Source organism: Equus przewalskii, chromosome 27 (genome assembly GCF_037783145.1).
Source record: "Equus przewalskii isolate Varuska chromosome 27, EquPr2, whole genome shotgun sequence".
In the NCBI taxonomy this organism is placed as follows: Eukaryota; Metazoa; Chordata; class Mammalia; order Perissodactyla; family Equidae; genus Equus; species Equus przewalskii.
In genome coordinates, this window is record NC_091857.1 from 31,927,850 (window position 1) to 32,216,207 (window position 288,358).

General features: G+C 41.4%; 2 long non-coding RNA genes across 5 annotated transcripts in view; one reads left to right on the forward strand and one right to left on the reverse strand.

The window, feature by feature from the left end:
- Positions 1 to 93,202: 93,202 nt before the first annotated feature.
- LOC103548890 (uncharacterized) lies at positions 93,203 to 243,343 on the reverse strand. 4 transcript variants are annotated; one of them, XR_011533851.1, is made up of 8 exons: positions 243,207 to 243,343; positions 241,837 to 241,958; positions 139,491 to 139,561; positions 126,933 to 126,977; positions 97,043 to 97,120; positions 96,860 to 96,924; positions 94,812 to 94,965; positions 93,203 to 93,450 (listed from the first exon to the last, which is right to left on the reverse strand). It is a non-coding gene; the product is annotated as an uncharacterized lncRNA (long non-coding RNA). The 4 variants fall into 4 exon arrangements; XR_544377.2 differs by lacking the exons at positions 126,933 to 126,977; positions 241,837 to 241,958; positions 243,207 to 243,343 and adding an exon at positions 143,548 to 143,641; XR_011533852.1 differs by lacking the exons at positions 93,203 to 93,450; positions 97,043 to 97,120; positions 126,933 to 126,977 and having other exon boundaries at positions 94,453 to 94,965; positions 243,207 to 243,318.
- A 36,385-nt stretch (positions 243,344 to 279,728) lies between these two features.
- The window catches only part of LOC139079864 (uncharacterized), a 10,953-nt gene continuing 2,323 nt past the window's right edge, over positions 279,729 to 288,358 (forward strand). The window contains exons 1-2 of the long non-coding RNA XR_011533853.1: positions 279,729 to 279,842; positions 286,461 to 286,605. This is a non-coding gene — a long non-coding RNA (uncharacterized lncRNA). The remainder of the gene's footprint in view (positions 279,843 to 286,460; positions 286,606 to 288,358) is intronic.

Genomic DNA, 288,358 nt, shown 5'->3' on the forward strand with positions numbered 1-288,358 from the left:
ATCTTGATTTCTACTCACAACATGCTTTCCTTCGGACCCCCTATTTCCCACCACCCAGGTGTCAGAAATGTGGAGTCGTCGTTGATCGCTTCTTCCCATTCATCCTCACAGCTCACCCCCCGCGAGTCCTGTCAACTCTAACCTCGCAGCACATCCCTTACCAGTTCACTTTCCTTCCCATCTACTGCAGTCTAAACAACTGTCGTCTCTCCCAGGACGCCTGCCAGGGCCTCCCAAGTGGAGTCTCTGCTTCTTCTCTTTTCTCCCCATAACGCGCTCTCCACTGAGCAGCCAGAACCCTGCAACAGGTCCTGTCACTCCCCTGCTTAAAACTTCTGACTGTCACCCATCACCATCAGAATAAAATCCAACCTCCTTTTTATCAAGGCCCACAAGAACTGGCCACTTGTCTGCCTCCCCTTACTTTATTTTTCTCTTTCTTTTTAGGTTTCAGCCATACTTTCCTTCTGCCTCTTCCTCCAAATGTCTTACTACTTTTGCTCCCGCGTTTTCCTCCACCTGCAATGTGCTGCCCAGAACTTTGCTGGCTTCTTATCACCGCCTCAGACAAGCCTTCCCCCGCCACTCGGTCGAAAGCAGACCCCTCCCCTGAGGGCTCCTTTCTTTATAACATCACTACTGTATGTTATTTCACTCTATTCTGTCTTACTGTATTTTATTTCATCCCATTGTACTTATTGCAACCCAAAATTATCTTGTTTCTTCTCGATTTACTTTCTTATAGTTTGTTTCCATGACAGCCACAAATCCAGTCTGATTTTTCACTGCTTTAGCCTATGATAGAGCATGGCACAATGAAGTTCTGGAGAAGTTCTGAATGAAGAATTAATAAATGGGCGTAGAAAATACTCAAGATAGACTGGGGCAGACATTTGAGAAACGGTTTGAGAAAATAATGAGATCATCCCTTATAGAGTCAATGTTGTGGAGGGGGTGGTGGGACCTGTTAGGGGGTCCTGCCACCCAGTGGGACAGTCAGACAGATTGGAGAATAAACAGCATCAACACCTTTACGGCTCCAGCCTTTGAGCTGAGACTCAGTATCTGCTTGAGGGCTTGCCATGCTTTTCCTCTTGTCTATTCAGTCACCAGCACAGTGGGGTTCAAAGAATCAACAGGGAATATTGTAATAAGTGACTATTTTATATTCTATTTTAGAATTCTAATGGAATTCTAGTCTCCCTTAAAATAAAAGAAGACATCTTCGAAAATGAGGTATTTAAGGCAGATATCACCAAGCATCAATTTGGGCATTATCTGAATTCTGACATCACAAGTGAAAACAATTTCAACTCCACTTAAAAAGATGTCAAATTCAGGCAGTTTTACAACAGGAAATGGGAAAAGGTTAAGGCTTTAACATTATTCAGGTGTCACTTGATATATATACATAGGAAATTAGGTCACTGAAAATAATGTTTTTAGTCAAGAAATTTACAGCTAGGAATAAAATGACTTTTCAACCCTTTAAACCAGTGTTCCTACTCATTCGTGTTTCTCAACATTACCCTGCATTGACCACTTAAAAGCTGCAAACAAGGAAAGTTCAAAGAAGACCTTTGTGCTTATTCACTGTTGCTGATATTTTAATGCCAGTAAAATTTAAACTATCGGACACAGCTATTTTCATGAAAAAAGAAATTGGAGTCTGCCATCTGTTAAAATGTGGGTAACTAGAATAACACAAGAAAAATTTATTAACATCAAAGTCCCTTAGTTCATGAAATAAACTTGTTCAAGGGAAAGAAGCCAGAAAAGTGTGGATGACCTTCAACTGTTTTTGCTATTTCTTTATAAATATCTACACAGGTATTCAAGACCCAACTCAAATATCATTTCTACGTGAACACTTGCCTTTTCCGCTTAATCAGGATTGATCATTCCTTCTTCAATTTTCCAATGTATAAATCTCTGTTAAACATACTTCATTAGATAATAGATGTCTCTTCCACTTAGCTTTCAGCTTCTTAAAAACGGAAATCATCTTTTAGTCACCTTTGAATCCCCAGCCCCCAGCAGAGTGTCAAACATTCAAGAAAGGTTTATTGACAAAACAAAGTTTAAAAGTATTTAATTGAGGGCTTCCTACATATGTACTAAGTGCTGATCATAGTCTCATTAACAGTAATTTTTAAATACTCTGATCTCTCTGTGTCCTCAAGGGCTTCATGTTCTTCTTGTGGAGTTGAAAGGGGAGGAGAGCTTGCTTCATATTTACTGCTCTGCCTTCAGTCGCCCAGTTTGTCAGGAGCATAATAGCAACCTGCCTGTATTTTTTTCTGACACAAGAGGCTTCTACTCCAAATTGACACGTATAGTCATCACCATAAAAAAAAAATCAAGGAATTGTGTCACATCGTCTTTACACTTGAATATTCCTAATATTCTCTGCAAAATCAAGGGGGAAAAAATCCGTAAAATTACAAACCCTTTTCTAAAGAAAAACCCTAATTAAAGAAATGTTTCAGAGCATGCTTGCAAATATTTTTTTAAAGAAAGGAAAATTTTGAATATAACATGTACGAGTCGCTATACTAATTTACGTTTAAAATATATCATGTAAAGAGCTGCTTCTAGACATAACTTACACATTTAATATGTCCAGCTATAAATCAAAACCACTCACCCTGGGGTCTTTCTAGTGAAATTGTCCCACTCCCCATTAATTTTGCTGACTGGAATTCCAGTTGAAGATTAAGCAGTTAATTTTTCACGTAGCAGCACAATTCTCTTTTCTTTTAATAAAACATGGTGAGAGAGGAATGGCTTCCACTTTTCTGGCCTATATGTAGAGACAAACCAATTTTATTGTACCAGAATGCAAAGATAATCCTCCCATTTGGGTAAATTTATTAAACCACATGCACATAGTATACAAGTTGAGGATTTCTTTTTTAAGGGAGTTATAAAATGCATATTTTTTGAATGGAGAAAATCTGCTACACTAGAGATATAAAAGCTACGTCATCCCAATGTGTGAAATAATTGTGATTTGAAATATTGCATTCCATTATCCCCATAAGAAAACTCACACCTATCACATGGCGGGTTTGGGTCTTTGATTTGGATAATATGGACCCTGTAATGATGGATGGCACTCTCTCACCCAAAGTGACGGAATGAAAGTGTGCAGCAACTCATTCCTCCCTGTGGGAATTAACCCTGTTCTCCAATTCTGATTTCATAAGGAGACCTCAGTCATCTTCTACTCTTTTAAAAAGTTCCTTGCCGTATATTTCCCACCAGACAATCTTAAAAATTGTGAGCTTATCCACATTATAAAACTTCATGGTAGCATTGATAGAACTTATCTGATTTCAGTAATCATCAAGTGCCTTTTAAATATTATTTACTAAATATTAATCTCCTGTTTTTAACACTGCCTAAATTGTTTTCCTAAATCTTGTCAAAAGTACCCCAAGATGATGTCTTGAGGAAAGAGAAGTGCAGAAGTACAGCGTACAAACAAAACAAGTAAGTATTTAGATTCTGCTTTCAATTTATTCAAAATATACTGGTCTTTCTCTGCTAAAGGAGAAAATGATTGCATATTCAGTTTCTTGAAATAATTAAAAGGTCATCAGTTTCCTGTCATGGGAGTGATATGGCTTAATTACATTCTATAAATGTATTGACCAGGCCATCAGGGGAGACTAACCTGCTGAGAGATTATTATCTTAACAACAAACTGATGTCCATTGAGTGGGATGTAAGCATGTATGTAGAGATTTGCACTTATGTGTGGATTATAAATGACTACAGAGATGCTGGATGGCAGAGTTGGTTGGAACTGGAAAGAGTTTAAGATTTGCTCATATTTTCCTAGGAAAAAATAAAATATTTATTCATAGAAATACAGAATTTAATTATATTAATATATGAAAACTTTCCCCTCGCAAGAACTTTTATTCACATAGACTATTAAAATTGAGTAAAGAAAATGGCAGATAAAAATGCAATTAAATAAAACATCTCTCCAGGTAATCACATTTGCAATTTCCTCTAGTCTACGTACTATAAAGCAGTTAAAAGAAACAAGTCTCTAAGTGTATTGGAAAGCTAAAGGATTCATTCCGATTCCACTCAGTCACATGTCTACACCAGCTAAGAAAGCCTAACATGGTAGGTAACACAGAAGAACTCCATTGACCAGCCAGGATGTCAAAATTGTATTTCTACCCAAAAGTTTTGTTACAAGTGGTAGCATTCAACAGTTTTCAATACAGAAGACTTTGAAGTGAAAGTTAGAGTTTTAATACGTGGATTAATAATTCATAAAACAGATTTTTGCTATTCCTCTCCCCCATATCAGTCCATGCTTGGGATTTACCTCATTGCTGGATCCCTCTACAAAAGTCGTTACTGTTCCTTTCATCTGAGCCTGCCCACTGGTTGTATGTTTCTTGAATACTATCTCCTCCTCTCTCATTCCCACCTGGTGAACAGCATCGATTCAAACATCACTGTTCTTAGTCAAGCCCCCAGACCTGGGCATACCTTCCACTACTTACCATACCTACTTCTAGCCATGCATCCATTATACAAGGCAGCCCAGCACCTGGAAACAGCACTGATTGAGAAGTCAACTCCCTGCTGCCACTCACAGGCTTTGTGACCCTGAGGAAGCTTCCCAACCACCCCAAGCTTTGGGTTTCTTATCTGCAAAACTGGGATAATGACACATAACTTAGCAAGTCTTACAACAACTAAATGGAGAGAACGTGTGAGAAGCCCAGGACAGTCATGACGCACAGAGGCACTCAACAAATGGTAGCCTCCCAAACCCCCCACCTCCACACACTCCTTTTCTCCTCCAGGCTTCCCTCCAATAAGCCTGCAGCCAACCAGAGTGGGGCCCGCTCAAACAATGCATCCTGTGTAGGGTCAGCACCCTGCTCACTGCTCCCATAAGCCCTCTGTGTGCATGAAGTTCCCTTTGCATGTTTCATCCCTGTCTTTCTTGTCTATCTCTCCAACTGATTCCAGCTTCCACATACAGAGATTGTGATACACACAATCTGGGGTAGGGTCTACAGTTGAGTATTTTTTTAAGCTTCCAGGGATTATTCTAGTGTGCAACCAAGGTCAAAAACCACAACACTCCTCCATAATCCCTTATGTACCTCCCACTAATTGAGCCCCTCTCCTCCTATTGTTTGTTTCCAGCTTGTTTATTGCTTTCTGTGATACCCTTCAGGGCCAAGACTGTGTCTCATTCATCTTCAAATCACTATAAATGTAGCACAGTGCCTAGCATTTTGCAGACCCTCAAAATCTTGATGAATAAACAAATAAGATATTGGAAAGAAAGCTTTACCTTACTAGTCCTCTTTTCTATTCAGGAAAATGTGTATAATAGTTCTTCTCCTACTCACAAAGATACTAGAAAGGTAAATTGAGTTTAAGGAAAGCATGTGTTGGGGCCAGCCCAGTGGTGTAGTGGTTGAGTGTATGGTCTGCTTTGGTGGCCCTGAGTTCATGGGTTCAGATACCAGGCACAGACCTATACCCTGCTCATCAAGCCATGCTGTGGTGGCATCCCACATACAAAATAGAGGAAGAGTGGCACAGGTTTTAGCTCAGGGAAAATCTTCCTCAAGCAAAAAGAGGAAGATTGGCAACGAATGTTACCTCAGGGCCAATCTTCCTCACCAAACAAAAACAAAAACAAAAACCGCACATTGGTTTAAATAAATATACGCCATATAAAGCAATAGGAGTGCAAAATTCCAATAATATACATTCACATTTACTTGATACAATAGAAAAACTGCAAATAAGAATGTTTAATGAAAACTTATATCAATTACTCATTCAAGCTTCTCTCTTGAACTCATTTCTTCTTAATTTGTGGCTTTCAGTGGTAATCCTGGAAGGAACTTTTGTAAAGTAGAATTCTTGGCCTCAGTGATTTTGAATTCATCTCACAGAGACTGACAAATGATGAGCTAGACTGCACTTCCCTTGTGAATAAAACTGGAATATGAAGTTGTGGCCCCAGAGGAAAAAGAATCATACGTACCATCAGTCCTGCTCCTGCATCTGGACCTGGACCAAATTCTGAAACGTGGAACAAAACCAGAAGCCACTCTCTATGCATCATTCTTCAGGCAGGGTTTGCACAGCCCCAACCCTCATCCTGTAAAAGGGACAATTCCCCCTACCATACTTGAAGGGGGCCCTGGTTAAGCATGCTACTGCCTTTAAGATGTGAGGAATTGCAGTATCCGTTTCTGATTGCTGCTGTAACAAATTACCACAAACTTAGTGGCTCAAAAAACAAAAACACTGTTCAGGTTTATTCTCCCACAATTCTGGAGACCAGAAGTCCAGAATGAGTCTCAAGGGGCAAAAGTCAAGGTGTCAGCTGGGCTGGTTTCTTCTGGAGGCTCCAGGAAATAATCCTTTCTTTTCCCCTTCCAGCTTCTGGTGACTCCTGACCACATCACTCACTCTCTGCCTCTGTGCTCACATCACCTTCTCCTCTACTATAGTCAAGACTCTTCCTGCCTCCCCTTTGTAAGTACTCTTACGAATACATTTAGACCCAGCTGGATAACCCAGGATGATCTCTCCATCTCAAGACCCTTCACTTGATCTCATCTGCAAAGTCCTTCTTGCCACCTAAAGTGACATGCATAGGTCCTGGAGATTAGGATGTGGACATCTTTGAGGGCCATTATTCAGCCTACTACAGATACATAATTAGATGCAAATAAGATTTGTCTGTGAATAACTATACTACAAGGCAGCAAGTAATGATGCTCTAAAAGAGGTACAAATGAAAATAAATAAATAAATAAATAAATAAATAAATAAAAGAGGTACAAATGAAGCCTTGCAGGATTAAGAGTAAGACTAAATGCTTTTCACCAAGAAGGGTCAGGACAGGCTCAGTGGACTGGAGGATTTGATCTGGTCTTGAGAGATGGGAAGAATTTGGAAAAGTAAAACTCAAAATATGTCAGCAAAAAAGTCAACAATCAACACTCACTCCTCCCATGGCACACACACACACACACACACAAAATAAAACGAAACAGTTTTTTGAAGAAAAATGATGTTGGGAGTATTCTGGACCCATCAACCAGTGACCAATCGTATAAATTGATAGTAAGTAAAACATTGAAGTTCTGAAACAAAATTAAGCTAAAAATCAACAAATCACAATAATCAAGAAAGAGGCTATCAGGTATGAATATATAAAATTTATGGTAAAAGATACATTTTAAATGAATGAGAAAGGGGTAAGTGATTTCATAAATAAGTTCCCTTGGAACAATGGATCACTTGATTAAAAAAATCTATTTAAAGGCTCACCTAGGATCATTCAGCAAAATAAATCCCAAGAGAATTTTAAAATTAAATATAAAATATAAATATATAAGAAATCAAAGAGAAAATTTAATTTTTTATACCAGCATTACTAAACAAAGAATGAAAACATTAATATATGCTACTAAGTGAAAATTGTAAGCTTCTATTCACCCAAAATAAATAAACAAAAGTAAAAGAGAAATATCATATTTGGGGAAAAATAGTCACAGGAATACTGTATAGACAAAATACTAATATCTTGCTACATACAGAGGTTAATCGAATTGGATTTTGAAACACTGAAGCTCCAACACATGAATTGCCAGAGGATGTGAATAGGTAATTTCCAAAAAGGAAATAGAACTAATCAACAAATGTGTGGAAAATGCTTTCCTTCCCCAGTAATCAAGGAATGGCACATTAAAATAACAATGAGGTCACATTTGACCCCTATCAAATTAGCAAAGATTTTTTAAAAAAAAATAATAATATCCACTGCTGATGAGGAGGCTGTGAAAGGAGTACTCTCGAATATTGCTGGTATTTTGGTATAATCCTTTTGGAAAGCAATTTGGCAAAGAGCCTTATAATGTTTATACTCTCTAACTCAGGAAGTCCGCTTTTGAAAATGGAACCTAGAAAAATAATCCTGAATATTGAGCAGCATTATTTATAATAGCAAAAAGAAATAATAACAAAAAGAAAAATAGTTAGGCAAATTAGGTATATTCATTCCATTAATTATGATGCAACTTTTAAAATTGTATCTATAAAGAATGTGCAATATATGGAAAATGCGTTTTAATGTTAAATGAAAAAAAGAAGGATAGAAGTAATATATACATAACCTTTACATTTAGATTGAAAACAAATAGAATAAAGGTTAGAAAGAAATACAAGAAAGTGTTAACTGTCTTTGGATAGTGGCATCACAGATGAGACATATACATATATATATACATATTTTTTTAATTCAAAGACCTTCTCATTATAAGATATCCCTTTGTTGTCATTGTCAAGCTCTTTGTCACATAAAGCTTTATTAAAAACTAAACTTTTAAATGCCCCAAATTATTTTTTTCCTACTAAAGATTTTCAGAAAATAGACTTTTTCCATTTTTTAAAAATAAGAATTGAATGTTTTTTACATTTTTGGTGTTGGTAGTATGTAAATAAACAGAATTATAGATTTGGAATTTCCCTCCAGAGAATACCCAGACCACTTTCCTTCTAAGGCAATAGTTACTCGGTACAGCATTTTAAATCTCCATCAATTATACCACAACCCTCATAAAGTGTTTCCACTTGCTCATAATGTCCCCCACAAACTTGGAAATTCAGATAAGTGATGTGGTTTTTAAAAAATTTAACCTAGCTTTTGACATATATCTATCCAGAGAGAAAAGCTAAATTGATCTTATGTCTTTAAAAAGACTCCCAAATATAATATACGATTCTAATCTTATTAGCAATTTGTTTTTATGCTGTTTGCTCATTGAAGGTAACATTTGCAAATCATTTTAAGAAATGATTCTTCAGATCACTTAAGAAATTGATCAAATGATGCCCCACTGTTGGATTTGGCAAAAGTGGTGTTTGAGGTTGAGAGAACGAGGAGAGCAGGGTCCAGTGGCCCAGCCAACTTGGCAGCCAGAAAGCAGGGGCCCAGGGAGGGGCCTGGGTACATCTGAAACCCAGGAGCCATGGATATTGGGAACCAAATGGAACATTCTGTTCTGGAAACCAGACCTGAGATGCAGCCAAAATGGAGCTTGCTTTGGGGGGCCTTTACGAAAAGTTACCCAGTTCTCTCTCCTGCACCAGTCCAGTCCTGCATCCTCTCCTGTTGGAGCGCTCCCCTCTGATGGTCATCCCTGCAGGCCAGCATCCAGGGCCACTCAGGCAACTAAGGAACCCTCCTCCTGTGGACCAGGAAAGGTGCCTGGTCAAATATGACATTGCCTTTAGGACATGGGGAAGACTTTGAATATTTCCTTGAACTTCTCTTAACCTGGTTTATAGCCGTGTTGGATCAGGCCAGAGACTATGACCTCCTGATACACAGTATCTAGACAGCACGACTTTCTAAACGGTATTGGCAGGCCTCATCTCATCACCAAAACTCAACATTCTGGAGTTTTGCTATCCAGTACTGTAGCCATTAGCTGCATAAAGCTATTTAACTTTAACTTTAAATGAATTAAAATTAAAAATGCAGTTCCCAAGTGCTCAAGCCATAGTTCAAGTTTAGCCACAGGTGGATAGTGGCCACTATAATGGCCAGCACAGGCATAGACCATTCCCACCATCACAGAAAGTTCTACTGGACAGCACCATTCCAGAAGATACTGATTGTAGCAGATAGTGAACAAGCCTGGTTCTCCCATTTCTAAGACTGTGAAATTTCGAGGGTCTGACTTAAACGTTAAAAAACCAAAAAAAAAGAGTAGAGGCTTGAATGCTGTTAGCATTTATTAATTAATTAAAATTTGCCTTCAGCGACATCTGTATAAAATAGACCCCTCACTGTGGTCAGCGGTTACATGCAGACTTTGTCATTTTGCTTACTGACCACACATTCTCATTGATCAATTCTAAATTGGATTATTGTTAGTTTTAAAAGCGCCTGAGCAGCAGAAAGTGGCCGTGGTGGCAGGCAAAGGGGAGACTGATAGCAGAATAAACAGGGAAAGTGACAAGATTCGAGGCTGAATTGATCACTGTCAGCGGGTCCGTGGTCAGCTGTCTGCCCTTTAGAGCCCAAAGTAAACATCAGAATAATGTTTAGACAAACACATTTGATTTTTGAGGTAATGGGTATGTCAACTAAATGACAAAACTTAGAAAGGTCAAAGGGATATCCATTTTTCAGACTTTTTCAACCATTAATCGTTGATTTGGGGAACAGTGCGCTTGTAGGCAGAGCAAGGAGAGAATGCCAGCTTGCGTGTGCATTGCTTGATGCTCAGGACAAACCTCCCCAGCATTCACCCGGCCATCAATATTTTCCCCCAAATAAAATTTCCTTGTAAGCAGAGAATTCAGCCTTTAAAAATGGTGCCTTCTCTGGATGCAGAATTTCAGTTGTCTAAAGACAATCCAAAATGCAACATAATCCTTGGAAGGGGCTCAGTCCATTAGCATCCACTGGAATCATATTTATGTTGCCTGTTATCTATAATAAAAGAAAGCACAGCAAATTCATTCATAATCGTCCATTAGCTTCTGAGGAATTTATAATGCAGTTCTAAAAACAAGATATCATTGGTAAATCACAAGTACCCAAAATTACAGTTTGGTACAATTCACCATTTGCCAGGTCCTTTCTAATGTGACATTTTTCCCCTCTAAAATATCATCCATTAACTGGGACTTGAGAGGCTGGTCAGCATTGATGGTAACTGTACTGAGACCCCTAATTAGCCTGGTTTTTCGGACCACACAAGGCATTTTTCTTTTGCCTGCAGGGATGTGACAGATGAAGCCAGAGGAGAATGTTACATGGTGTAGAAATATTCCAGCCTCCAGAAGGAGCTGAGCATGGCTCTGCTTCTTACAGCAGAACGTCATGGTGTGCTAGCAGTTGCTTCTTGCATGTCATAATCTATCAATGCACTGAAGGCACGTCACTTGCCAAAATGTTAGGAGCCTCTAAACTCATCAAGCACTTCAATGCTCGCAGGAAGTCAGAGAAATGGGGGGTATGTATTTGGCTTCTACCTGTAAACATGCATCCCGTGGCGCAGGATGCATATCGCTCAGGTAAAACACTGTATTGAGAGGGAAGCATGAACAATATGAACATCTATTTCCTTTGCAGTGTAAACCCAGCAAGCTTACTGTGTAGGCTGGATATTTAGGAAATAAGTCTTTGAATATATTTGCAGTGTGGGAGTTGTCTTAGTCAGTTCAAATTGCCATAACAAAACACCATAGATGGGGTGGCTTAACCAACCTAAACTTATTTCTTACAGGTCTTGAGTCTAGAAGACCAAGATCTAGGTGCCGGCATGGTCAGTTTCTGGTAGGAGTTCTCTTCCTGGCTGGTAGATGACTGCCTCCTTGCTGTGTCCTCATATGACAGGGAGAGAGAGAGCCATCTCTCTGGTGTCTCTTTTTATAAGGCACTAATCCCACCATGAGGGCTCCACCCTCCTGACCTCCTCTACACCTAATCACCTCCCAAAGGTCCCATCTCCAAGTACCATCATGTTGGGGGTTAGGGCTTCAACGTATGAATTTTAAGGGGGACACAATTCAGTCGACAGCAGGAGGCATGGTGTTATCTGCTTTTGAAGGTGGATGTTACCGATGTTCGCTAACTTCTCGTTCTCGTCTGTTTCTAGTGAAGTGCTGAGTACACTCCTCCATCTCTTCAAAATTAAGCTTGGCCATGTGATTAGTCATGGCTATATTTATGAAATACGGAACATGTTAGTTCCAGGCCAAAACATTTCATTGCTGTTGCTCAGCCCTCCTGACATCTCTCGCCTGTCAGCAACCCCTGAGCCCCTCGTGGAGGTGATGACGTCATAGATGATATTCAGTTACCGTTGCTGCAGATGAACTGAATGGCTTAAAACAACAATTGACTTATGCTCATGGATGCTTTGGATCAAGAATTTGAACAGAGTAAAGAGAAGATGACTTGTCGATGCTCCACAGTGTCTGAGGCTGGGAAGTCTCAATGGCTAAGGTCTAGAATCATCTGAAGCCTTGTTCACTAATATATCTGATGCCAAAGCAGATGACTCAAAGGCTAAGACCACCACCTGAAGTGCCCATTGTAGCCTTTCCAGGTGGTGAAGACTGGCTCACAACACGGTGACATCAAAGTAGTCAGATTCCATACATGGTGGCCCAGGGCTCCATGTGGGAGTGTCCTAGCAAAGAAGACAGAAAGTGCATGACCTTTTTTGAGCCAGCCTAGAAGCCACACAGCCATCACATCTGGCATATGCTATTAGTTGAAGTAGTAACAAGTTGGCCCAGATTCAAGGAGAGGGGAACACAGATGCCACCTCTCCATCAGAGGAATGTCAAAGAATGTGTGTGCATGGGTGGAGTCGGCGTGGGTCACTTTTAAAAACCACCATTGATAGTGTAGACTGACTGTGTGGAGCAGAGTCCTACTGCCCTCCCACCAACCCATGTGGCATAATAATAAATTCCTACTATGTTAAGCCACTGAGGTTTGGGTGGCATTTGTCCCTGCCCAACCCAAATGGAATACCTCCTTAAGACCTCAAAGTGTTAATGAGTTTCCTCTCTAAATATCAAATTGACCAAAACAGGAAAGGATGCTACTTTTTAAAGTACTTAAACTCCAGTACCAAATTCATGCTTCAAAAGCAATCAGGTTACATGACTTTAAACCAAAATTGCCCAAACTGTGTTCAGAGGAACACTGAATATATATGTCCAGTCTTTTTAGCAAGAAATTGAAGGTTTCCATTAGTCCCACAATAGGGAATGCTTACCACAGGTGCCCCAACTGCCTGCTGAGGGGTTGTATCAAACATTGCTCATCATTCTCAACATTAACCATGTAACAATCCTCTCCTGAGTCCCCAAAACTACTCTCTATAATATTCATCCTAGTTGAGTTCATCTCCAAACCCACTTTGTGTTTGTATGTTTGTATATTTAAATTCCTGTCTTTGGCCAACTTTGGTTCAGAGGAGATAGTATGGGGTTGAATTCCACTACTTGATCAGTTACATCAAATTAATATGTCAAAGTATATTTCTGTGTCTAAAATTGAGCTAAAAGCTGGATGTGAGGGTGGGGGATCTACTGGAGAAACGTTAAACTGAGACTGGGATCTGAAGCAACATTTCATCTCGCTGGGAAGACAGGATATTCACACAAGGCTGTAATTAATACTACGACTGTCTATGATAAAGACCTGAAGGCAAAGCACAGAAAAGTACATTCTCAGAATTGTGAGAAGGGAGAAGGCCTTAGGGAGGGGACTGGGTTCAGCTCGGCTTTGAAGGGAAGAGATTTGACAAGAAGGAAGGAGCAAAGAAAGTTTAGAGGCAGGAATGCGCAGGACGGGATCTGGTGCAATGGTGAAACTGGACAGGCTGGATGGTAGAGTGTCCTCAAAAGCATCAAATTATTGAAGTCAGTTCTGAAGAAGTTGATGTGATCCAACGGACAGTGTGACTCAGCCTCTTCCTGAGGTCTTCAAATCAGGCATAAAACCAGGTTCTTCTCTTATTCTGTGACACGGAACAGCTTGAAAGAAACAAGGAAAATCAAGAGCCCATAAGAGATTGGGCAGTGAAACAGACAGTCTTGGGCACAAATGTGACTCCTCTCATTTCCTGAGGACACTGAGTAGGTTACTTAACTCATCTGCACTTCGATTTCCTCTTTTGCCAAATGAGTATGAAATTATAAGAGCATGACTACTCTGATAATTATATTTGATAGTGTCTGGAAAGTTTGCGGCACTGTTATGGTTACCTGGCAGATGATCAAAAGAAGGTATGTAACATCGTCATCATCATCATGATCATCATCATCTCATTGATGAAAATTAAGGCTCACAAGGATAAGTTCCAGGCTATGCTTTGGAAAGAAAGAAACTAGGAAAATAGGGATCTGTAGAGAACACAAGGGCCCGTGAGTCCTGAGTCAGCAAGAATGTGCTTCAATTAAAAAGTTAATCTGAGAATATTATTTAGCCAAACAGAGGGAAGAAGTACAGATACACACTACAACATGAATGAATGGTGAAAATACTATGCTAAGTGAAAGAAGCTGGACATAAAAGGCCACATATTGTATGATTCCATTTATATAAAATGTCTAGAATAGGCAAATCCATAGAGACAGAGAACAGATTAGGAGTTATTTTCTGGCACTGGAGAGAAGGAATGAAGGGGAATGGGGAGTGACTACTTAATAGGTACGGGGTTGCTATTTGGGGGGATGAAAAAGTTCTGGAACTAGATAGTGATGATGGTTGTAAAACATAAGAGAATGTCCCTCATGCCGCTGAATTGTACGCTACAATAGTTAAAATGGTCAATTTTACACTATGCGTATTTTACCACAATAAGAAAAAACTGACATCCAAACATATTACCAAAAAATAGCATAAAAATTCAAGGAACTAACTCCCTTCTAACACTCAGAATTTAAGGTCTTAATTGGTTACTGGGTACAGCGTGAATCCATCACATTAGAAATGACTGATAGAGAGGTTAAAGAGCAATAAAAAGAATAAAAAGCATAGAAAAGAGACACCAAGAAGTGACTAGAGATGGAATGGCTAACACGGGCAAGAGGCAGCCATAATACTCAAGAATAAGCAGAGGTTATCTGAAATTATCTGGTCTATCCTTACAGGCTTTATTAAGATAACAACAAAAATAGTATTTCTGTGCAATTCCCCCCTCTGATTTATTTCAGCAAAAGTCTCATCCCAACTATTGATGGCACTGAGTGCCAACTATTAATAAATTGTATAGAGAGAAACATTACCCAATTTTCACTATTTTTCCAAATTTCAATGCGTAGAGAAACTCAAATTTTGGTGTAATACTTTCCCCACAAATAGGAAAAGCTAGATATTTTCACCATTTGGAAGACAGAGAACGAATCAGTGCTTATCGGAGAAGGAAGTTAAAAGATACCTTTAACTGAGTAGAAGACTGGACATTGGGAATAATGATCTCTTTGCTACAGCCGGTCATCTGCCAGAACCAATGAGCAGCTACAGTCTGCGAGAATTCTCGGAATTAGGGAAGCCCTGTATTTGGGATGAAAACCACCTTAACAAGGACAGCTAAGGAGCTATGACCAGAATGCACAGCTGAGGCTGCACCAAGAGACCTGTAAGGGAAAGGACTGTGCTCGTGCAGTAGGGCTCAGACTACAGTCAGCAAACAAATAGATAATTTTCAAGTTAAAGTTGGCATGTAGCACTGTAATAATTAATTTTGTTTAGCTGTTTATAAGGTTGTTACTCTGGAATTTATAGACTAACAGGCAATAATAACAACATGGATTTGGCTGCCTGAGTCCAATTTCAAATATCTCATCTATGGTGGCAGCAACTTAGACTGAAGTGAAAGTTGGAAGAAAGCCTGGAAAAGTCCCGTCTGGACCACTAGCCTTAAAAAATGCTTATAAGCATGAAAATATTATAAATGGTTCTGAAATTATCTTCAAAGATATACACAGTTCACACGATGAGTATCTTAAGGAATCTTTTTCAGAGGGGACTTGTTGCACATTGTGGGTTTTAATTGCAAATCGCCACCTACAGAGGAAAGTGCAGAACAATTTAGAAAGCAGATTTCCAGAGAAAGACCAGAGGAAGAGAAACAATGGGGGAAAATGAGCTAAAGGGATGGAATGAGGTAAGAAAGGACAGAGGGGAAAAGAAGAAAGATCCCACAAAAGATAATTCATCTATGTAAATTTTCTGGTGCACTGATGGAGTAACGGGAGATCCCACCATAGGGAGGACAGGAGGAAACGATTAGGGATGTGGATTGACTTTGTACTTTGCTCCTGGATTGGAGTGGTGTCCACTTCCCAGCTGATACCTCACTCACCCACAGGTTGCCCCTCATCTAATACAGTTGAATTTATTTTCTCCTTGGCCAACACACCAACACATCACTGCATGGTTGGCATGGAAAAATGAGCGAAAACATGCAGCACACTCATAGGAAGAGAGCTACTTATCTACCTCAGTCACATAAATTGCACAAAAGGGCAGTTTGTCACCATAAAAGAACAATGGGCAGCTGTGCTGATCTATGAGCTTGACCCCCCAGGAGGCCGACCAAGGCCTCCCCTGGCACCAGGGTGCATAGTTTACATTCCCATCCACTCACTTGTCTCTGAATGCCCAACTATTCTACCGACCTTTCTAGAAATTAGAACTGTGGGGAAAGCAGAGTACCATCTGGAGAAGAAAGGAGGTCTCTCTTTTTGGTTTTGGTTTGTTTCTTTCGTTTTTTGTTTTGCTCTGTTTCCACTTGCTTCCAGGTCCTCTGCGCGCTCTTCAGAATGGAATCGGACTCCCTCCGCACCATGAGCAGGCCCCTGGCTTTTCCCCAGGCCTCCTGAAGAACTTCTAGAACCTTTCCCACCCAGGCTGCAGGCAGGAGCTTAGCAGCACAGAGCTCTGGAATTGTAAGGATGGAAAAGAAGACGTAAAGAAAGGACCAGCCTTCAGTCTTCTGGGACTCCAGCCCAGATTAAGTATTCAAAACAACAACTTCCTCCCAGAACAGCGGGGGATGCTGCTCCACACACAGGACTGTTGCCTGGCTGGTGTGCCCCTCTCTGGGCTAAGGCCAAAGGGTCCCCTGCATTTGCTGTGAGCACACAGGCCCTGGCAAAAATCCCTTTGTTTTCTACAGCTGTCCTTGTAAAATGTGGCAATAGCTAAGGTCCACTCTCCCCCTACGTTACATCTGTTTCGTTGGCATCCCAGATTTCTGTTAGAGAGGTAAACCCTCAACTCACTACTCTTTTTTTTTTAAGGTGAAACAATTTAGGTTCAAAAAATTTAATAAATGTCTTCAGCTAAGCCAAAAATGTAAAGACCAGGAAGGACTTAGAACTCCCTGTACTGTTCTACTGTGCAGTAACCAAGTGGTGTGGGGTTTGTTTATTTCGTTATTGTGACGTGAGGCCCTTTGGCTACATATATAAATCTCCTTAAGTGGTCTCACAGATTTCCAGCTTTGCAGGATATCACCTAGAGGAAGGCTGATACAAATAAATTCTTCTTTTAATCTTAAAAATTAAAAATATAGCCTAGAGTTAGAACTTTCCAGGAGTCAAATGCTCTGGATGCCAGTCCCAGCTACTCACCAGCCAGTGATCTGCGATCAGGAATAGAGTTACTGTCTGAGTTACCTAAGCTCCCTACGCCTCAATTTCCTGCATCTACAAAACTCTCATGAGGATTCCTGCCCCAACGACTTCACAGTACTAAGAGGAGAAAATGGCAAAGTGCTAAAAATTATAAAGCATTCAAAGGTGCCATCTTATCATTGCTAACACAGACTTGTCCAGTCTATACTAATTATCAGGAGGCTTACAAGTTATGTTCAAGTCACCTGTAAAGTAACTCATAAGCAACTTCCTGCCTAAATTACTCCATGGCCTCCCCCAGAACCCAACCATATGTGTGCCAAAAGCTACTTACACACGGGTTTCCATCTATGATACTTAATGCTTTCTTTTACAGAAAGATAACATAAATGCAGGCTGTTTCCAAATTCAAAAATAAGGCAAGAGCAATTTTTAAAATTTTATTTTGTAAATTATTCAGTAAAATTGACCTTTTTTCCTTATCAATGTACAGTTCTATGAACTTTAACATATGTATAGATTTGCCTAGCCGCCACCACGATCAGGACACTGAACAGTTCCATCGCCTCAAAACATTCCCTTTGTAGTCACATGTTTTTCCTCACTCCGGCCCCTGCACTGCTCATCTGTTCTCCAGGTCTATTCTACTCTGTTCAAAATGTGTCATGTAAGTAGAATTATACGGTATGCAGCCTTTTGAAACTGGCTTTTTTTCACTCAGCATAACATCTTGGAGAATCAGCAAAGTTGTCTCTTCTTTTTTGTTGCTAAATAGCATACCAGGGCATGGATGTACCACAGTTTGTTAACCATTCAGCTGGGGAAGAACATCCAGTTTATTTGCAGATCTTGGCAACTAGAGAGAGAGCGGCTATAAGCATTCACGTCTCGGTTGTTGTGTGAACATAAGTTTTCATTTCTCTAAGGGAAACACCCAGGAGTGGGCTTACTGGGTCATTCAAACAATTTCTTTTTAACAAATAGTAACTTGTAAATGTCAACATCACAGTTAATCTCCAGAAGTTTTTTTAAGTCAACATCTTAAAAAAAGAGATTGGCAACACTATTAATCAACACTCAAAAATTAATGTGCTCTACCCTCACTAAAAATTTGTATTTTTCATATTTTTTTGGTATTAGTATTTTCCGTAGATATTATTTTTTAAAAAATCATTTTAGTACTTTTGTAAAAAGACTTCAGTGATTCTATCAAGCATTACTTTTATTGGCTAAGAAATATCCAAAATAAAGCCAAGTAGAAAGGGTTTTCAACATCAGAGTGTGAGTTAACACAAACTGGGTTTGGCCTAATTTAAGAGCCACTGTGCTAAACTGTGGAAAGAGCACAGCTTCATCCCTATGTACCAGGTACCCCTCAGAGTCTTTGAAGATACTTTTAGGAATGACCCAAAGGCCTGTGGTTAGCATCTGTTAAACCGTCCTAGAGGAAGCTACTGTCACAGGAGTTCTGTGGGCCAATCTGTGACTGGTAGTTCTCACCCTGAGCCTCATGGGTCCCATGGCCCCAGAACAATCTATACTCTCCAGGTTGAAGATGATAGCATAATGTCAGTACTTAAAATTCACTTTCACTCGTCCTAATCTATGCTCCATTATGCAGGTCTTTGAAATGGTCTTCAAAGAAGGGAAGGCTTCTATTGATCCCATTCAACTACATAGCAACTGGTGTGTAGCAACCTATGGTATAATACAAGGGGGAGAAAATATTGATTCTAGGAAACTTAATATTATTAAAAGACAGTTGTATTAAATCTCTTTCCTGGACTTAGCTGAGCACTGTTTTTTTCCTTTCCCATTTTCAGAAAATCAATGCAGCTAATACTCTTGTTAGTTTTAGAGTTTCTAGGACAGCAGTTTCATGTCATCACAGAACCTATGGAAGGTTTGTAGGCTCAGCGCTTGAGCCTTGCAGCCCTTGACTGACTGATGATAATAACATTTCTCTCTTTAGTTATTCCACCACTCAGAGGGGGTAAGTTGTATTTAAATTACATTTTCCATGTATCTGTTTTTTTCAGAGTGTAAAAGTCTCAAGATAATGCTTAGCCTTAGCTATAGAAAGCCTAAGTGCTTATGATAAAGTTCATTACACAAATGCAATTTTCAGTTGGAGAGTGGTCTAAAGAAATAAAACCAACCTGAATCAACACGGAGAGGGGGTTGTTGGATGGAGAACACTTGCCAATTGAAAACCCTGGAATCTGCCATTTAAGAGTGTAAGTCAGATTTGCTTTTCTGTGGACCACGCAGCCTTGAGCTTTCATTTTTATAAGGAGCAGCTGCTTCTGATTTGTGACAAGATTAAAGCATTTTGGAATCTCTCTCCAGATAGCCAAGTTCTGATAGAATGTCTGCTATGTCATTATCAAATATAACAAGACTGTAATATGGCTCCAGAGTCAATGAACCAAAGACTGGAATCTTCTTCTAATTATACAATATGGAACTTCTTGTAATTCTGATGCCATGAATTTGGAATTTGTGATTAATATGAGTTAGACTGCTAAGCAAGCATTTTCTTCATAGATACTGCAAACTGTATTTTAAAAATAAAATGGCAAGAATAATGCTGAAACTATGTGAAAAGCAAGCTGTTTTCAAACCCCCTCAAAGCCTTTAGAAGCCACAATTAGCATGCAAATATTTGTGGTGCTTTTTATAGTTATTTTCTATCCCTTTCTTCTGGCTTCTCTTGCAAGTGGTATTCTCAGCTTCCAACTGACCACGTCCACCTGGATCTTCCAGACACCGGGAATTTATTTGCCCCAAACTGGATTGGATATCTGTATTCTTGCTCACTCTCCCTCTTCCTGTTTTCCCACTTTTCGTTATAGGACTCCACATCTCCACCATTATCTAAAAGAGAAATCCGAAAAGCAATCTAGGATCATTGGTTGATACGGTTTAGAAAATGTCTGTCTGATTTGACACCTTTCCGCCTAGAATCCAGCCTCTTGCTGCTTCCTCCCCACTCACCTGGACCCCTGCAAAGCCTCCTGGAAGGCTTCCCACCTACCAGTATCTCTTTCCCACCCTCTGCTACCAGAGAGACCTTCCTGAAAAAAACCAAAGCTCGTTATGTCAAATTGTATTGAAAACTGCTGTGGGCTTCACATCCCCGATCAGGTAACATGCCAAGTCATCAGCACTGTGTACTGATAAGGCTCTGGATACAGAAGATGCAGACAAGCCTGGGCAGGCACTAGAGCAGAAATGCCTCTGCCCTGTTTGGGTGACAGTAAGGAGACCCAATTGGCTTGAACAGGAATTTTTATTAGTGATAGTTATACAAGATTGCATTATAGAGGTGAGGGGGGTCCAGACCAGTGGAGACTTGAAAATCAACCTTAGACTTTTTGACTTTATCTTTCCATCCGCGGGGAGCCATGGCATGTCATGAGAGGAAGAGGGAGATAAAAGCCAAGTCCAGTTGGCAACACCAATCCCCTCCCTACTGCCACACAAACAATTGAATGATGTCATTGGCCTACTGGTTATTTTTGCTAGTGACTGCTTCCTTTATCTTTCACCAGTGAAAAAAAAAGAGATTTATTGACAAGTAATTGCTTAAAGAATTGCTTCCCTTTAAGACACTTTGAATTTGTAAGTAACGCTTTATGCTGGCTTTACAAACCTAAGTGTCATTCCAGAGATTTACAATGTGTTAGTAGTAGTATGCAATTTAAATGTGTTGGTCTTTTCTCCAGAGGCTAAAAAAACAGAAATGTTAATACATCAGCAGATAAAGTACTGATGCATTAGTGAGGGGATTTCATTTCTTTGAACCAAAGAAAACCAAAAATATGATGAAGAATGCATTAATAAGAGTTTAAAGTATAAATGCCAGAAATTCTAATGCCATTCTAAAATATGCTAATTGATTAAAATTAGAATAGGATGTGTTAATACCTATAGATCATCAGATTTGCCTTCTATCCTAACCACCAAGGCATAATCTCCAGTGCTGACTAGCCGTCTCTCTCAAGATATCTCTTGGGCAACTCAAACTTACCATGGCCAAAGTTGAATCCATTATTATCCTCTCCAAACCTTCTCCACCTCTGTTAAGGGTATTAGTATCTACCTGTTCACCTAAGCTGAAAACACTGTAATCATCCTTGTCTCCTTTCTCTCCCCTTAAACCCCTGCATCCATGGGGTTCCCCAATAGCCATCACTTGTCTCCAAAATGTCTGCCTGAATCAGTTCCACTCAACATTCCCGCCATCATTGCCTTATCACCAATCTCCTGAAAGATTTCAGTTGCCTTCTAAATGGCTCTCACAATCTAACAGCAGCTTGTGTCTTCTAAGTTGGACGCTCCTGGAATTCCCTCCCCACCTGACAAATCCCTCTTACCATTCCAGCTTGAGCTCAAATGTCATTTCCTTGCACCCTCATCATTTCCCACCTCCTTCTCCAAAAATGAACAGTTTCCTCCTCCAGCCTCCCTCTCTTATTTGTTCTTTCTTTGATTATAACACTTATCCAATTTCTACTATGATTTGATGTTTAAGACCTGTCTCCCCTGATAGATTTATGTATTCCCTGAGGTTCAGGACTATGTTCTTCTTCTTTGAGGCCCTGAGGGATGTAGCGCATCTCCCAAAACATGGTACATGCTCTCAAAATGTTTGCTGAACTCATGCCATATTCTCTCTCCAATAAAGTAACATTCCTGATCCAAAATGTGATCATTCCCCATTTAAGCTTTTTACATCTTGATCACATCTTGCCTCACTTAAATTACCTTGGCCCACCCTCCCTTTCTAGTTGTTTTTATTTGATTTTCCTAAAAGCGAACCACTTACATGTAGAATATGGCACAAGATTTTACCAGTAGCTGAATGCCTACAGGAAGTACAGAGGAAAGAGTGGGTAGAGTGGAAGACCTATGTGCACTTCTGCACATGTGGAGAGCTAGCCTACATACATGTTTATAGAGATAACCATGCCCCAGCTCTGGCTTTGGCTTCTAGAGAAACTAGCTGAGCACAGGGAGCCACCTGAGTGCTCCAATGCAGAGACTTGAGTATTACATGAGTGATAATTATCTGTGGGAAAAATTAACAGCATGAGCCCCCTCCAGGGATCAGTCCTCAGGCCAACTCAACGGCTTTCTCAAACCCACACCTGCCTCGAAATAGTCAATTACGAATGTTGAGAAAGCAGGAAATGAATGGCTCATGGTTTTAAGCATCAATAATTTAAAGAAAAAAGTCATAAAGAGTCATCCTTCTTCCTGGAGTGTAAATGAATGAGACTCTAAGTGTATGGTAAAGACACTATAATTGCCAGCAAATTAACTCCCAATGAAGATGAAGAGGAAGATCTGTCTCCTTGACTCTTGGACCATTTCCTTCCAAAGGTATTTTATTGTCCCACGTTAGGAGTGGAAACTCAACTCAACTCAGGATATACCAAGCTTCTGCGATAAGTGTGATCACAAGGCAGTCACATGAGAGTGGCTTTGTTCAGTGGCATCACTCATTCCCACTTGGGGCTGACGAGGTTACGTGCTTTGCAACTCAAGTATTCATCCAATGAAGACTTAGTCCAGAGGTGTGCCAGAGAAAGACAAGGCAGACCTTTCACCCAGATCTGCTTTAGCACACCGATCGTTGAGAACAAGGGCTGTGTGTGTTTTGATTCTACACTAAGCAACATAATGTTGCATTTAGTCAGAGAGGCCCCATAGGAATAATTTCCTAGGACTCCAACCAGAGTCAGACCTCTGCTAAATAGTAATTGACCTTCCCACCCTTTATCCCTCCACCATCTCTCTGTAGTTTAGAAGTTCTCTCCACCCTGCAATTTTTTCTGGTCCTGTTAGTATAAAGTAATTTTATCAGATAATCTTATTCAAAGTAAAATATCGATGGCAGTGGTCCTATGTGCCATCTCCTCCATTTGAGGAGCTCATTTAAAAATCATTTAAAAGAGAGTTAGTATGTATACACTACAATTTGACTATCCGTCCATCCACTGATGAACATTTGGGTTCAGCCATAAAAAAGAATGAAGTACTGATTCATGCTACAATGTGGATGAACCTTGAAATATGATGATAAGTGAAAGAAGCGAGATACAAAAGACCACATGTTGCATGATTCCATTTATACAAAATGCCCAGAATAGGCAAATCCATAGACATGGAAAGTGATTGATGGTTGCCAGGAGTTGGACAGAGGGGGAGTGAGGAATGACTGCTTAGTGGGAACAGGGTTTCCTTTTGGGGTGATAAAAATGTTTTGAAACTAGATAGAGGTGAGTATTATACATTGCTGTGCATGTTCTTAATTCCACTGAATTCTTCACCTTAAAATGGTTAATTTTATGTTATGTGAGTTTCACCACAATGTTAAAAAAAGGTGTGAGGATTCTGTAGATGGTCATCCATGGGGCTCTTACTGTAAAGTTTCAGATGTGGTAGCAATAGGGTAGAAATTTCCTATTAAAGAGCTTTCTCAGGGTCTCTAACTCGTAGGAATTAGTTTGTCTAAGACTGAGGCTGCCTCAGATGGGAAGCCCTCGTTGAGGACTGTCTGGGAAGCTAAGGTTAGCTCGCGAGAAAGGAAGCAGAGTTGGCCTCAACCTTCCATTGGCTTGGATCCATCCTCTGTGGAGAAAAAGAAATAATAAGTAGCTAATGCTGACTGGAATTATTATTATTATTATCCTTATTCTATGCTGACCTTTTATTTTCTGTGGCCTAAAATTAGATCATGTGCTGTTTACTCAACTTTTGCTTGGGATTTTTTTTTTTTTTTTTTTTTAGGTTATATTGATTCCCTACTGCTGTGGCAGCAGAACCAAGCCAACACAAAAGACCCGGTGGTTACACACAGTTCACTTTACGGTTTCACCCTCGGACAGAGACTGAGGCAGCAACATTGGTTTCTGGTTACTGATGACACATGTGTTTCCTCTTTCTTTCTCATGCCCCTGGCTAACCTCGGAATCCTACCCAGGGCCTTACCCAAGGGAGCCCCTGGTTGCTGAAGCTAGAGTCTAGAAGTCTGAGACTTGAAGACCGGCTCACCCGATTCCTGGATCTTTGATAACACCGGCCTTTCTCAGGGCAGGAAATCAACATCATGAAAGCAAAGAATGAAGAAGGGAACTAGATGGAAATGAGCTTTGAGTAGGCATGCTTTTGCTGTCCTGCTTTTTGATTTGAGAGGATGTGCATTCAACTTTTCCTTTCTGCAACAAAAACCACCAGGAGGAGGTCTTATCTGCCAGGGCTGAGTCAAAAGACAGAAATCACTCTAGTTAATTTAACAAAGAAAATGTAATATAAAGAATTGTTAACTATAAAAGGTGCTTAACTAATACAACGGGCTAAAAAAGAACCCTAAAGAAGTAGCATGTGCAAAAGAGTAGCCATTACCTCTAAGCTGAGGGAGAGCAAATAAAGAGAACAAGTAGGAGAGAAGCCACTTATTGTCATCCCCAAGGCTGAGACTCAGACCTCATCAGAAAGGGCTTAGCTACCACAGGACTTGCAACCAGCTGGAGGTAAAGGAACTTTCTGGAAGGCAAAGGCCAGAGATGGTCTAGAGAAGCAGCCTGTCTTTGTAGGGGGTATGAGTGAGAGGGTTTCTGGGAAGTGGCCACCAGTGGGGAGAGCATGGCCTGAGTAGCTCAGCTCCTCACCTGGAGCTCAGCTGCATGAACCACTGGGCTACTACAGTGAATGATTATCATGGAGGCCCAGAACTCAGAAGCAAAGCGTCTTCACTTTGCACTGCCACTCTGGAACACTCCAGTGACGGAGGTAACAGTGGACCAGTGGGCAAAGGAGAAATGTTTACAGGGTCCAGCTCCAGTATCACATATCGGGGCAGAGCAGGATGGATCTGGAGCTGAGAGACAATCAATTGACACTTGGCACAGACGGGGACTCCCATTCTAGATCTTGTCTCACTTCTAGTGCGGGTAAATCCTTCACCTCAGTGGACTGCTATCACAGTGTCTTCATCCATGGAAGGAACATGGACAAGGTGCTTCACCAACTCCAGTACTCGAGAATATATCCAGGTGGGTCAAGGACCATCATTAAACTTTCAAAATCAATGGTTTATCAATCATTTTCCCAGTGTCTTGGGTGGAGGAGACAGGTGAAGAGGGAACTTTCATAAACTTAGGTGTGGCCAAAAAAAATGGCTGTATTTTCACCAAAGTCAGTTTCCTTTTCCTCCTGAGCACCCAGCTGGACTCTGTTTCCAGCTTCCTTTTATAACTAGGTGGAGCCACATGACTGATTCTAGCCAATGGAATGTAAGCAAAAATAATATATCCCACTCCCAGGCTTGGCTCCCAGAACACCACCAGGATAATCCTCCAAGCTCTTTCTCCTCCATGACTCACTAGCTACCTGCAGAAGAGGAGTCCATAGTCTTAGGGAACGGCAAGCTTCTAGGAAAGGAGCCTAATTTCCTGAGTTACCACTTGAAGGAGAGCATCCCCGGAGAGGTGCACAGCCAGAAACACCCACACTGGACTGTGATGGGAAAAAGAAATAAGCCCTTAGTACACTGGTTCTCGAAGTGTGATCGCCAGACAAGCAGCATCAGCATTACCTGGAAACTTGCTAAAAATGCAAATTCTCAGGCCCCACCCAAGACTTCCTCCATCAGAAACTCTGGGAGAGGAGCTCAGCAGTTTGCATCTTAATAAAGAGATTCAGATGCTCTAAACTTTGAGAACCGCTGCCTTATTGTATAAAGACTGAGATTTGGAGGGTTTTTGTTAAGGCAGTTAGATAACTATCCACAGGGAGTCCCAACCAAAACACCATAAACTGAGACCTCAATACCAGTTTGACCCATCTCACTAGGGACCCTTGTCACAGCTCCATCACACACGAGGCCCCTGCAAAGTCCGTGCAGAGATCACATTGGTGTTGCAGACTTCTTGCTTCCAAACATTTGGCTGCTTTACTGCTCATATGACCTATTTTGGAACTGTATATTTATTCTGAGCTCAGAGCAAGCTGATTAGGTCTTTATAAGGTTGAAGGCTTACTAACCTCAAGTATTACCTGTGACATTTGACCAGGAGCTGCAAAACAAGGACTGCATTTGTTAATTGAGTTATTTTGGATAAGTTGCTTAACCTGCTCACTTTATTGCCCCCTGTGAAAAATAGATCAACCCCAACCCATTTACAAGTCATCTGGAGGAAAAATCCTCAGAGAAGGATAAGCCAGAAGCCACTGCATTTCCACGTTTAGAGAAATTCCACATAACCCTGTTTTTACATCCTTCAAACTTTAAACAACAGAAAACAAGAAGCGGCCCCTCTTCAACGGCATACAGCAGGACTTATGTTTACAGGGCACCATGAAGAAATGAACCATCCACGTTAACTCGTTTTCAACTTAGAACTATTGAAATGCAAAGTTTTCTATTTCAGTTGTTGGCCAAAATGTAATGTCACCTCTACAAAAATTGGGGATTTTAATTTACCAAATATAAAGTCCAAATTCTGTGTTTTTTTAAATCAAATTTTCCAGGGGGAAAAAATCCTCATTTAAGGGAAATGGGAAGCTTGGAATGAGCATCTGATATCAAAACAATGTGTTTAATTAGCCACGTGGGTAAATGAGTGCTGCCAGGAATGTGGTGGCTCAAGGATGTGGCATTTAGCTCCAGCTCCATGCAAAGCCACATCTTCAGCACTTAGTTCAGAAATAATTACCATCTCACTGGCGCTCGGCTAGATGGAGAAAAGAAATAACTGTATTCATCTTGTGATTAAATGGCAATTAGCAACTAAGTGCCCTGCAATAATGTGGCACTTACAACCTCATCATAGCACCAACAGCTACTCAGCCAATCCCACCAGCCTCCTGAGTATCAGAGACCAGTGCATAAGGACTAGGACCCTGGGGAGGGTCTGTGCACCAGCAGACATAGGCAAGAGTGAGGCTCAAATTAGTGGTTAAGAACATGGACTCTACAAGCCAATCTGCCTGGGTTCCAAAAACAGCGCCGCCACTTAGCAACCTGCCAACTTGGTCGAGTTACTTAAAGCTTCCTGAATGTCAGTGTCCTCATCTGCAAATTGAGGGAAATAGTTGATTCTAACACGCGGCTGGTGACTGTGAGGCTTAAGAGAGTTAATAGATGCAAAGCATTTCAGAGAGCTCCTGGAACACAGAACATCCTTAGTCAAAGATGGCTCCCCCTGCTTCTGGTGCTTCACCTTCACGGGGCTAGGACCTCTTTCCCGCCATGCATCATTCAATGCTAAAAATAGTTTAAAATGTCTTGTACTGCCCAAAATAAGAACAAACACCTAAACAAACAAAAACCCTCTCTTATGCCAGCCTGCCCTTTCAGTCATGAATCCTGGCTCATCCTACACTCAAGGGAGCACCCTCAGTTGTTCTAAATTGTGAAGCAAATAGAAGCAATTTCCAGGAAACCCTGAAGAGAAATTGTTTATTGCCCAAGAAAGACAAGGCTATGGATTTGGACAAGACACTGAGAAGTCCAACGTCTCAAGACAGAAATGAATGAAGATGGACCAAAGTAAGGCCAGAGGGTTGATGGGTGTGGCCAGCTCTTGAGTATCTACATTTATGGCCAAAGGTTGCTTCTCAACGGGCATCTCCACTCACCATAGTTATTGTGAGCTTGGTGCACAAAATATTTCTAAAATTAGTTTTAAATCATAATCAAGTGATAAATCTGATTTTTAAGGCCATCCATCTGTGCTGCAGGTGTCCATTTGTTCTCAGATATTCTCCAAACCCTTGCCCTGCTCTGCTCTGTACCACAGGAAACTGCTTTCCCCTGCCCTTTGCCAACTGGCTTCTAATTAGCTTTGTCCAATAAGAGGCAATGGCAAGACTGAAGAGTCTCACTCTACCTGTAACAGAGCCTCCAACAGTGCCTTCATCTCCCACCAGATTGCCCTCCACTCTAGCTTCCCAGGTTCAGTCAGGAAGACTCCACCCTGGGGCCCCAGTTCCACTATCACATCTTCCCAATATCCTTCCAGCCAAGGGGCGGCAGTGGAATGTTCTTATTGCTAATCACTGATTGCCTAATGGTTCTCTGACGGTTTCTTAGCTCTTACATCATCTGTGTAACCAATTCTCTTTACTAAATTCCCTTTATTTGAAATACCTAGACTGGATTTTATTTCCTGAAGGGACCCTGACTTGGGGTTAATCATCATTGCTGGCTTTGTTCGGCTTTCCCATTCCATTGTCTGAATGTTAAAAACACTAGCCTGGCAATCAGGAGCCCTGAGTTCTGGTCCCAGTTCCGCCACTAATTGCCTGGAACCATGGGCGTTCATCTCTGTGCCTCAGTTTCCTATAGAAGATTGGACTGGGGGATCTCTAAGATCATTTCTAGCTATAATATTCTGGAACTAGACATTCTGACCAATGTCACCTGTCACTTCACAAAGTAGGGACTGATGCCATTGCCTTACTTCTTGAGTTGGTTCAAGCATATTCACTAGCGAGTCATTTTACATTAGCTGAGTCAGAGCAAGGTGGTCCAATCTATTCCAGAGGTGAGGGAGGAATCAGGGTGGGCTTGAGTGGATGGTCTGCATGGGTGAAGGGGCAGCCACACGCATCCTTGTGTGTCTTACCTGAGTTTGTGATTCCCTGAGAAACTCATCGGGTTGTGATTCCCTCTCTACTCATGATTCCCACCCATATATTTTAGATTTAAAATTAAAAATAAGTTAGCACTTTAATGTTGCAAGATGAGGATTGGTGAAGACAATACTATCCAAAATAATACCCCACCCAAATCAATATAAAGATACTAAAGTTGAAAACGTGATAAATTTGGGGCCTCCGCAAGTAGATTTTTGTTTTCTTTCTCTTCTCCAAATCAGTAGTTCTCAATCTTTTTTTCCTCACATGACAACATGGCAGGTGATGGGGCACACGTGGGCATAGCCATGCAAAACTCCCAGTGTGCTATCTGTAACCTGATCCCTTTTTTCTTTTTCTAGTCACTATGTAGAAATTCTTATTGGATACTAATGCCTACAATACTTACACTATTAGCCTTTAATTGGTTTTAGGCTAGAGTTTCAATCAGTACATGTTTAAACTAGTTATTAATTCATGTCCTTTACTGATAGAACATTAAAATATAAGCATATATGTATGCATGTATGTTTACATGCATTTCACACACACACATTCATACACGTTCAACCTCAAAGATATTTCTACAGTGAAAACTCTCATAATTTTTTTCTTCTCAGGCAACATAATCCTAAATTTCACCCAAAGTAATCCATTTTCTTTTAACTCCTCAGTGCTTCTTTACAAAGACTGGTGAAATATTCACCTGTAACTGCATCGTCCAGAATGGTAGCTAACACATGTGGCTGTTGAGCCCTGGAGATGTGGCTACTCTGAATCAATTTGTGCCATAAATGGTAAGAATACACCAGATTTTGAAGTCTCAATATATTTTTTAAAAGCATAAAATATATTATTAATGATCTTATACTTATTACTTGTTGAAATTATAATATTTGGGATACATTGTGTTAACTAAAATATACTTTAAAATTAATTTCGTCTGTCTCACTTCACTAGAAAATTTTAAATTTTATTACATCATATTTCTACTGGGCAGCACTGACTCTAGAAGTTAAAGAGAATGAAAAGACATTTTTACCGTGTTTTCCTTTCTTACAGGAGAGCCCTCATGAAAAGCAGCAGTATCGACTACAATTGATGGGGAGTGCGGGTGGAGAATGGCCGAATTTATAGGAAAGATGAATGTGCTTGAGTTTCAACTTGCTGAAACCCAAATCAAGCTTCAGTCTATACAGAAAATAGCGAAGACCTAATTAATGGTGCTGTATGCTGGAAACAGCACTGTAATAGCTTGTGCTTCCTTCAAGAGTCCGCAAGAGAAGGGCTTAGGGCACTTTATTCTTATTTGCTGAAAGTTGAAGAAAGTGAGGACCTGGAGTCAAAGTTTCAGAGAACTGACTTCACCTACTGCTCCTCCATTTCACCATCATTCAAAAGCACACATCGAAAAGAAATCTTACAAACGCACAGGGGACTTTAAAGATTTAGGACAGTCAGACGAAAAAGTCATATGCATGTTCCACCTTGCATTTAAATCACTTCATTCATCATCTTAATCCCTGGGCTTGGCATGGAGCCTAACACACAGTCAGTGCTTACTGGTGTTTGCTGAGCTGAACCAAATGAACAAATTAAGCGCTGCCGTTAGTGAACGTTGGGATCCAGCCATGCTGTTTAAAACAAGGAAGCAAAGATGCATCTCAAGAAATTCAGAAAGACAGTTGCAGAAATTACCAAGAACAAGTCACAGCCACTAAAAGAATGAAAAACCAAATCGAACTTTTTCAGAACACTTTGTTGCTCGAATAACTGAGGATCTCGATTTTTCTAGTAGGTTGTATAACAACCACCTCACTAGTTCTCAACAGGAAAAAGAAGCCAAGTGTCTTTGCCACCTCAGTCTGCACTGTTTTGCATTATTTTGTCCGAACAGTTTACACTTACAAAAAAATATATTTAAACTTTGCATTCTTTTCCCTGCAAATGGATCATATGGGTACTGGAGTGGACCCCAGGGGCTTTGGGGAGGATAAGACCAATAACAGGAATTGCTAATGTAGTTTCTATTGAATGTGATGGATTCATTAGGTAGAATCATTTGATAAATCAAGAGTACTACATTTTTACTCCATTCATCTTTGTCTTTTGGATTCCAGGGTGACATTGCTGACAGTACCACTTTGAGCTGAATGAGCAGTCTTGCTTAAAGAAGCTGGCTGAAGGAACAAACACTGCCATTCCTTGATTCTCATGAGCCCTTGCATTCACAGCACTAGCCTCTCACCTTGAAATCATGCTGAAAATACACTACACAGAAGTGCCCTCATTCTCCCCAGTGAGTTACAAGGATGAGCCCCAAGCCTTGGGCAGTATCTTCTTCTCCCTATGATGGAGTGGACAACCTAGATGCAAGCAGCATGGTCTTCAAAAATCCCAGGTGCTGTTATTTATCAGGTGTAGCATGCTAAATAGTGGCCCCAAAAAACGTATGGCTGAATGAATAAAGAAGATGTGATATATATATACAATGGAATACTACTCAGCCATAAAAAAGACAGAAGCATCCCATTTACAACACCATGAATGGACCTTGAGGGTATGATGTTAAACGAAATAAGCCAGACAAAGACAAACACCACATGATTTCACTCGTATGTGGAAGATAAACACATAGACAAAGAGAAGAGATTAGTGATTACCAGATGAGGAGGGTGTGTGTGGGGGTAGACAAAAGGGATAAAGGGGCACATATGTATGGTGACAGATAAAAATCAGACTATTGGTGGTGAGCATGATGTAGTCTAAACAAAAACTGATAAACAATAACGTACACCTGAAATTACACGATGTAATAAACCATTATGAACTCAATACAATAATCGGGGGAAAAAAAGATAAGTCTGTCTTAACTCCCAGAATCTGTAAATATGCTCTTATTTGTAAAAAGGATCTTTGCAGATATAATTAAGTTAAGGATCTCAAGATGAAATCCTCTTGGATTTAGGACAATCCTGCCTAAATCCAATGGCAGACGTCTTTATAAGAGAAGGGCAGAGGGAGTTGACACACAGACACAGAGGGAAGGAGGCATGGGAAGGAGGCGAGACTGGAGTGACCCATCTACAAGCCAAGGAATGCCAAGGGTTACCAGTGGCGCCAGAAGCTAGGAGAGAGGCATGGAATAGATTCTCCCTCAGTGCTTCTAGAAGGAACCAATCCTGTTGACACCTTGATTTTGAACTTCTAGCCTTCAAAGTGTGGAAGAATCAGTGTCTATTGTTTTAAGCCACTCTTTTTGTGGCAATTTGTTACAGCAGCCCCAGGAGATGAATACATCAGGTAAGAAAGCTCAGCAGAACCCAGGGACCAAATGAATCTTTCAGTTTGCACAGAGAGGCTGGGGACAAGTTCACCTTTGCAAAGTCTGTGGAGAACTTAAGTCCTACTCAGTAATTTGTGTTCTCTATGAAACCAAATCTTCTTAAAGCCCCTCACAGTCCTTACGTGTGTCATAAATACATTATTGACATTTATTCACGACATCACTGTCCCTGTCTGCACCCACGTATCTCTAGGGAATTCACCTTCTCCTACAAAGCCCCTACCTTTGGGCTCCCCTGAGAACTTCTGGAGAGCAAGGACTGTATTCTCAAGCTCCTTATAGCCCCAGCATCCAGGGCCATGTCCCCCACATACAGAGACTTACTAAATGTCTTCTGAGTGGACAAGTGAAACCAATCTGTGGTTAAAAGTGTCCTCCTTACATGGAGCATCTATCTCCCAATAACACCTGTGTCTCCATCCTAGTTCTTCCCACAGATACTTACGCCAGGTATGCTTCTCTGTGCCCAATATGGCATCTGTGCATCAGACCCGCTCCCCTGACCCACAGGCCCTCAGCCTGCCAAGCAGAGGCACTGAACACACCGTGCTCTCTTCCATTTGCATGTAGGGTGCTGCCCCTTCTTTGTTCAAACTCCTACTCCCTCAAATCTCAACTCAGATGCAATGACCTCTGGGAAGACTTTCTGGATTTCCCTAAGCAGATTTTACTTTCCTCCTCCACGACAAGATGGAAAACTCTTATCATTGAAACCTACTAGGTTTCTATCGTTGCTGTGTTCTTTTTCTTGATGATGGAGGAGGTGTTGGTATCAATATGATTGACCATCTGCTGGGCATCCTTCCCTTCCTTATACCAATTACGCAGTTTTATTGTAACTTCTTGCATGTCTGCCAAGATCTCCCACTATACTGGAAGCTCCAGAGGACAGAAGTCAAATCTCTCCTCCTTGAAATCACAAGTACCTGTCATGTAGAAGGCATTTAACCAGTAATCTCGAGGGGAAAATGTGGTCTTCATGTGCTGTCCACCCAACCAGGGGTCAGCAAACTATGGTCTGCAGGCCAAATCCAGGCCATGGCTGGATTTTGTACAGTGAGCTGACTGGACTAGGACATGAGACAGGGACTGTAGGTGGCCCCACGAAGCCCAAAGTGTTTACTATCTGATCCTTTACAGAAAAAGTTTACTGAATCCTGCTCCAAACACGCAGACGTCATCTGGCTTTTAATTTCACTGCGGCTTCAATTTCTTATCTGATGACCTCACTTCAGCTTACCCAGAAATGTTCCCGAGGGCTCAGGAACAGTTTGGACTACAGATCCGGCCTGGACTGCCCTGATGGAACAAATGCCATCCACACTCAAAAGGAGGGAGTTTCCTGTTTTAAAAGCATCTGCTAATACCTTAGATTTTAAACATTTCCCCGTAAGCCATCATAAATTGAGTCTGTAATTTTAAAAATATTATTACTTCAGAGGAGAGAGGACAGCCTTCGGTTGTTCCGTCAAGCCACGCTGCCAGAAAAAACCTTGGCAGAAAGTGAGTTTCTTAAAGAGGAACCAGGAACAGGGCTGAGCTGGTATAGGAAACGAATCTGCAGCACAAGGATGAGAGCGTAACACTGCCCAGATGCAGTGGAAATCTGCCCAGTGTGTGGCGTGTGTGCATGTTGCCGTGGAACAGAATCAAACACCCCTGGGGGTCTAAACTGTGTTCTAGTGTCAGGTGGTTGTTTTCTTCTCTTCAGGGGAAAATTTAGTTTCCACGAGCCCTTTCAACTTGCCTAGCTTTGTGTTTTTACTACTTCCTTGTTGCCCCCTTTTATAAGTAAAACTTTTCTCTGATAATAACTGCATCTTTCTAAAAGCTTCTTCTGAATTCTTATTTTCGAAGAAGCTATATCCATCTTAATATTTTCCTGCCATAATTGCCTCAGGCCAATTTCTTTTAAAGGAATTAAAAATGCAAATCTAATATTCTAATTGCGTAATAGGATCATCTTGGCAGCTCGATCAATAGTATCTCCCACTGTCAATAATATGGCCAGGCCGCGTGGATGTCAGAGCTCCCGGTCTCACTTTATCACTGGTCCCGTGGCCCATCCACATCTATAAGATGTGACATTTTATTAGTGGCCTTCCATCAATCAGCTCTAATTTGGGCATCACAGAGATGCATGTTGTCATCTCAGCATCCGTGTTGCCCTGGGAGCCAGACAACACAGAGTTGAAGGCTTCATGTTTCCGAAGACTAAGTTAAATAGCAGAAAGAGCCTAGATGACAACCACACAGGGAGAGTATTTCTGGCCACTGTCCAATGGAATTAGAAGCAGAAGACTTCTGATGAGTCACCCCAAAGATCACAAACCTGTCAGGGCAGCTACGGATCACTGCAAACGGCACAGATCTGGAGTGAGGATCCCCTGGCTGTGAGACCCAGCTCAGGATGGGTCACCTTCAGCAAGTCAGCTTGCCTGTAGGTGCTCAGTTTCCTCTTCTGTACAAAGAGGGTGTCACCAGAGGGGAAGGGTGTGGGGGGAGGAGAAGAGGGGTAAAAGGGCACATATATATGGTGACGGATGAAAGCTAGACTTCTGGTGGTGAACACGATGTAGTCTATGCAGAAGCCAAAATGTAGTGATGTACACCTGCGTTTTATATGATGTTATAAGTCAATGTGACCTCAATAAAATAATTTTAAAATGGGGGAAAAAAAGAAAGACAATACATCTTAATGATGAAAATTGTCACATCCAGGTATGAAAATAGTATTGGTCTTAGGTATTTGATGAAGACTGACTTTTTATTGTTTAAATATTTTACTATTACATTTGTTCCTGTGTGTATTCCTTTTATATTACTGGGGTGGAAAAAGAGTGTTAACCTAGGTTGACTGCTAAGGTCCCTTCCAACCTAAAACTCATTTTACTTCTCGAGTAGTAAGGATACAAGGATGAAGAATATTGTCAGTTGATTGAGATAAGAAATACGATTGCTACTTCTGGGCAATTTGCCAATTAACAGTAGTGACATCATAATTAACACTTATCACACAAATTCTATTTCCATTAAGAAGGGATTTTACCAGAGATCTTCACCCTCTCGCTCTAGCTGAATTTTTTTTTTCATATTTCAAATACCATACTATTTGATCCAAAACACGATCACTCAATTTATCCACCTCAACCAGCAAAAAGCACTTGTGTAAACTAGGTCAACAATTGTAAATTTCCTTAAATAGATCTAAGCAATTGGGAGTAACAAGACTTTAGGATCCTATTAAATCTAATTTTAGGGTAAGATAATTTCAAATAGACAATCAAGCCAGATATTTTCAGGTCCTTTGAAGAGCACCTTTCTAAAATTATGACAGCACACAGTAAAACTCAAAATGTAATTTATTTGGCTTTGTAGAAAAGCACTCTATGTGTATCTTGGGTGTCTTACATGGAATTATAGTAAAACCTCTTATTTATATGGTTCTTTGTAGTTTATCCAATTAACAATTATCCATTATATGCTGGACGTTGTATAAAGAGCTTTCATCCATTTCTTTATTTGGTTCTCAAAGTGACCTCAGGGGTTCGATTGAGACTGGCACTTTTGTCCCCAGAGGAGGAAACTGACACTAGGGGACAGTAAGAGACATCTCCAGTAATTATTAGGAGACATGAAAATGACAGAAGACTGGATAATTGTTCAGGAAAGCAGGAAGAAAAGGAAAGATTCCTAAAGAATTGAGGCAGGCAAAGGGTTTAATTTTCAAAAGGGGTGGGGAAGGGTTTGGAGATAGAGAGGGAGAGAGGGGGAAAGGAAGGAACATTCAATGAAATACAGACCAGTGGGCTTCATATTGATCCCTGGCAAAACACGAGAACTAATCATTATGGGTTGATCTGTGAGCTCGGAGACGAGAAAACAGTGACTGCCAAGAGGCTGCCGGCTCCTAGACAAGTCACCCCAATCTAATCTCGTTTCCTCCCCTGATAGGGTTATTAGGCTGGTTGATCGGTGGACCTGGATTTCAGCAAGGCACTTGACAGAGTTGTTCAGGATATTCTTGTGGACAAGACGGAGAAATGGGGGCGGGACTAGAGCACAGTTAAGTGAATTTGTAACTGGTTGAACAAGCGTATCCAAAGTGTTGATTAAGAGAGTGATGTCATCCTGAAAGAAGGACTGTGGCTGTGTACCAAGGGTTCTTTTTTAGGCCCTGCTCTGTCCAGCCAGCTCATCAGTGGCTGGAATAGCATTGTAAAGGGCATGCTTATTAAAATGTTAGAAGGCATAAATATAGGGGGATTGCTAAAACGTTAAACAGAAGAATCAGGATCCGAAATGTTGTCATCTTGCTAGTCCAATGGCCCCAAAACCATCAAGAAGAAATGTAATAAGAATGAATGTAAAGCCCTTTAATTGATTCCAAAATCAATAACACAATAGAGGATGAGAGAATCTTGGCTTAGGAGCAGTTCAAGGAGAGAAGACCTGGGCCCAAACATGATATGCTTCTGTAATTTTTGTAGGCAATAGCAAAACCTAAGGGATTTTGGACCACGTTAGTAGACGCTCAGGGTCCTCTCCAAAAGCAGTTATGATCCTGCTGTGTGGTGGGCTGGTTCAGGTCAAGCACTGCATTTCAAGTCAGATAAGAGACAATTCATAGGAGTGGAACAATACTAGTAAAAGATGTTCCTACCGCACTAGATGAGGAATGGTGGACGTGATGGGTGATCTTTACCCACAGAGAGGCAAGATGACAATCTTCTGACATCTAGAGAGCTGACATAGAAAGAAAGAGAAAACCCAATCTTCACTACTCCATAAAGACAAAGGGAGTTATAGAACCTCAGAGAGAGTTTCGGGGCAATCTAAACACAGACGTTGTGACATGAGGGACTGGGTTGCTAGTACTGAGTTTATAGGCTGGGCTGTTAGAGGAATTATTCCTTTCCAGAGTGAGAAATTTCTCTGTGTGATGCTAAAGGGCAAAAATTTTGAGATGCGTAGTTGTGTTGACAATAGAATTGCCACAAATATAGCTTGCTGATTAAATCCAACACATAAGTACTAGCCAATTATTGCCTCAAGGTACTTTGTATATAGAGAAGGCATGGTGGAAAAATAAAAATGACCATGACACATCGCTTTCCCTGGAGAAGCTTGAAATCTAAAGACACATAAGTAAGTAATTGACTTAAGTAAAAGGAAAATGAAATAGAGTAGAATAGAGGCACAAAGAAAGAGAGGGTAACGTTTAACTTTAAGTTGGGTTGGAGGCCCATCAAAGAAGGCTTCTTGGAACAGGTAGCATTGATCTCAGTGGGTGTTGGATTTGCAGCCCAGGTCTCCCGGCAGCTCAGCACATCCCTAGTGACATTTCAAAGGTTCCCACTCCTGTATCTTATTCCATATTTAGCCTTTTGAAATACCATCTTGTCTGTGCTGTTGCTTGGCGAGACTTTGTTCTTCACCCACACCTGGTAACTTGGCAGTTTGGATCTCCTTTGCTTCTCAACTTCCCTGCCACCCTCACTGTTATGAGGGACCTGCCTCTGTTGCTTCTGTGCCCCAGCCCTGACCTCCTTCACATCAGACAGACTCCTGGAACTGGAGTGGTTTTCCACCACTTTCACCATATAAGGTAACCTAAGCCCAGGAAAGTCATTCCATCATCTTTGCCATATTCCGTTGGTTAGAAGCAAGTCAGAGATCCCACTCACATTCAAGAGAAGGGATTACATTGGATGGGTATATGAGGGCCACCTGACAGTCTGTCTGCCACAGGTGCCAAACAAGGGTCAGTTAGATGCCTGGAGCAAGGAGATGGAAAAATGGGGCAAATGCAAAGATGAATGTTTCAGGGCTGGACTCCTGGCCCTAGCAGAAGACTTTAGTCATGTCCCTGTTCTCCTTTTTGCTCTTGCATAGACAAATTAGACAAATGGCTTCTTATCCTATGAAGGTAACAAGGGGGCAGTTTAGGCATCAGATAATCACCTCTGAAGACTTGGTTGGTTACGGGTAACTAAAAAGACAGTGAATACTTTCCGCGTGACTGAATACCCAGCACAGTAGAGTGAGACAAGGCAACACTCAGCTAGCCCTCTTGAGTTCCCCTCTTTCACAGTTCTGGAGGTCCTTGTGCCCTTGAGGGCACTAATCCACCAGCTGTAGTGACTGACACTGCTGAGATTTACAAGTCTTAGCCATCACACAGGCCCTCAGCCCGTGGTTAAGTAACATTATCCCTCAGGCCACGTGTTTACACATGGGAGTTACCAGGCATTACCAGCTCCTTAGATGCAACATTTTATTTCCAGAGGTTTAAACTCCACGTAGCACTCAGAGCTTGTTGCTGGAGGCTCTCCCTCAGCTTTCTCCTAATGCAAGGTGTCACCTCCCCTGAGAATTGACCATTTTAAAATTAATCACCGTGGTGTTTCATTTCATAATGAAGATCCTGTTCTATTTATTTCCTCTTCTTAAGACTTGCCTCTGGAGATCTCAGGGGAAGACTGTATGTTTTGTTATTTTCTCCTTCTGTAAAATGGTGTGAAAATTGCCTAGAAGATAATCAGGAGGTACTTGTAATTCAAGCCATTTCCTCTATCCAAACATGGTGCCCTCTTTGGGGAGGTGGTGTTCCCAGCAGCGGGTAACTACCATAAGTCTGATGCTCTGTAGGGCATCGACTAATGGTAAGAATGGCTCTGTGGTAGACCTAAAAATGACCTCAGTCCTTCAATCCTCCATATATTCACTCCCTTTGCAATGTGACTTTGTGACGCTTCCCATCAAGAAATGGAATCTACCCCTCCGTACCTTGAATCTGGGTGGTTGTTATTACTTGCTTCAGGAAAAAGAAGTGGAAATGACAGTGTGCCAGTTTGAGCCCCAGTCATCAACAGACCTTGCATGCTTCCACCCCTTGGAATCCTGCAAAGACTAAGCCCAGGCTAGTCTGCTGGAGGGTGAGACACTATGTGGAATAGAGACTTGCCAGCCCATCTGATGCCATCCTAGACTAGCCAGGCCCCAGCCAACCCAGCAGCTCACTGCAGACACGTGAGTGAACCCAGCCAAGACTAGAAAAACTGCTCAGCTGAGACCAGCCCAGACTGGGCTGAGCCAACCCACAGATACAATAGTGAAACAAATGGCTATTTTTTTCACCTACTCCATTTTGGGGTAGTTTGTTATGCAGTACGAGTTAACTGATACAGTCTCCGTAGTTTATCAGCATAAACATCAGGGTTCCCAGTTTCAAAGAACCCACCACCTGGCTCATTCTGAAACCCTCAGTAGGCTGGTGATGTCCCTGTTCCTTCTTTCATTAAGTCTTTTGGAGCCATTTCCTTGAGCCACCAGGACCTAACATTGAAACTGGAAGGAAAAGATCTTGGGAGAGGGGGGAAAGGTTGAGTTACCATATATTTTCCTTTCACCGAGGCCCTTGCAAAGTATATCCTTTTATTTCATCCTTGGATGATTGCCTTCAATTCTTTGTTTCATAAGCTTCTATTCTCCCGAAGAGCCATGACGGCATTGATTTCAACCTATGATTGCTGGTGAAATATTAAACCTTATTGATTTGAAATTCAGGATTAGTCGCAAGTTGGATACTCTGCATATTTTGAAGATGAGCAATTTTATTTCTTCTAGTTGAAAAGTAATTGCAGCTCCACAATATTATTCTTTCTTTTTTTTTTTTTTTTGGCTATGGTACTTCAAATCACCTTTCTCCTTTTGTCTTCCCCAAAATTGTTGAATGCATTACATTGACTAACTAATCAATCTCCTCTTCCAAATGAAGCATTCATCTCTCTTACTAATAAGTGTGCTAGTGTGAAAACACATGTTCTTTCCATTAACTATACATTGAATACTTTCATTTTGATTCCTCCACATGCCCCAACAACAAAAAAACCTCATTGGCTATAAGTAAAGATATCCTATTTTGAGTACGAATTCAGTAGAATTTTTTTTTTAATAAGCAAAGTTTGTCATTAGTTTGATGTTTCATTGAGAGCACACCACTGTGCTCAAGACTCTGATGAGCTCAAAGCTCACCCTCATACAGGCTACTACTGAAAGTCTTTCTTCTAAAATGCTCTCAGAAAATAGAGTGCTACGTTGCTGAAATAAAATCTCTCAGGGTGAATCAAGTCTTGGGACCTGCAGTGTGCTGTCTAAAACCCAAGTTCATCCAAAGACGCAAAGATCTGAAGAGATGGCATGCAATTGGATACCTATTTCCCAATTTGTAATTCACAACTGTATTAGTCTTAAGCATCCAGAGACATGTATTCCTCTCCAAAAGATGGGTTATTAAACATTTTAAAGAAAATGCATAAATAAGCTAAACATCTTTCCTTAATAGATATGTCTTTATATAATAGCTTCATTCACCTTGAAAAAATGTTGCCTTGCTGTGTTCCATGTAGACAGCATACACAGAATCTACCCTCTTCCCCATTGATAGTCACTGCTTAGAACCTCCGCTCCTTTTCCCTTCCCAGAGTACCTCCCCCAAGCCCTGACTTTCACTTCTCATCTCTAACTAGTAATTCATCTTGGAGTACCAGTGGCAGAGCCAGCAGTCCCAATGGCTCTGGGGGAGGATAGAGTGAGAGTAAAGTCTTGAGGGGGAGCCTCAGCCCCCAAAATCCTGCAGTATATTTCCCCCAGTATCTCACAGAATGGTATAGCCATTCTACTGCCTGCCCCAACTCCATACTAAAACATTAGTGCTAACTCCTGAGATAAAGTGTCTAGAGAGCAGAGTTGGAGGGTCCCTCTTGAAATATAGGTGAGATGTCTTAAGTCCTTATTCCCAATTTATTCTTTAATTCATTCCTTCGTTCCTGAAGCGGCACTCACTGGGCTGATCTGATATCTGCAAGGTAAGGCAGATGGAAACAAGCCTGAGTTTGGTTCCAAGCCTTGGTCTCATCTTGAGGGGAAACCCTGGTGATCTTGTCCCTTTCCCAACTTGCTTCTAGGTAAAACAGAGAAAGCAGAGAGCAGACAAGCCCGTTCACTGCTGTTTGTGTGTCTATCAGGATGAGTCAATAAATAAATAAAGCAAATGCTTTTGTTTATGAAGTTTATCAAGGAGTCTCAAAGCATTGGCTTACAAACATAATATGGTTTTACGTCTTCCAGCTGTTGCCCCTCCCACTTTGCTCTGTTGAATCTTCCTTTTCACACCTCTTAACAGTATCTTGGGCAGATTCTATACCTCTCCAGTCACTTAAAGTTTAAAAGTGACCAGGCAATCAGTGATGGTGCATTCCAAAGCTTCAATCTCAGTCTTGATTTAAATCCCATGGCTTCTTTCCCTCTGTGCAGACTTGAGCTGGGACTCCAGTCCTGAGGAGTGGGGCAAGGTCTACTTTTACAATGCCCACTGCCCCCCTTGGCTGAGCTCCCCTAGTCAATGGGGCAGGAAGGAGGCATCGGAAGGGGACATGTGCCTCTTCATGTAAGTGGCCATTGCTGGTATCCTCTCTTGGGAGGTTCTTGCAGCTCTACTGGCTGACTGCCTTATGATACCTCTGAACACTGGATCTCTAGTGGGGCACATGTCTAAGCTCTGAGGGCTGTCATCTCCATTCTCTACTCCCACTACTGCACAGTCTGGCTTGACCTCTTTCACCACCTTCCCCATGCTCCCTACATCAGGGGCAAATCTCATAGCCTCTTACTGCTAGATGCCCTGGGCCCAATGGACACCAATCTTAGGTGGGTACCAGCAGGATGGCTCAAGCTCAGCTATCTTTTTGGAACGTCCATTGACCCACAGTAAACTCAGGCATCCTCACCTCGTGGTTGGAGTGCAAGCTGCTCCACTCCCACCCTTCTGTCCAACCTGCCTTCTCTCCCATCTCAGGCAAATCAGCAAGTCTACTACTTAAGCCAATGTTCAGCTGGGGAAGGCAAGTTTCCCTTTCTTTCAGGCTACTCCAGTCTTTTAGTATTTCCCTGGGTCATCTCACTTGTCTTCATGGTGAGACGTACTGTCTCTTACTCCAACAACCTCCCCCGCCCCTCCCCAGTTTTATTGTAAAGACTGGGAAGAAGTGCTGGGAGGTTGCTGGTGATAGCAGAGCTGGCTCTTCATGGGCCTGCATTTTGATGGCAGTCTCTATAATTTGGGAATTCCTGATGCCTTTTGTTTTAAGTCAAGACCCTAGTTGCCAGTTCTTGGGCATTTGAAAAGTTTTGCTTTTGTTTTCTAGGGATTCCATAACAAATAACAACAACAGTAATTTATTGAATTCCATAATTACAAATACAAGCAGTAATTCATTGAAGTGGCTTCAACAACAGTAATTTATTCTCTCATAGTTCTGGAGGCTAAAAGTCCAAAACCAAGATCTGAAGATGGCCACATTCCCTGTGAAGGCTCTAGGGAAGGATCCATCCTTGCCTCTTGCAGCTTCTGGTGTCTCAAGGCATTCCTTGGCTTGCGGCAGCATCACTCCAATCTCTGCCTCCATCTTCACATGATCTTCTTCTCTCTGTCTCTGTGTCTTCTCCCGTTCTTCTAAAGACACCAGTAATTGAATCTAGGGCCAACCCTGATCCAGTATGACCTCTTCTTAACTAATTATTTCTGCAAAGACCCTATTTTCAAATAAGGTCATATTCTGAGGTTCCAGGTAGTCATAAATTTTTGTGGGACCCTATTCAACCCAACACAGTTTTGTTACAGAAAATGTCCACGTTGTTTCCTTGAGGGACAGAAGAAGCAGAGAGAAGCTTTGAGACATGTCTTGTCCCATGGAGGGCTTTTAGGGAGAGAAAATGTAGTGATGGTGATGATACAGGATTCATGCAGGTCCATCACTAGGACCTACAAGTGAAGAGAAAAAAAAGATGGAGGAGAGGTAGACAGTAATGGTCATGCAGATTACTGGCTCAGAAAGATGTCCCTAGGTCTTTGTACTATCTGGACTCAGGGATGCCCAACTCCTCACTCCCTAGAGCCCAATCCTCTTCCTTCCATTCCCTCCAGCCACCACCCTATAGGTGACCAGGAAGACCGCTCCCAACTTCCAGGACCAGCCCCTCGCAGGGGAGGGGAGAAGCTATCTCCCATCTCTGGGAAGAGAAGATATTTGCCCGCACATGGTAAAACTCTTAATATATTTTCCCAGCGTTGTGCCAACAGTGCTTCTGGCTCCATTTGTATTATATGACATGGCTCAGCTGGGCTTTAGTCAGCTCTCTTGGGATCCTGTCATTCTTTCTATGAGGAAGAATATTCAAATCCCCAAAACTAACTTCTAAATGTGCCCTTCCATAAGGTACGGATTTCTTATATCACCACTACTGGGAAAGATTGTTTATATAAAGAGGGGATAAATCTTGAAATGTCCAGCTTGATGCATCAGGCCAGAGGGAGCGTGTGAAGACTAAGGACCTAGTATACGAGAATTCTCGCTCTTCTTAGTCTTTTTCTCATTAGAAGTATTTTTAAAACTTAATTTATATCCTTACCCCAAAATATTAGTAAATACTTCCTTATATGTATCTCTACCTATCAAAATTAATTATTCAAAATAAATAATGCATCATATTCACGATTAAAAATAGAAATTGTATTTAGTATTTTTTGATAGCTTGGGGAAAATATTATTGAGGCTCAATTCCACTTAAATTAGATAATTTATTACAAACAGCTTTATAATTATTAATATACACACTTCCTTTTTAATAGACATGAGTAAATTTTCAAATGTAATCAAAATAGAAACATAGAAAGTGAATTTTCAGACACTGATGGTATTTTGACATCATCTTATTCATTCTGTAACATTTTGTCATATATTACTCAAATGCTATTGAAAGTAGCTAATAACTAGCTATTAGAGAATGAAAATATTGCCTAAAGAGACGAAAAATATCCCCAAAAAATCCACAAAATCATTTGGGGACTTTGAAAATACATTCCACCATCAAACTGTAAGGTCCCCAGGTCAAGAAGCTGATGCATTCTATTCTCCGATGCACACCGCTTGTCCTGGTGACTGGCAGACAGCAGGTCCCCAAGATAGTAGCATTGAGAATGTTTGAGCATGAATAATAGGCAGCTCTTTAATCTGAGCATCTGAGTCTGGGCATTTAAAAGAAACCTATGTGACAAAGTAGATAATCAATATTTCTGATGGAAACTCAGGGTTGCTTTTATATTTTAGTGCCTTATTAATTTTCTTAACTTTTAAAAATTAATACATCAAGGTTCACTGATACCTTATGTGTCTTAGCCTCAGTAATAATACAAGACCAGTTTAAATTCTTAAATGCTGGAAGCCTAAAATAAACCACATTCCAACTAATTCATTAAGAAATTCCAAAGATTGGGAAAAATGAATAAAGAGGGAGATATTTACTCCCAAACCTGCATGGCTTGTGCAGAGAGCTCTTCTGAACTCATGCCGCATGGTCTTTCCCTTTAGGAGAAAGCAGGCTGGACAGTCGAACCATCCTCTTTCCATCTTCCAGCAGCTGTCAATCTATTACTGCGTGTCAGATGGACCTCCTGCAACCCAAAACTGCCAGCTCCTTTCACCAGAGATGAGCTCTGGTCAACTTCAGCAAAGTGTGAGATTCAGAAGAAGGAAACTGGAGGAACTCGCAAAACCAGGAGGGCTGAACAAGGAATCTCTTAAAGGACAGGTCCAACCCTGAGACCCCAGGGGGAGGTACTGGAACTTTCTCTCAGGTGCTGAGGTAAGATGACTTGGCTTCAGCCTACTGTCACAGCATGTCATGCTTTTTTACATTCTTGAGAGGGCCAGACAGCCATCGGTTCATAGCTACTATAGGGTCACACATTCACTTCCCAGTGAGAAGTACCCCAGGGAAGAAATCTCTTCAACGTGCACAACTCACCTTGTCCCTAAAAGAAGGTGCTAGAAGAATGAGTCCAAGTCACATGTCATCAGGGTCAATCAGTACTGGTTCAGGGTGTACCTCTGTGGAGGATGGATGTTGAGACTAATAATGATATTATTATAGTCACTGTTAACATTTTATTGAGTACTTACTATGTACCAAGCACCCTTCTAGTTGTCTCTGGTTATTAAACTCTTATTCCTCACAAACAAGCCATGAAGTAGCTCTTTTACAGATGAATAAACTCAGCCACAGAGAAGTAAAGTAACTTGCCCAAGATCTTGCCACTGGTGAGTAGAGCTGAGATTCTAACCCAGGCAGTCCATCTGTGGAACCTGTTCTCTTAACAGTGGGCCACATGTGAAGATGCTCAAGAACTTCAAGCTACTGACATCCCAGCCCACAGAGCAACCCCAGAAACTCCAGAAATATCTCCCCTGGGAGACCCAGCCCTTGCGTTGGTTAAGTCAGGAGACAGACATCATGGTAGCAGAATTCTAAGGTGGTCTCTGTGATCCCCACCCTTAGTATTATGCATCATACAATCTCTCCTCTTGATTTAATATATGTATATATGTAAATCCTGTCACTTATATGTGTGTAAGACTCCGTGAACTAGAGATTCCTTGAAGAAGCAAACCGCCATGCTATGAACCACCTATGGAGAGTGCCATGCATCAGGGAACAGCAGAGGTCTCTGGAGCTGAGGGCCTCAGTCCTACAACCACAAAAAGCAATTCTGCCAACAACCAGTGAGTCTGGAAGAGGCCCTGAGCCTCATAGGAGTTGGTGCCCCAGCTGATGCTTTGATTGTAGCCTGTGAGACCCTGAACAGAGAAACCAGGTGAACCATGTCCAGACCCCTGACCCCTGGAAACTGTGAGACAATAACTATGTGTGGTTTTAAGCCACTGAGTTTGAGAAATTTGTCACGCAGAAAGCCTAATGTAGACACCAACAGTAACAGGGTCTGCATGGAGCAGAGTCAGGCCCAACCCAAGGACAGTTCCTGTGGGGCACTTCAGAAGAGGGAGTAGTCCACCACATTGGGACTCCCCCAAGTCAAGGGGCTTATTTATTTATTTATTTTATTTATTTATTTTTGTTTTTGAGGAAGATTAGCCCTGAGCTAACTGCTGCCAATCCTCCTCTTTTTGCTGAGGAAGACTGGCCCTGAGCCAACATCCATGCCCACCTTCCTCTACTTTATATGTGGGGCATCTACCACAGCATGGCTTTTGCCGAGTGGCACCATGTCTGCACCCGGGTTCCGAACAGGCAAACCCCGGGCTGCCGAGAAGTAGAGCGTGGGAACTTAACCACTGAGCCACCAGGCCAACCCCGGGGCTTATTTATTTACTTACTTATTATTAAAGATGTTTATATTAAGTTTTAACAGAAGCTATTATCTTTAACAAATAGATCATAGTTGCCATTCTGGAACACTGACTTCTGTCCTATCAGCTGGCAGAGGTTCAGATCTGAAATATTTTGCATGCAGGATTTTCTTTATTTAGTTAGTCATTTTTTATTTTCCCATCAGTTATCTTTTTTAAATTGAGTTTAGAATAGTTTACAGCATTGTGAATTTCAGTTGTATACTATTTCTTGTCAGTCACCATATATACACTCCCTTTCAGCTCCTATGCCCACCCCCCAGCCCTCTTCCTCCTGTAACCACTAATATGTTCTCTTTGTGTGTTTTTTTATCTTCCACATATGAGTGAAATCATATAGGGTTTGTCTTTCTCTGTCTGGCTTATTTTACTTAGCATAATACCCTCCAGGTCCATCCATGTTGTTGCAAATGGGATGATTTTGTCATTTTTATGGCTGAGTAGTATTCCATTATGTATATAAACCACATCTTCTTTGTACATTCATCCGTTGATGAGCACTTTGGTTGCTTCCACATCTTGGCTATTGTGAATAATGCTGCAATGAACATAGGGGTGCATAAGTCTCCTTGAATTGTTGGTTTCAAGTTCTTTTATAGATACCCAATAGTGGAATAGCTGGGTCATATGGTATTTCCATTTTTAGCTTTTTGAGAAATCTCCATGCTGTTTTCTATAGTGGCTGCACTAGTTTGCATTCCCACCAGCAGTGTATGAGGGTTCTGAAGGGGCTTGTTTTGCACCTAACCAAGCCTTTGGTGACTGATTTGATCTAGCTCCCACAGTGCGGGAACCCTGACACCTTCTTTAGCCTTTTCATAATCTTAGGAACACTAAGGATTTCTCCAGAAAAATGCACATGTAGGCAATATTGTGCACATCTTGGGCAGGCATTCAGGGTCCTGAAATGTCCCCTTATGTCCTCTGTGTTCATACCCAGAAACCCTTGTTCTAGGGCACACATTCCCAATGGGGGCAATATTGTCTGCAAGGAAGTGAAAAGTGGTGCTTGAAGGGCAAAAAAATCTTACTCTTTTTATGCATAAATACAGATGTACATAAACAGATTTACAGACTCTGTGTGATATTATAATTTCCTGGGAGACAATTAGGAAGGCAGTGTCTTAAGAGGATGTGTAGGGAACAGATAATGAAAGCAAAAGGTGGAGAAGCATTGATTTAGACAATAATAGCTCATGGTCAAAACAGAGGAAGGCTTCTGAGGCACCGATAATATTCTACATCTTGTCCCGGCTGGTGGTGACATGGATGTGTTCACTTTGTAAAAAATCCATGAATTCCACACTAAAGATGCATACGCTTGCTGTGTGTAAGGCATACTTCATCAAGAAGCAAAGTTTACCAACAATCAAGAAGCTAGAATCCAGCGTTCCGACACCTCCAGCTAAAGACGCTGTCATGTTGGGGTCAAGAGTACAGACTCAGAGATGATGCCTGGGCTCCATCCCAGCTTCCCCTTTTGCTAACGGTGCTGCCTTGGCAGAATAACCTCCCCGGGAGCCTCAGTGCTTTAATCCACAAAATGGGTTTACTAATACGATCTATCTCAAAGTGTTATGGTAAGATTAAATGAGTTTAGGCACGCAAAGCACTTAGAACAGGATCTGAAACTTAGCAAGCACAGTTCTGTTGTCGTGGTTTCGTTGTAGCTCTCCCCACCTTGTCTTTTCTCTCTCAAATTTACCTTTCCAAAGAACAGGGGAAAAAAATACTAGCGATTATCTTTCCCGAGTCCTTCCTGCGGTTCTCAGCAGAAGCCAGATGCTTCAAGCGTTGTGGTTGAAGTTGTGGAATCATTTACTTTCTTGCGGCATTTTGATACAGTTCAGAATTATTGATCTTGGTTTCTGGGAACAATATGGTTACATATTAGATACTTTCAGACCAAATTTTGCTTTCTCCTATAAAGATGAGGCAAAGAGTTACAGCTTCCTAGTCTTGACACACAGGAATGATCATTTGGGAGTCAGGAGCCCAGATTTCTAGTTCCATCTCTGTTGGCCACTAGCTTTAGTGGGATCTTTAAAAAAATCGCTTTTTCCACACAAGCTGGGTTCTCCCATCTGGACAATGAGAAAGGTTTTTCCTGTATGATTATATTATTAATAATAACAGTGATAGCAACCTCACCTCTAATGTGTATTAGGCATGAGTTAGAACACTAGAATTACCAACTCTTCCAATCCTCATGATAGTGCGCTCTCATTATCCCCATTCTACAGCTGAGGAAACTGAGGCACAGATGCCTCGCTGTTGGTAAGTGGTAGAACCAGCATTTGACTCCAGAGCCTGTCTTTTTAACCATTACTCAGACCTGCCTCCTGTAAGTTCATTAGGATCTACAACACAAGGAAATACTTCATGTGCTTCCCCTAAAGCTCACTGTTTGTTGGACCCAGTGCCCTCAGACCTCTGTGACATCACTAAAATAGTCCTTCGGCTCCTCTTTCAAGAAGCAACTCAACATCCACTTTCCTGAGTCTTGGTGGCAGTAGCCATCACTCATCCTTCTGCACACATTTCAACCCTGCGGCTGGCGTGGTGGTCAGGGTGTCTTGAGTTGGTTGCTGTCATTTTATATGAATTCTTCCATCTCCCCAGGCACATGATTATCCTCTGACGTCAGAGACTGTGTCTTCTTCTACTGGCATCTCCCCACTGGAGCACATAGTAGGTTCAGCAAATATTGTCACAAGCCAGAGCATCACTGACATATGCTTCATCCTAGTCTGAAGTCATCTATTAATTTAGCAGAGAGGATGTGGGAGGGGGATAGGGAGAAGGCTGGGACTCCTAGGGTCATGGTGTGGGAACGGGGTAGAGGAAGCATGGTGAATCGAGACTGGCACCAGAGGAGGATGACAGCTACTCAGGGAAGGTAAGGAGTTAGGACACACTGGGCTTATTTCTACAATAGGACATGAGAACCTAGCACCAGACAGACACCAAGCTGCCACACCTACTTCCTGAAGAGCCCTCACATTCCAATCCCAGTCCCTCAAGATCAGCCCTGGAGGAACAATGCATCATTCAAAATGTCATGTCCATGTTCACCTTTTTGAAATATTAATGGCTCTGGCTGGCCTTAGCTCTGCTGCCCGTGGACACGGTGCCTGTCCCTAGAGGAGACAGAGGCAGATGAGAGGGACTCAGAGCCCCGGATTGAAATTCCATCAAGCCTTTGGGTCGATGGAAATCCTTTATGCTGTGACAGTGACACAAGTCCACTCCTGCCTTCACTTCATTCCAGTGGCTTGGTGGGACAGAATTCCGCTTCGGTTCTAACCCCAAACACTGCGGCTGTGGAGACAAAAGGCTCACCAGCAGAATCAAGGGTCTACAGTGAACAAGCCACTCTCTGCAGGCAGCTGTTGCTACAAGTATCGTGTATTTGCCCTGATGGCTCTCAATGCTGCAGGCTGAGGGGACAGCTCATTTTAGGATTTATACCAGGAGTGCACAAATGAAAAAAGGCTTAGATCTTTTTGTGTATCTGATTTGAGACTCTGGGCACCAGATTGTTAATAATATCAGAAAAGTGTCTGAACCACCTAAGGACGTGTCTCTATGTCAGCACTGTCTGAAAATGGCCTTTGTATCCACACTAACCTAGGCTCTCAAGGAGAAGAGAGAGAGGAGAGGGGATGCTTCTGGTAGAAGCTACAGAAGCTGGTGGTTCAGAAAGAAAAACCAAGGTGCAAAGACAAAGTTGGAAAGTGGGATAGTGCTGCGTCAGTGGCCACCGAAATGCCCAGATGCCCCAGGAGAGGAGGGCAGGCTCTGTGCACAGGGTTCCAAAGGAGTGGCAGCAAATGTGCCTCCAATTCGTGAGCATTCGGTACTTTACCTGCATCCCACCTACCAACAAACTGTCGCCTATTATAGTAGCTCTGGGTGACTAAAGGCCATCTTGTGCAATCTTAAAGCTGACATGGACCAAAGCTGACACACACTCTCTAGCAGATGCCACAGGTGCCCCGTCCATATCCCTTTGGCTCTTCCCTCTTCAGTGCGCTCTGGACCAACTTCCAACTTCCAGCACCTGCGCTTCTTCACCTAAGGGCTTTCTCTGGCCATCAGAGCCTGATCTGCTCATAGACATTGCAGGTGGAATTGACAGGAATTAACAGCACTGGGAGCAACCCAGTGACTAAATGGAGTAGGTGGGTGTATACACCTCAACGTGAAAAATTCCGAAGTTCAAGTTCAACACTATTTCCCAGAGTTCCCCAGGGGTGTTAATCTCTAGTTTCCCACAAAAATAACCTGCTGAACTTCAATCTTTGTCTCAGAATCTGTTTCCAGTGAAACCTAGATGGATATTACACACACACACACAAACACATAGTTCTACTAGTCCTAGAAGGTTCTCAATCGTACAACAGTCTCTGGTTACATTATTTTATTTGATCTTCACATCAACTTTGTTATTATTCTTATTATCCCATTTTAGAAATAAGGGAACTGAGTCTCAGAGAGGCAAGTAGGTCACCCAAATCCATAAAATGGATTCAAAACCACTTCTAGCTAATTCCAATGTCTTTGGTCTTTCCACTGCACAAGTGCTGCCCCAGTGGAGGAGATAATGAAGGATATGCTTTCAAAGAGCTCACTTATAGTCAGTGTGTCTCTTGGTGAAAGCCAAAATTGCTATAAGGACAAAGCCAACATAGGTAAAACCTTTGGGGGGAATCGGTTCCTACCGATCCTCAGAAAGTCTTCCTCCATCATCTCCTGGTGCATGCTACAAACAGTAGTAGGTGTTTAATAAATACATGATGGATGTATGGAGGATGGGTGAGTGAATGGATGGATGGATGGATGGATGGATGGATGAGTAGGTGGATGGATGGATGAACGGATGGATGGTGGATCAGTGGATGATGGAGGGATGAATGTAGAGCCATTATCCATTCTCAAAGAATGTCTACATCTACTTTATCCTGAGAAAAAGCAAGGGTGGAGTTACGATTTATTAAATGTGATTTTCACATAAGCTACTGCTTGTTTAGTCCCAGGACCATGAACATCTGAGAATACGTGGAAGAGAATGTCATCTATTTGGGGTACCAGAGTAGAAAAAGTTTGAGAAAAGCAAGCTCCAATCATTTACCAGTGGCTGGCTGAAACCCAGTAGTGGTTCTTATACCTTAAGTGAGAGTGAAAACCACCTGTGAAGCTGGTTAAAAATGCTGATTTTCTGCTGTAAGTCCAAGGTTCTTATTTAATAGGAACCCAGAAATCATGTAATATCCTCAGGTAATTCTGAAGACATCACAGAGTGTATGATGCCCTGGACTGGGATGAAGGGATCCCCTTCACAGAGACCTTTTCTTCTCTCCTCTCATTTATTGAAAGGATTTGCCTTATTGTGTCAGCATTACAAATTCACATGTGGCTTGAGGAGGGATTCAGAAGTGGGATCAAAAGGCATCACTCCTACCCTGGGCATTCACATAAATGTCAGGGAGAAACACAGAATCAAGGTCTCAGAGCGAGAGGGAAAATTAGGGGCCAGCAAATTCAACTCCAGACTGAGTGCGTGAATTCCTTATAATGCTGCAAACAGAAAGTGGTCTAGCTTTTCCTTGCATACTTCCTGCAATAGGAACCTCTCCACCTCCTGAATCTGTCCACTCATTTTTTAACTGTTTGGTTACAAAGTTCTGAGGGGTTCCAGCTATGTTTACTGAGGCCACAAAGATTAGGTCAAGTCACCATGCACCATGACAGTTCATGGGGTATTTGGGGCAAATGGCATATCTGATCTAAGATAAGCACCTCTTTTACTGCTTTAAGTATCCACATGATAGGATTTGATAACTTTTAACATCCAGGTGATGCCCTCTGGACCTGCCTTTGAATTCAACCTTCCAGCTATGATCTGATAAGAACAAGCAGAGAGGGTATATCACACCCTTATTATGGACACTCTACCTCCATCATTGCCTTCTAAAATCACATTGACTGATCTAGTAGCCACATCGTATTGAGCCAAAACTCAATTAAAACTCCAAAGTCTTTTTTCTCTGGAAAGCTCTCTGTGTCTGGCCACTGATTCAGTTATCAGCACTCTTTGAGTAAAGCCATTCACCCTGTTGTGAATCAGCTAACTCCTCAGCTGGCATTCCAGCATCTCTCCATCTGTTCCACCTAGGAAGAGGCTCACTGCTTCTTCAGACTTCTTCTGTTCGCTAGATCTGGGTAGGGCCATAAAAATCAACCGCCCCACTCCTGCGCCCTGGAGGCACAGTGTCATGACATTAGAGGGGACTCTTGGTCTGGGATCTGATCATATCTGCAGAAAGACATGACAGATAACACCTCATTTCCAAATAGTGAAATGAAGTGCTCTTGTTGTGGAAAATTACCGCTTGCTGTGCTGAGACAAGAGGAGTAGTACAACACAGGGCTCTCTCAGAGTATCCAAGAAATGAGGGAACTCATCCAGGCTGAGACTCTGCTGTTTTAAGAAAAGGGTTTAATCCATTTACATTTATTTTGATTTCTGATCATTCATTTGGATCTATTTTTGGCATCATTTCTCTGGGTTTATTTTTTTCTTTCACCCTTCTTTCATGACTTCTGCCTTTGCTTTGTTGGTTTCTTTTTATCCCTTTTTTCTTTCTATTCTTTTGGAATTATGAATCCTTATTTCTATACTCTTATTAATATGGTATTAAGAATACTTAACTATCTTTTTTCAGATTTTGATGTTAACCAATAACTCTATTCTCCCACAAGATAAGGATCTTAGAACTCCTTAAATTCCCCCCACCAAATTCTGCCTTTCTTTCATCCACAATATTGTTGTCTAGTATTTTAATTCCTTGTCATTTTAAATATCTCCTCAACTATTATTCACATTACTCTTATAGTAAATTTCCAAAGTGTTTTTTACCAATTTCTTAACTTGACCTTGATTCTTGCTGCCTACTGATTCCTTATTAGTTTCCATTTGGCTATCTCTCAATATTGCATATAAAATAATGAGCAAATAAATGATTGCTCAGGGAGTGAAACCATTATATTGAGAGAGTTTTGAGAAGAATGAAAAGAGGGGAAATAATGATGAGGGATCTCTCATCAGCAGCCCTGCCAGCATCCCAGGCTCATGGCTGCTGGGAAAATCTCCTCTCCATCTTGAATGATCATTTAACAGAGTATAGATGTGAAGTTGATAGTTACTTTCCCTTACCACTTAGAAAAATAATATTCAATCACCTTCTGACATCTATTGTTACTGGGGAAAAATCTGCTGACAGTCTGATTGCTGCTTCTTTTAGGTATATATTTTAAAGCTTTTTATATCATCTTACATATCCTGTAGTTTCACTGCAATGTGTTAGGTATGGTTTAATGTTATGTATCCTCCTCAAGGCTTAAGTTGCTACTGCAAACTGGTCCTGTGATTTTTAATTATGGGGAATTTCCACCAATATTTCTTTGACCACTGTCTCTCTCCATTTGTTCCATAATTTCCTTCTGGAACTCCTATTAGCTATATTTTGGAGCTCCTCATTTTATGTTCATTGTCTCAATTTTTGTTTCATATTTTCCATGGTTTTATCTTTTTGAGCTGTATTTTGAATGGTTTATTTTTTCAACTTTTTCTTCAAAATTACTTCCTTTTATGGTTGCCTTAACAATCTATTTGTTTCTTTCTCAAACCCACCTGCTTTTCTTTCATCTTCCATTATAAAATTTGTTCCTCATTTTTCCGTTTGAGCATCTAAATCATCCTTATTTTCAAATTCCTTGGACATTACTCTTATCTGCATTTCTTTGTGAATTCTCCCATTTGTCACAACATTTGATCCTCCCTCAAGGGGTCAATATCTCTGTGTGTTTTGTAATTCTTTGCTTAAGGGAAATTAGAACATATAAGCTTGCACAGTACGTGAGATGTAAGCTTGTCTTTGGCATATGTTGGCTTCTGAAGGAATTCAACCTGTGTGCCCTGGCTTGTGGAGGTGACTCTGGAGACATTTTAACTTTGGCTCCTGTAGACCCTGTGGAGTTCCAGGCTAGTTTTTATGTTGATTTCTGTGCTAGACTTGTTTTTAATGGGATTTTTTGGACTGAGATCTGGCTGTGTACATTTAGTCTCATACTCACACTGTGCAAGTCTGTGCTTTCTGATTTCCTTCAGGTAACTCTGTTGCTACCCAAGGTCCAGAACACAAAGCTCCCATCTGGGACTGGTAGGTGGAGCTTTCAATCCTTATTTCAATGACAGGACAGTCCTTATCACTGGGAGTTCAGTCTCACCTCCTACAACGGAGGACCTTGAAGCCCAAACTCTTTCCTAGTACACTGTTACAATCCAGACTCACAGTAGACACCCTGTCTAGTCTCCAGGCTTTATTCTGCCCCAACTCTCACTTCTTGTTCCTGTCACTTAGAGATCTCCTTTTCCTGCTTTTTGAGCTCACCTGTGGATTTTCATGTTTTTGTTATGTTTGGAGTAGAAGGGGAACTTTCCCAATTATCTCAGTTGGCCAAACTTTACCAGTTTAAAGGACCTTTGAAGCTTCAGAGGAATTAATTCATGGCTTCCCCTCAGGCTTTAATTGGATATCTTTCCAGTCATCCACCTCTGCATCCAAGTCCTCTAAGAGCAAGTAAGTACCTCCGTAGCAAGATGAAAAATCACAACCCATTTGCTGAGACAGAAGCCTAACCCCACAGAGACTGCTCTGCAATGGAAAGCACCATGTGGATAAGAAAGTTTCCACATGCTCGATGCACACTAGTCTTGGTAACTTCTGTGTGCTCATCAAATGTAAGATGTTAGCAAAGCAAAAAGGAAGTTTCCGCCTCTGTGCTTTATCTTGGAAATATAATTTTGAGGACTCTTTCTCTGCAACTCCTCATCCTCACCCCAACCCTGGTCAGAAACTGAGCAGCTGCACATGTATGCAAAGCTGAATGAGCCTGAAGTCCAGCCGTTCAATAACATACAATAGAAATGTTAACTGCACTATTGATTTTTTATTATGTTTGTATTGCTTGTTTAATTTCATTTTCCTTGCAGGAAATTTTTTAATCAAAAATCTAGTTATCGAAAAGCCCCATAAGCCAACCGATACTAGTGAGACTAGAGGAAATACAGACATTAAATCTCTCTTGGTTATTCCCTCTTCCCCCTTCACCCACCCCAGTGAGAGTTCAAAACTGAAAGCTCCTCCATTTCCAGTTGAGAGTAAATGCGTGTGACCTTCAGTTCCACAGAGGTTAACCTCCTCTGATTAACTTTTCCATGTTATTCCATTAAATAAAAACAGTTTTGACACCCAGAGACTAAAGCATCCTAGAGATAATATAATAACCCTATGCAATCATTTCAAATTGGATTGTAATAATTCATTTAGGTGACCATACATATTTGTTATATGTAATATGAAACATCGCAAAATGAAATCAATAGAAATGTTTCTTGTTAATGAAGATATACTGGGCTGTTATGTGTGGGTTGCGGACTCAATACCACAGAAATCTTATTTGTATTATAAATTTCAGGGGATCCTGAGAGTTACAAATGAAGATAGCATTTCTTAAAGAAGCTATGGCTGGTCATTTAGAAAATTATATCATAAATTTTATGTCATTTCTTGGTCTTTTAAGCTCTTTGCATGGCAACATAGTCTTACAATTCAGGTAAAAATTCTGGCTGAGTGATTACATTCAACTATTTGCAAATGAACTTTTACCCAAACTTCCATTTTAAAATTACGGAGTTCAAAGTAATTTAGCTTTGGTAAGTCTGAAGATGTTGCCCCAGGATATTTTAATACACTTTTCAGAATATTTTCTTCACCTTAACATAAAAACTGAAGCTATAGAAGGTAGAGATAAAATAGATAGATATAGGTATAGATATATAACTATATACACATGAACCAAGGTGACTATAATGTAACTTCACTAGAATGCTGTCCTTAACGACACATATGAAACACAACTTAACATAATAGAATGCTTAGTATAGTATAATATATGTATCATATATGTTTATTTATACATTTGGATAAATAAAATAAGATTGTTTTAATTTTGTGTTAACTACTCTCACATGGTGTTTTAAAAGGCCTATTTTAATAGTAAGTTCTGCATTTTGAACAATACTATGGTGATATTTCAGATGGAGGGTTGGCAAATATCCGCAATAGGTACAAAGAACTAGTGATGTTGTGAATTATGACGCTGTTTGCACTTCTCTTGTCAAAGCCCATACGCTTTGCTTCTAGTGAAATTCACCTTAAATAAAGCCCGTGAGAATGACATCCATGCCTAGTGAGGAACAAGGATTATAAAATGCAATAGCTATCTGCGATAAATAAATGGCCACCCTGGGCAATATAAGTTTAAAATAGACTCATAACAAATAACCATAATCATAGTTTCTCCATCTGCTATCTTTTTTATTGGTGCTGCTCTCACTTCTGCCTGTACCTTCTGGAATCCCCAATTTTAGATAATCACAGGACCAAAAAAGCAGCTCCCCTAACCTGCTTTAACTGATTCAACAATTTTCGTCTGAAATCCGGTTCTACCTGCGTTCCTTGTGAGCCTGTTGGATTTGGGTGGTGCCCACATCCACGCCTCTGGAAGGGCTGTCTAAATGGACCAGGCTGGGCTTCACTTTGCCTTTGCCTCCTGCTTTCAAACAGTCTTTGAGGTCTTTTGAGTCTTGGGCCTTCACGCCCTGTTGCCCTCTAACTTTCCTCCACATTGTTTTCTACCCGCCTCTCATTCACTCCCCTACATTCACTGGAGACTTTTGTCCCTGTGTTTGGACCAGTAAGTGTCCGTGTGGACACTGCAGTTCCTTGAGCCTCTCCACGCTCTTCCACAACCCACGTCTGAGACTTTCCTCACCAGGACCCGCTCTGCCTCTGAAATCAGAGACTGAGGTTCTGCCCCTACGCCTCTGACTCTCACCTGTGCTTCCGGTCTGGTATTTCCACCTCCTCAAGGGCTCCTCCGATGCCTCCTCACAGGTATCCAGAACCTCTCCCTCTGTCTCTGCCCTCATCCTGCTAACACTCTACTTATGCCTAGCTTAAAAAAAAGAAAAGACAGTTCTCTGAATCTGAATCTGATTTCCTCTCTAGCAACTTCTCTTGCCAGTGAAATTTCTTGAAGGAATAGCTTATACTTCTCTCGGCTTTTCTTCCCCACCTCATTCTCTAATTCCCCTACCAGCACTCCATGAAACTGCTCTGGCTGAAGTCCCCAGTGCCCTGTTCATTTCAAAATACAATTGAAGTAGTTCTGTCTTTACTTATCACTATCCCCTGTGGCCATGAATTCCCATTTTTGCACCATTCTTATTCCATGAACTCATGGATTCCCAGATCCATGGTTGCTGCGTCTCATCCTCTATGAAAGATTTCTCTTCCTTCACCTATTCTGTTTTTAATTTTAATTGTATTTTTTAAAAATTATGAACCATATCAAACGTTCATAAAAATACAGAGAATAGTATGTTCGTCTTCGATTCTCTTATTTTCTCATCCTCTACAATTGTTCTTGGTGGTCTTATCTGTTGTTTTATGGCCCTCTTCTTCTAACAGTAACTACAAAATCTTTTCCATCTCTTCCTTCTGATCTGCAGGTCTGTACCCTCCCACCTCCAGCCATCCCCACGTGGACACCCTGCAGGCTGCTCAACCAAGCTGACCTCTTCGCCACCCACCAGCCTGCTCTCCTCTTTCATTATTTGTTTTGGTAATTATCTGTCTTGCCAAGCAAGTCAGAAACATAGTCACGCTTCTGGCAAAGTTCTGTTATCACATCTCAGAAATGTCTTTATACTCTGTCACTCCTCCCACGCCTTGAACACAGTTTTCATTCAGGCTTTTATTATTTCTTGTTGGATTTGGTGTAACAGTTTCCTCATTAGCCTGGCTCTTAGCTCTTGCCCCACTGCCTTCCAATCCAGTCTCTGCCCATTTCTACACACATTTATTCTTTATACAATTAAAATTCCATGGTACCACTTACCTACTTGGAAGACATTGGGGTCCTTCCTTGAACTCACCCAAAGGTCCAGAATATAATATGATATACAGGCTCCTCCTGATCAGTCCCCATCCCTCCGCTCACAAACACTCTGCTGTTCCAAGATGGTTGGCCTGTCCTTCCCGGAATGCCACTCTCCCGGGGTGCCCCCTCAGCCCCAGAGCTAACTCTAGGTCTTCCTTCAAGACTTAGAGTCTTGAAATGTTTCCTCCTCTGGGTCACCTTGCCTAGGTCTTGGGTTAGGGACAACTCTGTTCCTCTGTAGATGCCTCTATCACCTCTCTGACCAGGCTGATGGTTCCCTTTGCATGTTTGTCTCCCTGACAAATCTCTTTGCACCCAAAAAGCAGGGCCTGTTCTGATCTGTGCATAAGCAGGATTTAGCGCATTTCCTGGAGTCAAGTAAGTGCTCAACAAGTACCCAACATATCCCGGCTCGAGAACTTGTTCATACACACAGAGATGGTGTGCTGGAATTTAATGGAAGCATCAATAAAACAACTAAGGATTGTAAAAACCTCACTAAGGACCCAGCATTCAGTATAAATTAAACAAACATTTAAATTCAAGAGACATAATTTCAACTGCTTTACAGAGAGTCCAATGAAGTTAGTGTTCTAAATTACTCCCATGTCCTTCAAAGCTATTATTTAGGAACCCATAGGCATGTAATCAAATGCTCACTTAAGAGTTGAATCCTTGTTTTACCACAGAAAGCTGGAGGCTGATATCTGTGCATGAGGTGATCCATTGATGATCAACCTTTATCCCAGGGCATGACTCTGAAAGTGTGCACATTGTGCTGTCCTGTGACTACAGGCAGGAATGGGGGCCTGACTATTTAGATGAAGGATGGGAGAAGAGAAAGGACGGCAGGATCTAAGTTGGGGAACCCTACACCAAGTGGCTGAGAATTGGGGTCACTTGCACCCCAGAGTCCAGGGAGGCTAAGGATTCTCTTCCCGTATATGTACATATGTAAGTACGGAATATTTACTTACATCCTTCTACTTCCTTGCTCAATAGATTAACTGTACCTCCCCAAAGTGACCTATTTCTTTTTCTTTAATTAATGAGACCAAGCTTATTTTTTACTGAAAGTGAATATGTTACTAAGAATTCTCCAGAGATAAATTCCCATGCCATCTGGTTGTCCTCTCTTTGTTTACCTCCACATCCATTCACTGCCTTCTCTTCCCTGTTGGGTGGCCCAGGAGGCTGGGCCTGTGAACGTTTCCAATGAGCCTTCCTGATCTATGGCTTCGGGATGTGTTCCTACAATAGGAGGTCCTAGCAGGAGATTGGAGTTGGAGGAGAGAAAGACCAGGGTGCTTATTCCTTCCACATCCTCTCTGCCAACCTTCAGTTTTGCCAGTGGCCACCCCCTCTCCCTGTAGCCTCAACCCTCAAGAGAGGAAGCATCTCCCATAGAACTTATTCCCTACCCCTGCTCCTTCAGGCCCCAGGCTGTTGACAGATTCCCACTGATGCTTACCCCTGGGTGCAACACCTTCTTGATTCCTTTACCATTTGACCTCTAAATAGTCTCTTCAATGAACCCCTGGAGTATGCCATCTGTTTCCTACCAGGAATCTGATGGAGAAAATCTCCTTTATGCCTTCCCTTACCACAAGCCTGACTATAGAAGCCACACACATCTTCAGGACAGTAATGCTTGGCACTGTGGACACCGAGCAAACAAATTTCCCTCATGGTCAGCCTTGATCCCCAAATCCCTTCCCCAATTGCATTAGTCGAGTTTCTCCAGAGAAACAGAATGAATAGAATATTCTAAGGAGTTAGCTCATAGGATTGTGGTGACTAGTGAGTCCAAAATCCACAGGGTAAGCTGGCAGAGTGGAGATTCAGTTAAGAGTTGATGTTGCAGTCTTAAGTCTGAAGGCTGGAAACTTGGGCAGAATTTCTACATTGCAGCCTGGAGGCGGAATTGATTCTTCTTTGAGGAACCTCAGTCTTTGCTCTTAAGTCCGTCAATTGCTTGGATGACATCCACCCACATTATGGAAAATAATATGCTTTATTAAAGTCAGCTGACTATAGATATTAATCACCTAAAAAATACCTTCACAGCAACATCTAGGCTGGTGTTTGACCAAACAACTGGTCACCACAGTCTAGCCAGTTGATACATAAAATTAGTCATCACACCCATGCACCATGTGGATTCATTTTCCTTTGGGTAAGGAGGTTCCTCTTTACCTCAAAAGCTAACAAAAGCTTAAGACAATTTGTACTCATGTGTATTCTCAGATACAGGAGGTAAGGAAAATAAATGCTTAATGAAATAACAAAAAAAAACACCTTCGTGCTACCAAAAGAGACCAGCCAAAAAGCCATCACACTCTTTACAAAGTAAACCCTGTTACTATTTTTATTGACACTGATGGTCTTGTGCTTGAAATTGCCAAAGAAATTTAGACATATGGACAATAGGATTAGAAGGAGTCTGAACTATGATCCAAGAGCTCAAACTCTGACAACGGGTATGCAAAACTATATTAAAATGTATGACTTTGAAGGAAGGGGTCAATAATTTCTCTTTTCTGTTTGTGAAGAGCCTACACTAAATGATAGTGAGAAATAAGCAGCCTGAGAATGTGGAAGTATCTTTAGGATTTCCATGGCTTGTAGTCATCCAAAGAGGTCACCTATAGAAAGGGAAAATGTGAAGGACTTCAAGAAAGAGTAGCTGAGATATTTTATTGTTTATTTTAAAACCAAGAATGTATTTATAAATTATTTATGCCTTAAAAGCCACATGACTGCCACTATGGACCTGACCCAAGACACTCTTTTAAGTACAGTGAAATACAACTGAAAATTCAGCTTTCTCTAAGCCTGTATGCCATGGAAGTTTCTAGAAAGATGATGGAGGGCTGGGGAGAAAGTGCAGGGTATTTATTCCTCCCACGCTGCAGTATTGCAATGGCTGCACTCCTCTACCCGTAGCCACAATCCCTGCCACGGTTCCTCTCTCCCATGTACACACATCCCTTCTACTCCTTCAGACCTAAAGGAGGCACCAAGTTCCCATCAAATGCATTACAAATCCTTCTTGCAACCAATAGAATGCAGGAGAAACAATGTGCCAAGAATGGAAAAACATTTAAGTCCTAAGAGAAATACTAGAACCACCAATCCAAGAAATCCCTCTATCTTCTAACACATGTTTTTTTTTTCTAAAGCAGGAGCTGGTCAATCTCTAATAGTATGCCTCTCTGAACTTCTATGACATTTCCCTTCACCCTTGCTCTTTCCCTACGTACATGATTTTCTCTGTCTCCGTCTCTGTCTCTGTCTCTCCCTCTCTCTCTCTCTCTCAATCTCTCCTTCCCTCCCTCTTGCTCAATCTCTCCCTCCCTCCCTCTCCCTTTCTCAACAGACAAGCAAGCTTTCTTACTGGAAAGGGCTGTTTGAATGCAGAGGAATCTCTTCACCATAAGCATCTACTGCAATATTGTCAACTAGGGTACGTCAATTCCAACAAAAGGAATTCAGTCAACTCTTATTCTCTTATAGAAGACATTCCTCCCGTAATCACACACGTGAGTCAAGATTTTCTTATCCATGCACTATAACAAAGGACTTTCTGTATAAGAACCAAACATGAAGAGGCTGCCAGACCAATTAAATAGAAGTGATTTGCTTTATGCTGTGATTTCTTTAGCTAAATATATTTCAAAACTTTCTTCTGGAATATTTATGCTTTCCTTTCTCTGTGTAATTTTTGTCTTTGATGATTCAGATGGTTTTGCACAGCTTTAGCTCGCACAGTCTATTTTGTCATCTCACACTGCCAGGCACAGTGAGAACTGCCTGTGCCCAGAGCATCGAGCCACTATGAGAACGAGATGGGGTTTTTTCCCTTCCTTTGTGAAATCTCTAGAACTACTTAGTAGATATGAGACAATAGAGGTTAGATGTTGGGACAGAGGGAAAAATATAAAGGAAAAAAAAACCCTTGAGGCAAATACTTTCCCTTCTCTTGATACGGAAATGCCATCCACTTGATATCACCAAATAATGCCTCTTCTGGAGGACAGCGTCATTGATGGCACACCTGCTTGGAGCCTGGTCCATACACATGGCAGTAGGAACCAGAGTTTATCATCTTTTCTTCTACGAGAGAGGGAGCAGACTCTGATAAGGGATTTCCCCAGCACACACGGCTGGTGGGGGTGCTGTGACTCACATATGGCCCTCAGGATGTAGAAGGCCTCCCTTGACCCCCACCCACCCTGGTGTGAGTTGGGGGCCCCTCACCCATGCCTCTGATCTTAATCACCCCAGGTTAAGCTCTTAGCCACTGTGTTGCAATGGTTAGTTTAGTCTCTGTCTATCCCTCCAGGTTGTGAGCCAACCCAAGTCAGAGAATGTGCCCTTCTCCTGGGATCCTCTGGGCCCAGCCCAGTGCCTGGCTCATCAAAGGAAAAGTAAACAGTCCAGGAATGAGCAAGTCCCCAGGATTGAGTCCACTCAACTAACACTGTCTCTGTATGACGCTGTATCTGTGAGCTTCACAGCCAGTGGGTTTGTAGGTTGGTGAATGTACCTAATTTTGATGATTTGCTTTTGAAAAGAGTCTTTTATTTCTTAGCCTGGGAGAGATCAAAGTCCTTTAATTGGGGAATTTTCTATATGAGCCAGTAGTGAGAGGCTGACCCAAGGACTGTGAGGAACACATTTTACTTCCATCCCTGATGGCTTGATAACGGGGCTAAGAAGAAACGCCTCTGTGAGCCAAAGGCTTCTGTGGGGTGCCTTTGTCCTCTGTCTCCTATGGTCCTGGCTCCATGAGGGTTGTCTCATTTGCTAAACCCCTACTGTCTGCTCTTGCCTAGATAATTACACATTGGGCAACCCTTATATTTTAGCAGCTGGCATGTTTTCCTGGTGCTCATCCCATAGCTCTCTCCCACCCCTCAGAGGGTGAGGTTCAGCCACTGCTACAGACTGATGTGAGGAAGGTTAAATTACATCAGAGCATGTTCCTGGTATTCACACATCCCTGTTGGACTTATTCTCTTGAGGCCCTTTGTAATCAGCCTCTGACCCCACTCCTTCCTTTGCCCTTGTTCTTTTAGAGTTTGGGACACACAATAGTCTTGGAACTACTTCATCTCCTTCTTTCCCTTCCACCCTGTTTCAAGTATATAACCACTTACTTCACAGTTATGGTCCCAGAAAGGCCAGGCAAGGGCACCTCAAGCACAGAGCAGACTCCACTCCAGAGTCCCCTAAGTCTCCACTTCATTGACTACTTCCCCTCGATCTGCATATTTCAACAGCACTATTCATGTCTACACATTTCTCTTGAATTATAAAATGTTTTCATTTCTTCCCTAATCACTGAGCTCTGCTTGGTGTATTCAATGACCTTCTGTATTGAGCACCCTTTTCCCAAAATTCTTCTCCAAGATTACTGCTTCCCTCAGCATGCCCTGAGGCCAGGCTTGTCTTCATTGGCTAACAGGTGGGTAAACTCCTGAATGGAAACCTTAGCTGACTGCCAACAATCATGCAACCATTCAGTAACACTCAAACATCAAGATGCTACATAAAAATTCCTTGTCTCTCAACTATTGGCATTTTCTCTGCTACCCTAGCAGAGCTTGATAGAAACATGAGCAGGCTTGATAGAAAGAACAACGTTCACTCTAAGTAACAGTGGCACATTGTGCAATATAGATGATGCAATGTTTAAAATGATCATCTTTAGGATTAGACCAACCTAGTTTGGATCCAATTCATCCGTGTTTTAGCTGGGTGACTTTATGCAAGTTACTAAACTTCTCTGAGTCTTAGTTTACTTATCTATTGCGTGGGAATGATAATAGCACCTTGCAAAGTGGAGGAGACAAAATAAGAAAAATGCTTAGCCCAGTGTTCAGCATTAATGAAGTGGCCAAATAATAGTACTTACCGTTATTAATTTAAAGAAAATAATCATATCGCTGAACTTAATTTTTAAAAACACAGAAATTGGATGATAGGTGTAAGAAAAGCTACGTCTTCTCTGTCATCAGTCCTTGAGCCCCACATCTTGCCACAGCATCCTCTAAGACTTGCACCTGGATCCTCTACAACTTCCCCAGATATGCTTTCTTGAGAACTCAAGTATCTCAAGACCTCAAATCTTTTGTTTTTGATTAATTTGCACATATAGGATCTTCTTCTCCCTAAGTTCCACGATCCCCTCGTCTAGGGCAGTGTTTCCCAACCTTGACTGATCATAACAGTCACAGGAGTGGAGGGTGTGAACCTGTTAAAAATCTTGAATTCCAAGTCTGTGGTGGGTATGGGAATCTGAAAGTTTAACAAGCCCCCTAAGGTGAGTCCTTGATCAGACAAGTTTGGGATTAAATAGCCCGCAAGCACAGAGACCATGGTTTCCAAACCTAGGTCTCATCACTGACAAAGATATTTATGCCACTTTCTTCCACAAGCGGCAATCAGAGGAAAAGAAAATTTGGAATCAAAATACTAAGAATGTCATGATATTTCTATAGCTTATGAAGACAACAGGTGACACACTTAAAATTGAGGTTCTTTTGACATACGTGAAGTACATCTAGCCACCACATCTGCAGGACACTTCCCTCTGAGAATCCCAACTTTTAAACTAAATATGTATATTATTAGTTAGAATGCATTTGGCTACTCCCAATATGCCGTAACAACAAACACATTTATCATTCACTTAGTAGTGTGTCTAAAAGTAGGCAGTGCCAGGGTTGGTAGAGCAGCTCAATGATGCCACTGGTCAAGGACCTAGCATCTTGTGGTCTTTCTGCCCTGTGGTTCTCACCAAGTTGGCTTTTCAACCTTAGGCTGCAGCACAGTACCATCACATACCTTCCCACATTTTCATTTCAGGAAGAAGTGACAAACCAACTTCTTGTATCTTCTTTTTAAAAGATTTGGAGCAAAATTGTCCCCAAAATCACTTGTCCTTGTGTCTTCCCGGGCAGAACTCAGTAGCAGGCCCACTCCTAAACAACTCTCTAGCAAAAGGAAATGGAATTATTAAGTTTGCCTTGAATCAATCCTGGTTCATTCCTGGAGCTCATCTCCCCTGAGTTTGTTATTTCTGGAATAAATTTAGCAAGAAGAAAGGAAAGGTTCTTAGATGGGCAACCACTGGAGTCTTGACAAATGCACAAGATCATAGGATTACAACACTTTCTTTTTTTCCAATCTTGATTTCCAGAGTCTTTATGCCAACTAATTCTAACTACATACAATTTCACCTCCAAGTAAACCCCAATGTCCTTCAAAGCAAAGTTGTTGTTGTATTTGTATTAGATTGCTATGTTGCAGCAGGTCACTTAATCACAAACAAACTAAACCTACTTCTACCACAAAGAGCATCTGCTGGGCTTGGGGAGCTGCCTAGCAAGACGGAAGTGAAAGGTTTTAATCCAAGTTCTCCCACCTAAGTGTGGGTTCTCAGTTGATGGACGGAAAGTCTAATCAAATTCATGGCCAATGTTACATTTGCATCAAGATGCTGATAGACTGGTACATCTTTAGATCTTGGTGTCTGAGGGTCAGCCATTATTTTTATTCCACAAATAAAAACTTTTATCTTTAAAAAGTATCTGGTAATTATTACATCCTAAGAACCCTCTCTCTATATTAATTATATCATAAGAATCTTCTCTATGTATTAATTACAGAATAAATTTGATATTTGTTAAATTATATCCTATCCCTTTCCACAAGTTATTTGGAGAAGGTTTAACAATACCATCAATCCAAATAAGGCTAGTGGCTTATAACAATGTAAATTTCCTGGTTGTGATATTTTACAATAATTATGCACGATATCGTTGGAGGAAACTGGGTAAACAGTACACTGGATCTCTCTGCATTATTTCTTACAACTGCATGTGAATCTACTATTATCTCAAAATAACAAGTTTAATTTAAAAATAAATAAATATAATCAAAAGGGTAAAATAGAAAGAACTGAGCATATCATGGCAAAGAGTATATCATGGCAAAGGTAGCAACATGGTAAATCTGAGAGTAAGAAAAAAGCAGAGAAACACAAGCTCACAGCCTTCTGCACTTGTTAGCAATGGCCAGAAAGTTTGATCTAAGCTTCCTAGTAGAGAAAGTAGAGAGGAAATTAGTTACAAGGATGACAGTGTCCACAAGATGTTTTTAACGGGGGTCGGGGGAGACCGCAGTTCTGATAGTGCTACATGAAAGGAATTTGTTCCTCACGTCCCTTTACATGTTATGTACCCAACAACACTCTGACAACAAATAAAATAGAAAAATTCACAGGACTGTTTTTTTGTTTGTTTGGTAAGGAAGATTGGCACTGACCTAACATCTGTTACTAATCTTTCTCTTTTTTGCTTGAGAAAGATGGTCCCAGAGCTAACATTTGTGTCAATCTTTCTCTATTTTGTATATGGGATACCACCACAGTGTGGCTTGATGAGTAATATGTAGGTCTGCACCTCGGATCCAAATCAGTAAACCTCGGGCTGCCAAAGAGGAGTGCACGACCTTAACCACTATACCACGGCGCCAGCCCCAACACAGGACTGTTTTTTAGATGTTGTTGAATACATGGAGATGGTAGAACTCCATGGTACATTTCAAAAAAAAATCTGAGGGGCCAATAAATTTCACCCATGGGAAATGAAAGGAAGCATAGCGATGTCACTTGACCTCCTTTCTGCTATCATTACTCACAATTATTGAATTACAAGTTTACCCCCAAATTATTAAATATCTGTTCTTCAGAAACAGTGGGCAAAGGTGGCGCTTCAATACATTTTCTGGACTCTTCTTTTTAAGCAAAAATCAACTGCTTGCCACCCATGCCCTGTCCTCCTCGCTCTTCTCCATCCCCAAAGCCATCCTCAGCACCATTTCTTGGCTTCATGGCTCCATCTATGATTCATGTGCAGGAACTAGTAGCAACACTGGGGAGTCTCCACAGGTCCCCAGCAGAAGGAGCCACTGCAAGGATCACCCACAGGAGCAGCTGAAGCCCTCACTGATGCTGGGCTCACTGCGAAGCTCCCTCTCACTTGTGACCAAAAGCAGAATTGGGATTCTCTCTTAAACGGCCCCTGGCAGATGTTTCTGTGCTGGATGCTACTTTGCTTCAGAAAGGCACAAATCCAATGTGTCCTCTCCAGCATAAACTGGAGAAATCGGAGCTGAAGAAACACCTTAAATGACTCTGTTAAGCTCAAACCCTACTGGTTGGTGGGGCTCAAAAGGGAAAAAAAATCAAACTCATGGTCTCTAACCTCCTGAAGATTATCTGTCCGATGCCAAGCCTAGATAAAAGTCCTAGAGAAGCCACACAGAACTGAACTACAGGAAAAGCAAAATGCTATAAACTCAAGATGTAAGCGCTAGGTTTGAGGGAGCAAATAAAACCAGAAAGTGAGCTTCAAGTGAGCTCTTGGAAAGAGAGGAATTACACAGATTGTCAGAGAAGAGAGGGTGTTCCTCACATGAGGTACAGCAGAGAGAAAAACACGAGGGTAGGGGTTGCATTTCATCCTCTGGGGACATCACACAGATCGACTTGGTTGGTCAAGCAAAGCCATGGTGGAGAGTAATGGGAGAGAAAGTTGAAGAGATAAGACCAGCGAATGCAAGTCTTTGAATATTACACTAAGGCCTAGCGGATTCACAAAGAATGATATCAGCATGTACATCTAGCCTAACAAAAAGTAGAGACAATGGAATGTCTCAAGCATCAGAGGTACTCTACCTAAATTATTTTTGATCTCTTGGCACATCTTTTATGATCTACTAAAAAATTAAATTTTTCATTCATCTATTGTATTCAACAAGCACAAGTTGCAAGCCCAGGTTATTAATGATGTCAGATCCTGTATTACTAAAACAAATGCATAAAGCTTCCATTTCTGATGACAAAAAGAGAGTCATTTGTTTCAATCATGGAGGACAGTCTTATTAAACATTGCCAACTTACTGCCAAGCTGGCTGGTCACCGACGCACAGCTACAGAACAAATGGAATCCAGAGGACTGTCAATCTTCAGACAGTGTCACTGCCCCTAAATTAATAAACTTAGGGGGAGATAAATCTGTTATGACTTGGACACTTTTACTTGTTAATTCTGAAGTCTTTCAAGTTCAGCATTTTCGTAATCCTTTCATGTAGCAATTAAGCTGTTTGGCAAATGCTAGTAAGTATGGGCTAAAATGGTCTTATCTACCTATGAACCTTGTACATACTCATATAAACTGACTTAACCTTTCAGAATAGTATTTTAGCAAAATAAAAAAACTTAAGATATGTTTATGTCCTTTGACCCAATAATTCTACTTCTCAATCTAAGGAAATTATCTGGAATGCAGAAAAGGCATTGTGCTCAAGAATGTCCATTATTCTGTTGCTTTTAATGGTCAGTTTTTCCACACACACACACACATACACACACACGCACGCATGCATGCACACACGCACACACACACACACACAATATGCCTATGACAGATGCAGAGCTGTGCTGCCCAGATCTCTCTTCAAGGAAGGACACTCTGCCTGGCTATAGGGAGTGTGGTCAACAGTCAGCCTCCAGCTGTCAGCTCCTGCAGGTTCTGCCTTCATTGCAGAACACATGATCTCTAACCTCTGAACTCCTGGAGTTCGTTATCTGACCAAAGCTAAATATAGATAAAGACCTGGCCCCAGATCTCACCCTTCCCAGAGCAGCTCAAATCTGGGTGCAAAGGGCCGGTTATTTCAGCCAGCAACCCTGAAGGGTGATTTCCACGCACCTCTGGCTGGGTTGGCTGAAGCTGTGCTCTGCCTGCATCACATCTCAGCTGCTCCTTGTGCCCAATCCTGCATCCTCCCCACTCCTGTCTCAGGTGTTGATTCCCAACAAACATCTTAAGCCAAACTCTGTCTCAATGTCTGCCCCTGGAGAACCCAACCTGCAACGGCACCACTCAGTTTCCTAATTTTGCCATCTGATGTGTAGAAAATGGTATCACATTGTCCTTTTAATTTTCATTTCTCTGCTGCCTAAATAGTTGGATTATTTACTAATATACTTGTTCATTGTTCAATTCTCTCCTCCACTGAATTGATTTATTATATCCTTTTTTCTTGGTTTCTCTTTTTCATGATAATATGTAGGAATTCCTTGATTATCCTATATAAGCTTTTCAGTTTTGAATGTTGCAAATATCTCCTCCCAACCTGCTGTCTGATTAATAACTACGTCTATATGAAATTCTACACTGAATTGGATTCTCCAGTTTGATGTGATAAATTCTGCCAAGTTTTTATGCTTGGTTGTGATGTTAAGGTCTGACTTAAGAAGTCTTCTCTACTCCTCAGTCACAAAGATATTCTCCTGTATTTTCTTCTATTATTTTTACAGTGCTACCTTTTATATTTAGGTTTCTGATTTATCTGGAGCCCACCTTCGTATACAATATAAGGTTAGGATTCAGTTTTATTTTCATTCATCTAGAGAGGAAGTTTCCATAGTAGCATTAGAGGGAAAAACAGTGATACAGCTGTACTGGGAGGGGCAAGAGGGGTGGGCAAGGGGCGATAGGAACTGACGGCGTGCTGTATTATTTAGAAACATGGGCTTGACCACCAGAGGTAACCAAAAACAGAAACAGTTAAAGGTAAAGCCCTTGGGAATGAGGAGGGGCAGAACTGGGGGTGAGGGGCAGGGGCAGGCCAGGAACTATTGCTCATCACATAAGTCCTTTTGTTCTTTTATTATGTCAATAACTTTTTATAATTATTATTCAAGCTCAGCTTTTAAAAAGTCACAATTGTTATGAATCCTTCCCAGCAGACTGATTTCTTGAGTCAGAGACTTGTCCCGGTTCTATGTGTTCCCCATCAACTCCATCACGTCTTCATTTTACAATGAGTTCCCAAATGCATCCGTCAGCCTAGAGGCTCTTCACGACACTGCCCACGGGGATGAGATATCTGCCCACAGGGAGAGTGGACTGATTGTCCCTGGTGTGGAGGAGAAGAAACGAACTCGCTGTGAGGTGGGGAAGCCACAGAGACTACCGAGATGCAGGTTTGCAGAGGGGCTGTGAGTCTCTTTCATTTCCCCAGGGCATACACCTTCTTTCTGAATAGAGAAACACATAACCTTAAGTTATTTCACAGTAATTTATTTGTCTGTGAATATATGTTACTTTGTCCCCAAAAGAAGATTTAAAAAATAGCACTTTGTACTGTCTAGCAAGTCCAAATTACCTAGAGCCACGTTATGCATTTGTGCAGGTTCTATATTCAAATACCCTGAAAATGCTCTAAGGTATATATGATCATTCAGTTGTGTCTATTTAAGAAGCATTATTGTGCTTTGGGAAGAGCACTAGACTGAGAGTAAAGAGAGCTGAATTTTGGCCACAGGTTATGTGACCTCCTGCCTCTAGGAACATCAATTTCCTCTAAAAAATGGGTTACTAGATAGTTTCTAATACTCCTTCCCATTTAATTGTCAGTGATTCAAATATACGATTATATTCCTAGAGAATCCGATAGTACCAGAATGTCTAAGAAACATGTTTTGAAACCAGCAAGTGAATTTCACTGAAATTTACTACTAAGTGAAAAGTCTTATTTGTGAATCTGATTATCTTTGTAAATATATCCTTTAAATGCCATTAATTGGTGAATAGTTGAAATGGTTTCAAAATCTAATAAGTGCACATTATAATCCAACAAGGCTCCTGTGTGTTCTACTCAGAACAGATGAATCGTTAAGTTTTTTATGGTTATTAGACTTTTATAATATTGCCAGTTCATTGGAGGGATGTATGATGGCTGGAAGTTTTGTTATCAACCTCGAATATTTGACCGTCTTAAAGGTGAGAGCATCTCTGTGGGCTAATCTTCCCTCTTGTGTGCACACAGAATTTCATCAGGCCCATATGAGAAATCTTGCTCATTTCTTACAGTACAAACCAGGTCCAGCTTCGGTAAGCCCTTCTAATCATTTGTCAAAGCCACCTGGAAATCTCCCACACCTTGATGACTGAACTTTCCATCTCTGGCTGAGGAAAATAAGGAGATCCAATCTTTCCCTTTTCTAACACTATAGTTGTAGAAAAGAAGGATATGCTTTTTCTACCCTGCAAGGCTCCCAGTGATGGGACGTGGTTGATGCTGCAGGATACATTTGAACAAATGATTGGCCATTTCTATGTATCCATATATTATTATCTTTCTGCAAAACATGAAAATATTATAGCACTGACCATATAATACTTCAATATTGACCATATCTAATTAAGCAATCCACCAGTGGTTGGACATTTAGGACATTCTAATTTTTCATTGATATGAACAACCTAAGGATGATAAGACCAAAAGCCCAGCTCAAAAACAACCACAAGAAGAATTCCTTCAATGGAAAAAAATGAGCATTTTATCACCATCACCATGTATAACAAATTTTAGTTCTATAGCCACATTGAAAAAATTGGAGAGACACATACCACACTGCCACTCTGGCTCTGCCCCTGGAACTGTGCTCCAAATGGCACCAATCATGTTTTGTCAACAGATCCGATGGCTTCTTCTCAGCATTGTCCTGTCATTCCCTGTGCAGCATTTAATGCTGGAAAGCACACTGTCCTTCTGAAATTGCATCATCTCCTGGCTTTTTGGATAAGTCTTTCTGACCACTCTTTCTTCTACCCATAACCACATACTGCTATTCACTAACTTTCTTCACAGCTTTTCTAGTGGAAAGTTCATTTTTCATAGAGTCAACCCTCACTCATGTGATGGTGTTTCTGACAGAACTCTCTACAGGGTTCCAACACAAAATTTTCAGTTTCCAATTGTACGTCTTCCATCTTGCATTTAAAAAATTTAAATACATCCCTTCCCCACAGATTCCACCAAAAAAATAATCTGTTTCCTTTTCTACATTCTCTCAGTTAATGTCACCATAATATACCCATTCGTTTGGGATTGAACTCTCATAATCTTCTTTTTGTTGTCGTTAGTGCCATTGAGTCAATTCCAACTCCTAGAGACCCTGTGTACAGAAGAGCTGAATCCCATCTGGTCTTTTTGCACCATCCTCTCACCTTTTGGTGCTACATCAGACAATGTTCCACTGCTAATCATAGAGTTTTCATGGCCAATTTTTTCAGAAGTGGGTGGCCAGATCCTTCTTCCTAGTCTGTCTTCATCTGGAAACTCCACCGAAACCTGTCCACCATGGTGACACTGCTGGTGTTTGAAATGCCAGTGACATAGTTTTCAGCATCATAGCAGCATGTAGCCACCGTAGTATGACAACCAACAGATGCATGGTGTAGTTCCTTGGCCAGGAAACAAAACCAGGCCACGGTGGTGAGAGTACGGAATCTTAACCGCTAGATCACCAGGGCTGGCCATAACCATCGTTGACTCTCCTTTATTCCTATATCTAACCAGTCATCAGCTCCTGTCAATTCTATGGCCTAAAAAGGGTCAAATCTTGACTATTTGAGGTTGGATTAAACAAGGGTAAGGCTGAGCCGTGAGCTGAGTCTCCTTTACCTCTCCAGTTAAGTGGGAGCACTCTCTGTTGGCTGACTACCATGCTGGGCAGAAAGAACCCAAAATGCAGAAGAGCTGCCTTCAATGTCAGCAGGGAAGAGAGACCATAACTGTGTTTGGACATCCTGTTTCAACCTTCTGCCTCCATCCCAGGTGGTATTCACTCCAAGACTTGACCAATCCCCAAAGTAGACATTCAGTATTCATTAGCTCACTACAAGCATGTTCCAGCTGTCTTCTGTGCCTTAGCCATAGCTGTCTCACAACCAGAAAATCAAGAGTTGATTAAAGTTTTGATTTAATTGTAATTAGAAATTAATATCTTCTCCTTCACTACCAATTTCTTCCAGTTAATAGAAGATAGAATCATTCCTCTCCTTTATCACTACCACAGCCTTAATTCAAATCTTCAGCATCTCTCCTCTAGACAATTGCATGAATAGCCTACTGGTCTTCCTTGCTTTAAGTCGTTCTCCAATCCAATTCAGACTCTACCTTGAACCCTTCTAATATATGCCCTTGATTACATTGTTCCTTTATTGAAAGCTTTAAGGGTCAACTACAAAACATTGCTTATATACCACTTACAATGTTAATATTCCTCCTATAACAAGTTCTTGCTTATTCACAATCCATTTAGATTAATACAAAAAAAAAAAAAAACCCTAGCAATAACCTAAGTGTCCCCTAATAAGGTAATGTTAAATAAATTCTGGTGCATCCAAGATATGGAACATTAGACAGACCTTGGAAAGAATGAGGTGGTGGCATACAAAGATATCCACCATATATGTGCTTTATGTTTACATTTTATAGGCAAACAAAAATTTAGGAAGAACACATAGCAAATAGTTAACCTAGAGCCGCCACTGGGGAGCAAGACTGGGGGAGGAAGAGGAATTTTATTCTTATTATATTATTTTATAAGCTTCCACTTTGTTTAAATGTGTTACAGCAAGAAGATATTATTTTTAAATACCTAAAGCCAATATAGGGTTTATTAATGCACTTGTTGTCTGAGTGCTTTATTTAGAAATTGTTCCCACTATATTTTGATTTGGGGCACATTAACAAATGTGTATGTACAAATCTAAAATTTAACAATATAATGTGCTTACTACACTGTGTTCTCTTTGAGGGCAGAGTCTGATCCAGTTCATCTCTCTTTTTTCTCAGAATGCTTTGCATAATGCTTGGCATATATTAGAAGTATATATATTTTATTACCAATTTCTCCCAGCTAGTGGAGCACAGACTGTGATTCTAGAATCATTCTTCTACTGCTCTATATAGACCACATATATGACTGTAATTTTGCACATTTGCATGTGCAAATATATACAACCAAATGGGAAAATGATCAGCATTTTGTTATTTTGCTGACAAACCTGTCTTGCTCACTGCTGTGAGAATTCTAAATCACCAAGTGGTCCAAAAAGGACAAGAGCCATTCAACAGGGAATGGATCATTAGGTTAGGAACCATGGGCATACGCTGGCATTAACCGGCTTGCATGTGCATCAGGGCCATTTTCGGGATCAAGCCCATCTGTAGGAAGCCTGTGTGCCACAGACATTGGGAAGCTCCACGCCATACTGTGGTAGAAGGTCTTCAGAGTCCTTTGGGGGTAAGGTAACAAATTCCAACCCAGTCAACCTAACTGCAAAGGGAGTGTTGACTTTATACACACGTCTCCAAAATCCTGCCCGGAGAGTAAAAAGCATTAGCTGGTGTTTAACTAAATATTTAAAATCTTAGAGAGGCAAAAGGGATGGCCATAGAAAGGAACAAAGGGCAAGCTCAGCCTTTGCCCTATGGCAGTTTATTTCTCTCCCAAACCCCAGGTAGCTGAGAGGTGGAAAGTCTAGAAACGGAATCAAACATGTCTAATCTCTTTTATAACAATGTTCCTATTTTAACCCATGTCATCAGGGGAAATGGCTGAAAATAGTGACAAATACAACATCAATAAACATAATAATAATTGATTTTCCAGAGATGAAAAATTTGAAATTAGTGGCCATTTCCCCCCAGAGCATCGGTTGATTAATTTAATGTTCATCTTAGTCTTTCAAAGATATCCTCTTACTGCTGATCTGCTCTGCCACGCTTTGTGATGGGTTTTGTGGTTAGGACCTGATGGTTAAAGGATATTGCACAGTTCTGCAGTTTTAAAGAGAATCCCAATCGTTTAAAGATGGCTGCAGACGACAACAGCAGCAACAACAAAAGTTAAGACACGTAGAGGAATTAAGTTTCCAGAGACTGGAATTTCGAGTTTTTCATGCAGAATATAAGTTTGGTGACTGTGCTCCTCAACATTTTTCTAACATAAGTACCAAGAAACAGATTTGGAGAGTTTCTGACTGTATTCCCTGCAGGGCACTCAACTTTCACTAAATTAATTCAGAAATCTCAACACAGAATAAAGATGAGATTCAAATGACTCTTTCTTCCTTCCTCTCTCCTTCCCTCCTTTCCTCCTTCCTTCCTTCTTTCCTTCTATACCTCTAAAAACAATTTTAAAAACCGTCTTTAAACCATTTCAAAGTTTGATGTTCATATTTATGCCAGGAGACAAGTGGAGTGAATATTATTATTTCCTTTTCTACGGATGAGTAAAGTGAGACACAGAGGTTCCTGACTTTTCCAATACTCTGTGGTAAATGAATAAACAGCCCAGGGAAACGGGGGGACCTTCAGAGTTCCAGTTGAGCACTTTCTGCAAGTGGTTAGCCCTGCAGCCTGTCAGGGGGAACCCCAGCCAGTCCCACCCATAACAGCTCTGTCTTATAACACCATAAGCATACACTGACTCCTGCATGGAGCTACCCATCTGGGAGTGCGTGGCAGAAAATGCATGTCTGCCCTGACCTCTTGTCCCTTGCCAAATGTCACATCACCCAGAAAAATGTGCTTTATCATTCTGAACATGTAAGGGTAAACTGACTTCCATGTTCTTAAGAGCTTGGGATGGAAGGTCCCCCTGTATCAGACCTATTCATATCATCATCCGCACAGGTGAGCCTAAACCTAGTGCTTTGGAAACATATGATACGGTTCCTAGCACTGCCTGCCTGGTTCCTTCCCTTTGGGGCTGCCCTTGCTATTCATTTTAACCTTCCTTCTCCAAGACCATTGCTATGCAGTGTAATTTATCCTGTCTAGACCCCTGGAGCACCCTGCCTATCATCCTTGTCCCCTACAAATCCAGAGTCCAGTGGCTGCCACTCCTCCCAAATGCATACACTTAGATCTCACTCTCATCTTTCTTTCTGGCCCATCTCATCGTCCCCACATTGTACCCAGGAGGCATAAGATACTTTCTATGAAGACACATCTAGACTCCTAATTTAAGTGTTTATAATTTAGTATTTCCCAGCACAATTACCCACCCATAGCTTCAACTTAAGACACTGTTATTTGTCCCCAGTGCATTTACCTAAGCAAAGTAAACAACAGGTGATGAATTGGGGGCTTGCACGAATGGAAATGAACCTCTCTCTGACACTTTGAACATGACTTGCCAACAAGGGTCACAGTGAGATGGCAGCACTGAAAGTCACTGTATGGCCAAGCTCGCTAGGTCAGGTCAGCATCAGGCATCAATAAAGGGTTCTATTAAATAAATGAAACCATTCCACAGAGGGGAAAAAAAATTCATCACTTGTAAACACTTAAGAGTGCATTTTGTAAACTTTCTTTCATTAATATGTGTCTTTCCAAATTGAGTCAGAAAGAGGAGAAAACCTCTTCTTCCTTTCTCTTCCTAGGCTCGATCTTTCAGAGCCGTTGGGGCAGAGCGATGCTGGGAACGTGAAGAAATCACACAAATGAGGGAGGGCTGTGCTGCGAGAATCTAGTTAGAGTGACAGACACAACCTGTGTCACTGAGTCACAGTCCCCAAGCACAGGCCCCATTTATAACCTGTTCTTTAACTTTATTTATCTCTGTAGACATTCGCAAAAGCCTCTTACTTTCCAGAAGTTGGGGCCCTATAATCATTACTTGTCTCTGGAGAAAATGAGATTACGTACCTTTAATTCCTCTTCTCAGAAAGTCGACATTGTAATAGGTCACTCTTCACTGACCTTCTTCCACCTTCCCACCCCCGGGTGGGCCTGATGCATTTTCACGTTTTCCTCTTGGTGCTGTAGGTGCAGCCAAGAGAGGTGGGATCTTTGATACTAAACCTCCATCACAAACAAGAAGGGGCCGAGAAGGGCCCACCTTCTCATCTAAGGTTTGTGATGGAGAAGCTCAGCTTCCCAGGAGAGAGCACAAGTTTCTGGAAGTGAATACATACGCTCAGGTTTCTGGCTTGTGTTACCGTGCTACAGCTGCCATAACAAAGTACCACAGCCTGGGCGGCTTAAACACCAAAAATTGATTGCCTCACAATTCTGGAGGCCAGTTCGAAATCAAGGTGTCAGTCAGCAGGGTGGGTTCCTTGTGAGAGCTGTGGGGGAAGGATCCGTTCCATGCACCTCTCCTTGGCTTGTAGATGGACGTCTCTTCCCTCTGTGCAGTCTCTCCACATCTCCACGTCTATGCATCTTCTCTCTACGTATGTCTGTCTCTGCGTCCAAATTTCCCCTTTTAATGAGGATACCAGACATTGGATTAGGGCTCACCTTAATGATGTCATTTAAATTTGATTACCTCTGTAAAGACTCAATCTCTAAATAAGGTCACATTCTGAGGCCCTAAGAGTAGGACTTAACATATGAATTTTAGGGTTCTCAATTGAACCCATAGCATAGCTCAAATAAATTGTCCCAGGTTCCAAATAGAGATTGGTTTTCAGTAAAAGGTGATTAGCAGCAGCACTAGATTTCTTGTCCATCTCCTGTGTACTTCAGTTTCCCACCCCAGCTCCAGCCCTCCACCACAGCAGGTCTACCTCATTGCCAGCAGAAGTCCCTTCACTTTGTGGGAAGCTGTGCTCCAGGATGGCACCTTCAAGACTGTTGGGTACAGAATCATGGGGATAGATGCTGGACTTCAGAAAAGGCTCTCCCATAACAGTCTTTGATCATAGAACCTGTAAACATCAACTGACCACCTATCAACTTTAATTCCTGGACTCAAATCTTCAACACTTTTCAAAGTTGAACTCAGGATCCTTCCATTCATTCATTCATTTATTTGACAAAGAGTTCATCAGCATCTGCCATGCGCAGGCATTGTGGTAAAATCTGGAAGCCAAAATGATGAAGACCCATCTCACGGAGCTCACAGTACAGAGTGGAAATCAGAGACAGGAAGAAATCCAATACAAATACAATGATGGAGGGCTGTTTGGGCACATAGGGGTGGGTCATTCTAGTTAGACCAGGGAAGCCCCAAGAAGACCCCCAGATATACAAGAGGCCTCTGAAGGCTTTGCTTTACCAAGTTCTGATGTGATGTCTCCTTCTGCAGGTGTGGCATGACAGAAGCCAAGGGGAAAAGAAGTGAGGAGATGGAAAGAGTGGTCAACAGAGAAAGATATTGTTAGGATGGCAATGAAGACCAGGAGAGAACTAGTCAGTGGCTCCAGCCTTTCACCTCACACCACACCAGGCTGATGCTGTTTCTCCTGTCTCCTCCTCCCCAGACAAAGGCTTCTCCTTCTGCATATGCTTACCATTCATTCTTCCTTATCTTCTGCCCCAAGCTCTGTCTCAAAGTGTTTTCCCAGGCATCCCCATGATTCTTATTGCTGCTATAACATATTGCCACAAACTCAGTGACTTAAAACGATACAAATTTATTATCTCATAATTCTGGAGGCCAGAGTCTGAGATGGGTCTCCCTGGGCTAAAATCACGTTGTCAGCAGGACTGCGTTCCTTCTAGAGGCTTTAGGAGAGCATCTGTTCCCTTGCCTTTTCAGCTTCTGGTGACTGCCTTCAGTCCTTAGATTGTGGCCCTTTCTTCCATCTTCAAAGCCAGCAGCATGACATCTTCAAATCTCTCTCTCTGATTCTGACCCCCTTCTTCCCATGTGATGACATTAGGCCCACTCAGGTAATCCAGGATACCCTCCCCATCTCAACGTCAGCTGATTAGCAACCTTAATTCCATCTGCAATTTTCATTCCATCTTGCCTTGTAATATATCATATTCACAGTTTCTGGCATTAGGATGTGGACATCTTGGCAGGGGGTGCATTATTCTGCCAACTATACCGTGCAAAGACAAATTCTTTCCTACAAGGAATTCCACTGACAGTTGTTACAAAATCAGTTTTTCATCTCATTACGTAAGAACTGAAAAGTGTCCACTGGGGTTTTGAACCTGAGTAAGAGGCAGAGTCTGAGCTCAGTGGGCTAAAACATGAAGGAAGAGTCAGAGAATGAGAAAGTAAATACAGACAACACTTGTAGGAATATCATCTGTAAAGAAGTTATTAATGCTAGTGAGTAGAGCAAGCACCAAGCGTGGGGTAAGAGTCAAATTTAAAGTCTTACTTATACACTTCACACTGTCTAAGTCCAAAGAATCGGAATTCCTCGTTCCATAGATCCTCGTCCCAGTTCATTTGCCCGTGAGTTTTCTGCAGAGATCTGGCACAGGAAGTAGTGGGACAGTGATGCACTGTCCAGATCTTCCTCATAGCAAGTCTGCACAACATCCTGGGGTCCTCACCAGGGAGTTTGATCTAGGGAGAGTACTCCCAAATCAATGTACTCTCCCTTCTCCAACCTTATGTTCCGGGCCCTGTGACCCAGCACTCTCAGAACCAGTCTGCATATACCCGCCATGTCCTGCTGCTCCAGGTCCTGCAGCTCCTTTCCTCAATTAGCAGGCCTAGCGAGTCCTCAGCTGGGAAATGCCATGAGGTAACCCTACTTATAAGCCTACAGGCCAGGAGGGGAGGTGGGGCACATCCTGAAGGGGGCTCATGTTGTCTTGCAGGGGAAAGGTCTCTGCATTGCCTCCAAGCAAGAGGAAGGTGCCAGCTCTTCACAAGAGGGGCAGGCTACTTCTGCAGACTCAGGAGCACAGGGGAATCTGGAGATTCAAGATTTCTGAAGGCAGCAAAAAGGTGCAAAACTTCAGGAGTCACTCTCTCCCTGCACCTGCACGGGCCTGAGAGTGAGTGCTCACTTACACTCTGCACCCTGGATGAGGCCTCTTTGCCTCTCCTTAATTGCTGCCCTGCATCCAGGTGTCAGGGCCCCATTCTTTCCCAACCAGGGCCCTGACCTTAGCGTAGCAGACTGGCCTTGATTAGAATTTAACCTTCTTCAGCAAGGACCCCAGGAGAGCATGCAAACTGGCATTAGGATGGCACCTCAAAGCAAGGAAAAAGTGATAGCTCAACTTAGTGAGGTTCCAGTGCCAGAATTTCTGGGCTCAAATGGCTCCTTGTGAGTGAGCAGGCTGGAGAGGAAATATCATGGAAGGCCAGAAAACGCATGTTCCACAGGAAATCCCAGAGGACATACCACTTATGACACAGCAGAAATGAACTGGCAAAGGGTCAGCAGCAGAGCTGTGAAGTTCAGAAGTGTCCTTTGTCTTTAGGCCAGGGCTGAAGGTAGGAGAGGCCGTTATACAACTAGGCCCACCAGAACCAATGGGGATGACAGGACCCCACCTCACCTCCAAACAGTACAGGAGAGCAAGCAAAGCAAAACCATGCTTAACCATCAGAAGCCAGGAGGATGCAGGTATTATAATGACTGGGAAGGCATCACCAGGGCAAAAAAGATGGGCAGCTGACAAAGGCATTGCTCACCTTACACCTGCAAAAGAACCAATGATGCATGACCAGGAGACTAAGGAGTGTCAGCCCCATAAAGGGTCTTGATCCCTTTCATAGTTTCCAGACTTTAGCCAGTTTTCAGACAGCACCTCATTGATTAAAAAGGAGACTGAGTCCCTAGGAGGACAGATCCTGTAACACAATGGCAAATGAACATGGCAATGATTCCTCCAGTCTTTCCCCAAAGGACCTCAGCCATTTATTCAGGTAACTGTACACAAGGCAAGGGGAATACCCAAATATATCTCAGAATATTGCCGACCGAGTCTCAGTTTACACTGATAGCTGGAGGACTGAAGCATTACTGTGGCCCTTCTGTTGAAATGGGAGCATATGGGGACCAGGAATAATGGCATCGGACCAACATCTAACTCAGCAGGTATCTACCAGTTCTACAGACCCAGTTGGCAATTGTTTCTCTCATCCTCAAATGTACAGTTGGGACAGACTTATTGGTAGTCAGAGCAACCAACTAACACTGAGTCCTTGGCCTGTGGGATAAGAACTACCATTACGGGGAGAGCCAAGTACAAACTTCTGAGGCTGCTTCTCCCTCCTACCCTGCCCACATGTGCACTAAATCAAAGAAAATATCAATCTCCAGGGGGGATAGCTGAAATAAGTACCACCTTCAAGGATTTAAAGCATGCAGGGGTAGTGGTCCCCATCATATCTCCTTTTAATTGATCAATCTGGACGTGCAGAAACCAGACAGATCCTAGAGAATGACAGCAGACTACTCAAACTCAACAAAGTAGTGGTCCCCATTGCTGTTGCCATGCCAGAAGTGGTGTCTTTGCTGGGGAGATTAATAGGTCTTGGGTATAGGCTACACAGTTATTGATATGGAGAAGACGTTCCTCTCTATCTTTAGTGGAAAAGAAAATCAGAAACTGTTTGCATTCAAACTAAAAGGACAAAAATATTCCAGTTTTGCCCCAGGACTATGTTAGCTCTTCTACCCTCTGTCATAATATAGTCTGAAGAGATGTGCACATCTGGGGATCCCACAGGATGTCACACTGACAGCATCTTCTAGTTGGACCAGATGAGCAAGAAGTAGCTAGTACACTGGAGGCCTTACACATGTGTCCCAGAGGGCGAGAGGGAAACCCTATGAAGACTGAGGGGCTCGCTAAATCAGTAAAATGCTTAGGGTTCCAGTGGTCAGAGGTATGACAGGACATTCCGTGCAAAGTAAAGGACAGACTGTTGTGGTTTGCATCTTTCACCAAAAAGGAGGAAGCCTGATGGTGACTTCAAGGACTGACTTAGGATAGTCTCCGCTAGCAATGATCACTCTGCCAAGAGCAGCAGAGGTGATTACCAACAATGCTAAGTCTTCTTTATACACAAATATTTGTTGAGGCAGCAACAAAAGAGAATAGAAAGCATAAAATTTGGTCAAATTTCCAGGCCAGTATATCAGTTAGCTATTGCTGCATAACAAACCATACTAAAACTTAGTAGCTTGAAACAACCACTACTTCTTTAGCTCATGATTGTTTTGGTCAACAATTTAGGCTGTGCTCAGTTGTATGGTTCCCCTGATGTTGCCTGTTCTCACTCACTCATCTCCTTTTAGCTGCTGAGTTGGCCAAGGACAGGCTAGTGAAGATGGCCTCTGTTGAGACATCTTACCTCTGTTCCACATTGTTGCTCATCCTCCAGCAGACTACCCTGGTCTTATTCACAGGGTATCTGGGCAGGGTTTCAAGAAGAAATAGCCATGTACGAGACCTCTTGAGCTCTTGTGCTAGGCTCGGAAATGGCACACCATCACTTCTGCTGCATTCTATTAGTTAAAGCAAGTCACAGGGCAGCCCAGAATCAAAGGTAGGAAAAACAGACTATGACTCTACCCTTTGGTGTGAAAATTGCAAAATTACATTATAATGAGCATGCATACAGGGAAAAGTAAATCCAATCTTGCAATCTACCAGTCTCTTAGATTCTGTACAAATTAACATTTGTTGGGGCTCCCAAAGAAGGGTAGCCCTTAAGAGAGTGAGAGAAGAAAGAGCCTGATCAAATTTCCAGGCCAGTCATTTCAAGGCAAGAATCAGAAATTCCTAAAGATGTGACATCTCTCCTTTAGAAACCCAGCGGCACAAAGCCCTGACCCCTGCTTCCTCTCTCTGGACTCACCTTACCCTCTGAAATGGCCTCTCTGTGTCTCCTGTCCTTTTTTAGAGTCACTTTAGAAATGATTCCTTGACCTCCACCTTCAGAATAGAGTAAATTTGCAAACATACTGAAAGGGGTGGACAATGTATTCAAGCAAACTAGGAAAGAGTTCCTATAATCTACCGGGCATTCTCCTGCATGATTTCATCACATTCTTTGCTTCAAAAGAGAAGAAAAACAAGGAAGTGGTCTGAGACTTAAACTGCACTAAAATGCTAGTCAGTCTGTACTCCCAAAGAAACAAAAAAGAAAGAAAGGAGAAAATCCTAAAAATATTGAGGTTGGAAGCCAAATGCAGGATTTGTTGTGGGAGTCTGACCTTTATGATGAATCTTCCAGACAGCTATCAGAGTGAGCAAGGGGTTGAGGGGAACAAAGCCATAAGAAGTTGCACGTGTAAATCTCCACCCTGATTTCATCATTAGAAAAACCGTAGGGGGCCGGCCCTGTGGCCGAGTGGTTAAGTTTGTGCGCTCTGCTTTGGCGCCCAGGGTTTCACCAGTTCGGATCCTGGGCACAGACATGGCACCGCTCATCAAGCCATGCTGAGGCTGCATCCCACATGCCACAACTAGAAGGACCCACAACTAAAAATATACAACAACTATGTACCAGGGGGCATTGGGCAGAAAAAGGAAAAAATAAAATCTTTAAAAAAAAAAAACGTGTATGGCGATCCATGGCAGCTAGACATTTGGTGGTCGACATGTTGCAGTCTATACAGAAGTTGAAATATAATGATGCACACCTGAAATCTATATAATGTTATAAGCCAATGTGACCTCAATAAAAATAAATAAAAGGAAAAAGGAATAAAAATGAAAAAAGGAAAACCATGTGTGAGATGTCACTTTTCTCCTTCGGAAATTGGCGTTTGATGAAACAACACACAATTTCCCAAACCCTATTTTTATTTTCATTTACAAAGTTCTTTTCTCTGCTCTTTTATCTTCCCCAATTCTTCTTTTTCTTCCTTTTTTCCCCCCTTTTCTCTCCTCCATTAAGGAACAGGGATTTTCAAGCTTTGCTTCCTCATCAACTTAAAAGGCCAAGGACTCAGAACTCATGGGTCTTTCGGTTTCTCTCTTTCCATTTCAAGACATGATGAGGTCAGGGAGATTTGCAAGAGGTGCTGTAAGTATTACTTAATCATGGCTCCAGGAACAGGAATTTGGAAGGAAAAAAGGAAGTAATTAGGCCTCTCCCTCCTCAAGTACCTTCAAAATGTGGATTTAAGAAAACATGTACTCCAGAGTCAAACAGAAAGAGCTGAAAGAGCTTTTAGATTTCAAAACACAGTGGGCTTGGAGCTGGAAGGGAATTTAGAGATCCTTGAGCTACGAACCAGTGTGATCCCCTAAATTAACCAGATTCCTGCCTGGGGTCAAGAAGACAGTGTCCCCAAGAGCTACTGGGCTGGAGACAATTCTTGGATACGAATCAATAAGATGCTCTAAATTGAACTTGCCTTAATAAGAAAAGACCAACATATGGGAGGCAGACTAGCATGGTGATTAAGAGCACAGATTCAAGCCAGATTTCCTGGGTTGGGACCCCAGGTCTACCAGTGTCATAGGCTGAATTGTGTCCACTCCCCTGCCTCCCAAAATTCATATATTGGAGTCCTAACCCTCCAAAACCTCAGAATGTGAACTTATTTGGAGATTGGGTCTTTATAGAAGTAATCAATTGAAACAAGGTCATTAGGGTAAGCCTTAATACAATAAGACTCATGGCCTTATAATACAGGGAGATTTGGACACAGACACACACAGAAAGAAAATTACCTGTGAAAATGAAGGCAGAGATCGAAGTATTGATTCCACAAGCCAAGGAATACCAAAGACTGCCAGAAGCTCAGAGAGTGGCGTGGAACAAATTCTCCCCGACAGCCCTCAGAAGGAAGCAACCCTACCAGCACCGTGATCTTGGATGTCCGGCCTCCAGAACTGTGAGACGATACATTTCTGTTGTTTAAGCCACTTAGTTTATGGTACTTTGTCACAGCAGCCCTGGCAAACGAATGCACCTGGTTACCATCTACCTGCGTGACTCTGGGCACAGCTTCGGGCACATGTGGATGATTCTAACAGTGTGCAGCTCAGATGGTTGTTAGGAGAATTCACGAATTAATATGCACAAGTGCTTCAAATAGAACTTGACACAAAGGAAGAGTTATATGAGTATCTGTGAAATAAAAACTTTTTAAAAATCAGCACCTACACAAGTCATTAGAGGAATTATTAGTTAATTTGTCTGACTTTGCAGCCAGTGGGATACTATAGGGGAAATTAAAAAATCCTTTAGAAAGTCTAAACGCCATTCCTTATTCCAAGCATCATCGACAAATGGTTATAATTAGAGCTCTGTTGTTTTCTTCGTTTTCCTTTCAATAGTGTGATCTGGCAGTGACTAGGGCCGTTAGGTTTCTAATAAATTATTAATCTAAGAGTTAATAATTCATGTTAATTGCTGCTATAAGCCACTTTCTCTGGCAAATGTGAGCAAAGGTCATAACTTTTTAACAACAAAGATGAAACCTTTTCTAAGTTTCTTTTTCCATGCCCTATCACGGAAATATTAAGATATGGAAGGCAAAATTTAACCAGACCTGGGAAAGCATGTAATTCCAAGGGTAAAGGTCTAGCCCTTCAGTGGTGTTTCTTAGACCTGCACTGCCTCCACAACCGCACTGGAAGGAGAGAAGCGAACTCAGGACTCCAGCCCCATGAAAGCCTTCTCAGGAAGATATGGCCACTCAGGTTTGTGAATCTTTGACAGATGACATGTAATAATTATGTCTTGACTTGTTCTTGATCAAAAAACATTTTTTTCAGAAAATAAAACAAGGCATTTGAGAAACTAGCTCACCAGTGGGATTTTTCATAATAAATGATAATTCTTCTAAATTACAAGGCACAGCTTTAAGTGTAGAGGGCATTCACTGACACTGGGTTACCGCCACAGAAATACATCCTTATTAACGCTGACTTCTACAAGTTTAATTAATGCATTTATGCTCCGCCTTTTAAAAAATTTTTTTAGAAAGAATTTGAGGTAGTTCCTGATTGCAGACCACAGAAGGAAAGAAATGAAAGGCTTTTTACTATGATAAATTTGCCTCTTCTATCCAACTCATTGATTCATCCTTGGGTCTAATGAAGCAGCTGCTAGGGGCCCAGATGTTCTGGACATCATTTAGCCTTGATAATTATTTGAAATCTTCATGTCAAATCACAGAATGATAAAAGAAATAACATTTCCCCATTTGGAAAATAAAACTATTCTTAGTAACTTTTATACAGGTTTGATTAAAAGACAAATGTAAAATATGCAAAGAATGATGTCCGAAGACTTATGGTAAAATTTAAATGGAAACCACTAGTTTAAAGAGTTTCAAGGCTACAAGTCAAATCCTCCAGCTCTTAAACGTTTCAAAAAAAAATTTGAATAGCATATGCTTTTCATTGTGCTCCTTTTCAGTCATTTACATATTGGGGAAATGTATATTTGGCAACAGGTCCTATTTTTAGGAGTCCTTGAAACTTGCCCTTTGAAAATGTTTTCATTTCTGGCACATATGTGTGTTTTAAGCAGAATGAAAACACAAAGCAAAAAAGAAAAATATGTACAGAAAGGAATGATTTTTCCAGCCCCATGTAGCACAATAAGAAAGCAATCATTCAGTTGTGACTTTAAAAATGGATTCGTGCCTAGATTTTCCAACTATTTCCTTCTAAATGACCATTTCTCTACAGAAATGAACTAATGTAAAGAGACAGGTTGTTCCAGTGCCAGAACCGAACAAGCAAAAAAGGATGGAGGCTATATTTTCATGGGAGGAACCTGACCAAATAATACCCACTCTGTTTCCCTGCAGCCTCTGGGGTTGATTCAGAAGAAGGTGCCATATGCCCCTTGTGTGGCTTGGTGCATGTTTTCCAGGCCCAACTCTTGATCACCATCAGACTTCTATTATTTGCAATCAGTAACAAAGATTCATCCTTGTGTCCATCAAGCAACAAGGAGAATCTTTGTCACTTAGTGTAATTAATAGCTGCGCTTCGCGTGGGAAGACGAAAGAAGGATGCCTTTCGCACATAGACTTGGGTGAATTCAGAACAGGCTTCACGGATCCTTGCTGCCTTTTGACCAACTACAAGGCCAGAACTCCAAGAAGTGGGCAGATGGTAAGCAAAGTGTTCTCTTTTGGGATCTGTGTGTTTCTACCTCCAAGCCCTATGACTGTAGTCCAAGAGAGCTCTCTAACTTTTCCCATTGAACAGATGATTGTGAAGCCCCCTCCCTATGTGTATATCCTATACCCGTGGATTCTATCCTTCCTGCTGCTCCCTCACCACATCGTCTCCATGAACCTCCAGATAGATTCCATTATAGGATAGAAAATAAAAATAGATGAGAGATCTGGTGGTTGAATTTGCTCAATCATCCTTCAGAGAATGTATTTTAGCCCCCGTGTCAAAATCAGAGAACGAAAACTTGAGACTTGGAGAAGCTAGTACTCGCCCATGGAACACCGATGGAAAGACTTGACTCTGGGTTCAAATCCGGAGTTCTTGGCTCACTTCACACTCATTGAGGCCTTTTCTTTCGCTTTCTGGACTCCTACTTTTTTATTATCTGGGGGATCCCACTTCTTTCTTCTTCCTCTTCTCCCATAAAAACGGTTGGATTTATCTCACTTGTCCCTGGACCTTTATCTTTTGTCCTCCTTCCTGAGCCAAACCCAATCTTATCTCTCACAGGTTCAGGGAGCCCTTAAACACTAATAGCTTCTCACCATCATTCCTCTTTCAACTGGTGTGTCTCAAAGGTCTCTTCTCAGACGCTATTTTGTCACTTCACTTAGCAAACATATAAAAATTCTAAAGCCAATGGGTTTTCTTTTCTTCTTTTCCTGCCCAAAGAGGAAGTAAACACGTCCTACATTTTCCATCCCTGATTCACAATCTCATTGGTCTTCCACCACATCTTTATAAAAATCTCACCTCACATACTTCTTCCTTGGTTCATCCATCAAATATCCCCACCAGGCTTTATCACTCTCCTCATAGGCAGACTGACTAGAAATGTCCAATCCCAGTTATTGGGGGTGCTTGGGTCTCATATCCATGCTCTGTCATCTTTCCCCATGCAACCAGCACCTACCCTGTCTCCCTTCCTCTCTTCAAGAGCCAGGATCCCTGATGCTTTCTTCTGAAGATGAATGTCCTCCATCCTCTTCTTCCCCTGACCCCCTCTATCCACAGCTCTATTTCAAAACCACCAGTTCCTTCTCCTTTCTCTATCTTTTCAGAGTCTCTTTTTCAATCATTGCACAGTGTCACCTCCTGTCCTGCCCAGTCTAACAATCACCAAAAGGCCTCTGAAGTATTGCCAGTCAATGTTCATGGTGCTCTTCGTCCAGTTGGGGAACTCCACCTGACCCGACTACATTGCAGTAGGCTGCAGCAGTGACAACTTTGGGGGCCAGCCTCCGTGAGTTGGTTCTGATTTGAGATATGTTGCTTCATGCTGCACCCCCTCCTTTCTGCTCAGCCTTTCCAAGTTCCTAAGGACAGGAGTTTCTGTTAGTCCAGGTGGCACTATGTCTATAATAAATTATAACTCTACACATGTACATTAAATTCTAATTCTATGTGTGTATATTAAACAATAATCATTCCTTCCAAGCTCATGAAAGTTCCTCGCCTACAAAACATGTATTTTCAGCCAAAGGTACTCTGCATTTACACTGAAAGCTCAGCCCAGTGTGGCAAGCTTTGCAAGCACAATTTTAATTCCACTTCTACAGCACTATTTTTGGTTGATGAGCTCTAAGTAAGCAAATAGTCCCTTCCTCCTGCCCCAAACTCCTTCTCAAATGACACCACTGGTTTTGCCTTAAGGAAGAAAATAATGCAAATTTCCGTGACTTGGTAGCAAGATAGAGAGTTAGCATCTCCCGTTATCCTAATTTCTTCCACACATAGACTCTACCAGCAATCTATGACGGTTTTCTGGGTGCATGTTGAGCTGGAGAGCAAGCCAAAATGGAGCACTGAGGATTGAAGCACCCATTGCCCCCAAATCCAGCTGTCTGGCCCAGACCCCTCTACAAGTTCCAGACTGAATTGCCTGCCGGATGTCTCAGAGGCACTCAGACGTCCACATGGATGTCTAAGAGGCAAATGTCACTACCAAGGCCAACTTCTTTGCTCCCTCTGCAGGTGAAACCAGGCTGAGATGTGGGAGTTATCCTGGACTCCACCTTTTCCATCATCCCCCAACATCATCCAAGTCACATCCAAATCCTGCTGAACAGCTTACCTAAAGCCACTTGAATCTGTCCTCTCCGGCCCCATTATTCCCCCTTCAATGCAGAACTAGAAATGGTATCTCAGTGCCTTCACTGCCTTTTATCCCACACCCTGGAATTGTTTAAAACCTTTCACCACCTCTCTGTTGCCTACACCACAAGCTTGTGGAGAGATCTGGCTAGACAGATGGATTTGGGGGCACTGGAACCTCAATTCTCAGTGCTCCATTTGAGCTTGCTCTCTGGCTCACCATACACACTAAAGACTGATGCATCTTTTTTTAGATTCCATAAAAGGAACGTATTAGAATAAGAGCAGAAGCTGTTTCGCATTTCTTAGAGCAGCATACAAGACTTTCCAAGGTCTGGCATCTGATGAGTTTTAATCTACAGTATTGCGGTAGTTCTTCAAACCCATCAGCCTTGTTACCTACGCTCCCAGAAGGAAGATCCTTCCTTGACGTGCTTGCACCCTCATACAACACTCCATCCCCACTATTCATCAGCGGAAAACCTATTTTCAAGTTTTCTCAGATATTATAGCCTCTGAGATCTTTCTGACTCCTGACTGTCTCATTCTTAACTCAAACCCCCAATTCTCCCACAGAACAAAGCACACCACCTGCACCCACTAGTATAGTGACTTCCATTGGCTTGACCACTCTACAAATTAGTTTGAATATTTTAATAGAGAGGCTGTTATTCACAACATATTTTCCTGGAATTGTACTGTGTTATGTTATTATTTGATTAGTAGAAATGCAATATGCCTATACATATTTTAGGTTTAATCCTATGAAATTAGAAATATTTATCCATTTTTACCCCAAAAGTGAAAATTTTGTAGAGCTAAACATAATATATGTATGCATGTGTAGTTTATCTTTACGTGTTGATCAACCATACAAATAACATAATTTAACTTTTATTTGTTATGCGTGCTATTTATTTGTTCTACAAAAATTCGAAAGCAAAAGGTCAAAACTACAAGCATGATTACCTAAATATCCAACTATATTTTATGAAACTAAGGGATTTTCACTATTGCCTTCAATCTGTGAGTCACAGCAGGAAAAAGAATTGATGGGCTGAGGAAGGTGCACTTCACCAGCCTCTGAAGGAACCACACCCTCTCGTCTTCCAAGGATTATTAAAATCAAGACATAAAAGTTGTCATTCTGGGAATGGATGGATGCTGTCCAGTATCATATCCAGGTAGATTTTATTTATCTTTAACTCATAGTTCTCTCTACATACATGCTGAAAGATGGAAAAAATGTCAGGGGTCATTAAACATCCCTCATTATATCGTATCTCGCTAAATCTTCAGTGTTTACCAAGAGCATTTAAAGTTTAATCCCACTTACACATTAAGAAAAACTTGGACTATATTCCAGATTCTTGTTCCCTATAAAGTCAGTCTATAAAATATTCAGATTAATTTGTAGAAGTCACACAGGAAAGACAATTTGACAACCTGCTTAACTTGTTCAGTATCACACTAACTTCCACAACAGATCACAGCTGCTAAGAATAGTTTTGTTGAGAAGCTGCAGAAAGAGCATACTTAGGTATTCCCACACCAAACCAGTCTGTAAGCCCCTGAAATGGAGGTGATAAGCCTTTTAATACACAAAGGGTAATTAAGAGTTGCCAATCTTTTCTAATAGAAGTGAGCATGAGAACTGGAAGATAGGAACTCATCCATGTTAGATCCCAGTGGACTAAATTCTACCACTTAAGAATGGAACACCTCTGCATTTTTCAGGAAGTCCAAAAATTCTATGCTTCAGCTGTCTCTGACTCACCTTAGCTTCCTCCTCATGCCCTAGCCACTGGTCAATTATAGGACTCCATCTTCACTTAGACTTAGGATTTTATTTTCACTCTTCTCTCCCTTAGACATGAAGTTCCAGAACTTTCCTTCTTTCCCATACTATTCTCATCTTGATCCAAAATTCAAACACCAGTTTCCCTCGTGTTTTCTTTTTCCTTACTCTCAGAAATGCATTCCCTGCTGGAGTACTCAACCAACCATTCACTCCACTCTTTCTGAAGACAGCCCTCTCTCCACATGGCCCTTTGTTGGTTGGTTGGTTTGGGTCCTATAATAGTTCTACTCTCTTATAAATGAACTGACAATGGCTTCCAGGAACATTTAAACTTCAGAAGATTGTAAAGGAAAACCGCCCTATCTGCCCTCCACCATCTCCCATCTATCCATTGACCCTATTTTGTGGAGCCCACACTTCCCTTGCTGTCCTCAACTACCTCTCTCCCCACCACTGGATTTGACTAAGCTAATTCACCACCTACTGGCTTCTGAAGAATGGAACTGCAAGGGACTGCTGCTTTTCCCTCTGTCCCCTCACTCCACATACCCCCTCACACACACATATCGTTCTTTTCATGAAATTCGTAAAAAGATGTAGCATGCTGACTCTAAAAAGCTGCTGGTCCCTCCTACAGAAGTCTGTTATAAAGAGCAAAAGAAACAGCCAAAGAAGTAATTGTTACTAATGAAAAGAGAGACCTCAGATCTTAAAACTATTTCCTATTTCATTGTTCAACTCATTGGAAGAGGGTTTAAGGGTTGGCTCATTTTTTCCCCCAGTAATTTGTTATGGTTCCAGAAACTTGAGAGGTACCTTAAAATATTGATGGAATTATATCAATAAATATATTGATATATGGTATATGTATATATATATGCTATATATATATATATGGCATTGATATATGCTATATGGTATAAAAATATGTTTGACTGAGCAAACTTGAGTCTGAAAAAGTGAAGATTCCATTTGAATTCCAAAAAGATGCATTTCCCCATGCTATACACTGAAAGATTTCCCTGGAGTTTCATTTTGTTGATGCTCATACATATATCAAATTAAATTTGAGGAAGGAAGAGAGTGCTTATCCATGAAAAGTTTATGGAAAGAGAAGCACCAGAATAGAACTATTAGATAACTTAGAAAAATTAAACACTTACCTCTAATTGGCACCCAAAAAAGTAAATCATTCTAAGAGATGAGCATTTTAATTCTTTTTCATTATAGCATCAAGTATCATGAATAGATCAAGTTGGTTTGCTTCTGTTATTAAGAGCAATAAAGTAAGATTAACCTTTTAGTGCTTAAAAGTATTCAATGTTTTTTAAAATATGCCTTATGGAGACTAAAGAGACATACCACTACATGCAATCTTAGACTGGATCCTGTATTGAAGAAAAAAATGTTCTAAAGGATATTATTTGTCCAATTAACAAAATTGGAATATGGATAGAAGATTAGATAAAAATATTATATTGATGTTAAATTTACTAAAGTTGATAAGTGCACTGTGGTTATGTAAGAGAATAATTATCCTTCTTCTTATGAAATATACACTGAAGTATTTAGGGATGACAGGTCATGATGTATGCAACTCACTTACAAATGTTCAGAAAAAAATATTACGTGTGTATGTGTATACATATGTGTGTAGAAAGAGAGAGAGCAAATAAGAAAGCAAATGGGGTAAAATGTTCACAAATGGAGTAAAAAAAGTTGAATCTGAGAAAAGCGTATTTAGTTTCCTCCTTGTAAATACGGTCGTGCTTTGCTTAATGACAAGGATACATTCTGAGAAATGCATCTTTAGGCAATTTTGTTGTGTGGACATCATAGAGTGTACTTACTCAAACCTGGATGGTACAGCTTACTATGCACCTAGGCTGTCTGGTACTAATCTTATGGGACCACTGTCACATACATGGCCCATCGTTGACCAAAATGTCATTATGCGGCACATGACTATATTCTTATTGCAGTTTTCCTAAAAGATTGAAATTATTTCCAAACAAAAAGATTAAAAAACATGCCTTATGGTTTGCAATTATGTTTTGAAGATCAGTTGGAAAGTGGAGAGACAAAAGGGAAGAAGAACTAAAAAATTAATTTCCTGGAAAACAATTCTCTGCAAGACGGGAAGACGGAAGCTTCTTTCTATCTTCAGAGATGGCTCAGCATCGTAAATGCTCTTTGTGCTTCTGTCCACCAGGCTCCCTCTTTTCTCTCCAGTCCTCATCGGTAAACAGCCTTCAAAAGCATTCTCGTTGGCTCAAAAATATCTACAAACAAAAAGTATGAAACGAGCATCTTGGTGCAAATGGTGCGTCGCATCATCTTGACACTGAATCCTCTTCTTTCTGTTGCTGATGGGACATCCACTGAGTGAGGCAAGCACAGTTCTACACTAAGCCCCAAGGAGGAGTTCCTTGGGATTGAAATTCAGTGTTATAAAACTCAAAACGCCTTTGACATAGTGGACTATGTTCCTGACCAAGTTACTAAACAATGTTTTCTAATAAGAATAATAGTGAGGGTAATAATAATAATTAGTATCATTCTATTCTAAACCTTTTAAATGTATTAACTCATTTAACCCTCACAACTTTATGAGAGGTCTTATGATTATTTCCAGTTTACAACAGAAGAAACCAAAGCTCAGAGAGACTAAGTCATTTGTCCAAGGTCACATAGCTGGTAAGCTGCCAAATTCAAAGCCAGGAGATCTGACTCCGAAGTCCACATTTTTAATAACCACACTAGACTTCCAAACTATACCTTCCTAGGACTCAGACAGCAGTCTCTATCTGCTAGGCAGTTGGAATTGTTCTAACTATCCTAACTGACTGGTTGGGACATCACTGTAGACGCCACATTGTTTTTGTTTAAAATCCCATTACCTGAGTTTCATGAGGCAAACACCTGTTGAAAAGTCAGAGTTGCCCTCTGTCCACTGTTAAATTTCTAGGGCCAGTTCAATGTGTGTTGTTTACAGTGAGTGAGATCACTACTCCCAAATAAACTAGAAAGATTAAAGAATTAACTGCTTCTCCATGAACTCTTCAATAATTTTCTGATAAATGACCTCTCTCCTCTAAATCCACTGTGAACCATTAGGTAATATTCAGCTTCTATAACAACAGGAAATGTACCAGCTCCTAGCACATAATCCCTGAGTGACATGATCTAAGACTTGTTTTGTTAGTTTAGCTAGTACTGCACATGGGTTCTCATCAAGAAACCCATTTCCCCCCCTCTCAAGAAGCATGAGATCCATGGTAGGCTTTCTTGAAATGAGCACCAATTTACTTCATGGTATTCCTTCTCCAAAAAGAAAAGCTCCACAGCAATAATAGGGTGGTGTCCTAGTAGAGGTAATAGTAATCAGACTAGTAATGGTAGTAGTGGCCAGCACCTGACAGTATCAGGCACTATTCTGTGATTCGACCTTGCCACATCCCTATGATGTAAGTATTATGAGTGTCCCATTTTATAGACGAAGAATCTGAGGTACAGAACCAGGAGGCCATCCTGGTCATTGGAAAGTCAGATTTTGCAACCACTTTGTATTGGTCAGACAGTCTAACCTCTCTGTAACAAACCACCCTAAATCAGCAGCTTAACCTAATGAAGATTTATGTACCACTCATATCACAGTCTCATCAGACATTCAACGGTGTCCTTCCACAAGGCAATTCCACACTTCCTCCTGGTAATCCACCATGGAACTTGACCTTGGAGCTCTCCTTGGACCATGTCCAGCTGGTAGAGAATGAGGAGGTCTGGAATGTGGTCTCCTATGTGACCAGGAGAAAAATGATCAGCTTGGTGGACACTTAGCATGCTGTTGGAAAGATCATAGAAGCCTAGCTTAGGTGGGGGCAAAGGAGAGTGAGCAAGAGAAGAATTTTGGTCCCTGACCACCTATCCAGTGTGGCATGCCACTCTCCCTCCCTCACCTTGCCCCACACAGACAGTCAACATCCACACATGTCTTCTGGGGTCAGGAAATCACATTGTGATTTCTTGTGCTTTCAAGAGGAATGAATCCTTTGAGTTTTCTGGGCCAGGGTCTCCCTCAACAACTAGACAAAAGAAGCAGAGTGGAGTAAGGGTCAGAGGCACGTGAACATTCTCTAGCTCATCTCAACTTTGGTCTGAAATAAGCAAAGCACTGACACAGTGACATGGCCTTGACTTGGGCAAAGCATTGTTTTGGAGGAGCCTGTTTCTGAGTGCTTAGGCTGGGCTCGTCCAGGCTAGCTCTCACTCTGGTTCCCACCACACCTTATTTTTTTATTAGGTCAAAAACTTTCATGAAGTTAAGTCAGGCAAATCGGGGCTTAGCTGACTACAGTTACAGGCATCCAGGAAGAGCAGAGGTAATAAGAGAGACACACTCATCCAGCGTTGACAACCTTCCTCCCTGCCATTCATTTATGTCTTGTTTATTCTGAATTTTATTTTGGTTCATCAGTCAGTCTTATAAGATATTCTCTTAAAATTATATAGAGTAGGGAAATTTCTTATCAAACATCAAATTCTGGACGTTCATTATCTTTCATTGGCCCAGAAGATAGAACTTTCTCTTAAAAATATCTCTCAAAGATCTCGACTTTGAGACAAATTTTATTGTTTCAGAGGCTGTTTATATAGTAATGCCACTATCCAAAGACATCTCCAGTATAGCAGCATTAATTCAAGATCTCTTTAGAACATACGAGTCAATAGAACTTTTCCCTGAACGGTTGGTATCTCAATGTCTTTATCCTCTACCTGCTATCAAAACTCCAGGAAAAATAGTGTTTAGTTCAGAATCACTGCAGTGTTCACTGAAAATACACAGCACAAAAATTTTTAACACAAAATACAGAAACAACCATTCTGCCTCGCTCTCTCTTTCTCTATCTCTCCCTTCCTCTCCTCTACCCTTCCTCCTTTGAAGAGCTTTCAAATAAAAATTGAGAAAGGAGAAAACTTCCCAAATAAAATTAAACAAGCAAATTCATCAGACAGGATATCTACGGAATTCTGTATGAATATAATTCTGTAGGTATGACTTGACAGAGTTAGACATGATAAAAGAGAAAGGACCAGTTGCAAACCAATGTACCTGGTAGAGCTGATAAACAAAGAAGCATGAGGTTTTAGTGCAAGGAGTTGAAAAGACCATGGACACTTGATGTACTAGGAATCATATCAGTAACACAGCAACATCTAAAGTAAACTGATCCTGCAGCTTAGGTAATATAAATTAAACAGGCATAATTCAGTTCACGTCATTGTTCTGAGCACTCACCAAACTGAAGCGTTGTGTTACACAGTGGGGTTGGAGAGATAAATAAGAAGTGGTCACTGCCCTTGTGGAGGGGGATAGACACTTAATCTCCCTGCGAGGTGGTCAAGGTGTTGATGGAGATGTGCAGGGGTGAGGGAAGAACAGAGAAAGACTGGACCTCAACCTTGTCTTGGGGACAGGGACAGAGTCTGGGACATGTGAGAAGAAACCACCAAGCTAAGGGTATAAGCAGAGTTAAGGGCATTTAAATGTGAACAAGAAAAAAAAATGAGCTGAAGGGTGTCATGTCATGATCTATATGTCAAGAGACCAAAGACCAGGGGAAAAGTGTGGAAGAATCTGGCTTGATTGAACTCAGAGGCTGAGCAAGAGGCAAGGAATAGAAAACTTACCTGTAGACACTTCTAGAGAGCACCGTATCTATTACATTCTTCACTCACTTCAGTGATAATTTCATCTGTTAGAAAGTAGAAGAAATAATGAGAAGTCCGACTCAAAACCAAATTCAGATCAACTGAAACAAACTGCCAAGAGAGTAGAAGTAACAGCAATCCAAAAGAAAATGAATGTATTACCTTGGGGTTTCACAACCAGGCAGCAGAGTATATTTGAAAAATTCAGAAAAAATTACATAGAATTCCATGGGCAAACACCTTGGGAAAAAAGAAGACAACTCAAGAAGGATTCAGGATCCAAAAGAAGTAAAATTGATGTAGTGATAGAATCAGAAATAATGCCTAAGGCTTTTTGAATTATAAAACAATGTTTCTGTATTAAAAATATTTTGGAAATTATGAAAAGTTGTAAAAATGCAATTAAAACCACTCCTAATTCCATTAACCAGAAATAATCTTTTTTTCTAATAAATATAGTTAAATTGGAATCAAATAGTATAAACAGTGTATTCTACTTTTTTCCCCTTAGCATAATGTAAGCAAATCCCCATTAATTTAGTTTTAGTCAGAAAACCTGACTTTTCACAGCTGCAATAAGTGTCATTATATGAATGGTACTAACATCGGATTAAGCACTCCTTCCTTGCTGGAAATATATGTCATTAATAATTTATTGCTATTATAAATAACAATATGATGAATACCTGAAGGTTCCACTTGGTTGTTGATATTTCTTAACAACAGCGTGAGCCATGGACCCCTCCTTAGGTACTCTGTGGTTATGGATTGCTGATTTTCTGACTTAGACTGCTGAGAAAATGTTCCTGACTGGCTAAGGCACTCATCTAAGGAAAATATTACAAAACTGATTTTTCAGTTATCCTTGATAATGGAGGAAAAAAGAGATGAAAATCTTTAGGCCCTTTTTCATGTACTTTCTGCTTGGCCTGAAAATCCATGAGAACAGATCCAGAGAATTCCTAGACACCATGGGTGGCCTTGAGGGGCTATTTTTATGACAACTAATTTTGTTTACATTTTTGTGTGCCAATCGGGAGTTTGGCCAATGAATCCTTTTGCCCCCTCTCTCCTCATCAGAGGCATTGCTGTAGTCTATCTAAAGAGAGTTTATTTTTCTTTATACAAGTCACAAGTATGGCAGGGGGGAATACACAAGAGGTAGAAATGCAACTAATTTTGTCCGGGCCCTGCAAGTTGTTCACGAAATCGCCAAGCCAAGGGGAAAAAACAAAAAGATTATTGGGTGAGAAGCCAGAATTGAGAGCCAGGAGAGTTAGATGGTGTGGTAAGGCAGTCATGCACTCCGTGGGTGGGTAGCAAAGCTCGCAGCCAACGATCAAGAGAACAGAACCTGAGCCAGAGGTCAATGGCCTGTGGGCAGGGATGGGTGGGAGGGGTGGTCTCTTTTTGTCCACAGTGCAGTGAACTTGCTGGCTGGAAGGAGCTCCTTTGAAGCAAGGGAGAATGAGACCTTCATGAGAATTGTGACCAAATCCCTAAGGAAACATATCTGATAGCCCAAACAAAACCTACAATGATTGTTGGAGGTAATCAAAGGCCAGTGTCCCACACTGGTGGCAGAGGGTGAAGTAAGTGGACCTACAGAAAGTGGGTCCTGTCCGCCCCACAAAGCTCAGAACCAGCTCAGATTCTTGGGAGCCTTGGTAAGGCAAAAACACTCCCCCGTGGTCTTAGAACTAGCCTGCACTGCTCACCATTAAATCAGCAAGGTTTCATGAGCAAAAGATAGAGACACGGATACAGTGATTCCATCTTGTGAGAAACAGCATTTTCCTGAGAACCAAATGTGCTTCTCCAGACAACGCGTGTCCTCCCAACCAGATGCTCCAGGGAACTCAGGGAGGAGAAGGGAAGAGAGGCTTAAAAAACGCTTAGTCACACAATGAGTCACGAATGGCCCTTCCCCACATTGCACATAGCTCCTGTGTTCCCAAGGTCAGTAAAGGTCACCACTGGGCTAAAGAGCACCCCGTCTCAGGCCCCTGCACTGGCGACAGGGTAAGAGGAGGGACGGGGAGCTCAGAGGCTCAAGTAGCAGCCTGCTCTTGGCAGGGGCTGCTGCTCATTTTCTTTGGCTGGCTCTAACTACCTGTCTGAAAACACAGCAATGCAGGAAGGAAATTTTTCAAGAGATTAAACTATTATTGTTTCCTGTGTGGCTGTCTTCACTGGTGTATGAAAAAAAGCTTTAAGGGCACTTGAAAAGAGATTTGTCTGAATAGCAGGGTTGTTGTGATCCATCCCCCCTCCAGTCGGGATTTGGCCAATTTCCTCAGGAAAGTGGTTGATTAGGACCCGTGGATTTATCCGTGGCCTAAATATAAGATGTCATAAAGGTGATTAATGGTGAGCTCACCATCAGAGGGAGTTAAGAGTTTATAAAAGCTATTTTTAACGATTTGGAAGGGAAAAAAACTCATTTGTCACCTTGCCAACATGTTTCAATAGTTAAAAACCTCTTTGTGGCCCCTGATAATTCATGCTACCAACTGTTAAAGGTTGTTGTATTTTCTGATTTTACAAGTTTGTTTGAAAAATTGATTCAATGTGTTTTGCTGTTTATAGAAAAGCACATGAGGGAAGGAAAATAAAATGTCTTTCCACCATGATTAGTGATTGCTGCTCCTGGTAACACTTAAGTACAATAAGCCTGTTTCTGTTTTCTACCCTGCCTTGCTGTTTATGCCTCTGCCGTACAAATAGCAACAGATGGATGGTATTCCGAGACACCTTTCAGAGCCCAAGCAAAACCCAGCCTGCGATTCCTAAATCAGGGGAAATCAGAGTCATTCAGAAAGTGGATGATGGCATGGATGCCCACTGGCAGTGTCCAGCATGGCCTGGTGACGTCACATTGCCCAGAGATGCTCCAGAATGTGACTTTATTGTCATGACAGTTCCACAAGGCAAGGTCCCTCCTCCAGTCCAAACCAGTTAACTTTGTTTAAAGGAACATAGATGATTAGCCTCTTTTTAAAGCTGAATTTCCTGTAAAGTAGTTACCAAATTCTCTGAAACTGACATTTAACCATTCGCTGAATCACGCAGTAAAGCACTAAGAAGGACTTACTGAAAATAAAAGGCTGTTCTTGTTGGCTAGATATTTGGGCATTTAATGGATGGTAAAAACATGAAGGCATGGGTGCATGCCCTGATGTGTATAGGGTGGGTGGGATGAGACTAGGAGCTAGTTATTGATATACAATCAATTGTTATCAATTACTTCGAGTAACTAGCAAAAACGAATAGGATGCTTTCTGTGATCCTTGAATCATTTTGTGAGTTGATCCTGATTGACGTGGGAAACCTGATGTAGTCCAGGATATTCCCTAATTCCTTCACTTGTTTAACAAACCCTCTAATGTGGCAGGAACACGGAGTGCTACTCAGTGCTAGGGAGGCAAATGTGACTAAAGGCTCAATGAGCTCCACGGGGAGCCTGGAAGATAAAAAATGTTCTTACAACAGAGTGAGATAAATGATATGATAATATGTATATGTGCACCCAGCCTGGGTCAGGGAGAGGTAAAAATTTTTCTCCCAGAGTACCAAAAGTAGAGATAATAATAGGTATCATAGTTAACTGGAAGCTTCTCTTTAAGGTAACAGCCCATAAGTTGCAGGAATGACTCTCTCTCATGTCCCATTGGCCTGAACTTACTCTGCAAAGGAGGCTGGGAAATGCAATCTCCAGATAAGCAGCCATTGCCCCTAAAAAGATGGAGATCCTATTACTAAAATGAAGAAAGGACAATTAGCATTGTCTGCACCTGTTATTTTAAACTATTGTCATTAGAAGTCCAAAAGGGACCATAACATCACAAAGTATCAAGCAGCAAAAATGTCCTGCTGAATATGCAAGGCCCAGGATTGCCTGCTGCAGAGTCTGCAACAAAGGATAAGACCCTTGATCACTGTTTTGCATTAAAATTGCTTACAATTCATATTTAATTATTTATAATATGTAAATATTTATAATAAAATTTAATCTATTTTCACATTAAAACAAACATTAATACAATGTGAATAGGGTGTGTTCAAAAAGTAGTAGAGAATTTAAGTGCAAGAGGAGCCAAGGGAGAAGAGATAAACGTCAAGTCTTCAAACTCAAGGAAAGAGCCAGAGCAGGGAAGATCCCCCGGAATGAGAGTCAGCTGCTGCACTGGGCTGCTTCCTCAGCCATAAGAGCTCTTCCAGAGCACAGCTGTATTTTATGCAGCTTTGTGCCCCCCGTTTCCCAGTATAGCTCATTTATTGGCTCTTGATTAATGTTGCAGAGAGGAGAAGGACACTTTATTTGGGTTTTAAATAATGGATAAGATGTCCTAAGGCCTATCACTGAAGGGGCCATTTGACCTTGGCCTCACCATCACAGGATCTCAAACTTCAACTTTCAAGGCACACGTGTGCCATATATAGAACTCACAAGGTGAAAAGATGATGACATTCATCATACAACTTTAATCTCATGATACATCACCAGGCCACACCACCTGTGGTACACATTGAATAAGTTTTTAGAAACCCTATAAACACCTTGTGCCTAACACAATTATACTGCATGGTGGGGTTTGTGTTTTGGGTAAACAGAATTTGCTCAATGCTAACTTAGATATTCCAGAACATTTGCAACGTTGTTTTGACATTTCTTCCCTTTGATGTTGGTGTTGTTTTATACTTAGGATCTCAAAACACTTTAAGTATGCTGGGCCTCTCTCAATCTTTTTGAAGTCCTGGAAAAGTATTCTTAGGTTATTCACTCCCAGCTCTACTCTAATATACCAGTGCCCTGAATGCCCTCTCTTCTTTTGTCTCATTTAAATTGGAGCGACGTCCAGTATCCCAGGGTGAAGTCATTGGGTTCTGGCAATTTCCTGGGCCTTTCTGTCCATCATAACTTTTACCCTAAGGCCCAGTACTCTCTCCGGGCCTGGGCTCTCAGGATACACAGCCCCTGGCTTCCAGCTCAGTCCAATCATTAATGGTAAGCTGGTAAACAAGGAAAGGAAGTGAGGACGAATACAGTCACCAGTCCCCTCCAGCCCCTGGGAGGACATTGCAGCCTTTTGAGGCATCTACCACACGCCCCACTCGAACTTAATAAGTATGCACCTAACTAAACCCAAACTCCAAAGCTCATACAAAGGACTTCAGTGCAAGCAATCTCCAAGTGGGTTTTCTAAAAATATGTGATTTCCATATTCCATGCCAACTCCCTCAGGGTTCATCCTAATAAGAAGTGTTCATAAAAACAACACAATGGTAAAAACACTCAAAACAAACAATGATCCTTTCCCAAGCCTTACTCTCAACCACATATAGCATTGATGTTGGAATGAGAAACAGATTTTGTGAAACTGTGTTTCAGGACTTGGTCCAGGCTCTCTCCCCTCCTCATCTATACTTTTCCTCTATGTGACAACATCTAAGTCCGTGACTTCCATGAACAACTACTGAGATGCTAGAATCACTTCCAAATCTTAAACTCTGGCCTCAACCTCTCTCCTAGGCCTCAGACTCACATATGTCACTGCCTATTAGGAGATAACGCTTAGACATCTCAACCACAGAAACCTCAAACTAAGCCCATCCCAATCTATGCTCATCATCTCATCTGAAGCTGCTCCTGCTCCAGGTTCCCTGTGCCAGTCAGAGGCACTACCACCTCCTCCTTGCCCAAGCTAAACATCTGGACATCACCCACCCTCATCTCCAACTCTTGTTGACTGTCTCCTAAATTGCTGTCAAATCCATCCACTGACACTATCTTATCCAGGTAACTTTGCCCCTTTTTCAGATTATAATGACTTTCTAACTGACTTCTCTACATCCACTCTTGCCCCATTTCAACCCATTCTTCCCTCTGCAGCCAGAAGTTCTTAAATATCTTTTTTCTCATTCATTCAGCAAATATTTATGAAACACCTCTCATGTGCCAGGAACAGTGCCAAGCACATACGCATATACAGTGGTGAGCAACAGGGCTGTGGCTCCTGTCCTCATGGAGTATACACCAATCAGATCATATCACCTCCAAGCTTAGTATCTGAGATCTGCAGAACCATGGCCTCCAAACTTGTCCATGTCCTAATGGAAGGGGGACACTAGCTAAGGAATTCAGACAGCCTCTAAAAGCTGGAAAAGGTGAGAAAAATGATTCTTGCCTAGAGTTTCCAGAAGGAATACAGCTCTACCAACATCTTGACTTTAGTCCAGTGAGACCTAGTTTGGACTTGTAACCTCCAGATCTGTGTTGTTGTAAGTGAGCAAGTGTGTGGTAATTTATTACAGTAGCTATAGAAAACTAATATCACAGCGCCATAGTATTCACAACGCCTAAGAAATATGATATCCTTCAATAATTTCCTTGTGCCTTTGCGATAGAGCCCAGAACCCTGACACACACCTTGGTCCCAGCCACCCTCTTTTGCTCTCCTCACTGCCACCAACTGAACATCTTTCAGCTCTCAAAGGAGCTACACTCCTCCCCTCGGAGACAAGAACACACTATTTCCACTTCCTGGAGCCCTTCTCTGCTTTATCTGGTGCATTCCAATCCTTGAATTCAACCTTTAAATTAAAGGCCATTTTCTCAAAGAGGTCTTATCAGAACCCCTTAGTCTGGTCCTGTTAGAGGCTCCCAGGCTCCCTCTACTTTCCTGTTCAAAGTACGCATAACACCTGGCACTGTTTGTGTCAATGTCTCTGTTCCCCACTAGACTGTAAACTCCCAGAGGGCAGAGCCTACGATTCTATTGTTCACTGTACCCTCAACACCTACTATGGAGGGTACTCAACACAAATTTGCAAAATGAATGAAAGAATGAGTGAAAAGGGGCAAAAGATACATTTTCTCTTTCATCTGGATTAGTCCCTTCTGTGTACATCCATTTTTTACATTCAAACAATTGCTTTATTTTACAAAATATTTTTGACCTCTTAAATTCTGATTCCTCGACCTAAACACAAGAAAAAAGCCACCTCCACTCTTATGCATCTTCTTATTTTTTACAAATTGCAGATTGTTAGGTTTTTATCTGGTGAGACTCTCTTGCTTTTTAGGGTCCCCTACAAGGTGTGGGATGCACCTCCTGGCACTCTGTATTTATTCCTTCCAGGCAGAATGTCAGTCACTGAACACAATAGAACCAGTGACTGGAAGCGTTCAAAACAGCCATGGAGCCACAGTACCTCGGAATTAGCTCGTCACTCTAGAAGATGACCCCACTGACTTCCCACGGCTAGGCCTGCATGTTGAGGTGTTTCCACTGTGGTGGTGAAAGTGCATACGAGGAAGTGAGCCCTCCCGTTCTGTCCACTCGGCTCAGCACCACCTCCAGTGGGGTCCTGCACCTTCCTTCTGGGGAGCCCCTCTGTTCCTCCCCTCCATCCACATGGCTGCTGGAGGAGGAACTGTGACTACAAGGTCACAGCCTTCTGTGGCTGCATTTCAGTCCAATCAAAATTGCTCCCCAGGAAATCTAAACCTGAGAGAGAGATTGCTTTCTCCCATTTCCCACACTATGCATCAAAGAAGCTAAGAGAAAAAAAAATTCAGTCCAGGGAAGGAGGATGGAGAGAAAGAGGGACAAATCCAGGTGAAAAAGGAAAAAACAATATCTGAGAGTCACTCCTGAGACCCAGCCCCATTCTTATCTTTGGGTTCTACAAGACATCTAAACAACCATTTAACAAGTTCTCCTTTTTGCCTGTGCTAGCTTAAGTTGGGTTTTCTCCTAACTAACTAACATATTAATTAATATGGACACATTCATAGAAACTCCCCCTTCAGCCTCTCTTGTAATCTACTATAAACATACTCGAGGCTGCTATCTGGGGATAAATCCATCTATGGTCACATAGAAGTTGGCGCCATGTGCAAAGTAAACCATGTTCTGGGCGGCATACTATCTCAGGGAAGAATGGAAGATCATGCATTTATCCAACAAACAGTATAGAACATAATACACGCATGGCAGCCTTGCAACAGATTATAAGCTGCTACTCTGTGAAGTGAAACGTCAGTCCGACATCTAAGAAATCTTTGTCAAGATCTTTTGAATCTTTACTGGCATCTAAAAAATAAATGACAAAGAATGATTGGTTTATGACTCACAGCAGAACCTAAAATCTTAGTTTCTTATCTTTCTCCAAAGCCCGCATGCCCAGCAGCTGCTTAGCAGCATCTCCCACCTCTCTCCAAACTTCCGACACCTCTCCCTGCCACCTCACCCAGCCCACCCAGTACGGTCCATCCTCACTCATTCTTTCAACAAATATGTATTACGCGCCTACAGTGTGCCAGGCATTTCAAGACCAGGGATAAATAGGAGAACAAGTCAAGCAAAATTCCTGCTCTCATAGAGCTTAAATTTTACAGTGGGGAAATAAACCTTCCAAACTTCTTGATAGATCATATTCTCTTCCATCTAGAGCTTTCTGAAATAAATCAATAAAGATATTTCCCCTCTCCCAACATTTAGATTTTGTACAATAAAGATTTGTGTGCTGACCTAGAATACACAGAGTTCTTCCTGGTGAAAAGAATTCTGTGATTTCCTCTAAGTGAGGAAGAGGTTGGGAATAGTCATTCTTGAGCTATTTTTCATGTCATACACTGTAAACACAAAAATGGGAGGGGTATAAAATTTACAATAAAGAGAGAGATGGATATATGCACATACACATATACACACGTGTGTGTGTATGCATGTGTATTTGTATGTATGTAGGCCACATGAAAGATTCAGTCTCTGTGCGAGATGCAATTTCAGAGAGAGGACAATTCAGTCAGTTGAGTAAAAAGAGAAAAGGCTTCCTGGAGGACATAGCCTTGGAAAGATGAGTAAGATCTGGGCACAGGTGTAGGCTTGTAAACATGAAGAACCTTATAAGCAAAGAGAGAGAGGTAGGAAAGTGGAGAGAGGTCAGTAGCCTAGTAGGCCAGTGTGGCTGTCCTGGATGTGCCACATGGAGGAGGCAAGCAGGCCTATGCAATGGAACTGGACCCCACTAGGAGGGCCGTGGATAGTCAACAAATGAGTTTGCATCATGTCCTTCAGGCAATATTTGGCTGTTGGAAGTTATCGGGTAAAGGAGAGGGATGGAGTCATTGAAACTCAATACAGGAAGGGAAATTAAAGGTCATCCAATCCTTCCACTTTGTTAGCCCTGTATTTTGTAGATAAGGTAACTGATACAGAGCGGAGATTATAACCCCAGGGTCCTGAAAGTTCTCACTGCTCCCATTCCTATAATCTTCCAAGCATACGTTGTTCTCTTAATGAAAGATTAAACTGATGCAATTGGTAGACAGGGAGAGTGATGAGGGAGGGGGAGAAGCTACTAGAAATTTATTTAAACTTTCTAAGTTAGAACTAAGTAAAATGTGATAATGGCCTAAAAGTAAGGTGTTGGGGATGGAGATACATGCAAATAATTACAACAATAATAAATTAGGTGTGCATATGTGTGTGTGAGCTTATGTGTGTATGTACACACATACACACCTAAATTGAGGTGGTATAGAGACAATGTGAAAAGAAGGTGCCTCCAGACTTGAAGCCCATCCACCCAGCACAGTCCCTGTTACTGAGAAAGTCCTCAGTCAACATTCATTAAATGAAAGAATGAATATTCGATGAGGGGAGAGATAGTCACATCACTTCTCGTCTTCCAGTCTTAACATCAATGAGGAAAGAGCTGGATTGAAAGCAGGCCTAGGCTGCCGGAGTCTCAAGTTTCCATTCCTGCAATGTGCAGAGTCACAAGGAGAAGTACTATAAGGCCCTGAGTCTTCACGATGCTCCTGACCTGGAAGTCAAACTCACTTCCCGATTGGGCTCAGGTCACTTCCTGCATCCACTGTTAGCAGCCAAGTCTGATCCCAACTGTAGAATTCACTATGCACACCTGGTAGGGCAACAGAGAATTTAGTCCTCTCCTGGCAAGAATCTGCAGCAGGGCCTCTGTTCAGATGTGTGGATCTCAAGGCAAAACACTGTCCACACCCTTCCCCCTCACACACCCATGTCACCACCACCTGAATTGTTGTGTTGGTGTGCCTCAAAGAAAAATTTAACATCAATGACCATTATGAAGAAGAAAAGAAGTCACAAAAAGCGGAAGGGGTGAAGGGAGGGAAAAATTGGAAAGAGGGTGGTAGCTTATATACACATAAATGAGCTCTGAATTATTTTTCATGTTAGTTGAGGCACCACCTGTGTATGGAGCTATAGCCCATCTACCAGCAGTAACATGGGGTGCCCCCACTCCCATCCAGGAATAGTAACATCTGTTTACTCTAACAGAAAGTTCTACCTGGGCCCGGGAGCTAGTTTGGATAAGTCAGTCGTCTCCAAATACCATTCAGTTTCATCTTAAAGGATTAAGTGTAGATTTCAGCTCATTGGTAAACCCGATACTTCATAATATAGTTTGGAACAGAAAAATGGAGGTGGTAAATGTTGGGATAGAAAGTTATACCAATAAAAATTCAAGAGGGAAGTATGTTTATTAAATTAACGGCGTTAGAAAATGATATAAAAAGAGGGGAGGGAAATATGACATTTCCCTAGATACAAAAAGTCTAAAAGAGGCCCAGGACACTCGAACCTAAAATAGCTCTCCATTCTGTGGGTTCTGTGGTCTTTCAGCAAAAGTTAACTTTTCTGGCTTAGAGTTTATAACTGAACTCCAGTGTGAAATATTGAAAAGAAAATGACTACAGAGAACCTATTTAGACCTTCCTGGCAAGGCCCAAGTTGGAGGAGAGGAGGGAAAGGTCTGTTTATCTTGACAGAGGATTTCCTTACCAGAACATGGAAAACATTCTTTTTGTCAAAAATGGTTAATAGTCACCCAGCAACACAAAGAGTAGTTTCAGTAGCTTAAATCAACATGGGGTGACTGGGAGAGGTGTGACCGTGCCCCAAAGACAGAGCATGAGCTAACTCATGGCCACGTCTTGGACAGAGACAGTGTTGTTGATGAGTGCATAAGAAAAATATCATTACCTAATGCACTTTCCACCAAGGAAAATGTTGTCACCTACTTTGTAGGTAATGTAGACACGCCCAACCGAAAGCTAGGAAAGTAGCAATATTAACACATCGTCAAAGACATGGTTGCCTTTTCAAATAGGAAGGACAGAGGATGCCCTCACCCATTCAACTTCTCATTCTGACAGGAATGACTAATATTTCGCAGCATTCCAAATGACTTCCTCTCTAACCTCCCTGGGTATCTCCCCTGGAGGTAGGGGCCTCCGTGAACAGAGCATCTATGCTGGACACAGTATGGAATAATGGAAAAATCTTGGATTTGGGACTTGGTTATGTAGATTCTAGTCGTGAGTCTGTCACTGACAAGCTGGGTTTCCCAAGACAATTCAGAGTCTCTCTGCACCAAAATTTCCTGAAGATCTTCTCAACTCCAACATGTAAAGAATAAAGTCACAGTTAGAAAGTTGCTTAAAGCTCATCTATATTAGAGATAAATCTTTGGATTAACCCATTAATTTAAAGCCAAATGTCCATACTAAGGCTTTTTTTGTTTCCATCTAAAGTTTTGTTTTCATTATTCAGGTTTCAGAATTAGCTCAGGGAACATTAATATATGGTTCATTTTATTTGCCCTTTCCCCTGCCCACACCTTTTAAGGCATAGTTTTCTCTACAGACACCAAAACTTTAAAAAACTAAACTAAAATAAAAATGATTTTTGTTCTCAAGTTCTTTGAAATTCTAATTATCTAAAATCCTCATCTCTTCTACCTAGAGTACAAAGAGTCATTCATATTTCGTGGTTCAGAATTCCATAAACTCTTTGTGGCTTTTATATACTTTCTTCAATAAGTCGCAACAAGAATGCTGGAATGCATGGGGTGTGTTTATTTCTCTGAGGAACTAGGCAGTTCTGAGCTCACTTTGAGTTTTGGAATTCACACAACAAAACCTGAAGCAGTAAACTATAAGACCAGACTAAGTACTCAGAGGACTATGTACTTGCCAGACTAAGTACTTGGAAGAGTTCATACCTGGTATGGTAGATTTCAAATATATTTCAAAATATTTATAGCCACTCCCATCAAGGGGTGGGGTCTATTTCCCTGTCTTCGATCTGGCCATGTGACCTGCTTTAACAAATAGAAGGCAGCAGATGTGATATTGGGCCACTTCTGAGCCTGGTCCTCTAGAGGCCTTGTAGCTTCTACTGGCTGTTTTAAGAACCCTGCCACTGTGCGAACAAGCCCTGCTAGCCTGTTGGAAGATGAACAACTTCTGCCATAGTCACCCCATCACCCCAGCCTCTAGCCAACCATCATGTGAATGAGACTATCTGGGACCAGCCAGCACCTAACTGACCCACCAGATGACCAGAGACTCAAGAGCCAGCCCAGCCAAGATCAGCCAAGCTCAAACCAGACCAAAAAAGCCATGTTGCAGAGTCATGAGCTAAATAATGGTTGTTGTTTTAAGTTATTTAATTTGGAGTTGTTTATTGTGAAGCAAAAGCTAACTGATACACCTGGTTTGACCTAAACAAAGGCTGACCTAGATATTATTATGCGTCATGTTTTAGATAATATTATAAAATAAGTAGTTTATCCTCAGCAGCCTCCCTGCCATCTTGCTTTTGCCCTCACCCTCACCCACCCAGCACCCTGTCTCTCTAAGATACTACTGTCTCCTGCCATCCCCAGGCTTCCTGTCCCGGAGTGGGAAAAAAAAAGTAATAAAACCAATTTGAACAAATATATGAACATAAAGAGTGTTTTTATATGGATTATCTCATTAGATTTCATTTGATTTTTATAACAATCTGTGAAATAGTAATTATCATTCCGATTTTACAGATTAAGGAACTGCAGCTCAGAAATGAAAATGCTTAACCATGGTGAGTAAATTGGTAAGTGGTCTCTCAGCTCCAAACCTTACACTCCTCCCCTCCGCCTCGAGTTGTTTCTCTTCATCCAGGACATTTGTATCTCAAGAAAAGGGGTTTGCCTTCCTGGAGGAGATGCTCCACACTGGCCCTGCTGAAAATTCAAGCACTAGTTCATGCAGTAGATTATAGAAAACATTTTGGGGGAACCATTTCTGACATCCTTCAAATTACACAATTTGACCAAGTGTTGGCTCTTCATTAGCCAGAGTCCTGAAAAAAGGAATCCATTTAAGCAGTATGTCCCTTAGTTACACCCTCAGAAGATAATTGTGCATCACTATTTCACTGGAGAATGACTCAAGGACTTTTCTTCGAGGAGGGTAGCACTATCTCTCATTCATGAGTGTTAGCCCAAGCCAGTGCTTCTCAAAGTGTGGTCCCTGGACCACAGCATCAACCCCACATAGGAACTTGTTGAAACTACAAATTCTAGGGTTCTACCCCAGAGCTGCTGAATCAAAAGTCTGGAGGTGGAATGGAGCCACCTGTGTTTCAACGAGTCCTCCAGGTCATTGTGATGCACATTCAAGTATTAGAACCACTGAGTTGATCGATGGCATGTGCTCAACACAATGACTTCCTAGAACGAGGGTTGGTAAACTATGACCCATGGGCCAAATCCAGCCAGCCAGCTATTTTTGTAAGTAAAGTTCTACTAGAACACAGTATTGTCATTCTTTTATGTATTGTCTATGGCGGCTTTCTCATCACAGGGCAGAGTATTTGAGACAGAGACCACATGGTGAACAAAGTCAAAAATGTATCCCCTCTATCCCTTTACAGACAACGTTTGCTCACCTGTCCTGGAGGTTGACTGCATCCTAACGCAGGGCGCAATGGAGAGGAACGTAAGCTTTATATTCAAACGATATGAGATGTAATACCAACTCTACCACTTGCTAACTGAGCTAATGTGAGCAAGTTTCTTAGCTACTCTAAGACCACCTCAGCTTCAATCAGGACAACTCTGAGGGCCATTCTAGCCCCAGAGTTCCCTGTGGGGTTGACTGAGGTTGTAACTCCACCTCTGCCCTGCTCACTCCTGCCTCCTCCCCCTCCCTGCCATAGGTATCACTTCCAAGGACTCTCCTTAGTAAACATCCCACATGTCAGCATGTGCTCAGAGTCAGCCTGAGGGTGAACCCAATCCATGGCAACCCCAGGCTCAGGGAAAATGTTTGGAATTGTCTGACCTAAAATACTGAGGTCAAGAGAATAATGCCCCCCTCAAAGATGTCCACCCCCTAATCTGCAGATGAAATTTGCCCAGCAAAAGGGACTTTGCAGATGTGAATAAGTTAAGGAATTTGAGATGAGAAGATTATTATCCTGGATTATCTGGACTGGCCCAACTAATCACATGAAATGTTAAAAGCGGAGAATCTTTCCTAGTTATGGTCAATGGGAAATGTGTCTATAGAAGAAGGGCCAGAGAGATGCAACATCGCTGATTTGAAGATGAAGGAAGAAACCAAGAACCAAGGAATGTGGGCAACCTTTAGAAGCTGGACAAGGCAAGGAAATGAATTTTTCCCTAAAGGCTTTAGAAAGAAATGCAGTCCTGATGACACCTTGATTCTAGCCCAGGAGACCCACGTTAGACTCCTGACCTACAGAATTATAAGACAACAAAACTGTATTGTTTTAAGCCACAAATTTGTGATAATTTGTTACAGCAGCCATAGAAAGCTAATACAAATAGAGACCACTGACAAAAGTAAAACTCACAGTGAGAGGCTATAGGACCTGAGGATGCTTCAAAGAGACAGGAGTCACTCTCTGATGTCTCCTGAGAAGTTTCTGTGCCTGACAATCAAGAGAGACGAGGCAGGGGCTGGCCCCGTGGCCCAGTGGTTAAGTTCAACTGCTCTGCTTCAGCAGCCCAGGGTTCGCCGGTTCAGATCCTGGGTGCGGACCTAGCACCACTCGTCAAGCCATGCTGTGGCAGCATCCCACACAGAAGAACTAGAATGACTTACGACTAGGACACACAACTATGCACTGCAGCTTTGGGGAGAAAAAAAGAAAGAGGAAGATTGGCAACAGATGATAGCTCAGAGCCAATCTTAGAAAAAAGAGAGAGAGAAATGAGGCACATGTATTGAGATTTTACAGACCGGAAAAAATGAAAAACCAAGCAGGAGTCAAATACAGACTTGAAACCAAAAGTCACAGGGACAGATGCACACTTGTGATGGAACTGCTTCTCCCAGGGGCAACTCCACAGGCTCCGAGGTGAGGGGCGCAAGATTTACTCATTTTGTCATCACGGGAGTGGTGCTCTCAGCACTGGGGAGGTCGGCTAGTTAACAATGAGGACTTTGATAATCACAGATTTCATTAAAAATTATGAATCAATTTTCTGTAGATTTAACACCAACTCTTTTGTTTAGCACAGTGAGGCATTTTGACAAGTCAGGGGAAAAATGGTAAAGAACAATCGAGCTGCAATAGTTCATTCATTAGGGTGAGTCAGTGGGTACTCACAGTGCTGTGTGAAGTCCCTTATTCATCCAGAACAAGATATAGTTGCCTGCATGGCACAGTTCACACCATTTCACAGGTTGTCGAAGCTGGAAGGAACCTGAGTCATCTCATCTAATCCTGTCGTTTTTTGGATGAGGAAATTAAGGATCAAGGTGATTACATTATTATTAAGGACCAAGGCCACACAACCAGTCCACAAGGGCCCCGGGACCAAGCTCCAGTCTCCTGACTGCTGGGCCAGTGCTCTCCCACTCTGACCTCCCACAGCCTGGCCGGGTTTCTAGAACAGAGAGGGCTAGATTCACAGACCAGGCCAGACTAAGTATGTGGGCACTTTAGGCCAGCCAATAATCTGACCCCTTTCAACAATATTCTTTAAGTATTTTTTCCACATTTTTTCAGTGGGGACGAGATTTATTTATAAGAGAAAATTATATACAGAAACCAATTCACTTTCCCAGTTCAAAGCAGCATCCTTCTTCCAAGAGAAATGATGGCAAAACACCTCTCAATTTTCTGTCTTACTAACCAGACAGATCTTTGGGAGGCATATAAAAGTTTTAAAATTTATAGAACAAATTAAGCCAGTTGTTCCTGTTAACTGGCACTGCAGAATGCATTGTTTTGGTTCAGAATTTCAGCATCTGTAAAGTTCATGTACCCATGGAATAACACTCCACAGATAGAGGTCTGGGCAAGTAGGAGTAGTTTTTTTTTCCACTGGAGGGCACTGTCTTTGGTGGCCCAAGTTAGACTTCCCTGGTTATGTTAGTTGCAGAATACGGAAGCCTGAGTTAACTGGTCTACCATTTAAAGCGATGTTTAAATTCATTTTTACAGCTCTGTGCCCTGGGCTGCTGCCCAGCTGGTTCATCTCTACTCCAATTTTGATTGCAGGCGTTCCTTCAAGTTTTGGTAGATAGGAAAAGGATTATTAAAAAAAGATGCTTGGGTCCAGCCCCCGCAAAGCACCAGGTTGTTCCAGAGGAGAATCAGCAGTTTGGGTAGATACTGAGTGAAGACCCTCTGACCACATGATCCAGGTTTATCCTCCGAGTGGGACCGCCACACTAATGCCTGTCTCTGTGGAGCTTGCTCCAGTAGATAGTCTCCATTTTGAAGAAGGAGGAAGAGAAGAAGAGAAAGAGGAAGAAGAAGAAGAGGAAGAAAAAGAAAAAGGGGAAGAAGAGGGTTCAGGGGGAGGAGGATGGGGAGGGAAGAAGGAAGAAAGGGAAAGAGGGAGGGAGAGAGAGTGAAAGAAAGAGAAGAAGAGAGAGAAGGAAGAAGGGTGGGAGCGAGGAAGGAAGGAAGTAGACCTTCTGTTTATGACAGCTAGACTGGAAACTATCCAAATGCCCATCAAAAATTAAATGTGAAACTTCAGCAAGCTGTACCCTTAGGATATGTACACTTTTCTGTATCTATGTTGTACTTCAATTAAAAGTTTTAAAACATCTAAGTATAATGGTTCTGCCCCTTGATCAGGTATCCTCTGACCCCAGTACTGAAAGGAAGAGCCCTCACTGGCTCCCTATGCCCAAGAGGAGCAAGTAAAAGCAGAGTCTTGAGGAAATCAGTTCTGAAATTGGACCACCAAGATAATTCACGAGGAAAGAAAAATGTTTCCAAAACTCCTAATTGAAGCCTGGTGATCTGTCTACAAAGAAACATACTATTTGCATTATTATAAGTCAGCTTTTATTCCAGACCCTTTCAATATGCACATTTCCAAAAATTTGGCTCATTTCTCCAAAGGTCTTAGTAAATGCCCCCACTGTTTCCTAAAAAGCCAGTCTTGAAGAGCAGGAAAAAGTTTATAAGCTGCTAATGAGGGCTTAGCACCCTTTGAGGGACAAACAGCTCCAGTCAGCAGCTCCGCAGAGGGAAATGAGCCTCTGTGCCCAGCAGGTACTAGCCAGGAGGCACAGTCCTGCATTGATTGCCAGGGAGCCCAGCCAAAAGGAGGTGTGGGTTAATTATCATTCCATAGACTGAGTGGAAGGACATGCTAAGCCTCAGATCTCTGGGGTCTCCAAATATCAAGGCAGAAAACCAGAAAGCAACACACTGACTATAGTAATAGCTAAATTGTGACCACCTTGAGCCACTTTTCCTTTTGACTTAAGGGAAATTTTCCTGAGAAAGGGACACAAGAGGGACTGAGTCCCATCTATTCGTTGTTTCACTCATTCATTTAGCAAGCATTCCATGCGTACCAATTTTGCACTAGACACTCTTGTAGATGCTGCATATACAACATTTAACAAGACCTTCAAGGTCCCTGCTCACAAGAAGATGATATGCTGCTGGCAAGGCAGAAAAATAAGTAATCAGATAAGTACCTAGAATGATGTCAAGTAGTAATAGGTGCTCTGAGGAAAAGGGAAGCTGGATAAGGACATAGATCCTGTTGGGAGGTGGGGCTTCAGAAAAGAGCATCTCATAAACCTCTCCCAAGGAGAGGGCATTTGCCTTCTAGCCAGGGTAAGAAATTCAGATTGTTTTCCTTAAGTTGTTGGAAATTATTGGAAGGTTTTAAGCAATGGAATGATATAAGATGATTGCAGATTTGAAGGATCACTTTAGCTTCTGTGTAGAGAATGAATTTTAGGGAGGGTGAGAGTGGAAGTCAAGAACAACGGGAAAAAGAGAGGAGATGGTGGCATAGCTGTAGAGGTGCAGAGAAGTACATATGGATCTGCAATGTTTGGGAGGTTGAGGCAATAGGATCACTAACAGCTTAAGTGTAGGTTTTGAGACAAAGAAAGGAATCAAGGATGATTCCTACTTTGGCTTGAGCCAAAGTGGATGGTGGTGCCATTTACTGGAACATTCCTGTCTCCTGATCCACATGAGAAAAAGACCTTTTTGCCTGTGGAATTTTCTCTGTCTCTATTGTCCAGAGAAGACTAAACTGGCTTGGATATATTCCTAGGTAGAGGGAACTGGCAGCCTCATTATTTTATTTCAGCCCTTATAGGCTGTAACTTTCGGAGCACACAATTCATAAATAAATTCAGAGTAGACTATTTATCTCTTATTTTTCCATTTGATTGAAATCCTGGGCATTGGTTTCTACCAGGATGATGAATTTGGCTAGAAATTCGTCACATTTATTCAAGACTAATATGGTGTTATCTAGTACAAGAAACAGATGAGAAATCATTCCTACAGGACCGAAGCTCAGACACGGCTCAAAGGAAACATACGAGACATAAGGAAATCATTGGAACACAAACATTAGACAGTCTAGTGCTAAAATAGAAAATGTCTTAGTTCACCCAAAATGTAGTATTTATAGGCATGGGCAAGGAGCAAGGAATTAACTTGGGCATACAGTAGCTGTGTTTCAAAGGTGAATTTTTTTTTAGCACTGTTAAAGAGCACTGAATAAGCAATTAACCAACTTAGGAAAATCAACCAGTCAACAAATATTTATTAAGGCACTTCTATCTTCCAAGTACCACGGAGGGTACAGTGGGAAGCAAAATAAACCTGCTCACTTCCCCTGACGAACCTAAGGTCTAAAGAGAAAAGTGGCATAAGTGAAGGGATTATAAATTATGAAATTCTCACAAAGGAGAAGTATGGGAAGCTGTGGGAGTGGATTACGGGGGACCAAACTGGTCCAGGGAGTCAAGTTGAGACAGAAAGGATGAGTGGGTGTCAACAAGGCAAAGAGAAAAGAAACACTGCAAACAACGCCAACCAGGACCACGAGGGAAAGGGTGTGTCATTTTCAAGGAACTCTGAGGAATGAAGATGAGGGGCTTGGGACAGAGTGATGGAAGAAGAGGCAGACGAGGTCAGCAAGGGCCATGTCAGGTGGTTCAGACCTTAGAAGTCATGCTTGTTGTTTATTCTAAAGGCGGTAGGAAGCCACTAAGTGGTTAGAAGTAGAGGAATTGAGGGTTGGGTTTTGAAAGACCACTCTGGAAGCAGGATGGGAGGAGACGGTGGGGACAAGAGTGCTTACGGCTGGAGAGGGAAGAGGCTTGATGAGATGCGTCAGGGGCATAGGAGCTGTAAGAGCTGTCAGGAAGCAGGATCAACAACACTGGGTAATGGACGAATGTGTGACCACAAGCAGGGTGGGGCAGAGGTGGGAGCTGTGGAGGGCAAGGAGACAGCAGGGTCAGCTGGAATTCTGGGCTTCCTGCCTAAACGTTTTACTAACATGGAGAACTCCAGAAGTTTGCATGTGTCTCTCCACTCAGTTCTAGTTCCTACCTTAGTTAATAAAAAGGCAATCTAGAAGGAAATCTAGAGTAAGGACAAAGAAACCAAAGGGACAGAGAGACCATTCAAGAGCATAATAGATATGGAAAGCAAGAGAGAAGGAGAAATATGGTAACCATGAACAAATATAATTAAAATCCCCCTCTGTCTCATGAGAGGGATGTAACAATGTGTGGGACTGGTAGAGATTGGAGAAGCAGGATGGAGCAACTGGTGGACGTGAAGGCATCATTCTAGCCAGAGTCCCCAAAAAGGTAGGCAGATGCCAGCAGAGAGAAAGGTGTCAGCTTTTCAGAGCTGAAAGGGAATTTCCACTCCATTGAGTGGAGTCTTGGACCATGCATGAGTAGGCTGAACATAGAAACCAGAATACCACAATTGCACTCTTGCCCATTCTTGGATAGAAATGAAAATACCAATGATTTGGTCCTGAGGTTCAGAGGTTTTGCAAAAAGGAACGTGTCCAGGGTTTTACAGAAAGGAGGGTGCACAGTTAGAGGTTCCCTGTTTAATGACTGACACGTAGGATATGTGATACTTTCTGCTCACTGAATCTCTTAACTCTGTGAGGATGGAGTTATTGTCCAGGATCACAGATATGCTCAGGGGTTCTGGCAAAGGGTTGAAATATGTCATCCGTAAGATTCCATGGAACTGTTTACCAGGGGATCTCATGAAAAAGGTGAAATTGATGTGTTATACCTAGAGTTAACCTCTTTGTCCCGTAAGTATGTTTCCCCACTGCTTAGAGAATCTCCCAGGGAAGACAAGCTGGACTCAGTCTACCCCTTCTGCTGCAGGAGATCATATTACTTAGTTATCCGTAGAGGGGGAGATCTGGAACTTCAATCACCCGAACCCTGAGAGCAATGGCTGTTCTCAAAGGAAAGGTGGGGACATCAGGCTGACAAGTAAATCTTGTTTGCTCTAGGAAGAGAATTTGTAGAGTGAAACTTGCAACACTAACTGTGGATTCTCTTTGCACCTCCCTGTATGCATGGCAATTCTCCCTGGTCCTTCCCAACTCAGAGTCAGTAAGAAGCAGCCATTGAGTCAGGGAAAGACCCTTACAGCAAAATAAGGAGGAAAAGGGGAGGTTTTTGAATACGACTTTGAATGAGGCTTTCCTTATTAGAATCTGCAGCCTTCACCTGTCGAGAGGCCATGTTTTTTTGTTTTTCATTTTTGGGCTGGTTACTTTTATTTATTTATTTATTTATTTTATTTATTTATTTTGGGGGAAGATTAGCCCTGAGCTAACATCTGCTGCCAATCTTCCTCTTTTTGCTGGGGAAGACTGACCTTGAGCTAACATCCATGCCCATCTTCCTCTACCTTATATGTGGGACGCCTACCACAGCATGGCCTTTGCCAAGCAGTGCCATGTCCGCACCTGAGATCTGAATCAGTGAACCCCAGGCCACCTGAAAAGCGGAACGTGAAAACTTAGCTTCGCTGAGCCACTGGGCCGGCCCCTCAGAGGCCATGTTTTGGAGTGTGCATTGCCCACATCCTAAATGCTTCAGGAAATAAAGGCTAGTTGGTTTGTTGTTATGGGTCCCAGGCACAGGAATCAAAGTTAATCATGATCCTCGGTTGGGAGCATTCTATCACCAGCACCAGTGCATGCAAAGCCCTCTTGAGTTTCTCTGCCCTTTGATCCATGATCTCCACTCTATTCCCTAGACCCCTGTAGGTAATCTACTCTGAAGAGCTTGCTTAGCCCTAACTATGCATGTGTCCTTTTAAAACATGCAGAGCCATTGTGTGAATGTATTTTAAATTAATTAATAATAAACTGGTCATTAGATTTTTAATAATAGTAAATTATTCATTTATGTTGTCATGTGTACATCTACTTTGTGACTTCTCTCTGCTACCAGGAAAAAAAGTCAAGGCATAAAATTTATGCAATGACCAAGAGATGCAAAAATGAAGTATGAGCTAAGTTATCCTGCCGCAAACAAGAGACCACGCAGACCTGGTAGGCTTTGCCTTTACCACTGAGGATGGGATGAGCCAGGTTTGTGGACCGGAGGGAGCTGATGTGGCATCAAACACCTGACAATGACCCCTGCCCGATGGCCTCATGCCTGTGATGTCTCTGCTCTCCTTAAGCCCCCAGGATGAGGATGAAACCTCGTGAAAAGGAAGAAAGACCCTGAATTAACAGAAATTTAGTTTCTACCATCCAGAAGAATGGAAACTCTGAGTAGAAATTAAGTAATTACAGAAAAATTAAAGTGGTTAGATTTTGTAGGCAACTGATTTTTTTCACCTAAAATTTGTTTCTGCTATACACGCCCCTCCACCTCCAAGACTGTGCTTTTTGTTTTTTTTCTTTTATTTAGAAACTTCAAAAATATCCTAAATCTGGAATAGCTCAGGACCTAGAAATCCTGGATAAATGATCTTCTGTATACCAGGTAAGACAAGAGTTTAAAGGAAGTAGTTTGGCAAGTTAGAAAATAGTCATTCTTACTCTCCTGAGTAAAGACGCCTATGGAGCTTGTCTGCTAATAAAAACACTAGGATGGAGACACACATCACGGGATGTTCTGTGTGTTCTGCCATCAAGGCCATTTTTCCAGGGAGGACTCAGAAACCACATTTCAAAGCTTCTCTGTCAGAACTACAAGAGGCGGATACAAAGATCAACACAACCACCAACTGTCCCCTGAGAGAGCCAGGAACCAAGCCTGGGGATCACAGTGCATGGGGGCTGTTCCTGGTGGAAACATTTTTTTGTCTTTAACCTTTCCCTTTAAGAAATTACCAAATATTTAGTCTGCTTATTAACATATATTTTATTTATCAAAATAGTCACACTTCATTAGGTTTTAAAAATTATGTTCAAATCTCTAAGTGAAATTTTAAAAACTAGATCTAATAGGTGAGGATTGCAGAAGGAAATATAGTAGAACTTTTTTTTAATCCTCCAAAAAAACCACTAAGAATTGCTATAAACTGAATGTTTGTGGCCCAGCAAAATTCATCTGTTAAATCCTAACCTTCAATATGATGGTATTTGAAGGTGGGGCCTTTGGGACGTGATTAGGTCATGAGGGTGGAGCTCTCATGAATGGGATTAGTGACCTTACAAAAAGGATTCCAGAGAAATCCCTTACCCCTTTGGCCTTGCGAAGACGCAAGGTGAACCAGGAAAGGGTCTTTCATCAGACACTGAATCTGCTGGCACCTTGATCTTGGACTGTCCAGCCTCCAAAAGTGTGAGAAATAAATTTCTGTTGTTTATAAGTCACTCAGTCTATGATATTCTTTATAGCAGCCCAGATGGACTAACACAAGAAGCAAACATCAGCTAAAATTCAAAGGAGATAGCAATTCCTAAGTTCACGCATGGATGGTGCTCATATTTTTTTGACTGTATTGTTGGGGTATGAAAAGATTGATGGATAGCTAATGTCTACAGAGGGGAAAATAATTGGAAATGTCCTGAATTATATCTATTTTTGCTATTCAATTCCCAGCTACTTTTGGTTCTTTACCAAATTCTAGTGAACTGTAAATTGGTAGCATCTCCTTAAATTGGAGAAGAGAATCGTAAAATAGATCATTTTATAATTAAAATAAATAAAATCGAAGACTGCTTTGAGCGCCTGGTGAGTAGGTGTGTGGAATTCATTATTCCAAGGATGGAGGAGAGCTGTGAGGTCATTCACAGCTAACAGAATCATAAAGGATCATCGAAAAAGTTTTTTGTTAGGACAGTCTTTGTCCTGAGGCTGACATCATCTCCTCCAAGAAGATAGACCTTGACCTTAGCCCACAGCAATCATTCTAATTATGTTTTATTCTGAAGTGCTTGGTTCCAAACAGAGTAGATTCCGGATGGGCTTCTCACCATAGATCATTCGGGCGCAGTTAGCCACCTTAGATCAATTCTACCAGGAGAAGTATTTCTCTAATAACACAGATCAAGCCAGCATCACCTAAGAACATATTTCAAGAAACTCCCACCACCAACCAGTCTAACATTCACTCCTAAAGTGTCTTCCAACCAGTGGCCAACATGCTCGGGAAGCAGCCCATCCTGCCTTTCTCAGCTCCTACAGCTCCCGGTTTCTGTTCTGCTTCAGATCAGGGCGCTGAACAGATGGTTATTCACACCTAATTCCAACAAAGACCACAGCGAACAAAAGGGACCCCCAGTGGCTTCTCTAGAGAGCACCTAATATTCAGACTTGCTTTTTTGAAAATCTTCATTGCTCACAAAACATTGAGTCAAACCACAGGACATTTACTCGACTCAAAATTCTTTCCAAACAGCCATGAAGCCCATCCATCTATTTTATGTCGGTGTCTTAGTGAAAGCTAACTGTCCATATTGTTTAAGTCAGTTAAAGTAACAACTTTGAGAACCAGTGACCTCCAGGCAGGCCCAGCGGCTCACTGTGCCTTAGGTAATGAATAGGACGCCTTATTTTTATTTATTACTCTTATTCTAGTCTCCTGGTCTTTTAAAAAGAAATGATTCTAAAACTAATATTTACTTGTTCCTCCAGAAATACTTTAATTGGCTTTGTGAAATCAATGGTTCCCTTGATAATTGATAAAAGAGTGTCTCTTTTCCCTGTCCTGGCAATATCTTGGTTTAAATAACAGGACAGATAATTCTTTCACAAATATGAAAAACAGATTTTCGGAAACAAGCTTATTTTATTAAGCCATGTTATTTAATTTTATCTGACATTTGCAAGTCATTTTTGCTAGTAAGCACTCTACATTAATACCTTGAGTTCACATAGAGTTTAACAATATGAATTTCCTATCAGAGGAAAGTACAATATATGTTTGGCAGAAGCCAAGTTCATGAAGAATTAACAGTTGTCAAATCCCAAAGGGAAACAAATTCTCTTCGTTCTGCTCTTGCCAGTTGTCATGCATCCAATTTGCACTTTCAAAATGCTGCCTGTTATCCCAGATTCAGAAATGAGAGGACTGCTAATTGCTTAGCACATCTATGCCCAACCAGATCGAGTCCAAACGTTTACAGGTGACCAATTGCCACAGAGATACAAGAAGTCTATCAACTTCAAATAATTTTCATACTAAGACTATCTAGAATGAACCAGAGAGAACAAGTTACTTTCATATATTTAAACAGATGTGACAGAAACCAATCTCAATTTACCAATTAAATGGATTCCTGAGAAGTTGTGTTAAATAAAAATTGCTCGTTGAATCTTACTTTCTTACTGACTTGTAATTTAAAGCATATAAAATATGGCTCAGAGTTTTACAATGTGGAAGCCAAGTAGTAATACAAATAGCAAATATTGAACAATCACAGATCTTTAAGGGGGAAAAAGTGTTTTTTCTTACTGTAAATAACACATATGAAAATACTCTGGTTTGAGGGGACCTTCAAATCTCTACCATCGTCTGGGCCTTTGGAAACACTGTTTCATCTGCAAAGAACCGTGTCCATCTGGAAAACTCCTACTCAATTCTAAAGGTTCAACCCAGGTATCACTCCTCTACATATCCCGCCTTCTCTGCTCTGTAATCCCTGAGGAAAAAACATGTCCACACTGTTCCGTGAGCACTGAGGCAGAATTAGGGTACCTCTTTCCTCTCCTAGCACTTGAACATTTCTCCTTCATCACCGTGGGGACCAATTCTTGTCATCATTGTTGAGAAACTAGACGCTCCACTGGACCCATACTCCCTGGAGAGAAGATGCTCAATACGCCTTTGGGGATGCAGTGCCTACATCAGCACCTGGCACCTCATTGGTGCTAAGTAAGCACTCGTGAAATAAATGAGCTATCAAATGAAGGAATTATAGAATTTAAAAGGGTACCTTGAATTCTTAAAAGCTTAACATAGGTACTGCCTAAGACTGACCCCTATGGATGATTCAGAAGCACTTTCAATTATCAGGTTCCTCATTCTCCTGTTGTCAGTACATGGGGGTATTTTTAGTTTGGTTGCTCTATGTAAGCCCTGAACGCTCTGATTTCAGAATCAACAGACTTCCTAGACCCTGATGCGCTCATGCATTCGCATCAGGATGACTCAGCAGTGGGCTGGGGCCCAGGGAACTCCACTTAACAATGTCTTAATCAGCAGACTCTTTAAACTGCTATCCCCAGCTGATTAGCAAATATTACTGGAGGGATCATGTAGTTTACAGAGCTGGAAAAGCTCTGGATGTGAAAGAAAGACCAAGATTGCCAATTAAAGATATGTGTCACATCCAAACAGCAAATACTAGAATGTGCAAAAAAGAGGGCATGGTCAAGGGCCGATATATTCTCACAAGCAGGCCATGCAGTGCCCACATCACACGCTTGTGCAGGTGGGGATCTCTCACCTGCAGACTCTAGAGAGCTGTCTGGGTGGATGGCTGAGCACACACCAGCTTTTAGAATCTCCCTGAGAAAGAGCTTGGAGTAAATGACTCCAGGACTGTGATTAATATCTTCACCTCCACAACCCTCAGAGGACTCAAGAAACCTTGGGATGTCAAAAAACTGGCAGATGGTTGCAAGGCAGAGTAGCAAATCAGAGGCAGTGGGCAAAACCAGCCAAGGAAAATGACCCACAATGTTCTTCTGCAAGCTTGAGTTGTGGGAAATTAAAGGCCGTCTTAGGCTACACTGGGTATTGAAGGAATTGCAACCAAAGTGATGACAGAGCCCTCAATGTTTTCAACAGAGGAAGAGAAGGCCAAACCAGAAATAAATTCCCAGCAGATCTCACTAGGAAGAGGGGAATTGGAAATGCTCTAGTGAACCTTAGATGGCAGAGGGAGACAATACTCCTCCTTGTACTTCTCCCTTGTACTCCTTGTACATATCTTAGCTTGTTAATTATGAACGAAAATCTTGGTAAGCTGGAGTCCATACTCTACCTGCTGAATCTTCAGCCCACAAAAGGAGTTTGATGTTATCCAAGATTTTGGAATCTTCTTAAGGCAACCACTGTAGTCTGTAGAGGATCAAGTCACAGATTGGCTTGAACTGAAACGACCTCAAGAAGGACTAATGGAAGGGGGGCATGTAAAACGGAGGAGTCGGTTGCTGAAAGCTCTTGAAGTCAGTGTGCACTCTGGTGTTGGAAGCTCTTTAAACCTTCCATGGACAGTTGAGCACAAGCCAAAGCACAATAGTCCTCTATTGCTCTTTGAATAACTATACGACAAAATTTGTTTACAGAATTTACCTCAATGGATCTGAAAAATTCCTAATTCAGTAAACTTAAAGATTCCATTATTCTTTCTTCTGATTTTTTCTCTCCATACTTAGTCCTATCTTGCTATCAACCTATTTCCAATTGTCCAAATTGTTATCGAGCTTTATAATGTTTACCGTTACCAAGAGCTGTTGCCTCTTCCGCATAGCAAGATCTAGATTTTGGAAATCTGAAGAGTTAATGGCATCTTCAAAAGTATCAACAAGGTGGGTACAAACAGACGTTTACAATTGCTATTTCACATTATTCCACTGTTTCATCTAATGTGCAGAACTAAGACTTGATATGTCAGCTACCAAATTTTGAATCTGTGATTTCTAACCATCTTTTACAAACTCTCTGAGAAAAAAAAATAAGGCAGTCCTCTACTTTCATACGAATAAAGCAAGTACAGTTGAGTACAACTTAAATAATATATTCTTCCTAATGAGAGGACTCCCAGAGAGATATACAATAAAAAGTCCTACTTATTATACCTTACCTTTAAACATTCTCATACTCTTCATAGGTATATTTCTGGTATTTCAAGGCTCTTAATATTTTGTCTGCTTTTCACACGTGAATACACAATTGGCAAGCTTAAAAGTAATGCATGCCTGGGCCTGCCTGGTGGCGTAGTGGTTAAGTTTGCATGCTCCATTTTGGTGGCCTGGGGTTTGCTGGTTGGGATCCTGGGCGTAGACCTAGCACCTCTCGTCAAGCCATGCTGAGGGGTGGTCCCACACAAAAGAGCTGGAAGGACACACAACTAGGATATACAACTATGTACTGGGGCTTTGGGGAGGAAAAAAAAAAAAGAGGAAAATTGGCAACAGATGTTAGCTCAGAGCCAATCTTCCTCACCAAAAAAAAAAAAAAAAAAAAGAACAAAGTAATGCACACCTAAGGATAATTCACCACAAAAGTTGCCATTTTTCCTCCAATTTTATGAATTCTTTAAAAACCTACACTTCTTATCACATATATCAGCATTGGAGTTCCAATATCTTCCACTCATATTTATAAATTAAAGCCAAAACTCTAGAAACATGGAAATAATTGTACAAACACTGCCTTTTAGACAGAGATAGCAAAGTGGCGAAAGTTGAGTAGTCTAGACAAAGGCAACACCACACACATGGTTCATTCAACAGTTGAAGGCCAAAGTCGGCCTTAGAATCATCAGTGTCTGCATGTGTGAGTAAATTTAAACTCAGAGGCCAGCTGTCCTCCCAGGTGACATTAGGAAACAATCACCCAGTTGCTGTGCTCTTTCTGTATTGCAGCCACGCTGGGACAATTTCAGTTTCTCACAAAGACGTCCCATCAAATGCCAGCTTCCATACAAGCAGTTTTCTCAGCCTAGAATGTCCTTTCTCCACTTATCCTCTCCAATTTGCATCTGCCTTATTCTAGTTCTTCAGTTCTCAATATAACCTTCCGCCAACCTCAGATCAGACTCTACACCTCCGCCAGCGTCACTGTGCGCTGGGAGGGGGCTTAGCAACACTCCCCAGGCTTGTAAGGAGGTTTGGCGACCAGCTTCCTTGGATGACCATTAGCTCTATACACACAATCTGGAAACATGTCTCCTCTGTTCACTCCTAGATTCCCATTGCCTGGCCCATAGTACACTCCCGTCAAATCTTCAAGGAATTGGATTAAATCAAGTTAAATGACAAGCTCAGTGAATATAATTTGTTTCCTGAATGAGATATTTCCTTTTGTCGTGTTTAGGTAGGAGGGAGACAGAGAGGAAGAGATTCATCTCTGCATCAAGGTGAAACAATGCCAGTGGACCGTGGAGGCTGTTTACATGGCATCCCAGTGGGACAGGTTTTCCTTCTGACAGATAGATCTCTTAGGGCCAAACAAAGCAAACCAAGGCTGTACTTTGGCCTGACATCTGCAATATTTCATCCATTTCTTCATACCAAGAAAGATCTGATCTTTGTGTGTAGCAGCATTGACTCTGATCTGTGTTGGCCATGTGTTCCTCCAAAGCCACGGAAACAATCCAGTCTTAAGTTGGGAACTGGGGACTTAATTTAAATGTAAAACGGAAAGCTCTGATTCCAAAATGAGAGCCCAAATGAGTCCTATGCTTCTAGGTTTCTGAGATAAGGTGATATAACCATGACCCCAGAAGCTTGATTCCCAGTTATCACCAATGGCACCACCTGCAGCTACCAGACACACAGACAAAGCAACCAAGCCACAGGGAAGGAGTTACATACACTTTATCTTAAACAATAGAGAAAACCCACTTGGGAAATAATCAGTCTTGGCCAAGGAGAAGTATTATTTCTGGAAATAATCAGAAAAGAGGAGGGATGATAAAAGAAATATAATCTTGCTTCTAAGGCAATAGTATTAACAATGACCTTTTAAAAATGTTTTTAAAAAAATACATAGTTCAGTGAGTTCTCTTTCTTTGAAAGTGCCCTACAGAAACTCAACTTGAGATTCCTGCAAAGACTCTGGAGCTGGTTCTTTGCCTCCTGTTTGCGGTACCTGCTCACCAGCAGGTACGGGAATACTGACAGGCCCCTGCCTCACTGTGGTTTCACAAAGCAATACAGAAACAATTTTTGGCTTTACTGCAAATGTGCATAATGGAAAGCAAATATTATTAAAAAGACAATCATTTTTAGTGATTAAAATAATCCAAGGCAGAAAAAATTTCTCCAATAAGTTTCTAAGTTCTCATTTATCATCGTTTTGCCGTAAGAAGCCAGAGTAATTTTATTTTTCCTGACTTCTATTAAAAAGATCAATACATATGATTCCAAAGAGTCTCGGCTCATGAAAAGATGGAGCAGGGCTGTAATCACATATGAAAGTATTGGTTGTCATTAGCAGAAAGATTGATCTGAAAAGACAGCAGACCCAGAGTGAACGGACTTAAAATTTTCCATTGGGCTGCCCAGTAACTTTCACCTTCCAGATAATTGAATACAGATAACAGATTACCATATTAGAGGAAAGAATTGGATTGGGGATATTCAGTAGATATCCACTTTAGCAGAGCAATACCAAATTTCTCAATAATTATTTTCTTTGATGCAAAAAAATTAATGAGGCCTGACAGTACAAAGGCATTGTCCAATGTACATTTAAGTCAAAATTGTTAGATAAAATTTTTATACAGTTACCTGTGGCATCTGGGGCTCTGATGAATACACATGTTCAGCGGGCTTCTAAAACAGAGTTAAGGAACATGTTGAGGCAAATATCATGAGTTTATTCTGTGAATAGAGCTTCTTTCAACTTGCTTCAGTGAGTTATTGACATGATCCTTAGCGGTGATCGTATAAAACTCACAAGAACTGAACACTTGGGCATGCAAAGGGTATTCTTCACTGCATAGCTCTCCTCTCCGGAAACTCACAGTGTAGTAAAAATGCTAGCTATAAACCAAGATGGCATTTTTATAGGACTTTAGAAGTTCACAGTAAACTCAGAAATTCAGAGTTGTGGTCCAAGGACTTTCTAAACTGGAGATCAACATTTTTGATATCTTCATCCTTGTCTTACATACGTACAACACTGACACACCTGAGGATGGGTTCCCATGCTCCAGAATTGATAGAACAGATGAAAGAGAGGCTGAGACCAGGAGCAAGAGAGATGCTACTAAGCAAACTTTGGCCTCTGAAACTAAGGCATCTGAATATTTCATCACTCTTCAATCTCTTTACTTACGGAGCTGCCCCAAGTACCTGGACTTCTCCTAGTAATCAGACCCGTTCATAATTATTAACCACTGATCATTTTTATAATGACCTAAAAGCTGATACTGGAGAAAAATATCAACATCCATTCCCTCTAGCAATAATCTTGACAGTGTAAGTGGGCAAGTTGCATTTGTGTTAAGAACCACTGTTTGTAATGGACTTAAATAGAGTTTGAGAGACATTTTATGTAAGTTGATACCCTATCATTCTTGTATGAATTCTTAAATGCTTTCATTACCTACATTTTACATAAAATCACATTGTCATGGCATCCGCTAGACTCTTCAATGCATACAAAGCAAAACTGTTTTCCTCCATGTCTAAATTAAACCAAACATAAACACTTGTTTTCGTGAAAATACCAGAAAATGTTCATGCTTTTGGAATTTCCTGTAATAATAGTATCAGGAGTAAATTCCTCTAAATACAGAGGACAGGAATAAGACCAGCCAGGAACTATTTTTAGTTTTTCAAACTTAGTAAATTCTTTCCCATTTTCAGCTGAAAGGATTATTTTTTCTTGCAATGAAGAAAACATCTCTATTTTACTAATGAAGTCAGTATTTTTAAGAAAAGGAAAAATATGACTTTTCCCATGTGTGCTTCGTACAAGATTCTGTGTACATGTTTATATTCCATGCTGGTGATGAGGCCACAACTTTTTCAAGCCAATGCTCTTTTCAAGAAGACTAAAGTAATCATCAGCCAGGCCTGGTGGTCCAGTGGTTATGATTCAGAGCTCTCACCACTGAAGGCTGGATTTGCTTCCCCATCAGAGAACCACACCACTCACCTATTGGTTGTCATACTGTGGCAGCTGGGTGTTTCTGTGATGCTGAAAGCTATGTCACCAGGATTTCAAATACCAGCAGGGTCACCCATGGTGGACAGGTTTCAGTGGAGCTTCTAGACCAAAATACACTAGGAAGAAGGACCTGGCCACCACTTCCAAAATAATTAGCCATGAAAACCCTATGAATAGTAGTGGGGCATTGTCTGATACAGCCCCAGAAAGTGAGAGGATGGCACAAAAGGACTGGGCAGGGTTTGCTCTGCTGTACACAGGGGCTCTAGGAGTCAGAATTCACTCGATGGCACTAACAACAAAAGTAATAATCACTCAAGGGGACTATTATTTTAAAAGTGAAACATGATGGCTTTCCAAGACCAGAGTGGGCTATGGAAACTTCCCATCTTTGACTTGATGAAGGGTTCTTGGAAGATGACTCCTGAGCCAAAAAACACCACAATGGACAGACAACCCATGCATGATATAGCTATGAATGCTCAGTGACAGACACACCTCCCGCTGGGTCTTCATCCTTCCCCTGCCCTTCTCTGTCTTTCCCGTGCCTTGACGAAAGGTCTGTGAGATGATACCCTGCGTAGATGAGCTTTCAAGGGAGATGACAAAGTAGCTTGTGTGATGCTCCAAACCACGCTCTGGGCTCTGATTTGCACTAGGCTGCGCTAACTCTGATATGTACCAGTTGTATCTCATTCTTGTCCTCTGTGTGAAATCTGATATACAAAAAGTTTCTGAGGCATGAAACACGATGCAAATAGGGCCTCAAACAACCCACCTTTCCAAACACCATAGAAATTACAGCATATTTAAAAAAAAGACAAGACAAAACAAGAGCGAGAAAAAGCTATAATGTAACTGTGTTAGTCAGGGTTATCCAGAGAAACAGAAACAATAGGAGAGAGAGAGAAAAGAAAAGAGAGAGAGAGAAGGAGAGAATAAAAGGAACTGGCTCACACAATTATGGAGGCTGACAGTCTCAAGATCTTGAGGATAAGTCAGCAAGCTGGACACCCAGTAGAGCCAATGGGATGTAATTCCAGTCCAAGTCCAAAGGTCAGAGACCCGGGAGAGCTGAGGATGTAGTTCTACTCTGAAGGCCAACCGGTGTGAGACCCAGAAGAGCCAGTGTTTCAGCTCAAGAGGCAGGAAAGAGCCAATATCCCAGCTCCAAGGCCATCAGGCAGGAGGAATTCTCTCCTGCTCAGGGGAGGTCAGCCTTTTTCTATTCAGGCCTTCACCTGATTGGATGAAGCCCACCCACATTAGGGAGAGCAATCTGCCTTACACAGTCTATCAGTTTAAATGTTAACCTCATAAAAAAAACACCTCAGCAAAACACCCAGAATAATATTTGAACTAATATCACCTCATGGCCCAAGTCAAATTGACATATAAAATTAACCATCACGGTAACCCTGTCAAATGCTAACCAAATACAATTTTACTTTTCTTTGTTTAATAAAATTGACAATGTAACTCTTGTTCATCCCCTTTGGTATGATGATTCTTTTTGTCCATTTGGTTTAAATATGTTTTCTGCACTCCAACAAACAGGCAAGAGATGGGCAGTAAAAGTGCACTGAAAATTCATTTCCCCCCCCAGCTCAAGCAAGCTAAAGGAACATTTATTTAATAAAATGGAGAATCAATAAAATTAAAATTTTAAGATGTCAAAGTCAATGCCAAGTTGTCCTCTAAAGATATTTGATAGGACTTCATTATCTTCTCTTTGTTAGGAAAAACTTTATTAAAAGTAGAATTAATTTAATGATCATCATACTCGTTGGTTTAGTGGTGAGAAGTTTGACTAAGAAACATGCATCCAGCTTCTATTCCTTTGAAACTTCATTTTCCAATTCTATTACACCCTTGCTGCTCAAAGGGGTTCCACAGATGAACAGCGTCAGCATCTCCTTGCAGTTTGTTGAACATGCAGATTCTGGGCCTCACCTTAGACCTATCAAATCAGAATATCTAGGGGGTGGGGTGTAGGAATTGGCGTTTTAAGAAGCTCTGCAGGTGATTCTTAAGTATGGTAACATTTGAGAATCTCCACATTAGATAACACTTTATCCAGTTCACAGAATCACATATGGCACAGATTAAACCTCAACCAGAGAAACTTAGTACTATCATCCAGTTAAAGCCTAATTTATCAGTCAAGTTGGCACATACTCCAACTTCATGGAATTTTGTGTTTGACTATGTTTGTTCATTCTCTCTAAATTTTGAAGGATTGTATTCATTTTGCTAAAGTTAGCAGTAGTACAGAATATCAAGATATTACAATATTAAAGTTTAACATTAAATTAAAATATTAAATTAAATGTAATATTAAATATTAATTTGCTTTGCATTTCATTCCACCATCTTGACATAAATAGATAGCCCTCAGAAAACATTTCAAGTTGTCACTACTTCTCTAATTATTCATATTTTCAATAAAAAGTTAGGCATGGTCAACACATATGAGCAAGCTGTTGGCCATAAATACCAGACAGAAAAGTACTGGCTTAAAGTAGTTGGTCTGTTTGTTGTGGAGCATCTGTTAATTCTGCCTCCCAAATCCCACCTTAGAAAAAGATTCTTGTGCACTTGTAGTCTTTAACTGGCCCAGATACCCTCTTTGCAACAAGAAAATTAAAAGAAGTCAACTTTGAAATAGTGGAGTTTTCCTTCTCTTTTCCCAAGCTGGGTTCCCAATGTCTTCTCATGTCCGTACTACACAGTGGTAATTCCCCATCAAGACATCCATTGTCTACATGTTGGCCTTTGCTGCCTCTGAAACTCCTCTCACATGGTTGCCTTTCCCCAATATCATCCTCACTAACCAAGCCCTGCTCTCTAGACCTTTCTTTCCCCTTTTTCCAAGTAAAAATGTTCTATACTGTTTCCCATTCTCAATTGACCTGATATCAACTACTTACCTGTTCAAAATCTGTCTGATACCATTCCCATTGAGATAACAATAATGAACAATAACTTAGCATTGTGTTAGGTGATGATTTGATGCAAGGAGGGTCTTGGAGCTATAAAATCAGAGTTCAAGACCTAGCTACAGTTCTGTAACCTTGGGGAAGGTTTTGCCCTCAGAGAACTTATAATTTAATAAGGCAAATAAGACAATTAAAATACAGTAGACTGGCAAACACCAAAGAAAGTAGCAAAGTCCTGGGGGAATCAAGAACAAGAGAGCTCACATCCAGTTGGACATCAGCTCTTGGAACAGTTTCTCAGGGGGAGCCACCCTGGTTCACAGTAAACTCATTCCTTCCTGGAGTCACACCTGAAACAGATAGGTATACCCCAAACTGCTCCATCTGGAAATGAGAACTGTGCCCATGCACACTCCTGCCAAGTTGGCTTTCCTCTTGGCTCTGAGCAGAATAAAGCTCATCATGTAGTCCTACTGGAGTCATTCTGATATCAGTAGCCAAGGACAAGAAGTGTCTTCATTGTCCCTTGAAACTAGTCTTGTGGCATTGCAAGATATGTGTGAGGAGTGTATGCTTGTGTGTGAACAGGGACAAGTGTGGGTACAGGATCATCTACAATTCTTGCCTCAAGCTAACAAGATAGCTTTCCTGTCTATCAGTAAATAAGGGCAAATTGAGTATTAATTGTGGACAAAGCTCCATGAAACACGGCTCTAAACAATGCAGAACCGGTCCCTGCCCTCCCAGAGCTTAGACTCTACATGGACATAGAGACATCAAACAAATAATGACTAATGTAGACTAAAGTATAGTTGCAAGTTCAAGAGTAAAGTCTACACAGCTGCCCTACAGTGATTACTCTTCTGTCCTACAGTTCCAGGATGTACTGTTGCAATGAAGAAGATTATGATTCTTGTTCTTCTATTGAGTGATGTTGCAAATACCTGTCTCGATTCCATGGATAGCTCTGTTGCCTCAGCATGGAGGCCTCATTTATTCCTGGAACCACTCTCTAACACAGTGGTTCTCAGCCTCCAGGTGAGCACAAGGATAATCTGAGGGGCTAAAGTACAGGTAGCTGTCTTCACCCGGAAATTCTGACTGACTTGGTCTGGGCAGGGATAAATCTCTGCCATATTTGGAAATCCCACCTGAGTGGTTTAAAGCAAATGGTTATGTGAACTGCCCTGAGAAACCCTGTAACCTAGAGGTGAATGAACTAAAATCCCCATTTTCCTTACACAGACAAATTAAGAACATAATTTGATATGCTACATTCGCTGCAGAATATCTCAAAAATATGCACAGATATTCACATATAATACTTTTCTTGCCTCCCAAAGACAGTAAGAGGCAAACAATTCTGAAATAGAAGAAAATTCACAATCCTGAGATTTGAACTCTTTGTAAGGAATTTTTAGTGTATGACTTCAATACGTGCTCCAAGTTAAAAAGATTATTCATTTACCATTCAGTTTTTTAAAATATTCATTGGTAAATCCCTCTTTTAGGCAGCATGAAGAAATATCTAAATGAAAGAAATATGCTAAACCAAAGACTAACTACTGCCAACAATTCACAATAGGAAGAAAATCAGCTTCAACATTTGATCTAAACCACAGATAAAACAGAGGTTTTTCATCGTAACCCTCAAGTAAATTCTTTGGTTTTCTTTTACTATTTTTAAATGACAGACAACTGGGGGAAAAACTGTATTTTTACCAATTTAATTTTTCTCTTTCGCATAATATTGACTCAAAAGCGATGTTGTCAATCATCACAAGTAAAAGAAAAGGACCTTTTCTTTTACAGAGGAGGTGAATGCTTTGCAGACTGGATGTGAGCAAGTCTCTGGGTGAAGACATCATTAGCTTTGGACGGTCTCGTGTTTAATTTGTGTGGACTTCCCTCTTTGGTCCTCTGCTTGACTCTTATTACACACTCTTCCTGGGAGAGCCCTTCATGTACACATATTTGGCTACCTCCTGTATGCTTATAACTCCAAAAACTATGTCTTGAGACAAAAACTTCCTGCCTGGGTATCAGAGTCATCGCCAAATTCACTTCTAGATAACCTATAGGCTCCTCCAATTCAACGTGTCTAAGTATAAACCCATTAACTTTTCCCCCCTCCCCACCCTCAATTCAAACCTCTTCAGCCTCTCCTACTTGCTTCCTCAGTGAATGGCAGAGCCACTCAACCAGTTGCCTAAAACAGAAATTATACGTAATCCCAGACTCTCCCTCTCCTCATTATATCCCAGTCTCTTAGCTCTGTCTCTTCCACTTAAGTATCTCACACTCTTCTCCTTCTTCCACAGCCACTGTCTTAGTTATGACGTTCTACCTCGTATCCTTGTCTTCAGTCTTATTCCCTTCCAGTTCCTCCTCCACACACTGCCAGCATGATGAACTGTGATTGATAACTAGTGATTTTGCTTCTCTGATTAATATCTTCCAACAATGCCTCAACACTTCAAGTTAAATTCCACACTCCTCATGAATCAGGTCCTTTCACCCTGCCATCCTTTTTCCCACTGGCTCCAACAAGTATTCTTCCTATGACTTGACACATGCTGCCTTCTCTGGCCCGAGTATCCTTTCCTTCCCACCAACTGACCACCTTCTCTGCCTGCCTAACTTCCGCCCAGCTCAGTGGCCTTTTCCTAAGGGAAGCCATCTCTGATGTCCTCAGGCTAAGTCAAGTCACCTTGTCTGGCCCCTAGGTCCCTGTGCATGTCTCTATTAGCGAACTTCTCACACTGTTTGGTATTGGTCAGGCTATTGTTCATCGGCCTCCCCCAAGCCGACTGTGTGAAATTTGAAGGCAGGACTGTGCTCTGTTCATCTTTTTATCCCTCATGCCTAGCACAAAGCTTATCACATAAGAAGAACTCAACTGTTTATGAATTATTTTAATTAACTAAAGCTATTCACTTAGCTTCATAATTATTGTCATTCAAGAATGAATAGTTGAAAACTTCAGAAAGCATATGACTCTTCAACAAACTTCACTCCTCAAAAACAAAGCACCAACAATGAAAATCTATATTCTAAAGTTATATAAAGGTTGGAAATTGAAAAATTGGGTCAACCAGGGTTTTTTTCTACATTGTGCCAAATAACTGATTTGATAGTTGCTGTTGTTTAAACCGTCATGTTCTCTGATACTTTCAAGGCAGATGAGTCAATGGAGTAGTTGTTTAAGTATCATGTAGATTCAATCCGTGGGAAGCATTAGCAGACACGACTGAGTTACTGCAACCTACTCTCTCGAGTGCCTTTCTGAGCATCTATTCCATGCTAGGCATAGAAGCTATACCAATGCTTCTCCAAATGTAGCCCATGGACCACCTCCATCTAAATCACCTGAGAGTCTTACTAAAAATACATATTCTTACACTCCATCTAAGATGCCCTAAACCACAATCTCTAGAGGCACAGCCTGGGTGTCTGCATTTTAAGAAGGTCCACTTTACCAATATTTACTCAAACTAAAGCTTGAGAACCATTGGTCTATGCTTTGGACAGTCTCACAGAAAGTGACAGAAAAGAATAAGGGAGTTGGGAGATGAGGGTATGACGGAGGGCAAGTGGGAAGAGAGGGTAATGTATTAGTTAGGATACAGGGACAGCTGAGATGACAAGAAGACTCAAGATAGTAGTGGTTTAAACAAAAAGAGTTTATTTCTATTTCACATAATGATCTGGGTACATAGAGTCCAGGGCTGATACGGAGACATCAAGCTCTCAGGGACCCAAGATTCTTCTACCTTGTTGCCCTGCCATCCTTAGGGTCTTTCTCTCATCTGCAAGGTCCAAGATAGTTCATTATCTCATCCTCATTCTAACCAGAGGAGAGGGAAAGGAGGACGGTGCTTCCCCTTAAAGGCAGAAGCCAGAAGATGCGCTCCCCATGCCTGTTCATATTCCAGAACTTAAACATGTAGCTTCACCCAACTACAAAGGAGAATGAGAAATGTAGTGGGGCTAGGAATCCATGAACCCCACTAAAAATTGGGGTTCTATAACAATTGAGAAAAGGGGGACCAATTTGCAGTCTCTGTCACCTGGGAAAAAGAGGAAGGGGAGAGAGGGGAAAGAGCTAGAAGAGTAGGTGGAGGGAATGAAAAAATATCAGTTGCTGTCAATTCTTTAAAACATCCTCCACCTCCAATCCTCTGCCAATACGTCTACTTCCAGCCTGGTGTTCCTGATTTTCCAAGCTCCTTTAATCAAGATTGTTGAATTCACATTTGCTCATATCCCTTCAGCCTTGACCTTGGACATTGACATTGATTGGAAAATAACCTGCTGCCAATTTTTCCAGTATCATTGGCATAATGGGCTACAGGCACAGGCTGTTCATCCAAGTTCTCTGCTTTATATTAAAAGTCATGGACTTGGGGATGAATTCTAAACAGCAGTTTCCTCGTTTGTGGTTAAGGATGATGCTGTTTGATCAGTCCTACCACAGCACTCTTTCTGTATGAATAGTATCCCCTGGAATTGGGCAATTTCGTGGCTCTGTGCTTGGTGAATTGAATTTCCTTGTGATAATCATCCCAACTTTCACATGAGAACTGCACTTTGGTTTGTAATCTGGCTGCTGGAGAAAGTCTAAACCATGAAGGGACAGGCAGCCCTGGTGCTATTCCTACACAGACTACCCTTCCTGCGGAGTAAGAACTGCCATGGCCTCATGCCCAGATACTGACCTATGAAGAACAACCCCCTCCAGGCTTTCATGGGCCTAAGATGAACCATGTGACATTCATTCCACAGTTTAGACATCAGGTCAGATCTTATTGCTTTTGGACAACAGCCATTCTGTGATTTACGGAGCAAAGAATAGGTACAATACAATCCTCAGAGTATGTTACAAAGTTAGAGGGTATTTCTAAGCATGAAAATATGCAACATTTCAGGGGTAATGTCATAAAAACAGGCATCAGACCAATAGATCACTGTCTCCATTCAACTGTAATCTCTAAAAATAACTTTAGCTCTCATTTCTGAGAATGAGAGAGAAACTCTAGAAGTTACATTCATGTTTTTAGGAGTCCATATGTAACCTAACGTTTCCAAAACTGAACTTGAATATAATCTAGTTAGAATTACATCCCCCAAGGACATTTCAGTATAGATTCAGATTCACAAAGCGAAGTAAAAGATAATGTGGTTTTGTTCCAAAGCACAGACTTAAACACATGGCAACACTCATCATTCTCAGAGTTCTCAATTGCTTCATTTGCTCCCAAGAGTCAAATGGCTTCTATAAGAAAATTACATGTGGTCAGAAAATTACAGGAGGCCTGGTTTTTAGGGAGTAATGATCCATTCATTTGATAATTTGCTAAATGCTTACTCTTTCTACTCATCATTTTTTCCTTCTTGGTTAGCATATCATGCAAATGGTGACAAGAGATAAAGAAGTGGACATGCTCCCAGAAAAACAGGCAAAAATGACTAAAAACCACAAAATGTCTTTAAAAATAAACTTAATATTTTTTAAATACCTCGTATGACAAATATCAGTGGAAAAATTTAAATGTGCTATTGTAGACCCACAGACACTGATTTTCAGATGGTGATGACATCTCCCCCATCACTGGGATCGATACCACTGAAAATGGTCACTGGGGACATCTGAGGACAACTCCAAATAGGCGTCTGGCTGTGGGCAAATCCACCCTGTCTCTAGAGAATTCTACAGGATCCCAAGAGTGGTTTTTAAAATGTGAGTATGTAAGAAACAATGATCTGTAGGCTATTGTTTTATAGATGAATTCTTGCATATAATTATTCCAACATTCTCATTTTTTGGCCATTCTTGTCAGTTTTCACTTTCTTGTTGGCCGCTTTTCAGTGTTCGCCAGAACTTAGAGCAGTAGCAGTGGAAACCAAGGAGCAACTCTGCATTATTACTTGCTGCTGTGCCTGCTGATATGTGGTGATGAGAAGGATAGAACTAAGAGCCAAGATGACTTTCCACTATGAAATGAAAGATGAGCAGAGGGACAGCCTCATGTGCCTGGGGAATGTGGCCAATTCTAATATGTCCACAGAGCATCCATGCCAGGTGACCTAGTGTTGGGAAAATCAGACAGATTTTTCCTAGGCTTAATGTGATATAATAGCCAGGATTTTAAATATGTCAGCTCTTTTTGGTGTGATTTAATACTGCTTACTTTAAAGAAAAACTGGAAAATCTACATGAACAGTTTCCAGCTGTCAGCTCTAATTTCCCTCGATGGCCCATGACAAGGAGCTCGTAGCATCATTGAACAGTTTTGACTGTATCAGAAGAGGGTTGATTGGAATTTGTGCTCACCCTTCTCTTTCTCATCACTATTTCTCAATGTTCCCAGGAAACGTAGCCAATTTTCAGGCTTCTCCAGCCAAGCAGGATGGGAAAAAAGACATTTACACTGGATGGCTTCTAAAAATTTTTTATACTAATTTCAATATTTTAAGAAAATAACTCTGTGATATTCCAATATTAACAGAAGGATGAAAACGTTTCTTCAGAGATGTCTATCTGCTCATGCCCTATGTATCTCCAGTCTTAGATAAAAATTTTCCATTCTGCTCCTGAGACCAATTAGTTACAAGGCTGGAAAGTCAAGCGGACATTGCATTTTAATGAATTTCTCGTTTGAGTTTTTCAGGATGAAGAGAGTGAAGCACAGAGAAATATTTACTTTCTAGGCTATAAGAGCAAAAGAGAAGGCTGTGATATATTTGATGTTGAGAACCTAGCTCATTACCTGCACATAATAGTCACTTAATGCATTTTTTTGCTGTACACTAAATGACTCTTTCCAGTGAGTACTTCACAATTTTTCTGTCACTCCATATACTCAAAGCTCTAACAAGATCTTTTTTTTTTAAAGATTGGCACCTGAGCTAACATCTGTTGCCAATCTTGTTTTTTCTTTTCTTTTTTTCGTTCTTCTCCCTAAACCTCCCCCAGTACATAGTTGTATAGTCTAGCTGCGAGTGCCTCTGGTTGTGTTATGTGGGATGCTGCCTCAGCATGGCCTGATGAGCAGTGTCATGTCCACACCCGGCATCCAAAACAGTGAAACCCTGGGCCACAGAAGCAGAGTGCCTGAACTTAACCATTCGGCCATGGGGCCAGCCCCTAACAAGATCTTTTTAAAGGTTTGAGTCCATGATTTTTATTCAAGAGTTTTCCAGTGGGACTTTTCTTCTTCTAACTAGAAGCTTTCTCTTGAACCCAAAGGCTCAGTTTAGTAAGGGAGCAGAAGGGCTTTGACGTCAGACAGACATGTTCAACAGTGTCCTTCTGCCACTTGCCTAGACTGGCTCAGCAAGTTGCTTAATTTCTCTGAGCCTCGCTTTCCCTACCTGTATATTACTTACGTCACAAGGCTATCTATGGATTAAATGAAATAACATGTATAAAAAATAATGAAATAATACGTGTAATAAGATGTATAAAACAACAAAGTGCCTGACACTCTGTAAGTAGTCTATTTATGATGACTACTTTATTAGTGGTAATATCATTATCATTATCATCTACTTGAAACTTTAAATAACTCTATAGCATGCTTTATAAATTAAATACCATTGTATATCTAATGGAGAAAGTTTTCTTGCTCATAAACTATATAAGCTGTTTTTTTGTACTGTATAATATCAAAGGAAGTTTGCCTTAGCTTTTGTAATGTCCAGGGATAGATAAATAAATAATAAAGTATGCAGATCCTTGGATGCAAATTTCTCTAGGGCTTTCTTTTTTGTTTGTTTGTTTAGGTTTTTTTTTTTTTAAAGATTGGCACCTGGGCTAACAACTACTGCCAATCTTTTTTTTTTTTTTTTTTTGCTGCTTTGTCTCCTCAAACCCCCCCTGTACATAGTTGTATATCTTAGTTGCAGGTCCTTCTAGTTGTGGGATGTAGGATGCCGCCTCAACGTGGCCTGACGAGCGGTGCCATGTCCGAACCCTGGGCCGCCGCAGCGGAGCACGCAAACTTAACCACTCGGCCATGGAGCCAGCCCTAGGGCTTTCTTAAGTAGCCTATAAAATGCTTTAATATTTTATATATGTGTGTATATATATATATATATATATACTCGGTCACAAACTAGCTGTAATTTTTGCAAAAGTCAACAGCCTGTCAATGACCACAAAATACGTTGGAGAAAGTAGCATACATCCATACACATCCTCCATGCAATAAATGTGGGATTGACCATTACCTTGGAGAAGTGGAGAGACAACATCAGCTGCTCTTCTAGAAGGTTCCATGCCCCACATATTGACTTTTCACCTGTGAAAGGCAATACACACAAGTTCAAGAGGCTCAGCAAAGACTCCGTTACCTCAGGCACCATGGGAAGCTAAAAAGGAAATGGGTTGCCCCTCTCAAAGAACTTGAGAAGAGAGTAATACAATGAACCCAGAGGTGGAACGATGTCCATGAAGAGGACGTAAGAAATGCACAGCCAAATACGAGCAACGACAGGAACTTGAAAATGAAAAGATAGTAGAGTCCTTTAGGCCATTACTCTCAGTTAAATAACTGAACTACAATGGTCTGGACTAATCTAAAATCAATAAAAACTGGCACATATATCTAGGCTCTCAAAATCAAAGGTGAAAAGGCACACCATCTCGTTTTCTCTCCCCATCTACTGCTAAGCCCCACCGACAACTCATCCCCTTGTGTGCTCTCAGGCAGCACCTAACTTCTGAACTGTCCTCAAGTTTGTATTTGACATCTCTCCTTCTAACTCTCATTCCATTAAATGGATATTTCCTTTGGAATGTTCCACAAAGACCTTAAATAATCATAAGCAAATCCTATATTCACTCACTCTTTTTTAATTTAAGTTAAATCTTCATCATTTGTAACTTGCAAACCAGTCCATAATTTGTTTTCTGATTAAACAATTGGTCAGCTGGATTAACTGAACCCTTCTTGTTAAATTTTGTAGCGTCAAAACCCCCTAAACCTGTCTACAAATGTCCTCATCCATATATCTTACATCCATCTCTTCTAAATCATCTTATTACCAGCAATAACACTGTAACCTTCTGGCTTCTGAAAGTTTGCCACTTTGGGCTCACCTTCAACTCTGCCTCACCCTCAAGGGTGGGGGGGTCGCAGTAGCAGGGGAGCACCAATCTACAGTCTACAAGCTCTACAATCCTCCACAGTCTACAAGCTCAAGATGGCTGGGGTAAGAAACACCCAGTGTGACTGTGCCTGAGCACTCCCTCCAGAAGGCCCTTAGAATAGATCACAGATGGGAGAGGGCAAAGACGGAAGCCATTGATCAGCCTCCTAACTCCATGCACACCTGCATCCCACCCTTTAAAGGCATAGGGATTGATTCACTCCTACTTTCAATTGAGAAATATTAATTGAGCACCTACAAGTATCAAGCACTGCTTTGCTGTTGATGATGGAGATACAGTGATGAGCAGAACCAACAAAGTGCCTGCCCATATGGAGCTCGAATTCCAGAAGGATCTGTTTCTTGGTAGGAAGAAAGAGGGGTCTGAATAACAGAACTTCCAGCTGATGTATGATATATTTTTCAATCTTTCTAAAAGTTTTTAATTGCCCCCAGTCTAATTTCTAAGCCAAATTTCATTCCTTCTGTGCAAAATGGCACGGCCAGTCTGACTGCCAAATACCAAGAGGCTTTCTTAACTATTCGAGTACACGGTTGGCCAAAGAAAGCTGGCTGCTCCGAAACGACATGGCAAAACACGTAGGGTAATTTTAATCAATTCTTTCAGCCAATTTTAAAGGTATTTCTCACAAAGTAGCACAGTCTTGCTAAAATATTTCTTTAAACACAAAGAGCGCTTTGTTTCTAAACCCTCGAGAAATAAAGAGAGCACCCAGACCCTATGCCTGTTTTGTAAGTTAAAGTGAAAAAATACGACACTGAAACTCGTAGTTGATATCTCTTCAGAAGAGAAATTCATCAGCAAGGTAATAATTCCCAGTAGCTATACAAAGAAACCACAGTCTTCAGAAAAACCACATAACAGAGAATGGAATACTGGGAGCAGCCCACATAATTACTCAGGATAGATAACTGTATTAAAAATTAAATGTAAATTATTGTGGGCATTATAGTTTTGGCTCAAGATGAAAAAAGTGCTTTATGTTACTTAAAAGTTTCGGTAACTGCCTTAAATTTGGCTCCGTCGAAAGTAAGCCTACCCTGAGTAAATAAAAAGCATTTATTTGAAATATTGCTTTCAATACAATTGTAGGTTAAAAAATATCTCCTGAATTTTCTAAAAGTTGCTATATGGCATTGATCTTTTTTTAAAAGTACTAAAAATAGAAACAAAGAGGTGAATTTTAAGCAGGGCCTTAAGGAAGATTACTTTAGTATATGAAAATCTCTTACTGAAACTCAAAGAAATGCAAAAACCAATTCCAGATGATTTTTGAATCTAAACATGAGGAGAAAAAATAAATCTTTTTTAAAAATATAAAAGAATGTCTTCATGACCTGACAGTAGGTAAAGATTCCTTAAATTACACAAAAAGAATGGAGCTTAAAAGAGAAAAAGATGAATTAGATTATATTAAAATGAGGAATTTCTGGTCATCACAATTAAGAGAGTGAAAAGGCATCCCACAGAGTGGAAAAAGATGCTTACGATACAAACCAGCAAAGCACTGATACCCAGAATATGTAAAGAATTCCTACAATTCAATAAGAAAGACAACCCAATAGAAAAATGGGCAGAAGACTTTAACACACACTACACATGAAAAGATATCCAATTGGCCAATAAATTTGTGAAGAGGAGTTTGACTTCTTTCGTCATTAGGGAAATGTAAATTAAAACCACACAAAGATACCTTCCATCTCCATCCATATGACCGGAATTTAAAAGGAGGATAATACCAAGCAGAGCAACTGGCACTCTCATCTTGGTGGGATGGTAAATTGGTACAAATACTTTGGAAAACAGTTTGGCAGTATCTGCTAAGCAGAAGTTTTCAAAGTGTGGTCGCTGGACGAGAAACATCAGCATCGCCTGGGAACTTGTTAGAAATGCAGGTTCTCCAGCCCTACCCTGGACCTACTGCATCCGAAACTCTCCAGGTGTGTCCTAGAGAGCTGTGGTTTAACAGGCCCTCCAGGTGATTCTGATTCGTGTGAAATCTTGAGAACCACTGTGCTAAACCTAAACATATGCGTACCCTGTCACCCAGAAATTTCACTCTTAGACATAGGTAACAGAAATGTGTACAAATATTCACCAAAAAGCACGTGCAAGAACGTTTACAGTAGCAGCACTTATAACACCAAAAACTGGAAACTAGCTAAATGTCCATCGTCAGTAGATGGACAAATAAGCCATAATACAGTCACTTAATAGAAATCCACACAGCAATGGGGATGAATAATCTACAATTTCACGCACCAATGTAGTGAACCTCGCATACATAACTCGAACAAAAGAAGCCAACACAAAGCAATATATCCTGTATGATTCCGGTTATAAAAAGTACAAAAACAGGCAAAACCAAATCTGCTGTTGTAAGTCAGGATAATGGTTAAGCTTGGGAGGGACCAGGGTGGAAACTGACAGGGGCTCAAACAGGATTTCTGGATGTGATAAAGCTTCTATTTCTTGATCTAGAGTTGGTTACACTGGTGGTCGGTTAGTGAAAATTCACTGAACTTGTAATATTCATTGTAGACTTGTAATATAGGTACTTTTCTGTGGCTATATGCTACTTCAGTTAAAAGGTTTTTTTAAAAAACTGATTAAAATAGTTATTTGCAAGTTGTATAAGTGAGAACTACTTCAGATAAAATATTTGCATTAGAAAAAGTTTAGGACATTAAAGAATAATGAAGAACATCAAAAATAATATACCTCTCTGGGGAATTGTCGTCAGTATGGCAGCAGAAGGTGGGGGGAGATGTTTGCAAGATCATGTGCCAACGAAACCCTCCCTGGATGGTTCCATCTAGGTACTAAAAATGTCCCTGGGGTCTGATTGGGCAGCAGAAACCCACCAGTGGGCATAGCTCATCGGTAAATCTAACCTTTAATAATTAAAATGTAAGCACTATATTTCTATAGCCCTTAACTCCGTTGGAATTTTCAGTGGATGTAATTACATTAACCTACTCATCAGTCAGGTTAAGCAGCCATCAGAGGAGCAAAGTGGAAACAGTCAAACCCATTAACCAGCTGACGTTCGCTTCTGATTGAAGTTCGTTAATTTTGTTGCCAGCAGAGTCAGTAGATTTAAAAAAGACAAACCTTATCTCCTCTCCGTCACCGGAAAAGCCTTCATTCCACCTTGTACTCCCTTCTGAGTAGCTTCTGGGCTCTGATTCAGACATGGGTTCAGTCTGGTGTTTACCAACGATGTTGACCTCGACCAGTTACGTCACCTGGGTAACTCAATATGAGCGACACACCTACTCTTTCTTTCTTTTAAAAAATCTTCTCTATTTCAGTTTTTAATTTTTGAAAAGGCCATTTGTTTGCATAGTTAGAAACTCACAAAGTACGAAGGGCTATACGGAGAAACATTTCCCTTCTAATTCTACTCTCCAGTCACTCCATTCCCCTCTCTGGAGGCAACCAATGCTACCAGTTTCCTATGCAGTTTTCCGAAGATTGAATGTTTATTGGGAAAAAACCTATAGCTTTATCTATATATTTCGTCTTATCCTTCCTTCCTTTCCATACCAATGAAAACATATCACACTGTTCTGCATTTAACATTTCAACTTTCCAACAGTTAAAAAGGGACATTCTCCCTTTTTTATAACTGCATAGTCATCCATTGTGTGAATGAATGAACGTGCCACAATTTAACCAGTCCCACACTAACAGACATTTATGTCTATTTATCTTTTCTCCTTGAAAAGAGTGCTATAATGGATGTTGTTTTACAAATATGTCTGTAAATGTGTGTGTATATCTGAGGGTAAGTTCCTTGAAATTTCTCAATTTTTTTTAACTTTTCCACTTGAAAAAAGTTCCAGACCTACAGAAAAATTGCAAGAATATTACATTGAGAGGCCAGTCTGGTAGCACAGTGGTTAAGTTCTCACGTTCTGCTTTGGTGGCCCAGGGTTCACCAGTTTGGATCCCAGGTGCGGACCTATGCACTGCTTGGCAAGCCATGCTGTGGTAGGCGTCCCACATATAAAGTGGAGGAAGATGGGCAGGATGTTAGTTCAGGGCCAGTCTTCCTCAGCAAAAAAGAGGAGGATTGGCAGCAGATGTTAGCTCAGGGCTAATCTTCCTCAAAAGATTAAAAGAATAAAAATTAAAAATTCTAAAAAAATTAAAAATAAGAATATTACATTGAACTACTAATATTATTTTGATATAAATTTCCTCAGCATTGCAACTCACTGACCATTTTATATGGAGAAATACATCTTTCCACTGAATCCTAAGAAAGCAAGAGGACCTGGGTATTTTTTTTAAAAATAAAAATAAGAAAAAAATAAAAAGGCAGACCATAGGAGGGCAAGAAATTCAGAAGAGGGATGTTAGAGTCCCAGCAACAGCCCACCTCACGTGGCTGTCCCTGTGTGTATGTGGTCTGCCAAACTGACACACTAGGACAGCCGACGCCAAACTTTTCCTATGAGAAGCCAGATAGTAAATATTTTAGACTTTACGGTCCCTACAGTGTCAGGCGCAATTCTTCAGCTCCACTGTTGCAGCATGAAAGCAGTCATAGATGATACCTAAACAAGCGAGTGTGGCTGTGTGCCACTGTCATTTACCAAACTATTTACAGAAAACAGGCAGAGGGCTGAGTTTGGCCCGCTGGTCAGAGTTTGCCAACCTGTGTTTTTAAAGGTGATATAAAAATTACTCCTTTTAAAGGAGATTAGCCTCCAGGCTCACTCTAAACATAGAAAAACATTTTCAGCTATCCAAAATCAATCACCAGCACTCATTGCTGGCCTCTGACTTCAGATAACTGGACTGTCATTCTCAGGGTTAAATTGAGTTCCATCGTTCATCTTAAAGCATTTCAGATTTGCACTGATAGTAAGCTTCACTCTAAAGTGCCGGCGTTGCCACCGTCCTTGAATGGTCCTGAATGCACCCACGCAGATAAGCAGAACTAATGAGTCCACCCCAAGGCAGGCACTCACAGAGCCTATAGGTTTGGGTGTGCATGTGTGTAGGTATGAAAACACATTATCTCGTGCCAGAGAGTAAATATTATTTTACCATTGGGACTTTCACACAACAGAAAGTATAGGTGAGATTGCCCAAGCAATGTGGTTTCTGTGATTTCAAATACAAAAATGTCTCCCAACCAGTTTCATAAATGAAACCTTTGTGGTTGATTTCTTTTAAGCCATGTAATTTTCCCTCTTGAATCAGATGTTTTATTTCACTGGGTTATTATTTCCCTGGAGGGAAGGGACTCTGGCAGAACATCTTTACTGACTGAAAACAAGCTACACTTTCGGCACTTTAGAAATGTACAACAATAGTAATTAATTCGATGCTTAGCCAGGTAGTAAGTGTGTCTCCGTCCCTTTTCATCGCTGGTTTTGATCAACTTCATCTGCACCCTTCTCAAACTTCCCTTCTTTGCCATCCATGTTTTACGTTTCCATCCTTTTTCTTCTGGCTTCAACCGAACCAAAAATAAATGAATAAAAGGAAGTTGAGGTAGCAAGACTTATCTATTGAAGAAAGGTCATTTAAGAAAATATCTCTGGGGGCCGGCCCGGCTGCATAGTGGTTAAGTTTGTGCGCTCCACTTCGGCGGCCCAGGGTTTCGCTTGTTCGAATCCTGGGTGCGGTCGTGGCCCCGCTCATCACGCCATACTGAGGTGGTGTCCCACATGCCACAACCGGAAGGACTCACAACTAAAAATGCACAACTAGGTACCGGGGGGGTTTGGGGAGAAAAAGGAAAATAAAATTAAAAAATAAAAAAATCTTTAAAAAAACAGAAAATATCTTTCACACGGCATTTTGAAACAGTTTTTTAATTGTGAATGCTATTTTTATGTAAATTTTTTACAGGTGTACATCATTATATTTCAGTTTCTGTGTAGATTACATCATGTTCACCACGCAAAGACTAATTACCATCCATCACCACACACGTGTGCCTAATCACCCCTTTCACCCTCCTCCCTCCCCCCTTCCCCTCTGGTGCCCACCAATCCAATCTCTGTCTCTGTGTGATTGTTTGTTGTTGTTTTTATCTTCTACTTATGAGTGAGATCATACAGTATTTGACTTTCTTCCTCTGACTTATCTCACTTAGCATAATGCCCTCAAGGTCCATCCAGGTTGTCACAAATGGCTGGATTTCATCATTTCTTATGGCTGAGTGGTAGTCCATTGTGTATATATACCACATCTTCTTTATCCATTCGTCCCTTGATGGGCACCTAGGTTGCTTCCAAGTCTTGGCTGTTGTGAGTAATGCTGCAATGAACATAGGGGTGCATGTGTCTTTATGCATTCATGTTTTCAAGTTCTTTGGATAAATACCCAGCAGTGGAATAGCTGGATCATATGGGAGATCTATCCTTAATTTTCTGAGGAAACTCCATACTGTTTTCCATAGTGGCTGCATCAGTTTGCACTCCCACCAATAGCGTATGAGCGTTCCCTTCTCTCCGTAGCCTCTCGAACACTTGTTTCCTGTCTTGTTAATTATAGCCATTCTGATGGGAGTGAGGTGATATCTCATTGCAGTTTGATTTGCATTTCCCTGAAATAGTTCGTTGAGAGCAAGAACATTGTGTCCAGTATGTTACAGATCAGAGTCATGAAATAAACCCAGAAAATCAATTTATAATAACTATACCTCCAATGTTTCCTTTAACGATTTAATCTCAGAAAGTTTCTTTAATTGATATCTGTTATTGGTTTGCTATCAATGTCAATTAAAAGCAGCATATTGTAACCATTATGCAATCAGATAGGAATCCGAAAACACTAGCATATACATCTGACATAGAATACACAAATTTAATCATTACTACAATGAATATATTTGTTGACTGACAAACAACCAATGGCTCATTGATAATATCTTCTAATCCCCCTTCCTGTGCCTAGAAAAAAACAGAGAAACTGCAATTAAAAGATAATACACTAAGTACCAAAATGAGAAAGCAAAATGTCCCCTTGTACATAACACCAGAACGTTGTCTCATACCCACAACCTGTTTCTTCCTATGTCAAACGGAATTATACTGCCCACCTGCCAGTGCTGAGGGGAGCAAGTTAGAGACTTGAAAATGGCAAGTGCTCTGCAAATGCGAGCCATTATTATCAAAGGCAAGAGGAGTGAATCCATTAGTTTGAAAATCTCTCTCCCAAAAATGCTTCCATATTATCTGCAGGATCTAAAAGATTAGTTTATCAAATTAGTGCTTTGAATTATGCACTGTGGGTTAAAATAATCATACACGCAATCAGATCCCATGGCTGACTACCCACAACATTGCCTTTGTTTTTTTAATCTAGGATTTTGTTTTGTTATTGGATCATAAAAAATTCTATTATTCCTTGCTTCACTTGTTAATTCTTAGATAGCTAGAAGTTTTGTTTTTTTGTTTTTCTGTCTTTGGACTCTCTTTTTTCACACAGCCATTTGGGTAGAAAACAGAAGGTCCTTGAGATGTGAGGAGCTATCAGACAATTAATGTGGAAGTTTCTAGAGGTGTAGCTCCTGGAATGTCAGGTGCCAGCAGGAGTACAAGCAGAGGACGTTACCACCACAGAATTCAATGCCATCCTGGTCCATTTCTATCTCAAGCCCTAGCCTGTTGGTCCTGAAATGCCATCCAGCAATTACTGGCATCCCCCCAACAGCTTTTTTATAGAGTGTGTCTCACAAAGAGCCAGAAGGGATCAAGTGAATGACAGTTCAAAGTAGTTCACATACTCTGGAGCCAACCCTCCTGGGCTCCAGCCCCTGGGCCATCACTCAATGTTTGGAGGCTCCTAGATGGCACTCAGCATTCATAACCTTCACTTCCTGTAGTGGATATGTGTCATGCTTTGTAAATGCATGCACACACACACACTCCAACACATTTTTTGAATACTCTGCCTGTGTTTAGGGAAATTTCTCCTTTGTTGATCCTATTTCCCCTAGGAATAAGCCAAAAACTCATTTTCTAAGCTCTCCTTGCAACTAGGGTGCAGCTATGTGATCTAAGTTTTGTGAATTAGATGCACTCTCAAGAGACTTCAATGCAGTAGAGAGCAACGGAGGGAGACACAAGCACCCTACAATTGTCATCTTTTGTGAGGGAGGCAATGGAAGCCTCCAGCTTCAGGGAACATCAACAAAAGAGGTCTCCAGCATCGGCATAAAAACTGTAGTATCTGTCCTGTGACCCTTCCAAGAGTCTATGAGCTACCCAATAAATCCTACATTAACTTGCATTTATATTTATGCAAATTAGAGTATTTCTTCTGTTTCCAACTAAGAATTCCAACAAAAGCAGTTGTTCTCTTTATCAAATGGAAATGATGAAATGTGCATTACCACAATGTTGAGGATTACTTGGAACACAGGCAAAAAGCATTCAGCAAACATTAGTTCTACTTCTCTCATTTTTTGGTCACCAAATACTTTATTATTCTATTTATTCTCTTTCTACTAGCTTGTTAGTTAATCTAAAGATTACAATGTGTTTTCTTGATTTATCATAGTCTAATACATATTATAATTTTTATCATCTCAATCCCGCTAGAACTTCAGAACTGTTTAATTCCATTTTCCACCCTCCCCCCTTTCACTTTGTTATTATATATTTTTTTCTGCATCTATTTTAAATTTCACAAGATATTACAATTATCGCTTTGCACAATCAGGAATTATTGCTATTTAGCCACATATTTATTATTCATTTCCTCCTGCATTTCCATATTACCAAGTGGACTCATTTTCCTTCTGCCTAGAGAAAAAGAGTTTTTCTTTTAGTACGAACACGCTAGAAATGAATTCCCTCCATTTTTATTTGTCTAAAACTATCTTTCTTCATTTTGACTGTTGAAAAATATTCTTAATTCCAGGTTGGCAGTGACTTTCTTTTATCCCTTTAAAGATGTTGTTCTATCATCCTCTGGACTCCTTTGCTTCTTATCAGCATCCAGTTGTCAATCTTACTCTAACTCTTTTAAAGGTAATGTGGCTTTTTTCTCTAGTTTTTAAGATTGTATTTTTTACTTTGGTCTTCAGCAGTTTTACTAGGATGTGCCTGTGTATGGTCCTTTTTTTATTTCCATTTCTTGGGATTCCATGAGCTTCTTGAATCTAAGGATTCGGTTCAGTGAAATTCTCAGCCATTATCATTTTGAAAATTTCTTCTGCCCTATTTTCTTCCTGCATTCATTCAGGACATTAAATTACATGTATATTGGGCGTTTTTAGCATATTCCTCATGGGTCTTACATATCTATCATTTTTAAAATCTGAACTTGAATACTATTGACTTTTTTCCCAGCTCCCCAGCCCTATGTTCTGCTATGTCCAATCAACCGCCAAGCTCAATGTCTTCTTAACTTCAGATATTGTATTTTCCCATTTTAGAATATCCATTTGATTTTTTTATAGATTTCAAGTCTTTGGTAAAATTCTCTATCTTTTCATCTCTTTTTTTCCTCTATTTTTGAGCACATTAATCATAGCTATTTTTAAATCCTTGCCTGCTAATTCCAATATTTGATCATGTGGGGGTCTTCTTCTAGTATCCATTTTTCCCCTTGATTAGCAATCGTATAGTCTTGGCTCTTTGCATGTCTTGCGGTTTTTTATTGTATGTTAAACATAAAAAACTGCAGAGACTCTGGGTGATTTTATCACCCACCAAAGAGAATTTCTCTTTCCTCTATTACGTAAATAGTGTGAAGGCATAAACATTTCAAAGCAATAATGGGTTAGGCTGGAAAGGGTTTTAGCTTTAGTAAGACTCATAATACTTCTGCTTTTCCTTTATTTAGAGAACATGGGCATTCTACCTGTTTGTTGAGATTCTGATGGGGCCTGGGTCTCCTCAGCCCTGAAAGATTCTGAGAGTTCCAATTTGCCCTTCAGGGGTTTTCAACTTAGCTCTCTAACCTCCCACCCAATGTAGCCTCAAAATTTAAAAATGTCTTGATGGGGAGACAAGCCAAATGTTTGATGAGAGTCCTCTGCTCCTGGGGAGGGTCTTTGTTTTCTCATCCCATATCCAGAATTGGTAAATGACCACAAAGGGGTAGGGAACAGCTTTGGTGATTGCCAGCTCACCCTGCAAGAGTTTTCCCCTTGGAAGTTTAGTTTATCTAGTGCTCCTTGCTCTCCGAATTCTCTGATGTCTATAAAAATAGGCTTTTTGTAAATTTACAAATTATCTTTTTGTTCTAATATGTTTGCAAAAACATGGGCCAGGACCTTCTACATCCCACCTATGAGAAGAAGTTCCTCTTCCTTCCTTTGTAACAGATATAATTGGTAACTTGATGCTCATTAAAAGCCCCCAAATTTTTAACTAACAACAGAAGAAATTGGAATAAAAAGAGAGCACAAACAGCTTGATTATTGGATTTATGAAAGTTTTAAATAGTGTTTATTTCCTTCTCAGGCCCAAAGAACATTTCACTTTGCCTAAGAACCACTTCTTATAAACAGACCAGGTTGACAGAATTTAAATCAGAATTTCTGGTTAAGATTCAATTTAATCACTCCACTTATCTATACCATGAATCAAAACAAAGCCATTACAGCAGAGGAGAATCACTTTGTCTATCAGTTTCACCCTTATGATTAAGACATGCTGGAATAAATTATTTGCTTTTTGTTAAGATACTATGGATTCACAATCCCCACCTACAGTCAAAAAACTTCACAGTGACATAACAGAAAAAGAACTGATTGTAACAACAACAAAAAAACAACAAACAGGAAAGCAGCCAGATTAATAATAGGTTGATCCTATTTGCAAAAAGTACTAGATATGACTATTGCAAAAATTGCCTCCAGGCAACTGCATACACCAATTGCTGCACTGAGGAAGATGGAAAGATAGAAATTGGAACATTGCACGATGTGCATAAATCTAAGCCAAGTGGCACAGAAATGTCAGTGCTGGGAATCCACCAAGCACTATGGAAAAGGTGGACCTCTTACATGGTTGTTCTAGGCCTTCGTTCTCAGGACTACGATGACTCTGGGGAGTTTATCAATGACTCTTCTGGTTTAAAAATGTGAAAAGAACTTGTCATGTGTAGGTCGTGAACTAGATGATGTTTGTCTTAATTTCTGACTCCTTCCCATCTCCGTGCCTACTCATCCTTTACAGAACCCTCCACAACCACCTAACTGATGTCTTCATTTGCCATAAAGTGCCCAGGCCCTCTTTAAGGCATATCACTCTAAAGGTTCACCAGCTTCACCTTTCTAGATTCATCACTGCTCTCCCCTCTCACTCCACCACTATACTGAAGCACTTTTATTTATAGAGACTTGCAAGGATCATAGAATGAAAATTTAGAAGAGAGGCATTTTAAGGCCTATCTATCCTAACAGGGAGGCACAGCCCACCTTACATAATGCACAGGGCCAATTCTGGCCAGAGCAGTTGAGGAAATGGATGGTTCTTCTTATAGGATGGGTTGGAAGAACAATGGTATCATTATTAGTTCACCATTTCTAGCCCATTCTTTGGATGTGCCATCTCTATCCTGTGACAGCTGGTGAAAAATTTAAAGGCCACTTTTATTTTTTTCAATCAACAGCTTGATGTGATCCAATAAAAATGCAATTCCTTTAATGGACAGGCTAATGCACTGGCTAATTGAGGTCTAGGGCAGCCATACCTGGCACAAGCACAGATAATCTCTTTCCTGAAACAAATCTTCCCCTTCCCATCAAAGGGTATGAATTATTTGTCCAAACAATCTCTCACTCTGAACTTAATACAAAAGCTCTGTTGGTGTTGAAATTTGGGTGGGGCCCACCAGATCTAAGGCTCTATAGTTCGGGGGGAAAAAAAATCAGGTGCCTGGTCTGATGACAGATCAAATGAAATCAAAACACTCTACCTTGCCAAGAATTTCCAGCAGCCAAGTACCAATAGTACCAAATACTAGATCGAGCTGGATAGCTTGGACTTAAGGTCAAAGAAGCATTGCTTAAAAATCTTTCAGTATTGTTCCTTCAACAAATGACCTGCTTCCTTATGCTTTCACCAAGCCGAGTTTTTAAAAAAGTTTCAAGGACTTGAAATGTGTGAATAGTCTCTTTGATATTTTATTCTGACATAAATATATTTATGACATATTAGTGGAGATAATGCATTTTTTTCAAAACACGTTATCTATACTTTTAAAATGTCCATAATAGCCGGTACATTGGTACATTTTTGCTCACACGAGTGAATGACCGGATTACTGAGGTGATAACTAAATGACTGTCCACCTTCTTTGGTATATCCAGCTCTGGCCAGGTACCCCACCACTTCCCGGGTACCCAGAACCAGCTCAATCTCAACAAAACGGTCAATTGAACCAAGAATGTTTTTCTCTCTCAGTCATCCAACATGTAAGCCCAACCCTTGCCCCTCATTTCAACCTTTAGCCATATCTGAAAACCATCTGCATTTTGAGATGGCTCCCTTTACAAAACCCCTAAAATGTACACTCTCCTGCCAGTTCTCAGTTAAATTCTTTACGCATGCTTGCATCAACTTGATTAGTGAGTCTCTGGCTCAATGATACATGGATTCAGGGAGACTGTGAGTCGAATCAGGTCTCTGCCCACCCAAACATAACCACACACAGAAAAATCCTGTGCAACACAGTCTATAAGGGAGATATTAGTTTTGGCTCCCCACTCTGGTTTCGAAAAAAGAATGCACTGCAAAATAACAACGACCAACTCTGCAGATCAACACAATTTTACAAAGCACTTTCGCAACTATTATCTCATTTGGTCCTCGCAAAGAACTCTATGAAGCTGACAAAGTGGGCATTATCCTTATTTTAAAGATTATGAAATTAGGACCCAGAGAGGTTAATTACCTTCCCCAACAGCCCTTGCTCATAAGTGGCGGAGTCCCAGTAGCATGATAGTTCCAGCACATCACACAGCCTCAGAAAACCCTGATTAGTTTTGTCTTAGCACAAAGTACAGGACTTATTAGAGCATTACTATCAGCTATCGTTGGGATAAATATCTCTTGAAATTAAGCCGTCTGAATGTGGTGCCAAGTTATTACAAAGCTCTGGCTCCTTAAGACAGTGTTTCACATTGTTGTGTTAATAAACTTTCCTCTCTCTTTCCACACGTTCTGACAGCTCTTCTTCATTTCTTTGCTGCTCCATATTTTAAATATTAGCAATATCTGGTCATGCTAAAATGGTTGGGAATTTTAAAAAATTCTATTAGTGATGTGAAATTATCCCGACTATAACAAGTAACTTCTTCGCAGGATCGCCCGTGCAATTGAGCCACTTCCCTCACTTGTCCTGTTAGATCTTGAATTTATTTAAAATTTTCTCATTTTGCTCATCATGGATTTTTGAACTAATTTTTGTTTTTTTTAAAAGATTGCCTTACCATGTCAGTTGTCTGATTACTGAGTTTTTTGTGCCCTCTTAAATTTCATGCCAGGGGCAAATGCCTCACTTTCTTCACCCAAGCCACAGTTCTATTTTTTTGAAATCCCTCTTTTTTGGTTAAAAGCAGATAGGTTTTCTGGGGTCACATAGCTCCGGCCTTGAGGCCTCCCCTGCCACTCGGGGGCTCTATGACCTTTGTCAAATTACTTAATTGCTTTGATCCTCTGTTGCTTATAGTCTTAGGCTCATAAGAGTATTTAACTCATAAGATTGTTTAAAAGATGTTCCTAGTATGTCTTGTATATAGTAAACATAGAATAAATGATAGCCAATGTTAAAATTGTTACTATTTTTTCTTGTTAGTTTTTAATTTTGATAGAATACACATAACATAAAATTTAGCATCTTAACCATTTTTAAGTTCAGTTGTGTTCAGTACAACCAGTCTCCAGGACTTTTTTCATCTGGAAATACTGAAACTCTACCCATTAAACAACAACTCCTCATTTATTCTTCCCCTCAGCCCCTGGCAACCACCATTCTACATTCTATCTCTAGGAATGTGACTACTCTAGGGACCTCATAGAAGTGGAATCAAACAATATCTATCCTTCTGTGTCTGGCTTATTTCAGTTAGCACGATGTACTCAGGCTTCCTTCATATGTCAAAACTTCCCTCCTTTTTAAGGCTGAATGATAGTCCATTGTATGCATATAGAATATTTTGTTTATCCATTCCTCCATCCATGGACACTTGGGTTATGTCCAGCTTTGGGCTATTGTGAATAATGCTGCTATGAACAGGGGTGTACACATTATTACTATTATTTTTCTTCTTGTCTTTATATTTTCTCCAATTCTTCTGACAGTGCACAGAATAAGGACTTGTCTACAGAGTGAATCATAAAACCCTCCTCGAACCATTCTGACACTAACCTTGGTGCTAGTCCAGCTTCAGAGAGGTACAATCTGCAGGACTCAAAAATATTAATTTCTCGTCACTTATTGACTGAGCTCAAAGTTGTGGTAAATGTAATTCTGGGCTGATTCAACTGATGAGTAGAGACCATAGAACAAACCAGCGCTTACGATTCCTCTGTCAGATGGAGAAGCATCTACAGGCATTCCACCGAATCTGCTGGCCAACATTTGTTAGTCAGTTACTTTGGCAAAAACTGTGTGATGTTCAAAAGTTTGGCAAGGTATTTTACATTCCTATTAAAAATTCCTAGAAGCTAGTGCCTTCTGAATAGTAGGTGAATCAGACTATCACGGGAGAATGAATCTCCCTCAAAAAACCTGCACAGAGTATCTTAGGAGCTTGTCACAATAGACTTTAGGCATTTTTTTCTCCTCTGGTCTTTGCCAAGTTTGACAGCCATTTCTTCTGATTGTCATGTGGGGGTGGGCCAATTTTACAGTTTGTATATCAGTTAGGGTTCTCCAGAGAAACAGAACCAATAGGACGTATAGGGAAGAAATTGGCTGATGACACTGTGGAGGATGGCAAGTTTGAAGTCCATGTGGCAGGCTAGAGATTCAGGTAAGAGTTGATGTTGCAGTTTTGAGTCCAAAATATCCAGGGAAGGCAAGCAAGCTGGAAACTAATTTCTAAGTTGCAATCTTGAGGGTGATAGAATCCCTTCTTCTTCAGAAAACTTCAGCCTTTGAGCTAAGGCCTTCAACTGATTGGATGAGGCCCACCCACATTATGGCCAGTAATCTGCTTTACTCAAAATCAATGAATTTAAATGTTAATCACATCTAAAACATACCTTCCTAGCAAACTCTTGACTGGTGTTTGACCAGACAATGGGGCACCACAGTGGAGCCAAGATGACACACAAAATTAGTCATCACAATATGTGAATTTTATCTCAATTTTTAAAAAAAACTCAATAATTAGAAAACAAACTATTCAATTAAAAACTGATCAAAATATTTAAACCGATTATTCACCCAAAAATATAAGCAGGTAGCAAAGAATCACATGAAAAGATGCTTAACTTCATTAGGCAAATGAAAATTAAAATGCATTTTTAAATCCAGTTTTAGAAAATCCCACTTCAACTTCAGTTCATCTGAAATGGATTGAGATTTACCATGCATGGTGACTCACGCGTCTCCCGCTACTTCCTTTGCTTTATTCGGTTAAGGCCTTAACATAATCCTAGCAATTAAATGCTTTATAGGAGTAAAATGTTAATACTGGATTTCTGCTTTTGCTGTTCTGTACAACACCAACATCATGACCCCCTGTATTTTGGTTTCATCGGTTGTGCAGGGGCTCTCTCTGTATCTTCCTATCTATTTATCAGCTTCTGTGTTGGTTGAATGTTTGCTCTTAGATTCTTAGCTTCAAAGGTCTCTCATCTTCAAATTGTTAGTTATCCATGGTGCTGACAGCCCCTCTAAATCCTCTAGACCAGGGGCTGGCAAACCTTTTCTATAAAAGGCCAGCCAGGGGGCCGGCCCTGTGGCCGAGTGGTTAAGTTCGTGCTCTTTGCTGCAGGTGGCCCAGTGTTTCGTCAGTTCAAATCCTGGGTGCGGACATGGCGCTGCTCATCGAGCCACGCTGTGGCAGCGTCCCACCTGCCACAACTGGAAGGACCCACAACTAACAATATACAACTATGTACCGGGGGGCTTTGGGGAGAAAAAGGAAAAAATAAAATCTTTAAAAAAAAAAAGTATGTTTCCTAGTTGTGCTAGAACCATGGAATATTAATAAGTTTAAAAAAAAAAAGAAAAAGGCCAGACAGTAAATGTTTTAGGTTTTGTGGGCCAGAAAGTCTCTGTTGCAAACACTCACCTCTGCCTGTTGAAACATGGAAGCAGCCATAGTACACAAGCATAGCTGTGTTCCAATAAAACTTTATTTACAAAAATAGGTGGAGCACCAAAAATGGGCCTCCAGGCCTTAATTGCTGACTCCTAACCTATACAACAGCTCCTTCTATTTTACTTTCTCACGTTAGAAGTTCAAAGGGTGAAATGATGTCTAGTATTTACAAAATGCCTGATCACTATCAACTTAATCATAAAGGGAACCTTTTGGAAGGAAGGTAAATTCAACCAGAAAACCAGAATCAGAGTTCCTTCTCAGCATCTGATATTGTAATATAATAAGATATATATTTTTCAGTCTTCAACTCCAGCTCGTGGTCAGATCTCCTAAAACCTTTGTGATTTCCCAAGGAGCATCTTTTGTTCCAATGAGGCAACTCTTGCTGGGATCCTGGACAGCTTCAGGATGCGAGCTGGGCACCAGAAAGACCAAACCTTGATTAGAAGCTTAGAACTCACAGGCTCACCTGCCATCCTCTGGGATTGAGCTAATAACTGATCATGCCTTTGTGATGAAGGCTCCATAAAAATCCCTGAACTGTGGGGCTCAGAGAGCTTCTGGGTTGGTGCACACATGGAGGTGCTGAGAGGGTGGCATGCCTGGAGAGGGCGTGGAAGTTCCACGGCCCTTCCCACTTACATTGCCCTATGCATCTCCTCATCTGGCTGTTCCTGAGTTGTACCCTTTTACAATACACCAGTAATCTAGCAAATAAACTGTTTTCCTGAGTTCTACCAGCCACTCTAGCAAATTTTCAAACCTGAGGAGGAGGTCATGAGAACCTCTGATTTATAGCTAACAGGTTAGAAGTGCAGATAACAATCTGGGACTTTAAGTGGCATCTGAAATGGTGGGGGATTGAAAGCAGTCTTGTAGGACTGAGCCCTTAACTGACACTAATTCCAGGTAGATGGTGTCAGAATTTACTTAAATTGAATGACACCCAGCGGATGCTGGAGAATTCATCAGTGTGGAAAAAACCCACACATTTGGTGGCCAGAAGTGTGAAAGTAAAGGAAAGCAGTGTGTTTTTCCTAGACAGCGCCGTTCCACGTGGAAACTCTCAATGACGTCACTAACAGGTTCTAAGTGCCTGGCACAGGGGAGATGCTCACATCAAATTGGATATTATTATTATTATCAGGACCATGTTAGTAAAGTACATGTGATTGAAATTGTTATAATTATCATTACTAAAGCAAGATACAAGATACTTTTTAATCAAACTCGTGTCATAGTTTATGGAACACAAATTGCCAACTTTCTTTTCCAGAAAAGAAGCTGAGGCCTCAGTGGTTAAACACAGTCTCAGGCGCCAGGAATTGCAGGTAAGAGGAGGAAATGGTAAAACCGGGTTTGGAAACCCTTGCCAAGTGTAGACGTGTTGTGGTTGCCCTTTATGGCTGCTTTTTGTTATTTGTTTGAGCAAAATGGCTTACAAGCTGCTTGTGGATTCAGGCTATTTTACCAGATGACAACTAATTTTATTGTAGCAATTGTAGACTCTAATTTATCCCTCAAATTCAAATCTCTCCTAGTTTACTTAGAGGTTTCATATATGGAGGCGACAATATTTTAGTGGAAAGGACATGCCCTGGGGAGTCAGAGAGATTTTGGTTCGAGTCCTCGCTCCACCACTTGCCTGCTGCGTGACTCTGGGTGAGTTATTTGGCTTCTCTGAGTCTCAGTTCACTCACCTACGAAATGCAGATAACAATACCTACCACATAGAGAGTCACGAGTGTTATGGATTGCATTGTGTCCTCCCCGAAAGATATGTTGACATTCTAACTCCCAGTACCTGTGACTGTGACTTTATTTGGAGGTAGCGTCTTTAGAGAGGTATTTAAGTTAAGATGAAGTCATTAGGGTGGGTCCTAATCCAATATGACCAGTGTCCTTATAAAAAAGGGGAAATTTAAACACAGAGATGCACTAGAGGGAAGATGATGTGGAGACAGAGACTGGAATGACGCTGCTACCAACCAAGGAACATCTGGGCTACCAGACGCTGGAAAAGGCCATGAAGGATCCTCTCGTGGAGGCTTTAGAAGGAGCACAGGCCTGTCTACACCTTGATTTTGGACTGCTAGCCTCCAGAACTGTGAGACAATAAACCATTGTCCTAAACCACCCAGCTTGTAGCCCTTCGTTAAGGCTGCCCTGGGAAACGAACACATTCAGGATTCAATAGATAATGGAAAGAAAGTGTGTAGGTCAATGCCTGACCTGTAATGCATGCTCAGAAACAACTGTAGAAGAAATAAATGTGCTTTTACAAGTCTAGTTACCATGTATTGAAACCCTAATATGCACTGTACAAGGATACTTAGCATATGTTCTCATTTATGATTCTTACAATAACCCTATGAGATATGTGGAATTATCAGGCTCGCCCAGTTTATAGAGGAGGGAACTGGAGCCTTGGGAGGTTAAGTAACTTGCCCAAGTGGTCACTATGTCACCAACTCACTTAGGGTTAAGTTGCCAGGGTGCCCTGTCTGTGGCAGTGAGCTACAGAAAGACCTCACCCAAGGTCACAGCCTTCCAAGGCCGTCTACACCCAAGGACAGAACAAGAGGCCCAGCCATTGCAGACCAAAGCTGTCTCGTCTAATGGACACTACTCGCTGTAGACCTCCGCCTCCAAGTTGGCAGAGGTAGTGTCAGGCCTGACCATTGGGCATCCCCTCCCCAATCCTACTTCTCCCTTGTTCCTTTACTGGTGTTCCCTAAAAATATGCCGCACACCAAACTCTACCTTCAAGTCTGCTTCCAGAGAACACACCGCGTTTTGCATCTAACTTTGGCCAGTGATACCGGCCAGGATATGAAGCTGATTGATAGACTAGCCAGGGAAAGTAAGGATCCTGATATCCACGCACTTGTAACACGACTCCAGAGGAGTAAATGTAATGAGGTGTGGATGGAGGGCTTAAGTGCATGTAAAAAGTCTCCACCCCAGTCATGGACAGCTTGACGTCCCATTGACCTAAAATGTAGGAAAGGAATCTCCGTAAAATAACGCTAAAATATAAGAGTTCATCTCCCCAGGAAGAGTCACAGAGTCCCTCTGCTGGCTGTGGTATCAAATCCACAAGGCCAGATAAATGTATTTTTTAAAGGAATGTGCGATAACATTGAAACGTGATATTTTCAAATCATACAGATCAAGTCTAAAAACTATATATGCTTGGCTAAGGAAAGCCCATCTAAGAGGAACTTCAGACTCTTACAGCTGTGAAAAATAAAGACGTAAAAGGTCTTGTGATTTGTGCAGAAAGCTCCTTGGCCAATAGTAATCATTTTGTGTGTGTGTGTATATATATATATATATATACATTCACCTTTCAACTTATGGTCAAGGTCAAAGAAGCTAAGGAAGAAGGGAGAGGGAAAGGAGTAAATTGTTCCATGAAAATTTTTGAACAGATTAAAAATTTACAGAGAACAGAATCCATCTCAAGCATATTCACACAGTATCTCCTGCACAAAGGGAGGCTGGTTACTTAGCTCTAAACCCTACCTTTAGGGCTATCTAATTACCCTTTATCAGAGCCCATTAGTGTCTGATAATAGCAACCAATTCCTTGTTTGGTCAGCCCTAATTTCCTTAAAGAAAAATCTCCTCCTTTAGCATGCAACACCTCCCCTTGTTCACCCAATGGAGTAATGCACGGAATAAAGATATACTTTAAGATCTGGTTCCAAAAGGCGAGGTTGCTTCCTGCCTATCCACAAATACAGCTTTCCACATTCCTGACACAAAGCATTGTCTTCTTACCCCAGGCTTTGCTAAGCAATAGAGAGATGAAATGGCCCCCAATATTTATTACGTTAACTACAAAATATATGGAAAGCCTGAGTCAATGGGACTGGAGAAATCTTTTAGCCCAGCCTTTTCCTCTTATGGGTCAGGAAACAGAAGGCTGAAGTCTCACAGGGCAATAGAGGTTGAGTTTAGATTTCTGATTCCCAAACCAGGCCCATTTCACCAAGACAAGTCACTTCCCACATCATATCGTATTTTCTACAATATGACTTAGGGAGAAAACTGGAACCATTCAGCCTGACTCATTCCAGGAATGTCATCTCCCCTCCGCCATTGTGTGTTTTATGGCATTTACGGACCTTCTGAAGAGAATTCGGACTAAGTGGGATCCATCACCAAAGAATGATGACTAGAGGGAGAAAACCCACTTTGAAACAAAAATCGCCTGGATATTGACCTCTGGTTTAAAATGCAGTCTCCCCTTAGTTTCCACAAAAGAAGAAAGAGGATACAGATAAGAAGATATAGAAAAAGGGAGAAGCCCACAAGGATAGTGAAGCTATGACTGGCAGGCAAACTATTACCAGAACATGCAAAGAGATGCGGCTAATTACAAAGTTAAGTTCAACAGCTGCCCTGCTGGAGCTCAGATTCCCATTCTTCCCTGTCTTTCAGAAACCGAGATCTGTATGCAACACAAAGCAGCTCAGCCATCCCCATATTGTGTGGGGGCAGGTTTCTGATAGTTGTAATCCCTTCGGAGTCTCACTTTATACTTTTAACTGAGGAAAGAAACTAAGTAAATGACTTGGAGATGGGAGACAGGGAGTGAACAGTGAGGTGCATTGCACCCTGGGAGGGGCAGTTCTGAGCACTGAGGGGAGTCAAGAGCTTCAGTAGCAGGAGATGTGGGGTCATATTTTTCCATATGTTCTATCAGTTCAGAGTGTCAGGAAAGCAAATGGTAAAGAAAGTTCCCCAATTAGCAAAAAGCTGGGAGAAAGAACCACAGGGTAGAAAGCAAATTAAGTGGACAAAATCTAAAGGGTTGGTGGTGAGGCCAGGAAGAATGGCAAGACAACAACACTTGCCCTCTTAAGTTCAATATCATTCATGTCCGGTAAAGAGCAGACTGTGTCGCACTGAAAACCGAACCCATGATTTGGAGGAAAAGCTGGGTGTTCAGGATAAATGGGAAGAGATAAGGAGATAAAAATGAAGAGCAAGAAGATGGCAAATACCCAGAACTGACGCTGCCAACTTAAATACCGTGAATTCTTGAGGAGGAAACCAGAAAGATTGAAAAGAAAGTTTTGATTTAAAATAATTTATGAAAGTGTGAGAGTTCAAAAAACCCTCAAGTATGAGGAGAAAAAGAGTTCATTCACCACATTCCAACCTAAACTGATGAGAGAAACCGGCCTCAAGATACGTTCTGACAACTCTTAAATCATATGAATGGAGAAAAAAGGCATGTGAGAATTCAGGCAGAGGAGAAAAGAAAAGGAAAAGGAAGTCACCCAAAACAGAACAAAAATTAACGCAGCTTCACATGTCCCTTCCATAACACTGAAAACTAAAAGAAAAGGCAACTATAGTTTTGCCTAAATTTAAGCTGAAAAGAGATTATTGAGAGACAAATCAATAAAATAAGATTTTTGGCATCTAAAAAGAATGTGGTTAACTTTGAAATTCATTAGAGATGATATAAATAAAGGTTACAAAAACGCTGACCAACTAAATATACATGTAAAATATCTCTTAAAAATAGCAAACATGTAAAAAAATAATCATTTAAAATCAATAATCTGAATCTAAAAACATGTTATATTTTTAAAATCTCAGAATTGGAAAGGGAAGTAAAGATAGATTAAACCCCTTACTTGATATAAAAGTTTTTTTAAAAAAGATCTCATTCTTTATTTTTATTATAATAGAAATCACATTTTAACTGTTTTTTAACTTAAGATCCACTCACAAAATTAAAACTGGAGTACATTCACTGAAAATTACAGGAGAGTGTGTAGGTTAAAAATAAGTACTCAAAAAAGGACAGAAAACATTAGAAAGAGGAGGAAAACTGTTTTTTATAAAACCAAGCATCAATATCATGGCGAAAATAAATAAAAACATTAAAAGATGACCAAATTGGATTTTATAAATCAAATGTAGTCTACTCTCAAGAGATATGTGAAATAAAATGACCCAAAAAAGTTAAAAAAGAGAGAGAGTGTGCACAAAAATTTATTACACAAATTTTAAAAGTAGATTAAAAAATAGAAAAGGGTGGCAATTCACTTATTTCTGGCAAAGTTGAATCTCAGATAGAATAGTAAATAGCACAAAGACTGGAATGTTATATCAACAAAGATAGATAGAATCCAAAATGAATACACAAAAATAATAAATATTTGCTGAATACCATAGCATCAAACATATGAAGAAAAACTATCAGAAATGAGTAATAATATTTAAACAAAAGAAGATGCCACTGCATAGAAATTAATAAGCATTCTCTTAAGTAACCCTTAAATAAAAAGCTAAAACAAACCAACAAGTAAACTTTTCTTGAATGAGTAATATTTTAAAACTATCAAAACTTTCAATATAGGATCAAATAGTTCTCATAGGAAAGTGCACATTTAAATGCTTTTAATATTAAAAAAAATAAAAACTGAAATTTAAATAATGTTATAAATCAATGTGACCTTGATTTAAAAAAAAAAAGAGTAAAATTAAATGAACTATTTCTATCTCCTGTCCATCTCACTTCTGTGATTCAGCTCCAGTCCGACTCCCCCTGGACACGTTTCCTTTTCATCCTCTTCGTCCCCCCCAGGAAGTCGCTGCTATTGCCCCCTTCCCTTCCCTCCCTCATGGCCTCAGTTCTACCAGAACTCTGCACCCTGATTATTTTCCTGGCTGTCTCCTCTGAGACAACAGACTCCTGGGCCCCGAACTGTGTCATGTAATTTCGTTACCCCACCACTCAACTCAGAGTAAGCACTCAATCTGTTTTGATTCTTTGTTTAACTTGCCAATCCAAAAATTTGCAAGTGCCTATCTGTATGGATTTTTGTGTAGCAAAACAATTCTGAATTAATAATTGAGTCATATTTCCCTCCAACAAATCGGTCCAAAACACTCATGCCCATGTGTGTATTCATACACACCTAACAGGTTTTAAGACCTTTCCTGATTCCACCACTTGCACTTGAAGTTTTAACATTTGCCACATGAATCTGAGGAAGAAAAGCTAAAAAGCAGTCTGTGGCCACTTTTTGTCCTCATTCGGTTTCATCTGTGTAGACAGTGAGAGAACACCACTAGGCTAATCCAGGTTTCCCGTTTCAATGAGCTGCTAGTAAGCGGTGATCTTCCAATGAAATTTTAACCCAGAGAATTTACCTTACTCAGCTAATGGCCTGAGCATCTCTCTTGGCCAAGTCCAAGTATACTTCCCTCTCTTTTCAGAGGCAGCTTTTTATTTTTTCGTATTTCCTGTACCACATTATAATAACGAAGACCATACTAACACGGCCATGTTCCACCCATTAACCAATTTGCCAGTCTTCATGGGAAGAGAAATAGCTCTAAGGACTAAGAATGCTAACTATTGCACATATTCATTGGGAGAAAAAGGACTGTTCTAATTCCTTTTTCCCACACTGAAATTGTAACATAGATAAAACCCTTGGAATCCACCAAGGAATTGGCTGAAATGAATATTCAAGGAAACGGCAGCGAAAAATGATTCATTTTTTGTTGTTCTTGGTGTATCTTGGGCCTAGGGTTTTCAAGAGATTGTCACTCTTTTCTCTAATTGGGTTTTGAAATGGGTTTTTAAAAAGAATCAGGCCACTCTTAAAAGTTCAGTTAAGTGGAAAGGAGGGCAGATGCAGCATAGGAGGGTACCAGTGGATGGTCTGAAGAAGGGGCAGAGCAGACAGACAAGATTATCATTAACAGCAAGACCACGTTTGCATCTCACAAAAGGAAGAGGAGTTGGCCCTGATCCACAAAACCTGAGCTATGAAGTCAGCAAATCCGAATTATTCAGTACAAATCCCCATTTTCACAAGATGGGCCAGGTCCATAAATATATCCACAAGACTGTCTGCTAAATGCAGAGTTGCCTGCCGAAATATTTTAGGCATAAGAAGTAAAACATCTACTGAGTTAAAAAGCAATTTTTACCCATCTTTTTATATCACAAAGCAATTATTGCTCACTCACCACTTTAATTTGTTCTGACAACCTAATGTCAGATAACACCAAAGAAAACAAATGAAAAATGGAAAGAATAGTTAGTCTCCTATATGATATATGTTTATGCCAAAAAAGATTAGTTAAAAATCCATCTTCCTCCACCTGAATTCAGAGAATGTTTAAGGGAACTGTCAGTAAAATCATTACTAATGAAGTACCAGACTATGGGAAACAATGGTTAGAAAGGAAATTTAGAAGATAAATGCAATCACAGATGTCACAAATTTTTCATTAGAGAATGAAGATGCTGGGAAGTTCACATTTTTAGAACAGCCTGTGATCATTGCAAGTATCAAAATCATCAAATCTTATCCCATCTTGTGTTCTCATCCAACTCTCAACCTTCTCCCTGTGCTTAAACTCCTCCTACTATGTTTTGGCACTTGACTTTTCCTACAAAAACTAGAAAGGAAACTATTGTAATCCTCTACCCCAACAACCAAACCCCAAACTTACTTTCTTGGCTAGCATTGTCTATGGTATTTGTAATAAACCATCCATCTTTGAATTACAAACCATCATCACTCGCCCACTACTCTGAGGCACCCCAAAATCCCACCAAGGGGCCAACAAGAAGACAGCTTTGTTTGTGAATGGGATGGGGCGTGGTTTAAAGATGTATACCAAACTACACATCCAGACACCGGGTTCTGGCATGGGGAGTGGAGAGTAGTGAAAAGCACAGAGAGGGCATGGAAGAAGGAGGACTGCTGGTGTGGTAGTTTGCAAAGTGGGTTTCAAATGATTAGTCCTGCAAATAGACATTCCCAGCTATCGCTTTATTCTACTGACTTGATCTTTTTGACTGGGGAAAGAGCCTGATTCTTATTCCAAGGAATAATGGGGAGATGTCTTAGAAGAAAAGAAGAAAAATTCACTGTCCCCTAGACTTCTCCTACAACGTTTTAATCTGTTTCTTTCTACTGCCCATGTCAACTTGAGAAACCAAGCGAATGTCCAGTGGCTCAGTCCACCCCAGACTTTGCTTTCTCCTGAAGTCCAGGCAATGGCCAATACTGTCCTTCCCCATTTGTTTGGTACTGATGGAAGGAGCAATTGTACCTCATGCTTGGATCAACAAATGAATGAATGACTGGGAATTCCTTAGCTCAGGAGCTACTATTCGTGAGAAATATATTTTTTAAAAAAACTCAACAAAGAAACTAATGAAAATCTTCATGATGAGGTACTATGAACCTATAAAGCAGCTCGAAGACTCTGGTTTCCCTTTTTGAGTTGCACCAAATACCAAGAACCAGAATCACCACAGTTGTGACATTGCTTGTAGAGATCCCAGAGATGTACCAACCCTAAGCTTGAACTTCACCTCCAAATCCACATGAATAATATCCCTAATGTATTAAGTATATATTCAGTAAGATGGAATATGGTTCTCCATTTCAATGATGGGCAATTAAGATTATTTTGCTTCGAGCAAAACCCATAACGCGAGAAAGTCAACTCACTTATGCAGAAGGGAAGGAACTCTACTGAGTAATGAGGCCTAGATCTAGACCAAGATTTAGGATTTAGATGGAAAGAGAGCCAAGGCTTTTGATTACACTCTCATCCAGGAATCCAGCCTGTGCCAGCGCCAGGGAGTAGAAGAGTCATGGAGAAAGAAGGACGCAAGATTCAGGGTAATAAAATCCTCTCCTAGCCAGGGACAGGGCAGAACTCCAATCCCAATGGGAAGTTAGTGTGCAGACTAGGAGCTGAGGAATAGGTCTCATCAGTGGTCCACTCACCCAAGCTTTCAGGAGAGATAAGAAGCTAAAATAAGGCTGCAGTTTGCACACGGGGTAGTCAGGGCACCTGGGCCTCACCAGACTCAGAGTAGAAGGAAATGGAAATCCTTCCAGGCCCCATTCACCAGGGGAAATGGGCTGCTTGATACACTGGTTAGAATAGGCTCAAGGACAGAGAGGGAGCCTTTTGGCAGATGGGCTTCAGCACACACAGCCAGGCCAGGCTGGGATGGACACAGTCCTGATGAAGCAGATCCATAGAAGCAAGACAGACAGCAGCCCAGGAAAGAAGTGCGCATCTGTGTGGTCCATTTCATAACTGATATGCAAGCTCTGCAGCCCACATACCTGGAAGCAGCACCTCGTTTACAAGAGCTGCCAATGGGCTGAGTCACAAGTTGAATGACGCATTTGGTGTTGAATAGAAATCACCCCCAAGCACATACTCCCTTCGTTCCTCAAACACTCACTGAGCACATGCAAGTTCCAGAATCTGAAGATGAGCAGGTGGTCGGCATGAACACGTCAACCCCACGAACATGTTAAGGGACCACAGAAAGTTCAAGGCCCCACCGTTAGCTGCTTCTTTACTTTACACTTAACAGAAGAATCTTGGCTTGAGAGTCAAGGTTTCCAGTGACAAAAGCCTTCCCAAGGTTTCATTTGTTTCTTGTCTTTTCTTTTTTGCCAAGTCTTATCTTCATGGCTGTTTTTTAAGATGCTTTTCTGATAAATTCACATGTAGTTTTTTACTAAATGGATTTAACAACGTTTTTAATATGGATTGTGTTAAGGATATGCAGAGGTTTCAGGATCTGGTATTTTTTTGTAACTTAGCATTTTGACCTCTATAGGACTATTAAGGACTTTCTTTACTTAACACTTGGTGCCATTTTCACATCGCCAACATATACACAAATGCATGCTTTAGTACACGGCAGGATTCTATTAAGTTGCACAAGACAGAGACCCTTTTTACAGGAAAAAAAGGCCACGCATTTACTCACCTACTCATCTTTAGGCTCCACGTGCACAGTAAGTGTTTGAGGATGAACAGGAGTTTATATTACTGGAGTGATTTCTATTCAACACAAAATGCATTAGATCCCCAGTCTAAGCAATTTGCTTAAATTATAATGTTTCTTAAATAGGAACTCACCAAAAACTGAGAATAAATTCTCTCTGCTTAGCATACTTCTGAAGCTATTCATAACATTTAAAATAAATATAACCAAAATGATAAAAAAATAACACAGAATTTCAAATTAATGTCTATTTTAACACGGCAGGTGATGGCGTGACTATAAAAGCGACTGCTAAGGCACACCTGCCCTAAGGCGCTATTCTGTGTACCATGAGCTGTGTGTTTTTCCCAACACTTCTTTCTATGCAAACTATGAGAAGTCTTTGTTTGTACAGCCCTAGGTGATAATCTTCCTTCATGTGAAGAGGAATCTGGTTGTATAGATCCTAGGTCCGCGTCTGCTTTCTCACATTGGCATGTGACAATTCATATTAAAGTCTCTGCTGTTTTGCTATGTCAGGATCTTTTTACCACAAACATGACCACAGAGTGCTTAGCATCTTCTAATTATTTAATCTGTTTCACAATGGAGCATCTCCCTGTTGTCTCTGATTTCGGCCTCTCTTCCATTCAGAGGCAGGGTGCTGAAACGCCTCCCCAAATCAGACTTGGAATCACAGGCCCAGATTGTGCTCGGTTCCAAGAACCCATATGGAGTTTAAGTTCTCAAATCAGCACCAAAGGCAGAAATTAAAGTCTAAAGTACCCTTAAAATTGTCTTCAATTGTGAATCAAGCATGAAATCCAGGGCTTTATCTATAGAGCCCTGTCGAGTAATTCTTATGCTCGCTGAATCTGAGAACCAGGGAAACAGGCTAAAGACAAAAACAAAAATGACATCTCTCCACAGAAGTCTGGGCATTCAAATCAACCCACAGGTCAGACAACTGCAGTCCCTGGGGATGCATGGGAGACCAGGAGAGAATTCTGGAGTGTTCTTTCTTGCTGGGAGAATTTACTCCATTCTTCCCTAGTATTGAGCTTGTAAACCTAACACGTGTTAGTAGATACAGTCATGTTGTGAGATCTAAACAAGATCATTGTGGAGTCTCATCCTAGGACAGGTATATAAATTAAGCTAAGCTTCAAGTGCATGCACGCAATTGTTAATTCAATGTTGCGTGTTGGGTTGATTGCCTTTTCCTGTTTAGTCCCATAATTAACTCATGCCAAACCATATTTTCCTAAAAGCTTCTGTTTGCAAAATGTAAGTTTTTTAAATGTACAATTCTACATGTGTATTTATACATCTATATGTATTTCCTGAAGAAAAAAATGAATCTTATTAAAAATCAAGGGTCATATACTCTGCCCAAAGAATCAGACTGTCATCTGGCTAAGGATCAGAAGAAATATATGGTGCACATGAAAGTACCATGTGGAAGGAAGCAAAGAGAATGCTTGGTTATTAAGATGGAGAGGCTGAAATAAGATAACAGATCTGTTGCCCTTGATCAAACCCAACCAACAATCAGAATACTTGGTCTGCATAATTTTCCAGAGGATGTTTTAACATCATGTATTGGATCCTCTTAAAGCAATATGGCCTTTATAAATATTCAATCATAAGAAACAAAATGAGTGATTCTGTCAAATTTTGCCCTGGTTCTACCTACTTAGCTCTGGCCTCCTATCCCCAAGAGGAATTTTTTCCCTATATTAATTGTCTTTACTCCTTCTACAGCCACTAGGCTCTGGTCATGTCACTCCCATCCAAGCCTGGTCCTCCTCCAGCACCATTGTTGTCAATATAAAGGCCCATCCACTCCGGTTATCCCTCTTAGAAACCTAGAAGTGTCTCCCTTACCTCCGCATCCAAGCAATCACCAAGCCCTGCTATCTGCTCTGGAGAAGAGCCCAGACTGGCTGCTCTTCACCTGCAGTGCCACCATCCTGCTCCAGGCCACCAACATCTCCCACCGGAACTATTGGAATACCCTCCTAATTGCATCCATTCTTGAACACTACCAACCCATTCTCTATACAGCAGCAGAATGATCTGAAAATTCAAATCAATCACGTCCCCTGCTTGACCCTTTTGCTTCCTTCCCTTTTTTCCTGGAATCATGATAGAATCCCTCTCCTGCCTACCAGGCATGTTCATCATGATGTGGCTCCTGCCACCTTCTCCAGCCTTTGCAAGAGCCACTTTCCCTGATTCACCACATCAGGCCACTCTCAGACCTGCTAAGGTCCCAGCTCTGTGGCTTTGCAGGAGCTTCATACCTTCTCAATCCTTGGCCTGGGGTTCCTGTCCCTCCCAGGGAGCCTGAGCCCTCCCAACACCTCCAGACTGCTCCCCTTGTTATACCCTCTCACAATGTGGTCAGTAGAATAACAGCCCCCAAAGATGCCCGTGCCCTAACCTTTGGAACCTGTGAATATGTGAGCTTACATGGTAGAAGGGCCTATGCAGATGTGAATAAGAATCTTGAGATGGGGAGGTTGGCCTGGATTATCCAGGTGGGCCAGATATAATCACATGAGTCCTTAAAAACAGAGAATTTTTCTCACTTGTATTCAGAGAAAGAGAGAAAGACAGAAGACTGGCCAGAGGGAAGCAAGCTTGTTGGTTTTAAAGATGGAGGCAGGGGTCATAAGTTGAGGAATGTGGATGGCCTCTAGAAGCTGGAAAAGGCAAGGAAATGGAATTCCCGCTAGAGCCTCCAGAAGAAATGCAGTCATGCCCACAACTTGGTTTTAGCCTGATGAGACCCATGTTGGATTTCTGACCTACAGAACTTTAAGATAATAAGCCACTAAATTTCTGGTAATTTATTACAGCAGCCATGGGAAACTAACACACATGATATTTGTGGTATTTGTCATTCCTCTAATATTAGTAATTATTTATACCATGTGGTGGTTAAAAATCACAGGCTCTGGAGTCAGACAGACTGAGTCAAGCTCTCCCACTCACTAGCCAGGTGGCTTTGGGCAGTTAACCTAACAAACACGCTAAGCTTCCATTCCCTGATCTGTAAGAAGGGGATAAGAATGCTTATCCCCAAGGGTGGTAATGAGAATTTAACGATACTATGAAAAGTACTTAGCATAATACCTGGCACAGAGTAATCCTTCAATAAATGTAAGTCACATGAGGATTATGATTGTTAGTTGTGTGACTATGTCTTCTCCCCCACGAGGTTATAAACTCTGTGAAGACAGGCACCACAACTTTATTGCTCACAGCTTTATTTCCAGGGACAGGCACAGAGCTGGATGGAGTAGGTATTCAATGTAGAAATGGATGGCTGAATGAATTTATATGTAAACTACTTAGGTACCAAGCATTACATAGAGGTATAATTCACCCAGTTAGCTCAACATCATGTACTGAGCAGCTGTCTACATGCTGGACATTATGCTGAGCTTACAGCAGCCCAGGGTTCTCAATAGGCACATAAAGGGTGACAGCACTAGACAGCAGGGGACATCTTTGAGGTGTAAAAAGAGGAAATGGTCTCACCGGTCTTGGGTGATCTTGGAAGATTTCCTGGAGGTGGTGAGATGTGACAAGGTCTCTGAGTCCAAGTGAAGTTCCCACTGGACAAGAGCAAAGGAAACTCATTCTGGGGGTAGGTAAATGGCATTAGCAGAGGTACTGAGACAGGCATATTGCAGGTACATTGCAGGGTAACTGTGACTCTGATAAAGAATTAATGTTGGGGACTAGGGGACATAAGCCTACAAGAGTAAGTTTGGGCCAATTTTAGATGGCTTTGAACACTAGCTGAAGACTGCAGATTGCCCCTTAAAGGGAAGGGAGGGTCAGTGAAGATTTGTCATCCAGCGAGCAACACAGTGAAACAAGTCTATAAGACGTGACAGGGCTGGACAAACAGCTATCCCGTCTGATACCCATGTGGGATTCAATTCCTAGTTTTAAAAAATGGGGGAAAACTAGATGATAAGATGTTGGGAAGTTGCTGAAATTCACTTTCAAAACCTCTTTGGAGTTTGTTGTTTTCAAGGCACCATCTGGATCTTTGTCCTTGACAGTCTTGATACCTCCATCTGTGTTGCTTGCTAGCCTGGTTAGCAATCGCTGTGTTCCCACTGCCCCCCGGGCTGGGAAGCTCTCCTGCCATAGGTACCCACGGTGAACTTACTCTCATGACCCTCCAAGGGGTGTTAGCATTTGAGTCTTGAGCTCTCTGCAGTGCAGTTTGAGGCCTCAGTCATCTCAGGGAGATTATCTGAGGATGATGAGAGTGAAACGAAGGGTCTTGAGAGTCCTTGCTAAGAACCCCAAAATCTTAGTCTGCTGATGATAACCCTCTCCACCTGGATGTAAGACTGGCACCTCCAAAAAAGTGACTTTTGTCCCATCAGTGGCTGACACTGACATGGGGAACAAACCCAGCCGTATCTGGGGGATCTCTGCTCTCCAACACACAGGCACAGAAGACGTTCCTCTGCCCTTGCTTTGTGATGCCAAACTCTCTTCTAAAACATTCACTCCAGAAAAACATCAAACTGGGATTTGTTTCTATTACAAATAGCACCCAAATATTTCCCAAATGGTTTCTGAAATCAGCCGTGTGCACTTTTGAAAAGCTTTAAATGTTTCCAAACTCTTTTGAAATTTGTAGTGATTGATACAGGTTTTTGGGTTTAATATTACCGCTCATGTCACATTTTCACCTGATTTCCAGTCATTTGTGGTATCCTTGATTAGTAAGGCACTTGATTTTATCTTTTATTGAGAGCCTTTGAGTATAGCAAAATGTTGAAATGTTCCGTCAATCATAGTGAAAGACTTCAAAGGGATCCAAGTTAAACTTCAGGATTCTGAAGAGCGTCCTGGACAGTCGACTTCTTGTATTTCAACTTCAGGACAATGAGCCTGGTGGAGAAATTTGCTAAAAATGCCTAATGAGTATGTTAGTCACATCTAAAAATCATCTGTTGTCCACATGTTCACTTTCATATATATATATATATATAGTATGTGTGTGCATTTCATCAGACATCCATTTATTACGTAGCAAGATATAATTTAGGCTATTCATTCCCACAGATCCATTCCCTGAACATCAGAGGCCACTGCAAAAGAAAAATAAGGTGAATTCCTTAGGGCGGGAGCTATGCCTGAACAAAACCAGAGAAACTGTATGCCACTTGATTCAAGCTTTGTCCATACGGACTCCAGTTTGAAACATAATGTTGAAATTCACCAAATGATTGTTTTTAAGTCAACAATTCAGAAACACTTTCTGTCGTACTTATGTGAATTCTACCTTTTATTTTCAAAACAACTAACTGGATTAAGCTTTTAAAAAGACAAAAGATAGTGTATGCTTTTGGTGTTAATAAAAATTTTAGAAATGATGATAGTGAAGATTAAAAACAACACACAATCAAAAATAAAGAACTCTCTTTTTAGTAGATCCTAAAAGTTCTCTTTGCAAGAAAAAAAAATTCTGGTGGCTGGCCCAATGGCTCAGTGGTTAAGTGTGCACGTTCCGCTTTGGCAGCCCAGGGTTTGCCGGTTTGGATCCCAGGTGGGGACATGGCACCACTTAGCGAGCCATGTTGTGGTAGGCGTTCCACATATAACGTAGAGGAAGATGGCATGGATGTTAGCTCAGGGCCAGTCTTCCTCAGAAAAAAAGAGGAGAATTGGCAGCAGTTAGCTCAGGGCTAATCTTCCTCCAAAAAAAAAAACCAAAAATTTTGTAACTATGTATGGTGATAGATATTAACTAGACATATTGTAGTGATCATTTTGAAATATATGCAAAAATCAAATCATTATGTCATATATCAGAAGCTATTATACTGTGTGAAATTATACCTCAAAAAAAAAAGAACTCTCTTTTTGAAATATACATCTAAAATACGTGGTCTTCCATTTTTTGCAATGGATTTAATGAGGGGCTCCTAAATTTATGGAAGTACTGAGGAGCACAAACAGCAATGCAACGCATCCTGAGGGGTCCACAAGCTCAAAAGAAAAGAGATAGGAAAGTGCTCATAATTCTAGGGTGACTGTGATAAATAGCAACTAGAGGTACAGGTGGCATTGAGACCACAAGGAAGAGGCAATCTGTTCTCGCTGGTGGAATCAGAAGGGCCCTCACATGGTGGGTCTGTTTAAATTAGGTCTTAAGAAGTAAGTCAGATTTTAACACCCAGAGAAAAATGCCACAGCAGAGAACAGCATGTCCGTAGGCCAAAATGATGAGAAAGATGGCACAGCTCTAAGGCAGCTGGGAGACGGGAGGAAACAGGAAGTTAGGGAAGTGTGACAGCACCTGCCACTAAAATGGTAAATTAGAGTCCGATTGTAAAGGGCTCCAAATGCCGTGCTAGGGAGTTAGGACATTTCTCGGCAGAAAATGGGTACAGAAGTTTCAAACAAAGAAGTACATTAGAAAGATGAATCCAATGGTAAGCTGAAGGACAGTGTGAAAGTTGGAAGACGGAGGAGGAAAGATTCACCAGGAGACTCACTGGTGTATTGGCTTACACGGAAGTCAAGTGGGCTTCAACCCGAAGAGCGATGGTGGAGACAGGAAAGAGAAGGGATGCAATTCATTAGTAAGTCAACATTGGGTAACCAACCTCATGTTGGGGGAGAAAAGATGATGCAAAACTTTCTAATGGGGAGAGGGGGGAAGACAGGGATGCATGCAATCAAGGAAGATAGAAAACAGAAGAGACTATGCAAATTTTGAAAACTATTAAGGAATTAATGTTTCCATAAAAAAAGAAGTGAGGGGTCGGCCCTGTGGCCTGGTGGTTAAGTTCAGGACACTCTGCTTCAGCGGCCTGGGTTTGGTTCGTGGGCATGGACCTACACCATTCTCTGCAGCCATGCTGTGGCAGTGACCCACATACAATGCAAAATAGAGGAAGATTGGCTCAGGGCAAAGCTTCCTCAAGCAAAAAAAGGGAAGAGAGAGGGATACACTCTAGCAAGAGGGGACAACATGAGCAAAGCCACAGAAGTGAGAACTCAGGCTGTCAAAATAGACGGAAAAATGGGATGGAGGTATAAAATAGGGCCAAGTGGAGAGAACAGTGAAGAGGGGCAGATGTGAGAAATAATTAAAAGAAATATTTAGAAATATTTAGAACATCTGTTGATGTTGGGTATACAGGAGACAGGGGATCAAGAAAGTATCTCTGGTTTCAAGTTGAAGTGCCCCTGGGATTTTGCTCCCACATTTTTTTTCTTTTTTTTTTTTGTCTTTTTTCCATTTTATTTATTTATTTTTTAATTTTAATTTTTCTGTTTTATAGCAGTAACATTGGATTATAACATTATATAACTTTCAGATGTACATCTTAATATATTTCGAATTCTGTGTATATTACATCATTTTCACCATCCAAAGACTAATTATAATCCACCACCACGCATGTGCCTAATCACCCCTTTTACCCTCCTCCCTCCCACCGTCCCCTCTGGTAACCACCAATCCAATCTCTGTTGCTATGTGTTTGTTTGTCACTGTTTTTATCTTCTACTTATGAGTGAGATCATATGGTATTTGACTTTCTCCCTCTCACTTATTTCACTTAGAAAAATACCCTCAAGTTCCATCCATGTTGTCACAAATGGCTGGATTTCATCATTTCTTATGGCTGAGTAGTATTCCATTGTGTCTATATACCACATCTTGTTTATCCATTGGTCCCTTGATGGATACCTAGTTTGCTTCCAAGTCTTGGCTGTTGTGAATAATGCTACAATGAACATAGGGGTGCATGTGTCTTTATGCGTTCATGTTTTCGAGTTCTTTGGATAAATACCCAGCAGTGGAATAGCTGGATCCTATGGTAGATCTATTCTTAATTTTCTGAGGAAACTCCATACTGTTTTCCATAGTGGCTGCACCAGTTTACACTCCCAGCAGCAGTGTACAAAGGTTCCCTTCTCTCCACATCCTCTCCAACACTTGTTGTTTCCTGCCTTGTAAATTATAGCCATTCTGACCAAAGTGAGGTGATATCTCGTTGTAGTTTTGATTTGCATTTCCCTGATAGTTAATGATGTTGAACATGTTTCCATGTAGCTGTTGACCATCCATATATCTTCTTTGAAGAAATCTCTGTTCAGATCTTTTGCCCATTTTTTAATTGGGTTGTTGGTTTTCTTGTTGTTGAGATGTGTGAATTCTCTGTACATTTTGGATATTAACCTCTTATCTGATATATGGTTTGCAAATATCTTCTCCCAATAGTTAGGCTGTCTTTTCATTTTGTTGATGGTTTCCTTTGTTGTGCAGAAGCTTTTTAGTTTGATGTAGTCCCATTTGTTCAATTTTTCTTTTGTTTCCCTTGCCCGTCAGACATGGGACTTGAAAATATGCTGTTCAGACCAATGTCAAAGAGTGTGCTGCCTATTGCTCCCACCTTTGAAATGGAGAATACAAGTGGAGGAGGAGACAAATCTGGGCAAGGTGATTGATGCCACTGTGACCTGCTGACTTTAAGGTGTCTGGGAGCCAGTGGGCACAATTTCTCCCCGGAGATGGAGGTGCAGGGCTGAGCCCAGGAAATGAAGATCGGTATAAGAATCAAGACAGAAGGGGCATTACCATGTAGGCAGTGAACAAAACCACACTGTAGGCAGCGTCACTTTGAGAGAGCAGAGAATGCGCACACGTCTCTCTCTCTCTCTCTGCAGACAAAAGAACCAACGGCTGAGCACCATTTACATGAGAAGAATAGAAATAATCTGAGAGTAGCATCCTAGGGAGGTATCAATATCAGATGACAAAATAAAGCTAATAACTTCGGCAAAGAACAATTCATGGATTCATTCATTAGCACGCTGCTTACGATGCCACTGACAATGTTAATTGTCAAAACTTTTACCTTTCATTAATTCCTGCCAATAAATGGAAATGTCCTTTAATTACCACCAGGATATCTGGAGCATGCTCCCTGCTTTCTGTATCCATGTTCCAGTTTAATCAATGCTTCATACCTGGAACATTCCAATACAGTAGGGCAATGCGGGGTAAGGCCATTTATAGGACAGATCAGAAAATGCCCTCTAATGCTCTAGCTGAGGACAAGAGGGTTCTTCATCCTTGGACCCCATTAATAAAAGTTTAAGAGTATAGGTGTCCTTTATTAACAAAAACTAAAAACTGAAAATGTCTTATTTGATAGAGCTGGTGAAGTAGCACCAGATGAATGTTTCTTCCTGAAGAACATCTTCATTTATTTGAAATGCTTTTCAACTTACAGGGTGCTAACTTTCAAGTTAAACAACTGCTTTTTAGATTGGGTTTTGTTTTTCTTTTTTATTGAGGTCACATTGGTTTATAATATTATACACATTTCGGTTGTACATCATTATATTTTGATTTCTGTGAAGACTACTTGTCCGCACCACTCCAGGCTAACTTCTGCCGAGATCCATCCTCTGAACTTTTGTGGATTCTGCCTGAGCAGCCCGTGAGCTCTCTTTTCAAGACTTGCATAAATGTAGCAAGTGAATGACATCATCTTAAGTGGGCACTCTCGGATGAGCTGACACCACATTTAACAGAAGCCTGAGAAACGCAGCAACTCAATCAGCTCAAATAGGCATGGCAGCCGAACATGATCTGCCAGGAATTCTCGCTCCTGGAGCTCTACAAAATAGTAAACGTCTAGAACCTTTTGGTCTTTAATTATTAAATGGAGCAACTTATGTAACCAAAGTCGAATAACCTCACAGTCTTGCTGACCATCTTTTATGACAGAAACACCCAGTAGTCCAACAGTAATACCAATCTGGGCTCTAAGGCCAGAAGAGAGAGAGAGAAGGGAATCAGGTCTCTGGCTGCCTTTAACCCTTAATTACAGGAGAAAGTGGCTCATTCATGGCTCCCTTCCCTGGGTTTTCTATCTCCCCCACCCTTTCTGCCCGCCTGCCACCCCCCTGGGGAGATTGTGTCCTTCTTTCATTTCTTGTGTCAGATTTCGGCCTGACACGTGGTAATTGATTCCGTTCCTGGTTAGACGGGTGTTAAGTGGGTGGGATGGAGTTTCAGTGAAAACAAATAGCACTTCATGGGTCTGACCTTTCCTCTTTGGAGTTTTGTTGTGGTTGGCTCTGGGATGCGCAGTTCAACGTGAGCTATGTCTGCAGTCCCCCGATTCACCTTCATGGGCTCCTAACGTGCCGATGACAGCTAGATCGTCTCAGTGTCACTTCTGGCTTGATGACAGCCCAGCGGCAGGTGGAGGCTCAGATTCCCACCCGAGAACTGGTGTCCGAGAGGTGGAGGTGGCTGAGGATGGCCTGAGCCTTCTAGGATAACATCCCTTCACAGAAAAGACTTATGTTAGGAGATAACAAGAATAAACCTTTTAATGATAGTATGCCTCATCCAAGTGCTGCTTCCAATTTGTGGCACAATTTCAGCATTTTGCTTCATCCACCAAAAGGAGGCATCAGCACTGAGCCTGGACCCATGTGAAGTTCAAAGTGGCCCCAATAAAACGAATGCTTTTGGGTTACTGTCATGGATGCCCTCTGCATTTTCCAGATCCCCCTTCAGGACCCACAGGTGCATTTCCCCAGGGCTAGGAGGGCTGTCTGTCCTCTGCAGGTGCTGCCCTTGGCTGAAGGGAGCCACATTGCACGAGATCCTGCCCTTCCTGCCACAGCTGGCATCCAGGAAACAATTGACAGATCAGGAGCGTGACAGCCTGATCCCCCCTGCTCCAACTCAGCTTGACTCTGAAAGCCATGCCAGCTTCCCACAGCCTGATAGCAGCATTGTCCAACTTCTCCTCTGCCCACTCCAGCTTCCTTCTTTCCTGGATTGCAAGAGAGACATCCAGCCTGCTAATCACCCCTCAGAGTCTGTTTCCCAGAAACCCACCCTGATGCCAGGAGTGGTTCAAGAAAGAGGAGGCTAACTGATAGGATTTTGGAGTAGGATCACCCACTACCCAGCCAGCAATGATGACCCCATCATATAATCCCTGGCTCAGGGTAGCAGTGAAATTGCTAAAACTTTCACCTTAGTGACCTGGGGTCATGTATCGGGCAGGAAATGCATGGCCAGCGCTAAGCATCCGCTGTTTGAGAAATACGGATGAGAAAGAGTCATTATAAAGAGGTGAGATTGGATGCTGTTGCTGTGAGCAATTGATGCTTGAGAGAGTGACAGTGAAAGCCTGAGGACGTTAACCATCAATTAGCTAGAAGGCCTCCTTGCCAGCATGTGAAGGGACTCTGCCACTTGTATTCAAATCACAGAGAAAGCTAAGGATCAGGCCCAGGACTTAATCATAAAAAACACAGCACTCAACAGAATTTTAAGCCTCAACCAGGCAGTTCTGCTGTGGCAAAACTCAGAGCTCCCACTGGGAAAGAATCATTCCCTGAGAAATGGAGTGGGGCCATCCGGGTGATGCACTCCGGCCTTGAATCCCCAGAACTGCCTGAACTCTGAGCCTCCAAAGAGGCCACTCCTCCCTCTTGAGGGCTAGCACCTCCCCTTTGCTCGAAGACACTGTGCAGAGACTTCTACCCTGCAAGATACACACACACAAACACACACACACACAGGATCTGTCCCCTCCTCCCTTCTGGCCACTAAGCCAATAACTAGCATTAGGTCACAACGTAATGAGTCAGAGAAATGCTGGGCTTTCCAAGGGAGGTAAAGGACAGACTCTGAGGAGCTGCAGACCCCAGGCAATACATACCAGCAGAAGCCAGGAGAGAATAGAGGGGCTGGACCCTTGGGGCTCTGGACCTGGGGACAAACACAAAGTTGGATAAGGAAGAGTTCATCAATGTGGGAACATCCCCCTGTGACATGTATTAGGCAGCTCGGGCTGCCATAACAAGGAACCATAGACTGAGCGGTGCAAACAACGGAAATTTATTTCCTCACGGTCCTGGAGGCTAGAAGTTTAAGATCAAGGTGTCTGGAGGCTTGGTTCCTTCTGACGCCTCTCTCTTTGGCATGTAGATGGATGCTTTCTTGCTGTCCTCACATGGTCCTCCCTCTGTGTGAGTCTGTGTCCTAATCTCCTCTTCTTTTAAGGATACCAGTCATATTGGGTTAGAGCCAACCTAATGACCTCCTTTTAATTTAATTATTTCTTTAGAGACCCTGCCTGCAAACACAATCACATTCAGAGGTACTAGGGGTTAGGACTTTGACATGTGAATTTGTGGGGAGACCCAATTCAGCCCATCACAGCACCCTGACAGGACTTCCGAGAGGCAGTATTAACATGCTGCTGGCGTTGCTCTCAGAAGCTTGGAGCAAGTGATGGATGACTACACAGAGTGAAGCCGAAATGCCAGAAGTCCTGTGACAGACAGTGAAGGAAGAATCAAATGCTCAGAGAAGTGGGCGGCTAAAGTGAACATACCCTGTGAGGCCAGAAAACCCAGCAAATGCTGCTCAGTGGGAAGACCCGAAGGGTATCCCACTTCCAGAAGCAATAAGAAGTGTGCTGGTAAGAGCTATCAGGATCACTGAAAATCTCAGTGGGTGCCATTCTCTGTAGGGCAGAGCTAATAGTAGGAGACACCAGCACAGAAGTAGGCCCACTGGGAGCAATGGAGATGATGGGATCCAAAATATTAGAGACCAGGGGGCTATGCTCCACTGTTAGAAGCCAGATAGACAATTATCCTAATGAATGGCCAGGTCAGAGTGCATCCTCTAGGGGTCATCCAGGCAGAGATGAGAGACAATTTTTGGAGAACAGCAACCCTAGAGGCCAGGTAGAGCAGCCAACCGAGATATTGCTCAGTGTATCCCATTAGAAGAACCTACGTTGGATGACCAGGAAGCTAGGTGAGTGAACCCACCCCGCAGTCCCCAAAGGTATGATGGGAATAGACATACTTGACAGTTGCAAACGCCCATACAAATAAGAGCTCTCACAGTGAGGAAGCCAAGAGGAAGCTTCTAAAACTGGCCCCTACCCCAGCCAAGACAATAAAGAAAAACCACTGAAGTATCTTGGAGTGGGAGGAGGGGAGGTTTGCATTTTAGAGCATAGAACTACCCTAAAGGCCTATAGGATGCAGGGTGTGGCCTCTATCATATCACCATTTATTTAATCAGTCTGGTCCCTGCAGAAACCAGATGGGTCCTGAAGGGTGAGAGACTCCCACAAACTTAAATAAGTAGCAGCCAACAGCTGGCACTGAAGCTTCCTTACCAGATAGCATATCTTTACTTAAGCACTGGCTCAGGTACGTGGAATGCAGCCTTTGATCTGGGGCCTACGTCCTTTTCATCCCTATCAAAAAGGAGGATCACAAACTGCTCACATTGCTCAGAACAGACAACGGTATTCACTTACAATGTGGCCCCAGGGCCATGTTAATTCTCTCCTCTTGGTCCTAATATAGTCTGAGGACATGTAGACTAACTGGACATCTGCAGAACATCACCCTGGTGATGACATCTTATAAATCAGACCTGATGAGCACCAAGTGGCAAGTATGCTGGGGGCCTTTGTAAGTAAGACTCACATGATAAAGGCAATGGGAAACAAGCCCTGTGAAGATCCAGGGCCCAGCCACATTAGAACACTTTTTAAAGGTCCAGGGTCTGGGGAATGCTGGGACATCTCAGCCAAAGTAAAGAACAAATTATTGTACCATGTCCCACCTAAAACAAAGACTGGAGCATGATAGCTAGCGGGCTTCTTCGGGTTCTAGAGGCGTTAACTCCACAGTTGGGAATATTGTTCACACCCCTATAACAAGAGACACAAAAGTTTTGAATGAGAGCTGAAATGGGAAGTAAAGGCTCTACGAAAGGGTCCCGGTTGCAAGCAAGTGGCCCTACAGCTTGAGCCTTATGGCCCGGCAGACCCTCTGATATTAGAGGTATTGGTGATGGCAAAAGACACTGTGTGGAGTTATTGGCAATCCACTTTGGGAAAATCACACTCAGACATAGTTCTGGAGCAAAGCCATGTCAATGACCTCACACAATTGCATAACTTTAGAAAAAACAGCTCCTAGCACACTGTTGGGCCCTGGAAGAGATGGATACCTGACCATGGGGCACCAAATAACTATTTATCCATGACAAACTGTGTTCCAGCACACCCATCAAGCCACACGGTTGGGCATGCCCGGCAGCAATCCATTGTAAGATGGAAGTGGTACGCCCAGATCAAGAACACAAGCAAGCTATACTAGCAGGTATCCCAGACCCCCCTGTTATTCACCACTGTTGCATCAGTGTCTTTCCTTAGCTCATACCTCTGGCCACATGGAAAGTCTGTTACGATCAGCTGATGAAGGAGGAAAAAGCCCAAGCTTGGGTCAGCTGAATATGTGGGTACAAGCCAAATAGAGACAATGGCCTGCAGTACAACCTTATTCAGGGGGTAGCCTTGAAGACAGCGCTGAGAGGAAGTCATCCCAATGGACACAGCTTTGGATGGTACACATTCTGTGTTGAAGGGGAATGTAAATTGCCAGTGTGCAGATGGCATTAGCTTCTTACACCACAATTGGACTTGGGTAGACAGCAACATCCCAGGGCAATCTATGTCACTGGTCCTCAAATCTATCTGAGCACAGAATCATCTGAGAAGCTTTTAAAGAATATAGGCCCCTAAGCCCAAAATTACTGAAATAGATGCTCCAGATATGGAGCTTATAAATCTACATTTTAAATAAGATCCTTAAGTGCCTCTGATATTGCTTGTCCTTGAACTGGGATTTGGAAAACATTTGTCTAAGTGATTAGCAATGCCACAGCGAAGAACAAAAGTACTGATAATAAATGCAAACACATAACTAACCCTATTGTGGTAATCATGTCACAATGTGTATACAAATAAAATCATCACGTTGTACACCTTAAATTTACACAAGGTAATATGTCAATTATACTCATAAAGCTGGAAAAAAGAAAAATAAATATTTTTCTTTTTTAAAAAAAATTAAACACATATATCATGTGCTTTAATACACATTAGCTTTTTAACTCCTACAACCACCCTATGATGTACGTGTTGTAATTTGCCCCATTTTGTAGATGAGAACGCTGGGGCTAAATGGTTTACTCAAGGTCATGTGGCAAGTGAAGGATGGAAGCAGTATTTGACCTGAGTCTGACTCTAGTGTCCCTGTGCTTAATTGTGATGCCATAGTGAAAAAGACAGTTGAGAGAAGAGAAAGGGAAAGAAAAATCTGTAACCCACAAGCACGCACAGTTTGCAGGGCCAATTCCTGTATTTACCTTAAACGAAGACAAATTGTTTTTCCAAATAGTTTAACTTCAATATCAAAATCCATCTAGAGCGGCATATGTTCGCCATCTAGTGGCCAGATAAGGCTGCTTGAAGAGTAATTGTTCTGTTAGGAAAAATCAGCTCAAAAGAACAGAAAAATTACTAAAATCTAGGGGATGCAAATTTCTAATTCCAGATTGAGTGAATTCCAATTCCAGAAGGATGAATTCCTTGACTTCCATAAAAAGTTTTAAAAATACAGAGAGGATATAAAAACGAGGAAAAAGATCAAAAGAGGAAAAGTCAATGATAGTGATAAGAATGATGTCAAACCAGATTTTTTAAATAAAATAAAATAAAAGACAATCATAAAACACATGAAAGAGTTAAATCCATACGGCAAATCATTTTTAAATGTATATCCTTATAATGAACTTATTACAGGTATACACTAAAAACTTTTCATGACTAATCACGTTTTCCAGGCATTAACTTAATTCAGCACCCTCTTCCCATCCAGGTGTTAAGATACCATCAGCTCTCACCTCTACTGAGATCTCATGGCTACCTAACAAGATGGAAAGGGCTGGAAGCTTGGAAACCCATCGCTTCCCTTCTCCCTAATTTCCATGAAATTCATTTTCTCTCAAGATGTACCAAACCCAGATACACAGAGGCAAAGCAGGGCAACGGGAACGAGTTTGTTATGTGAGAAGCAGGGCGAGAGAGAAGCTGCCAAAGACCATGAGCAGGAGATGACATTAGGACTCCAGGAGGCATCATTCAGAGGCAGAGGCAGGAACAACAGAGTCGGAGACAAGGGTGGTTCTGTGGGCAGAGTCTGGCCTCCGCAGCCTCTGATGATCTCTCCAGGGTCTTGCAAGCTTCAGGGTTCATCCTATGGGCTCTTTAATGCCCCTACTCAACTTTAAATAGGAGACACGATAGCTCTTCAGCAGGATTTATTTTGGAGACGAACGTCCTCCTGATATGAATGAACCTCGAAAACATGATGCTAGTGAAAAAAGCTGGACACAAAAGGCACGTATTGCATGATTCCATTGATATGACATATCCGGCAGCGGGTGGATCCACAGAGACAGAAAGCAAATTGGTGGTTGCCAGGAGCCGGAAGGAGACAAGAGGGAGAAACTGTTTAATGAGTGCAGGGTTTTACTTTGGAGCGATGACAATGTTCTGGAACTAAACAGAAGTGTTGGTTACACAACAGCATGAATGCAATAAATGCCACTGAATTGTTCATTTAAAATGGTTAACTGTATGTTGTTTAAATTATACCTCAATAAAATATATATATATATACCTCCTTCTGTGGCCAATCCCAGAAATATCACAAATAAAAACTCTATCTTTTGTCCTGGGATTTTAGACCAGGGTATTCTACATTTTGAGTATTTCGTGAGAATGTTTACAAGCTTTAGTTAGAGACCTCGGGCCACCCTCCAAAGTGAGAAGGTTATTAGAGCTCTGTGTAAACAGGGTTTAATAGTGAGAAAGGGGAGAAAAAAGGATGACACCTGGGCTCCTGGGAAGGGAAAAGTGAGCTCATCTTTAGCAGCAAAGTTGTTCTAAAAAGAAGCTAGAAAACAAGTTACTCCAACTTCAGATCTGTGCTTTGTAACAGGTTCAATGTTCAGATGGGTGGGCTAGGTTTCCTGACAAGGATCAAGGAGGTTAAGCCCTATCTCTGGGAAGCTCCCAGTGTCATGGTCCTGGGGCACAAGAAACCTGGAGTCTGGAAGAATCCATACCTCATCTGCAAAGCTTTCTCTCCAGAAGCATCAGAAGGCAATCAGCAATTGGCCGACAAGCCCAAATTCCGAACACACACCCAGTTAATGGAAACCACACACACAAACTTAGAGATATTTTTTACCTGCCAGTGACAATCTGGAACGGGAGAGGCAGATGGAAAATAGCCACAGGGCTTTATTCCGAATACTCTACATCTAAGGGAGAATTGAGTTTCTCAAAAATAAAGCCTTTCTGTTTACAAACATACTGTTTTTGCCAAAAGGATTTCTTTATTTTAGGTGCTTTGGGAAAACTGCAGAGTCCTCAAGTTTGGGGCCAAAGACGCCCAAATGTTGCAATCCTAAACCTTTGGCAGTGACAAAAACATGTTTGCAAGTGGAAAGTTTTTGGTGTGGGGCTTTTCGTGTTGTTTTGTTTGGGTGTGTGTTTGTTTGCTTGCTTCATGCCAAAGGATTTCCTATATGTCTTCCCAGAACCAGGGAGTGGGGTCAGCACTCCATTTGGGATGTTGGCCCCAAACCACCTGTACCCCAACTTGTACATCTCGTAAGGCCTGAAGCAAAAAAAAGGCAGCCATTAAGCTTAGGGAGCCACCTTTTTCCTATCTTCAATCTCTAGTTGAAGCCTTAGATAGTCAGATGGGGTACCACGAGGAGCTCTCTCGCCATCGTTGTGGGTTTTGTTGGGGCTAAGTGGATCTCTGTGTTTCCGTCTCCAACTAACTCAGTTTGTTCCTTATACCTCACCCGAGCAGGCCACATTTCTATCTCTTTCCATCTTTCTGTAGCTACTACCTGTGCTGAGGTCACAGTTAGATATATTAACTCTAGTTTCCTGCCTATTAAAACTGGACATTCAGAGAAGATCAGCTCAGCAGAATGTAGAGGCAAAAAGCATGGAATTTCCAGATAGCTCTTTATATTTTAACAGAACAGGACAGGAATCGTGAAAACCAAGGTTTTGATTTATAAGACTTGGGTCCTTTGGAACTCACAACCTGAGCCTGCTCCCTGGGTATAAAGCACTGCCAAGAGAGTAGAGGAGGTCCCAAGTGCCCCATCCAGACACTGGACAAGGGCGGACTGAGGGAGCAGGACCCAGAGGGATGGATGGAGAGAGCCAGAGTCAGAGCTCAAGGCCCCGGTGTCACCAGCCCAGTCAGGGAGCTGAGAGAGAACAGAACTGGTGCCCTATTTCAGCTTGTGGCTATTCCAGAAAGCTCTGAGCTCAAGGGTCACCTTCGTTACCCTGGACCTCACCCAGGCTAGGATGGCTGCTGATAGCGGCTGCGCTTTGCCCATCATTGTCCGCAAGAGTGTTGCCCACCCCCACCCCCGCCTCTCTGTCTGGTGTGTGTCTAAGCACGTTGCACTCAGAAAACCCAAAACTGATGGCTGCATTTGTCCTCTCCTCCACGTCAGCCCCCTCCAACCCAGTCCTCCCTCCTAGCCGGCCTTTCATGATAACCGCATCTTCTGAGTCACTCACCCGAGATTCTTGGCATCAGCTTGGCTGTCTCCATCTCCCCCCAGCTCATCTATTGCCAAATACCACGGATTCTACCTCCCTGGAGTCTTTTCCACCCTTCCCTGGCTTTCATTACCATTGCCACCGCCTGATCTGGGAATCCTCTCATGTCTCGATTGAACCAATTTAATAGTCTCTTAATGAATACTCCCCCTTGGCCTCCCCCACTCAAATCCCTGTAAACTTCTGGACTGTTTCTACTCTGGCTCCTGTTTCGCTCTCGTGGCCTCTTCCCTCTCTGCTCCTCCTCCTTCTTTCCTGTCTCTTCACATGTATCACAACCCCCATTCTCTGCTCCAGACGGACTAGACTTGTTCAGTGTCTCAAATGAAGGCTGATAGTCGCTCCTCTCAAAGCCTTCACAGAAGCTGCTTTCTCTGCCTAGAATACTTTATCCCTCTTTTCTCCCATCTAACTCCAACTCATCTTTCAGATGACCTAGGTGTCGCCTCCTCCAGGAAGGCCCATGAGGCTTCAGCAACGGGTGGCAGGAACACTGATTCCCACTGGCTGAAGCAATAAGGAAATATATTAATGGCACTGAACAGGAAACTCAGAGGTAGGGCATTGGTTCAGTGGCGTCACATAGTCATCAGCGACCCTGTTTCTCGCCTTCTTGTTTCTTTGCCATCCCTGGCGTTAGCTTCACCTTCAGGCCAGTAGCAAGACATTTGCCCCAGTTCTAGACACCACACCCAGACACGGCAATGTCCAGAGGAAAAGGGAGTTTTTCTTTCTGTACTTTCTCCAGGTGCAAGGAGACATTTCCAGAAGCATCCCCTCCTTCCCCACCCCCCACTAGAATTTCCTTTACATTTCATTGACCAACATTAGTTCACACGTCCGTGACTCAGCCAATCACAGGCGAGGGGAGTGGCATCGCTGGTGTTACCTGTTGGGCCACCTCTCGCACTTGGATGTAGGGTCAGCTTCCCCTGGGGCACATAGAAGGCGTGCAGATACCTGAGCAAAACCCAGACTCCATTTGGAAAGAAGTGGGAAGCCACAGGCAACCAGCAGAGTTCACTCTCCTTCCCATTTGGTTCTCTGTTCCTTTAAGAGCTGTCTTAGTCTGATCAGGCTGCTATAACATAATACCACAGACTGGATGGCTTATAAACAACGGAAATTTATATCTTACAGTTCTGGAAGCTGAGAAGTCCAAGATCAAGACACCAGCAGATTTGGTGTCTGGTGAGAGCCGGCTTCCTGGTTCACAGACAACTGTCTTCCACCTGTGGCCTCACATGGTGGGAGGGGAAAGGGAGCTCTCTGGCATCTCTTTGACAAGGACACTAATTTCATCATGAGGCTCCATCTTCATGACCTCAGCTAACCCTAAGTACATCCCACAGGCGCCACCTCCAAATACCATCACATTGGGAGTTAGGATTTCAACATATGAATTTGGGGCAATGGGGGATGGGGAAACATAAACATTCAATCCACTGCATTTTGCCCCTGGCCCCCCAAATCCATGTCCTTCTCACATGCAAAATACATTCATTCCATCCCAATAGTTCCAAAAGTCTTAACTCATTCCAGCATCAGCTCAAAAATCTAAAGTCCAGAGTCTCTTCTAAATATCACCTAAATCAGGTATGGGTGAGACTGAGGTATGACTCATCCTGAGGCAAATTCCTCTCCAACTGTGAACGTTTGAAACCAGACAAGTATGTGCTTCCAAAGTACAATGGTGGGACAGGCACAGGGCAAACACTCCCATTCCAAGAGGGAGAAACCGGAACGAAGGAAGGAACAATAGGTCCCAGGTAAGTCCAAAACCATGAGTCCATTAGGAGTAAACATTAAAAAACCTTCAGGCTCAAGAATAATCCTCTCAGGCTTGACACTGTGCCTTCTAGGCCCACTGGGGTGGCAGCATCACCTGGTCAGCTGGGCAGGATGGCCCCACAGCAGCTCTGTGCTCGGCCCACCCCCGCAGGCCTCCAGCAGCAGTCATGTCTTCCACTGTCTCCCAGGCACTCAGTCAGTTGAAAGTGATAAGGCAGCTTCCTACCCCCACCTCTTCTCCCCACCACCTCCCCATGCTGAAATCACGTCTATTAAAGCCCAACCACAAAGTCCAATTCCAAAATGAGATTTTTTTCATCCCTCCAATCACCCATACTTGTCCAGCATATTTAGATTCATAGCCTCTAATGACACCACAGAGCTCCCATAGCGTAGTCCTTTGAGTATGTGACTTCTTTGAAGTTCCTGAATGGCAAAGCTGATGTGACTTACCTCCGTACTCCCTCTAGCACCTGACCCCAGGCTCTGCACATATTAGCATATTAGATGTGGTACAAATGATCATGAGTGGGTGGGGGAACACCAAATTCAGGGTCTACAGTCAAGCACTCTTGTCTAAGCTCAGCTGCACACCTATCATGTAAAGTGGGGCAAGTCACTGGGCCCCCTAAAGATAAAATGAGGCTCCTGGTTCCGACATCTCAAAAGACCCCATACAGCTCTATATTAGTTTCCTAGGGCCGCTGCTGCAAGAAATTACCCCAAACTGGGTGACTTAAAACAGAAACTATTCTCTCCCAATTCCAGAGGCCAGAAGTTGAAAATCAAAGTGTCAGCAGATTTGGCTCTTTCTGGAGGCTCCAAGGGAGAAGATATTCCATGTCTCTCTCCTAAATTTTGGTGGTTGCTGGCAACCATTGGTGTTCCTTGGCTGGGAGATGCTCACTCTGATCTCAGCCTCCATCTTCACACGCCCTTCTTCCCTCCATGTGTCTCTGGCCTCAAAACCCCTTCTCCCTTCTTTTATAAAGATAACAGTCAGTGAATTCACGGCCCACCCTAAATCCAGGATGGTCTCATCCTGAGATCCTTAACTTGATGACATCTGCAGAGACTATTTCCAAATAAGGTCCCATTCACAGGAACCAGGGGATAGGACTTGAACATATCTTTTGGGAGACACAATTCTACCCACAACAAGCTCTAGCATTGTGGAGTTCTATTAGTTACTCAAGCCTGGCTAAACATGATATAGAAAACACAAACTAAGGACCACTGAGGCTTAAAGAGTTCCTGCTTGTTTTCTTAAATTGCCTGTAGATCCACATTGTGGATCATTCAGCCACCCTTAATCTGAAGGGTAAGGAATTTTTTAAATTTTTTTCCTTTTTCATTTCTTCAAATACTGGCAGTGAGTCAGTCTCCACGTTTCAGAGGCTGGTCCTCAACGCCACCTCTGCTCTATAAGATCACTTGTTTGGGCTTCTGTATCAATTCACAGCCTTGAGGTCCCCAAAAGCACAGTCTTGGAGGGTATGTATTGGTCCCAGTTGCCTTTTCACTTCCCAATGCCTTAAAATACCTGACAATGAAAGCGGAGACTCTTGGAAGAATCACAGAGAGGACCCTCTGTTAACTGAGCCTCTGGCCTGTTTTCAGAGAAGTGGATCAGTCTCACAGGGACTCAAGGAGACCAGCAGCACCACTGTAGCTATAGACATCACACAGTGTTTCCATCATTGACCAGGCAAGTGCCATTTTTAAAATGCATCTGCAGTGGGAACAGATATTTCTGATACTTCGAGATCAGGTTGCACCAAATGATGCCATTGATGGATGAGGTGGTTCAAAACAAAACACAATCTTTTTTCTTTCTTGACAAATGTACCTCTACGGGCTTCAGGGCTGGCAAACCAATCCTACAGATCCGTGATCCTCCGCGACGGAGCTCCACCAGGGAACAAGGCTGAGCTGTGTGCTGGTCTTACGTTATGTCTATTTTAAAAGTTGACTTTGGCAGGTGTGTTGACCACTCACACAATATATCTACTCCCAGAAAAGATAAGGAGAAAAAAAATCAAACAGTGAATTTTCTTTAAATTCTCACTTGGAAGCAAATGGCTTGGCTTTAAAAAGGGGAGTATAATCCTTGCTTCAACGATGATGAACTAGTTGGAACAAATTATAAAGAAAATATTGGAGCTATAAATAATTTATTTTTAAAGAACTTGTGTGCTAAAGTATCTTCTGAGTAGCAAATTCTAAAGAATGTAAATCTCCAGATTATATTCTCTCTGAGGCAATGTTTTTCCAGAACTCTTGGAACGTGTCTAAGTAATGAAATCAACTCCATAATCTCTTAAAGAGTTCACTGTTAAAAGATACTAGGATGGTTACGGACTCATGGTTGTACCTTCGGGTAAAGGAAAACAAGAAAAACTCTAAGTCATCCAAGATGAAGAAGCCTCATAGCCAGACGTGCTCTGGTTCAAATAATCAGGAATGTTCCAATCCAATGCCAACTTCTCCCTTACAATTATGAATGGATAAAAGGGGTACATTCAAAAGGGGTCCTCACTCCCCCTTTCTCATTTCTACCTCTGTCTACCTCAAAACACCTTAAGGACCCCAGAGCCCCCTTTCCCTACATCCTAGAACAAAACGATGAAAGTAAACTTTATAAAAGTTTATGAGACACAATCTTGCAAAACTTCTGATTGAGGTTCAACAATATATTTTTAAACTAATAACGTGAATTTTTCCATGCTTAAGAGTCATATAATTGGGTCACCAAATAAAAAAAGACATAGCTGGTAATAGAAAACATTTCGGAAAAGGAAATTCATACTTCAAAAGCCCTGACTAATCATAAAGTGATGCAAATTTGAAAGGAAATACTTAGATTGTATTTTTACCCAGCTGAGCAGTCAGATGTTTGGAAATGCCGTGGATTTTTCTAAATATTTCCTCCTGTTAATAGCAAAACAGCTCAGATGCTTCAGAAACAAAGGACACACTTTAAACATTTATTCTAGGTATTTTTCTTAATTATAACTGCTCCATTCCGGTTGCAAGAGGAGGTCTTAATTGTAAAGACTTTAAAGCTATGATATTTACCCAGAGCTGCCACACAGACTTATTTTTATGAAAAATACTGAGAAGCATGAGTCTGGGAATACACATAGAACTTCAAATGAGAGGCTGGAAAAAGGAGGAGGTGATGAAGGACTTAGCACATTTTCAGTTTGTTTCTCTTACAACCTGTGAGAGAACCCAGACAGTCGATGGGCTCCAGGAGAAAACTCAAGATGGCTGCAGTCCAGGGAGTTTGGCAAAGCCCCAGGCAAGGAGGAGAGGCCCATAGTGAGCTGGCCTCCTGGACGGGAAGGTGGTGACAGCAGCAGCCGAGTTGCATGGCATGCGAGCCCAGAGGACAAGCTCTGGCAACCGACCGAGAAGTCCCTTGTGGCCTTTTCTTCAAAAGTGAAGATGGGGGCATCTGGTCAACCACAGGTGAGGTGGCACTTCAGGGTGAAGCTATAAACTGTTAACTCAGCCAACCCTAATGAGGACCAGACACCCAGAAGCATTTGCAGAGTTGGCAGGGCGGGAGCGAGAAGTAGCATTGGCTCGTTTCAAACCACCACTGGCTGAGCAGGCCTGCACAGCAAGGGCGGAGGGAGACAGGTCCCCTGAAACTCCCTGGGCAAAAGGCAGAGTTAGAGATGCAAATTCAAAACAGGCTGTGGGGGGCGTTGTGCCAGGGTTGTGCCTGGGTGACTTCCTGGCTCTCTCCCCAAAATAGCACATGGAACCTGTGAGAAATGGGCTCTGGCCCCTTGTAGATCCCGACCCTGAAGACAGGAGGGTGGGAACCAGAGGAGTACCATTTGCTCAAAATCCTTATCACCACTTCCTGGCATTTGTTCCCTGGCTCAAAGCCTGTCCCTAAGAAATGGAGAAAAAATAGCTCCCAGCCGTGAAAGCTGAAGAGTTCTTCCCTGGGCCTCCAGACCCACTGAGGCCGGCCCTGCTGGGGATGGCGCATGCAGAGGAGTTTTCTACAGAACTTCAGTTCAATGACAAGGCTTCACTTTCTAAAGCTGTCACGCTCAGCTCTTCTGAGGATGAAGATTAGCTTTGTAGATTGTTAAATCTGGCCATCTTCAATTAGAAGTTAGGTCAACAAATAAAATGTTCCAGTCAAGTCTGCAACATAATTTTCCACAGTGGTCTTGTGACCTACGGGAGGCAATTATTCATTTTATTTCTTTGGGAGGGAGGTGAGGGGACCACAGTAAGCCATGTGACTCCCCTGTCATTCCCACCTCAAGCGCAGCCTAGTGGTTACACAGGAGGAGAGGAGTGTAGACTCTCCTAGGGACCCAGGGCCACTATAATGGATTGAATTGTGTCCCCTCACACACACCAAATTCATAGGTTGAAATCCTAACCCCCAGGACCTCAGAATGTGACTTCAATTGGCAATAGGGTCATTGCAGATGTAACAATTATTATTCAGATTATTAATTCGGTTAAAATGAGGTCATGCTGGTATAAAGTGAACCCCTAATCCTATATGACTGGTGTCCTCATAACAAAGAATGCCGTGTGGAGAGAAAGAGACGTACAAAGAGGAAAAAGATGTGAAGACATAGGGAGAAGATGGCCACCTGCAAGCCAAAGAACACCTGGGGCCACCAGAAGCTGGCAGAGAGGCCTGGAACAGATCCTCCCTCACAGCCTCAGAAGGAACCAACCCTGCCCACACCTTGATCTGGAACGGCTGGCCTCCAGAACTGTGAGAAAACAAATTTCCACTGCTTAAGTTACCCAATCTGTGATTCTTTGCTACCGAAGCCCTAGGAAACTAGCATAGTCAGATACGATTTTTGTGAGTCCTGGGCCATTTTGCCTGTATGGGCCCCTTCTTCCATAAAAATATTCAAAATCACTTTACGACTGTGTTGGTATAAAGACAAACAAAATCCAAGCTGGATCATATTCATTTTTTTCTTCCGACTTTAAAAGAAATGAAAACATTTCTCACGGGCCCTTGGTCATGGACTTCTGGGCCTAATGGAGAAGTCGGCCCTGTAGACATAGTCCCTGGAGTCCCCAGATTTGGTCAGGCACCTCCTTCCGCTTTTGCTAGCTTGGCGCCATATTGAAATTACCTGTCATTATGTCCAATGACCCCTCTCCCCACCCCCTGGCTAGAACATACTCGAACGAAAAGAGCATTATGTTTATCTTTGCAGGTTCTGCACAGCCTGGTACTTACTAAATGCTCAAAAATAACTGTTGTTGAACTGACCTGAACTGAATGGCTACAGATCTAGGGTTATTCAAGGTCATTACTGAACATGCAGCAAGAAAAGAGCGAAGAGGACGTTTTGGCAACAACAGAGCCTTAATAACTGGAGCCTTCACTCCTGGTAGCAGTGTGGGGATCTGGGAGCTCATCCCAGGAAAGTTTTGAAATTGAATTAAAATGAGTGTTTTATAACCATCCATTCTGTTCCATTTTTTTTTTCTCTCTCTCTCTCTTCATCTTTAAATTTTATTTTCACTCTCCAAGGCTTGGAGAGGTTTACTTACATCAGAGCTTAATGCCTTTCTTGGGATGAGGGTTTCTCAAATTCCAACTTTCCACTGAGATTTTCTGACAGTAGATTTGGCCTTGCTAGACCCCATCTCAGCTATGGTTCATGACATCTTTATGCTCTAAGTTGCTCTCATCTCTGGACAATTTCTACTTTTCCTGCTGACCACTCTTTATCTTTGTCATATCTCAGCATGAAGAAAGTTCTTTTCTGCACCAGAAACCCACATTGGCAAACAAGCAAATCTTCCTTACTACTTTTGCCACCACATAAAATTTTTTAAAAGAAGTTAACATTCCACTGGAAACTGGGGAGAGATAAAGCACAAAAACTTACCGTATGACTGAGAGAATAAGATTTCCAAATACCGAACTGTGTGTCATAAACTTGCTAGCAGAGCATTCCCCAAAAAGCATTCAATAGTACGCTAATAGTGTCGCACAAGTGAAAGATTTCAAGGGCATACATTTGGAAGGTACAGGATTTAAAAAACTAAGCCAGGTTCTATAATGCAGAACTTATCAGAGCCTTTAGCGTGCTAACATGCAATATGAATCTCCATGAGGCAGATAAAACATGTGGCATTTCATAGGTTGACTTATCCGTGGAGTCATCCCACAGGGGGAGTGGAATACAGGGGGAAGGAGACAGTTCAAGGGACACACGTACCAGGAAATACTCTGGAAAACACTGGCCAGGATATGCGGAGCTTCAAAGGAGAGACACCAAGACAATTTGCACAAGGATTCCCCGTGGGCCAAAGTGGTTGCAGAGGATGTCTTAAAAGTAGTATGATTTGTATTAGTGTTCAAAACACAGACAGAGGAGTGTGAGAAAGGAGGGCATTTAGGCTGGGACAAAAGCTTCAGCAAAGGAGACAATTTACGAGCTGTGTTTGAAGAGCTCCAGAAGACTGGCATGGAAGCTATGCTATGGAAGAGACTGGAAGACCTGGGAGGAGAGGGAGAGATGGATGAGAAGGAGGTTTAGAACCCAACTGTGAGAACCTTATCCTAAGAGCATGGGGAACAAGAACTCAGCTTCAAGACGAAAGCACAGACGTTGGGTGCTGGAAGTGCGTAACTGAGTTAGGATCCAATCAATAAAACAATGCCTACTGTCTGCGTGGCAGGAAGGAAAGGGGGGTACCAATGAGCAGGGGGGTGAACTTGGCATGTAGTAGAGCCAGGTAGTGCAGGGGCAAGAGCCCTGGGCGTGTTGGCAAACTCAAATTCCACACTCAGCACTGCCCTGACTTTGGACAAGCAATTCAACCTCCTAGGGACTCAACGTCCTCATCTGTAAAGTAAAGGGAACTGGTGCTGTGGTCCTATACCATTCTAACACCCTGAGAATCTCTGATGATGTGAAATTCACGTCTATCCAGAGCCAGCAGGGCCAGAAGGAAGGGGCATTTTGAGGTCAGACACCATATCCATTCTCCCACTGTGAGCTTAACAGAGATGGTTTCGGCTGACAAGTCCTTCTCCAAAGGGAGTACAGCTGTCCCAGTCTAGGCAGCTGCACGGTCCAAAACAGCTGTCTGTGCCATTTGGCCAAGGGGTGGGAACCCAAGAGGCATGAGTTCTGAGAGAATCAAGGGACAATAGATTGGGGGACAAGAAGGCAGAGGAATGACAAGGGGTGTCTTCTTCTCTTTTAAATTCAGGCAAGCTAATCACCATGCCCTCCTGAATCTTAAATGATGGAATTGATCAGGTGCATGTTTTCTAATTCCCTAGCTATTTCTGAACTACTGAGAATCAATTAACAGCTCCTGAGTCTGTAAAATTAAGAAATTTGTTATAGCTTCATAGGGTTGCGGAGTGGATTGAATGGCACAGGTTACACAGAACAAGAAACCTTGTGCTTGGCCCAGAGTGACAAGTCAATACATGTCCACTGCTTTGGAGTCTATGTCTGTTGTGCTCAAACCTAATTATTTCCCAGGATGCATCGCTGATGTGTTATCCCCTCCATCCCACACCACCTGTCTCATCCCCAACGCTCTTTCCTTCCTGCCTGTGGGACTCGGCTCCAATCACCACCACTTCCTTTGTGTTAATGCTGCAATGGATGAAAGGGAAACCAAGAAAATGCAGACCCACTTGAGCATCTCAAACTTCTTTTTACTAACAGCTGACACTATAATTTTAGCTAAAATATTGGAATAATTTTGTTTTCCATTATTGGCATGATTCTTACTCACTGGGTTGAAGTATGGTTTCCTTCAGCTAAAAAAAAATGAACATGTCATAAAAAAATGAAGTAATTCCTAGCAACATTGGTAGTTTTTAAAACCGCTTCCTATCAACTGCTTAAGGGACTTGACTGTAATGTTGGTCCATGCTACAGTATATTTGCTTCTCTCTCAGCTTTTAGCTGACCCCTTAATAGGTAAATTAATTGGGTAACATGAGTCAATTAATCAGAATGCATAGTTATTGTTATGAACTCCACTGCCAGTACATTAATTCATGACATGTGCTTCATAAATTGGAAGAATGGCTAAAAGATAACTATAGATTTTTCCAGGATGTATGGTTCTAAAAGTCACATGTTCTGAATAATTCATTCATTCATTCATTCAAGAAGTGTTACTAAGTGTCTACTAAGAACCAGTCACAATTCCAAGCACTGGAAGTAATAGATGAATCAGGTTAAGGGAGAGCAACAGGCACACAAACAAATCCTTACACACAGATTTATGATGGAGATGTGGACAGTGTGGGATGGTGCACAGTAGGGGGGGTCACACCTCTACCAGAGGGTCACCCAACGTTTCAGTTACATCTAGATTAGGGACTCACTGAATGGATAAATGGGGAGAGGATATAGTGATAGAAAGACATGCTAGGTAGTAGAAATTTCCCCTGAAAATGTTTCAAGGCACCAGGAAGCAGAGTAATTCAGAATGGCTGGAATGTAAGGTCCAGGGAGAGAGAGGGGAAGAGACTGGCAGGAGCTATGTGGAGGAAGAGCCAGAGCTTATAAGACCTCTAGCAACATATGAAGGAGTTTAGCTTCACCCTCAAGGCAATGCAGAATTTCTGAAGGGTTTTAAGCAGGAGTGGGCAGTGTGATCAGATGTTTAAAAGATCACTCTGGAGGCAACATGGCTGATGGATGGGGAGGGCAAGATTAGTGGGAGGGAGACTAGCTTAGAAGGCAGTATCAGGTTGCAGGTGAGAGATGATGGAGGTCTGGGGTGTGTCGGTGGCATTAGAGAGAGAAAACAGTGTAGATGTTAGGTATATTTTTTCCAGTTTTATTGAGATATGATTGGCTCAGGCATATTTAATAGCTCAAGTCAGCAGAGTTTGCTCATGGATGGAGGTGAAGTAAGAGGAAAGTCTAGGGTGGTAACTGTTTCAAAGGCAGCACCATCATCTCAAGTTTGGGAGAGAGGAGGGGGACCACGTGTTGGGGGAAGACCATGAGTTCAGTTCAGTCATGTGGAGTTGAGGGGTCAGTGGGGCATCCAAAATGCAGGGACTGGACAGACATTTGTATGGGTGGGTCTGAAGCTTAGGAAATGAGTCTGGGCTGGTGAAACATATTTGGAAGTCATTATCACTGTATCATGGAAACCAAGAGAAAACATGTGATTGCTCAAGAGGGGCAGGTAGAGGAAGGAGAGTCCAGGAAAGAGATAAAGAACAGTCCAAGGATGATACAGAAAGCTAGTGGAGGATCAAGAGAGATGGGTTTGCACACAGAAATCGCCAGATAGAGCATTTCAAGAGTGTGCAGTCAACAGTGTCAAATGGCACAAGGAAGAAGGGGGGATGAGCACAGGATATGTCAATGTTCGCACATTTCCATTCCCGTGAGTTCAACCAATAGCACTGACTATGACCATGAACAGAGGGGTAGCAGCTGATATAAAAAGAGAGAAAACTCAGTGGTTCTCAAACTTTAATGTACATCAAAAACAGCTAAAGGGTTTGTTTACATATAGATTCCTGGGCCCCACTCTCAGAACTTTTGATACAGTGGGCCTACAGGCAATCCCAGGAATCTGCATTTTTAGCTCAAGAGTTTCTATGAGGAGAGAATCCACTCTTAGAAACACTCCACACTATTCTCTGAATAAAAGAGCACTACTGCCAGACAAAAAAAAAAGAAAGAAAAGAAAAGTGTTGACTTTTCAACAAAAGTATTTCATCAACAAAAGTATTTCCCAGGTCCATAATATCCATTTCTCTTCCACTCAGAGGGACCTATTAGGCTGCCAGTTGGTTTAAACTTCCAAGTGACTTCAACCTTGCAGCCCTCAGCATCCTCAAAGTGAGATCAGCAGTTCTCATAGCAAGAAGAATAACCTGGGCGTTTAAGAAAATGTATCTACAGCGTTCTGGTTCCACCCTACCTCCTGAATCAGGTTCCCAGAGGTGGAGCCAAGGAATCCAGAAACTTCTAAAATTTCCCAAGTAGATTCTGTAGTTCAGCCAGGTTTAGAAACAACTGAATAGATAATCTCTAATCCGACATCAATCCTTAATAGTCCATGAGTTCAATGAGCACCTGCGAGAGGAATTGTGTTTTGGCAGCCAGACTAAGGACCTAATAAACCTTCCTGTCAAAAAAGAAGTTTAAGATTCCTTGATGTCCTCAGAGTCTGCAATAGAAAGTTCAGTCCAACAGTGACTTTTCAGAGTAAATATTGTTACAAGGATGTAGAATTTTACCGGGCCCTATTAATTATGCAGTTGAAGCACTTTGATGGTTCATGGGTGCCCTAATGTAAACGTTTGGTTGGGTGATGGTTACTATCAAGATCAATGGCCTCCTAAAATCTGTCAGCAAAGATTTAGCATTGTTGTTACAACAAGAGGAGGAGTTCAGGAGAAATGAGTCCTTTCGTCAGCTCTAAAATTGGAAATTTCGTTAAGCATATACTCAAGTCAATGCCAAATAATGCATTCTCTGGCTAATAAGGATTATTAAGAGAAATGAGATGCCTAATAAGTAACATAAAGGGCTGGTAATCATTATCATTTCAAATGTCCCATCTCTCCAGAGGTAAAGGTGACAAATACTTGCAAATGACCCAGGTACTCCTCCTAACTTTTTCTTCTTTCCTCGGGTGGCAATCTCCTTCCAATGCTGGCAATGGCCTGTATCCCAAGCCAGGGTGTGCTGATAGAGAAGAGGAATGGAGAAATAGGGAGGCACATGGCAGACTAGCACTGAACACTTGCTTGCAAGATCTGCCTTCTCTATCTGCAGGATTTTCTTATCATGGCCCCATGGAGGTACCATCAGCTTCCTCCAAAACAGAAGAGACTTCCCTTGCTTAAAAACCTCAGTTTGGGGGGGCTGGCCCCGTGGCCGAGTGGTTAAGTCCGCGCGCTCCGCTGCAGGCGGCCCAGTGTTTCTCTAGTTCGAATCCTGGGCACGGACATGGCACTGCTCATCAGACCACGCTGAGGCAGCGTCCCACATGCCACAACTAGAAGAACCCACAACGAAGAATACACAACTATGTACTGGGGGGCTTTGGGGAGAAAAAGGAAAAAATAAAATCTTTAAAAAAAAAAACAAAAAACCTCAGTTTGGGGGCCAGCCTCATGGCTGAGTGGTTAAGTTTTTGCTTCTGCAGCCCAGGGTTTCACTGGTTTGGATCCTGGGCATGGACCTAGCACTGCTCATCAAGCCATGCTGGGGTAGCATCCCACATAGCAGAATTAGAAGGACCTACAACTAGAATATACAACTACATACTGGGGGGCTTGGAGGAGAAGAAAAAATAAACGAAAAAAAAACAAAGATTGGCAACAGTTGTTAATAACATCATAAAACTCAAATTGATTATAGAGGCCAGCAAGAGTGTTTTCCCCTTGGGCCTCTGCCCTCACTTCCTCCTACCCAGCCTTCCCCACCCTTACACCCCCATACCTGTACACAGACTCCGTTCCGTGGACATTGAACTTCTTACTTCCCACAACTCAGGGACTTTCTCTGCGTGTGCTGTGGCCTCCAATGCAGTGCCCTTCCAGCTCCCTTTCACCACTTAGAAAGTCTCTTTCATCTCTCAAGACCCAGCTCAGACAGCACTTCCTTGGGGAAGCCTTCCCAGATTACCCCAGACAAACATATGGATCCACCTTTGGTGCTCTGGAGCCCTTTGTTTAAACACCCATAATATCAAGTACCCTATTAAACTCATTTATCTATTTTCTCATCCAACTCTTCTGCTGGATCAGGAGCAGCTCACAGCCAAGCTCATAGTAGATTCTCAAAATTATCTGTTGGGAGAGGCAGCCCTGGTGGCCTAGTGGTTAAAGTTTGTCACACTCTGCTTTGGTGGCCTAGGTTTGGTTCCAGGGCATGGTTACCAAACCACTCATCTCTTAGTAGCCAAGCTGTGGTGGTGGCTCACATAGAAGAACCAGAAGAACTTACAACTACACATAACTATGTACTCGGACTTTTGGAGAGAAAAAGGAAGAAAAAAGGAGGAAGATAGGCAACAGATGTTAGCTTAGGGTGAATCTTCTCCTGGGAAAAAAAAAATCTGTTGGGTGGATGGGAGGAGGATAGACAGATGGAGTGACAGACATAGAAAAGGAAAAGAAGGGGGCAGAAAGAAGAACTGGACTGGAGTCAGGAGGCCTATATTTCTTCATCTGTTGATTCAACAAATGTGTGTTGGGAGTAACTATTAAGTTCAAGACTTTGTGCAAGGCATACTGGGACAAATAAGACATACCTCTGACCTCCATAAAAACCTCACAGGCCAGTAAGGAACACAGATAAACAAATACACAAGTACATTGAAAGCTGGAAAGTTCAATGGAAGAATACATAGGGTGCTATGACATCATATAGGAGAGTTAGCCAAAATAGTCCAGGGGAGTCAAATTGAAAGCTGAATCCTAAAGCATGAATGGGGCTGGAAGCAATTTACATTTCCAGTAGAGGGACAGTATGTACAAAGGCACGGAAATAAAGACAAGCTTGGACAAAAGACTGGAAAAGAATGCTGAGGTGTATGTTAGCATGTAGGCAGAAGAGATGAGGTTGGAGAGAAGAGCAGAGTGTGGCTACAAAGGTGTCGAGACTAAGTATGGACATGAAGGTAATCAGAGAGAAAGCAAGAAAGCTCTCACTGAACCCTGGGTCTTTGCACGTGCTGTTCCTTTTACTTAGAATATACTCAGGTTCCTCCAGCCAAATTCTGCCATCCTTCAGTTAGAGGTTCCAGGCACCCTACACTTTTCCATTATAACACTCATCAAAATTCATTGAACTATTTTGTCTACTATCTGGCTGCCCAGTAAACTTGAAGATTCGCCAGAGCCGGCATTGTATCTGTCTTGTTCATCATTGTATCTCCAGCACCTAGAAAGTGCCTGGCCTAGAGTAAGCTCCCCATAAATATTGGTTAAATATTTATGGAATAAATATTTAAGGAATGCACAGTCTTGTCAACCCAAACTTTCCATCATGGAATCTATGAAATAGTAAAAAGAATCCCACCTGGGAAAAAGTTTGAGAAAAATTCATGAGGCAGAGAAGAACCCAGGAGAGGTGGTTCACCCAGCCTCTGATGTTCAGACATGATGTGGTCCCCAGCAAGTCATGGTAGCTCACCAAGCCTTGGTTTTTTATTGGTCAAATGGGGCTGTTGGCCTGGCTGAACGTTAAGGAGGCCTCTCCCTCACAAAGTCACGATTTTTACATTGCAAGGACTTCTTTGGCAGTACCAAGATAAAGGAAAGAACTTGGCACCATTCACTTCCAGGACTGCGGTCTCATTGAATTTGTCCTGAGGGAAGTGGGTGCAAAGTCCACTCTTGACTTTATTAGATGTGAAAACACAGTCAGAGATGAAAGGAGAGCTCACCTCTCCTGCCAAATAAACTTTCCTTCAGTATGTCCCCAAGAGATGGAGATGGAGAGGCCAATGTTTTCCACTTTCAAGTTTAAAATGCCCCAAAAGAGCCGCCAACCCTAGAGCCAACTCTGGGAGAAGGGCTCGAGATGCCTCCGGCAGCAAAGGGCCACGTGGTCTTCTCCATGCCCAGGAGATTCGGAGGGCTGGAAACAAACTAAAGCCGTGATTTAAGTAATTTCATCTATGTGCTTCCAGAGATTAATTATATTTATTGCATCTGACACCAGTCAGGGAGAGCAAACGTCTTTTGTGAGCCTTACAACAAAAGTTAAAAAGCATTACTCGTAATGGCTGATTTTGTTTTATTATATGTGACTCAAAGTCAAAGGTAGACAGCACTTAGAGCTGTCTGTGCACATTAATGTTTGGAAAGCAACACAGACAGCTCCCCTCTCTGGCCTCCTGCTGAGCAGCACCTGCACGTGCTGCCCATGTCCTCCCAGGATAAGTGGTGGCCGGGTGGGGTTGGGGACGCACTTCAACACCCCCAGAATTGGTCATGCAGCTCCCGTATCCAAAGCACAGTGCTAGGCATTGGTGGATCCTCAGAAGTGGGTCACACAAGGATCCCTTCCCTCCAGGGATGCACAGGGGTCAACAATAGTCTAACAAACATTATCCTATAAAAATTACATTATGTGCCATAGGACAGGTAAGATTATAGTAGGATGAGCATGCAAACAGAATGCAAAGTGAGGTCTCACTGGGAGAAATCAGGAAGGGAGGTGGCACATGAGATGAGCCAGCAAAGAAGAGTTAGTTACTAGGCGGACACAAATGGGAATTGGATTCTGGGTGCCAAGAACAGCATGGGCAAAGGTGGGAAACTGGGGGAGGGTGGCGAGTGTCCATGTGGAGAAATAGCACATAGGGGACAGGAAAGGTGGAGCATGTGGTTGAAGGCCTTGAATACTGCCTGAAGAGGGCGCATATATTTGGTAGTCAATAAGGAGCATGCACGTCCTTGAGTGGAGGAGAACCATAAGAGGAGCTACACTCTGGGGAGTATGCAGCCAGTGGGACCTTTAAGACCTTTAAGAAATTGCCTTCCATGGCCCAATTGTGAGCCACTACCACCCCTGGTGATTAGGTCTCTAGTATTGCTTCAGTACTATAGAAATTAACATGGTGGGCTTGGTAAATTTTAGTCAGCTGATCTGGGAACTTAACTATCTTGCGCCCATAGAAAGATGCAGTTTTGAATTTCAAGCCATTGACTTAGAAACAGACTTCAAAGACCACCCATTTGTGAGTTATGGACTACCGTCCCAAATGGCAGAAATCTGTTTCACATCTTCAAGGAGTGCTTCTATTTTACAAGGAAAACTTACAATCTAGTGGAAAAGATGAAAGTATTTTAGACAAAGGAACTGAGACATCCAAGCATGAGGGCATTTACATCCATCTGTGTCCATGATGTCAGGACAACACTACCACCCACCAGGGAGTCTCCTAATTAGCTATACAGCAGCCCATCTCCATAAGCCTTTAAAAATAGCACAAAAGTGGAATGTCTTTAAAATCCATATCATCTTCACAGAGTTCGTTTTACTGGAAAATTGTTCTCCCTTTTTGGAACATTAGTCCCTAAGGACTGAGTACAGGGAGGAGAAACTTGTTTTTTTAATGAACTTGCCTAAGAAAGTTGATACACCCTAAAGCCAATCTAGTTATGAAACCCCATTGCATCTGTCTTTTGTTTGTTTACTTTGAAACCACCAATCTCAATCTACTTAGGACACTCAATGCAAAATAATAATAGTTCTGTCCATACCTATCTGGCTTTAAAGGAAAGAAGTAGTGGAAAAGGGGAACAAGGGCTCAGTTAATGATCAAGAAAATACGGCAGAAATTATCACCTATGCAAAATCAATCAAGATCAAATCTGTGTATCTCTGCATTGACAATGGATTCTTTTTTCTTCAAAAACAAGACATTTATATCTTTCTTCTCTGCATATTTTCTGGATTCATCATTGATACCCCATATTTTGTGGTGCCAAGTATCAATCCTTAAACACCATATGAAGTTTCTACCACTTATCTCTGAAAAAAAATACAACTCAAAAGATACAATAAATTGTACCACAAAATTATGGATGCTGGCATAAATAGGCATACATACACACTTATATGTTTATTGAGAAATGCATGTCTATATAAATATTTTTAACTTTTTATTTCAACATCATTTTAGACTTACAGAAAAGTTGAAGAATAACATAAAGAATTCAGAAACATATACCTGTCACCTAGATTCCCCAAATAATACTATTTATTGTGCTTGTGTGTGTAGATAGATCCATAAGTTGCAGACATGATGAACTTTTATCCATAACTTGTTGAAGTTTGTGTCTCCTAAAAATAAGAACATTCTCTTACATAACCACAATATAATTATCAAGGTAAAAAAATTAACAATACTATTATTGAGACCTATTATGAAGACTTTATTCAAACTTTTCCAATTGTCCAAATGGTGTCCTTTAAAGCAAAAGAAAATCCCAGATCACGCATTGAATTAATTTGTCATGTGTTCAGCAACACCGAACTTTGTGTGTAACGAGCAGAGACAAACGGTTGCCGTCATGCTGGAACTCCAAAAGTATGGTCCCCTTGAGCTCTTCCTGAGAAGTCTACTAGTGCATATGCTTCAGACAACCAGAATGACCAGAGGAGCATGTACATGAGGACAGATGGTGAGCATTTCAACATGGAGTTACTTGAAGCACTAAGACTAAATGAAGGTTAAAAGGGAGACCTTATAGTATATATAACTATATAGTCATAAATCTGACAATGTGGATATAGCAAAGCCATAAATGATGGAGGGAGACTGAAGATGGCACATGTGACAAAATAAGTTAACTGTTTTCAGGAATGATGATTGGTTGTAACAGTATTATGTTGTCATTCTGAGACTGTGGGACAAAGCAAGTACGAAATTATAAGATATTCTAATTCTGTGTGTTTGAGAACTAAGGATTTTGGTGCAAAAGAAAGGAAATACAGATGTAATATAGAGGAGGTAAAGGAAAACCCTGCAGTCCTGAATTTGAGTAGAAATCAGTGTGAGTTCACAAGGCATTTTATCTTTGGATAGATAGATAGATAGATAGATAGATAGATAGATAGATATACGTATACATACGTATGTGTATGTGTGTGTATTTTCCCAGCTTTGTCCACCATAAAAGCCTAGAAACAGTGACCAACCCAGTTCTAGAATCACGTCAAGAGGACATAAGCGCAACTGGTCATACAGACCTAACTTGAAGAGCTTCTCTGGGTCAAAAATGGGACACTGTGAACTCCCATAAGGATGAGAATTGCAATAGATTGAAATTGATCAACATGTTTAAATCCATGAGCTCATAATGTCATGTTTTAAAAACCTAACTGGTAAACTTTTGAGGATGACAAGGAACCAATACATTATCTTGAAAACTAGGCAAATAAAAGGAAATTATCACACATTTGTCCTTCTTTCCTATACAAACTATACTACTAAGTAACCAAATAGCAGATGAAAAGAAGTATCTCCTTATAAAATTATCCCAACTAATAAATGAAAACAAAATGATGGAATTAGAGAATCAAGATTCTGAAGCCCCCAGTGAATGAATGGATTGAGGCAACATGCATCACACCTGCCAACATGGAAAAAATGGGGAAATGAGCATGCGTGAGACGGGAGAACACAGCACCACCTGCAATGGGCCAGCCCAGGGCTGAACCTGAATCTGGTGACACCTCTGGATCCAGCTGCCAATGTATAGGAGGATAGAGAACACAGGAGCATGTTGAACTGCACCATGAGGGTTCGATCAGCAAAATCCAGCCTAGGGGATGCTCCAAAGGTCAAATGGCCCAGGATCTTCAAGTTTATATCTAAAAATTTTTTATTATTTTTTTATTTTATTTTATTTTTTGTTTTTGGTGAGGATGATTGGCCTGGAGGTAACATCTGTTGCCAATCTTCTTCTTTTTGCTTGAGGAAGATTGTCCCTGAGCTAACATCCATGCCAATCTTCCTCTATTTTGTATGTGGGATGCATCCACAGCTTGGCTTGATGAGTGATGTGTAGGTCCCCAGCCAGGATCTGAACCTGCAAACCCCGGGCTGCCAAAGAAAAGCATGCAAACTTAACCACTATGCTACCAGGCCAGCCCCCAAAACAATTTTTTTAATCACTGCAACTGTAGTGTTTAGGGCTGCACATTTTTTTTAAACCAAAAAGATGCAACAAATGTAATACTATAAAGGTGATTACTTTTGGTGGGAGTGAGGGAGTTTCTAGAGTAACCGGCAAAGTTTTGTTATGATAAAAAGGTTTAAAAATTCATTTAAAAGTCAAAAAACAAAATACTTGCTACTTTGAAAACACTTTCCAGAATAGGAGTCAGTTAAGATTATGGTATACAACTTCAGGAAACTCTTACGGTATACACCTATACATAAAATAAATGTCTGGAAGAATTCTTGATGCTTGTACACCAAACTATGAACTATTAACATAGTGGGGTGATACCGATGGGGCTGGGAGTAAGATGGAGAGGGAGCTGGGAGGGTCCGTACAAGAGGACTTTCACTTTTTGCTTGATGTATTTTTATGCTGTTTGCATTTTTATAAGCAACTTTTCATGTATTATTTATATAGGTTAAATGAGCCAATCAATCAATCAAGGAGTGAGTGAATGAATGAGTGAGTGAATTAATGAATGAGTGAGTGTGTGAGCAAATGAATGGAGAAGGAGAAAAAGTACCCCAATATGGTAGGCAGGTCCTAATATTAAAGTGTCCATAAAATCATGTTAATGAAACACAGCAGAAAAACAGATCATGCAACATCTGGACAACCCAGATATTTTACAACTTGCATATTTGAAGATCCTTAAATCCCTAATTACTGGCTCAATGAGATTTAAGCTAAAATTTTATAAGTGAAAAATTTACAAAGAAACTTGATGATAGACCAGTGAGTATGAATTGAGAACCAAGTACACTTTGACTGATCCCCTGTGTCCATCCTAATACCCTCCTGCCTGCCCTCCAGGAACCCCCTCCTTATGAGATTCCTCCAAGAAGTCTTGCTGGCCTTTTAAATTTCATCATCCCCCCAAAATTCTAAAGCACATCTCTGCATCCACCCAGAACTAGCTCTTTGAAAACATTCCTTTTAAACACAGAACCACAGCCTCTAAATCACTTACCACCCAGTGTCCAAATTCAGGGCAGAGAGGCGTTCTTTCAAAATGGAAGTGATTGAGAAACAGCTGCCTCCAACCAAGTTTATTCAAGTCATCAGATTTAACTCTGGGAATTCGAGGTTCTAGAAAGCTTGTCAGAAGGAGAGTGTGTTGCTTAACTTCTCTGGGCTTCAGTCAGGGTCTTCATCCATCAAATGAAAGGAGTACATCATCATCTCCCAGAGGGGTTGTGTGGCCTCAATGAGATGGTTATGTGAAACACTTAATACAGAGCCTGGTACACAGAAAGTGCTCAGAAGATGTTTGCTATAGTTATTTTTTTTATTGCAGTGAAATTCACATAGCATAATATTAGCCATTTTAAAAGCAACAATTTGGTGGCATTGAGTATGGTCACAATGTTGTGTGACCACTTCTATCTAGTTCCAGAGCATTTTCATTACCCAAAAGGAAGCCCCATATGCATTAAACAGTTATTCCTTATTTCCCTTCCCCCGCTGGCCCTGGCAGTCACCAGTCTGCTTTCTGTCTCTATGGCTTTACCCATTCTGGATGTTTCATATAAATGGAATCATACAATATATGACCTTTTGTGTCTGGGTTGTTTCACTCAGCATAATATTTTTAAAATTCATCCATATCTTAGCATGTATCAGTACTTCAATTATTTTTAAGGGTGAATAATATTCCATTGTATGGATATACCACAATTTGTTTATCCGTTCATCTGTTGATGACATTTGGGTTGTTTCCACATTCAGGCTGCCGTGAATAATGCTGCCATGAACACTTGCGTACACGTATTTGTTTGAGTACCTGTTTTCAATTCTTTTGGGTATAAACCTAGGAGTGAAATTGCTAGGTCATATGGTAATCCTATGTCTAACTTTTTGAGGAACCACAAAATGATCATTATTTCTAAAGCATTCATTTCCGTGCCTCCTAAGTATAGGCACTGTTTCACAGGGGCTGGCGTAACAGCCCCCATGAGCCACGGCCCCTGTGGGAATTTGTTTTCTATGAGCACCATTCCTCTGAAAGGAGACAAGTAGTTATCATTTTCCATAGATCTAGGAAAACTCATAACTATTGAACCTCAAATTTCAAAGTAGTCTTCGTCCCCCAAATATGCTTGTTTCAAATGTTGATAGGTAAATAAACCTATTCTTTTAAATATTGCTGGTAACTTCTAACTATGTCAAACTTGACCTTCTATAGCATCTAACTAATAAAATATACTTCTAGGCCTAAATCACGCATATCCATGCATGAAAAAATGCAAAATGGTAGACAGCCTGTCCGGCACAACTGTTCAGATGGAGCCATATCTAAGTGAAGGCAGGTTAGAGAAACAAACACAGTAGCAAGCTGAAGGGGGAGCTATTAACAAAGTTCATAGAAACACGGAGGGGCGGGCAACATAGCAGTCTTCAGAAAAACTAAGCCAGGGCAGAGATTCAAAGAGCAGAACAACACGACGAGAATCCCGGGACATGGAGAAGATTTGCCACTTACGGAAGGAGGCGGGGTGAAGAGACAAGAGAGGAATGCTAGCTCCATGCCCTTGCCAATATCTTTCACGGCTAACTACACAGTCTATAAATTCCTCTAATAGTTTCAACGGAGAAAGTATTCTACCTATCCTTGCAACTATTAAGTGGTGTAGCCGGTTTAGACTAGCTTCCAGAGTCACCCAAGTGGCGTTGATTATCGTTGGTGGGTGTGGACAAGGGAGAAAGCAAGAATGCATTCTTCTGAGAGGCTTCTGGGCAAAAAGCACCATGTATGGTAAATATCAGATTCCACACTAAAATGTCCCTATTTCCCAACTGAAACAAATGTCTGAGGAGCACTTCTCCTCTCTCTTTCTCTCTCTCTCTCTTAGTCTCTCTCTCTCTCTCTCTCTCTCTCCCCACTCTGCTGCTCCCAACACCAGGACCCAGCACAATAGTTAACCTCTCCAACCAAATGGCCATCAAAGTCATTTTTCAGAGTCAAGAGATTTATCTTTCTCACCATGGAAGAGTTCTGGTTCCATATATGTCAGCTAAGAAACAAAAATTCAGTTTTTCAGAGACAAAATCTCTCTTATCTGCAAGCAGCAGCTTCGTTCATGGTTCCAGATGAAGACAATAATACTTAGCATTTATATGGTGATTTGCATCTTCAAGACACTTTACAGACATAGTTCAGGAAAGAGGAGGGGAGTGGTAGGTTGACGGACTACCTTCAAAACCCTGTTTTTCAGGTGGCTAGTCTATGCTTTGTTTACATGAAGCAGGAATGGAACAAAGGCCCATTCAAAGGCACTAGTTCTAAGAAGAGAGTGAACTATCTATGGAGCAAAAGAAAATAAGTAACAAAATATGCGTCAAGTCCCCCAAAGCAAGGCCCACATCTGCTAAAGGTCAGTGACTTTGAGTCAGGCACATATCATTTCAAATCCTTATTCTGCCATACTAGCTTTGTACCCTCTGAGAGCATCAACAATCTCATTGGAAAACCAGGGAGGTAACACCACCTATCAAGAAGGTTTAAGTGAGTTAACGTCCAGCCTAGTGATCAGTAATGGTGGTGGTGGTGGTAATAATATACCCCATATCAATGGCCCAACTTTTAGAATATAATTTATGTTATAGGACTAAATCTTTCAAACTATTAAACAGTTTGAGGATCCTTGAAAACGTTTAAAAGTAAAAAGGACTTTGCATTTTTTAACAACTTGAGGATTGTTTTTTTAATGGTTTTTAAAACCTTTGCAGTTAATAACCGGGCATTAATGATGTGGCACGGGAGCATGAGCCGAGGCCATGCTTGAGTAAGCAAAAAACAGACCACGTTAAACCCATACGGGCTCCTTGAATCCATCACGTGCTTGCTTCCATTTATTTCCCTTTTGAGTGTGCACTGGGATGAGGTGGTGTCGTTTATGGAAGAAATTTCTCCAAGACACAGAAAGGCTTACAGAGAAATATTGACTTAAGAATAAAAATGGTATGTTTGTTACTTTTATGAGTGATGACACGGGTAGAGACCATTGAGACTTGTAATTTTTCTTTCATCAGCAGGGCATTGAAATATGTGAAGTCATTTTTGTAGCTTGTACGTTTAGGACAGTTTCCCTACTTAAATACAACCAATCAAACTGGGCCTACCTGGAGAATTTTGAATATCCAACTGGGTATTCAGTGATGACTTTGAAATCTATTTCTCCAGCCCAGACCTTATCTATGAATTCCAGAACCATAAATTCCATGTGGGCATCTCAAATTCCACTTGTCCAAATCTGACCTTATGATCTTCTCTCCAAGACCCAGCCCTTATTTCCCTCCTCCTGTATCTCCTCTCTTGGTGAATGGTTCTTCCTACATCCAGTGTTGCCAGGTAGAAACTGAGGGACGATTGTGGCACCATTTTCTTCATCTCCCACCCACACATCATGGCCAACCTATTACTAACTCCTGTCCATTTTCCCTCCTAATAATTATCAGATCCCTTCACGTCTCTCCAATTCCATGGCCCCCAACCTACAAACCCAAGAGACTGATGTTTTTTGTCTGAACTAGTCCCGTCGTATCTTCCCTGGCCCTGATCTAATCTCTTCCCCACAGTTTCCAGAATGATCTTCTCAAAGCTCAAAGTTCTACTTTAAATTCCTCCTTGGCTTTCCATTGTCCAAGCAAAGCAGAAAACATTGAGCATGACCTAGAACACCCACCATGATCTGACCTCACAGACCTTTCCCTACTCTGAGCTCCACCCAGGGCCTCCTCTCAGTTATATACCCAGTCCTGTCACAAGGTCTTTGCACACAGTCTTCCCTCTCTCAGACACTCTCCTTCCCTAACTTCTCCTCCATCTGGACAATTTCTACCTGCCCTTCAAATCTCTGCTCCTTGAGAAACTGTCTTGGTCAGATTCCTTGGTTCCATGTGGTTCCACGTGGCTCTGCACATTCGTGGAACCACATCTCTGTCTTTCATTGCTCTCCTTTCAGTCTACATTTATCCCTTTGCTGTTATGACTGTTGCGGCTGCTTCTCTGCTAGCCTGTGAGCTAAACGAAAGCAGAGACTGTGTTTGGTTTGTGTGCCATTATATCCTGACTGCTAGGCCCGGTTCCTGGTTAAAAGTTGGCACTTGGTTAATAGGTGTCCAACGAATAGTGAATGAATGAATATGAAAAGGTACATGGCACATCTAATAGGAGGATAGGGGATATTTAAGCATAGCCTTAAAAAGAGTTCTGCAGGACAAATCCAGAGCATGTCAAGGGAACTGCAGAGCGGCTCTTGTATCCCAGGTCAGAGTCTTACAGGAATTTCACAAAGATCCTGGCCTTTGTTACTACTGGAAAATCTGTAGGAAGAGAGGGTGCAAACACTTGGGTATCTTCCCCTCATGTCATCATTCTGAGAATCTTGGGTTTCAAACAGACAGTCAATGGTGGGAATGGGAATGAATGAAAGAAAGAAGGAAAATGTCACTGCAAAACATTTGTCCTGAAACATGAAAATGTCATTGTTTCAGGATAAAATGTAACTGTGCCAAAGAACATGAGATAGAAAGTGGACCAATCTGTAGTTTTACAAAACAAACAAAGAGATTTCATAAATATCCACGCATTTTATATACCCTTGCAAATTATACATCCCCTCCACCACCTTAAAAACTGTTGGAAACTTCCAACTAATAGGAAGAAATACAGTCCTCAGCCTTTCCTCAAGCTGTCTGAGGAACTGAGGCTAGAAGTAGGTTTTGTGACGTGTCACAGAAGCCACATCATGTTTCAAAAGGAAGATGAGAAGAGATGTGTCCTGCCCGACATCACAGAATTCCTCAGCTGAGAACAGCAACTAAATCTGTTTCCGGGCTGTGAGCTGCCAAAGGATGTTTGTCTAAATGCTAAAAAAACTCCAGTCATGCATTTTCTGGTTTGATAATAACTCGTTCATTTATAAAGAAAAAAAGGACATGAAAATGAACGTTTCTCTCACCTAGGTGCCGACATTAAAAATAGAGCTTTCGTGGTGCATCTTGAAGGCACTGAAAACCTTTTTCCTGTAAGGAAAAAACCATCTTGAAGAAAAACTGGCCATTCCCCAAAAGCTATCCTTCAGTTCTTTCCAGCACCAGAGTTGAAAGTGTGTTTGTTTCTTTGTCTACTTTGGAAACTTCAACTTTAAAGCAATATATATGATGTTCTGACCTTGCATTTCAAGCAGAACAACAGCATTCTAAATTCCAGCTTTATAGAAAAGTGAAAAATGGATATGTGCCTAGCTTCTCTTGCCCCAGGTCACATGATTGAGAAAATGTTCAAGAATCTGAAACCGTGAAATACATGTGGTGTTGCCACGCATCCAACTTTCTTAGCCCTTCTGAAGACCCCACTGCTATTTCTCCATCCCCTCTACCTGAACCACCTTTGAGCCAACCCAGAGCCCTTGGCATCTAAGTTTACTGAACTTTGATCTTTCCCCTTTGACATTTCTTGCCTTGGCAACAACTCTAAAGCTTTCAGGGTGGTTAGCAAACAGTAGGTGTCGACCTAAGGGTTAAGAATTCACACTCCCAGATGATAATCATCAGTATATCGTTCTGGAAAATTAAATACACCTGGGCCAAGTTTCTTAAGGCTGTACTCTTTGGAGACGTTTCAATTTTTTAAGAAAGAAGAAACAGTTCAAGAATGTGAACTTCATTTCTCACATATGTTTTCCTGGTCTTCTTTTTTCTTTTTTCTTTCCTTTTTTTGGTATTTCATTATGTGCTTTGGGTTTTTCCCAGATTTTTACCTACTCTTGGCCACTTTGACATATGAAAAATGAACTTGCGTTCTGCCATCTTAGCAGGGGCACCAAATGACAAAAGAAACTGCTCATTCAAGAAGTCCTGACTGCACTATCATTAGATTGAGAATAATCTGTTTGCACAGACCTCCAGAGGCAAGGATGAACAGCACTTGGCTAACTCGATGGGTGGGGACATTCATTCAAGAAATGCTTATTTAATCCTTCTATGCACCAAACATTGGTCTTGCATCAAACTCCAAAAAACCAATAAGGATATTCTGGTTCTCAAGAATTCACATCTGTTGGGAATGACTAGAATAGAGGTAAGCATAGGCTCTCCCAGAGGGTAGTGGATAGAAGGAAGGCAAAGGAACACAGCATGTGATGTGGTCACTGGTTCACCAGATGGTAGAGGTGCCATGACAGCCTTCCAGGCAGAGACCAACGGAGGCAAAGATACAAAAATGTGGAAGGACATAGGGCAATGGAGACTTGAGGCATGTCGAAGTGGCCAGACCAGTTCAGGGAAGAATGGCAAAAATGAAGCCTGGGAATAGCTGTTGAAAACAGATTGTGAAAGCTTTGGTGTGTCTTGCCAAGGAGGTTGGATTTATCCTATCCTAAGAGAAGGCAAAACATGAGGAGAGCTTTCCATCTGGCAAGGGATTCAACAAGGGGCTGTAACAGAAAGCAATACGTTTCTCCTATGGCTACAGGAGAAGTGTTTGCAGGGAGAGCAGAGGGGCGAGAGGGATCCTTTTCAGTTGAGGACAACTTGAAAGGGACTTCAGGAAGAAGGTGGGCTTTGAATAACACATTAAAAGATGAGCAGAACTCAGACCATGAGTGATAAGGAAGGGCATCCTGATCAGAGCAGAGGCACAGGTTGGTGAACATGCATGGCCTGTTCCAGGAGGAGCATGGGGTCTGCAAGGGTTGACCTGTTCGAGGGTTAGAATAGGAGATAAGCTGGCAAGTTAGACTAGAATCACAGTGGAGGTATTTGAATGCCACATTATGGATATAGCTCTAAAGGCAACAGGAAGCCTGTAGGACTGGTGATTTAGAAGTTAACTCTGGCAGCATTGTGAAATATAGATTGGATGTGGAGAGAGACTAGGCAGGGAGACCAATCCAAGGGCCACTGCAAAAACCAGATGAGAAGTGACAAAGCCTTATGGCTGAGGCTGAGCATGCAGCTGGACCACATCTCCCAGCCTCCTTTGCAGTTGGGTGTGGCCATGTGGAATGTGAGCAGAAGTGGTGGGCTCACTTGCCAGCCCTGCCCATCAAAGCTCCTGGAGTGCCTCTCCATTGCCTTTTCCCTTCCAGCTGGAAATGATGAAGCTAACTTTGGAGTATCTTTGGAAGCCCAGTGAACATGGCTGAGCCTCTGTCAGCCTGAATCCCTGAATGGCTATGTCGACAGGGTCAGGGCCACACTATGACCTGCTTACCTGCCCAGTACTGTTATGTGAGCAAAAGCTAACCTTCCATAGGCTTTGCGCCATTTTGTGCTTTGAGATCTATTTGTCCTATCAGCTATGCCTACCTTACCTAATGTTAGCCTCAACTACAATGGTGGCAGTGGGGATGAGAAGAGACAGAGTCAAAAGACATTGTGGAGGTTAGTCCTCAAGACTTGTCTACCAATTTTAAATGCAGGTGAGAGTCAAAGATGGTGCCAACATTTCCAGCCTGGATGAAGGGGAGGATTGTGAGGCCATTAATCTGAAAGAGTGACCATGGAAGGAGGGAGAGATTTTGGAGGAAGGTAATGAGATCCATTTGGGACCTATAGAAGTTGGAGCATCTGTGGGGGACCCAAGTGGAGCTTTCCAGTAGGCAGTTAGGAATACAGGCAAGGAGCTAGACCATGGAAGCCTGGTAGAGCTGCACAGACCCTTCCAGAACAGTCCATGCTGCCCAGGAAGCCTCCCTATGCACTTTCCTTATACGGTGAAGAAATGTTGCAAATGTCAAGAACACACAGATTATATGAATTAATTATTTTAAATATTATTGGTAACATTTTAAGGTGAACCCTGAATGAGTTATGAGTGATAAATTGTCTTGGGCTAAAAACATCCCAGCTCTGCCACTTACTAGCATAGCATGAGACTTTCATCTTTCAGGACCACTCTTTTCCTCTGTGTAAAATGGGGATAATACCTCTGCCTTTGCAGTGTGGTTGTGAGGAATAAGTGGGGGTAACATAGCTGTCACATGGAGCTCAATGACAACAAGAGCTGGCATTTATTGAATTATTCTGAGCATGCTACCTGATCCACCCACTTAATCTTGACAATACCCCTGGAAGGTACTACCACTTCCCCCATTATACAGAGCAAGAACCTGAGACTAGAGCGGTTAAGGAGCTTGCTCAAGGTCACGAAGATAATAGTGAAGCTGGGCCATGGCCCCAGCAGCCAGACTGTGGCACGTGGGCTCAACCTTGCCACATGACATACCCCTAGCAAAGTACTCATCCTAGGAAGGCACAGTCCCCTCAAGGGGGACAGTGTCCGTCTTCCTCTCCTGCCTCTCCTGAGCCCCAGCCCAGGAAGCATCTCCAGCGGTCGTAAGCACTTGCTCACGGTCTTTATTGAGCACCTCATCAGGGGAGCTGGCAGTTCTCAGCAGGTTCTGAGTGGTTCTGAGAACCTCTGATTTGTTCTTGAAGAGCATTTTCACAATCATGGGGAAAAGTCAAGAATTTCCAAGAAACGAACACCATTCAGACAAGATAATAATCCTGGGGTATAGCTAACACTCCTAATTTTTCAAAGAATGTCCACGAGTTGCATTTCATTTCCACCAAAGGTGATTGATATACAAACCATTCAAGGTTCATGGAGGGAAATAGAGTTCACCAGCAGAGAAAATGTAAATTGTCCCCCTTGAAAGAGGCTGTTTACTGCCCCAGTCCCCTCTCTTTCTCATCCTGGACCATCGTGAGCTGGGGAAAACAAGCACATTCGGAGAGAAGGGAATATGGGTCATGGCTGCTTGGCCTTCGCTTGGGTTGTAAGATTCACCCCATTTGAAGGAGCCTCCCAGAGGATGCTGCCTCTGTCATTCCCATTGGTCTCTCTCTCCCAGGCTGTTCTATTGCACGGTGCACTCTGGGGGATAAGATGAGACTGAAGCACAGGCTCTGCTACAAGTATTGAATGGTAAAGTACCAAGAGGTTAGAACTGAAGCAGCAGGACGATGCTCGGAAAGACTCTAGCGCTTGGGGCAGCTCAGACGACAATGCTTGGTTTGGTAAAGTATAAATTCCCAAATGGGGAAACCCAGGGCGCTGCGCTGCCTCTGTGTTATTAGTAAGACCCGGCAAGCAGTTTCAAAACCAGAAAGTCCAGAGCACTTCTGAGTAGTTTCTGACCCCATCTGCTGGAAGCTCCGCAGAACTCAGCTGCCATGAGCATCTCCCCATCTCTTACTGTTAGTGTCCGAGGGAGCCATGTGCACCACGGCCTTCTCTCCGCAGTGCACAGACTGCCTCAGCCCCTCTCAGGATTCCGCAAACCTCACACACCTTCCTCTCCCAGCTACAACCCTTATTCCTAAGCCTCAGTGCCCATCACACCTTCTTTTTTAAAAAATGTATTTCTATACTATATTTAAAAACCACAAAATAAAAAAGAGATCAATGCACGTATATCTTATAAGTTCTTCCAAGAGTCTTTGTAACCACCAGCAATGCCGATTGGCTGTTGCTTTTTCCTTCTTTACGCAGCCGGCAGCTCATTTGAGGATCATCAGAAACGACTCATGCTCTAGTTTTTAAAATCAAACTTGTTTCACCCAGTCCAAGATCCTGAGTTTATCCAAATGGTAGAAACATGCTTTGACCACCCATCCACTAAAATACCTCCCATTCAGATCAACACCAGCTTTCATTGCTGATTCGACCCTCTCGAATTCTAAAAGTATTCATTCTGTGTCATCATTGGGGCGGCAGCCCTCCGTCTTCCTCACATAGACTCTCAGAGAATTCTCCCATAAGGGGTTCACCAATTTACGGACCTGACAGAGCACTCCTACCACGTGCCTTTGTAAAAGCTGCCCCGGGGGTCCGGGTGTGCATCCCCTGATCAGTCAGAGCCTCTGACTCAAGCTCTTCATTTGATTGATAGGGAAGCCAGGCCCACGATGTTAAAAGATTTGCCCAGTCACATGGCCTTGAAGGAAGCCTAGTCACCCTCCAACACAACACGGATGCTCAAACAGCTTTAATATTTTCTCTGAGTCTAGAGGAGGGAAATCACCTCCTGTTTTTTAATCCTTCTTAGGTAAATAATCATTTAGCTCTTTTTGGTAACAACAACTTGTTCCCTTACCAAAGAATACCTCATGGCAGAGAGGACTTAGGCTCAAAGAGGGAACAGAATTTGGTTATGAACAGTACGGAGGTGGAGTCTCCTGAGATAAGCAACAGGTCATGGAGTAAGGAGATCTGTGGGCTAGAGCGTAAAACAGATGAAAAAGGATGGTAAGAAGAAGATTTAAGCAATTGGTGTCCTCATAACTATTCTCCAAAAGTAAAAATTAATTTCCAAGCGTATTAATATGTACACAGGGATCTAAGTCCCATTAGGTGTAGTTCCATCTTATTGCAGCTTCAAGTAGTCTCCACCCCAAGAACATTGGGGGGAATCAAATTTTGCTAATCATAGGAGGTAGATTTCAGATAAAGAAGAATTTCCCAATCATTGGAGCTGTTCATAAAAGGCACAAGCAGCCAGCAAAGTAATGAGCTCCCCATTGCTTGATGCATTCAAGCAGGAGCTGGATGACCACCAGGCTGGAAGGTCAGAGAGATTTCTCCTTTCATGGAAAGTTGGTGGGAGGACATTTAAGGAGTCTTCCATGCATAACAGGTTGTAGTCTTTTGGGTAAGAACTAAAGATCCACCTGAATTTAATCCCAGCTTTGCCCTTTACCAGCTGGGTGACCTGGGCAAAGTAGCTAAGCTCTCTGTGCTCCAGTTTCCTCCATGGTAAGATGGAGGCAAATAGCAGTACCTACTTCATAGAATTGTTCCGAGGATTAACTGAGTTCATCCATATCAAGGGTCTGAGACATAATCGATGCTTGGTAAATGTTGGTGGTTCTTCTTATTATGCCATTGTTCTTATTATTTGGACTCTGAGTTCTCATCCTCTTTCACTCTCCAGCATCACACGAGGCCTCATAAGTAGATCCTACTGAAGTAGATGCCACAACACAACATAACATCCTTCCACGCGCAAGATACCCAATTTCCTTCTGACTACTCATTTTTTAATCAAAATGAAGAATAAAGCAGATGAAAAAGAATGGTGAGTGGTAAACAATTGATATCTTTTATAGCTATTCTTCAAATATAATTAATCACAAATTACATCAATTAATCACAGTAACACATATACAGAACTGTAAGTCCCATTATGTGTGCTTCCATCTCATTAGATAGAATTCCAATGTTTTTCCATACTCAACTCTTTGAAGGGTACTTGTCGTAGGGAGAGACAAAAGTTAAGAGAGGGGACCCTTCCTGCATTTCCACCCTGGCTCCCCGGTGCTGCATTTTTCAGAAAAGCTTACCTTGAACTTCCATGCACCTCCTTCCACCCTCCTGCAAATTTACACACAGAGCACCTTTGTGAGACCCAGACTGAGCACAGAGAAGGTTTGTCAAGCCAAACAAGTTGATTCATGTGAAAAATCCCCCAACTGCATTTGCAGATTAAATTGGAAAAACTTTCAGCTGCTTCTGGTTGAAAATTCCACTGAAACACTTCATTGGGCACCCGTGCCTTCAGCACATATAGTTCCCAGTGCTTGCACAATAGTCTCCACGTGCAAACACACACGATCAGTGGTATGTGAGTGGCGTGTGGCTTCAAGATGTCTGTGTCATCTGACGGCCAATGGTTTCCTGCATATTTGCTGTGTAAACACATCCCTGTCTACTAATGTGCTGCAACCCACAGAATTTAACAAGCTTCGGGTGGTGGAGCACTTGGATTTTGAACTTTACAGCACTAGATGCTTGAACAAATGTAGCGATGGGGAGCTCGTTGCTTTGTTGGCAGCTCATGCCTTTTATGGAGAGCTCCAATGATTGAGAAGGAACAATTCTAGATCTGCTCTGTCCTATACGATAAGCCACATGTGGCTTTTGAGCACTTGCAATGTGGCTAATCCAAATTAAGATGTGCTATAGGTAGAAAATACGCACCAAATTTCAAAGATTTAGTACCAAAAAAAGTCAAATAACTCATTAATGATTTTTTAGATAGAATATATGTTACAATGGTAATTTGGCTATACTGGACTAAATAAAATATATTACTAAAATTTCACTTGTTTCTTTTTACTTTTTAATCTGGTCGCTAGAAAAATCGAAAATACACATATGGCTCACATCATATTTTGGTTGTATAGTGTTGACCCAGAGTGTTTATTAAAAATCAGAACCTCATAGAGATGGCCCAGGAATCTGCATGGTTAACAAGCACCCACCTGACTGAGATCATTGCCATTTGAGGACCCCTGAAGGAGCAGATGGTGACCTGAACCATGAGTCAGAACACCCAGATTCTAAACTTCACTCAACCAATGGCTTTGCCATCAGGTCAAGTTCCTCCTTCTACCCAGCCTCTGTCTCATCAACAAAATGAAGGGCTTGGGTTAGACCTAGAAAGTTGTATGGTTTAAGGCTTCTAATCCCATGACCACACTGACTGCATGTCCATCAACCCATGAACCCAAACCAACAGAGATCCCCAGAGACTGACTGGACCCAAATGGATAACAGGTCCAGGCCATTATGACCTAGAGAGGCACTCATGGTCTCCAACTACTGGTATTTTTAAGGAGTCTGAGAGGAGAAGTCACCCTGGGGCTTCCCAGAGGAGTGCAGCCAACTCTGACTGAACCAAATGGAAACTTATCTACGTCAACACCATCATCACCACTACCAACTGGCTAAGCACCCACTGCATGTAAAGCATAGCCCCCCAGCAAATCCTACAGCAAATTCACACCATTAGGATGCCTAAAAGTGGCCAGGATTCCAGGACCAAGGAGGAGCAGAACCCAGGCCACTCCCAGTGAATGAAGGTCACTTGACCCAACCTACCAACCTATTCAGCCAGAAGAATCCTTTTTCAGACAGGAAGTGGGGAAGCAACTTTTTTTTATCTTATGGAATGATCAATTTCACCTTTCCAAGAGGACTCTGACAAAAGTTATTAAACCAGTCTTCAGAACTTTTAATTTATCTTCCTAACAGAGAAAGGGTTTTCATTAGAAAAGAAAAATGGCTTGTTCAAAATATTTCTAAAGTAACCATTGAAATAAGTAAGCAATGCCATGTGGTTTTTGGAAGAGGAAATATAGGAAGCAGAGGAGGACGTGGGTAAGATCTGCACCAATCTAAACTCTGAGCGCCCTCAGGGAAAGGGTGCAGGAGAGTCTCCGGATCCCTGGCTACCGGCAGGTGAGCATTCGTTTTGAGATGATAATATTTCAAATAAATGTTTGTTGACTCATGTGTGAGGACAAAACTCACCAGACTGCCTCAAAGGAAAAGATCCTGGCCCAAACCTTCTCCTTAATCATTGTAAGAATCCCCACTTTCCCCCATTACTTTATTGACACAACAAAGAAAGGAATAAAGAGCCAGCAACAAGTTGGCCCTTCTGCAGTCACTTAAATGTCAATACAAGCATCTTTGACAGCCAGGAATATACAAGGCACACAGAAAGGGCTTTTTCTCCACTAAATAATAATGATTCACAACATGGGGCTGTGACACCAGATGCCATGCTGAATATAGAACACTCGTAGAAGAGACCAACTCCTACATCTTGCTTTGCTAAGGACTCTCATGTTTTTAACCTCAGACTTTCCTAGATTACATTTTTGCATTAGTGCGATGCTCATGCTTGACCTGAATGTCAGCTTCTGACCAAGCTCATTAAACTGGGGCTGGCCTGTCCCACAAGGACTTGACCATCCCAGCCGCATAATTCTTGCCAGCAGGCAAGAGGAGGAAGACCAAAAAACTTATAAGAGGTGTGATAAATGGAACCGGGACCCAAATTATGAGCTAAGACCATAAATGAACACACACAGAGACTCCAGGTAAACCGTGATTGTGTTTACAGTGGAACAGGAGGTTCGTTTCTGGGAGTTCTCCTTCTAGCTTATCTGATTAGCAGCTCCATGTTCACATGATCTCCTTCTTAAAAGTTTTCCATTGCCACATATGCAAGTAATGGTACTTTTCATGAGAAGATGAGCTTGGTTAAACAGAGGCAGGATGATCTAGATAATCAGCTTCATGCATTGCCAGACAAGACCTCTAGTAATATCACCAATTGCTATGGCCATTCACAGTTCTGGGCTCACCTCTTCCTCTGCACAGAAAACAATTAATAGTATCCTTATTGCTGTCCTTGGATCTCAGTGCAGAGAGGGACATCTGGATAGGACTAAAGCATTGGAGGTGTAGAGATGCTGAGTCACTAGAAATCTATGTTAATGAACAATCAAAGAGCTTCCTGGAAAAAGATGGCCCAATAAGCCACTGTCAGCCATCAGTGAAGAAGCAATTCTGAGTAGACCTTGGTGTTTGGTCTGATCCCAATCCAGCCCAGCCCAGCCTGCCATGTACAGAGACTGTAACTGAAAAAGGAAGCTGTCTTTCACTAAAGATAGATAAGGCCTTGAGGCAAGGGCAGCGCCACATCTGTTCCCTGTTATGTACTTCAGTTCAGTTCCCTGTTATGTACTTCAGTTCATGAAGTACAAGACTAGGGGAAAAGAGGAATTCTCTCCACAGAAGACCACACAGTGGTGGCTCCTCAGGGCTCCACTGAATCATTAGCACAAGCAGAGGAGATGGGACCCAAGGGAGAGACCTGGGAGGGGAGGCAGCCCCTTTCCCAGGGATAGCAAAGGCTCTCCAGGAGATTTGGATGGCAATGGAAAAGTTTCTACAGGCAGCTGCTCGGCATCAGAAGAATAAAATGGCAGCTGCCACATGGTAACTAAGCCCATGAGGAATTAGGAGAAAGGTTGCTGAGGGCCAGAGTCCCATAAAAACAAGAAAAATATGGGTTGTCTATACCGAAGTGAGCCTCTTTTAAACTCCATGAGTTGTGTAATCTTAACCACAGTTTACAAATTCAAACCTTTTCTGGGATGCGAAACTTGTAAATACATGACAGGTTGTGGGTTTCTCCAAAGCACAGCTCAGAGATCTCTTCTGCTCTGGTCTCCCTTTAGAACTAGGCGACTTAGCTGGCTTAATCTGAAACTTAAAGGAGTTAAAATATAGACCTCTCAGGTGAGAAAATAGGACACAGAATAGAGATGGCTAACTGTCATGAGAACCCAATGCCAAAGGGGCTAGGCCTGTGGGTTCTATCTGTCTAGAGGATGGCTATCTTCATGAAGGAGTAGGAGAGTATAAAGAGCATTGACTCTAGAGTCATAAAGATGTGGATTCAAATCCCAGCTCTGCCACTTGCTAACAGTATGAATTTTAACAAATTAGGTAAACTCTGCACCTTGGATGCCTCAACTATCAAAGGGGAATTAGAATAAATATCTTACAGGACTTTGTTGAGGGTGAAATAAAATATATAAAGCTCCTGATGGAATGCCTGGCATATCATAATTGCCTAAAATAGAAAAGGCAGCTATCCTGCTGTTAACCAGCCAATTCTAAACAGCTTCCTTTGTACGCAAAGAAAGCATAAAAACAAATATAAAGATTGTTCCCACTAATGGAGAGTCAGGAACAGTACGTGTGTTTGTAAAGCCGTAGAATTTGAGAGAGAAAATCTCCCAGATGAGATGGCCCAACCTCCTTACTTTTTGGATATGGAACTAGTGCAAAGTGTCAAACTAAGGCCACATAATCAATGAGGGACGGAACAGAACCAAAATCCATGGTCGGCTACTGTTATGGGTTGAATTGTATCCCCCAAAATAAGACATGTTGGAGTCCGAACCCCCAGTACCTCTGAATGTGGCCTTAGTTGGAGAAAGGGTCTTTACAGAGGTAATCGAGTTAAAATGAGAACTCTAATCCAATATGATTGGTGGTCTTATAAAAAGGGGAAATTTGGCCATAGAACAGGGAGAACACCACGTGCAGACTGGAGTGATGCTGCCACAAGTCAAGAAACTCCCAGAAGCTAAGAGAGGGGCCTGGAACAGATTCTTCCCTAGAGCCTTCAGAGGGAACGTGGTCCCACCTACACCTTGATCCTGAACGTCTAGCATCCAGAGCTGTGAGGCAATAAAGTTCTTTGATTGAGCCCCTCAGTTTTCAGTGCTTTGTTTAGGCTTCCTTAGTAAACTAATGCAACTACTTTCATATTAAGCTACCGTACTAATAGTTTTCAAATTCTGCTACACAGCACCCTAGGGCCGCTGGCAGGTAGTGACATGCTGGCAAATATTTAATAAGTGGGTCTCAGGAGGAGGTGAGGGGAGACCTGATGTGTAGTATTAGCTAATTTCCATGGTGTAAATACTCCCAGTGTGGCCTATTTCAAGCTACCAATGTAGTCAGCAAATGCAAATTTGGGAAGAGCTGCACACCACCAGCTCTCATGAGCCAGTGCGAGCCCCCTGGGATGCACCTCGAGGGCTCCCACGAGACAAGGAGAAGACCAAGGAAGCAGGATTCCAGTATCACCACGAGCCCAAAATAAGCACTGTGTATATGGGAGTAACGCTACTCAAAAGCATGAAACCCATTGTAGCAGACCATGATTCTCGGGCACATATCCACTTCGTTTTACAACCTACAGCTCCAGTTCAGTGTTTGTAAACTGCACTGACCACTGGAGTCCCAAATAAGTGCCTACAAAGGTCCAAAGTCTTTAGAGGTCACCCTAAGGGGCTTTTATCAGAGGTCACCCTCTTCATTCCTGGACTCTACTTTTTGTCCATTAAAGGTCATGCAACTTTTCACTGACCTAGAGATGAATTCCAAAAAGAATATCTTGGGCCAGCCTCATTGGCTAGAGGTTAAGGTCAATGTGCACCACTTCAACAGCTCAGGCTCCGTTCCCAGGCGCGAACCTACACCGCTGTTAGCAGCTGTGCTGTGCTGTCAGCGACATACTAAAAAATAGAGGAAGATTGGCACAGATGTTAGCTCAGGGCAAATCTTCCTCAGCAAGAAAAAAAGAATATCTTTCTTTCACATTCAGCAAAGGTCCAAATTCTTTACTAAAAAAAATTTCTTGGAGAAACAATTCCAGAATCTGCTCACAGGTTCTGAGTCCTTAGTCTAGTTATCTAATGTGACAGAACTCAGACACCGTGAGAAAATTTCCTTTTCCTGGACCTGTTCTCCAGGTCAACACTTTTCAACTGTAACATTAATATCTTGAGTCTTCACAGACTAGTCCAACCAGCAGGACTCAGTGTTTATGGTAATTTTATTTAGGTTTCTTTGCCAAGATGTTGGATTCATCTCACAGTTGACTGTCACTAACAGACAAAATTTATAGACAATACAGCAAACAATACTGGTGAAGGGAGAGGGGTTAGCACAGTGGTTCTCACCTGGGGGTGATTTTGCCCCCAGGAGACATCTGGCAATGTTTGGAGATGTTTTTGGTTGTCACAGCTGGCAGGTGGGCGGGGGGGTGTGCTACTGGCATCCAGCGGGTAGAGGCCAGAGACACTGCTAAACATCCTTCAATGCACAGGACATCCCCCAACAATAAAGAATTATCCAAACTAAATGTCTATAGTGAAGGTTAAGAAACCCTGAGTTAGGGAAATGGAGGGCCCAGAACACACTGGGATAAATTCGGTCATTGTCCCATCACTGGTCTAAAGGCTGGCCAACAAGATGGTCTCAAAATAGTGCATATCTTGCACGTTGACAGTTGGAGCAGAGCCTCTATACAACCAAGTCATTTTCAATAATAATGATGTAATAATAAATAGTCACTATTTCCTTGACCTACTCCTTAATTTTAAAACAAACAATTAAAAATGTTACAAGAAGAATAAATTTCCACTTTAAAGATTTTATTCAAATTCAGGAACATATTTCACGTATGAACTAAAATTTGCACTTAAACAAAAACATTTTACTTTGCAACTCTCACTGTTTCGCTGTTTTAAATTTTAAACACAAAAATTCCAAGTGGTCGCACAGAATAGCAGCATTAGAGGAACTCAAGTTTCATTTCTTCATCTTTGCAATCAGTACGCTAACACCGTTTATGTCAAATCTACATAGGCAAGACTATGTAGTGCCGTGGCGGAGGAAGCACAAACTGTGTATAATATGGTCTCAAATGGTTCTGAATCTCCTTGAACTTAATTTTAAGAAGAATGCAAGCAGCTGAGTTCATGTGTGTGGGCGCCTGGCTCTATAACTAGGAGTTCTTCCACATGGAATAGAGTTCCCCTATGAGCCAGGCTTGGAGTCAAATACCATCACTTCTGCCATATTCTATTGGGCACACAGGCCAGCCCCTTCAATGAGAGAAAGGGACACACAAGGAAATGAATTCATGAGAAGGTGAGGATCCGTTGGAGCCATCTTGGAGGCTGGGTACCACGTTGTGTAATTCATTGTCAGTTGTCAGTTTTGCTTGGTGGGGACCCTACTACCCAACAGCAAGAGGAACCTTTGTTTTTCTGCCTCAATGCAGGGCACAGATACTGCATCGAGAGGACCTCCTTCCTACAGCATTGAATGTTTTCAGCGTCCTGTTCGTATTCCCTTTGTTTCACTCATGGCCAGACATCAAGACAGCAAACTGAGTTGCCAAGCAGACCAAACATAGGGATTATGGACAAGACATTATGATTATCATGGACAGCTCCAATTAGCAAGAAATATGAGCAGTGACTGCTCTGAATTGGAACAAACACTTAGAGGGAAGTGTTATTTTAATAAATAACCAAGATTTTTCAAACCTCAAATTCACTGCCTGAAATAACTCAGGATGACATTATGCCACATCTCCTACCACTCAGTCACTCATTCATTCATTCAGTGAACTCTCTCCCTTTGCACCCAGCACTTAGGAAGTTCTCAGATACTTTGAGAATAAGTAATACTATCAACAGACTTGTAGTAATTTGACACTTCCATCTTAAATTTTGCAAAAAAATAAATTGTCCTAAAATACTTACCCAACAAAATATTATACAATCTCAAAAATCATGTGAATCAAGATTAAACAGCATAAGGAAATAACTGTGATAAAGCAGAAAAATAAAAAATTGTTTTGATAGTATCCTTCAAACTTTGAGAAAAAAGCAGCTACTATAAAAAATATTTTTTGGATGACTATACAGTCATTATACATATTGGTCATGTTTTAGTGTTAGGACTCAACTGATGTAGTTTCCTTTTTCTATTTTTTTATATTTCTATTTTTCATAAGGTTCCCAACAGTATTATTTTATAGGAAGAGCTCTTTAGTTAACAGTGTACAATTAAGTAATTTAAGAAGTGAAATAGCATAGTAGAAAGAGCACTCGCCTGGGAGAGAGAATTCATGTTCTAGTACCAGCTCTGTTGCTAATAAGTGATATCAAGTCTTTCCACTTCTCAATCGCTTTATCTGCAAAAGGTGAGACTAGAAAAAATCCTAATTCCTTCATAGGTGTGTCATGTGGATAGAATGAAATGCCAAGCACAGCAAACATATTATCATTCTCATTTTCCACTTACCTGCTTTTTCTAGTGATTTAGGTAAAAGCTTTTCAGAGTTTCAAAGTTGCTTTCATTATAAAAATAAAACTGATCGAGAAAAAAATAATTCAAAAGTACTGCTGTTGTTTCTTTGTTTGAGAGATTACAGCCAGATCATTTCTTTTTAAAGTTAAATATTTTCTTTAGGAGTGTGTTCCCACCATCATGCCTTCCAGCCACACCATCACTAGCTCTGGCACATCTGGGTGTGTTAATGTGTTGTACACCTCAGGTGAGAGCCCACCACAGTAAACCACAGCTTGAGACCCAGGGATAAGAACCAAAATGGACAACAGAATGTATAGAGAAAACTCCAGAAGAACCAGGAACCCATCTCTTTCTCCTCATTTGGTCCATTCTTCTGAGTGTGTGTGTGTGTGTGTGTGAGTGTGTGTGTGCACGCGTGCGCACTCACAAGCACACCCACGTGCGTGTTCTGCCAGATTGCCTCAGGTGAACAGGATCGCCAACAACCTAGAGTCGAGAGGGCTGAACTTCTTACTGTAGTGCAACAACTTTAATGGATAGCTTTTCTTTGTTTTCCTACGAGGAAAGAATGAAGAAGATGGCAAGACTCAGGGATGTATCATTAGGATGCTATTGTTTAAAGGAGAAAAAGGAATCAAATGGAAGCGTCCAAGGTTCCTTGTCTGGGAGAATGTAATAGTAAAAAGGAAGAACTGATGCAGAAGAATTGGCTCCAGGAATCTCTCACATCCTCTTCCAGCTCTAAAATTGGAAATACTCACTGGAGTGCTGCCGAGGCAGGGACTGTAGGTTTGCAATTTACATGCATAGAGCTGCGTGTGACTTCACCGAGGGAGTAAAGGCAGAGGTCCTAGAAGACATGGTGAGGGCCCCCAGGATGGGAGGAAGGGGAGGAATGCCCAGGAAAAATCAGCAAAGGGAGTCATAATCATGGGTGCCAAGGAGAGGATTGTTGCTTTTATGTGTGGATTCCTGGTGAACTTATGAATGAGTGGCGTCCAAACACCCTGTCTTCAATAGCCCTACTCAGCTCCTGTAGACTCCTGCCTATGGCTTCCTTCATGGAGTCAATCCATCTCCTATTCGGTCTTCCTCTTTTCCTGCTGCCTTCTACTTTTCCCAGCCTCACTGCCTTTTCCAAGGAATCCTGCCTTCTCTTGATGTGCCCAAAGTAGGACAGCCTCAGTTTATCATTTTTGCCTCCAGCAATAGTTCAGTCTTAAATTGCTCTAGAACCCACTTGTTCAGCTTTCTGGAAGTCCAGGGTGTCTGTAGAGCTGTCCTCCAACACCATATTTCAAATGAATCAGTTTTTCTCCTGTCAGTCTTCTTCACTGCTCAGATTTCACACCTGTATGTCATAATTGGGAGTATGAGGGTGTGGATAATCTTGGCCTTGGTCTCTAAGGACACTTCCTTACACCTGATGGCCTTTCCTAATTCTTTCATTGCTTCCCTTCTGAGTCTCTGTCTTCTCTTGATTTCTTGGCTGCAGTCTCCATTTAATTTGATGACTGAACCAAGGTAAACAAAATCTTTAACAATTTCAATGTCTTTGTTATCCATGTTAAAGTTGTCTAGCACTGCAGTCATGATTTTTGTCTTCTTGATGGTCAAATGCAATCCTGCTTGGGCACCTACTCCTTTTACTTTTGTCAGAAGCGGTTTCAAGTCATTTATGCTTTCTGCCAAGAAGATGGTGTCATCTGCATATCTTAGATTGTTGATACTTCTTCCATCAATTTTTACTCCCCTTTCATCTGAATCTAGCCCAGTTTTTCATATGATGTGTTCTGCATACAGATTAAACAGATAGGTAGATAAAATGCACCCTTGTCTGACACCTTTGCCTAAGGAAACCATTATGTCTGTCCATATTCTGCCCTTACAGTGGCTTCTTGTCCACAATATGAGTTATACATCAGGACAATCAAAGGAGAGGATGGGGAGAATAAATTCCCATCAAAGGCAAGGCAAGAGGGCATTTTAAGAAAGACTAGGTGGTCAACTGTGCCAAACATTGGGAAGAGATTAAAGAAGAGACAAAGAGGACTGAGATACAGCCAATAGTTTCATCAATAAGGTAGCCATCGGGATCTTTGGGTGGTATAGATATAATGGAGTGGTGGGAACAGGAGCAATTAGCAGGTAGGGACAATCACTGATAATGTACCGCACATTGCCTCTAAACATACACCAGTAAGGAGAGACCACATATGATGAGGCAGAGTAGCAAAGCTAGGAAAGAGAGATTATATGGTAGGAGAGATTTGAATTCAAACAAATGTGAGATTTGGGGATAAGAAATGTAACAACAGAGGCTGGTTAACTGCAACAGGATGGAAGAGAACGTGCCCAGCCCCGAACTTGAAAGACTCACTGGGGTGCGGATAGAATGGAGGAGAGCTGCGGGCAAACCCAGACTCAGAATCCAATTCAGCAAGCAGGGCTCAATGTCAAAACGGGTGAGCAATAACCAACCAAGAGTCATCCAGGGAGGCAGACCACATGGGGATGGGATGAGAGAAGGAAGCACATTTGTCCACATGATGAACCATAAAGTTTTCCAACAAGTAAACAAAAGTAGGAGCAGGAAGGAAGCAGGAGCAGGAACTATTCTAAGAAATAGGCAGAAAGACAGCCAAACTGCATCAAAGAAGTGGAACAGATAATTGGGATCCTGCCAATGGACTATGGTTCAGGGGCAAGACTCCAGCCCCTGGGAAGGACTGGCAAGGGCAAGCAGAAGGTGCCAATCCAAACAGGAGTGGGGAGATTCAGTACTCGGCAGGTTCCCAAGAGAGAGATTGGATCCCTGAGACTGCATGGAAGCCAGTGGGAGACCTGGGTGCAAAGGAGACCCGAAAGGGCAGATAGGATGACTTGTTGCAGCCCAGGGTGCTAGGCCAGAACCCCTCAGCTCCTTCCCCTAGCAGGGCAGAAAGGGCCTGGAGCATGACGCTCGGTTAAGCATCCCAGTTTTGTTCAACACAACCCAGTAGAAGAAGGTCACCAAGGCTGAGAATCAGGCAGGGGCCAGAGAAGGGGTGCTTTAAGATAAAGTGAGGTTCATCTTAGAAACAGGAAAGGAAGAAGGCAGGGTAAGGGAGAGCTCAGAAACAGTCATAAGGAATATTTTGTGGGGAGGAGACCCAGGAAGAAATGGGAAGGAACGAAATTCCCGAGGAATACTCGGCCTTTCTCGCCCCACATCTAACCAGCCACAGACCCAGAGCTATCGTAGAACAATCACTTATCAAACACGACACACCCTGGAAACACACCAAATCAGAAGATTTGAGACTGATCTGCTGTGTGAGGTCCAAGGGAGAGTTTCTTGATTGTGAGGACTGATAAACACCCACGCAAGTCCCCATAAGAGGTCATGAGTGTTCCTTCTTTAGAAATTAGTTTTTCTTAGTGCCAATTGACCTATTCTGAGATACTTTGAGTGTGATTCTAGCTAAGGGCCAAGAAATGAGTTCCACAACTTCACACGGAACATGGTAGCCCCCTCTGTTTTCCTCCAAGCTTTCCCAACTCCTTCCAGGGACTGGTTTCAGTTTTGTGACTCTTGAAGTTCAGGACAATACCTGAGGCTCCCTTTTGGAGGAGATGACTGAAAAGGTAGATCTCTTCTAAGCCAAACAAAAGTTCCAAAATCATTAATTCCCGCTTTAAGCTTTTAAAATGGACCCAAATTCTTAAACACCAACAACAATTCTTTAAAACTTTTTAACTTTAGCTTGCTGCCTTAAAAATTGTATGCTTGGTTTTCCTTTAAGGGAGAATATATTGGATTTGCTTTTATTAGCTTCCAATGAAGGACCTGCACCTTTAGATTAAAATCTTAACCAAAAGAATAAAACATTGTGCTACCTCAGCTGCCGGGTCCAGAACCTAGGGCACGCTGAAGAGCAATCCAGAGAGATCTTTCAGAGGAGGAACTAGCACTTGGCAGTCTCCTGTTCCTTTCAAGAGATTAAATCGTAATGCTCCCCAGGCAATCAGACTGACCTTAATAAAAGATCTCAGAAAAGAAATAAGGAGGACACCGTGACCCAAAAATCTTAGGCCACATATCAGGATTGTGGTAGGGATAAGTGAGGGCAAGACTAGACCTGGAGTCCAGGTGACAAGACTTACCTCTTTGAACCAAATTCCTCCCCAAGAATCAGGACCTTGAACTAGATATCCTCAAAAAAAATTTCAGCTCCAATCTAGTTTTTTTTCAAGTCCAATAAAACATAGAACATGGGTTATTTGCAAATTCCAGTAAAAACAATTCAAACATGAAGTTCCTGGGAGTTAGGTCCAGGTAATTTTTTGAAATCCTCTTTTATTCTCCCTTGATATCGTGGATGAGATACCTTAATGTAGGAAAAAAAACACTTACAGAAATAAAAGTCTATTTCCGTAGTTTGTAACCCACACACTAATATAGATCAGGAATTGCTCTCTCCATTCCTTCTCCTTCCTGCAGCGCCTCATAGTATCTCACCTGCCAAAAGGCCCAGGAGGGCAGATGACAGCAGGGCAAGGACACAAGCAAGCCATAGCCATATGCTTTGCCAAAGTAGCTTTACTCCACCAGCCCCGCATCAGCGTCACAGCACCAGCTTGCACCAGAGCAGTGGGTCTGATTTCCTCCTTCCATCTATCTTCCCTAGTCCCTTCTGATGCTGCCCCCACAAGAATCCCCTTTCCATGATCTCAGAAGACTCGTGGAACTTACGATGAGGTAGCCCTGGGCTCAAATCCAAACCCCAACATGTAAAAACTATACTACCCAGAGCCAGCTACCCAGCCTCTTAGCCCCAAGTTTCTTGTCTATGAAATGGGCTTACGACACCCACAAATTATGCTACTATAAAGATAAAATGAGATCGTTGATGGAAAACGCCTGGCATAAGGTGTCTCTCTGTCAACCTGCATTCTCTTCCTCCTCAATTTACTTATAAACTTATGCTAACTGAACACTCAAGGAATAATTTGAAAAGCACTCAAAGCAGTTGTTGTCCACCAAGAAATATATAACAAGTTACCAAATGTTACAGAATGATCAAAGAAGGATAAGGAAAGAGCCCAAGAGGATGAAGAGGTTCCCATGAGAAAATGAATACGCTTCCAATCTGGAAAGGCAAAAGGAGACGTAGGTTTGGATGCTACCAAATCTACAAAGACAGGGCACAGTGAACACAAGGACATTAGGATCAAGTCCTGATATACTGAAACATTCCCTGAGCTATTGGATCTCTCCAAATCAGTTTCTTCTTCTGCAAAATGAAGATAATAATACCTACCTCATGAGACTGTAGAGAAGATTAACTTTAGGTGATATGCGTAAAAAACAATACAATGCCTGAGTATTAGTTTCCTCTGGCTGCTGAAACAAATGACCACAAACATAGTGGCTTAAACAACACACATATATTATTTGCAACTCTGAAGGTCAAAGTCCAAAATTGGTCTCGATGGGCTAAAATCAGGGTGTCATCAGGGCTGCATTCCTTCTGGAGGCTCCGGGGGAGAACCTATTTCCTTGCCTTTCCCAGCTTCTGGAGGCCACCTGCATTCCTTAGCTTGTGGTCCCCTCCTCCATCCTCAAAGCCAGTAGTGTAGCATCTTCAAATCTCCCTCTGACTCTACTCTTCTCAGTTTTTTTATTAGCGCCCTTGTGATAATAGTGAGCCCACTTGGCTGATCCAGGAAAATCTCCCCACCTCAAAATCTTTACCTTAATCACATCCACAAAGTCCATTTTGCCATGTAAGGTGACATGTTCACAGGTTCTGGGGATGAGGATGTGGAAATCTCTGGGGGCCATTATTCTGCCAACCACAGTTTGGTATGTAGTATGTTCTCAACACGTGGAAGCTGCCATGGCAGTAAAAAGGAGGAAGAGGCAGCAGAAGTAGTAGGAGGTGCCTCATGAAATCCATTGCCTTAACATTAAGAACTGGTTCAAAATTGAGTTCAAATAAATCCGCAGATGACGCATGCAAAAAGGTCTGTAAAGAAAAGCTGGGGAAATGTGTGCTGTGTCAACTTTTAAAGGTTGGCATCACAGGTAACAGCCAAGTCTTCTTTAGTAAATATGTCGGTGCCATTTAAAATCATGAGAATTTGTACCTTTGTGTAGCGATGGACGTTAACTAGACTTATTGTGGTGATCATTTTGCAATAGATACCTATATTGAATCATTATGTTATACACCTGAAACTAATATAATATTATGTGTCAATTATATCTCAATATAAATAAATAAATAAATAAAAATCATGATAATCCCAGGGGGATTTTTCAACTCAGATGAGCATTTTTGTCTAGAAACCTGAGTGATCTGTAAGCCACAAATTGAGAAAACCTGGCCTAATGGGCATCATCCATTATCACCTTAGGAAACATTCTGCCTATGCCTATGAATTAATAAATGCTCAAGGCATAATTTCACATCAGAATGGTAAGAATGTAGTTTTCCCAGGGCTGAAGCAGGAGGAGGTGGGTCTGGCGCTCTGACTTGAGACACAGCTGGAGAATAAGGCAGAGAGAATGATTAGTGTGTGTCACAAATCAGCACTCCTAGTCCAAATCCAGCTCTTGACCAGTCCTCCGTCAAGATTTAGAACCCTCAAGAGTTGAAGAAGGGTATGTTGTCTCCTTTCCTAAATTAAAATAAATCCACGTTCTTTGGGTTCCCCAAACACAGGTGTGAAATTGTTTTAAAGTTATATTTGATGATACAAATTGAAGAACCTGACCTTTGCTATGTTGTTCCCATGAGTGTGCGCTAGAGTACACACTACAGATGCAGAACTGCTCTTGTGATGTGACTTTGGTTTTACTCAACAGTTGATGATGAACTCCCATGCGATGCCCAGGGCTATGCTCTGAAGACTCAGGAAGGAGAAATCTTAATTTAGAAGATTTCTGAAGACAAATGTAGGCAGCCACCAGTCTCTATTGCCAAGCTACTTCATGTAGCCTCCTGAGAATCTCTGACCTGATGAGTCCTGATGAGCCCCGAAGATAAACCAGGGGCTAATTTGTTTGTTTTCCTAGGAAACAAACAAAATGCTTTGACATATTGGGTGGAAGTAATTAGTAATTATCTCTCTCAATGCTGAAGGAGCCCTGCTAAGCATTGTCTTGGCTATCTTTCTGACATCCATTTGTGAGCAAAAATTATGATGATTACAAACGAAAATATCTAAAATTTATTGAGCACTTACTTTCTGCCCTGCATTAGTTTTACATATATCAACTCATTTAATTCTCAACAATCAGGTAAAGTGTTATTATTTTGCATCTTAGATAACCGAGGAACACAAAAGTTAGATTCCTTGCTCAAAATCTTGTAGCAAAACAAAGGTTCAAACCCAAGCACTCTGGGTGCTAGGCCTAAACCCTTAACCTCAGCTCTCTTCCTCTCAGTAATTAACAAATTCACTCATAGTGGCCCTACCTACATTTTTAAGCATAATCATTTTTGTCCTAAGATATTTTGACCCTATTAAAGTTAGCAATGCCGTGCACTGAGAGTGTCGTACATTTTGCCTTTCAGAACAAGGATACAGACTCATTCAAGGTTTTAGTATAACGCTACCTAAAATCAAAGAAATATGATATCATTTATTTTAACAAAAGACAACATTTCACAATAGAAGTAAAATGGTCTCCTTGTTCATTTACTGAATCACTGCTTGCCCATCTATTGGCATCACCAACAATGGGCCTTCAGCCATTATGCGGTTACCTAAGAGCACCTAGGTGGTGCCTTTATCTTCTAGATGTCTTTCCAAAATGCCTCCAGCATCCAATACCTCACTCAGGATAGACTTCTTCTCCAAAATATACATGTTGTAAATTTTGCAGGTACCTCTTGGGTTACACACGTGTGGTGAAAAATGGGAGCTTTGATCACAGAACATGCCCCAACAAAAAATTTTCACTCTAAATCTCAGGTAGAAAGTATTAAAAACAAAATTGTAAAAAAGTGTTTCCTCTCACAAATAGAGGTTAACCAAATAGAGGTTGATGGAAAAAAACAGTTCTGGAAACTGGGAGGTAAACCTGGGACCCACAACTAGGTTGGACCGGCACCAATTTACATGAAGGGTTATATAAATCTTTGGAGATTGTACTGGACGGTCTTGCCATGGTTTTGGCTGTCAGGATTTTAACCTTTTCTCCACGTTTGGGGACTTCCACCCACATATACTGCCCACCATGATAGCCTGTCATTACAGAAGATGCCCCCACCCTGCTTGCTCCTATACCTGGTGAGGACAGTTGGTCACGTGACCTCTTGTGGCCAGTCTGACACTCTGGCTGGTTTTTCGCCCCTGGGCTGAGTGACCTAGCTTTATTTTTCCTCACCACACTTATCACTAGATTTATGAGTTCATTTATTACATTTCCCCAACTGAACGTAAGGTTCTATGAGGGCAGTAAATTTTGTTCACTGCTGTATTCCTAGAACCTAAGGTAATTCCTGGCTTGTAAAAGGAACACAAGAAATTTCTTGAATGAATGAACAAATGGATGGATAGATAGATGGATACATGGGCAAACAAAGGCTAATTTACTATTTCCCTTCCCACAGTGTCATGCATAATAAAGAAATTCATTCCTTCCTTCATCCAACCATTGTCATCAAGAGAAAGACACAGTGGTGTGAAAGAAGGTCATTTTATTGTTTTGCGCAAGGATACGTCACTTCTTCTGCTTTGCAATCTCTTCTGAGTAAAACTCTACATACACTTTCGCCTGGCAGTGCATAACTTAAAAGGATATTTTCAAAAGGGTAGATTATCACCTTTTTGATAACTGCAACTTCTGAAACCCCCAAGAAGAAGACATTACAAAATGGTCCAAACATGCCAGATGGTCAGCCACTGTTGGTCACCTTAGAGGACAAGGAGGAATGTTTAGGGACAGAGTTAGGCAAACAAAGCCTCAATATTTTTAACCAGAAGAGGATTCACAGAATATGCCACAATACTTAACGTCAATACCCTTAAAAATCTAGAGGAGATTAACAAAAAACTATGATAAAAATCTGCATATTTTGAGACACATGCAGCCCCATCCCACTTTATATTTTATTCTCCATGCCGAATATCACTGGTTGCCTTCACAATTACTCTATGACATGTTTGCCAGAACAATCACCATCATAGTTGTCTTCCACTTAATAAACTCCAGTTTGTCTACGTCTGTTATAAACTGCAGTATCCAGAGCTAGAAATAGTATTTCAGACATTGTGAGAATACAGAATCATCAATCACCCTTTTGGTACCAATATATGTCGATCAAAGTAGCCCATGATTTCATTTTTTTTCTTTAGCAACCTCTTTATATTGCACATTATAACTGCTCCCAAGGCAATCATTCCACATTCTACATATTTACAAAAAGGTGAAGACATTGGACCAAGTAGAAAAATTAGTATATTCACCTAGTTCCCTTCCTGCTCCATATTCTTATAAATGACAGGAGAGATGGTTTTAAAACTACTGAGACCATAAGAGCTGTGCAAAACAAGAAATAGTACCCAACACTAACCAGAAATTTTGAGACAAAAAGCAGACAGGATCAACTTGTTGGTGAAAAATATAACCAAACACTTATGTGGAAGGCTGCTACAGAAAGGAGTGATAAAATCATACACCAAGCTCCAAGGCAATGGAGCCAAGAAGCAGGAGGGGCAAATGAGCAAAAACAACAGAGGATTAATTTGGTCGCTGCATTTGGAGCAACCACATCTCTTAGTTCCTCCATCTCTCTCTCTTAAACTGAGTGGTGACCAACAGCAGCTTATAGCACAGGTTAAAGTGATGGATTAAGGCGCTTAGGCCTAAGAGACATCATCACCTGAAGCTATGGCAGAAAACAGCTTGATGTCCACCAAGCCTACCTTCCTCTTCCTACGCACCCAGGAAGATTATACTTGCCAACTTCCTCTGAAGTCAGGTTAAGATCATAGAACTAGTTTCTAGCCAATGGATGGCAATGAAGTGCACCCCTTCCATACCTGGCCATGAAATAAGCTATGCAATAATCCTCATTCTTTCTTCTCTAAGAGTAAAGGATCCAATGAAGATCTATGAGGAGACCCTGGAGGATGACAGTGCCCCAAGATGGAAATAGCTAGGATCCTGAAATCAGTATAGAGAGAAACAAATCATTCTTCAGCTGCTAAGATTTGGGGGTTACTTTTTCAGCTGACATGAGTTCCACATCTAATACTACAGCCAAGGAAGCCCTGGAGAGGATGTGGAGGAGCCACAACAAGAAAACACCTCACCAGCATCTCCATCAGGGCGCTGACAGGAAATGGACAGCACACTTGAAGAGTTGACCAAAGAGATATTCACAAATGGACTATTTTAAGAGGTAAGGACAGAGCTGAGGGAACCATCGGGGGGTAATGGTTGCTCATCTAAGAATGAGCAACAGGGGAAAACCATGGCCTCACCCAGTCCTGAAGGGTGAGGGATGGAGCAGTTATATGAAACCAAAAAAAGCTGTTGCCACAGTAAATGAGCATACTGCCAGGAGTTCTGACTATAACTGGAAAAACATCACCACTGCCAAAACCGGTATGACAGTGGGAGGGAGGGGGAGAGGGGAGATCAATACTCCAATCTTTCCTCTGTCCTCCAGCCTCAGTTAGAATCTCCCTTTGGCTGAACCAACTGGGAACCACTAGGCAATGGAGCCCCGCGATATAGAGATGAGCCTTCTGGGGCCCAGAGCAAGGCTGACTAGGACAGAACATGGATCTGACAGACAAAATGAGAAAAGCCAGAACACTCTCCCAGCAGCTCTTCCTGTCCAATCCTAGTCACCAGAGAGGAACACTTGTCATCAGAATTGGCATCCACAGAGGGACAAACAAAACAAAGATGAGCAGACAACAAAGAATCAAAGATTTAAGGAAAGAGCAGCACAAAAGTCACCATGAAAAAGAAATAATACCAAAGGAAACTGAGTTCATAGAGTAAATGGAAGAGGATTAGCATAAATTCCATGTTTTGGAAATACAAGAGTGGCTATCATATCTGCAAATTAAGAATCAGCTATTATACAAAAAAATTGGGGAAATCTTAGAAGTTGTAAAAATTGATTCAGAAAATAAAACATTGGATAACTGGAATTGGAAAAAATTCACAGTTAAACAGTAACTTATTGACCTGGAAAATTGAGCCATGGGATTATTTAAGGGTATATCAACAAAGAAGAAAAATGGAAAACATATTTTTTAAAAAAGGTATAAAGTGCCAATATTCATCTAATGAAAATTGTAGAAGTGGGGAAAAAACGAGTAACCAAGAAACAAGAAAATTTCTCAGGGCTGAAGAAACAGATGAATTAAAAATATCCATCACTTGCCAAAGGACCTACCCTTTGACACACTGTCATAAAATTCAGAAGTTCAAGGATAAAGAGAAAATCCTAAATGCTTCATGAGAAAATAAAACAAGCTACCTAAAATGAACAAGAATCTGAGGGCATCAAATTTCTCCTTGACAATACTTGATGCTAAAAGACAATAGAATAAAACCTCAAAAGTTCTGAGGGAGAATTACTTTGAATCTAGAATCTGATTCTTATCCAAATTAGCATTGAAAAAGAAAAACAAAATAAAGGCATTTTCGCAGACATTCAAAAATTCACACACAGTCCTCCTCTAACAGATTAGAGCAAAAACTAGAAATGAATTTAAAAAGGGGAAGATGTAGAACCCAAAAATCACAACGAAGAGAAACCAATAAAATATAGTTTGGAAATATATTTTAAAGTTTTTAACAATAATCTGTGACAAAAATCCCAGAAGATCTCCACATGGGAGGTGGCAGAGCTGGGGAACCGAGGGAATGGAGTGGAAACAAGCTAAGGTTCTAGTTTAGAGAAATAGACTCCAAAATTCCAAATATTAATTAACTACCTAGCAATGAGAAAAGGAACATAACTCTAGATAAGAGATTTTTATTAAATAATACTATAAAAAATTTTGACAGTCTCAAGCGCATGATTTTCTATAAAAAAATATTAATCAGAATTGATCCAAGAAGAGGTAGAAAATGCGACTACTTGAATAGAATAATACCCTTATAAAAACCACACAGGTTTTCAAAGCTCAAATCCTTTAAAAGAAAAATGGCACCAGGACCAAATACTTTTATAGGGATTTTTATTCCCCGAAGCAAGTGCTAATCCTTAAATCATACATATATCTGAAACTACACAAAAATAACGAGATTCCAGATTCATTCTACACAGCAGGTATCACTTTGATTCCAAAACCAGACAAGGTTAGCACAAAACAAGCAAAATACAGTGAAGCTATAGGTCAACGTTATGCATGAATATATGAACATAGATTTAAAATACTAAAAAATACATTAGCAAATCAAATTCAGTAATATATTATTATTTTAAAATCATAGCCAAGAAGAATTGACCTAGAAATGTAAAAGTGGCTCAATATTAGGAAATTTATGATGTAGCCAACTCCATCAACGGATTTCAGGACAAAACAGTATGCTCATCTCAATGTATGCCAAAAATCCATTTGATAAAATTCAGTACCTTTTCCGGATTTTAAAAAAAAAACAAGACTTTTAGTGCACTAAAAAAGGATGTAAAATCATGTATCCTAGGGAAAAACTCACAGAAAATATCATATTGAACAATCAAAGATTAGAAAGTTTCTATCAAGGTTGAGAACAAGATAAGCATCATAGCTACTATCTATCACTGTTGAATATTATAGGTCTTAGTTTAAAAGAGAGAAAAACAAAAGAAATAAGAGGTATAAACTTCAGATAAGAAAATAAAAATTTCCCTATACACAGGCAAATTGTTATCCCAAGAGAATTGACAGAAATACTATTAAAAATAATATCAGATACAAAATCAATAGCTTACCTATACATCTTAACAAACTGAATACCTCTCATTTTCTTCTAATATTTTTATAGCTTAGTTTTTTATATTTGGTTCTTTAATCCATCTGGAATTCATTTGGGCATAAAGGTATAAAGTAGGAGTCTAATTTGAACTTTTAATACTTTTAGGAAGATCATTACTAACAACAACAAGCATGTATAATAGACCTAGCAATGAATCTAATGAAAAATGTACAGAAATTTTATGTCAATTATACCTCAATAAAAACATGAAAGTAAAAACATATATTAATTTTTTAAAAGTACAGGCACTAAATTTTTTTTACAAAACTATACAAGAATGGTTTTGTCCCTTGAGTGCATATTAGAATCTCTATGATACTAATTAAATCAGAGCTTGTAGAAGTGAGATCCAGGCATTAATAAGCGCAGCCAGAATTAAAAATCTCTATTATAAATATAGTTATGTTATTTTTTTAAATAAAGTAAATGCAGTCATGGGAAGGTAATATTGTGAAGATGTCAGTTCTCTCCAAATTAATCTATAAATTCAATGCCATGTGAAACAACATCCAACAGAATTTTTTATGAAACTGACAAATTAATTTCCAAGTTCATCAGAAAGAGAATATCTATGAAAATGTTTGGAAAAGATTAAAAGGAACGAGTATTAAATATCAAAACATACTTCAGCTCTCTGTTAATGAAAAGAATGTGCTATTGGTACAGAAATAGAAAAATAATCAATAAAATAAAACAGAGTCCAGAAACAGTCCCAGATATATTCCATTTTAATAAAGCTTAAATTCTGTGGGAAAGGGTGGATAACCAAATAAATGGTGTTGGGACAACCAGATATTTATTAAGAAAAATTCTTAGACCTCCCTTCCTCATAGCATACTCCAAAACAAATTCCAGATGGATTGAAGAGTGAAACGCTAAAAAAAGAAAACCTATAAACATTAGGAAAAAATACAAGGAATTTATAAACTTGGAGTAAGGCATTCCTGACCAAGACAAACCAGAAGCTCTAAAGACAAAAACTGAAACATTGTTTCTCATGAGAATGTAAAGCCTCCATAGGAAAGAACTCCTTAAGCAAAATTAAAACACAAGCAGTAGGGGCCGGCCCCAAGGCCGAGCGGTTAAGTTCGCATGCTCTGCTTGGGCAGCCCAGGGTTTCGCTGGTTCGAATCCTGGGCACGGACATGGCACTGCTCATTAAGCCATGCTGAGGCGGCATCCCACATGCCACAACTACAAGGACCCACAACTAAAAATGCACAACTATGTACCGGGGGCTTTGGGGTGAAAAAGGAAAAATAAAATCTTAAAAAAAAAAATACAAGCAGTAGGCTTAGAGAAAGTCTTTGCAACAATTACTGAGAGCAATATCTACAATATTTAAAGAACTCATGCAAATCCATAAAAAAATTATGTAAGAAAGAAGGAAAGAATATAAACCAGGAATTCTAAAAAATATATACACAAATGTCCAAAGGCAAATGAGATGATCTGATAACCAGGAAATAGCAAATTAAAACAAGAATAGCACTTTATTTTCCCAAGTTTATGGCAAAAGCTTAACTGACTGATAAAAGCAGTGTTCATAAGCATGGGGATGGAGGAAATTGGCCTTTTCACATGTTTTTGGTAAACGTACAAATTGATCAAGCTTTCCTGGTAATAATTTTTTAAAAATCACAATCATAACCTTTGATCCAACAATTCCTAAAGAAATGCTCACATAGGTGCTGTATATATAAAGATATCTGATAAAAATAGCAAAAACTCAGAAACATCTAATGGGGGGGGGCAGTTTAATAAATTATGGTCATCAATTTAAAATAGTGGGCCCATATACATAATAAAGATGCGAACAAGATAAGTCATAGAATATTTATAGAGTGCTGTCAATTTCTTATTAAAACATATATAAATACAATCTATTTATCTATGCAGGCAGGAAATCTGCAGAGAAAGAACTGGAAACATACTTGTAGCCCTCCTCTTGGCTCTCACAGCACATCATACTGAACAGTACTTACTTGTTTGCATGTCTCTCTCCTCCTCTAAGCTATCACTGTTTGGCAGACTATGTTTTCTTTCTTTTTCTCTCCACAGAAAGTGATCTGTAGATATCTGTTAAATGGCTGCAAGGCTCTGTTGCCCTCAGCTCTGTCCTACTCAGCAATTAGAGATTAAAAGAATGATACATTGCCTAATTTCGATCCTAATGTTGCCATTTACTACTTGTCTGACCTTGGGCATGTTACTTAACTCATTGAGTCTCAGGTTTTCTCATCTCTCAGGAGGAGAAAAATTCCTATGTCATAGTATTATTAGGAGGATTAAATAAGAAAATATATAAAAAGTTGTTAACACAGTATCTGATGCTATTACCTATTGATGGGAAATAAATTACTCCAACCTTAGTGGCTTAAAACAACCACCATGATTTACCGTGCATATGAATCTGATTCTGAGCAGGGCTCAGTAGGGACAGCTTATCTCTGCTCTGCTTGGTATAAGCTGGGGTCACAATACTGAGGTTGAACCATTGCTTCCAAGGGGACCCTCTGCCATGGCTGGCAATCTTTCTGGCTGTTGGCTACTCCCCATTGAAAGTGTCTCTACAGGGCAGCTTGGGCTTCCTCTCAATATGGTGGCTGGATTCTAAGAATAAGCATCTCAAGAGACAGGAAGTGGAAGCTGCCAGTTTCTTAAGGTCTTGACCTGAAAATTGGCACAGTGTCCCTTCCCCATATTCTATTGGTCAAACAGTTACAGAGCCCAGATTCAGTCTGCCTCTGGACACATATTATTTACATACCTCTCACACAAAATACACTCACCTGTCCTAAGACTCTCCAAAAGTCTCATCCCTCTAAATCACGTCCAAGTATAAATGGCGCTCCCTGGTATGGATGGCTTTTCATAAACATCCCATTGAGAACTGCTCATCACCATCTGCATACTGTGAATTATAGAGACAAGTCATCTTCCTCCCTACAGACACACACACTCCACCTATACTATTATGACAAGCACAGGATAACCACAATAGACACTCTCATTCTAAAAGGGGAGAAACAGAAGGTATGCAGCAAGCACTGGTCCAAAACAATCCCGCACTCCAGCTGCATAGATGGCCAAAGTTTCTTTCTGGGGCCCAGCGCTCTCCAGTGCCTCTTGATTGCACCCTTTGGGTTCTTGTTTCTGTCCCTGAGAATCCCTCTTTTTCTTTAAGAATACTTAGTTGGTGATTCTGTAGCTTTCTCAGCCTACTTTCCACCCATAGAAGTTGAGGCTCTATTTCTGCCTCTTTCCTTCCAACCTGGTGGAGCTTCCAGTCAAGTGTTTACAGTCAATAAAGTGCTCACAGCCAATGAACAGAGTCTATTATCGTTACTGCTGTGAATAACATGGATAAAAATATGAAGATACCAAACAGGCAATACTTAACAGTACTTTTGGAGGACAGAATTAAACAGTAAACCCAACAAGATGAAATTTAGTAAGGGTAAATAAAATTCCTGCATTTAGACATTTAAAATCAATTTCATAATTACAGGATGGTGAAGCTTTGGTTTGCTGGCATGCTTGTCTCCCAGACTAAGCTGTAAGCTTTTTGCAGGGGAAAATTGAGGGGATTTAGTTGACAGCAAGATCACACTGAAACAAAAGCATGAAGAGATACACACTGTAAATGGCATCCTGACAGCGTAGCTTATGATCAGGATGGTGAGGGAAGTAAAACCACATCACAGGAGGAACTTTTGAGAAAATGAGTGACTTCACCCAGAGAAGAAAAAGCCTCAGGGAAGTGATATCAACTTAGGGGCAGGCAACCAACTTCATACGTCTGGAAGACTGTCAGGTAAAAGAGGAAATGGTCTTAGCTCCAGAGGAAAGAATTAACGGGGATGATTGGTGGCTCTAGGAAAGGTGACTTCCGTCAGTACAAGAAAGTATTTTCTAACACAAAAGCCATTGCTCTCAACCTCAGTCTCCTATTGGCATCATGTGAAGAGTTTTAAATAATATTGATGCCAGCAACGCCCCCTCCCCAGAACAATTCTATGAGAGTGACTAAAGATGGGCCCCAGGCAGTAAAGATTTTGTAAAACTCGCCAGTTGATTACGTGCCATGATTGTGTATAGGGGACTGACCCAGAGCAAATATCAGTGAGTAAGTGAGCTGACTCACAAAAAATTGACTTACCCATCACCGGAATTTCCAAAAAAGAGTCTGGGTGACTGTGAGTCAGTATTATTCTTACAGAGAGGTCCTGAATCAAGTGAGAGAGCAGAGAAGATTTCAGATCCACTTCAGGACCCACAGATTCAACAGTAAAGAATGATGAAATCCATCCAACAACAGAAAAGGACTTGGACATTCCTCATTGCCGAGGGAGCTGCGCCCACGTGTTCAGACCATGGTTCTTCGCCACCCCCCCCCCAGCCTCCTGGGACAGACAGCTGGTTCCCTTCCTCTCCACAATGGGAGTCTCTCAGAGTGGACGACCTTGTCCAAATGGACAGTTTGATTCAGGGAATAATCTGTTTGGAATGGTTAAGAAAATGGAGTGTTTAGGGTAGAGAGAGAGGGGAAAAGAAGTACTTAAGCCCATGACCTGAGTATTTTAATTTGAAATTCTATGACTTTATTTCTACAAAGAGGCTTTCCTAATTCCCTAACATCTACCCATTGAGTCCCCAACCCAACTTCAGCTGTTTATATCAAGCTAAATTGTTCTCTTTGAATTGCATTCCCTTCAAGTAGGTGCAGACAGCTAGCGTTTCCCACCATTTGTTGTTGGTAAGGCAAAGTCCTCATGAGGTGTTTAGTCCTTATTAATATAAATCAGAGCCTGGAGCCTCCAATACCTGATTCTCTGGCCCTCTCTGAATGCTCTCCCATTCTATTTCTACACCTTTCTATTCTTGAAGTGCACAAATGTGTTAAAACATCCCAACTGTGTTCCCAGCAACCCAGAATAAGAAATAAACCACATTGATCATACTCCTGACAAAACTGTATTTCACAAACAGAATCCTTCCTTGCTTTCCTATAACTCTCAGCATAGGAGAAGACACCACTGCAGCCCAGGATCCCACAAACCAAGAGCAGATATCTCGCATATACCAGGTGACTATCTTGTTTTTCCACACGAAATTGTGTTTATTATTTTTCTCTGCAGATACAGGTCTCCTTCACACTGGGCATTGACCAAGATGGGTGGCCAAAATGGGAGATTTTCTTGTAATGCAAATACAAATTAAAGAGGGAAAAATTGTTATAAATCACAGCACTGTCTTCTGAAGGCCAAGAGCTCATTATAAAACTTTCCTGGTTCATTTCAAGCAACTGTTTAGTTCATCAATGCTTTATTTGTAAAAGCAAATGCTTGGCCTTACAAAACATCTATTCAAACATCAATGACTCAGAATTCTGGGACTTTCCTGCTTGTCTGGGAATTATGTTTATGATACAAATGCCTAGTTAATAAAAGCCTGCCTTCCACGCGTCAAAGACCTTTACGATCTTAAAGAAAGAGAAAAAAAATTAAAAGCTGCCCTGGTTGCTTTCCTTTGTTCTTCTTTTTGCTATGTAAATGACACTGGTGGGATTTCATTGTACTTGAAAATAATCAGAAGATTTTTAGGGCAGTGAAAGTACTCTGTATGGTACTGTAATAGTGGATACATGTCATTACACATTTGTCCAAACACAGAAAGAACTTACAACACCAAGAGGAAACCCTAAGGTAAACTATGGACTCCGAGTGAAAATGGTGTGTCAGTGTAGGTTCATCAACTGTAACAAATGTACCACTCTGGTGGGGGATGTGGGAAAGGCTACGTGTGTCGGGGGCCAAGGGGCGTGTGGGAAATCTCTGTACCTTCTGCTTAGTTTTGCTGAGTACCAAAACTGCTCTAAACAGTAAATTTTATTTAAAAAATAAATAGCCAATCCTGTTGGAAGTAGGCCTTCCTAGTGCCCCCGTGGGCTCTGAAAGAATTTTGAAAGAAAGCTTCCCTCTGAAATACAAGATGGGTGCATTGGAGAAGGTGACCTTTGGAACCTAGAGTTTTGGGGGTAGATTATTACTCCCTTGTGATGTTTACAACTCTTGGTCTCCTTACCTGGATATCTCTTCCCCCAGGTGTTTGCATGACTGATTCCTCCCTGTCACGCCTAACTCAATTTAAATGTCATCTCCTCAGAGAAGCCGTCCCTCCCTCCCTCTGTCCTCACCCTATCCAAAACAGCCCCAACTCACCTGCTGCATCAGCATGTCTTGCTTCCATCACCACACTCCAATTCTCCGTGTGAGGTGTAATTTTTGTCTCTCCCCCCACCAGAAAGTTCTCCCAGTCCTTAGAAAAGTGCCTTTTCATTACGTAATATTTACTAAGAGCCAACACACTGCTGTAAAGTGAGGTGTTTGCCCACATTACCAGGATGTTGCCCAGTGAATACAGAAGAAGACAGACCATGCTGGCTGCCACACGCCGTTTTCTGGTGTGTGCAGTGGCCTCCATGTTGCATGCTACTAGGTGGGGGGTCTAGGGAAGGAGAGACGCAGACAGCCCCATCCCTGCTGGGAGAGACTCCAGGAGGAGGTGAGGACAGAGACAGCTGGCCCAGATGTAGTGCTATTTCCTATCCAGAAACAAAATGTCCTTCCTTCTAAGAGTTTCGATGAAAGACTCTCTCTGACTTAAATGAGGCTGGCTCCTCCAGCTCAACTTAGAACGATTGCTCCTGAAAACCACAGAGGCTCCTGACCCAGCAAGCTGGCTGGGACATGCCAGTAGCCAGGGAATCAAAAATAAAATCACAGCTGAAAAGTTTAGGATGTTGTTTTTTTCCAAGGGAGATCAACATCTAACAGCTACAAACACCTCGACCATATCACAGTGACGGAGACAAAGAGAACTCTGAGAAAGCCAGATATGAGCATTCTCACTGAAACCATCTCTCTCTCTATATGAAATAGAATCAAATATATGGAATCATATATATTACCATATTATGTAGTATATATAGCAATAATATATAATAAAATGCATTATATTATTATATCATAAATTATGTTATATTTATAGAGATATAATTTTATATGTAGAATGTAGTCTTTCTAAATACATGTTAAGATTGGCCAAATCTTAACCCCTCTCTGCATCCACACCCTTGCTCAGCCTCACCATGACCAGAAGGTGTTTTCCTGCCCATTGGCTTTTGGCTCCACCACGTGACTCACCTTGCTCATGGTGTGTGGGTAGAGGGAAAGTGCGCCTCTTCCCAGGCAAAGCTAAGCAGCCTTGCTTGTTTCCATTTTCCTCCTGCACCTCTGCCATCACTAGGAGAGGAACATGCCACAGCTTAGCCTGTGGTTAACCTCCCAACCCCAAGGGAACTTGAGAGATACCTGGAGCAGGACCATCCTAACCACCCAGCCACACCCACAGACACACGAGCAATCAGGATTAATTATAGTTTTCAGCCACTGAGTTTTGGGGCGCTACTATGGGGCATTATGGGGCAAATGATAAGTGACACACAGGGAATGTAGAGATTTCCTCGTAAAGACGTGAAGGCACCCAGCATACATTTGTCTGTCATTTCTTACCACTCTCCACATCAGCCTTCCAATCCCTCAATTGACGTTTTCGTGTTTTGAAACTATTGTTGAGTACAGAGAAATTAACAAACACTCTTGTCCCCAGTGCCCATAATTACTTGTTATTTTAACATCTGTCATATCTATCATCTGTCATTCTTAAAATACAGGATTACCCATAAAGTTGCAGTCTGCTCCGAGACTAGGAACTCCACTCTAAACTGCCGAAGATGAACCAGCAATGTCCGATGCAGCCCTCCACGCTCTCCCAGCTCAGCACGCTGTTGATGGCACTGGTCTGTTTGGAGGAGGTAGGCAGGAGCTGGACGAGGACTGAAAGAGGGCAAAGAACAAAGGAAAAAATCATTCAGAAGTTAACAAGCCGCACTGTCGCTTGATTAGGATGAATAGAACCTCCTTACAGGGACATCCTGTCCTGAGATATTTATGAAGATTGCAGAAAGGAGAAAACATCATCACTCCGTTGGGAAAATGGCTTCAAAACTCAATGAGGCAATTTATAAGCTCACAAGTCTCCCAACCAATCAGTGGAAAATGTCTCCAGAGGTTCCATGACTTTTTGCCAACTCCCAAGAATGCACTCACACACACACACACACGCACACACACACACACATCTGCATCCAGACCATCTACAGCTCATGGCTCTCAACCTTGTTAGCTGAAACTTACTTACCAAGGCTAACCGGACACTCACCAGTCCCTTGCTGAGATGCGACTCATCTCTACTCTACTCTTTCCCAACATCCATTATCGGTGTCACCTCCCCTTCTCACATTCTACTCTTTAGCACCAAGCTACCAAAAAGTGTACCGTGGTTACAGCCGTGGTGGAGAAGCCAGCAGACTCCCATGTTCCTGGGGGACTTATTGGTTTCATCGAAGCATTCGATAGCACACAGGGGAGAAAAATGGGCGAGCGCAAGGGAAAGGTTTCTTTGATCCTAAATCTGGAAACAAAACATATTGACATGAAGCAACAAAAAACCAGAAATGGCAAATGAGAAACCACAGCTTGACTCTCAGAATTAAACATCATTATCAAGTTTTTGTATGTCCCTAAAGGCCCCTAAAAGCTGCATTTAAAAACAAACCAAAACTATGGCTGGAGCTGAAGAGGCTCTTACAATCAGCAAGGCCGTGGCCTGGGTGAGAGCAAACCTCTTGCTCTGCTCCCCTCACCCAGTGGCATTAACACCTGCAAGCTTCACCCATCCATAACTCAGTGCAGCCACTCTTTTTATCTTGGCAGCCTCTGGGAGCCTTTCGCCAAGGTTCTGGGCTCTTTCAGTCAACATGACCAATTCCACATCCTTTTATTAATTACTAACCATTTCCCCTTGTAGTCAGCCCTGAAATCCCTGCTTTGATCTGCCTGACATGTCACATGGTGTGTGCTTCTGAACGCAACCCCCCCGTGGCCGACTTAGAACTGGCAAGTCTGGCAGACACATACACACACACCACACACACAAGCGGGGAAGACATTTCCTGTAGGCACTAGAGAAAGGGGAGTTCTACCAGGAAATCAGTGGCCATAAGCAGAGAACTCATTTTGTCATTCACTCAGTATTTACCAATGGATAGCCTATTGGTATACGCTGAAGATCAAAATAACAGTGGCCGTCATAAACGCCCTACATCCTGTCCAGCTAGAGGGACCATAACATATTTAGTTCTAGAAAAGACCATGATTCTGAACCTAGTAAATTCTGATGGGCTGAATTAGGTGCTTAACCAAGAAGGCTCACAGACAGGTCCCCTTACAGCTTCTGTTAACCTTTCTTAAAGGCACTGAGTCATTCAGAGATGCTGACGAAGTCAGAATGGCTTGTGATGAGATGCTTTCTTGTAACCAGGACAAAGGACATGAGTAATTGCCCTTCATCCATACCCACTTTTTGCCTTGGACCACTCTCTATATAAACAACCTTTCTGTTGTTTCAAATTTCAAATAATGCTAAGCCAGAACTATCGCTAAGGACACACGTACAAGTCTGTTCTCTCCCTGGAGGCTGACAGCATATGCTTCCAGGGAAACCTGAAGGCAAGCAGTGAACTGAATTTAACAAAAATGATTGAATTTTTGCAGTCCACCCAAAGTATCAAAAAGAAAATAGCTATTACCAGATTCCAGTTGCCCAGCAAGGTCCAATCTTACATGAGCTGAAATTGGCCATGTGATTAAAACATTTAAAAAAATGAATGGTTTGCCTTTATTGCATATTCAGATCATTTCTATTTAACAAAAACATGAACCCTTTTCACTGCACAGCTTAAGATGCAGGTAAGCTAAAGATCATCTTTACTTCCTCTTGGCAATCCCTACACATGTGAGTCGGTAATGCCCATCCCACTGCAATAAAAGAATACCACATCGACTCTGCTTTTGCTGAAATTGCTGTCTGGTGCGAAGATCAAAGGGGCCTTTTCCCCCAGCAGATTACTTGTCTACAGTTCCCTGGCCTCTCAGTGTGGTCTCAAATGCTCCCACTTGTCCCAGGCTGCTCAGGAGTAAGCAGCCGGCTAGATCCTCCAGCTATGTGATTGGGCCTGTAATGACAGTAATTGCCAGTCTGTTAAGTCACCTCCAGCCAAGGAGGAAAATGCCCTCCAGACACACTTCTCAGACTCACATGAAGAAATATGAATGAATTCATACAGGAAAATTATCCAGCCCTGTTTATACAACGCCACTAAGACCAACAGGCTTTTTTCCTTTTTATTAATGGCTTTCCTATAAAACATTGCTGGGCCACAAAGTGAGACAAAGGGTTCTGTCTCTTCTCTCAAGTGTCCATGGCCTTGACTCACTTTGATCAACAGAAGCCCACTGGAAGGCAACAGGTCCTTGTAGTATTTCACATCTCTCCAAGGTGTTGTTGGGCTGGGGTAGCCTCTGGGATTATGTCTACCCAGGGAAGGGGCCACCTGAATTCTTATCTCAAGTGGGAGATATGTGAGGTTTAAGCTGAGTTTCATTTCATTTCTTCACTACGTTTTCTGTCTAAATTTGATCTTTTTTGGTTGTTATAGAAAGATAGAATTGTCATGGCCAAGGCATAGGATGTAAATTATAGTTTGGGTCTTGTTTCTTGCCAATAAAGCCAGTTGGATAATTAGTCTGAATAAATAGTAATGAGAACATTTTAAATAAATTACCCATTAGTATCCAAACAACTTCAGATTTGTATGCATATGCTAGATTATCATTTTATATGATTCCACAGAGAGAGATTTAAAGAGGCGATATCTTGGCTAGTAATAAAATATTATCTCACTCACTCATTTAATCAAGCAATGTACATCTGCTTTAAATTTATAAGATGTGTCCTTGGAAATACTTGGGTGCTGACTAGAGTCTCTCACTCCTCAACTCCACACCGTCGTTTCTTTATCCTCCTCTCTGACCCTGGGGCAGATAGCCTGGAAACTATATTTCCCAGATTCCCTTGCCAACCAGTCTCCTATTGGGTTCTACCAATGGGAGGCACCAGCAGCAAATTGAAAGTTGGGAGTAAGGGAGATGCAATTTTTCTACCTTCTAGTGGTGCCTCTGGCAATGGTGGCAGCAGCAGCAAAGGCTGGCAAGTGTGGCTTCTGCATTTCTGCTCAGTCAGCTCCATTTTTGCAGCAACAAGTTCATGGATCAGCAAACCTAAGCCAAGAGTCAGTCCTGCCATGTTCCCTTTGGCTTCTTCAAGCCTGAGAGGATAGTGGCATCCTGCAGCTCCTAATCTTTGGGTAACTTTGCCTCCTCATTCTTGTTCCATCCTTGTCAAATTCTGTACTACCAATCCTCTGTATTAAATTCCCTCTTTGAAATACCTGCAGTGATTTCTAAACAGAAAAATGCACTGACTGGACACAATTGACACAATTTCTCATATGAATAATTTATCCACATAAACTGAATTTTCAGTGAAGCAAATTTTAATCAGATGGTTTAAAAACAATGCTAACATCATTTCATTCAGTCTGCCAAATCCATCGCAGAATTAGGAAGAAACGTTTAATCACATAAATTTTCCTTCTAAGACCCTATAAAATAGGCAGTGACTCGTGCAATCCCTTCTCCAAATGGCTCTGGTTTGGGTTTTCTGTTTGTTTGGTTTTGGTCTGTCCATCTAGGTCATGCGGTGGCTTGCTGCCGGATCTCAGGCATTGTCGTTGAGTTTGCATGGCTGTTCCCCGACCTAACGAGGCAGGTATTGGATGCCAGCACTTTGATCCATGCACGTGCACAGGATACAGACATAAGAGCTTCCCAAACCAACTGGAAAGAGTCCCGGTGGGAATACTCCACGACATATTAATCAAAGTCAAATGGCAGAGCAAATTGAACTGGTTCATTAATTATGAAAATTCTCTCACAAAGTGACATCTTGTTAACTTAGTGGAAGCATAGCACATTTTCACATGGTTCTTTTTGTCTCCTTAGATCTAAAATGTAAAGTGTCACATTTAGTAATGAATTGAGGTTTTTCTTTTCCTTAGTTAGAAAGAAAAAGCTATTTTATGCCTAACCCACATCTAAATATATACTTCTGTGTTTACCTATGCCCACTAGGTGGATAGAGGTAGCATGTTGGTAAAAGGAAGTTTACGAAACCAGGATTTATTTTTCAAAGATATATAGAAGGAACTAGGAAATAGATGGTGATTATTTTAAAACCTTTGGATCCATGTCAAATGCCCGTGCACCCTGGGCTAACTGGAAAAGTTCAGCTGTAATACAGAAAGCTGGCCTTATTTCTCTGCATGTCTTGGCTAAAATGGACTCAGGCCTTTTATAGAAACTGAGATGGTCAGTATATACCATTTCACTTTGTCCTATAAGTTTCATTTACCCAATCTTATGACAATGCCTTCTCAATGGAAATCTTTTCTGGATCAGTTAGGTTACTGGTTTGGCCGCCATAATAAAGGCCAAAGTAACAGTGATTTAAACTGATACAAGTTTCTTTCTTTCACATAATAGTCTAAGCATAAGTATTTAAAGGCTGTTATGCCACTCCATAACGTCAAAGTTCCTGACTCCGTGTCTTGTTGCTCTGCCATTCAAAACACATGGCTTCCATTTTGTCAGCTATGGACACATGTATACCTAAGCCAGTGCACAGAGGTCAAATAAACAGTCTTGCACGTGGGCCTCAAGGTCACAGCCCTTTGACAAGGACTTAAGTCACATGGCACTTAGTCTCATTGCAAGGAAAGCTGGGAAACAGTGTTTGTCCTGGGTTGCCATGTGCTCAACATTACTTAGGGAAAGACGGCCATGACAAGCCACCTCTGCCACACTCTCCCTTTTGTCAAGGTGCAATGTCTGCATAAGCATTGGCTCAGAGAAGGCACAAAATGGATAATTGTTAAATGAACAAATAAACAAGTGAGGGGATGAAATCCTTAAAGGAATGCTAATTTAAAAACAGATATGAGAACAGATTGCTAGGGTGTTCATGGTTGGTTTTTCCATCAGTTTCTCAGAAGTGAAATTTAGTTTCAGTTGGATAATTAGGTTGATTTAGACAACATGAATTTTTATGTCAGAATCAGAATAGCAAAGTAAATATTCTATTGATGACTCTGTCATGTTTTTCCCCAGCATTTCCCAAACTCTTTTGTCCACTAACAATTCATGAGACATTCATGAAAAATTTTCTCCTGCCTAAAATCTTAGCAGAAAAATAGAATTCAACCATTTGTCTTCTCAGGTAGGACCTTAAAGAAATCAATCTACACTTAGGCAAAACACACTTTTTCTAACAGCAACAACACACAGTAAAGCTACTCTGTATGATTCTATAATGGGGGATACACGTCATTATACATTTTTCCAAACTCGTAGAATGCCCAACTCCAAGAGTGAACCCTACTATAAACTATAGACTATGGGTGATTATGATGTGTCAGTGTAGGTTCATCAACTGTAACAAATGCACCAGTCTGGTGAGAGATGTTGATAATGGGCAAGGCTATGCATGTGCAGGAGGAGTGAATATATGGGAAATGTCTGTACGTTCTGCTCCCTTTTGCTGTGCACAAAAAAATGCTCTAATAAATAAAATCTTTTTTAAAAAAAAGCAACAACAGGGAAGTCTTTTCAGACCACACTAATAATAGTTCCATGGTATCTTCCCATGCTGTGAATAACTAAACAGGTTGACCTGCCACCTTACGTGACGTCCTCATTTCCCCAGTGATTTCTCAACCATCATGGAAGGTTAGAAATGGCAGGAACCTTGAAATGTCATCAAAGCCATCCATCTGCCTTCAGATCCTGATGTCACCACACTACTGAGAGAACACAACATCAGAACGAAACCTCATGACATGATCTCATTCGTACCAGCGTCTGGATAACATCACTTCCACTTTAAGTAAACACTAGAAGGGAAGATTATCCAGACGGACAATCTCAGATGCACTACATTTGTGGACTAGGGGATTGCAACCAGCAGTGCCAGGAAATCTGGCATTTGTTCGGAAAACACGTCTGGATTTTGAAAGGGCTCTGCCTAACACGTTCAGTCTATGCCCAGAGGTCTTTGAGGAAGTGTACTCATAAAGAGGATACGACTGTGTTAGAAATTGTGATTGATGCTACATTCACGCTGCAACTCTTGCTTAAAAGGGAAGTAAGTCCAGTTCCCCTTTGAAACAGCTTCTCAGCAGCAGGTGGCCACCAACCACTCAGGAAGCAGGCGTATGAAGGCAGCAGTCTTGAAATTCCACTGTTTTGTAATGATTCTCCCTTTATCCCTTAAAAGGGTATGAGAGTGAGGGCAAAGATGGTAGAATTTCTAGTTGATGGCAGTCTTTTGTAAGTACAGAACTCAATATATTACAGAGAGACTGGATCATTTGTCCCATTTCAAAGAAATGTTATAAAATATTAAACAGGATTTCAGGGTTGGAGACCCCTGTCAGTGGCATGGTTTGGGGGAGAAGAATTGAGGAGGAAATCAGTTGAAAATAGTTTGAAGCAATCTGTTAGCCAACTATCTACCTTCTTCCATCATAGTTTTTGTTATTCTGCTAATGAATTCTGAGTCTCCAGAAATTAAAAAAGACTATTTCTCAATCTATCTGGGCAGGAATTCATTTTAATGAAGGTAAGTATGGAGACTGAGGGAAGCTAGATAATAATAGAAATAATCATGCTAAAATTAAAAGAAAAAGAGCAAAGTTAAGGTTGATTACAGTAAATATTAATGAGAAATGTGTGTTATTCAATGTAGTCACTAAAAGGATGGAAATATTTTCAAATGTGATTCATTCCAGTTGAAACAGGAAAGGAAGCAAAAACCTTAGCATCTAACAAGGCAGTTAATCTAGCTACCACAGAGCAACCCTGACCCTGTGGGGAAGAAACTATATTCCTCCCAAACAGGGCTGAACCTGCTCGCTCCAGCCAGCAGCCTCTGAAGAAAGAGTCATTGAACCACGCATGCGTACACACACACACACACACACACACACTCACACACACACAAGACAATAGCCAGCCAGAGAGTGTGAAAGAGGGAAGGCTACACCAACTTCTTAAGGAGTAAGGTAACCAAAAGATATCTTTCAAGAAGGAAAGGAGTCAAGACAAAAAGTTGGTGGATAACTTAGAGGCAAAATCTTCTTGGGAGAAGGTTGACCAGTCCTCTAGATTGAGGGGTCCTGAGACAGAGCCTAAATGTCAATAGCAGGTATTTCAGGTAAGAAAACCAGAGCAGACTCAGGAAAAAAAGGGACTGAGGCCCGAAAAGAACAATGCATTGCACGTGTTCAAATTTGCAGGCCTTGGGCATTTGCAGCTTGAAGAAAATGGCGAAAAGTTATTTCCAAAGGCTAGAAAAACTTAGAGAAAACACATGCTTCTAAAAAAGGAGGGTGGCAGAGTGGGAGAAAGGGATGACCTTGGCTTCTCTGAGTCTATGTTCCTACTTTAATTTCCTTAACTAAAAAAATGCTTTTGTGTAATGATACTCTTAAAACCCATAAGCGGAATCCTAGCTGAGAAACAATCAGCACGAGCTGGCAGAGAACAAATACTCTCATATTTATCCAACTTCCCTGTAAGTGAAGACACAGGCTCCGCATGACAGAAGAGCAAAAGAGGTGTCATTGGTTTTAATTTTTTCAAAATTTTGATTTAATATAATCAAGATATCAGGAGCGGAGTCAACTACCTGTGGAAAGCATATTCTCTTACAGCCTTGGGGCGAAACTCAAATCTAGACATTTCCTCCTGACTTGCCCTCAGCTCTGCCTCACTCATCTGACTGCCAACGGACACTCTACTGAGAGATCCTGCAGACTCTCAACTTTTGCAAAGCCAGGCTGCACTCAGTACCTTCCTTTCCTTCACTCTATTTCCTCTTCCACTTTCATCTCCCCTTCTCCTCTTAACCTTCTCTTCTGCATCTCAGTTAAAGTCACCATCCATCCAATTTCCAATGCTAGGAAAATTTTGGCACATCTCTGCTTAAAATAACTGTCACCTGCCTCACCTATAGGATAAAGTCCAAACCTTTCCCGCACAGTAGAGAGAAGTCCTTCACATTCAGGTCTGCATCTACCTTTCAAATCCATTTTGAAACCCTGTGCTCCCAACAAAAAGCCTCCTACAAGTCTCCACACCCAGTCACATTCCAGAGCCGTTGAACACATTATTACCCTTCATCTGGGGAGCCCTCCTGGTCTTCTTTGCCTGGGGACCTTCTACCCAACTTCGAGGCTCTGCTGAAGCATCACCTCTTCTATGAAGACCTTCCTAACTCCCCAAAGTCAGTCCGTCTCTCCTTTATCCTCCTATCATCTTGGATTTGTAGAATAGCACTTACCCTGCTAACTGGTAATCGTTCTGTTTTTAACACTCTCTTCCCCAGCGAGCGGCTGGAGGGCAAGGAGATATCTTATTAATCTCTGCACCTGAGCACTAAGCACCTTAGTCCCCTTACCTGAAATTGCAATATATACATACGCATATCCTGCTGTGTTTTTCTCCACAGCACTGACATATATTTTGTGTGTTTATCTGTTTATTACCTGTCTCCCTCACCTAGAATATAAGCTGTATGAAAGCAGGTGTAGACAAAGTCTATTCTGTTCTCCCCTTGATCTCCAATTCGTAGAATAATGCCTGGCATATGGGTGGGCACTAAATAAATATTTGAATGAATGTGCATCCAGAATGATTAGAGCAGTTTCTGACACATTCAATGTATTAATTCTTGAAGGAATACTAAATCACCACCTGCCCATTAGAACTCTCTTGGCATTCTTCCACCTTTTCTCCACTTATGCTGAACTTCTAGAATAGCCACAGTGAGATCCCACAACTCTCGGCACTTTATTCCATTAACGTATTTTAATCTTGTCTCTCTAAGGAGATTATAAAAATCCCAAGGGCAGGTGCCATGTCTTTGGAGAAAGATAATATTAAATGTAACTAGTGCCAGGTGCTTTCAAACTTAGTGTATCACTTAATTTTCTCCCCAACATCCTACAGCATTATTTCATTATTCCAGTTTGGCATATAAGGCAACGGAGGTGCAGACTCAGCCAAGGTCACAAGGGCTTTAAATAGAGTCAGGATTCAAACCAGGCTTGACTCTAACTTATGTTCTTTCCACTACCCAGTGTTGCCTCTTGGTTAATATAGGTCCTCGTTAAATTTGCAAGAATATGGAAAAGCCAAAAGAAGAAAAACAGTCACCCACAAATTCCTCATCCAAAGACAATCACTATTAACGTTTATTCTATGATCTGGTCTTTTTTACTTTATGTAGTCGTAAATAATTGTATTCATACTGTAAATAAAAATTGGCTATACCAACTTTTCAACTAACTTTCAACTTTTTGTTTGTGTCTCATATTTATAATGCATATTATAACGATAAGATAATTATTGTCTGTTTACCCTGAAGATAAACGTTTTTTCATACATTTTTTTAAATGTGTACTCTTTCCCCTTGTGAATTGTCTATTCTTTCCCTACTCATCTACTGAAATCTTAGCAATTTTCTTGTACATTTAATAAAGAATAGTCTTTCTTACCCTTTTTTCTGAATTATTTTCTATTCTACTTCTCAATGATCTCACCCAACAAGTATGTAGCATCATGCTGAATACAAAATAGATGTGACACAATATTGTTGATTAATCACTTAAAATTATTCACCCAACAAAGCAATCAAAGTTAACATCACCAGGAATAAGTCATATTGATATCATGTATTCCTGACACAATACAGTGAGAAACGCATTTCATCTCTGTGGTATTCTCCTCAAAAATCCATAGCCTCAGTCTAATCATGAGAGAAACATCACTCACACTCAAGTGGAAGGACATTCTACAAAATACTTGACCAGTACTCTCAGAAATGTCAAGGTCTTAAAAGACAAGGAAAGACTGAGAAACTGCCACAGATTGGAGAACACTAAAGAGATGTGATGACTAAGTGCCACCTGGCATCCTGGATTAGATTCTGGAAGAGAAAAAGGATGTTAGAGGAAAAACTAGTAAAATCAGAATAAAGTCTGTGGTCTAAGTAATAGTACCATACCAGTGATAATTTCTTAGTTTTGATAAACATGGTTAGATAAGATGTTGCAGGAGCAGAAGCTTGGTGAAGAGTATAAAGGAGCTCTCTGTACTCTCCTTCCACCTCTCCTGTAAATCTAAAGTTATTTCAACATAAAGAGGTTTTGTTCTTTATATGATTCTTTCTGGATACATAATCGATGTCGTTTCACAGAAGATCACACCTTTCCCAACACAACCTTAGCTCTTTCATCAACAACCTTAAATGACAGAAGAAAAGAACTGCTTATTGGCTTCATAATAAATAAGAAGACAGCTAGGACCCAGAATCCGACATTATATATTGGATGTGAGTTTGCCAAGTTATAAAAGAGATCAGCGACAACAGAATTAGGTCAGTAAGAAAAGTCAAAATCACCTTTCTAAGGCAGAAAAAGTGGACCACACAAACTAAAGACAAGATCCCCTTAAAGCACCACGGCGTGTTGGAAACAGCCTAGGCTCTGAGGTTAAGCTCGGGCATTGCCTATCGCCGGTTGGTTGGGGATGATAAGAAAGTAAATAACCTTCTAGAGTCTTGACTTCTTCAAATTTGAAATTGAAATAGTAATATTTCTCTATGGAGTTCTAAAGTACGGATCAGCAAACTTTTTCTGTAAGATAGGAAATATTTTAGGTTTGGAGGTCAGGTGGTCTGTGTTGCAACTACTCAGCTCTACCAATGTAGCTTCAAAGTAGCCATCGACAACACATCAACCTATGGCCAGAGGCTTGAAGAAGAGACTAGCTGGGGAGGGAGAAGAAGGAGGAAGAGACTGATAACTTCCATACACCACAGACTTCCCCCAGTTCCATTGCCAGGAGAGTGGCAGGGGGAACACTGTCTACACACCCCTTTATTTCCAAATGTAAATATTGTTCACATATTAGCCCCCTGGGAATACAGCAGCTGTGACATGTGTTTACTATATTATTTTTAAATGCTCAGTACAATTATAGAAGACAAGAAAAATAAACGGGGCAGATGAAACTCAAAGGATAGATTATTTGCATAGAAAGTAAGTTAGTGGCTTGTGCAATGCAGGTAAAATTCGTTAATGTGTTGAGTAAACTAATGTGTTAATCATGAACAGTGATTAAAGATACAGCACATTCCAGAAGATGAGTTATGTAGAAATATTAAGTTAGTAATATATAGGACATGTAAAAGATAGAATAAATTGAATTTAAGATTCTAAAAGGGTGACGGGGGTGCTGGTCCAGTGCCACAGTGGTTAAAGTTGGCTCACTCTGCAGAACGGCCTGGATTTACGGGTTCAGATCCCGGAAGCGGACCTACTCCACTCATCAGCCACGCTGTGGAGGCATCTCACATACAAAATAGAGGAAGATTGGCACAGATGTTAGTTCAGGGTGAATCTTCCTCATCCAAAAACAAATAGACAAACAGACAAAAAACATAGCTAAAAAAATAAAAGGGTAATGGAACAAACAAAACTCTTTGTTTAGAGAGAATGGAGTAGAAAGATCAAGTCATTAGACACAGATCACGCAACCTGCAGGCCGATAGCTGTGTCTTCCCTGAGTTGGCTACTCATAGATGATACCCATTATGGTCCCATTCTGGCCCCACATGTGCTCTGCCAAAAAAAAAAAACCATGTAAAACCTATAGCCATTGTATTAGTTTCCTCTTAGTTCTATAACAAATAATCACAAACTTAGTGAACTAAAGAGCATAAATTTATTATCTTACAGTTCTGGAGCCAGATGTCTGATGCGGGTCTCACTGGGCTAAAATCAAGGTTTTGGCACAGCTTTGTTCTCTTATTGAGCCTCTTAGGAAGAATTTGTTTCCTGGGTATTTCAATTTGCTAGGGCTGCCGTCACAAAATACCACAGATTGGGAGGCTTAAACAACTGAAATTTATTGTCTCACCCTTCTAAAGGCCAGAAGCCCAAAATCAAGGTGTCATCAGGGTGGGTTCCTTCTGAGAGCCATGAGGAGAGAATTTGTTCCAGGCCTCTCTCCTTGGCTTGTAAAGATGGCTGTCTTCTCCTTGTGTCTTCACATTATCTTCCCTTTGCCCATGTTTGTGCCCAAATCTTCCTCTTCTTATAAGAATACCAGTCATATTGGATTAAGGCCCATCTTAATGACCTCATTTTATTTTAATTACTTCTGCAAAGAACTTATCTCCAAACACGTCACTTTCTGAGGTACTGAGAGTTATGACTTTGACTTATGAATTCAGCAGAGGTGGGAGACACAATTCAATTCATAACAGTCTATAATATAGCAGTGGGCTTTTCCAACTTCTAGAGGCCACCTGCATTGCTTGCCTTGTGGTCTTTTCCACCATCTTCAAAGACAATAGTATAGTGTCTTCAAATAAACATCTATCTCTCTAATCTCTGCTTCCATCATCACATCTCCTTCTCTAACTCTGACACCCCTGCCTCTCATGTTCCTAAAAGGATCTTCGTGATTACATTTGACCCACCAGATAATCCAAAATTATCTCCCCATCTCAAGATCCTTAATCACATCTGCAAAGTCTCTTTTGCCATGTAAAGTAATATATTCACAGTTCTAGGGACTAAAACATGAGCATTTTGGGGGACCATTATTCTGCCTAACACAACCCTCAGCGGGTTAATTGGTAACCTACAGCTATTGGCTGGATGTCTCTCCAACAGAGCAAGTGTGTGCTGGTTACAGGCACCCTCCATCTGCTGAGCCCCTTGTTTAACCTCCATTGTGGTCCCTGTAACCACATCATTGGCAGGGAAGGCTAATGCAGCAGACAGAGACAGGACATAGCCCAAGATTCTAGAATCCTGGAAGTATGGTCCTTCCACTGCACATACACCCAATCCTAAGTGTGTTCATTATCCCATCAATTTCTCATTGCTTTTCACAGTAAATTGTGAATTGATTCAATAAACCATGTGATCTGAGCATCTTAATTTGGTCTGTGAGCTTTTCTGTTCCATGGCATCTGGGATAGCCTGCCTGGTGGGGTGTTAGAGACTACCACTGCATCAAGGTCATGCTCCACATGTCATCAGCTTTCATAGGGAAGCAGATTTTTGAGTCAACAGAACACAGAGAAATTTGATGGAGGAGGGTAAGATCCAGGGTGTGGGGCTTGGGCTCAGAGAGGGCGGACTTGGGTAGAACACAGCAACGAGCAGCCCCGAGTCCTGAGAAGACCTCAGCATCTGAGGGCTGGGGAGTGACAGAGCATCCACCATCACGGAAGAGGACCCAGCAGGCCAGCTTCCTCTTAGAGCCCTGCCCAGACCAGCCCTATTTGCACAGTGCCCAAGTCTCATAGCAGTCCAGATTCTAGGAGCTTTGTGCCAACCTGCTTTAAACCAGTTAGACACCAATGAACTCAGAATAATGTGGGAAATCTGACAGTCAGGACACAAACCGGAGAGCCAAGAGAGAAACAAGCAAACCCAACTTGTTTCCCCTTTTGTCTGTTTCTGAGCTATGACATCCATAATTTGTAAGATCAAAAGCAGAAAAAAGAATGTTAAAGATTTGCACATACATAGCTTTAAAAACCTACTGCACTTTTCCCAAAATACCAAAAACAGAAGAATTACAGATTTCAGGAAGGAAATATGTGTTTAGTTTAACTTTTAAAAAAGAAACGCCATTTGAAAAATATTAAGAGGTGCTCTTGTATCCCAAAAACTATTAGAAATAAACTGATTTTTACATCTAAAAGGCTTTTAACAGTTAACATTCTTTGAATTCAATGTCAATCTTTTAAAAATTATAGAAAAAGAGCTTTTCTCAATAGTAATTGTCACTGAAATGCTTTCAAACCTCCAGTATTTTGGATCTCTTATTAGAACAGGAATAAAATGTACCTCCTGGTGGGAGAATGCAGAGAGTTTCAAAGAGTGTGCCAAGAACTCTTCCCTTTAGATTCCAAATTCTAAATCAGGATAAGGCCCACGTGTGTCATCCACATCACACCCACTAAAGTGATTGGAACAAAGTGTTTTCTTGACCAATGGGCACCCTTAATAATGCACAGATGACCACTCATGGGTCTCTCCAGGTGACAGAAGACCCTATAAATGGCTGGCAATTGAGCTTGATGCACCAGGGTTATGAAATGCAGCCTTTTCTGGCAGAAACCTTCAGAGTTAAGCTTTCAGGAAATAAATGATTTGGTGGAAGGCAAGGAGAAATATAGCTTACTTGCAAAACAGAGCAATCTGGGTTTCCTACCACTGACATTGTCTTATATGAAGAGATGCTAAGTGAGAAATACTTTCCAAAACTCAAACACTAACCTAGTTTCAGGGTCCTTTGACCCAGGCCTGAGCTAATAACCAAAAGGTTGAAGAATTCTTCCTGAGAAAGGCTGCATTTTGATTCCATATCAAGAATACATTTCTCCTCCTTTTAATTCCAATTACAGAAACTTATTCTAAGGAATTAATCAGAGATGGGAGAAAAATGCAAATATAACAATATTCATTTCAGCATCATTTCTGAAAGAAAAATAATTGAAACGACCTAAGCATCCATTAATAGGAAAATGATTAAATAAAGTGAAGCAATACAGGCAGAAGACGGAATACTACGTTGCCATTAAAAATTGGGTTTTTGAAGAGTATTTAATGATACATGATACAATGTAATATGAAAAGGACAGTATAAAATTATACATACAACATGATTTCAACCTTGTCTCTGAAATGGTAAGAATTATTATTTTCATGATACTTTTCTGTATTTTCTAAATTTTCTACAATGGAAATGCATAACTTCCATAATCAGGAAAAAAAAATATATTATTCAAAGAAATAGGTTTGTCCCAAAGACTGCTCCCCCTTTCGGGTGCTACACTTGTTAACTAGCCTAGCACGTGGTTGCGAGAAGTGACTGCAATGAAGACTACAATGACCACAACCCTCTGAACTGTTTCTACCTACGACTCAGCCAGGCATCCCCCTGTGTCAAACTGTGTCTACACCCTGGGGGAAACACTGCTACAGACTCTTAGAGAACCAGCCTGACTCTAACTTTTTGGTTGCACTGGCGGTTCAAAGTTTGACCACAACGCAGCAGTAGCAGAGTGGGTTCTGTCTGCTCAACAACGACGATCCTGCCTCCTAAAAATTACAGACAAGCAGTTCGACAAACGTCCCATCAGCCTAAGCAGCGCCTGCAGGGTCCTAGCTCTCTGTGGGGTGATAGATGACTGTTGTCGAAGTGTGTGGGGGGTGTGCAGGTGAGAGAAGGAGTAGAGGAGAGAGAGGAGACGGAAGGGGATGGGAGAAGAGAGTAGGAAAGGGGAGAGGAGTGGGGGAAGAGGAGGGGAGGAGAGAGAAGGGAAGGGAAAGTAGAGGGAGAGAGTATTCATACAAACAACTAAAGTCTGTGCCCGGCTGATTTACAACTTCGTTGACTATAAAATTTTCCTAGCATTTCCAGGATAGGGAGGAACACATCTCTGATCCTGACTAAAGGAGAATAGCCTCTCTGTGTCTTCTTCCGATGACTTAACACGAACATCACCAGCTTTGTCTTATTTATGCCTCTGTGTACACAGCAGTCTAGAGTACTCGAAACTCGCGCCCAGTGAGAAGGGAGAATTGAACTGTTCAAGCAGCAATTCCTAGCCTGAAGTGCACGTTATCCGCATATGTTATCCGTATGCGATTAAGGGAGACATCGCATGGATGCGGGGAGACATCTAGTGACCAGTGGAGTGAAAAACAGGGCAACGTACAGACTGCATGGAGGAAGCAATGTGTCATCCACCTACAACTGTACTGTAGTTGATAAATAAGTATTGCACATCTAATGTGTCCTAGGCACTAAGCTAAGTTTGGGGGATACAAGGAACAAGACCAAAAAAAGGAAGAATTTTCCATAATTTGTATCATATTTGTATCAGAATTTTCCATAATTTGTAAATGTGTCTTATTAGAAAATATCTTCCTTCTATTGTCTCTATTTATGAAAGGCGAAACAAAATCCCACTTTCAAAACAGAAGCTCTCTCAAAGGAAAATCAAACTATTTGCCTTCCTATTGTAAGATGATGATTTTCCAAAAGCTCTAGAAATAAAAGAATGTTCTTTGTTAGTAACTCCATTTTTACAATACTTGCAAAGGGCTGTTTTCTTTCCTTTCTTTCCTTTCTTTTTCTTTCCTTTCTTTTTCTTTATTTTCTTTCTTTCTTCCTTCCTTCCTTCCTCTTTCTTTCCCTCTTTCTTTCTCTCTGTCTTTTTTATTTGCTGAGGAAGATTTTCCCTGAACTAACATCCATGCCAATCTTCCTCTATTTTGTAAGTGGTTGCTGCCACAGCATGGCTGCTGACTAGTGGTGTAAGTCCACACCCAGGAACCAAGCCCGGGCTGCCAAAATGGAGCGCACTAAACCTAACCACTGGGCCGTGGGGCCCACCCTGAATTTTGCAGTTTTGTATTTGCTTTTGGTTAGTTTGTGAGCCTGATGTTTGAACTGATTAGTATAAAGAGTATGAAATTAATTTCTAAACTTATCAGAACAAAATTCATTTTAACTCACTTTAAAATCACTATTTTTATACTGCTCAGCCCTCTGAGTCAGGAGAGGGAATATGAGGAAATTGTCACAAAAATCAAAGACAGAAGTGGTCAGTCCCACAGCCTAGTGGTTGAGTTCAGTGCACTCCACTTTGGCGGCCCAGGTTAAGTTCGCAGGCTCGGACCTACACCACTTGTCAGTGGCCATGCTGTGGCAGTGACACACATACAAAATAGAGGAAAACTGGCATGGATGTTAGCTCAGGGCAAATCTTCCTCAGCAAAAACAAAAACACACAACTGCAAAATTCAGGTTTCCATAACACTATTGAAAATTTCTATAGAAACTTTTTTATGCTAACAGTGGAAAGGAAGTTAATTGCAGTGGGTGTATGAGTGTGTATTTAATCCTTGGCTACCCACCACCACGAAGAAATATCAATATGTGGACATTTTGGACTCTCTTTTATTTTGAATTATAGTGTATTACACATGTAAAATGGTGCATTCAAATTACACCATCATAAGTTTCTTTTCTGTTATAAGGGAAAGAAAACACTTTAATACTTCTGTGCACTGAGCACCAGAGACGTTTGTGAGCAATCGCACAGAAGGAGGATCAGTACCTTTCTCTCGGGGAGGTCCAGTAACGCGGCAAATCACCAGATCTCGTAAGACTCATACGAGTAAAGGCAACTTGACTCCAAGTTTATCTTATTTAGGGTTTTCGGTGAATAAAAAATACAGGATATGCAATTCATTTTAAAAGTGAATTCTAAGAAACTAAATTATTCAGTGAATGCACTAAGTGAAAATAAGCTTCTGTTCTGCATTATGTACATTTCAGGAAAAGAAGGCATGGGGGGGGCGGTGAGGGAGTCAGAAAAAGAGAGAGTATGAGACCAGCATGGGCTTTACCATTTCCCATGTGCCCTGAAGGCAGGATGGATTTCTTTGGGAAAACCTCAGCCCTTTAGATTAAAAGGATGAGTAAATATTTCCAAAATTTTTTAATTAAAAATATGTTTAACTGTTACCGTTGATACTTTTTTGTTCTCCCTCATTTTCTTCCCAAATCACCAGAGTTCTGCTCCAAGCAGCCCTCTCAAACCCCTCCAGCCCCTAGTGCCACGTCCACGAGTTGGCTGAGCCACTGGGACCTGTCTGAAGCCTAGCTTCTCTACCCCAACAGCCCTGTAACAGTTCTTTCCAGACCTGCACTGCAGCAGCCCTGTTGCACGATGGCACCATGCCGCCTACAGAAAAGCAGAGTGGAGAGCACCCTAAACTTCCTGCCTGTCCCAGCTGATCCCCTTTCTTCTCCACCCTCTGTACAGTCACGGCTCTGAATCAGCTCACCTGTCACCATCTCCTTCTCAACAGGTATCCTCCTCGTGGCTTTGAATACCAGCACCATGCCAGGCTGACCTGCCTAGGGGATGAGGGGGCTGGGCCACTGAGATGGGGCCTGGGTCAGACCTATTTGACCCCACACATACTGCATATGCGTTGGTGTGCACACACACACACATGCACACATCTACTTGTATACCTCTTCATTTCACACCGTACACCTACACACACACACCCCTATCTGCATAGGTCCCAATACACATCATACACCAGTAAAGGTAGTCAAGTTAAAATGAGATCATTAGGATGGGCCTAATCCAATATGACTGCATCCTTATAAAAAGGGGAAATTTGGACACAGACACACAGAGGGAAGATGATGTGAAAAGAGATGAGGAAGAGACAGCCATCTACAAGCCAAGGACAGTAGCCTGGAACAGAGGCTTTCTTCATGGCTCTCAGAAGGAACCAACCCTGCCAACACCTTGATTCCAGAACTGAGGCAGATAGATATCTGTTATTTAAGACATGCAGTTTGTGGTACTTGGTTACAGCAGCCCTAGCAAACTAATTCAGATTTTGGTACCATGAATGAAGTGGCTTGAACTCAGGCACCTAGCTGGCAAAGAAGTGAGGGGCACCCAGGAGACACACGCACGAGCTCATGTTACTTACACGATGGGCAGAGACAGGGAGCCCGTGCCCTCAAGCAAGACAAGCAATGTCCCGTCCTTGGCCAGAGTGTGGGAGTGAGGGGTATCCACACACTCTGAGCACTGAGGTTCCCGTACTCAGTGGAGCCAGGAGAAGCGCCCCTGCTGTCCACATCCAGCTGAGCCTCTCGGGCTATCCCAGCCCACAGCAGGCAAGCCCCTTGCCGTAGCCCCTCCATGTTGAACCCCTGTCTCCCTCTTGTTGACAGTCATCTTGACTGGCCTGTGGGTTTCTTGACGCATACTTGTTTATCTGGGACGGTCTCACCTCCTAGAAGATGGGAAGGCATATGTCAATGTGGGTTCCCCTCTGCTTAAATTAACCCTTCACCTAATTGGCAGAAGTGTGGCAAAAGCAGCCAGAGGAGCCGGGGGGTGCTACCCTGTAAAAGCAAAAGGCCTTCCCGTATCTTCTTATCTTTCTCCTTGACCTCAAGCCTTTCCTGACAAGTAACTCACCAGCCTGTCTACCCCAACGCCTCTGTGCTACCTCTCATCCCTTGCCTGATGAATTTGCCTCTTCAATCCTAACCCCTCTGCATCCTCATCGGTTACTCTTCTGGGCACAATGCCACAGAAAGGATACACACAGGGATATTGGGGATGGTTTTGAGCTTGGTAAAATATTGCATTTACATTCAACACGAGCTTGAGCTGAGCCCTCCAGATTCGGAGGAATCACCTCGCTTGCTGAAGTTTAGTTATTTCTATGATTTGGGGTCCACCAGGAGAAAAAAGAGAATGTACAGAATATAAATAAGAAACAGAAGAGGCACTGCCAGATATCTGACTACATTTTTTTTGATGTAGAACATGTAGATCCTAATTCCCCTCAAACATCTCTAACTTTGTAGATGAAATACAGATACCTTTATTTTTAACAAACAAAAGGGAAAAGGATCCTTTCTGCAATGTTGTCTTGGAAGCATCATATATAGCAATGCCAAGGATCAAATAACCTAAAATTAACCAATTAAAGACTTCACCATTCCTAGTGTGACCAAAGAATATTCAATAACATGGGGAAAATATTTATACACCGATTTTAAAGGAGAGAAAAGCAGAATTCAGAATTATATATTTATAATATATATATATATAATCACGCAATGATTTTATACATGCACAGAAAAAGGAAAAAAATGAAATACTTCAAATAATGGTAATTATAGCTGGGTGACGGATTCCTGGTGATTGCTGCACATTTATGCATATTCCAAATTTACTAAAGTAAGTTTGCATCACTTTTTTAATCAGGGAAAAATGTTATATTTTATCCCAACCATTTATTAATAATACATACTACTTTATAAGTATGTGAATACCTGATTACTTTTTGCATACAAGCAATGTTAGCCTACTGGGAAAATTTTATAACCAAACACAAAAGTCATCACAAATTGTGTTCTGGAACCCACAGGCCTAAGATACACACCTGTAAATAAAAGTTGAAGGAAATATATGGGTTGTTATCACCTGAGCAAGGATAGTTTTTGGTAATTGATTCTGTTTCCATTTGTCACCAGAAATATATCGTCTTCATTTGTGTCCTCCTCTGCTTTCTCTGGCTGTATAAAATGACAGGTTATGTGGGAACTGAGGTCAAATTACCAATATTCTGTGTGTGACTGGAGGTCAGAATTACCTTCATAAGGAGCCCTGAGACCCAGAATGAATTTCTATTTATTCAGCATTCTACTTCCAAACTCAACTAACAAAAAAAGGCGAAAAAGGCAAAAAGTTCCCCAAGTTCAGCGTTCAGTTTGTGTTTGCAAATGACCAAGAAAAAGACAGATATGAGCAGACACGATCAGACAGCTTGTGGGTTAGAAGTTGCTTTTATTTGTAAAGGCAAAAGTTTGGTTAGTTTGACTCAGCTTGAATAATTCCAGTTGCCTGATACTAGGAAAGAAAATTGTCTACCAGCACTTGGTGAAGAAAGCCTTGATACGCTTTGTGTGCTCCCTATATTTATTTTTTTTTTTGTAATTTAATGGTCATCTATGATGTGCTGGGAATAGCACTAGAAAGATAAGATGCCATGATGAGTGACTGCTGCCCTAGACCCTAGGAAGAATGTGGCCACTTTTTTGTCATTTGTTGACCATGTTCTCTATTTTTGGTTTTAGCACATATTATGGAGGTATAATTCCCCCTCCAGTAAGAACTGGTAGCTAACATTGGCTTAATTGTGCATAATGCTTGTTTTGGCTTCAACAAAAAGGCATTTGGATTATGGATTCCTATAAAGATTGCAAAGTCAGGCCCTGCATGATACAGCCCACGGACACTGCCTTTCCCATCACTATCTATCCCCCCTTATCCTACTCCATGCTGCCTTGTGTAAGGAGATTGGTTATTATGAATTATCTGGGATAATAAATTGTCATTCTTAGTGAGCTGCTCCTAACAATTTGTACTGCTTTTGCACATACCTTGTTACTTTTATCCCACAACATCTTTGAAAGATGGATGGAAAAAGAAATGTGATACGAGCTAAGACATAGAATGTTCGAAAACCTTACAACTCAAGACCAAATTACATTTTGATACTAACTACTTACTTCCATAGTCTGCTAGGTATTCTCCCAGACTCCTCCATTCTCATCCCACTCCCACCCACGCTCTGCCACAGCACCAAAGGCCTCTTTGAAAAATTCAAATCTGTTGATGATCTTCTCCTCCTTAATCCTCCCAAGGGCTCCATGTCACCAACAAAGAACAGTCAGAGCTGCTCAGTGTGCAGACCATGCCAGTGTTAGTCCCATCAAAGCCTTGGCACTCATTCTCACCACCTGGACCAACCTCACCCCACCTGGTTGCCAGAAAAGCAACTCCTAGTCATCCTCCAGGAGTCAGCACAAGCATCTATCTTCCATGAAATGTGTTTCTTAGAAAAACTCAGTTTTTAATTAGGAAGGACATTTGAATTAATATCTTCTTTGGAGGAGACAGGAAGGATGGTCTTGACGCTAGAGAGAGTTACACTCAACCTTAGATAATTTGTGTCTCTGCTTTTTCTTTCACCCAGTTGCCATAACTACTGAAGTGGACTCAGCACACCTTGAAGGAAATCTCATTGATTTCACTACTCACACCCTGTGAAAATAGGTAAGTCATGGAACTAATCAGAGCTGGCACAGTCTCACAGGAAGATGCACATAGAAACAAAAAGTACATTTTGATATTTTCCACTCTTGCAGAATATGCTTTCTACAGAAGTATATCTTCTACTTTCATCATTATCCCCAAGAATTTTGGGGGTTAGGAGGCCACACTGAAAGTTAAGCTATAAAATCAGATACTGAGTACAAAGGCAGATTCAAGAGAAAGAGTAGCTCTCAGGCCAGCAAGACCCTGGTGGCTGGATTAACATATCTAAGGACAAAATGTGTTCCTTATAAAAAAGATTGGTCAGCCTGGGAAGCTGCCAGCCCAGTGGACCTTGGCATTCCTTGACTTGTAGTTTCATGACTCCAATCTGCCTTCGTCTTCACATGGCCATCTTTTCTATGTGTCTTCTCTCCTTCTTTTCTCTTATAAGGACACATAATTTGTAACTTGTCATTGGATTTAGAGCCCACCCTAATCCAAGACGATTTCATCTTGAAATCCTTAATTACATCTGCAAAAACCCTTTTTCCAAATAAGGTCACCTTCACAGGTTCCAGGTGGACATATCTTTTAGGGGGCCATCATTTAATACACTACAGAGAGCATGCACCACTCTAACTGAAACCTCATCACTAATACCCCCAGTTCTGACTCCTGACTGACCACGCTTTGGTCTGATTATGACTTAATTCTCCAAGTAGCATGACCTCTCTGGAGTTCTGGAGACTCTCTTCAGTTATATTTCTTGTGGAAAATCAATGTATCAGAATTCTGGTTTTACACTTGAGTCTCGTGAGTGAAGTAATCGTATCTGTGATAGAGAGAAAAGGGCCTGCCAGACTGGGGATAAATCCAAGCCTGATAAATTCCCCAAGGTAAGCCATCCAGGGAGGCTCCTGGAGAGACTGCCTGTCAGCCAATCTGCAAATGATCCTTTCCTTTGTCTGGCCAAGCAAGGATGGAGAAGTAGAGAGGACCAGTGGTTTGGCCATTTGAGCCAGTCTTTTGGAAGACAAGAGTGGAACCAGTCAAGATGGCAGAAGGAGAGGTAGAGAAGAACCTGAAAGACCATCCTGAGCCATAATGAACTGTCTCAGAGTAATCAGTGTCCACTGTCCAAACTCAAGTGTGACTTGTGGCTAGATAGCCACTGCCTGAGAAGCATGGAGCTCCTGCACTTAAATTTGAATGTAACCTCCCCCCTTTTAATATTCTATCCCTTATGTCATTGAAGCTGAAATCATACTTTCAAAGCTCTCTCCTGGCTACTCTCAAAAAGCCAATAGAAATAGATCTACACAGAGACTTTGTAACCTATTTTGTGTTGTTGGTTTTGTTATTTCTGTTGGTGTTTTTGCACGATTTCCAAAGGATCTGGCTTCTTGGAGAAGCTGGTAGTTTTCCAGTGATTGGAACTATTCTCTGTGATAGGAAAAGGATTCAAAATTAAGATTTTTGTGACCATGACACTACACATGGGTGTCCTCAGAAAGATTTCAGATGAGATGTGAAAAGCTTCTGGATGCTTTTATCTGTGAGCTTTTGGAAACTGTAGAAATTCTCTGATTGAGTGTGTGCTTGTTAACAGACCCATGGACATGGAAACAGGGAAGAAGGACCCAACGTGAAAGGATGGAGGTAGGGGCAGGTTTGTGGAACCAGAGCTAATGACTGGGAACTTAGTGCTTTAACTGAAGTCATCCTGGTTTATGCTTCTGGAGTTCATTTAAGTTAAAAATATGTTTTTCTTTATGTATGAAGCATATGGGTCTATACTGAATGTCCTGCCTGACTTCCCTTCCTTTTCTGTACCAAAAACCAGCCTAAATGCTGTGTCTTCCCAGTCCCTAATCAATTTTGGCCAACCAAGTGGAAATGCAGTGGCAAGGAGCCCCAGCACATTCCTGCCCAGTCTCCTCCCCGTCCCCTGTCACCGGACATCAATGGGAGATTGGCAAAAGTGGCAGTAGTTTCTGGAGGGAAGAAAACAGCTTACTAGTAGGAAAGGTCCAGGGAGAGGGCTATGCCTGTTTTCCATTTCATTTCAGACCTAACCCTCCTGGGTCTCTGCCTAATAGAAAAGAAAGAGTAAAATATTCTGCAAAACATAAGCAGTGGAATCATTAAGTGAGTCCTCTTAAGAACACTGTTCTGGAGACCCACCCTCCACGGCTCTTCAAACAGGAAATAGCAATATCATTTCAAGAAATATCAATGAGCTTAATAACTTAGCATTTCCTGTATAAAGGAGAAGGGAAAAAGGGAAAAATGACATATTCATCTTCTGAAAACTGCTATATCTAACATATACCAATTCTTACTTATCTAAAGGCTTCAACACCAATGTGAATACAGAAACATCACTGATAGAGATGACTGTGGTTATCAAATATACTTCTGCTACATGGACCCTCCAAATGTTATCTAAGAGTTTCCCACAAGGACTTTGGGGTATGTCATTTAAACAAATGATTACAGATCTTCCTCAACTTACAATGAGGTTACATCCCTATAAACTCATCAGAAGTTGAAAATATCGTAAGTCAAAAATGCACGTAATACTCCTAACCTACTGAACATCATAGCTTAGCCTCACCTACCTTCAGCATGCTCAGAACACTGACATCAGCCTACAATTGGGCAAAACCATCTAACACAAAGCCTATCTTATAATAAAGTGTTGGCTCTCTCACATAATTGATTGAATACTGGACTGAAAGTGGAAAACAGAATGGTTGTCTGGGTACAGAATGGTTCTAAGCATATCAGTTTTTCCTCCTCGTGATCCAGTGACTGAATGAGAGCTGCGCCTGCTGCAGCTGCCCAGCATCAGGGGAGAGGAGGGTACTGCACATCAGCCTGGGAAGAGCTCAAAATCCAAAATTTGAAGTACAGTTTCTGCTGAATCAGTATTACACCATCATAAAGGCGAAAAATCGTAAGTTGAAACATCCTAAGTTGGGTACCATCTGTACTTTATAGGAGATATTTTTGTTACACTGTAGGATTTTTCACCCTCAGGTAAGGATCAGACAAGGGCCTTAAATGACAACTTTTTTAAACCTTGTTTGCCTTTTACTTAATGGCACTTTTCTTTGTCACAGGTGAAGGATGCTGTTTTTCATGACAGCTTTGTCACCACCCACAGAAATTCAAAGTAGAGCTCCAAAGGTGAATCAGGTAGGATTACCTATGTGCTGTTCTTGGAATTCAGCTCAGTTTATGGGAAATTGTCCGCTATTTTCATATTCCATTTTCCAGGAAAATATAGTCCATGTTCCACAGAAGCCCATTAAATTCCAAAGCGGCCCATCAGTGAAGCAGATCCTGTCCCCAGGCGAGCTATGGCTACATCTGGGTCAACATCATGAAAAAACGCATTATCAACGTGTAAACATGAACAGTTCCAGGAAGCGTTCTTTGCATTCCTGCCTTGCACTTCATTGAAACCAGGACATGGAGCTCATGCTTCAAGACAAAAGTCAGGTTTGCTCTCACTCTGGCTTCCACCAAGTTCCCTGACACTCCAGGAAACCAGAGAGTTGCCTGGATGAAACCAAAGAATTTTTTGGCCACCCCCAAATCCTGTCTGTGACAGTGGCCTATACAGAATGAGTCTGAGAAATGTAATACACCTTAGGAATGCACCTGGAAAACAGCAATATTATATCCACCAGGGGAAAAGTCTTCCTGGGGATTAATGTGGGCTCTGAAATTTGAGGCTTCTCAAGCTTTCGTAATTGTTATCCCAATTAATGGAACTGCAGACACCATTCTTCTGTTCCCAGGTACCATTGTGTTCCGTTCCTCTGAAGCTCTCAAAGCCGTTTGCTTCAACACTTGCCTCCGAGAAGGAGTCTCAAGGTTAAGGACCCTCCACATAAAACCATCATTTGCCTACTGTACAAGTGCATTCTCTTTGCATTTCAGCCATGTCCTGACCTTGGAGAGAACCATGTAAAGGGGAATGCTTGATTAACTTTCTGTTTATAAACCAATTATTTTACTATTGGCACCTTCATTCTGTAAATGCTGACATAAAATCTTTCGCAAAACAAAATGTAATAAATGAGAAATCGATCGGATTCTTTAAAGTTTGCTTTGACCTCAGCCATTAAGAAGAGATGCCCTTTAATGAGAAAGGTCTCATTGGAGAAGTTACTCCACATCAGAAGGCAGCTGTGCTCCTTCTGGAGGAGATGTGGCCACATCCAACCAAGGTGTAGAAACTCTTGTCTCATTCATTTTTAACTGAATCGACAGAGAAGTACTATTCTTTGACCTAAAAAGGATGGAAAGGATGCTTTCATGGAGATCTGCTCCTGCTAAAATTACACAGAAAGCTCATGCAAGGTCAACGACCAGCAAAGTTTTCTGTTCCCACCACAGACTCTTTGCCCTGGCTGTGACCCTGTCAGGCGTTCTTCCCCAGAGGTCAGCTCAGCTCCCTCCTTCCTCTTCTTCGAGTCTTCATTCAAATGCCACCTTCTAGGTGAAGCCTTCCCTAGCCATCCTGATGACAACTGTAAGGCACATCCTCTTTCTCTACTCGACTTTCCTTCATAGCACTTCTATATTTGCTGTTCTCTACATTTTTGTCTATTCCTTTATTTTGCTTATTGCAAGTCTCGTCCCACGAGAATGGAGGCTCCACGAGGACAAGGAGATATGAACACCACCTAAGCCGAAGCCAGCATAGGGCAGGGACTCGGTAAACATAACAATATAAAATGTTTAAAATGGAAAGTCAAAATAAAATCAACCACCATGAACAAGTAATCACCCTTCTCTCCACCGGGTGGACAGTATGGTGAAGCCATCATCCAAGTGAGCTAAGGGCAAAATAGGAGGAGAAAAATTGCTTATGCCTTTGCACATCAGATACAAAGCCTTGTGACTTCCATTTCATCTTGGAGGCCTGACTCCAGCAGTAGCCATGAGCCCTGTGTACACCTCCACCTCAGAGACTCTAGAGAAAAGAGCCAAAACATTCCCCCTGGTTTCTGGCTTATTTATGGACTCTCTGGTGAGTTGAATCCAGGGCCAGCTTCATGGGAGTGCAACCTGTGTAGTCACACAGGGCCCCACACTCAGAAGGGTCCCATCTTTGGTTGAATGTTCTGCTGTTACTTTCTTGAAATTCTTTTTTTTAAAAAAAAAAAAAAAAAGATTGGCACCTGAGCTAACAACTATAGCCAATCGTTTTTTTTTTTTTTTTTGCTGGAAGATTGGCACCTGAGCTAACCACTGTTACCAATCTTTTTTTTCTGTTTTCTGCTTTATCTCCCCAAATCCCCCCTGGTACATAGTTGTATATCTTAGTTGCAGGTCCTTCTAGTTGTGGCATATGGGATGCCGCCTCAACGTGGCCTGACGAGCGGTGCCATGTCCGTGCCCAGGATCCGAACCCTGGGCCGCCGCAGCGCAGTGCGCTAACTTAACCACTCGGCCATGGGGCCGGCCCTCTTGAAATTCTTAAAAATTTTACCTTTGAACTTGTGTTTTGCAAGTGAAGTTCAATGGGACAATAGAGTGTGAATATGAGCAAAAGAGATACATAAAATAAAGGGAAGATCTTCATATTTTAGTAACTTTAGCAGCACTTTTCCCTACCTTTTCAACAAGCAGCCCAATTTTCACTTTGCACTGGGCCCCAAAAATTAGGTAGTGGGTCCTGGTTGTATCCATGTTATTTCTGGAGGACAACAAAAACTTTCTAAGATGGAGAAAATCCATTCTGTATTGTGGCCTATTCTTCCAACTTGAAAGAGAAGTGGTCATGGTTTTTGCTAACAACAACGACAACCACAAAGCTTAGATTCAATTAAACCAGAAGTCAAGGAGAGCAATGAGTTTCTTTTGGAAGGAAAGAGAAAAGAGAGAAAATTCTCTTATAAAAATAATCACCGGAAATAATAATAATAGCTTAGAAATTATTTTTGTTGTTTGGAAACTTTTCAAAAGGTTATTTATTGCAATCATATGACAATATATACTACAAGTGCACAATATACTCAAAGAAAATTGTTTAATCCACCTCTTTCTATGGAAAAGTAGAGATTAATGGAAATAACCCAAGGCTTCTCAAACACAAGAAAGAATTTGGCCATTCAATAATTATGCAAATTAATAAAAGGCAAAGTACATCTTTAATTCTACAACTTTCTAATTTTGAGGATACTCTATGGACTCACAGGCTAAATTAAAATAGAAAAAATTTAAATAAGCTGCTAAAGAAATAAAAGATGCATCATTCATAAATTAAATTATTGTGACAACCAAATTTGGTAATTTTCAAGAAATCAAATAATTTAACCTCATATTCCCGCTTGAGTAATATTTTCCTAATTGGCCAGTCCTTCCCTGTTTCTCTATCTTCACAAGACCTGGAAAGTAAAATCAAACATCTACAGGGGCCAGACATGTAACAAATGTGTGAATCAGGCTGGATACAAGATCATAGAAGAGGTGGGACAGTAGAAACTGCATGTATCCCTTGTCTGGGTCTTCTGAAAAGCAAAAACCAAGAAAGAATTAAATGTACACATAATTTATTAAGAGAAATGCCTATGAGAGAACATGGGGAAGGAGGTGGAGGAAGCTATGAGAAATGTTGGACTGTGATGCAGGTCTGACCTGAGGGAAGGAGAAAGGGAAGGAAGGATGTTTGAGCAGATGCCTCCTGGACTACAGGGCAGTTCTACAGAAAGTTTGACAAGGCCAGTGGGGAAGCCTCAAGCCACAGGCAGAGGTGTCCCTTCTCTCCCAGAAACCTACCTGCCAGGATCCGCCTTGCTCAGTCATAGGAAGTGTGACCTCAGAGCCAACAAGTGATGGATTTCAGAACAAAGCAGCTGGGGCTGTAGGTCAATTACGGCCCCCGCCATGAGAGATGTGAGGCCATTCTCATGGCCATGATAGTGCCCAAGAAAATACACCTGAAGGTCAGCAGTTTGAGACTCCGCTTTCGCCATTGTTAAAGTTGTATTCTTCATTCTCTTGATACTTCTCCCTTAATGAGCTGCTGTTGTCCTTCGATCTATACATCACCACAGACAGAAGTCATCTACCTCCCAGTTCAGAAACATTGAAAGGATTCATTAGTTGAAAAAGGGGCCTTGCACTGTTAGGAGCAAACACATTTTCAAAACAGGCTGTTGTTATGGATCTGTTGGAAGTCACTCACTGGAGTTGCCTTCAGGCCAGAAAATTTGAATCAGGTGTTCAGGTTGCTCCATTTCCCCGAAGAGGTCATGGTGCCCTTTGCTGAATGCGGTTCTGTGGTCAGATAAATTATACAGGAACAAATAGCACTTTTTTTTAACTAATCAATTTTATGCCAGTTTTTGGAACTTAAAGGAATCTCTCATCCTCTCTTTTCTATATAGAAAAAATGCTCCTCCTGAGATACTTCCAATGAACCCACTGCTCCCTCTATGGATACCAGAAATAGCATCCGTGTTATGTTTAAAAAGTTGGGAAGACAAAACCCCCAGCACTACCATATCCAGGGCCTGTGAAAACATCAGAAGCAGTGTTGCCACACAGCAGGACGGAAAGTGTAATGGCTGTATTCCCCAAGGGAGTCCCAAGTTACCAAAATCATTCTGCTGAAGGCTGAAAGAAAGTAAAGAAGAAAGGTCCCTGTAAATACAGATCCAGCCAAGAGAAGAACAATAACAGGGCATCCTTTTAAAAACAGAAATGAAATATGAAACACAAAGGAAGATTAACAGCTAAGCCTTCACAGGGAGAACAAGAAGAAAAAAGACAATTTTGTTGTTGACACATCCAAAACGCCTGAGAAAGCTGACAGCGATGGGCTCATGGGCGAAACAACAACAGTCTTCCTCTTCATGAGTAGACAGAGAAAGGATCCTATAGAACCCCATGCCTCCAAAATACACGGTATGTGTTTTCGGAAAGACATGAGTGGAGAAATACTTTGTCAAGAACTAATATGGTATACAGAAAAATAAAGAACATGAGACTCATGGGTAAGCAACATTTCATTGATACTGTTAACCAATGTGTAGTTATAGTATGTGTTCTAAAAATGAAATCGTGATATAATCAGTGTGTTGCCTTTCCAGGTCATTAGTCATCCACGAGGAAGTCCAAGAATCCTCAAATTGTATGTGTCTTCCAGCAAACACTCTGCCCTGATGTTTTCTTTCAGGAAATCTCAGCCCCATCTATTCAGTTGCACTCACTGGAAACCTATCCATGTTGGACAAATTCTCTCCTTCACCCTTTGTACAACCCATCATCAAGACCTCTTGGTTTCACTTTCTCTTGAATCTATCTACTTCTCTTAACCCTAACTTCCACCCTGGTCCAAACAAAGGCCACTTTTTGCCTACTTTCTGGCGATAGTCATCCAACTAGTCTCCTTGACTCGACTCTTGATCCACACCCCTTAAGTCTCAAAGCACAGCCAGTGATCTCCACAAGACATAAATGGGATCATATTGTTCCACTGTAATCTAAACCTCACCAATGGCCTCCAATTTTGCTCTGATTACAAAGACTCCCATTCTCAGCATGCCCCACAAGATCCTGCATGTTTGTACCCCTCCCTCTCTAACAAATCCACTCCATCTCCTCAGGCCCCTTCTTGGCAGCAATCCTGGCCTTCGTCGGGTTCTTCAAGTACTGTGCTCTTTCTTGCCTCAGAGTCTTTACAAATACTCTTCTCTCTGCCTTTGCTCCCTCTCTTCACCTCTTACCTCCTGCATTTCCTGAAGTTCAGAAGCCACTTCCTCAGGACAGCCTTCCCTCACATGGCCTCAACTACCCCATCCCAGAATAACCTAGGTCCTTTTTCACATTTTTTGTAGCATAGTTGACATTTTAGTGTATTTATGGGGTGATTTGACTAATCTCTGTTTTTATATCTAGAATGAGGGCAAGAACGATGTCTGTTTTCTGTATTATTTCCCTTGTGGCTAGCCTAGCGCTCAGCCCATAGATGAATAATTATGTTGGATGGATGTATGGATAGATAGATGGGTGGCTAAGTACAGGAATATTATAAATCCATAAGCCAAATACATCTTTTCAGGGCCAGAAACAAATTTCCAAATGTAGATAAATGCTAATCAGTAAGGCTATCACCTTTTCAACATTTGAATTGTTTTGAATAGGTAATACACTCACATGTTTCAAATCTAAAAGATATTCATTGGGAAGATTTGTTCCTACCCTGGGTTCTTCTACTCCGCTCTTCACCGGCCTTATAAGGCACCCTTCTTTGATTAGTATCTTATATCCTTTGTGTTTCTTTATGCATATACAAGTAAATACAAATGTATTTTCTTATTATGTGTTCTTATTTCTTATATATGTTCTTATTTTCATTCTTTCTTACACAGGTAAGAACATACTACACACACTGTTTGGCACCTTGGTTTGTTGTTTCTGTTGTTTCTCTTAACAATGTGCCCCAAAGATCTTTCGGAATCAGTTCACTGAGAGCTTCCTTACTCTTCTGTACAGCTACACGGCAGTCCATTGTACAGAGGCACCATAGTTTATCTAACCCTTCCCCTTCTGCTGTTTCCAGTATTTTGCTTTTTCAAACAAGACTGAAACAAATAGCATGGTGCATGAGTCATTTTGTACATGTCCAGGTCTGACTGGAAGGTCAATTCCTACGGAAGTGGGATAGTTGGGTTTAACTGTAAATGCACCTTTCCAGTGGCCAACTGCACACCTCCTCTTGTACGCCCCGCATCTTTAAATTGCAAATATCCAAAACAAGACTCACGACCTGTCACTTAAAACTGGACTTACTCCTGTGTGCTCCAGTTACCCAAAGACATAGAGACCTGAGAGTTTTCTTCCACTCCTTCTTCTCTCTCAACCCACGTTCCCAATTCAGTCACCAAATCCTGATCATTTTTCCTCCCAACTCTTTCTGGAATTTATTTCTTCCTTTATTCTATTTCCATTCTGTCCCAGAAGAGGTGTTTATCGCTCCCCAACTGGACTGTTACAAATAGGGACCAGGCTAGTTTATCTGACTCCAGTCTCATGGTCTTTCAGGACAACCTCTCTAACCAGCCATAAAGTGATCATTCTAGAATACAAACCTGGCCTTGTTTCTCCCTTGATGAAAGCCACTTGTTTGTCCTCCACCTTCCGTGGGCAGGTGTCTAAATAAATAGCATGTAAACCATATAAACCACAGCCTTCTCCCACCTTCACCTCCACCCCGTCTCCTGGCCGCTGGCCACAGCAAACTTCCGCCTTTCTCTGGGAAACTCTCTCTCTCAAGCAACCTTCTCTTTGCACAGGGAACTCTTCCTGTATGTCTTTCATTCATTTACTCATTCAGCAAATATTTTTGAGTGCCTAAGATGTCACATTTATCCTTTAACTTAAAAAAAAAATGTCTGGCAATCCCCAGACTATTGAACCCCTAGAAGCTTCACTGATGTAAGAGATATTGAATTTTCATAAGGTTTATCTCCCACCTCTGGTACACAGATGTCTCACTAAGGCCATGTTTCTCAACCTTAGCACTATTCAAATTTTGGGCCAGATAATTCTTTGTCAGAGGATGAGAGGCTGTCCTAAGCATTGTCGCGTATACAGCAGAATCCCTGGCCTCTACCTACCAAATACCAGCTGCTCACAATCCCCAATTTGTGACAACCAAAAATGTTTCCAGGCATCTTCAGATGTCGCCCGGGAGTTAAAATCCCCTGAGTGAGAACCACTGTATTAGGGCATCAATGATACTTGCCACTCCCTGATCAGCAAGTCCAAGTAGCATGACGTCATCAATAGGTGGGTCATAGTGATGTTCTGTGTCATGTCAGGATGAGCAAGGTCCTTGCAGACATGTAGACAGTGAATGTATACTGCTGTTCTTCACATATGAAGGCAACCACTATAGATTTTCCTTGTTGATGGGGATTGAGAAGAAAGCATTTGCCAGGTCAGTAATCACATACAAGTCTGAGAACATATGTTAATCTTAACCAGTAAATATAGCACATCCAATACCACAGCTTCAAAGAGATTATCACCTGAATAAGTTTAAGGTGGCCTACTTCATCTGGTAATTGAAGGGACACAATAGGTGAATTGAATGGAGATATTATGGGGACCACCATCTTGCCTCCTTTATGTCTTTGATGGTGGTAATAATATCTATAATTCCCCCTAGAATGAAATATTATTTCTGATGTACTATCTTGAAGAATAGTTTCAGGTAGCTTTACTCGGCCCTTCCTACCATGGTATCCCATAATCTACAAGCCAGGAAACCCATTGGGAGTTCTGCCAACCCCAAATATATCTATTGCATTTGGGGACCTATGAAATAATCACAGGGTAATTTTGTGGAAACAATGGGCCCATTATGAAAAGGACTTAGGTAAAACTTAGCTCATCACTTGGCCTCCTAAAGCTGCTGATCTAACTCTGGGACCAGTATGTGGCATTTCAGATCTCCTGGTATCAGTGTCAGTTCAGACTTTGCATATAGGAGTCCCCATTCTCTAGCACTAGTTACCTGGGGAAATATCTACAGATCTCTTGAAGAAGAGGATTAGAAGAATAAATTTTCATGTACACTTGTAGGAAATAGTAGTGTCTGTCTTTGAGGGGATCTCCTATGAATTTAGAATCTATGGATTCTAGATGTGTAAACTGATAGTTGAAAACTGAGAAGCCACAATTTTCCACTGCAAGGACTGATGTTAGCCTTCTGCTTGCTTTTTTATGATTATTATACAATTTTAACATCCTAGTCATCCATCTGTCTCCTGTTTAGGAACACCATGATCTATTTGCCAATCCTACAAATCTCTGGAGGTTAGGGCACTCTAACTGCTACTCTGCAGTGCTTCTGATGATGATAATTACAGCCACCTTTGCCTCTGGGGGCTAAGAACTGCCACCCCGTCCAATAATTCTGGAATCTCATTTTCCCCGTTAACATTAAGGAGCCCAGTTTTGTGGCAGTGTTTGTCACTGTTAGCCCCGGCCTACAGAAGACAAATGCTGACCTCTTAAGGATGAGTGAGCCCTTAACCTGTGCATTCCTATTGACTTCAGAAGGAAATGTCCTCCAGTCTCCTTCAAGAAACATAGTTAAGTGGAGAGTTGTGGGGTTTTATGTAGCAAATCCATTCTAATATTCCCAACTCTTTGAGCCTTACCTTTCTCATAGCCTGTCATCTCTGCCTTATCAATTGGAGACCATGATCCCGTGTAAATGTCAAAGAGTCACTCCAACAGACTTTTAAGACCAGCTCTAGGTGACCATGACAATCTAACACTCTCAAGATCCACCCCAACATGTCTTTGCTGATAGACATTTGTCAGTTCCTATAAGTCCTCTGACACATAGATTGTTTTCTCTTGGAGCAGGGAGTGTACTTCCCCACCGAAGCTGTGCTCAGACCTAACTCTGGTCATTAGCCAGGAGACAACGAGGGGTGATGGGGACAGATCTTGAGAAAAACAATGGTCAGCTGTGGAGCATCTCGTCTGTGAGGTCATGATGTAATCCCCGGGGAAGGGGAGGTTGATCTCTTTAAGTTGCTGGAGACAGCTTCTGCCAGACAGGAAGCTTCAGGCCATTTGGGATCCAATATTCTCAGTCTCAGCCAGGCAAAGGTCACCATCCAAAGTCTCAAGGTCCCACTTTTTTCCCATCAGGGAATTTTCTTTGACATTGAGGAGCCATTAAGGCTGTACATTTAGTCTTCTGCACTTCTGCCACCCTTATAATCAGATCTTAATTTTAAAATCTTCTGCCCTGCAGCTTTAGGAGATGAGAACCTCCTTTAAAGCTACTGTAGGAATACCCTGGCTTTCGGAGAGAGACTCACGATAGCAATTAACTGCCTTGTACCTATTATTTTTCTCTTTGCAAGGCTTCCAATGCCTTCAAAAGTGATTATCCCACATCACAATCCTTATAGTTATCATTGCCCCAAGATGGATCAAGTGCCACCATGAGATGATATCTCAATACTTTATCTCCACCTCCTCTTTGTCCTCATTAACTTCAGATAAAAGTAACTGTGAAGCTACCATATGCCAGAGGTTGTCACCATGCACTTACCACTGCCAAAGCCCACCAGAGGGTCTGCTTTCCAGAGCCAACACAGTCTCTGTCTCTCTTGGCTCAGGTTCTCTAGACAATAGACCCTGGGTCATATGTTTATGTGCTAACAGTTCACTAGAAAGTGAGAGCCTAGAGAAGGAGGGGTTGGGGGGAAGGGCAGTGAGGCAGAGGAGAGGGAGCCCAAATGCAAGGGTGCAGAGTACCAAGTTGGCCAAAGCTTTGTAACAGCCCGTCTGATTGCGCAGCCCCACATGATATCTTCAGGAAGGTTGGAGGGACTACTACATCTCAGAACAGTTTTGGGGCATGGGGAGAAATAAAAGAATTCGTTGACCGGCCCTTTCCTATCTGCTGTCTCCAACTGGGCAAAGTTGGCCCCATGGGGTTTTAATTTCTCCGCACTTTCAAGAGGTATCACCTAGCCTCTTCAGATGCAGCGACTTCTTTGTGCCAGTCAGTGCTGCACTGAGAGCAGCTTGACCTGCAGCGGTGGTGTTAGCAGCAGCAGTAAGCTGACTTTGACACTGCAGGAACAGCACAAGTCATTGTTGGGTCTGCTCCAGCCAATAAACAGGAGGGGGGTGCAGATCCGGCGGGTACGTAAACTGAGTCTGGCACAAGCCCTAAACACTAGCCTTGCATTTGGACATCAATAAGGTCAATAAGCTGGATATAAAGAGGTCATTTCAGGAAAGGCACAAGGTACAATGACTTGCAAAATCATGTGGACTCTTTTTTTATCTTTTTCAAACTTACGTCCTTAGATTTTTTTTTTTTTAAAGAAAGAAATCTTTATAGCAGCTAAGATGTTGGCATTTCCTTAATACATTCATTGAACCTGAGAGATTAACCACAAATTTTCGGGAAGTCTACCTGTTTAACCAATAAAGTTAATGGAGAAAAACCAGAATTGTTTTAAATTATAAATTCTATCCCATGGGGCACCTTCTTACAGTTCACTACTGTGGGTTTTTGCTTTAATTAGCCAGACAAACTGCATAAATTGTGCACTTCTATTTGTCCCTAACTATGGCCAAAGCTCCTTTTCAGCTTTGTATAGCCTTGCCCCCTCTTCAGCTGATGGACATCTCTGACTGTACGGCAATTCTAAATGTGTGCTAGGGGCAGGAGCTTACTTGTCTGAAACGACAATTTGGTAAAATACAAGATGAAAGGATAGAGAGAAAAGAAAGGAAAGGATCTCTCCCATTTATATTTACCACGACTCAAATTGAGTTTGAAGGACTTGGGATATTTTAATTGTAAAATATACTATATCTGACTTCATTACAGTGGCATAAAAATTGACTACATCATATTTTATCTGACTTAGGAAAATGGCTCTTTAAAGAAATGGCATTGAGTATTTTTATTGCTAAGTGTCATTTTGCGATATGAATAATCACAACTTATGTTTCATATGTTCAAAGCCATCCAAAAATCTTTCAGAATAATATCCTTGTATTTCATATATTTAAATCTAAGACTTGGTTACCAAAGCACGCTTTAGTTTCATGTTAAATGAACGACACAACGCAATATAATTTCATACAGACCAAAAACAGGAGCAAAAACAAAATTGCATTTGAAGGCATGAGGGCAAATTTGCGATGCCTACAAAGTCTGCTGTCACCACATACGCAAGACAATGTGCAGTCACATTATTCTGGTTTTGCATTCAGTAAACCAACAGTCATGTGGCATTTGAATGCCAAGACAGGATAAAGTTTAAAGCGTACTCGTTCATTTTAATCTTTCATTATAATGAGATTTGACATGTATCCAGCTATCTTTGGAGTGCATGACTTGAGCACGTCCATTTAATTCCCTGCATTGCCACCAAAGGCCTACCTAGGAACAAGATTGATAGCTCTGAAGTAGAGACCGCCAACACAACGTTAACCCATAAAATGACTATGAAGGGGTTTTTCTTTTTTTATATAAAAATATCCTCTCTTCCAACATGAATCTTTCAGATTGAAATAGAAAGGGTCTTTCTCAGACATCCAGGCAAACAACTGGTCAGCTCTCGGTTGCCAGCCACAGCGCCCCCTGCCGGGTTTACGACAGGGTCCCTCACAAACATCCTTTGCTTTAGGTTCTTAACTATTTCCAACTGATTCCTTTTCTGGACTAAAATGGCAAAGAAAATTACATAGGTGAGAGTCACATAGGGAAAAAGACCTCACACAACAATTGTGTCCCTACATACTTGATGAATGAATGAACAAACGAAGGAATGAATGAATGAATGGCATGGCACAACATGCATTTTTTGGTACCTAAGGTCCTATCTAACTAGTCAAAGCTTTGCTAAGATAAACTAAGCAGTGTCTTTTGAATCTCTTTTTTTTTTAAGTAATATAAACAAGTATCACATTTATTTAAGAAAATAATAATACTAAAATATGGAAAATAAGAAATGAAAGTTCCCCAAATCCTATTCCTTAGAAGTTACCTCCGTTAACAGTTTGCTATATTTCCTTCCAGGCTTTTTTCTCATGCATATATAAAACATATGCACACATTTTTAACAAAACGGGATTACGTATTGCATACTATTCTATAAGTTATTTTTTAAATCTCTCTCTTATAGACATTTTCCATACAGATATGTATAGCAAATATACCTCATGCCTTTAAACAGTGAATAATATTCCATAAGCCACTTCACCAGTCTCCTATAGGTGAAGAAGTATAACTGTAGGGTTAAAAATATGGGCACTTTTTTCTTTTTAATAGATGTTGTCAATTTTTCTCTAAAATATTAAACCATCATCAAAAACTGAGTACAATTCAACTTCTTAATAATTGGGATCTCACGGAGGAAACGCTATTTCATGGTTTTAATTTGTATTAATTTGATTATCAGTAAGGGTAAGCATGTCTTCTTTCTATAAACTATTTATACTTTTTCTTCTATGAATTACTTTTTCATATCCTTTGCCCATTTTTAACTGGATTGTTAATTGCTTTCTAACTGATTTGTAGGTACTTAGATATTAAGCTTTTCAAATTACATATTGTGAAGATTTCTCCCAGTTTCGTGTGTTCCTTTTAATTGGTGCTATATTGCTTTTAGTTATTTAGAAGAGTTTTGTTTCATAGTTATCAAATCCATTGTTTTAAACCATTATGAATCCTGGGTCAGATGACATTTTTTAAATGCCTTGCCAACGTAAAGGAAATATTTCCTATGTTTTTACTAGTAGTTCATAAATTTTTTATGTTTACGTCTATAATCATTTCAATTTTACTTTTTGTACATGGTATAAGTTAGAGATATAACTTTCTTTTCTAATCTTTTAATTTCTTAAATCTTAACTTTATTGTTTTTTAATTTTATCAAATAACAACCAGTTGTGTGAACATTATTTGTTCAATAATTCATCCTTTCTCCACTGATTTAAAATGCCTCCTTTATCAATATACCAATTTTCCACATATAGTTGAAGGCTTTAAGAGCAAAGACAGATGTTTTCAGAACAAGCAACAATTCTGCAACATAGCAACCCTGCCTGAGTCTCTAGCCTGCCTGGCCTGCCCTGCAGAATTTGGACTCAAAACTGCAACATCGGTTATTTATTTTGTTAATCTCTTGGTCTAATCCTGGGCCAGCATCTCAGTCTTTAATAACTGTAATTTTATAGTTCATTTTCACATCAAGGAAACTAAGAAGCTCCCCTTATTAATCTTTGTTTTCAAAAGTTTCTTGGCCCGTCTAGTGCATTTTCTTTTCCTGACTAACTTTAGAATCAAATGTACAACAGTATCATCAGACACATTCTGCCTTAGAAGGATCCCTTCCTTCCTCCATCCAACGTACACCAATTAGGCATCTTCTCTGAGCTGCCCATTGTCTCTAGGGGCTGGTCTGGCAATGGACCCAAGCATCAGAGAGCCCACTACCCAACACATCATAAACAAACAAATAGTGAAGTTCCACAGTGCAATGTAATGGTGGAAATAACTGGATTCTCAAAGAAGGGACTCGTAGCCCAGATTTAGAGCTTCAGGAAAGGTTTCCATAGGAGGTAATATCTAAAATCTCAATACAAATAATCACAGGAGTTAGCCAGGAAAAAACAGATGGAGAAGAGTATTTCAAGGCAGTAGGGAAGAGAATGCACGTTGAGCCAAAAGACCTGAAAAATGTCCAGCGTGAATGCAACATGCTGGCCAAGGCAAGGGGCCTGACAAGCTATCTTATGGATTTTGTGTTCTATCTCAAGAGCAATGATCTGCCTTAAAAAGGGTTTTGGGAAGAAGAGAGTAAGGGAAATGTGTCAGAGACATTGAATAGTCATTGAGTACCCAAGCATTCCCTTACTCTTCCCAACGAAGTGTCGGACGTCATGTGAGGCTGTACCATGTGACGAGTTCTGGCCAATGGGCTGTTAGTAGAAGTGATCTGTGGCATTGCCACGGTGAAGCATTTAAAATTGGTGCTTGACTCTCCCACACTGGTTTCCACAGCAATCTGAAAGCCCTGTGCTGGGATGGTGGTTTCCCAAAATGGAAGCAGCCTGGATCACCGAGTCACTGCATGGAGGATAGCTGCCCTAAAGACACACCCAACCCACACTGGAATTTTCATGAGCAAGAAAGAAATCTTTATTGTGTAAGCCATTGAGATCTCAAGGTTTATTTATTGCTATAGTAGAAGGTAGTGCTAACCTGAGCAGTAAAGTTTCCAAATACGGTCCAATGATTGGAAATCCAGCTTTCTTTTTTTTTTAATTTGTTTTGAGATTATGATAGTTTACAATCTTGTGAAATTTCAGTTGTACATTATTGTTTGTCAGTCATGTTGTAGGTGCACCACTTCACCCTTTGTGCCCACCCCCAACGCCCGCTTCCCCTGGTAACCGCTAATCTGTTCTCTTTGTGTACATGTTTATCTTCCACATATGAGTGGAGTCATACAGAGATTGTCTTCCTCTGTCTGGCTTATTTCACTTAACATAATACCCTCAAGGTCCATCCATGTTGTGAATGGGACAATTTTATCCTTTTTATGGCTGAGTAGTATTCCATTGTCTGTATGCATATATATACCATATCTTCTTTATCCAATCATCAGTTGATGGGCACTTAGGTTGCTTCCAAGTCTTGGCTATTGTAAATAATGCTGCAATGAACATAGGGGTGCACGGGACTTTTGGAATTGCTGATTTCAAGTTCTTTGGATAGATCCCCAGTAGTGGGATGGCTGGGTCATATGGTATCTCTATTTTTAATTTTTTGACAAATCTCCATACTGTTTTCCATAGTGGCGGCATCAGTTTGCATTCCCACCAGCAGTGTATGAGGGTTCCTTTTTCTCCACAACCTCTCCAACATTTGTCACTTTCTGTTTGGGTTATTTTTGCCATTCTAATAGGTGTAAGGTGATATCTTAGTGATTTGCACTTCCCTGATGATCAGTGATGATGAGCATCTTTTCATGTGCCTATTGGCCATCCATATATCTTCTTTGGAGAGATGTCTGTTCACGTCCCCTGCCCATTTTTGATAGGGTTGTTTCATTTTTTGTTGTGGAGTTGTGTGAGTTCTTTATATAGTATGGAGATTAACCCTTTGTTGGATATATGACTTGCAAATACTTTTTCCCAAATGGTGGGTTGTTTTTTTGTTTCCATCCTGTGGAAATCCAGCTTTTTGGAGCTTTAGAACACCATTAAAAGTCCTTGTCTTCTATAGCTAAGAATACTCTCTCCTTCAGGGAGAAATGGACTAATAAAAACTCAAGTCATGGCTGTGCCTCCCCAGGGGTTTACAAATTACTTCACTGATGAGCACTTTGCTCTACTGAGCAGATGTGAGGTCCTGCCTGCTTGGAGAACTATAAGTAATCTGGAATTTTCCTGTCTCTCCCTCTCTCTCCTTCCTCATGGTCCCTTTTTCCTTTCTTATTTATGTGCCTCTTTGTTCGTTCAGGCTTGGCCTTTCTCCTACCTTTCCTCATCAGTGAGATGGTCCTGATTTATAACTCAAAGGTGGCCGCATGGCAGCAGCAGCCACAAACAGTATCTTCACCTCCAGCCCCTCTGCACCTTCATGTGGGGTGGACAGGCTCCTTTGCACTGCTGTTCCTGCAGGAAGGAACTTGGATAAGTTCTTTTAACTTCTCTGAGACTTTGTTTCCTATTCTGCAAAGTTAGGATAATAATACTTAGTTGAAAGTCTTACAGTGATTATAGGAAATAACAAATATAAAGTTCCCAGCACAGTGCCTGGCACAGAGTATGAATTTCCCAAATGTCTGTTTCCCTTTTTCTCTTGATCTTTCTTCTGAAGGAGAGCCCAACTCCTCTCAGGTCTCCATGGTTTAATTCCACATCTATTTATATTGACCTTTTGATGGGCAAAAT